The 280,473-nt window shown below is 43.2% G+C and overlaps 2 protein-coding genes across 7 annotated transcripts; both read left to right on the forward strand.

Annotated features, from left to right (window-relative positions):
- The first annotated feature begins 84,839 nt into the window (after positions 1–84,839).
- sox11b (SRY-box transcription factor 11b) lies at positions 84,840–87,197 on the forward strand. The gene has a single exon (XM_035420708.1). The coding sequence runs from the start codon at positions 84,982–84,984 to the stop codon at positions 86,074–86,076; it is 1,095 nt and encodes a 364-aa protein (XP_035276599.1). The 5' UTR covers positions 84,840–84,981; the 3' UTR covers positions 86,077–87,197.
- A 690-nt stretch (positions 87,198–87,887) lies between these two features.
- rnf144ab (ring finger protein 144ab) lies at positions 87,888–242,746 on the forward strand. 6 transcript variants are annotated; one of them, XM_035423079.1, is made up of 11 exons: positions 87,888–88,042; positions 89,218–89,354; positions 181,261–181,513; positions 181,895–182,096; positions 230,804–230,957; positions 232,423–232,527; positions 233,125–233,185; positions 234,113–234,323; positions 236,057–236,204; positions 236,452–236,541; positions 238,660–242,746. In XM_035423079.1, exons 3-11 carry the CDS (start codon positions 181,465–181,467, stop codon positions 238,789–238,791), a joined length of 1,152 nt encoding a protein of 383 aa, XP_035278970.1. In that variant the 5' UTR covers positions 87,888–88,042; positions 89,218–89,354; positions 181,261–181,464; the 3' UTR covers positions 238,792–242,746. The 6 variants fall into 6 exon arrangements, with proteins under 6 accessions (XP_035278970.1, XP_035278969.1, XP_035278972.1 ...); XM_035423078.1 differs by lacking the exon at positions 89,218–89,354; XM_035423081.1 differs by lacking the exons at positions 87,888–88,042; positions 89,218–89,354; positions 181,261–181,513; positions 181,895–182,096 and adding exons at positions 214,468–214,593; positions 214,674–214,760.
- Positions 242,747–280,473: the final 37,727 nt, after the last annotated feature.

The following is a 280,473-nucleotide window of genomic DNA, read 5'->3' on the forward strand; positions in this document are numbered from 1 at the left end:
ACACTTTCCCTACCCAAGCTTGCTCTTTTAATCTACCTCTTTGGACTCCTCAGTCGTTATACCACGTCCATTCACCTGGATAGATTAGCACACACGGCCTTCTGTGGAGGGAAGTTTGTATTGGGGGTTCTCATAGTATACCCTTGTGATAAAACATACAGAATGGGCAGACTGTGATACTGGATGGGGCGACAAGGGAGGTGAATCACGTTCACACCTCACTCTGCTCTCCATACTGGTGCCATGTGCGTATCTCTCTCGTTCTCTCGTTAATGAAAAGATTAGTCATTCCAGGCATATAAAAGCAATTACAGCCAATTATTACGCATATCATCCAGACTTTTCCTCAATTATACATCTGTTCCCTCAGACAGATTAATAATGTATTATCAAACACTTCAGGATGTGGAGGCTTTTTATTATTATATTTTTTTTATCTCAGTTCCAAATATACTCTATTTATTAGAATTTTACTTTACTTGATCGGCATGTTTAAACACTTTCTTGTTAAAAAAAATCCTATTAAAATGACAAGAGTAGAAAGAGAATATGTAAATAGGACAGCTTGGCAACGAGGAAACACAGTACTGTTTCTATGAATGCTTTAATTTTCCCACAAAAAATATTCATAAAAAATAGAATAAAGGGTGATACAGTCAAAATCCATTCAGCTGAATGGCAATGTAGTCAAAGTAAGTAAGCTGTATATCATCGTACCGAATTAACCTTCTCTCCCCTCCGTCCTCTCTATGATTCACTTCTGTTTTGGAATGTGCACGGCGTACCCACTTTTATGCACAAAGTAACCTGCGTAACAGTAATATTCATCACAATCCACCGCTGAGACAGTCCTGAAAATCAGTGCTCACCAGAATCCTTAGTAGTTGAGATCTTATGTGAACCTCATTGGCATTCTAGAATTACAGAACTATGAGAAATGACCCTTGCGCCAGCTAATGGCAATATGTACAGTCTTGTTTGTTCATGTCCCCTTCATGTTATGACTGACTGATGGTGTTAGAACCTCGCCCATACAGTAACTGACACTAATAATGTAACAAGTATGTGTTCACATCCCTGAATAGGCCTGATTAATTACAAAATATGATCCTTTTTCGATTGTGCCTTAAGAATGTAGATCTAGTTATTGATTGCTTCACTAGCAGCTTGAGAAAAGCTCACTCAAAACATTTAATTAGTCAAACAAGCCCGATAGACTTATTATGTGTTGATCAGCTAATAGTTATCCCATCAAATGAGCCATCCCCTTATTATCGATAAGAATCATAATGGCCTGTTACATCACTGTTGCATCACCCCTACCTTTCAGCCACCTCGAAGCCATGAGTATATCACATTAACATGAAATATAAAAATAGCTGTTGCTGTTATTGATGTCTCTGTATATATGGCATACACAACGGAATGATAGGTTCGTTTATTTTACTACCAATTAATTAAACAAGAAACGAGAAAAAAATGAAATGCATTTGGAGCTGAAGCCTTGTATTGCTTTCATGGCTGGAATGTGATTATGTGGCAGTTATGTGTAAGTATTTTTACAGTTTTATTGTCTTTTACCATATCCATTCAATTCATGCGTACTGTCCTGCCTGTGTGGCTCTGTTCTGTGAAATTTGTCACAAAATCTGTCTATCTATGATTTGTTCTATTTTTATTAATGGAATTCAGATTCAGAATTCAGTTTTTACCTCCAAAACATGCACAATTTATAGATTTTTCTTTCTGTGGGCTAGATGCAGTTTAGTAATTACATAACGTCTGTCTCATAAAAAAAAATCAGATTAGCCAGATAGCTCAGGAACCTGACAATGGTCACCATCCACACGCCTAATTGCAATTTTTTAAAAATGTTTGCTAACAGGCAGACAACAGAGTGGGAACTCACCCACAACAATAATGGCTCGGTATAAACTTGAATGGACTGTAAAGGCCAAATCAAAACATTATTAAAGCTAATCTCTCTCTGGCTGGCGTCGTTTCACACAATCAGCTTAAATTCCCTCAGCTTAAATCCACAACTCAGACATCTGATTGGAAACAGATGATTCAGCAATGGCGTAAGAGCGGTCTTCATTATGCAGCCTTAGGGCGATGCTATTTAACTACATACAGCGGTATACTACAAGGATAGCAGTTCTCCTTGTACTGTGGTCTCCATGGTGTAGCTCCCACAATGTCTTTTAAATGTTATGGAAATTTTGCCCCACTCTAAAGACCAAAAAATACCAAGAAAGTGCAGTGTCACCCCTAACCATTATTGTGTTTTTCAAACTGTCCTAAAAACGAAATCAGCATTAAAATATAGGGGGAAATCGTAAAAATGCACAGAATGTCAGTTCAGAACAAAAGGGCTGGCCTTGTGCCCATAGTTATGCAACAGCTTTTGAACAGAAGGTTTCTTGTTTGTGTCCCAGGGGCAGTACTGCTCTCGTAACCTAAATTGCCTCCAGTAAAAAGCCTGGGTGAATAAATGGACAACACCGAAAAATGTACGCTATGTACATCGCCCCGGATAAGGGCATCGGCTACAGCAAGCAAATAAATAATAAAGGGGACCTGCATTTTTAAACATGGTAATGTCGTTTGCTTTTTCCACATTTCATACATAGATTACTTGAGTTCATTTCAAGCAGCACGCCTAAAGGAGATTAGCTCCCTCTGTGCCACTGCACATTTACCCATGTGAGATTTTGTTTATTCAGGATTTCCATTGTAGGGCTGTTCCCACTACCACCGTCTGATGAAACTACTGGCAAAAAATGCAATTTACTCTCTGAACAGCGCAAGATGGTGGTGCAAGATAGTGTCAGAGGCAAAAATGAAGACTAGGATGATGAAAAAAACTGCTATGTATGAGCACAAAATGTAAATTCAAATATGTATGTGTTCTGCACTAAATGTTAACCTGTGTATCCACAGTTGTAGTATTTTCAAAAGTTTACTTAGAGCAGTATACACCACTTTTGGTCTTTAGCTTTTATTCTCACACGGACAATTTTCATAAACAGCCGCCTTTCTGCAAGAAAAGTATTTAAGTCTGGATCCAATAAAGATTTGTACTTGAGAGTTTGTCGAGGTAAATAATTAAGAAAAAATATCAGACATTTTTCGAACAAATTCTCGCATTTATCAAAGTCAAAGTGAAGGGCAACAGCGTGATTGAATCCAGACTTCTACCGTGATCCCTCTGATGCCTTTCCTTGCCTTCCCTGGCCTGTGGAGCCAGACGACATCTGATGCAATCACACGCATTGCATGACAGAATACCGGACGCGTTGTCAAGATATTTATAAATGATTCAGTCATATTTCCTCTAGAACGGTGGTAAAAATCCCCGCTTCCAGGTTCTGGGGCTCTCCTTACTTCCCCCGCTCATACCGCACGGCTGTAGCACCCTTGAGCAAAGGGACCTCAATTACCCCGTTCAAAAAGGCAGCTCTGGAAATAGGTTAGTGTATATATAATATGCAAGGTGTAAAACTGTATGCATTACAGAGAGCCCCTGATAGCAGCATCTGCTGAGCAAACAAATGGTAACGGTGCGGGCGGCGAGCTTTGCGCTCTTCCCCTCAACGCATATTTATCTGGTCAATTGTCAATTAAGTCTGAGCTAACACAGCAGCTGTTTGCATTTTGCTTATCCTCGCAGGTGACGATGACAACAGTGTTTAGCAGCCGGGGGGAATTATGTCCGCGTCTGGCGCACCGTCTCGGGCACCGTTAGCGCGGTCCTGAGCCAGGTTCCCCTTCCTGTCTTTGACCGCTCGCGGGCTAACGTGTTCCGCAGCGGTTCCTGTACGTTAGTGGCATTCCGGCAAAGGGTCTCGTCAGTCAGAAGATGATCGGTCAGGCTATGCCTTTTGGGAAAAAGGATTTTTTTTTTTTTTAGGTCCTCCGTGTTTGACACCAGAGAGAGCTCTGTGGGGACGACCAAATCAGAGTCACAATCCAGCAGGTTTCCAGGGGTTAGCGCATTGTAGGATATTCCACCTTCTTGCTCTGTTTCCATGGATTCTAGTACACTAATGTGTATTTAATGCTATTACTTAGCACTCATGGAAATGTAACTACATGAACTACATGTGGAGGAAAAGACCCTCTCCTCAAAAAAAGTATTCATTTGTTAATGGCATATATTGACGTGTATCACAATTGAGAACCTCAGCCTTTGGACTGCACTTTCACAAGTGCAGATCGGTCCCATGGCTGCAACATTACATTGCAGTGCAGCCATTTAGCAGACACTCTTATCCAGAGCGACTTATACACCTTTTTACATAGTTATGCAGCTGGATACTGAAGCAATGCTGGTTAAGTACCTTGCTCAATGGTACAACGGCAGTGTCCTATTGGGTAATCAAACCTGTGACCTTTAGATTGCAATACTCCATTCAGGAATACTCCATGCATTCCAGAGGTACTGTCTTACCACAAAGCCACTGCTTCTTTCGACTCTGTAGTGCACCCACTGCGCTGGTGGACGTTGTACCGACGGACTGCATATTTTGAGCATCTGGTGCAGGCAGACCTGCGAACAACCACAACAACACTGCAGCAAACCCTGCCAACTAAAACACTCCCTCCCTTGGGAATACAGTGGCCACTTATACATTGACCTCAACCAAGGCTTTTGAAAACAGTCGGCAATGGCTCGGTCAGGATTTGATCACGGACCATGAGTCAGTTCACTACGCCGAAAACGCAGTTTTGATTTATAAGCCATCCGAGAGCCCCCAGAACAATTATGGACATTGGGCAAGGAAACCAGGCTGTATCACATCCTTCCCTCCAGTCATGTGACCGTTGGTGCGCTAACTCTCCTTACCAGCGCCAGCCATGCCAACTAATGGCCTTTTCCCTCCATGAGTGAACTCAGAGTTTCCCGGCACCTCAGGCTGAGTGTAAACTTGTGGAATGCTGGTCAATAGTTGCAATGGGATGGAAATATTGTTTGTTTAGTATGTGCACATATGTTATATGATTGCATATCACACAATTCCTCAGTTTATACTGCTTGATACTTTCCCCCGAAGCAAAACATTAAGACCTTTGAGGTACGACAGCAGTGGTTGATCAAGCATCATGAAACTTTCTTACAATTACAATTTCTCTCTCACTGCACAACGCCACCCCAGCCATCTGAGAGCCATTATACATGTTCATACGTGTAACAACATCTAGCCATACGTGTAGTAATTAGTGCAGGATCCCCCAGGCTTTTTTCTACTGTGGTCAGAGGTGCAGAAAAACATGAAAAATTCTATTAATGCATATTCCTTTGCACATCCACACGCAATTATGCTAAACAGAGATCAGACGTGAATTTTTCATGTTTTGTTCATTCATTGTTCGGAAATGAAGGTAATAATAGTGATAATTATTTTGTGAATATATACTTATAGTATAATTTATTGTGAAGCTTTTTAATGTCACCCCTCATATATTTCATAGCATGAAGTCTCAAATAATTTGGCAGAGCAAACAAGTGTTTGTCCTTTGTTCGAATCATTAATGTGTGTTAATAAAATAAGCTGTTACTTCCTACACATAACATATTGGGTGAAAAAGTCTGAGTTTCAGGTTTATTGTTCTGAGGAAATCTTTGACTAATAGGGTGTACTATTCAAGGGACACGTTAACAACGTTTCAGCATTTAGAGTTTCAGCATGTAGTCTCTTACTCAGAACAATGTCTAACTTTCTTTTCCAATCCATTTACAACTGGATACTTTACTGAAGCAATTCAGGTTGAGAACCTTGCACAAGGATACAATGGCAGCACCTCAGCTAGCAACTGAACCCATAACATTTGAGTAATTCATTGTTCAGTTTTCAGTAATTAAGCCCAGTTCCCTAACCATTATACTACCCTGCCATGCCATATAATGGTGACATTGAACTGAAGTGTACTAGTTGGTTCAGAATTTCTTTTTTGTCTTTGTTCACTACCGGAATAATTAAACTTGTCAAGCGTTGATATGGTGAATCAAAAAATCACAGCATTCTGTCATTGATTTAATGCACTTGATGTGAAGAGGCATACAGATAAGCGTTATTTGGTGATATGATCCAAAATAAAATGGGTCATAAAATATAATTACCCTTGCAATTATGTTTGCCTGATTTATGATGACTGATTCTTTGTTAGCATTTCCTGACTGTAGAGTAATTATCCTGACTGTTTTATTTTATTAGATTATTCATTGTGTATATTTCTGGGAAAACATAACAATGCCCTGCCAAGCACCAACCTTTTTTATTTTAAATTCTCTGGGGAATGAACAAAGTCTAAGTATAATATGCAACGGGAAGGGGATATGCAGAATGGAATGGCCTTAATCCTGATTTAAGGCAGTGATACCGTTTGTCATGTGCATGCAAAGTGTAGCAAGGCCTCGAATTTCAGAAACCTAACGCTGAACTGCTTTTGTGCTTTGACTGAATCACCCCTTACGTGTGGCGAGGGAGGACATGTGACGGAGCTTTGTGAAATCTCTGAAATTGATTCATTCGGAAAATGATATTGAAATCTCCATGGAAACCGGTCGCCTCGGTGCGTTATTCCCCGCAGGTTAATATTTGTGTGGGCAGGAGCGGTTCTGAAAGATGAGCAGGAAATCTGGAAGTATTCCCAGGAAGATACGATTGCCCTTGCGTATAGGTAAAGCTGTGCTTCCTGTATTTCCTCAGCGCATACGTGCCGTGCGACCCAAATTATCTGCGTCTTCCAGAGCTGCCTGCGAACCGGGGTGCCAAAATCAAGGAATTTGTTCTTGAATGCGCTAACTAAGTCCGACATTAATTCTGCAACATTTGCCTAAATTAAAATGAATGGAAACAAGATACTAACTGGCTCCAAGACAGACATTCGTGCATTAATCACCTACTTAAAAAAATGAAACTGCAGTGTGGTTTTACATCACAATCAGAAGTGGAATTAACAGGAGCCCTGTGGATGACACTAACTTAGGTGTAATTCTTGAAAAACATTGTTTGATGAATGTTGACAAGTAACATTGCATTGTTTGTGTGAAGAAAAAAACACACATATATTTTTAGATCAGAGTTGACATCGAATTGTATTGTATCTTTAAAATGGATTTGTTTTTCCTTTGTGTTATTCATGACATTACATTAAAGGCATTTAGCAAACACTTATCCAATGCGACTCTTAATATTCTAAACGTGATGCTTACAGTATGTATGTATGTATGCATCCATGTGTATGACAGGCTATCTCTGCCCTTGATTGCGATGATTTCACTAATCAGACAGTGGATCACTTTTTACAGAACGTTTTTAAAACAGACCTTCAGTTTGAAACTTGAAATCTCTGTGGGTCACAAATTATATTGTTTAAATGAGTATGAAAGAAATATGAGGAAATGAGTATTACTATAGTATTATTATAGTCACATCATTATTTATTTCAGTTTCAAACTTCATTGTTCCCCATCAAATGATGCATGTTAGAGTAGAACAGAGAGAACGGAAAAGGTTTACAGACTCTAAAACCTCTCTCTCTCTCTCATTCTCCCCCTCTCTCTCTCTCTCTCTCTTTATTTCTCCTTCTCTCTCGCTCTCTCTCTCTGCAGCCTAATCCCATATGTAATGTGCTGGTGATTAAACCCCTCTGGCAATTACATCATGCATTATGAGGGCACAGTCAGATCCATTACACAATCAATGCCATGCACTGTAATGGACAGAACTGGGCCTGCACCAGGGGTCTTCAGCTAAGCTAGGGCTCTTTTCATGTAATTCAATACCTGGTGCGATAAAGGGTAAGGGTACTTTGTTGAGAAGGGCAACTAAATGAAGTCTAACTCTCGGTGAGAAGGACGTGCAAGGTGGATATTGATATTGATTACATGGGCTAGTAGAGTCAACATTAGGAAGAGATCTGTGTTACCCCTTGCCCCGGCTTGTTCCCACACCTGACACGGGACTGGTATAACAGCGGGCAAAACTGTGGGCAAATCGGCAGATGGGCCCTGACTCACAAGCGATAGATTCATATAGTTACCTCCCCATTGCACACATTGTCAGACCCAGCCATAGGACCCCTGCCAGTGGAACGGTTCATCCGAAATATTTGACGATGGCAACCCTGAAAACAAAAACTGGAATTTCGGTGCAATGGAGCCAAGTGGAGCGTGAGAGTGGTGGCAGGGATGTAACCGCATTGAAGACGCCGAGGTAATGGCCTCTTATTTTCTCTAGAACAAATTTGTGCTCGGGTTTTACGACCTCTCTTCGTTTGTTTCCTCGGTTTTACGAAGATGATCTCGTAATACGCAGTCAACATGCAGAAAGCGGCCAGGCGCAATTGAGCATCGCCTGAAGATTGTTTCTTCCCTATTAGTATTAATGACGCGCTTGGCTCTGCATTTATTTCACCATCCTGCAGACAACAGGCTGAAATAATAACCTGGCCCGGAGCCAGGACGTGGTTCAAGGGACCCCAATCACTTTGATACAGCTAACATATAATACTGTGTCTTCTGTAATTACTGCTTAATATGACTTGATACCGTATACCTTACAGTGTATTGTAACGCGTATTGAGCATTTAGAATATCATCATTATTGTTAGAATATCAGAAAATATGCATCGTAAAAAACATAGCTGGGTGAAAACTGAATTGCGAACAATTCAATCAGACACTGCAGCAAAGCAGCATGGGGAAAAAATAACATGAGAAATACACAAAGCAAAAAAAAAAAAAAAGGTTAATGAAAATGTCAAGAGTATATATACTATATATTTTTACAGTGATTAGCTTTTAGTAATGACACACTTTGTCGACAAATAGATAGCGATAAATAATTGTGTTGTATCGCCTTTACCGCTCGCTAGTCGCAGAGATATGACATTTTTAGACCGGGACGTTGACGCGGATAGGTGCAGAGGAGTTTTATTGGACGTTTTTATCGGCAGTAAAAAATACCGTCCGAGGGAGATTTTGCCACACGCGACAGGAGGCGAGAGTCTCACTTTGGCTTGTTCTTGGGGGGTTGTGATTAACATTTGAAGATCTAAAGGGTCAGATAAAAGGCATGGGGGTCGATCCTCCCCGGTATTGTGTAATGAATATGAATTAAATGGCTTCTGTCCGATACCCTCCCTGAGCTGGAGACCATTGAAGGCTGAGGGATTAGATGTCTGGATGTGATTATACAGGAGCATTCAGAAAAGCCTGAGGTTTCCTTTCTCTCTCTGTTAATACAGAGGCAAAGCACAGCCACACTTATCATACACAAGCACACACACGCACACACACACACAAGCAGACACCCACACACACACACACACACACACACATGCACACTCACACCCACAGACACGCACACACATACAAGCAGACACCCACACACACACATACACACAAGCAGACACCCGCCCACACACCCATACCACCTCATGTATGCGCACACATGTACCCGCAAATGTGCGCACACACACCGAGCCTTTTTAGATCACTGCTCCTCCTTATGAATGCAGACAAGCTAAAAGTCATCATTCTCTCATGTAGGAACATGGATGGATAGCCAAATGCAAGTTGATGGCCAATGTGGAATAACTAGAGTGTGAAAATCTCATTTTGAATAATCCTCCTGTCATGTCTCATTGTCAGACAGGTCTCAGGGAGAGAAGGGGCAAGGGACTCTGGGAAGAGATTAAATCACCGTCACACCCACCGCCCACTCTGCTTCCCCATTCAAGCTGTTATTACATTACTGACACATTTGGAGGAGCATTCATTTGTCCAGAGCACCTTTTCTTAAGCCAAGCAGTGGCTGTCTTAATGCAATGTTTTCTAAAGGAGTAACGCAGTTGCTGTATTTCAGTTAAATGCCAGTCAGAGACATGATGAACTATGACCTCTGACCTGAGATAATGCACGCACACACACGCACATACACACTCACGCATGCACACATGCACGCACACACACAACATACACACGCACACGCCCACACAAACACACATACACACACGCATTCATTCACCTGTCATTCTTCACTCTTATGAATGATAAGTGGTTCATCAGAAATATATGTTATTAATTAGCCGTAAGGTCTTTCACATACATACAGTTATTAGCTTAGCCTTAGCCCATATTTTGTGTAAACTGAATCATTCACAAACTTGGGGTATCTGTTTTTTACTGATTCACAACATTATTATCCAAATTATTACTGCAACAGTGTCCTTGTCTTGTCCTTGTCTGTATTGTGCATTAACATGTGGGTAATGACCACCGAAGAAACCTTGCTCGTAAATTGGCTTGTTGCACTCTGACATTGATAGCACTGTTGTGTTACAAGTTGAGGGCAGTTTCTAAACCAGTTTAGGGGAGTGCACACAATCTGATAAACCTCCCGCAGTTAACTTCCCTGGTACAATGGATTGTGATAATCATATCTTGAAGGAGTGTCAAACAGCTTTAATCTCGTATTTTAGCTTTGTAGGTGGTAAAAATAAATTCTTAAGAAAGTATACTTCTGACCTGTGTTTTTGAACTTGTGTTCCATAACGATTTATGAGGTGTAAAAACAACTTTCTTAGCAATTTGATGAAAATATATACAGTAAGACACACTGCTATTTGTTAACCACATTTTGTCCAGTTTCACAAGTTTACTTTTCCTCGTAGTTTTATGAAATAGGGATAATCTCCTTCCTGCCTTATGTCACGGTGGAGCAGGTGGTAATTCTATCACTTACACCTTTATTTTTGAATTACCATAAGTGGTTTTGATTACCTTAAGTGGTAATGCAGATGGTCAAGTTAACACTAAGAAAGTCCCAGCAACCAATGTTTATGAATTTTAAAATGCTGTTGCCTTGGAGACATTGACAGAAATGTTTGTGAATAGGCTCTTGTACGTCAAGTATTTTGAAACCTTTCTGTGTTTTGAAGCATTAATACTGCTTTTAGGTTTATGTTTTTTTTCAGGCTGAAAAGGTTTCACTGCTGTCACTCTTGCCAAACAATCTGTAGGGCACAATAAAACCTATATCAATTTATAAATTATTAAACCTTTCTTCCACTAAATGTTGAACCTGTGCACTTGTCTTTTATATAGCAGAGTTTATAATGATATCATAAATAACCTGAATTAATTGTGTTTTTACTGTGTACTGTTATTAATTATACAAACACATTCTGAGTAGGCGTAATCAGACTGATATTTTCCTCCTCAATATTTATGAATTTCATTTGTAGTTGCAGTTGTAACATGTTTTGAAGATATGAAAGAATATGAAGGAATAACAACTTCTGTTGTTCATTGTGAAGCAAATACCCTTCTATTTTAAAGGGAAAACGAATACCTAGTATATGATACATGATTTAATTTTCTTTGGTGATGCATTTGACTTGGTATCTATCTACATATTAAAACAATCTATAACGAGGGTACATGTATTATATAAAGGAAATTGTTGACAGCCGGTGTAATATTTGCCTTTGTCTCTTGTCCTTAAGCTCTTATCGATCAGTTCTAATGTATGTTTAGCTGATCCCACTCAGACTCTTTTATAGTAAATAGGTGTCTGATCAATACTGTCACCTAACATTTGACTAACACGCAGAGCACTGACTAAGTGTACGGAGCATCCTAGATTGCAGCTGAGGTGTGTTCTAGTCCGTGAGCGTATTTATGAAAGCAGCAGTATATTTGCGATTGCAAAAAACGGCAAAAGAAGTAAACTGAGAAATGAAAAATATGGGTGGATATGTTGGCACTATTTAGCCCCACTTTAGTCTCGTTCATCGGCTTTTCCCATATTTAGCACAGAGCCGCTAATCGCTTTACAGTTTAAACAGCATATTTGGCATGGAGCCCGAAACGAATGGTGAGACACCACCCTGTATAAAACCCGGGGTTGCTCTGTTTAAGACATTATTAGACTAACATTATCGGCAATTTTAATGATGTTCTTGGACCTCCTTTTATTTCTTCTGTGACACGTCTCTGGCCTTGGAACGAACCTTGACAAACAAAACACACTGGAGGGAAAAAAATCGTGATCGTTGTACATAAAGCGATTTTTACTTATTTTTTTTCTTCTTCTGTGAAGCATGGTTCCCTGGCAATATGAAAGCACCGATCAACCCTACCCCCCCTTTGTTTCTCTCACTGGGACAAGAGGGAAGGGGGGCGTCTCTTGATCATTCATGCTACCCTAATGAGCGGCACCCCCCCCCCCCCCACCCCCACCCCCCTTTACACTCCTAACCCCTCATCTGCCTCCCCTCCAGAGAGAGAGAGACGAGCATCTTGATACCAGCCACAACAGAAGAGCTCATCTTGCTGTAGCTCATATTTCACCCCTCCCCCCTCTAAAAGCCCCCCCCACCCCCCCCCCCCCCCCCAACCCAAGCCCATAACCGAAGGAGAAGCCAATCAAGGTGGCTCTAATGATTCATGTCGGCTCCAGAGCAAGGCGAATCGAACACAGTGCTCCTGCAAATCCGTCGGCAAGAAAAACAGAATAATTCACATCCATTACCGACCTGTAAATTGTTCATTTACTGGAGATAATTAAAATATGCTAATTGGGGACTTGCTATTTTTTCGACAAAAGAATGCATAACACTCCTTACCCAAAGCAATCAGGATAAGTAATTCAGAAACATATTAAATACACATTTATACTATTTTTATCTCGACAAAATGCAACACACGTGGAAACATGTCCTTTTCTTATCATCTCAGATTTGATGAAAGCCATATTTAATTGCCTGTGTGCTGAACCTTGCATCTGTCATCCCATGTCTGATTGTTTTCATGAAGATGGGAACGGACAACATGTAAATCTGACAGCTATATTCCAGCATCGGAGAATTGCACACGAGGAGACAGACAACAAGCTGATGGGAGAAGGCTGCAGTTTTATCAGGCTGATCAGCTTTGTATGATCAATTTAGTAACATCAGGAATTCAAATGGAACCAGACAGCTTCCACATTTATTCATTTACTTGCGTGTGATTGTGTATGTGTGTGTGTGTGTGTGTGCATGTGTGTGTATATGTGTGTGCTTGTGTGTGTTTGTGCATGTGGGGGGGGGGGGGGGGGGGGGGCGAGAGAAAATTCTAAAGGGATGAGAGAACTTTGAAAAAAAGAATGGAAGGAAGTCAAAAGAGAAAAATAGAAATGGTATGAGTGCAAGATGAAGAGAGAAACAGAGTTGGAGAGAGTGAGAGAGAGAAACGGAGAGGGGGGAGGGAGAGAGAGTTCATTTGGCAGAATGGAGATAGTGGGGAGAAAGGGAGTTTACCCCTGAAAGCTCCTGCCATGAACCATAGACAGACTAAGAAATTAATTTCACAGTTAAGGGTCAGTGGGCTGGTCACTGCTTTGATAAGCATCTGTCACAAGACCAGAGAACTATTTAAAACACACACACACACACACTCGCAAGTACTGGACCTTTCTCCCTCTGCTTTTAGGAATTTATCCAATGATAGAGCGGGATTTGAAGGGTCTGACCATCGCAGGCATGCCTCGCGGTCGTGATGAATCAATGATGCATCTTGATACGTTTTGATGCTCAACAAACAAAACAGCGAGAACTCATGAATATGGATGGCGTACCTTGGAAAGAACATCAAGTCTCTCCCTTGACCCACTTTGGGTTGTCAGAAACCAACCTGCATTGCAGCTCTAAAAATATGAAATCAGATGAGTACAATAGGTTTTGTGTTATTTACTTAAGGAAAACATTCGTAATGGCTGTATTCATGCACTGGTTGAAGACCAGTGTGGTGACTAGAAACAAACATGGGCTGTGCATGTATTAGATAAGCGGGTTTGCTGTCTATTTCAAGTTCAATAAATGTTAGGTAAATGAAAACGTAAGGCCATTTGGTAAACTTTCTATTTGAGTATACAGCGGACTAGATGTCTCTGTTATGTTAATGAGTTCATCCAGAGGGACCAATTCTTTCTTTCTTTATTTTGTTCTGCACAGTTCGGCATTGATCATTTTGCCTGATGAGTTATCACAATCCCACCCTTGGGAATAGGCCTACTACACTTGTGGCCAGTCCTGTCATTCACTTACCTACAAGCCAGTGACTATTGAAGATGGAAAACACCTGGCAAGCTGTAGTATCCATAGCAACCCCGGCTTACTTAAGCCTAGCCTACTCCTGGTAGGATAAAGACAAATGTGGACTTGAGGTCATTATCAGCAAACAACATTTCACTTTCAATGATTATACCACTTCATAACCAGGATCCTATTGCATGTTCTAGTTGCACAGACATGTTTTTTAAGATTTCTGATAAACCCAGCATGTCCATTTCCATCAATAAAACTAAATGTAGCAAATAAACGGTATACTTCTCAAAAAGCTTCTATCACATACATGGGTCTATACAAGAAGCTAATGAGAAAGTATTTCAATCTTAAATAATCAAATGCATCACGAAAGCTAGTAAATATTTTTGTCAACAATTTTTGTGTAACAAGAACAGCATAAAGACTGTTTATGGTGTAAAAAAAAAAAAAGGACTACACATAACGGCAAGGTAGTTTTTGATGCATAAATGTACAGGTCTATATTATATGAAAGGAGGTAAAATAGCAAGGCCGTTCGCTTTTTTTTCAGTTAACTTCAATAACTCATTTGTTCTCCGTTTGCTGCCAGCAATGCTTGCGCCTGACGAGGCTTCATGTCTACTGCACAAGAACGTATTTCTCCAGGAAATCATATCGCGCTCAGAGCGTTGGGCATAGCTCAGCGATACGCACGGGAATATTTATGCAGGGGACACGCAGCCCTTCTTTTTCACCGCATAAAAGCGAGTTCATTGATTTGAAAGCGCTATATGCGGGGTCCATCAGATTGCCTCTATAGCGCTGTGCGGTCACATAATCGCGATCCATAATCACATCATTTCAGTCTATACAATCACACCTCTACTTGCTTCCCCACACACAGTAGCATCTGTAGCATACACTCAACTTATCACTCTACATTCGGACTCCTTACCTAACATAATATGTGGATAGTTTTCCGTTGGCCTGTATGAGTGCCTGGGAACAGCATATTGACCAATGCTGGTTATTCAGCACAAAGTCAATATGCGCGTCTTGAGCCTTGCATATGCTGTGTAATTGTACTTTGCATTCAGTCGCGCTCAGGTGTCTCAGTGCCACATTGAGCTGGGGGAGGACGCCTCAATCAAACGTATCGATCTTGCTCGAGGGTGATGACGTGTGGCTGACCCGGCTGTCAGTCACGAGCTGAACCCGTCCGAATGTTCGAGAGGGCAGGCACGATGTCTTCTCCCGGTGCACACCAGTGTCTGGTGACCTTTGACACCGACATTTCTGCCCTCGGTATCCCAGTGGCCCATCTTCTTTCGTCTGGCAGTTATAGCAGTTTTCAGTCGTAACTAGCAGTCCTAAGTCCTCCCTGTATTTTTTATACCACAGTCAGAACTTAATTTTTTTTTAAAGAAAAAAGTATAACTGCCATGACCACATCCAATTTGCATTTCTGCCAACAATTCTACAATATAGCGTGCGCCGCAAATGCAGAAGTGATTAATGGGTTTTTCAAGTTTGTTTAATTCATGGTTTGGCAAGAAGTAGATGAAATTATTTAATTAGTGAATATATACTTCTGGGGAAATTTAATAATTAGTCAAAATAACTTCTTGGGTTTTTAATGCATTAAATGCTTCAACAAGAATTTTTGGACACGTTACTCTTTTTTTTAACCTGAAACTTCAGACAAAAATGAACATTTCAGTCATAGTCCAAAGGCGAATTCATAATCCATTCGTAAGCCCTTATCTTTAAAATTATATCCAATTAATCAGAGCTTTTAATTCACCACAAAATATCATTATAATAAAATTAAGAAAGCTTTGCCTGCTACTTTTGTAGAATGTTTAAGACTGTGAGACTTTTCCTGGAGGTGCATGGTGGTAATTGGTAGAAATCTTTAAGAAGGGGAATTAATGCAACTTACTAGGAAAGATACATAGTAGTGGCTCTTTAGCAGAAGATAAATGAATTAACGGTAGAACATGCCTTTGAATAACAAAGAGAAAAGTACATTTTGAACGATATCTCTCGCACATGTACACAACAGACTGCTGCCAAAGACGACTGTCGCTTTAGAACAGGAAACCTGCACCGGGAGGTTGTATAGAGGAAATCTGCACCAGAGTGTTGTTAACAACCCCCTCGTAAAAAGGAAACAGTGCGACTGTGGGAGGTCCATGCACTTCAGGAAGAGAGGAATTGTCACATCAGCCATAACAACCCGGATTTTATATGTATTTATTAGGCTTTCAAGCCGGAATGTTTCTCAGGCTGTGGTTTGACAACTGATTTTCTCATTTTTTATGCCAGTTTTTTTCCTTTATCCCAATTCCTTTTTATTCCCTTCGCTGCATGAACAGAGCGGAGTCTGGAATTTATCCGAGCTGCTAAGTTTCAGTGAAATTTGGGGTGTGTCGGTTGCGAGTGGTAGATTCCCATGTCGACACATGTGTTTCCAGAAAGTTCTGTGCACTCCCAGCACATGCCTGTGATTGGGGATTTCTGGACTCGGATATTCCCGATTAATTCATGGACGCTGCACGCCCTGAAATTTTACAGCGCGTCCTGAGAGGCGGACGGCCACGTCCGCTAATTTACGCTGAGTGTCTGGACAAGAACACCTCTGTGCATGCATCCGAAAATGGCCAGATGAGGAGCGTTTTCAGATTTGTGCACTATAGTGTCCGCCCGACACACACATCTTTTCATCCAGTACTAATTTGAAGAATGCTGTTGTAATTGTCAGCTGGATTACATTGCTGTAATTCTTCATACATTCAGGAAGGTGTACCATAGTACTCATACTAAATGAATAAATACAGCTGTCTGGTTCTTAATTTTATTTCACTATACAGTATACCAGCTGTGCGGTGTGATTTCTGCATTGGAGGATTGCACAACCAGTGCAACTGATGCAGGCAAACTTCAAACATCCAATCAGTCAGAGAAGAAGCTACTGTACCTAGAAACATAGAATATCCTGCTCACTGCCCTCCCACTCTGGATAATGCTGCAGCCAATTAAAACTGAACTACTATAACAGTCAGGATATAATATGACACTCACCAATGTCCTGTATGTAAGGATTTATTTATTTCCAGGAAAGAGCTGAGGTCATTCGGAATTATATGAAGACAAAAGGCAATCTGTTCGAATGTTTGGACAGCCAAATGTGATTACTGGAGGACGGGGTGTACAATCCCGGTCCTCAAATCTAACCAAAATAACCGTGTGCTTTTCAATGCAGACAGAATGTCAATTGCGTTATGGCACTTGGACAGGATGGAAATGAAGGAGCTATCGGTCCAGTTCTCCACATTTCATTCGATACCCTTAGAATCGGAGCCACACACGCGTCCTGCATTGCATCATCCTCAGACGAGGAGGTCTGAGAGTCATAGAGATCTTATTGGCTTCCCTCGGTGTGAGAGCGGATAATTATGAACCAGCAGCGGGGATGAGGAGGGCTGGGGAGAACAACAGGCCTATGCCCCCCCCAGGCTGAAATATGCTGTTGTTTAAGATGTTGCTGTGTGAGAGACCGCGGAAAATCATAAAGTCAAAAACAACCCACATAAAAGCAGTTAACTGAGAGCAAACATAATTCATCTTTTTTCTCTCTCTCTCTCTCTCTGCCTATAACCTACGCACCGCTGAATTCCTCCCGGATTCGCTCAACAAACAAGACAAGCCTGGAGACCAGGGGCAGCTGTGCAGAGACACTGGGCAGAGGCTGGCGGTGTTTTGTGTCTGGGGATTAGGGAAGTCTGTGCCTGTGTGTGTGTGTGTAAGAGAGAGAGAGAGAGAGAGAGAGACAGAAAAGAGAGAGAGTCAGAGAAAAAGTGAGAGCAAGAGAAACCGTAAAACAAGAGAGCAGGAGTAGTCAGACTGCAAAGCAAGAAATAAAGACATTCTATTCTGTGTCTATAATTACATGCGGCGCATGATTTTATGGATAGCTGGAAAAGCCGCAGACAGATGCCCAGTCCAACCACAGTGGCCAACATGCGTGCGCTGTTTGTGTGCGTATATGCATGTGTGTGTCCATGCGTGTGAGAAGCACAGAGAGAGAGAGAGAGAGAGAGAGAGAGAGGAGAGAGAGACAGACGCACAGACGCCCAGTTTAACCTCAGCGGCCAATTCGGATAACGTAAAAAGCGAAGCAATTAGGCGTCCCTGCCCACACGTGGGCCCCCTTAACGAGCGTATTTCAGGCTCCGCGGCGCTCCCGCAGACCTGTCTCGCGTTGCCAGTCGGCCTGGTGAAGAGCAACATGGCCGAACCTGGCCAGGATCTGTCACCGTTTGTCTAAGCCCAGGGCTAGCGCTTCTGCTGGTCGTGTGCAGCTGGATAGAGACTCAGTCCGAGGACGCAAACAAACGGGAGGATTAGCGGCTATCTTGCAGACTGTTTTCTTTTGTAACAGGTTTAATTAAATCCTTAACGAATCAGATTAAAAAGTAGAGGGGAGAGAGAGAGGGAGGGAGGGGGGGAAAAAACAGCAGATTGCAAGGGGACGTTCCTTGACAGCCCGGGATAAGATTAAGTGAGTTTAAAGACAAACAACTGGGAGCAGGCAGCATGCGGTGAAAAGGAAAAGGACGTTGGAGGAGGAGGAGGAGAAGGAAGAGGAGGTTCTGCTTGCGGTCTCAGGATGGAGACTGATATTCTAACTGTCAAAGATAAACATGTTACAGAATCCATGGCCAACAAGCTTTTCAACAACAACAGAGGATATGCTGCCTGTTAGGTTCAGTACAGTCATAACAATTGTTCATTTTTTATGTAAATGATCAAGTTCAGGTGGTACAGTATAATCACAAATATTTACTTTAAAGCCATATTAAAATGGAACAAATGAAAGACAGAATGAGAAACACACTAATGATATATCCACAGTACTGAAAGTACAGGCTTTTAGATATTTTAAATGATAAACGCATCATGCCTGAAAACTAGACTATTACTTGAAATTGAAACTCTTGTAATGTCATAGTCTACGAACAGTGCTCACTTACTTAGATGTGAGCTTTCTAATTTAAAGAGAACTGAAAGATATTCTCATAGCTTGCCATTTTTCTGACAGGAGAAATACAAGAGAGAGAAAGATCCCATGTATTGTGCACTTAAATATAAATCCTTTTTTCATTTTAAAGTAAGGTAACCCAGGAGTTGTGATCCGATTCTTGTAAAGTGTCGAATTGCCGTCGATCCCGTTAACCAATGAGAAAGCGGCATTGTTCAGTCTGCCCTAGTGACACAGCCCCCCAGCACCTTCCTGTGACAGAGCTGTCAGCATGGCTTATGGGTATTGTTATGAACGGTGACCTCTGCTCTGCTCCAGGCCTTCGTGCGGCAGATGGAGGCTTGAATGCCCCCCTCCCACACACACACACACACACACACACACATTATCAGCTGCAGCCAGACACAGGGCCCCATCCCCTAACAGGGTGGGAGGGGACGTCCCTGCTGAAGGGCCCCCAGAGTGAAGGAGGACCCATTGCGGGGTCTGCAGTGGTTTGAGGGGATGCTGCTTCATCACTGAAACAGAAGCTCAGATTTCCATCTGCAAGCTTGGGGAGTGGGTGGGGGAGTGGGTGGGTGGGGGGGGGGGGTGGGTGAGAAAGCCAACAGCAACGCGCACACACACACACACACGCACACACACACACCCTTTATCCTCCGTCCCATGATGAATGGTTTGCTGAAGAGCCCCAGTCTGAATGGAGGGGATCCGTCTGGGAGACGTCCAAGGAGCTCGCCAATCTGCTGTGCTTTCGAGAAACTCCTGTCCAGCCAATCTCAAATCTGTGCAAAGAGAAGACCAAAATCTGTCCATCTGAAATTCTGAAGATTAAAGCTCAAGATTTAGTTTTAAAGCAATGTTATGTCACACAACTTTAGCCTTTTCTTCAGCACTGTGTGAGTGTGCAACACGGAAGTGATCCACATCTCTTGAACATGGAGTTTGCCCTTTTCTTTGTATTAAGATCTTATTAGCCATACCCTGCCACATTGCGAAAACTGTTATTAAATGCTGTATCACCCTCTTAGGAATAGACAGCATTTATGTGCACTATATTGTGCTAGTGGAGATTAATCTCACACATGAACATATTATCTACATCTCCTATCCTATTAAGTCAGTACAGAGCATTCGATTAGTGAAATATATTTTGATAAAAACAGTCTCAGAGTGCTGTTTCGAACCTCTCATTACAAGTACATCCTTCGCTGGCCTTTTCAAAATCTCACAAAGGATCTCTCTCTTTCTGTCAAATGATATTTGGCAAAACATTGCTTATTTCCCAGAACTAGTAACATGTGCAATAGTGCACCGCCACGGAGCAGCATTCGCTGCATGCTAAAAAGCCCCGTCCTTGTGAAAGCAGAGGCATTATGGTAATTGACAGCCTCAATGCCCGCAGGACACCGAGAAAGGAAGCCCGTATCCGTGTTAGACCTGCTTTCATATTGTTGTGATTCCACCATCCGCAGCTGCGGCTAAACCCCGTCCCTCCGCAATAAAGCCGGATAGCTGAAGCAGCGCGGACGCACTCAGGAGCAGCATGCATAAGGAACAGGGGGTTTACGGCCTTTTCCTTTTTCTTTTTTTTTTTCTCCCTGAGTATTCATTTATTTATTATTTCTTTATTCTCGGGAAACGACTGGTCGCGCCCCGACGGGGAGGGGGAGCCCCGCCTCCCGCCGGTCGCCGCGGCTGAGGGTCGCGGGTCGCGGGTCGCGGCCTAGCTAGCGCGCCGTCGCCGGCCTCTGGAGGGGGGTCGGGCCCCCCCCCCCCGTCCCCGCTCGCCGGCCCCCGCCGGACCCCCCGCCATCTGTCCCAGCTGCCGCTCCCCTCAACCGCCGCTCTAATTGACAATGAGCCCAGAGCGGGGCGGTAATTGCGGCCCGGCCGCTCGGGCGACCGCGGCGGGTCCCCGGCCCCGCTGCTTTCAGGGTTTATGAAGCTCCATCTGTTCCCCTCTCTCTATCTGGCATCTGACTCCTCTCCTTTTCTGTGGGCGTGGGTGTGGGCAGCCCCCCTCCACCCTCCCCCTCCACCTCTATCTTACCACCACCACCACCGCCCATCCACGCCCCCCCCCCCCCCACCCATTCCCACCCCCACGCTAGCGAAGCAATTATTAGGCTTTTGTGAGGGACGCGAATTAGAAAGCTGGCCTGCGACCCGGGGGGGGTTAATCACGGCCCTAAGAGAAGGGCCCTGAAGGCTAGCCCTGTTTGCACAATCAAGACAAATACAGAGAGAGACTCCTTGCGGTTCCCCCGCCCCACCCCCCCTCGCTACCCCCGAGCTCAGTGTCGTGTGTCACAAACCGTGGGACGAGGAGGGGGGTCTCCCCCGCTCCCTCATTCCCTCTTTAGCACTTTTGCCAAGACCGTCTTACACTCGACTCTCCGTGCGGAGCTTTACGATTAGATTTTTTGACAGCTTCACTCAGTTCTTTTGTTTCCTCCTTAATGGTTTTTACAGAAATGACAGTATTTTATTTCAACTTGCAGAACTTGAAAATGTAAAAACACTTCGCCTAACTAACTGCAGCCTTTTATTTTCGTTGAGAATACTGATCTACTTATGCAAGAAAATGTGTCCTTAGCCAACTGGGGAGCATTTTATTTTGTCAGCCAAATTTTTAACTGCAAAACAACAAAAAAAAACGTATTTTTCTTTTTACATTTTCAAAAGATTTTCACTGACAATGGTCCATTTAATGTATATTTAAAATCCCATTTAATGTATAGTTGGAGAAACATATTAATGATTGCTAATGTAGTCTATAAAAACCAGTTGGGTGTCAGACAGATTTTTCAAGAAGATGAGCTTTTTCCTCATTAAATGTGTGGGTAATATAGCATAAAAAATTCAGAAGAAAAAGATGGCTTCATCCTATAGTCTAGCGCGACTGTTGAGAGAGAAAAGTTTGTGATGAGTTCTTAATTAGCAATGGCAGGAGATTCCTGTCACCAACAGTTTTCCGTCCCGCATTCGTCTGTTTTCCTCCAGAAAGGAGGAAAAGAATAGGAAAGCAAGGGATGGAGAAGAGGAAAGCAGACAGATGAATGTCGTTTCTGTCCCTCCTACATGTACCATCCTCTTGCCAGGCTCCTGTCAGATGCGAGATAACTGGAGAATATGTCATTTTTATTTTCCAAAATGGACAGATTTCGACCACATGTAGTAAATTGCAGGCAGACTATTCCCAGCTGCTGGGGAAAGATATAATTCTGTCCCATAATTGGTCAGATTTGATACGCTTTTTCTAATCATATACTAATACTGGAGATCAGAGTTGCAAAAATGACTGGTTCATGCACTTATATTAGCATGGTTGCTTTAAGACTATTTCTATATTATTCTAGAATAATAAAACCAAATAGCATGAATTTATATGAAAGCAAAATTGAGAAAAAATGTTTAAATTTTCTCTGTGATGTGAACATCAATGGAGTAATTTGAATTATTTTTAACGGTCACATTTCACGATGCAGTTCAGGATGGTGTCGGCTTTTGAAACTTGCTGTAGACAGAGATTGACAGCAGTTTCTTCACATATTCAGAGTAGCCTTGCCTCATGAACCAATCATATTGCATGAACGAGGATTTACCGAAGCTCAGATTCAGAGTCCTTATAAACCTTTTCTCCATGCATCTTCAAACAAAAAAGACAGTCAGTGAAGATGAAAGTGAAAAGGGGGTTGTGGGAGTCTTAATGCATTTGACTTTGATTTCTTGTGATCCAATGAAAATCTAGCTATGATAGCAAAAGCTAAGATTTGATGTCCTACCTGTGTTCAAGTTATTGACCTTTTTGTCTGCTTAACCTGTCAATTTCTTTCCTCTCAAGTGTCTACTTGATATTTCTGACTTCCTCCTCTGCACGGCCAATAATAACAGTAATCTTGTTCCTTACACTGTCCTCTTGTCCTCTTGTCACTCTGTCTTTAGTCTTTCAATATTTTTCTCCTCTCCTCCACAGGTCTGCCTCAGTACTAGGAAGTATTATCAAAAAAAGTGCTCTAAATTAAAAGTACAAAAGAAGTACTGTGTATAGGTCACAGAGGCACAATTTTATCTTTAATCATAACTGAAAATGAATTATCACTTGACTGGATATGTTGACGTTGTCTTTCTAGCCACTTGCTTCAAGTCTTGGCCCTCAGTTATAATTAGCAAACTATGAGCTGAAAGATTTAAATTGAAAGAATCACAGTCCACCAATGGGACTGAGCCACATTGGAAGTGAATGATCTGAGGCTCTGTCTTAAATCACACATTGTCATGTGGTCTCACATCTCTGATGGTTGCATGGTGAGAGAAAAACTGTCTTAAAATGTCTCTTGAGTTTTAACTTTTACAAAAATTGGAACTTTTTCATTATTTGACTAGGGTGCCTATGAAATGCGGAGGAATGCTTATCAACCTTTATATGCCAGCAATTGGGGTCTTGCTTCCCATTTTCTGCTAGTGAACCTTCAATACAGCTAGAGAACCCTCAACACAGTTTCATACCGCTTGCCTAAATATAAAGGCTAATAATGAAAGGTTAATCCAATTAATACCTTTGCATTTTACATCTCGATATGCTATTTCAAATTTCAGAGACTCAGTTCATAAAATGAATTAATCTATGAATTGGTGCTCAATCTTAGCTGTCCCAGAAGCCACATAATGTATTCTTCCATATCATCTCACAGAGAAATCTTGTATTGCCAAGATTTCTTTCCAGTAGAGAGATTTTTTTTTTTTTTTTTAATGAAACTTTCCCAATATTGGTTTAAATGTGATTTGAGTCTCAATTAGAGTTCAGTGGCTCAATAGTGTGAGTCCAAATAGGTATGATTTCACCTTGATCCTAGGGTCTCCAGATTTATTTCAAACATTTAAGGGAAAACTTGCATTCACAAAAGTACATTTGCTTTTGAAGGGACTTTCTATTGGCCACTTAAACTCTGCATCTTAACTGAACACCAGTCAATGTTAACTTTCAAGAAAAAGTAGTAGGTTAAAAGTAGGTTAATTTAAATGTAGTTTACAGCTGCGACTTTGAGCTTGGTATTTGCTGTATGAAAATAAGGAATCACATTTAAACAGTAAATTTGAATAGTACATTTGAACACACCAAATTCTCTTTACACGTATACTAAAGGATGCATACGCTCTTTCCCTTAGTTTCAGATATTCACTATCATTAATCTAGACAAACATCAGTTAATGGTGTTAAAATGCAACCAAAATGTGTATGCAATGACTACTGTGATGAGCAGCATATAGATATGTAGAGTTCTATCACTTTGCCGTAGCATTTATTTATCTCTCCATTTTTGTTCACCACTTTGTCATACTTTGGGATTTAGATTTTAGAAATCTCAGCTTGTGTCCTTGTGTAGTCTCCATCTGGACTCCTCAGCTCATGCCTTCTGTGCAAAACCGACTTCTAAATCACAAATACCTGCCATGCCATTCCCCTTCTACATTACTTGTGACTGAGAAGCTAAATAGATACGTAACCTCAGTGCTATCTGAAATGAAATCATTCAGGGTTAGCTGCGGCGGCTGTCGTCATTAATTGCTTAATTGGCCCTCAATCAACGACTGACGCACGGTTTCTTGCTACTGCAAGAGATTAGAGCCGAGCTGCGATTCCTTTTGAACTGCATTAGAGTATCAGGGGCCAGGCGAGGACTCAACGTTTCTCAGAATCCCCAAAGCACATCTTGCACACATCATTCAGAGTGAATGCCGTTACAATACTGTCCCACAGGACCACAGAAATTCCTTCATAAAAATGAATGTAAACCTTCAAAAGGAAAGCAGATCAATCCAAAAGAGAATTAGCGTCTTCTATAGGACAGTGTTTTATGATTTCAGACTCTATACGGATTGTACTCAAAAAGTAATGTGAAGTGAGTTAACAGTAAGGCTAGTCATCATAATAGTTAATACAAGCATTTTCATTGTTGATCCCAGTCCATCGCCGTGATTCACAGTTCTCAAATATAACAATATTTCCATAAAATATTGTGTAAACCATGATTTTAGTCATTTTGTTGTAATCACAGACACCAGTTCAAACTTATGGTTGCAAAAGATATGATTACAGTACTCAAACGTATGGTGCCCACATTTACATGTGTGATGTTGTAACTTATTTTATTGCTACATTTTAAGATGATATATAGAATTCATTTATTCTTCACCTATTTTTAATATTAGCATGTTGATTTACATGTTGACTTACATTTCAGTCAGGATCTCATAACACAGGACTTATTTTTTGTCACACATTAACTGGGGTGGAAAGAAGGATGTGTACGGCGCAAATTAAACTGGCAGATGATTAGACGGCCATACTGAGAGTCAGGTTTGGAATTTAGCCAGCACATCCGGACCCTACATTTAAGCATAGTGTCCTGAATGACGGCGGTGAGTCAGGCTGGTTTAACATCTCTTCCTAATGATAGCGTCAGCTACAGCATAGTATCCCTGTAGCTGCACAGGGGAATTAGCTTCCTGCTTTTCCCACAGTGAAAATGATCTTTCCATCACCACTTCCAGCTGCGACCGAGTTTTCCCTACGAAGCTTTCTCCCAACCAAGTATCAAGTATCAACAAGTCCTGTTCAGCTCACAACATTAGCCAGGAAAAGGATACAGGGTGTGATGACTGCTAAAAAACTTAACGATTTAATAAAGATTTAAAGATTTAATAGACGTCATTTATGTTTTTACTTCCAGAAATCCCCTATTTCTTCAGTTTTTTCCCAAATTTAATGTAACTTTAAGCAGTTCCATATCTCCGCAGCAAAACTTCTCTTTCTTCTTTCATTGTGCAACATGGCACTTATTTCCGCAAACTTTAAGCTGACCTTACATTGCCCCTGATGCCTACTTTTAAAAGAAATACAATAAACTGCATGTGGCTGAAAAAAAGAAAGAATGTTTATAATTGCAAAGGCTAGTCAGTTTGAGGGAGTGAGTCACTTGATCTTGCAAGGCTATGGAAAGGGCAAGAAATGGGATTTTCATGGCTTCTGCTTGAACCATATAGATTTCTTCTCAAGTGATTTAAAGGTAATCCCTACAGTATCCACTGAACTTTGTGAAAGTTTCAGTTTCCTGAAAACACATTCTACATGATACAGAACACAGTTCAGTGACAGAATTTGATATGTATGCATTCTGAATGAATAGTATGTAGCACAATTATACTGTATGCATTTTCTGACTCCCCAGTGACTGGCTAGCAGTAACACACAGACATATCATAACAAATCTGAGTGTTATTTTATCATTAAAAGGTCGGATCTGATTTCAATCAAAATTCAATTAACATTTATCCCAAACTTTGATTTGCAAACAAATGCAATTGTTGAAAACATTATCAGAAGATACAGTACAAACACAATACATAGATTGTGGTTTGGTGGTTGTGTTCCTGAGTACAATGGCAGAATAGAGGCAGGATGCATGAAGGGCATACCGCTTGAGGATCCTATAGACTATAGATCAAATTTTACATCATAAAATAGGACGTATTATATTAAGTGCCCTTTTAGACGGACACACTTTGTTTTCAGTAAGAAATCTCCAGCAAGCAATCTCTCAGCCTGCCTGACAGGGAAGAGGCATGAAAGTCAAAATGGATGATATTCAGGAAGGAAGAAATTGAGTTTTTCTGAATTTACCTGAACTCCACAGGACCCCCAGGATTGCATCATGCTGAACTCAGATAATTTCATTGACTTTTGTCTGCTTGAGATTGTAAGGCAAAATATTTAAGGTTCTTCACTTCTAGCAAACGGGAAAATGACTTGATGTTGTTGCTAGAAGCACCCCCCGCAGCAATCTTATTACTCTTGGAAGTTGTCACATCAAATGAACAGCGTTTTTCAGTCACTCACTGACAAATTTAACAAATAATTTTGAGGAAGTGTTGCACCATCCTGGACTGCAAAAAGTATGAGACAAGTTTTATTTTGTGGTTACCAGCAATGACAAGTATACTTGTCCTTTAGCTGTGATCGCTGAAAGAGCTAATTATTTCCAATAATGCCATACTGGCTGTGGATTCCTTACCCTGTTTTGTCAGGTTTTATGGATGCAATTACACAACACTTGGAATTTAACCGTGTATTATCAGTTAGGCTACTGGTGCAAAATATATTATGAAAAGCATACTGTTTGATGTATTGCTACAGAAGATGAAAAACATTCATTTTGCATGATTATGTAGGAAAGGTAAAAATATCACTAATTAATTATAGACTATGAGTCACAAATATACATCTGCGTCATCAAGAGTAAAATACAGTTAAATAATAATATTATTTCTATCCTGGGAAAAATGTGTACGCTTATATTACCCAATAGTATTTGGGTTTGGTCAGTATAAACTACGGTTTATGAATCCCTTCACTACACTGTATAGCATAATGATTTTTTATTTTTGTTGTGTCTGTACAAGTCACATCAACCTATCATGGAGCAAATTATGCGAGTGACTTTTACCCATGGCCTGCTTTTCTCATTTGTGGCACAAATAAAACAGGTGAAAAAGTAATAAGTTTCTAGTCAATACATACGTATATGAATACGGATTATAATGTGTTATAATTACAATTTCTGAAATCTCTCTCCTCTCGTTTCTCTGAAACAAGGTGTATATTAAAAAAGCAGTGTTGCAAATGCACGAACACTGTTAGAGATTTTATTTCGGGAGCGAAAATCTGCCGAGCGCTCTGTATTTCCACTTCACCCTCTCTCAGACGTAGCTCTTATCTCTGATCCGGTTTCAGTACCATTAAGACCATTCCAGTCCATGTGTGTGGAATACATTTAGACAGCACTTCATCAGAGTCCCGTTTCTCTCGGTTCCTCTCGCCTGTGTCTCCACACCGAAATGGAGGACGTTTACAGTCATTTCACAAAACTGCAGCCTCTCCGCTTGCTCTCAGAAGTGACACGTCAAGAGATAATTTGCACCTTCAAAATATTTTAACGAGACGAGGGAGAGCGCTTTTGAGACTGTCAGCGCCGGCCCCGCGGAGTCTGACGCTAATCTAGCAGAAAGCGAAATATCCCGCGTCTCAGTTTTCAAATTGTAAGCGTAGAAATAGATTCAGACAGCCAAATTCATCACTTGCTCATCTGGGTACGTCACTGCTGTTAATTGTTTGACAAGTGCTGTTTAGAATGTGTCACCCCCAATAACGTGGCGTTCAATCGGAGAGCAGGCCTCATTTATTCGTGCTTTCTCCGCAAGGTGTTCTGCATTACACTTAATTACTGAGGACCTTCTTTATTCTGTGCATGTGTCTATTTATTTGCTTCTCGGTGCATCCCGCAAACAGACCGATGCCAGCCAATACGGCCTGTAGACATAAGCAAGCCAGTGCTCTGTTGACACACCTCACCAATTTAAAAGACCCCATATGCAGACCATCCTACAAATCTGCATCCTGATCTTAAAAAAAAGGAAAGAAAACATAATTAGATCTAGGCTCCTACTGTCAAAGTCTGTGGCATCAGATCCAGTACTCCAGTCACTTTGGCCCTCTACCACCATGCCTCACTGTACTAAAGCATGGGTTCTCCAGACCATAGAGATCAACTTCTCTTCCTCACTAGAGCAGAAGAAGCAAGATGGTGGCCTCTTCACAAAACTATTTTGCTTGAAAATATACCATCCACTAGCGTGAGGTGTAAGTTGTGATTTCAGAATGCTGAAGAGAAGCTATAGAGAAAAGGCAGGGTTGCCTGTTCTTGCTTTATCTACCTCCTAAATTTTCCACATTAAATAATGAGCTACCAAAGTAACACAACTGTGTGCTATGGGAAAACCTGAGAACACAGCTTTTCTTTTTTTATCGACAACTTAATTTTGGTACCTACGGATGCCAAAGGTGTGAGACAGCCCACTTTCAAATGTAATAAACAGGGTTCCAGAGCAGTAAAGTATCTTACAACCTCTATATCATAATATATTACTGGTAATGGCCTCTTCTCTCAGCGCATTATTTACTACAGGAAGGAGCTCTTTTGTCAAACATTTCGCTGATATCACACAAACACACCAACAACAGAAACAGTATCAGCCGTAAATCATCAACGGTTTCTCAACACTGAGAGAGGGCAACTTGCAGCCATTAAAAACATTGCAAGCCATAACATATATTGGGGTAACAGATAGCACCCATGGTCTATCATTCATCACAAAATCAGCTCATTGCAATGCCTCACGCCACTGGGGCAACAGTGTCCTGTAGTGGTTAAGATATTGGCCCGCTAGCCAGTATGTTACAAGTTCAATTCCCCTGCTGAAAACACACATAATATGATCAGTTCTAGTTTTTTGAGCTGAGCCACTTTCCTGGTTTTTTTCCCCCCAGAATTCAGCAAAGTCTACCTCCAGAGAGAAATGCTTCAGCAGGGTGGGTCTCTGAGGGCTTGTTGCTTCTGACAAATGTTCACTTGTGATAGACAGCAGCTCTTTATCATCAAAAAGGCTTGGTCTGGCTTCTCTAGTGCAAAAGTTCAGAGATCTGAGAAATGGCAGAAAAGAAGAGCAGGCAGTAGAAGAAGGGTATTGAAGATAGGGAAGATATCTGCTCAGGGATTTTATCCACTTTTTCCAATTTATCCAAACAGTCCTGACCGAATCAGTTTGAACTGGGAGCTTACCCCAGGTTCAAAGCTGTGGTCAGTAATCATGTGTTATACATGATTTATAGGGTGTCTTCCTCAATGGTTAGAGGAATCTTTCTTACTCTCAGGAAAGGAAACAAGGGAACTGGTATCATTCCCAATGGAGAGACTATGGTAAAATAGTTGGTACACTATGTTATATAACGGTGTATCATAGTAAAATAGTTAACCTTCATGCAGTAAATGCAAAATGCTTTCATTGATGTTTGCCGTACTGTGGAACTCAAATACACTTTCCATTTCTTGTTACTCATAAATGTTTAAATTTCATTTTGTGGATAATGTCTACAACGGCTAATGAGTTAATATGTTTACTTTAATTGTAATATCAGAGCCGATGAACTGGGTTGTAATTGACATTGAGTAAGGTCAATGGGAGAAAGAAATGTGTCATAATGAAATTAGGTTAACTATGATCACAGGTTTCACAGATCCCCCCCCCCCAACTTTACGCCCATTCCTTGAACAGCATATGTATGCACATGCAGACATTTTGTTCAAATCATCCATTGGTGAGTTAATGGTGATGGCTGAAGTTGCCAAACTGTGAAGACAAAAGCACAAACTTGCATTTAGCATGCAAACACGCCATTTGGTAATGGGGGAAATGCGGGGGTGTGTTCCTCAACCAGCCATGTACGTTTTTTTTTCCCTATTATCCAATGGATTTATTGTAGGATCACAAATGTAACTTACCATCTGCCATGTGTTGACTACTGCACCTCCTGTGCAGAATGCTTTTCCTTCAGAATATTGAATGGCAACAGAAGGTAAATGAGTGCCTCCAATTCACTTGGGTTTCACATTTGGCCCTAGTGTCTGCATTCTAAGTGCAAACAAATGAGCATTCCTGTGCTTTGGGCGCACGTGAAAAGCTTCATAGGCAGCGCATACCATATGTTGACATGCGGTTTGGGGACACGCCGCAGAAAATTTGAATTCACACTTGCGTTTGAGTATGTTTTTGTCCATTTGAGAATTAAAAAACTAACAAAGTTCTTCGGCACAAAACTGGGTTTTACAAAGGGTTAAATCACAGAGGGAAACGGTAACTTCCCCTGTTTCCTCAGTAATTCCATTGAGATCGCATTAGTCTTATTCGCAAACCATTTGGAATGAGCTAATGACATTTGTCTCACAAAATTCTCCTGACTGAAAAGTACACCGTGTTATGCCGGGTCATGCGTTTGGTTGCTATGGGAAATAGGCCTCTCCTTGTGTTTCACAGTTCCGGTGCCCTCGTGTGTAGGTGCGTAGCTGAATGCATAGAGAACAGAATGTTCATACATGTCACGAGCAACACTGATTCCTTTTATTTGAGTAATGGCATGTATTTCCCTGCTTTACAAAGACAGATAACCCACTCTTTTCAGAGGGAGGCTTGTAACGGAATGAATGGGACAATGGGAGTGCTGTTGTATTTTCTCTTTTGGTGTAGCATGTGTTGATATTAGTTTGATAAATAGATAATATGAGTTGCTTTGAAAGATCTCTAGCCAATATTCAATGGAAGCAACCGTCATCACTGTGATATAACTGGTTGTGATCACGGTTTTTTCAACTTTGTGTGATTTGACTTGGGAATACAGCCAGGCTATATTGGACATGTGGATTAGGTGTGGGTGTGCAGCACCAGTACAGTAAAGATCTACGTATACACTACTGTCTGGCATACGCAATTAAATACATCACTAATAACATGTCATTAAAATATTCACAATTCCAGTAAGTTAGACAATAGGATTTACTTGACCAACCACTGTATGCTCAGATATGATCATGTGTTTATATATTTTCATAGAAAGTGGGATCACTCATGACCTGTTTTAACTGTATTGTTTAAAATGTTTGTTGCATAAACCTGATGTATCATAACTGATATATAGAGGTTGTAAGCCATAGACAGAAAGTAATTAAACATATTCATGTTTAAAGCATTGCCTATATTGTTAATCAAAAGTCAAATATATCATCAGGAAATGTTTTAAAATCTAAAATAAGAAATTTATATTGTCACAATTTCTTATACACATGTAACTAAACACCGAACTTTGTTCCTGTCCTCAAGGTCCTCACACTTTCAACAGAGGTAAACACGACAGGCTTTACATGACCTTCATTGCCAAGCAGAGCAAAGTTACCAGGATGTTGAATATAGACAGGTTACCCAAGGTCACTGTCATGTGAGTTTCCTAGATTCTCTGCCTGGCCTCCAACACCTCTTATCCTTAACTCCTCAGAGGGACCCTGAACGAGACTAAATTCATATTTCATATGGCATTGCAACCAAACTAAAATATTTAGAGAGCTCTAGGCCTTTTAATAATATAGCAGTGGCCATAAATGCGGGGATTAATGATAACAAATGGTATGACAAACAAAGCCATGACCTTAAATGTGACCAGGCTGTGAAATTCCTCCACAGCCAAACCTTGTCTTAGGATTCAATAAAGCATGTTGTGATAGGCATGGCCAGAGTTCAATCAGAAAGCACAAAGTAGCATCAAGGACATTTTTTTTCTCTTTTCTAAAGGTTACGTTCAGATGATGAAAACAAATAGGTGCCCTGGAGTTAATCAATGCTGTTTTGTAGTGGGCCCACACTGTGATGACACACACTCAGAGAGAAAGGTCTCATTATTGCCATGTGTGGTTTTCTCGTGATTGTGCTGCTGCTGTAGCCAAGCGCAAATTTAAAACACTTCCAATGGCAGATTGTGAGCATAACAGATGTTGACACATGCGCGCGCACACACACATACACACCTTGCAGATCAAATTAGAACTGTAGCAGCATCAAGCGCAGACATTTTTTATATATTTTTTTTATACTTATTATCCAGTTTTTGCTTAGCTTTGAAGTAGATGTCTAAGCCTGATCTTTATGGCCAACCCAAACCAGCCTGACCAGCTGTAGCCTAATTTTTAAGCCCAAACCCGATAGAGGCCAATCACTGAAATAGCAAGCCAACAACACCATACAACACAAAATAAAATATTGCGGTGTGTCCCATAGCCAATCTGACCCTACATCACAGAGCTCAAAATTGGCCTGATACCTGACCTGAAGATAGCATACCTTTGGGCCCCTCTCGAGTTTGGGTGAGGATGCAGTGGTGGTTAAATAAAAACAGTCAAAATAAGAAAATTCAAATTCCTTCCGCATATAGATTTATTTTTATTTTATTTATTTATTTATTTTTGCTGGAGCTTGCAGCTATTGCAAGAGTGTTGAAATTCATCTCACTGCATCTTTTAGCACTATCTAACACTGAAAGTAAGGCAAACAAGAAAACACAACAAATAAACACAGAGTCTGCTATCAGTACAAATGGTACTAATGGGCTTTATTTCTATATCTTCCCTGACTGATAGCAGTAAGGTCTCAATTTTAAAGTCATCTTCTCTTGTCTAATTTGCTCTGATGTCAACACTGATATGCATTTTATTTGCAGTGCATTTATACAATTATATTTACAAACACTGATCATGAAAAAATGCTTGGAAAAATTAGAAACAACTGCATAGTACAAACACATATTTTGAGTATGATCATGCATACTGTATATCCACTGCATTTTACTAGTCAGTCATTTCTATTCTTCTTCTTCTTCTTCTTCTTCTTCTTCTTCTTATTATTATTATTATTATTATTATTATTATTATTATTATTATTATTATTGCTTGCAGGACAATCAGTAGAGTAAAATACTATTAGTACAATGGTATAGTAGACGAAGGGCTATACAGTAAATTATGCTATGATCTCTTTTTAGTGATAGTGTCTAATTTTAATGGCTCTGGCACACAGGTTACTGTGACAGAATTCTGATGGGAACGCAGTTGAATGATCATTGCCGTCATAAATCCTCTAACATATTTCCTTTATGTGACAGAAGCACTCAATCTGAGCTTTTCCAAGGTGATAAGTTACAATTTGAGGCAGTTCGTTCTCCACCTTACCAGGAACAGAAAGGAAGACGGAAAGAGACCAAAAGTTCCTGATTGGTTTCCATCTAGAAAGGGGTGCTCATCAGTACTTGGATGTGGAAGGATTTGAAAAATAGGCACACTTTAAACTACATGGGTGTGATACAGTACATAAAGGGTATTTAGCATTATAAATGTTTTTAAATGATGACACATAATTTGAAAAATGATAGCTCATCATGAAAATATATAGTATGTTATTGTTGCAAATATCTACATTTCTAATAAGAAATAATCATAAAACATTTGAGTGCTTAAGAAATATATGTAATTTAACAAATTTATTTTATGGAAGAACTTGAAAAAATTAGAATTAAAAGATCAGTTCACAAAGCCTGACCCTAATGCTTGCATTAATGATCTCTTGTTTGTGAGTTCACAGTAAATATAATAGTTTAAGTTGTAATAGATATATGATAGTTGTTGTTCATTAGTCTGTAAACTTTTTTCAGAAAGAGAACTATCAAAAGCAGGTACCCCTTCACAATTATATTCAGAAAGTAATGCAGTGTCATAAAATTCAATTGATGTAATGCATTTTTCCACTCAAAATTTTCAACCTGTCCCTTATTGTTGTGTCCATGGCAATTCAGTCGCAGCCAATGTAAACCTTCCATGCATGTACCTCTCATACACCAAGGTACACACAGGCAAAAATTACTTTGGCTATGACCGAATTACCATGGGCACACCAGTAAGGGACAGGAGGATGCTGGGATGAAAAATGCATTAGATTAGTCCCACACAGAGAGCTGGCAGTGTTATATCATGTCATGGGTAGAGGGTAGACCAAGCTTTATTTATTTATTTATTTATTTATTCATTTGTTTGTTCGCTCGTTTGTTTGTTTGGTTATTCATTCATTTATTCATTCATTTAATTAATTCAGTTGTAGATGCATTCATAACATTCTCTCTATCATCTCATTTATGTTTTAATTTAACCTTTATTTAAGCAGGTAAAAGTGATTGAGAGCAAATTCTTATTCTCATCAGAAATGCAAGAATACATACAATTCACACAAAAGATGCTTCAAAACTAGATGCAGATAGCGCATTGTCAAGGAAAAAACAAGAGACAGAATAAAATCGCATTGAATCAGTGCACGTAGTGGATGGTAGGCAAAGCACAGTGAAAAAGAGATGGGGAGCTAGCAGGTGCACTGATCAGTAGATGTGTTCTGTAAAAGTCTTCTAAAGGAGGATATGGGTGTATTGTGATTGGAGAGTTGGAGAGAGGATCGTAGGGTATTCCAGTCATGGGTAGCAGAGAAATGAAAGGCTACATCTCATCCTTACACCGGAACAAAGCGAGAGGCAGAGCCAGTTAGCAAAGGCTGGGAGTCCTGGTCCTGAGCACCTGAGCAGAGTATCATCTGTCTGTGTCCTCACAGTGATGGTCCGATTTCACAGCCAGGCCCAATGCCTTAACCAGGAGCATCACACACTGAGAGCTAAGAGCTGGTATCTCTCTCACTCTCTCTCGCTCTACATGTCTCTCACACACACATGCTCGCATGTACATATGTACGCACACACACACACATGCGCACATACATACAGAAATGCACGTACACCGACGGCGCACAAACAAACACATACATGCATGCACATGCACACACGTACACACAGAACGGGTGATTCGATTAAGTCCCAGGCTGCCCCATTATTATGTTAGGTAGGTGGTGTAGAATTTCAATGATAATCCATAATGCATGACCGGTTCCGTTGCCATGGCGATGTAAATTCAAGGTTACCGACTCAGACACATAATTGGGTGTCTCGCTGAGCTCTGAGGAGGTGCTGTAAAAAAAAAAAAATTCTACGCGTGGAAGAGGGGCATCAGTCAAGCTGTCGCAGATCGCAAAGTACTCATAATCAGATGAAATGCCTTGAGGGGTGGCGGGTGGGGTGTGCGGCGGGAAGGGTGGGTGGGTGTGGGGGGGAGGGGGGGGGGGGCGCGGGTATTGATGGGGAGAATGTTAAGGTACGCGTACGCACAGACAGAAACACACAGACAGACTGACAGACATGAGCATGCCTTCCCTCAGAACCCTTTGAGCTGACTTGAGTCAGCCCATTGCAGGCGCTACGCACTTTAAAGCGACCGGGTTCCACTCGGCCAGGCTGTTATCTCACCCAGGCAGCCGGGGATGTGACCCGTGTCTCAGCCTGCCGATCAATCCACGCGGGCAGTCCTAACCTTTATTCAGCTAATAACAATGAATTCATGCGCCATAAGGATACCATTCCTGATCCCTGGCACTGAGACACGTAGAAACCCTGCAGCCGAACGTTCCAAGCCTTGGACCCGTCGTGTATGAATTCATTCTCGCTTCTTTTAATTCTCTGGAACTGTTCGTCTCCTACTATAATGGCTGAAATTGATGAAGACTCCATTTTACAACATCCCGCTCTGTGATTTTCATAATTGTAACTTTCCGGTACGCCTAATGAAGATAACTGCACCTCGAGAATTAACATGCATATCTTATGCACATTAGTGGTACTCTTTTTGCATGAACCTTATTGTGTAAAATGCTTTTACAACCGCCAACCGCGCTGAGATAGATGCGGACCGTTGTGTATGCGAATGCGGTCAGACAGACAGACAACGGCAGACAATTTGCGCAACTGCTGAGATGTGCCTTCGCATATGAAGCATTAATTAAGCAGATGTCTGCTAGGTTTTAGAGAAGCGGGAATGGGAGAGGGGGGGGGGGCATACAGCATTTGGCATCCCGCATTGTCGCGCAAAATATTCAGAAGTGGGAATACAAAACCACCTCCAAATTAAGGCGCAAGACAAAGAGCGACTGTCAAACCCCTCAAAATCCACCTTCAAAAATGTCACGAGCGGCTCGGAACTCGCTTGTCTCTGAGAGCGCAAGGAGAAAAAAAGGATCATTAGAAATTCTCAACACGAAATAACAGAGATCCTTTTTTTTTAAAGCCCAGCAACTGTGTTTTTTTTTCTGGGTGTTGGTGAAGACATTGAAGAGATTTTCAGAAAATTATTTCAGGATTCCGGCAGCGAGATCAGAAGCAGGGGGGAGGTCAAAAGATCCTGAAATGGATGGGGATATCTATCACGTTGTGTGCGCTTAGATTATATGGCCAGCGGATGATGGGAAGGTTTTGGGCGGGGTCAGATTGTGGCCCTGTCTCTCTGCAGTCCCAGAACGGTGAGCAATGAAGCCTCGAAATCATCAGAAAATAAACTCATTATTCCCTCAGATATTCTCCTGATGCATTTTTGCTTTTGATTTATAATCTGTCATTTTGCTGCTGTTATTGTGAGTGTGTGTGTGTGCATGTATATGTGCGTGTGAGAGTGTGTGTTTGTGTGTGTGTGTATATATATATATATATATATATATATATATATATATATATTTGAGCGCCATAATGTTTGGGACAGAGCCACATGTTTCATGACTTGGGCCTGTTTTGTAGTGGTTACAGTGGTTCACATGTGGTGCAGATGTTCAGCTATTATAAAGGGTGTTTCTGTACATTTTGGTTTCACCATGTAGAAATACAGCTCCTTTTTTATATCATAAGAGAGCTGTACGTATGTAGTCTTAATACTAAGCTTTAAATAGCCTTCTGAGTCTGTTATTGGAATTTGTCAACATGATGACCAAAGATGTGCCAATGAACTTAAGGAAGACATTATGAGGCTGAGAAATAAGAAGAAGAAAAAACTCAAATGCATAGGCCAAACCATAGGCTTACCAAAATCACTTGTTTGGAACAGCATTGAGAAGAACGAAAGCACTGTTGAGCTCAGTAATCGCAAAGGGCCTGGTAGGCCAAGAAAGAATTCTACAGTTGATAACCGAATAATTCTCACCGTAATGAAGAAAAACCCCTGAACACCTGTTCGACAGCTCAGAATCACTCTTCAGAAGGCAGCCATGGATGTGTCAGTGACTAATGTTTGCAGAACACTTCACAAACTACAGAGGCTACATTACAAGATGCAAATATCACTAGTAAGCTGTTTGCTAAGAACTCATTGCATGGTGAAGATGGCTTCAGGACAGGGCCAGCAGAGCATCACCTGGTGATGTCTATGGGTCATAGACTTCAAGCAGTCATTGCATGCAATGTATATGCAACATGACAACTTTTATTTACATAACATTAACATGTCCCAAACATTCTCGTGCCCTGAAATGGGGGGGCAATGTACAAAACGTAATATGATTTTTACATGATAAAACCAAAGTATATTTTATACCCTGATAAAAGCAGAGGATGCATACATTTATCCAGCGTTTATTGTTTGATTACAAATCTAAAATTGTGGTGTACAGAGCCAAATCCAAAAAAAAAAGTATTTGTCCCAAACATTATGGAGCTGTGTGTGTGTGTGTGTGTGTGTGTGTGCGCGCGCGCGGGTGCGTTCGTATGTGCATGCATGCGTTCGTTAGTCCATCCGGGTGTGTTTAATTCCCAAAAATGTATTTTCGTGTATTCATTTCAGCTGCTCTCAAGAACACTCCTTTTGAGGTTTTGCCTGTCATCAGAGACCTTTCATTCTGGCTGATCTGTCTTTCCCGCCCTTGCTGGTTATTGCAGTTAGCCCACCTGGGTGCCCTTCTGCCATCCAACACTGGACTTCCACTCCATTTAACTCCCGATTTCGGTTCAGTGTCATCAGCTGCCCTCGCTGCTGGTAGCATTTCCACTCATTTATGATCCCTGGCCCATGAGAATTTTAATATGTTCATATACACAGAAATACTGAACGCTGGAATAAAATTAAACAAATGCAATCACAATTGCCGTTGTTATTTCAATGAGAAACCCCGCAGTCAGCTCAGCGGTAGGTACTTCCTGTAAAAAATGCAAGCTGACGCCAGAGCACTTCCCTGTTCTATCTTTGGAACGATGCCACATTTGCGTGATCCATGGCTCAGACCACGTTCATGCATGACTAATTTAGCGAAAAAGAACAAGCTGCACTGAGCAATAGGACAGTCTAGAAGGGCATTTGTGAAAGCAGCCCCCAAAGTCCAATGCTATCCCGAGAGAAATCAGATCTGGCAGATGTTGTACAAGGGGGTTTAAGGCAATGCCATGGGCAAAGAAGAAGGACAAACCTGACACAGTCCACAGCGCTGTCCTTACTGTGAACCGAGCAATCTTCTGTCTCATGCCAATCCAATCCGGGGATATCAACTTAAAAATTAATCAGCCCACATGAGGGGTATGTGTGCGTACGTGGGAGTGTGTGTGTGTGTGTGTGTGTGTGTGTGTGTGTGTGAGAAAGAGAGAGAGAGTGTGTGTGTGTGTGTGTGTGTGTGTGTGTGTGTGTTTGTGCACAATATGGTAAGGATATTAGAAATCATGCAAATTGTTTTTTTTTGTCTATTATACACTTGAGCCTCATATACAGTATATACATCATATATCTATATAGCATGTATATATACAGTGGGGGCCAAAAGTCAGAGGACACTACCAAGTCATGTTGTTTTCATTATTTATCAAGGAATAATTCAATCATGACACTCCAATTACTCTTCTTACTCAGGAATACATTATTGAAAACAGTTACAAACCAAACTATTCGCACATGTCTGGAAGGCTTATATAGGAAGCTATGTGAATATCGGGTTTGTCCATGAGCATTTAGCTGTTTGTTGTCACACCGTTTATTCCATTCAAGAAGAAGACTCTGTAGTTCTGTGTGTGAAGTCTTCTGCGGACAGTAGTTGCTACCACATCCATGCAGGTCCCCTGAATGGTTCAAGGCATTCAGGTAAGAACTTAGCTACATTTGGTTGAAAAGTGAGAGTTTTCCACTTGACTAGGACATAGCCAGGCTATAAATCACTCAAATTTGAGCTATATTGGTGCTAACCCGAGCTAACATAGTCCATTCATGTCATCTCATTTCTCAACCTAGATTTCCACCCCACTGGTCTAGATTTAGGCTATTGCTCACTGCGAGGGTTTCACAGTGGTAATATGGACATAATAAGTGATCTACAACCCTAAAACAAAATAAAAAGCAACATAGGTTACATTATGAGAGTTACTTTTGTCAATTTTAATGCCATGTATTCCTGCAAAGGGCAGCGTCACCTCGCTTTCAGTCTACATAAGGAGTGCGATCCTGTTTTTCTGTGCAATTCATCTCCCCTTTATAGCAGAGTGGGTGCGTGCAGTTATCCGGGCTTATTCAATGCTAGATTAAGAAATCAAAATCTTAATTCACATGCTTGAAACCGAGTAAATTTTGAGTTTAATTGACGAGATAATTTTGTGTGATACACATTTAATTATTTTGGATTGTTTAAGCGATGTACGTGAAATAGGTTCCTGGTATGAGAGATATCCTTGGCTAATGTGCAGTTCTATGAATAACAGATTGTATTGTTGGCTATCCCTTCTGATGGGGAACCCCTTCAACAACAGGCCTCACAGCAGCTATGCAGATGATCTCTCAACACAGGCAGAATAACTCTAACAGACTTTTTTTTCTGTGCTGTTATTAATTCCAGATTTTCTAGGTTTTTGTTTTTTCCTTTTTAAATCAGAGGTTGTTCAACACAGTCTTCGAAAGTTGGACTGCTTTTTCTTACATCTTACACCCTTGATAAATACTCTATCTTCTCTATGGTGAATATGGAAACAACAACAGGATCGAATACATATGTTGCTCTGTTTAAGTATTCTTGTTCCTGCTTAATGTTTTGTTTAACATAAGAAAGCAGAATATAAGTAGCCAGCTAGTGTAAAATAACATGCAGTGGGTAGGTTTTGCTCCTCTCCTCTCCAATTTTCTCAGTCACTACCCACCACATTTACTTTATATATAGCATGCTACGTGTGCTATGTCATGTGCTATAATAAACAAAAAACAAAGCAATATTTCCTAAATCAGATGGGATACAAGATATGGTAGGCAGCAGTGTTCAAGGGCACAACAGTGGTTCCTGGGATTGTGCATTTGAGACATGTTTGCAAGATGGAGAGTGCGGGGCATGGAGACCTGTCAGTACCCTTCACACAGCCTCAGCATGCTGGTCTTTCATGATTGCACGAGTGGGAGTGCTTCTAGCCAGCTCCTCTTTTTTGGTTGAGGGGCGGGGGGGGGGGGGGGTCTTTGTTCAGGCCCTCTTTTGTCCCTTAGATATCAGATTTCCTTTCAGTTGAGCCTCTGAGCTCCTGATGAGATGGAGGAAGAGGGGGGGGGGGGAGAGGGGGTTGAAGATGGCAGGGGCCGTTCTTTCTTTAGAAACATCTGTCCGTTAAGGGTCATGCCGCATTCAACCAAGCTGCAGTCCCATTTCCATACTTCCAGATGTTTCAAAGAGAAATCAGCTTAATGCAAAAGCAAAAACTCCCTCACACTCTATAGGAAATTAATCCGAGCCTAGTACTGTAGCATCTTTGTTTTTTTTTAGATTTGGTATTCAAAGAATTGGAGTTACTAGCAGATATTAACACTGGGCGATTATTGAAATTCCAGCAGCCCAGAGTCCTTCATTCATGCTAATGCCTCAGTCTCACAACAAGCCTCTTTCTGTTCCCTTGAACCCAGTATTTAATGCATAAATTGTGGGTCTTTGCATTGTGTGGTTTACAAGGTCAAGGGTCAAGGGTCTGGCGGTCAGTTAGTTAAATTGGCGTGCTCTTTTTGATAATGGATTACTGACTTGGTGATGGCTTGATGCTTTGTGTCCCTTTTTTTTATCAGGGATAGAAATAGCACACAGACACAGAGGATTAGAGGTCAAAGCAGACAAACGTGCCTTTCAGTGAATCCTGGAGACATAAGAGGGGGACATGTCTGGCTTGGCCAGCACTGATTGGACAGAAAAATCTACACTTGGACTTGGCAGACTGAAAGATAATTTGTATGTGTGCATGTCAGCACTGAAAATTGCATTTTCTATGCATTTTTTAAAATATAAAATCTATATCTATAATTTAAATATAAAAGGGCAGTACTTCTGCAATTAAAAATACATCCAGGGTTTAAAACCTTAAACACTAAAATCTGAACTCAGTCAGTGCAAATAATGCAGAAATGTAACCATTTGGGGCCCCATGTACATTCTATCTGAAGGCTGCCACAATTTTCCAGTAGGGACTTCAGAAGACTTCAATGGTTTGTACTTCACCTTGAAATATATCTCTATATGGTGCTGAGTCGAATGTAAACACTGCCTTGAAAAGGAAAAAAAAAAAAGAGTAGAATTGTATTGTTGCATGAAACAGCTGTCACAGACAATTGCATATGTACTTGATAAAAACAGGGTCCCACCTGAGATACTGTATGAACCTGATATTTATGCTGGTCTGAACACCATACCAAGCATCATATTGAACAGTGATGTGAAACTGAGCATGTCAGCTGTGTGTGCTCAAATGTGTGCCTGCACATATGTGTGCGCGCAAGTGTCCATCTGTGTGTGTATCTGTGTGCGGTGAATGAACTGACTAGCTTTAATTACACTGGTGGTTAGCAGCAACATGAGATTAAAATATTGGAAAATGTGGCTGGCTGCCAATTGCACACATTGCTTTGGGAAATTTAGTAGCAGGAATAACCTAACTATTTATTGATAACATATATTTAGTATTCTGATGTTTGAATGAGAATTAAGTGTCAAATGGATATTTACAGTTACTTATTAGAGCAATGTGGACCAACAAGAATCTTGTTATTATAAAGGAGAGATTAAACAATTGATTCTTAACAATTGACCAAGAGTTTATTGGACACTAGCCACATAAAGGCATGTCACTTATCACCCGTGGAACACTGAAGTCAGCGAAGTCTACTTGATGGAATTAGAAACTCTGTGGTTCTCTAGGTAGGTGCATTTGGACAGCTGATTTAATGAGGGTCTTTGAAGGTGAAGGTATGGATTTCGAGGGGGCTTGTAGCCTTTTTGGACTAATATCAAAAAAGAGATTACATTCTATTTTTTAACCAATGCTACGTGAGCTTTTTTTATCACAACGTTTTTTTTTTTTGTTTTTTTTTTATAGATGCATGTTAATATCACAATGTCCCATGATGCCCACTGTGACTTTGATTGGACACTCCACTGTTCCAATCAGACATAGATTAACACACACACACTTTAAGGAATATGAAAACCTAAGTGTTTTTTATTTTTATTTTGTTCTATTGGAAATAACTGTTGAAAGATGTCCATGGCCTTCAAGCCTTCTTGCTTCGGAATTAATCTGATCTGGTTTTGAAGGATCCATTGTTTCTTTCTGTCTCCAGGGTGGTTTTCCTCACCTCTGGATTTGGCTTGCTTGTTCAGTGAGATACAGCTGAACACAATTAATATAAATGAATTAATTAGCCAGCAGCCATACCACCATGTACCTTGGTTCTGCTGAATGTTTGCAGCTAAGCAGGTTTGGGATGGGAGACCTCCTAAGTGGCTGCCAGAAGTGCTGTCGTTGGGCCTCTAGGGTGTGATCCTCTCTCTGGTCAAATAAACCCCAGCCCAGTGATGGGGACACTATGCTGTAGGAAATGCTGTCTTTCGGATGTGACGTTGAACCCAAGGTCCTGACTAACAGTGGCCATTAAAGATTCCATGACACTTAATTTAATTGGCTAAAAAATTGTTCTCACCCTCTCCACCACAGCTGATGTGGTGAGTGTTTTGTAGCAAAAGGACTGCCCCAGGTGGATGCTGGTTGGTGCACATTGGTGGTGGTTGAGGTGAGTTTCCCCCTCATCACTGTAAATTGCTTTGAGTCACCAGTCAGTGGGGAAAGCGCTATATAAATGCAACGAATAATGATAAATATTCATAGAAATCAGAGCGTTGTGATTAATATGGTGTGTGTGCAAGGTTAGAGAACACTGAACGCATGTATGCATGGTTGTCTTATCTGGCCCCTACAGACCCTTTTATATATATCAGCACATCTAACTGGAAGAGAGCTCTGAGTAACCGAGAATTTCAATAAAATAAAAAAAGATTATAGTGGGTGTTTCCTCCCCCTGCGAACTGGCCCAACAGGCTATCGGGAAAACCAAGCAAGCCTTGGTTGACCCAGGGGTTGGTTAACTTCTGCAGAACAAAGAATGGGCTCCAGTTTAGATTCCTCCCTGGATGGCGGTCTCATCCAGTCCCCATGCAGCCATACTTTCATTTTTCCCTTATGATGAAATGTAAAGGCTAAATTAAGTTAGCCTCACTTTAGCCAATGCAGATCATTTATGGAAGCAGAGCAACATTCCATGAAATGGCAAGTGAATCATTGCGTCTACAGCATTCTGCTGAGCTCACTCAAGAAAGCATGAGGTTGCATTGGGTTATGGTTATTTTACATTATTTTTCTGCTTGAGAGAGCCTGTGCATACTAATATATCTCTATATCAGTACTGCACAGATTACATTTTACAAGCTAATACATCTGGACAAGCACTGAAGCATTTTGGTTTAATGACCTGGGTCAAAGGTACAACTGCAGTTCCCTATTTGGGAGGCAAACTTTCTGGCTGTAAGACTACTTTTGTAACCAATGTTCCACTCTGTGGAGTTTTAGGAGTTATTTATTATTTTCTGCTACTGCTAGTTTACCATTTATTTTCTTTATTTATTTTAAGATAATACCACATCTAGTTGTTAGCCTTTCTTACCATGGAAATGGAAATATTAAACCAGAGCTGTCTGTGATGAATTGAAATCACCCCTTATACTCATTTCTACCAGAAGACCCAACCCCCACACCCCCCACCCCAACAGCACTCCTTTGTATGCACAGCCATTACTGAGGTGACAAGATAGCATCTTTTCATTGGGGAATAGGCCCCAATGTGGACAGGTCATTCTCAAGAAGTATTTTGCAAATGAATGCATTCCAGCCAGCCTCCAGGACAGCTTGGATGCACACAGTCGTTGTCCCCCTTCCCCCTTCCCCCCCCCAACCCCCCCCCCCCCCCCCCCACCCCCAACACACACACACACACACACACACACACAACTCCTACACGGCATGGCTCACCTCAGTAACTGACATTGTGGAGGGTCCTGCCATGGTTCTTGCCTGCTTTCTTTGTCTAAGGCTCTAGAACATAACAACATAACAATACATAATGACTAGAATAAACCATTGAATCCAACTAGGCTCACCACTTATCATAAACTATTTATATTTGCCTTCTATTGTTCAAAATCTTCCTTTCCGCAGTTCAAAATGAAGCTTGTTAAGTGATTGACCACCGCCTACATTTTTTCATAGGGTTATGGAGTAAACGTAATAAATAAACAACCTGAAATGGAAACGCGTGTCTTTTTTTCAGTTGTCAGGAGGTGCATAAAATAATAATATTCCAATAAATGCTGTGGGCTTTATTGAAAGATTAGTGAGGTAGAGATGGAATCCATCAATCTCTGTGACATTCGGTAATGATACACACAACAGTGATGATTGACTCTTAATTTACTGATGTGATTGTAGCCCCACTTCTCGTGTGTGTTAACCACAATTAATCAAGTTTATGATATCATAAATGCTGGGCACAAATTACAATCTCTTCCATTTATTGTGAAACAACCAAATTTTGAAGTTAAACCTTCCACCTATACAAATATTACAGCCATGTAGAAATTTATATTTTCAGAAAAAAATCAATGTATAACAGAAGAGTAAGTTAATATATACACAATGCAATATTTCAAGTGCCAACATGGTCCTAAATCTAGGCACGTACAAAGTCTAATGTATTTACTGTATTATTCTAAATAAGACTGCAGATTAATCATAAAAGCTTTTACATTTTGCAACTGTAATTGTTGTCAGTATGGTGTCGGGGTTATGGACTTCTAACAAGATGGTTTCAGGTTCACAACCCAGACAGGAAACTGCTGCCACAAGATAATTAAGCTGAATTTATTGAATTAATTTAACATTGCGCTATATCAATGCAACCAGCTTGCAGAAGGACCTGCTTAGCAAATACGCAATGTAGTGTAAATCTGATTAGTCATGTTCTGAGATGTGATGCCATGTCTCAGTTATTATGCCCATGCCAAAAACAGCAGTCTGTAACAGCTGAGAAAGTCCAGTCAGCTGCATCATCCATAGCACTGTGCAGAAGGGCCGGCCTCCTGGTTTGCCCTGATTTGGGCTGTCACTGAGATGGGATAGACTCTGGGCAGACTCAATGCCTGGTACTGGCACTCTGAAGCAGAGTGACAAGCCCAACTCCAATGATTTACTTTTATGTATATGCACCATACACACGTGTGTGTGTGTGTGTCTGTGTGAGAGAGAGAGAGTGGGAGAGAGTGAGTGTGTGTGAGAGAGAGAAAGTGTGAGTGTGTGAGTGCGCGTGTGTGTGTGTATATGTGTGTGTGTGTGTGTGTGTGCGTGTGCGTGTGTTTGTGTGTATGCAGCACTTCCTTTTAGGTAGTAGTAGTAGTAGCTAACTGTGTAGTTTAGTCTGTCTGAGTTGTTTTCAGCACTTTAAAATCTTCAAATGTCATTTTTTCTCTTAGCACTGGATTTGGTATACTGATGGAGGCCGGGGTGCTGCAGGTGACTGTTGCATGCTGAAAAATGACCATACTCAGACAGAAAGGGGAGCAGCCATGTGGATCATGTTTCACCCGATCACACTGTTTCACCACATTGTATCTCTGTCACAGATGGTGAGCTTCAGGTGCAGTCATCTTCGGGGTCACAGAATGAGACATCAACTCATCTCTCCCTCCCCCCCCCCCCCCCTTTCTCTCTCTCTCTCACACTGTCATTTTTCTCTATGTGCTACTGTCTGTCTCCATGTTTCACACTATTGCTCTCTCTCTCTCTCTCTCTCTCTCTCTTTTGCTTTTCTCTCCATCTATGACACTGTTTGTCTCTATCTGTCCTGTTCACTGTCCCGTGCATGTCTCCCTTCACAGTAAATATTCTGTATGCAAATCAGATGAAACAATGCAGCACATCTGAAAATGTAGATGGCTGACAGAGGCATTTTCTGATTTCAAAGACTCTCCCCGCTGCTCAGCTCAAAAATAGCCCACCTGCTGTATTACACACCACACACCCAGAAGGAGCTCAGACACATGCAGTGCGATCAGTTTCTACACAGTGTGAAGCCCAAGGAAACTTCCAGAACTCATTCAGACATATGCTTCATTTCTTTTTTCGACTTATTAAATAATTTAAAAAAATATCTAAACTCTAGATGAAGAAGCCTGTTTTTACGCTTTTTTTGTGAAGGTTCTAATATAAGAAACAGCAATAGGTGACTTACATGTCAGCAGTACTCAAAGAGGAATACAGAATAGCAACTTATTTTTAGGTTGCGGAACGCTATGGAAACATTGTGTTTTTGTGATTGTGTTAGGCCTCAAACCCATCCTTAAAACATTTTCCTGCAGAACAAAAACATGAGTTTCTCTGGATATAGTTACAACGTAGTTGGAAAGTTGTGGTTTGTGAGTGGTAAAAGAATAGTAATGAGTGTTGTAAAAATGTTGCTACAATGTTGTTCACCAAAACCAATTGTAAAATGTTGCAACAACATTTTGCTATAATTGTGTTCCATCACCTGAAAGGTATTACTCTGCAAATAATTTGGCAAAGCTTTCAAAATTCTGTTCAAAAGCAGCTCAGAAGGTGCCAACCAGATAATTTATCCGTGCTCTAAGGGCATGATAAACTATACGAGTTCAAGCCATGGTAAAAAATTTCATGCATGCCTGCGTTACATTTTATGGCAATACTTGGGAGGGCAATTAAAAAAGCAATGAAGTCGGGGTTAAAATGTTGTTCTGAGTATCAGTACTTGTACACTCATATAGGCTGTGTTCTGATTATCTGAAAAAACAATATAACTGAAATTATCACACATCAGAATAAGTTTTAACAGACAATTTGTATGAATGTATTGAACTGCACATCCATGTCACTTTGGCGATATTTAGCTTTTGATCTTCTGTAAATCTTTACCCTGAATGTATTGATTTAAAACCCTGTGACCCCCACCGTGATGTGACAGGTTTCCTGACCTCTGGCTGGGAATCTGTTCAGAACAGCTCCTTTCAGAAATCTGAAACAGCAGCTGCTCCCTATTCTCTCCACCGATGTTTTTCCAAACATTAACCATAGAGGCATCAAAGGGTTACTGCTCTGTGGATTTAACAGCCTTTCATGACTTTTATGGCTTTTTTTTTAATGGCTTCATGTTGGTACCTCTAATGCGCCTGTGATTATTTTGCATTAAAAACAGGTTGTAGAATACACTGGGAGGGGGCTGGCTTTTCTAGGTGATGGTAGAAGGAGATGGAAGATGTGTGGTGTCAAAAGGACATTGTAGTGTGGTGTTATTTTTCCTACTTTGTTCAATTTTATCATATCAATATAGGGGAAAGTAAATCTACACATCCACTGTCTCATAGTGACAGAGGGGTCGGGTCATAAACTCTCTATGTGTCTGCTTGATATGACGTGCCCAAACATGCACATCCACAGAAATAGGAAAAACCCCAACAACAACTTTGTCTGACTCTACACCTGCCAAGCAGCTAAAAGTTAAGCCTCATTAAAATACAGACTCCTCTTAACGACACAAAGTAGATCCCTAGCACAATCAGCGTATGTTCTGCTGGAGGCCACTGCCTCTAACATACCATTACCATTTCTACGTGTTGCATTATCTTGACATATTAGGCTTTCCATATTTTGAGTCTAGACCCCAGTATTCATCACTTAATTTCCTGAGATAAGGCTGTTTTCCCCCCCTTCTCTCGCTACATTAATTAAGTCCTTTCAAAAACATGCTAATCATGTAATGGCAAATAGTGACACTAAGGGAAGAGCCATTGTTTGGAGGCAGTTTGAATGCAAATTGGCAAAACAGACTTAATTGGCACATTTTCTACGCTATCAAGATCCTCAATGGACTTCAAAAGCACTCAGCATTTTCATTATCACTGGAAAGTAAGAATAGTTGCGCTTGTAGGTGTTTTACTCTCCTATAAATCTCTCCTTGGGTTTAACAATTAAAGGCGGGCTTTCTACAAGCTGCTCTACAGCAGTATTTTATGGTTTTATGGATTAAAGTGTGTCGCGTGCTAATGAGGTTTCGATTTTTAAGTCCTACAGTATTAGTATCCGCCATTTAAATATAAAATATCTGCACAAAAATGATACAGGCTACATACCGGTGCTAATGATTGTTGAGCGCTGACCACTAACTAATGTGGCAGAGAGGGGCAAGTTCTCTGAACAAATAAACACCACTAACGACCTCCAGGCAGCTCCCGGTTTCTGTTTTCGTGTGCCTCGGTCGGTGTCACGGTTTATCAGATGTTCTTGGCTCCCCTGCCGTCTGCATTTGGTTCCTATTTAAACATCTCAAAGCCAATAAAGAAGTGAGTCAATTAAAAAAGCCCAGACGCTTCATAGCCAGGAAATGGGCCAATTACAGCCACCCCGGGGAGCAGCCATGAGTTAAAACTGAAATATCTTTTTTTTTTTCTTTTCTTTTTTTTTAAAGGCAATGGTTTAGTGTTTCAATCTCCCGGCTAATCTCCAGAGGCAACGTGACAGTGTGTCGGTCACCGACAAGGGCCCCTGTCTGTCATCTCTCAGTCTCGCATTCAGTCTTCCTGTTAATTCAGCAAATTGATGCGAGCAAAGGGCCTCGGACCGCGGAGGGAGGTGCGAGGGGAACGAAATGGCGGTGGTCTTTCTGCCTGCTTCCAGCCACAGGGGGCCTCTATGTCGTAAAATCCTTTTCCAATCAGGTCGTACTGCGTAAAAACACCGGGGAGAAAGTGAGATGCTAAGCCAGAGTGGGAGAGGTTTCTTAATTGTTTGAGCTGAGCTGGCTTTTTATGTCTCTGCAAGGTTTTGGAGTGTGCATCTACTCTCTGTGCAGAATCAATCAAAAAATAATTTTCTTTTATTCCAAGTCCTTATTTAAGTTCAAAGGGATAACTATGTGCTGAAAAGTATTCAATAATTTGAGCCAAGTGATTAGTTTTCCACACCCACACTGAAGATTTATATAAGAACATCAATAATCTTAAATATCATTCTATAGAACAGCACACACACACACACACACACACACAGATAGTGAAACATACATATTTACAAGTCAATATTAACACAGAAATGTTTAAATTATTGACCAAGTATAGTTGCAGTACCTGATTTAATCTCTGATGAAGGGCTCAGTCAATGCTTGACTATGACTATGGACTATCCCAATGGTTTGAAAATTTGTCCCTGAGGCCACTTGTGCATGCTGATTTCCATGCAAAAAAATAAATAAATAAATCCAAGCCCTGATCTAGCATAATGTCTAGTATGTATTGAAGGGTGATTTATACTCTTGAGGCCACAGAATGCAATGCATGCCATGAAAAATAAATGTTCCATATTTATATCCCAGGATTTTCAATAAATCAGATCAGGCAATGGTTTAATTTTCTATAATGTTCTATATGGCAAGTCATTCCTTTGGAAAGAAGAAGCATTTTTAAATTGATTAACTGATAGACTATAAGATTAATTAAATCACTAGAATCCTTATTGGTGAAAGTGGAGACACTTGGTCACTGAATCTGAATCATTAACGGAAGACAAATAGAATGTTAAGTTTACGAACAAAAACTATGGAAGAACCTATACATGTTGCCAATAACATTAACTGATGCAGAATGTGGCTGCAACACAAACAAATATACACAAGTGTTTGTGTATCGCTAAGCTATGTTAGTTGTCAATATATAATCATCAAAATTTCTGCAAAACCCTTTAAAGAAAGAAGATGATTAAGGATGCTTTAAATGACTAATAAAACTGTTTGAAATATGATATTAAGGTATGGGCTTAACTATAATTTTACTCAGGCATTTCCATATTGTACTGTGTGTCAAGAAATTATTATTTCAACTGTAAAATTGCTTCACAATTGTGTTTATTGTCTGTCAGTTGTAAATACTGCTGTAATTGCTGTTTACATAAGGCCCATAATTTCTTCCAACCCCCTAAAATTGCTTTAGTCGCATATTAATTTCCAGGTGACATATAAATCACCTTATGTGGTAGTCCCAGGAACTTGAAACACAAAGACTTGCTGTACTATAATAAATAAGCCTGCCAATGAGACTGGGTTTCATTGTTTCATCATTCAGCACGCCCTGACACCCTGCACACATGCAGCCCTACCATCAATCCAACTGATAACATCGCCTCCACTAGGGCTCAGAGAGGATGTTTAAAGCTATGGTCAGATGTAGATTGTTGTTTGGGTTACATATAAAGTCATCCCCCTTACACCCTTTTCCACGACCGCCTTTATCGTGATGGCTATTTTAACCTTCGAGAGTATGACTGAAAGAAATGTTAGAAATGTATTTGCAGAGAAAACAAATGAACATTTTGAGAATTTTCACTTGGTTTACCATGGCTATTAGTTTTTTCATATACTGTGTGTTATATATATATATATATTTTTTTTTTTAACTTTGAGATTAATAAATGTGATTTTGAATGTTTATGTAAATTGTTTAACGTGAAGGGGGCCAGGCTTTGAAATGTGCACCCCCATCCTTGTTTTATCAGAGAGTTATAAGCATTAGACTAGCTAAATAGAATATTAGTGCTGCAATTATCAGGGGTATTTTATAACCACATAAATGCAACATATTGGTCGTTGAGGAAGCAAAATGCCTTTTTGAAGTGCTGTGATTGGCAAAGCTGGATTGTATTTGAAATGCATTGTTTTATGCACCAGCGCCAATGTGACAAACAAACATGGGCTCAATTCACTCCGTATAACTGATGGCCTGGAGGCGACTGTAAAGCACTTCGGAGAGAGCATAAAAGATGGCTTTGGATTGGAGATGGATACCTTTTGTCTCCGATAGCACAGCCAGATGGCAAAGAGAGGGTTTATACTGGGAAGGGAGGATCCAGAAATATTACGCATTTATCCTGTTATACCTTTAAGAGCTGTGGTATTTGCTCCTGAATTATTCTTATGCGCTTGAATTCATCATTATTTATACACATTTTATGTTTAGTAAATTTAAAAATATTAAGTGTCTTGCACAGGGAAATGTAATGTCTGAGACAGCCATGTACCGTAAAGTCCTTGCCTTTCTCCCAGGAATGAAGTACAACTATGCATCTGTTTCTGTGTGAAGTAATAAATTGTGGCACACAAATTGAAATATAGCCTTTAACAGAGACAGTTTTAGCAGAGACTGCTCAGGTGTTAGCATTAGCCGTAACGCTCATAGGAATGAACGGTAGCAACAATTAGCAAATCTTCCATTCACTGTCAATGGCTGCACTGTGGATTGTGGGTTTTGCTACAAAGGAGCGCTCAGCCTATTGCCAGCTGAAAAAAATGAATGAAAGCCCACTGGAGACTTCATTAAGGGCACTATTTAAGCCCTAATAACAATTAAAAATCTTTCATTCTCATTTTTTCTTCTTGATGCATGAAAAAAACTTGCAAACTCCCTCAATGTATGGTGAATCATGAGCATGACAATTCATATTTGTCTATCTAAAAATGATACAATGTTCCAGTTTTGACACTGAAACATTTTTACAACAGAAAACCACAACATACGGCATCTCATTTTATGGAGTTAGGACCTCAGCTCCAAAGAGCAGCATATGTCAAAATACCAAATGGCATTGTGCTGCCATCCATTTTATCTGCTCCAGTTGACATATCTCCTCATTTTATCAAAGTATCTCTGCTTTTAATTACACCCATAGACTTCCTCCCTTTTGTTCTCATTTCTGGATGTGTTCCTGTTGTGTTTATTTTGGTTACTACTGAAAAGTCACAAAAAAAGATTAAATTAAAATTTTAACACTCCCTACACCAACCAACCCCACCCATTTGCTGATAGATAGATAGATAGATAGACAGACAGACAGACAGACAGACAGACAGACAGACAGACAGACAGATCTAGTGCATCTTAGTCATATGCCTCAGATGACACCAAACACATCAATAAAGTGGAAACACTATGACGTTTCATCCCTGACACAATTTTGAAATGAACCCAGGTTTTGTCATTCATTGCCCTCTCCTTGAACCTAAGATGGCCACTTTCCTTGACTGTTTGCACAAAGCAGTCGATAACATTCGGCCAGATTTGTTTTTCAGAGTTCTAAAAATAGAAAGAGCATGTTTCCTCTCACGCCTTCTTCTTTTTCCTGTTTTGTCATTCCTAGGCGGTTGTTTTACGCTCTGCCCTTTTTCCAGATGCTGCCGGCAAATTACCCTGATTTTTCCATTGCGGTCCATGTTATCTCATGATAACCACTTGATTCTTTGGCTCCATTTCTTCCAATACAGCTATGCAGTGCCAAAACTGCTAGCACTGTCTCTACATGCCGCAAGCGTAAGAAAACCATGAATATGTGGGTTTTATTAGCATTTTGGGTTTTATTCTGTGGTTGCAGTCATCTGTATAGTTTGTGCAGCAGTCATGGTATTGTGATAAACCAACACATTCCTCCATCAATTCCACAGCCACCATGGTGCCACCTTCAGCTTGAACACTGGGATTCTTGGACAGAAGCAACACTGGAGAACTGACCGAAACAAGCCCGCTGCCTTTACTGTATGTGGGGCAATGGGAGAGAGAGAGAGAACATGACTGACAACTAAGCAGATAGCATGCGAAGTGGCCTATCGAGACATTGAGAAAGTCATTTATTTGTTTCTCCACCTTTGTTTTATCTATTTATTTATTTATTTTGTAAATTAATCGTCTGCAGAATTGCTCCGTCAACTGCAATGCCTCACTTCTTATTTTAGCAACCGCGAGAGCTACCGTTTTCAGTGCCTGTATTGTCAGTGTTGTGATGGCAACCCTTAGTCCCTGTCTATAAGCTCAAGTCTGATAAATTTGCACATGTTGTTGTTTCACACACACATGTGCATCCCACGTAGACAGTAGCCGAGTGGCACACAATTTCACAAGCTTTTATTGCTTTCAGCCTTTTTCTACACACTTCCTGCCATGTGTTTTGTGATATTTACACAAAGGTCCTGACAGAATAATGTTAGACACAGCTGGACACGCCAACTGACAGCCCCAGCAATTCCACAATCTTCATGCAGCAACATATGTACACATACACCCAGTGTGCAAAGATGTGGATAACCGGTGATTCGCAGTTCACACTTCGTTCCACCCTCCCCCATGAGTTACAACCAATTCGAGTGTGTGACTCGAGGCCAGCGGGCCAATGGGGTGTGTGTGTCTCACAGTGTCATGGTATCATGTTCTCTAATAGCTGGACAGCTGTGGAACCGAAACCACACCCCCGCCACGGAGAACCACGCTTCTAGGAGCATGACTAAGAGGCTTAGAGGCCTTTCTAGATCTGGGGCCCTTTGTAACCACCCAGCCAGCATGTTCCCCCGCTCTGTGGTCTAGAGATGATGAATACCGTACTGGTTTAGCGGCTATGGTTTCCCTATCCGGTCCTAGAATTAAGTTTTTTCAGGCTGTTAAAGTTTTGAACCCATCAGCTGGGTGTTCCAGCTGATTTATTAATTTCATAAAAAGATGAAAAGACTTGGCAGCCCTGCTGTTGACACTCCTAAAGCCTCAGCGCAGAGTCCTCTGTGTTTAATTCCAAGTTGCCAGACTCCACAGTAATTATAATGAGACACACAAACCCTTGCACAGGCTGCTCTTTGATGGGGGTTCGCATGCAAGCCTGTCATGTTTTTTTGCTTAGCTGGCTGTTTTTTTCCCCCCTCACACTGTGAGGTGTTTTCATTGGCCCGTCACCCACTGTACCAACACGCCCGTGACACCCCAGCATGGGCAAACAGAACCAATTGGACATGCTCTATAAATCATCACCCACATGCCTCCATCCCAGGATGGAAAAAAAGGAGGGGGAGGTGGGTGGGAAGGGTGGGCACAAGCAAGGGGGAGGAAGGAGGAAGAGGGGAAGAGAGAGGAACAACTGGCAAGCATTCCAGTGGAGGAAATGGAGAGGGTATTCAGTATCAGCAGCTGGAAGCACTCAAGGCTTTTGGAAAACAAAAAAAGACGGAGAGAAAATGAGATAGACGGGAGTTACCAGCAGCCATGGGTTTACAGTGGATGAGCACCAATAGACTGAAGGCCACAACAGAGAGCAGTGCCAGGTGTGTGCAGGACTCGGGCCAGCGTGAGCACACCTCAGCCCTCACCAGGAAGTCTCGCTTGTTTGAACTTTATGTTGTGTGCTAAGAATAATAAGGATCGAATACCGCTCGTACTGATTCGCGATTAACACGTCCCCTCTTTTTAATGTCTGCAACAAAAGCATTATCAAGGAATACTTGAATTTTACAATAAGGATTTACATATTGGCGCATCTGTGGTACAGTAGTTTCCATAAGACATACGTAGTCTGCTTCCTGTAAAGCATTGTCATGTGGGCATTGGTTCCCCACTCTTGTTTATTAATGTTTAATTTATACTTGCAACTATTCGTTGGCATTAAAACACAGTTTACAAGATTGATGGCAGCACACGCTTGCCAAAATTGAGTGCTATACTGCGGTGTTCTCAGCTTAAATGTTATGCTTGTATATCATTTGGCAATATTCAGCTCATTTAGCATGTAGGAAAACAGGTGATTGCACTTCCTTCGCCTGCTTGTAAATATTTTGTTAACAACAGTTAAATTTCTCCGGTCGATTCCTCCTGGCTCTACATCTCCGTTCCTGGCCATGAACTTGGGGTGTGTCCGCATTCTGAGATTCAGAAGACAGTCTTCATCCTCTCTGTATCCGAATCAGTGTAACTTGCACTAGCACTTTTAGAAGGGAGTGCTGTATACTTTTTCCACTTGTGAAAATGCACATGGTCATCAGAAAAATAATTAAGACGTCATATTAAGTGCATGTTATCTACTACAAATATGATTTTTGGTTATTATTTCTGTAGAAATGCATAGCTAAGCCTCTGCAGTATGCTTGATGTTCTTTTTTTTTTTGGTTTTGTTTTTTTCTTCAGAATCACTCCTCTCTGATGCCCTCCTGTTCAGGGTTGACTGAATGTCCACAAATGTGCATTCAAATCTCTACCATATTTGCCTACTCTGCCTTTTAGATGCAATACCTAGTTGCATATATGTATATTGCATTTTTATAATCAGAAAAGCAGTTAGCTTTCCATTACAATTTCTCAGTAATGTCATTACCTTGGAGCAATAAAACTATTAAAAACTGCCAGTTACTTCACGTTTTCATTCATGAAAACATTAAGGTATGTTGTTTGTTATAAAGGAGACATACTCCTTTATGTATAATGAATTGTAAAGGTGCGGGGCAGTGGATTATGCTTTGTCCAGAATGAATAATGTTTTAGCTACAGAATTCGCTGCAAATGCACCTCCCCTGCAGAGGCTGGCAATCAAGTTTCTATTCCACTCAGTTCTCCATCAGCCCCTGCAAATATTTCCCATCAGCCCCTGCAATTGTTTCCCATCTGCCCCTCTTTCTGTACACAATTGGGCTTAATTGCAAAAGGCCTTCATTCCTTTTAAAATCGGAGAAAGCTGGGAACTGAAAATGTGAATGTTAAACCAAATCACTTCTTTGTCACCCCTGACAGATAAACTGCACATAACCTGGATTCCAAGGCACACTGTGATCAGATTGGACGATTCACAAAGCGTCATCTTGATCATTTTCTACCAGTTGTAAATAATATTCTGTGGCACCTTCTTGCCTCTTCTGCTTCTCTCCCAAATCAGTGGAAGTGCATCCATTCAAGTGATTTTATAGCTCTTTCTCCCACTCTGCACTTTCTGCTTCAGTAACCTGCAGCATGTAATCAGAGAGCTCAGAGAACTTGCAAAAAATAAGATCTCAGTGGGATGAACTAAAGACACACCTGCAAGCGTGTCTTTGGGCATTTGAGAGTAAATCTGTTTCACCACATTCAGAAAGACAGAAGAAAGGAGAACACTGGGAGTATCGCATGTTTTCAATGAGCCCCTCTTCTAATGACTACTCACCCTAACCCACCATTTACAACCAAGAGTAATGTAATCTGAAAAGCAGATCACAGAACGTGTGCGATCTATACAATAACATCATGTTTCCTTCTGCGTCTATTTGAATGTGAACCAGTAAAAGGAAATTAGGCTTTTCAATCTTTCTTAATGTGATTTGCATGTTTTTTCATTTGGTAGTCTATCCATTAACAAGAAATAACCAAGAAATTGAAGCCCAGTTCACACCACTCCACTGAGCCAAGCACAACAGTCATCACTTCACGTTCCTCCGCATATTAATTTGCTTACAGTTTACTTTGGAAACACATTCTAAATGGACGTTAATTTGTTTTGAACCCAAGCTTAAAAGCATTAAGGAATGTTGCGGTCTAATCATACATATATCATTGGCAGTGTTATGTAGTATGAACTGTGCTACCGGCTTTTCAATATGGCTTTTCATGACTTGCTGAACCTCACTTCCCTATACACAGAGCCAGCTGTATACAGCACGTCTGAATATGTTCCGTTTCAATGCCAATTAAGATCAATTACTCGTTTCACTAAATGCACGTACATGTAGCAAGGAAGTGCAGTTTACTTTAAGTGTAACTGCAGCTGTAACAGTTGTCTATTTACAACATGATCTTGGAGTTGCACAGGTCAATGGTAGGTCGTGCGGATCTGGCATTCGAGCAGATCCTTGTTTTTAAGGAGGGGATCGTTAGATTTTTAGGACCTAACACAATCAGTACATTTAAATCCTATCTCGCACATAGTCCCATTTGTGACCCGTGAAAAGAACACATACGTGTTCTTCACAATTTCTCAATTAAAAATGGAGAAAGTGTGAAGGACATGTATGTAGTCAAAAGAAGCAGCAAGTAAAGTTTTTTAAACAAATATACAGGAAAACAGTACAGAAGAAAGCCAAACAACAATTATTATTCTAATTTTTTTATTATTATTTATCATGATTTTGTCAGTAAGATATCTGCCTGCCTAAAACCACAGACTAACAGATGGCATTTAATTGACACACTCATTTTATGAATAATCTTAATGACATAGTCTACAAGTGATAATAGTTCATGTCCACAACGGTAATGCAACAAATTGTGTAATTAAAAAAATAAAAAACAGTAACTCATGTTTATGCATCAGATATTCTATAACTATATGTTCTATAACAACATTACTGGTCTTTGCTGTCATGGAAATACTGATGTATCCTATATGAATATCCCCCTAAATGCAACCTTAGCTGCATTAGCCTAAAATTCTCTGATTATATTTCTACTGTTAAGAAAACACTCCTTTAAGCTATCCACTATTGTTTCAGTACGCATGCATTATGTTCATTAAAATAAGGATGTTCATCCATGCATTGGCTTTGCTAAGACCTGCAATTTCACATCAGTATCAACTCAGGCCTGAACTAGTTTAAAACTATGAAACATTCACAGACGTTAGCTAATGAATGGCTTCATGGTTTACTGATATAGCTATGCATGCAAGCAGGAGATGTAAAAAGTGTCACTGCCTGGAAAACCATTCCATTCACTGTTTTCATTTGTTTTTCTTGATTAACAAGCCTGTTGTTACTAATGAAAAGTAATTCCAAGGTTGTCTTTTACTTGTCTCGTTGTGGCATTATATTTCTTATAATTTTGTCAAATTTGCCGAATTTTCATAGGCATCACCAGGTGCCTGTGACTTATGGATTGGATTGCCAAGAACACATTAGTTTACACACCGTATTTAGCATTTGAATGAGCAACAACTGAATCTATATTTATAATGCAATTGCAATTTTGTAATGCCTTTATGCCTGCAAAAACCATGGTTGTAATACTCTTTAGAAGTGTAATTTCTTTTATCACATTCCAAATGAAATATAATTAGAAATAACTATTTCCTTGAAATTGGTAGATTTCACCAATTTGAAAATGCCAGTTGTTTACCAACCAAACAAAATCAAGCAGTGATCATAACAAATGTTTACAGTGTGTATAATTTTCATTTTCTTGAAATAAAAATTCTTCTGTTACAGAAAGGGTAATAAGACCGCTGTTGTATTGTAAACTTGGGTATTGCTTTAAAACATAGAAATGATGAACATTTGAGGGACATTTCTGTATACTTTCAATCCTTCATTAAACTTGTGAGCGATCACAATTAATACACACAGTCTGCTTGTTGTTGAATACAAAAAAGTGATGTGCACTCAGTCACAGATCTTGATTCCGTAACAAAGACTTGGCATTGATCAGATGCAATTTCCCAGAATTCTCTCCTCCACCTCCTGGGTAGCTCACTGTTTTCCCAGTGGTATCTCTTCTGCCTGGCTCCTGAGCACTGACAGCCTGTGAGTGGTTAATGACAAAGAAATGTTCCAGTGAAGTATCACTTGCGGATGTCAGTGTAATGAAAGATGGCTGATTTCTACGATAAGGGGGCATCACAAACATGTTCTGTATGGGTGTCTTACTTAGTTCTCAATCCAGACTAAAAATAAAAAATAAAAACAATAAAGGGAAACAATGCTTTAGAAACTTTCCATCCATTCAACATTCTCAAGCCAGTCTATACTTCTTATAATTGCCTTTTAAATGTTTCCTTAAGGTCATAGAAAGTTATTGAGGAGGAAATGAATGATGATGTCACAGCTTTGAACCTCTAGGGGAATTATGCAAACCAGAATGCTGTTGAGAAATAAGGCCAAGAAAGGACGAAAGTGAAAGCAATTATATATATATATATATATATATATATATATATATATATATATATATATGCACATATGTATAATAGGTGTACTACCACCATCTTCAGCTCTTGCTTATTTTTGGGGTTTGTAACCTTAAGTTTTCTTTTCAACAAATGCAATGCATGTTTGCAATGGTATTCAGATCAGGTAACCAGTCAAGGATTTTATAGGTTTTGGCTTTGAAAATCTTGTTGCTTTAGCAGTATGATTGGGATCATTGTCCTGCTGTAGGATGAAGTACCACCAATAACATTTAGCTTGAACTTGAGCAGATAAAATGCTTCTGTACATTTCAGAATTCATTCTGCTGCAGCATTCATCAGCAGTTATATCATCAATGCAGACAAGTGAGCCAGTACCTGTGGCAGCCATATATACACAATCTATAACATACCCAACTCCATGTTTCACAGATAAGAATGGGTGCTTTGGATCTTGGGCGGTTCCATTTGGCTTCCACACTTTGCATTACTCTTATCTGTCCACCAGACCTTTTTCCAGAACTCTGCAGGCCCTATTAGGTGCAAACTGTTCTGAGCAAACTGTAAACTTTATTTGCATCTTGCTGTGTAGCCTCTGCATTTCTTTTTGTGAAATCTTCTGTGGACAGTAGTCACATATCCACGCCAGCCTGAAGAATGTTTCTTATGTGTTGAACAGGTGATTGGTGGCTTTTCTTCAGTCATCAGCTGTAGAGGTTTTCCTTGGCCTACCAGGCCCTTTGTGATTACTGACCTCACCAGCGCTCTCTTTTCTTATTACATTAATGATGTTCCAAACAGTCAATTTTGGCAAGCAAAATATTTGTCCTTTGTCTCTGATTTTATTTATTTATTTTTTATTTTTTATTTCTCGGCCTCATAATGGCTTCCTTGACTTTCACTGGCACAACTCTGGTCATTATGTTGACAAAGGCCAATAACAGACTCCAAAGGCAATCAAAAGCCTAAAATAAAGATTAAATACTGTAAGCTCTCTTATACCTGTACTAAGGTAGCAATTCAATACTGACAAATCAGAAACATATGTGAAGGCATTTGTCCCAAACAATGTAATGCCCTGAAATAGGGGGACTATGTATAACAACTGCTGTAATTTATACATGGTGAATGTGGACTTCAACCACACCTGAATTGTTTGATCACAAATCTGAAACTGTGGAGTACAATGCCAAATCAAGATAAAAATATGTCCTTGTCCCAAACATTATGGAGCTCACTGTATGTGCTGTTATTTAAAGATAATCTGTTCTCAGGACCACTCAAAGGTTTTGCAAGATCTTGCAAAAGTATTTTCTTTTTTTTTCACCAATGTCCCAATGTAGGAGCTCCATAGCTTTTGGATTCCTGTGTCTTAGCTGTCAGCAGTTAGTAATTAACCAGTGTGATTCTACTGTGAGAAGGCCCATGTACCCTCTCATCTTATAATCTCCTACATATAATAGTAGGTTACCAAGGTGGATATGTGTCTGTGTCATTTGGTTCCAAACCCCCCAACAAACAAACACACACACACACACATATATGCACACACACACACACAACAAAAACACAACAGAAAAGGGCTGGCTTTCTTCTTGTCCTTTTTGCTGTCTTTTTCTTCACTTACAGTAAGCCACAAACGAGTGTCATTTTGCTGTTACAGAACAAAATGTGCCTTCCTGCTGCTTATTTAATTCAAGACCTTGTGTTGGATGTGAAAAGCATTAAAGATGTTGATGGCATTAATCCTACTTATAATGAAACCCTCAATGATTGTATTGACATGTCCTGTGCTCAATTAAATAATGGCTTAAATACAGAGAGCTGCACCAATTGAGTCATTATCCTGAAGGGTTTGCTGCAAGAGGTAGTACCTGCTCTCTTTCATTTCTCTCTCCACGAATGACTGTGGCCAGCCCAGGTTGTTGGATCAGACACCATATCATTATAATACTGCATTTTCTACTATTCCAATGTAGCAATGATTGAGATTGTTGAAGCAGTTATTTTGAAGTAAACATCTTTCTTCCCCCCTCTTTCCCAATCTGTCTGAATGTGAGAGAAAATGATAGAAAGAGAAATACAATTATCTTAGCTGACTTTATTTCTCGTGTAAAGCATTATGACATATGTCATGGAGAATAAAGACAGACATGCTATATAAGTCTGTTATGACAGCATTATGGAAGCAGGGCTGTAACCCTCACATCCAGCATATGGATTCATATGTCAACATGTCAACACGGAGTTTGCATGATTTCAGTTGGGAACTCTAAAGGAAGAAATATTCTTATCCAGGAACTGTGGTAAAGTGGCTTGGCTTCCTTACGTCTTTCTCCACATGTCTTCAATCTTCACAAACAACAAAAAATAATTCATGGCATATTCTCAATGCCTGTATGACATGATAACATTTCTCAACCGTTGCACCAATGGTGAGAGAACATTCTGTATGGCTAAATTTTCTGCTAACCTGAAGTGGAGGTAGTGACCTGCTTTCACTCTCCTCAGACTACCAGCCAAGCATGTGATTAAAACTTGGATGCTAATTTCATTAATTTAAGTAAATTTATTTACTAAGATGTTCATTTTAATTTCAATTTTAAAGCTTATTAATTGGCTTTTCATTCTCCAATCATGTTCAATATGTATGGATGAGAGTGAAATGGTGATGCCATTGTTTGTTGTTTTGCAAGCTAGAGGAAAGTGTTGACTGGAGGTCAAAGTAGCATGGCAAGAACCTAAAGCCAGACATTTTGTGTAACAAGAAAATAAACATCTGGAGGAAAGAACACAAATGTTGAATGAGAAAACTAATGGTCAACATTGAGGACGGTCTTAATTTATCTTAAATGTTTTGCCTTCTATTGAAAGACATTCTTTGAACCCGATCTCTGATTAAATCCGATGCCCTGGCACAATTCCCCCATGTACACTTAACTTAAGTCCCATCCCTTGTTAATCTTAAATGTAATGAATTGCAAAGCTAAAGGCCGGTGTGAATTCATTATCGCTAATAGATTAGTCGATAAGATGATTTACTGTATGTTTCCCCCCCTTTACATGCAACTGCTTTGATTTAATGTCAAGATTCTGGCCAGTCCTTTCCAGCCATCAATCTTGCAGCTGCAGTTGTAGTTCCTTATAATGTGACCTCTTGTTTTATTACATGCAATGGAAGTACTGATGACCTGGGAAAATTATCATTCAGTTTTAAGAGCAAGTGCAAGACGCTATCCATCTCTTCTCACATTTTATTTGCATCATGAAATTTCAACTTTTTCTTTGTAAAGCTTCTTGACATATTATACCATGAAAGCCTGTTTCACCCTTGAGTGAAAATCTAATTAAAGTTCCAATATTCACAACATTATAGCTCTCTAACACTGGAACACGCATGTTTATTTCATAGATGGTACAGAGTATCTCAATTTTAAAAAGCAAACTTGAAACACAGTTTTGTAGCATTGCACACTATATATATATTATATTTCTTATCATTTTTGTTATGAAGAGGCTTGCTATCCTGTAGTAAGAAAGCCATTCAGGCATATTATTTGACTGCATGTGATGTACAGCTTAATCTCAGATCTAATACAAAGCATACATATGTAGACCTTTTTTACAGTATGACTGTATTTCATTTGGATAGATGCCAGACTGGTCTGTGAAAAATGTGCAGAGGATGCACGGCAGACAGATTTACTATCGACGTTAAGGGCTGAATTTAGTGCTTTCATGTATATAGGCACACTTCCATTTGATGGCAGATTGAAGCTTAGATGATATTGCATGCAGTTGTGTTCATATAAAAGATGGATTAAGTAATAAAGAAAAGAAATAGAAAACTATGTATATAAATAAATAAATATATATTTATTTATTTATGTGTGTGTATATATAGATATATATGTTTTCTTATATAGTTAAATACAAAAGTACTGGTTCTGTACTCCAGCCCATTGAATTTTAGATTAAATTGCAGCTTTAATTTTTACATCCATATCAGGTGATCTGTGTACTCTATTTATGCATAACCCCAACCCCCATTTTAAGGGAGCAAAAGTAATTGGACAATTGGCTGCTCAGCTTCCAGTAAAGGAGACCATCATGAGACTGAAAAATCTGAGTAAATTAATCAGAGACAGAGCCAAACAATCAACTGCTTGATACCTGTTAAGAAGCAAGAATGCACTGGTGAGCTCAGCCATAGCAAAAGACCTGGAAGACACTGGAAGACTAAAGAATACTTTCAAGTGTGCAGAAAAGCTCCTTTTTAACCATCAAACAGAGCAAGAACACTCTTCAGGATGTAAACATACTATGACAGCATAACCTCAGAAGGTTCACTACAAGATGCAAACTATGAGTAAGCCTGAAAAACAGTACAGCCAGGTTAGAGTTAAAAAGTATATTAATAAGACTGTAGTGTTCCGGAACAAAGTCTTATGGAGACATAAGAGAAGTATTAGCCTGTACCATAGTGATGGAAAGAGGGCGGTGTGGAGGAAGAAAGGAACTGCTCATGATCCAAAGCACCTTCCTCAGCAGTGAACCATGGGGGAGGTAGTGCCATGGCTTGTCTTCATTGATGATGTACCTGCTGACAGCAGTAGCAGAATGTATTCTGAAGTGTATAGAAGCATCTCATCTGCTCACATTCAAGCAAATGCCTCCAAACTCAGTAGATGGTGCTTCATACAGCAAGACAATGATCCCAAACATACTGCTAAACAATAGTTTTTCAAAGCCAAAAACTGGCCAAGTCAGTCACCTGATCTAAATCCAATTGGCCGTGCATTGCACATGCTGAAGATAAAACTTTTTATCCCCTGAAACAAGCATTCATATATAATGCTAAAAGACAAACAGGCAATTAAAGAGTAGTGGATTGTTAGTAAAATGCATCAAGATACTCTTTTGTTAAGTTTCATTTGCATTTTTCATTGAGTTCTGTACTGTTTATAAAACTGCATCTACAGCCAAATATTGAATTTGAATTGAGTATAAAACCAAGAGGTGGAATGCTTTTCATTTAATGAAACATTTGCAAGAAATTTGCAAGTTTCAAAAAATTCCATGAAACATGTGCTGTCATGTATTTTTCAAATCTGGAAGTAATCATTACAGCAATAAGGGATTGTTCAAAGGATAACTTTTACAATCCACAAAGTGTTCCACACCACTACTGTAAAAAATAATAATTGCATGATATTGGAGAATTAGGAACACACATATATCAAAAGCACAACAATAAAACAAAAGTTCAAAGCACCATCTAAAACCCTTGGTTTGCATTAGCTGGATTACTATCACAGGGTATTCCAATGCTTTTTTTATGTTGGAGGTTCTCCTAATTATTGTCCTTCCTGCTTCCCAGTTTGTAAGCATTTCCCCTGCTAGCAACCGAACGGTGCCCAAAGCGTTGCGTCTCACCAGCAAAACCGAGGGGTGTGTCCGCTCGTAATCCCTTGACCAGAGCGGCGAAATTGGAGAGGCGAGTGTTATAAAACATAATAGGCATTTTGTGGCCGTTCCCGTCTGATGGGTCAGGAATGTTTCACATATGGTGCCTCCACACAAATACCATCGCGCATCGGCTGGATTAGGAAATTTCCCCAGCGACAAGTACATTAGCCCGAGAAGTGCTTTAAGGTTCAAGGATGTGGTATTGATAACCATTGATAGCAAGCATTTGTTTTAGTTTGTGAATGTGTATGTGTGTGTGTAAGTGTGTATGTGTGTGTGTGTGAGAGAGAGAGAGAGAGAGGGAGAGAGAGTAACACATGTATGATGGTATATAGGATATACATTGTTACACATATGCAAATCGAATTAAAAATTTTAAGATCCAGATCAATAGCATTCTGGCCCATATTGACTGCCTTGCATCATTGTGTCATAGATGATTCTTTCTCTACTTTGACATAGAAAGTATAGTAAAAAGCCAGTTAAATAGAACTTAATTAAATGGACTTGGACAAGATTTCCCTATACCATTTGAAGAAAATGCTAACATGTATACATTTTAATATTCAAGGCAATCAGTACCTCTTCAAGCCTTACATGTACACCAACGTTCTCTCTACATGAGTTGGTCAGTCTTTGGCTACCTCTGTTAAATAAATTGACAATATTAAATGTGTCTTTCTAAAATTGCACATAAATAGGACATCATTCCACATCCTGTTTATGTCTAAATGGAGTACTGCAATTATATGATTGCTATGTTACATGAAACCATGTAACTATCAGTACAACAAAAAGTGTTACTTTCTTTTTAATAAACAGCTACGACGCCTGGGGAAAAAATAGATTGCACAAAGAAAAACTACATTTTGTGGAAGTGAAAATTGCTTGCAGGTTCTTAACTACTTAAAATAGTTCAAGTAGCTTTATAGCTAATTTCTTTCTACAATGAGGTGCAAAAACAGCCATGCTCCTGAGGATAGAGACAGAAAGGCCTCTTGGGGGAAATCCAGTGACCTGTATTTGAGTGTGCCACTGGTTGTCAGATGTGTACCTTTATTTAAAAAGAAAAAATTGTTGTTCAGTAAAGTGTGCAAGTAATGCTCTGTGCACAGTATAATGAGCTACTCTACCCTGCTGAAGAATCTTAGTTAACCTACAGTAGGCCAAAAAGATTGTCTATACAATCAAACATTAAAATTAAACAGCTCGTAGGCCTGATGTTTTAGATTAAGCTATGAGAAATTTGCGGGTAGTGTGAATATTTATTCAATACAGATGTTTATTCCTATTTCCGGTTGGAAAAATCCCTTGGTCCCCGCTAAAAACCCCCAGGGTCATTATACTATAAACATTGCTGTGCTCACATTGAGCAGATTTGCTGTGAAAACACTCGAGCTTTAAACTGTTTCCGCCGCTGATGTTCAAAACGATCAAAAGTGCTCAGGCTGATCCCTGTTCCCCTCGTTAAAACCATCTGTTCCACTGTAAGCTCTCGCATTTTTTCGTTTATGAACGGAGGGAAGAGGAGAAACCAGAGCACAGAAGCTGAAACTTCGTCAGATGAGTTGTGATGTTTGGTCAATGTGTTGTACTCTTTACAACAAGATAAGAAGGAGGAGCCTTCGAATAATTTAGCTGAAAATACATATAAAGCATCCTTGTCTTCTTAAGGTATTACTTCTTTGTGATCCACCTGGGCATTCTGACTGCATTTATAATCTTCAAATAGGCTATAAAAATTAAAATAATGGTTTTGCATAACTGAGAATATTATTTTGTGCAGAATATCTTGGGTAATTACTGAAGTTATTCATCTGACAAAATGGCATGAGAGTGAGACAGTCTTCTGTCGCTACACATTTGTAGCACTACTATGAATTTCAGCTAATTACAGACTACACTTCCTTGTGGATGTTGTGGCAGCTAAAGTCAGGGCTTTTAACCTGCTGGCCTGTCAGATTTGATCTGTAAGCGCAGCCTGCATTGTTTTTGCTTTTTTAATGAGATTTTTTTTTTCCCGAGCAGACAGTCCTGCTGAACTTTTAGCTTTGACCTTCAACCTCCTGATCAGATCGATGTTTCCAAGTCAATGAACTGACAAAATTGTAATTGCTTTATTCTAGAGTGACAGGTGCATGAATACTTTTGTAATTTGGACAAAAAAAAGAGCATGTCTTTAAGGGCATTAAGGCACTTAGAGGATTGTGATGCATAGAACAGTGTTACATATGACAGAACAGAATGGAGTCACTGAAATCCAGGTGAACCTACAATTCACGAAGACAAACAAATATGGTCTGTTGGCTTATTTAACTTTAAGTGCAAAACATATTTCATGATGTATACATTAGCAAAGCTCCTGAATGTTCCCTGATAAAAATTTAGTGATGCTTTGTTCATGTTATATACTCTGTTTAATGTGAAGGAATTAACTTTTATGTATTATACTTACAGTTGTATATAACTTCTCTATATATGAGAGCAAGAAAGATGCAGTTACTCATTACAGGCTTACCCTATATCCTATTAGTCTCATACATACATACACACATGCACATGCATGCATTCTGCGGTATGTCTACACCATATCTTCCTAGTGGGCGTGGCTTTCATAGTGACAGTAAGAATGATGGACGTTGTAGTTTAGTAAATCTCCCTTTCTGGGCTTAGTGCTCAAAGGGAAATTGAAGGTTTTTGGCGAAGGCTACTGATGGAGGTCACTGAATATGACATCTCTTTTATTCTTGGTACACAACAAAGGAACAGAACTTCAAGAATGGTGCATTTGAAGAACTGCATGAAGAACTATTGTTTTAAAAAGAAGACCTTCCATTAATACTTTACTTTCTAAAAATCACTTACATTAATATTTTATTCCTTGGGATTACCAATAACTCATATATGTAAGAAATAATGATGCATACCACGATGACTACTTCCAATAATATTTTTTTTACTAAGAATTTGCAAGTATTTGAAAATGTACTCTTGATTTATACATGCAATGTCAGTACAATTAAGACACAGCTTGCATCCAAAATTATAATGGTGTGTGGGGTTAAACAAGGATTTCCAGTAAAAGATGTCCTTCTTATGGGCAGTCTCATCACAGACTGCAAGGATACTGAGCCAGCCTGTAAATTAATCAGATTTGCGATGACCTTATTGCTGGGTAAATGGCCATGGGTATACAGAGCAGCGCTTCCTGGAAACACATCATATAATAGACTAGTCCTTTGAAAAATGTCATCAGAAAGATCAGGGCCCAAGTTTTAGATCACAGTTATTCGCTGCCTATAACAGATATGGACTGCAAAAAAAAAAAAAAGATACTTGTCCAGGTCAATGTCAAGGTATTGACTTACTCATTAGCTCTAATTAATTTATGGTAGTACCTAAGAATTTGGAATAAGCTCTGCTGATGGGTTCACCAGGGGTTATGACCTGCGAAAGCCCCTCTCTCAAGTACAGATCTTCCATCACTGCCACAGACCGTCCGGTCACCACATACACTGGGACTTCCACAGAATAAAAGGAGAGACGACTGCCTTTATTTACATGCTTCATTTCATATGTGAAGCAAACAAATTGTTTAATCAAAGATACATTCAAAATACAAACTCACAGCAAATTCATCTCCAGCATTTCAATCATGCTTTTCCTTTCCAATAACAAAAAAACAACTGTTCTCATTACAAACCATAAAGGCGAGCTACATTTATGTTATTAAATTGTGGTAAGCATGACATTGAATGTGAGATTAGAATTGAGAGATAACCCAACAAACAACTGCTGGCTGACTACATGCCTTCGGTTACACTGTTTTTTATTTTTATTTTGGTGATATAATGTGTAGCTTATGTGATGATATGACATCCTGCTGACATTACTTTGCACGGCGCTGCTAATGGACCATCAAAAATAGATCTTGGGTGCCTCAAACATATAACCACAAATGCAAGTAATGTCATTTGCATTAATGTCTAAGAAATAAATATCTGTCATCTGCAAAAAGACAATGATTAAATCCTAAATGGATCCTAATTTACGCTGACAAAAATCCATCTTTGAAATTTGTCAGTAATTGGCAGGTTGGGCAGGATGAACTCATCAAGAGAACTCGCCAAGCAGAACACGTTCCCATTTCTTTCAAGTGCACTATACCTATTTAATGAGAGATATACTAATGGCACACCATTTGGTGGAGTTGCAAAGTATATGTTGACAATATATATATATATATGTGTGTGTGTGTGTGTCAATGAAATTACGAAAAACAGCCTACCTGTGATTGCAAAAATGGTAGATCACCACATGACATGGTTTACTGCACTTATATCAATATACAGAACATAGCTGGTATAAAGCACTAGGCTTTAAGACTTGTATTAACTAATATGCTTTGTTAGGTTAGAATCAGTTCAAAAGTAATTACCCACAAATAGGTCAATAACACCCACAGGGAAATTATATTATTAAATAACTATTACAACTATAATTACAATTCATTTACATTACTTACCTTGGATTGTTTTCTCGCTAAGTTAGTCTCTGTCCTGCTGAACTGGAAATACAATCTTAGTAACTTTTCAAAGGTAAATATATTGGGTTTATTGCATTGAATATGAATATGAACGATATTTCCAACTGCTTTCAGTTTACAGTACCATCCATATCACACAAACCTGGTTCTGTTTGGGGATCTTAGCTAAGGAAGAGCTCTCTCATTCATTTATGCTGACTGAATTATTTTACCCAAGTCCACCCATCTATTTTTTTTTTCAGATTTATTTGTGTGTCATTTATAAGTCACATCTGCTTTAAACTGGTGGTCTGGTGCGTTGATTCAAGAGAGACATAAATGATACAGTCAGAGACCATACTGGTCTTTCTGCAAGGGCCAAAGTGCACAAAACAAACCAAAATAATGGCATTATGAGGAAAATTCTGTGGTACCACACTGTTCTGTGTCTCTATATATTTACATCCCAGTGCAGAAATTGGAAAGATACCCCTCCACCCCAATTTGCACAGCATGGGTAGCCCACATGCTCATTATATCTCCATTTGGCTCAGGGAATCCCACCAAGTCTTTAGGATTCTAAACGTATAATCTTAGCAGATGGGTCCTGTAAGGTCTATTTAATTTCAGCTATACTACTACGGATAATAACCATTGGCATCTTGTTCACTCCGTTCAAGCTCATCTCTCTACCCAGTAACCCACACCACCCAAAATGTCTTTGTAAAAATAAAGATGTATCAAAATGTCATTCTTTGTTTTCTTATGTTCCACTGCTGAGGGTGTGCAGCTGAAATCAGGACTAAAAGGAGTCTACAGTATTGTCCTTTTACTCCACTCTGTCACATGACCCAGTGGCTGAAGGTTTCCTCAGCCTGCTTATTATGGGTCTGATGGTTCTGACTATTTATTATTCTTCATTATTTTCTGCCCTAAAAGCAGGGGCGGATACAGGGGTGGGCAGGGTTGAGCTTCCATCTTGCCCAACCAATCAGAGACTGAACATTGTGAATGGTTGGCACTAGCAATACATTACTTATGGTCTAGTGCAGTGTTCTCCATAGCCAAATACAGTGTAAAATATATTGATACCTCAATGCTTAGTTAGTGTATAGCATGCACTTTATAAACCCTTAGCTCAACAAATATATCTGCTTCATGGTTACTCATTTTTTTACACTTCATAATAACCTCCAAGCATGTCAAACTTATGAAGAGTATGTAGCGCAAACATGTATTATTATTATTTTTTTTTAATTGTGGCAAATATGGTTAAAAAGGATGTTATGCGTAACCTCTGAATAACCTTAGTTGTGCAGCATTTCCCAATGCTCCTTGGATTACTGTGGGCAGCCATGTTTGTAATTGGTATTACATTAAGCTAAGCTTAAGACAGAGAGCTTTTTTCATTTTGTAGTTGTAGTTTGTTTGTCTCATTAGGATAAGAAGGTGAGAGATATGTGTGTCCACCTTCCCATTGTGAGGAGGCCTAGATTCCCTATTTATGTGTTTTTACTGTCCAGTCCAGCCTGATTGTGTCCAAACGATGAACTGTACATACTGGTACAACAGTTCTTCACAATCATGAGATGTGTTGGGTGCCTGCTGTGGTATGTAGATGAATGTTATGCCTCACTGGCTTTACTATGTTACCGCTAAGGTTTTATTCCGGTTACTGTAACTTTGAGGATTTTGGGCTATAACAAAAACATTCAGGTATTTATTACATTTTCACAAGTATGGATGACAGCTTCCAGAGCATTTCTCCAGTTGCTCTCCCCCCTGTGACCTTCCCCCACATCCCCATGAACTCACCCATGCCCTTCCCTATCCAATGATGACATCCTCACATCTGCCAACAGCACGGCGCACAATAGAAAGGGGTTCAAGTTCCTTTTATGAGTTCAGGCTTTTCCACACCTGCTGTCTCTGCCATCTCCAGCATAGCCCTTCCAGCCCTGATAAATTAAGTGCTGAGGGTAGTGTTACCCAGCCGCCCCGCCCCGAAGCCTCGGTCCCTGAACAATGAAGGGGTAGCCAGGCTCTCTGCCACCGCAGCTTTGCCTCGCTGTGTTTGTCTCGCTCCGGCTTAAACCTCACGGATCTCCGAGCTCCGCATAATCAGCTGGAATGTCAACACGAGATAAACCGGGTTTAAATGATAAGGTCTTTTATCTTCCAGTCATGATCATTATCTCTGTATTTTTCTTCCCCTCCTGCTCTCTCTTTCTCTCTCTCTCCCCGCCATTGTCTTGTTTGTTCTTGGTAGATCACTCCCCTGAACTTACCTTTAAATTAACCTGCCTTCAGGATTTAGTGCTTTAGTTTCAAGTAGCTGCAAGCAAATCTGTAAGAAAGAGCTTGACAGGTGACTGCTGCATTGTTTGGCAGGCAGGTGGCTGGCAAATGCATGCAAAATACTGGTGGTGCTATTCTTTGATATCTGGTAGCATTAAGCTTGGATATCACTTAATTTCAGTTTAACAGCTTCTTCGCTTTTTTTAATACTGTATAACGAGCAACAGACCATGGGGATTTCAGGTTGCTATAAATTGACATAGCAACGTTATCACATATTTACAATTATTACCTCTTGATTCTGTGCTGTAAAGTGCGATCAAAATAGTGGTGTGGGAAATCACATTTCCTATATCCTTGGCCAACTGCCTAATGTGCTAAGTAGTACTTTTTTTCCTTTTCATTTTCTTTACATTTTTGCTTTAAGCTGACTTCAGGTGGGTGGAATGTCAATTTATACCATGTTCACACTTCCAATTTAAATAGTCAATGGTCTGCCATGCGACAGAATACAGTGGTGGGTGTGAAAACAAAAATAATTAGCATATGGCAAATCTACGTCTCGGGGAGCTGCTCTCATTTAGGCTAGAACAGGAGGGCTCTAGTTGCTTGCTACTTGCTTCTTGAAAGGCACTTCTTATGCACTTCTTATTTCTTGGTGGGACTTGGTTCAATCACGAAGGGGTACTTCTGCGGCAGTGATGACAGCATGTATTTATTTCCTGATTGCGGAGCAATGAAGCAAATATAATTTGACCTGATCACATATGCAGATGACGTTGGTAGTACGCAATGCCGAGAAGTGCCTGAATTTTCCCTTTTTTATTCATTCAAATGTTACTTTCCTGGATTCTGGATTTTTATGCAAATGCATTATTCCCAAGAGTAAAAATACAGTGTGAAGCCAAGATGGTAGAGGCCTCTCAGCTGGATAGCTGTGCATTTCACAGCTGCCCATGCAGTGCATATTTTTCATGTAAACATATGTGGTGTTTTGTTGTATAGCAGGATATTTTTCACATTCAAGTCCCCTTCTGTATACTACATCCAACTACTTCATTAAGCAAGTCCCTTATTCAAACCACACTGTTGTATACTCCCATTCTTTTCACTTTGTGAAAGTTTGAATGATACACCCAGTATACAAGCCCTTGGTGCATGGCAAGCATTTCCATCTCTGATTGGCTCTGCGCCCTATCACCCCCCCCCCCCCCCACCCCCATTTTACTTTCAACTACAGTCATCCATTGGCCAGTCTTGCTGTGCCATGTGTGTTAAAACCACTAATTACAGTGATAAATGAAACCATAGGGCTTTTTGAAATTTGCCTCAAGGTCACAGATTCTAGATGCTTGAGAGTTAGAACTATAAGACCAGCTCTTGATGCAAAGATCAGGAAACAACAAAATATAATGACTGAAAAATGTATGTGAGGGGCTCACTCCTCACACAAGATAATTTGTTGCGTGCACTACTAAGTACAGTTGTTCTCTTCTGCCTATGGCAAAAAATGGAAATAAATGTTACTACAGGAATCCTAACTAAATAGCTACAGAGTGAATACAATGAGATATTAACATAAATGAGAGAATAGTATATCATTCCTATTAATGGAAGAACAATAACACATTATTCACTTTTTGATTTTTAGAGCTGAAACCATCATGATGTAGAGGTCTAATTTATATTTTCTTTCTATTTATGAAATAAAAATACTTAAAAGAAATATTACTAATACAAATGTTGAAAATCAGATGAGTGTGCATTTAAACAGAATATGCTGTCATCTCAGGTCTTCCAAGTAATAATTAAAAAAAATAGCTTTATTGTTTAACATTAATGGAGGATTGGTACTGGATTCATCATCATTCTCGATTTGTCAACATTTTAATACTTTTAAGTATATTTACAGCAACATTTTTTTTTTAATGGGCTCGCAATCAAAAGGACACACCGTGAAAACATTTATTTAAAACTTTTCAGAAATGTTTCAGCCTTATAGCCCTAGGCTACAGGACTCTACAGTTCAGACAACAACAAAAAAATCAATAGATTTAAAGGGCATGTGCACACACCGTGTGCGCCACCTCCCTTTAACACTGTGAGGGAAAGGGCTCCCTGCTGCTCCGCCCCCCTTCCCTCAGCGCCGAGGCCAGCCTTCAGACTAAACACACTCTCTTTTCAGAAGGCCAGGGCCCCCAGAGAGCTTCTGAATACACCCTTACTATCAGAGGACAAAGAGGTAAACATTTGTCCCATGGAGCAGCATACAGTAAAGCCAGTGATTTAAGTCTGCCCTGTAATTTAGGGACTCGGGCTGGATGATTCAAAACAGACAAGAAGCGGTCGTGTCGTGAGAACGCCACGCACAGGAAACAGCAGACGGCAATAAGGCGCGAGGTTTCTATCATTACCTCATTGATTTCTCTCTCCCTGCATTCTCTCATCGGATGCTGGAAGTAAAGGTTATGTGTTGGAGTCAGCAGAGAATGGGCGTGACCACATTCTCTACAATAATCTACGCTTAAAACCGCCACTTCATTTATCCAGATGCTTCGAATTTCAAATGGGGACTGGGCTTTGGTTTGCATCTGCTGTCAACGAAGCACAATGAAATAATTCCTCCCACCCCTTTCACACACAAAACCTGAGGTTGTCACTGGGTATCCAATCACAGCACACTATGGTCACAGGCAAGTACCAGGTCCTAGCTGTTCGCACAAGACTCAGGTTTGAAACTTTACATTTGCACACGTCACTGCTGAACTGTCAATGTCATTGAACGTGGATGTAGTCAGCTTGTATGAAGTCCATTTTTTCCTAATAATGCAGCTAGTTTGGTAGCCAGCTGGCTAGGAAGTACAATTTAACTTGTCCTTCCAATGGTTTAACCCAGGTAACTCCTGAATCCTGAGTCCAAAGATGTGATCCAAATCTTGCAAATGCTTTTATGCAAACACTGTGTTACAAAACACTTTAAGTAACACATTATTTGTTACCTAATAGTTACTGCTACATTACTTGTGACAACTGAGAAATCATTTTTTGCTGACTTCTGAGTTGTTAAGTTCCAATATACATTTATGAATATAGTTTCCATCATTTATATAAAAGTTTCTGCATGAGGGCAGTTGTAAAACTTAAAGCACCACACTGGACCATCGATTCAGGAAAACTGGGCCAGTTAAATACAGGTCAACATTGAGGCTTAGTCAGCAAACTTTCCTATGTAGAGTAACATGTGCCCCCCCCCCCCCCCCCCCCCCCCCACCCTTTCAAATCGATGCCAAGCCATGTTAAACCCACATAAAACCCAAGTTGCGACCAGGGTCCGTTTGACCCATTCAAAACAACGGCAAACTCTGGTTTTACCTGGATCGTTTCTGCAGTGTGAAAGGGGCATTATCCAAACACACACGCACACACACAAAGGGGTGTAATTAGCAACGAGATATACAGTCTTGAATGTGTTTGTGGTGCATGCATGATGGACAGTGCTAAGTATCCGCTGTTCATATTCAAGGCCGTACTCGTGTTTCAAGTATCTGGTAAGCACCAGACCTTGAGAATGTGGAAACAGGAAGCAGCTCAAATACATTGCATTGTGTGTTTGCACGTGTCATGTTCCGGTGTTCCTGTCTGCGTTTTCCCTGTTGGGCCGCCAGATGGCGGCACTTCTGTTTTGTGTCCTGTTCCCCCCTGTTAATTGTATTATTGGTTGTCTCGTTATCCCATCATTGTTCCCACCTGTGTCTTGTTATCCCCTCCTTCTGGTTTGATTGTTTTTTGAGTTCACCTGTGTCTTGTTACCCCTTGTCTATTTAAGTTCTCTGTTCCCTTGACTCGGGTGCTGGTTCCTTGTGTTCGTTACCCGACTTACATGTACCTGCCTGCTTGTGTTTGTTTCCAATCTCTGTTTCAGACCCTTTGTACCTGCCTGTGTTTTTTTTTACCTGTTTGTGTTTTGTTTCTGATTTGTATTTGTTTGACCTACCTGTTTGTTTGTATTACCCTTGTGCTCTGCCTGCCTGCGTTCTGCCCTGACCGTGTTCTGCCCTGCCTGTATTTTGTGAGTCCCTCTTGTTTTCTGCTTTGTTTAGTTATTTTTTGAGTTTGTGGTTTTGCCCATTGTGGCCTTGTTTGTTCCCTGTTTGTTTACCCGTTAGTAAAGTCTTTGTTAATTTTCCCCTTTTTGAGTTTCGTGTTTTTTTTCCCACTCTGCGCCTGGGTCCCAGCACCCGAACCGTCACAGAAGGAACCAGCCACTTTGGGACCCAGCAGAGGTTTTTTTTTTTTTTTTTTTTTTTTTTTTTTTTGTGTTTAAAATGCCATCGGGGTGGAGGGAGCTTGAACCTCCCAGTGCCCGGGGCGGGCGGTCGCGGAGGCGCCGTGGTCGGGCTGCCTCCCGGTCGGCCAGACCTCCAGCTGATCAGCCGGCGGATCCTGACCCTTTTGAGGGGTCTCGGCTTGCGATCTTCCCAGGGTCCGGCCTGCGGGGGTCCCGCCGGTCCCGTCCGGCTGCCCAGCCGGGTTCCCTACAGCTGTGGTCTGTGTTCCTGTCCCCTGCCCAGCCCAGATGGCAGGGCCCTCGGCCTGCTCCACCCCAAGTCCCAGAGGGACCTTCACGGCCTGCTCTGCCTCAAGTCCCGGAGCGGCCATCACGGCCTGCTCTGCCTCAAGTCCCGGCGCGGCCTTCACGGCCTGCTCTGCCTCAAGTCCCGGCGCGGCCTTCACGGCCTGCTCTGCCTCAAGTCCCGGAGCGGCCTTCACGGCCTGCTCTGCCTCAAGTCCCGGAGCGGCCTTCACGGCCTGCTCTGCCTCAAGTCCCGGAGCGGCCTTCACGGCCTGCTCTGCCTCAAGTCCCGGAGCGGCCTTCACGGCCAGCTCTGCCTCAAGTCCCGGAGCGGCCTTCACGGCCTGCTCTGCCTCAAGTCCCGGAGCGGCCTTCACGGCCTGCTCTGCCTCAAGTCCCGGAGCGGCCTTCACGGCCTGCTCTGCCTCAAGTCCCGGAGCGGCCTTCACGGCCTGCTCTGCCTCAAGTCCCGGAGCGGCCTTCACGGCCTGCTCTGCCTCAAGTCCCGGAGAGGCCCCCAGAGCCACCTGGAGCCCCGGAGAGGCTCCCAGATCCGCCTCGAGCCCCGGAGAGGCTCCCAGATCCGCCTCGAGCCCCGGAGAGGCTCCCAGAGCCGCCTCGAGCCCCGGAGAGGCCCCCAGAGCCGCCTCGAGCCCCGGAGAGGCCCCCAGAGCCGCCTCGGGCCCCGGAGACGCCCCCAGAGCCGCCTCGAGCCCCGGAGAGGCCCCCAGAGCCGCCTCCAGCCCCGGAGAGGCCCCCAGAGCCGCCTCCAGCCCCGGAGAGGCCCCCAGAGCCGCCTCCAGCCCCGGAGGCCTCGCCTGCTCTGACCCTTCCGTGGAGGCCGCCTGCTACACCCAAGTTTCGGGCTCTACTTGTGCCTCGAGCCCCGGGGGGGCCTCCGGAGCCGCCTCAAGCCCCAGGGGAGCCTCCGCAGCCGCCTCGAGTCCCGGGGGGGCCTCCGGAGCCGTCCAGAGCTCCGGAGAGGCCTCCAGAGCCGTCCAGAGCCCCGGAGAGGACAACGGTCCCATCTGTTGTCCCGCAGGGGCCGCCGCAGACTGCTCTGGCCGCCCCGCAGGCTAAGCCGCCTGCCTTGCCCCCTAGCGTTCGTGCTCCCCCTGGCGTTCGTGCTCCCCCTGGCGTTCGTTCTCCCCCTAGCGTTCGTGCTCCCCCTAGTGTTCTCGCGCCCCCCAGTGTCCGTTCTTCCCCTAGTGTTCTTGCTCTCCCTAGTGTCCACACCTTGCCCCCTGGCGTTCGTGCTCCCCCTGGCGTTCGTGCTCCCCCTAGTGTTCTCACGCCCCCCAGTGTCCGTTCTTTCCCTAGTGTTCTCGCTCCCCCTAGTGTCCACACCTTGCCCCCTGGCGTTCATGCTTCCCCTGGAGTTTGTGCTTCCCCTGGCGTTCGTGCTCCCCCTGGCGTTTGTGTTTCCCCTAGTGTTCTCACGCCCCCCAGTGTCCGTTCTTTCCCTAGTGTTCTCGCTCCCCCTAGTGTCCACACCTTGCCCCCTGGCGTTCGTGCTTCCCCTGGCGTTCGTGCCTCCCCTGGTGTCATCGCTTCCCCCAGTGATCGCCCCTCCCCCGGTGTCGTCGCTTCCCCCAGTGGTCGCCTCTTCCCCGGAGTCTGTCCTGCCCCCAGTGGTCGTCCCTCCCCCGGTCTCGTCGCTCCCCCCAGTGGTCGTCTCTCCCCCGGTGTCGGTCCTTCCCCCAGTGATCGTCTCTTCCCCGGAGTCCGTCCTCCCCCCAGTGGTCGTCCCTCCCCCGGTCTCGTCGCTCCCCCTGGTGTCCATTTTCCCTTTGGTGTTCGTCCTCCCAACCGTGTGTCCGTGTGTTCCCCGGCCCCCCTGTCTAATTGTCTGCCCGCCTGTTTGTCTGTTGGTCTACCCGTATGTGTGTCAGCCAGTTTGTTGGCCTGTTTGTCTGCCCCCCAAGCCGTCAGCCCATCGGCTAACGTGTTTGCCCGCCTGTCTGCCTGTCTGTCAGTGTGCCAGTCCGCGTGTGTTTTGTCTTGTTTGCCTGTGTGTCAGTCCCTATGTCAGTTGTTGGGCTCCCCCCTCGCCTTCCCTGTCTGCCTGTCCCTTTGTGTGTCTGTCGGTGTCGCTGTGTGCCTCCCCGCCTGCTTGTCCCTGTGTCTGTCCTTGTAGGTCTCCCGATTGTGCCAGTATCTGGCAGTCTGTTTCCCCCTCAGTCTTGTCCAACCCAGTCCAGTGTTGTCGTGCCCCGTCTCAGTCCTGTCCTGTATGTCTGCCTTGCCCCTGTCCAAGTCCCCCCTGGTTTCCTGAGTCCCCCCTGGTTTCCTGAGTCCCCCCTGGTTTCCTGAGTCCCCCCTGGTTTCCTGAGTCCCCGTGTCGCCGGAGTGCGGGCCCTGAATTTCCCCGTGTCGCCCGGAGTGCGGGCCCTGAATTTCCCCATGTCGCCCGGAGTGCGGGCCCTGAATTTCCCCGTGTCGCCCGATGTGCGGGCCCTGAGTCTCCCCCGTGTCGCCCGATGTGCGGGCCCTGAGTCTTCCCCGTGTCGCCCGATGTGCGGGCCCTGAGTCTTCCCCCGTGTCGCCCGATGTGCGGGCCCTGAGTTTCCCCCGTGTCGCCCGATGTGCGGGCCCTGAGTTTCCCCCATGTCGCCCGATGTGCGGGCCCTGAGTGTCCCCCGTGTCGCCCGATGTGCGGGCCCTGAGTGTCCCCCGTGTCGCCCGATGTGCGGGCCCTGAGTGTCCCCCGTGTCGCCCTATGTGCGGGCCCTGAGTGTCCCCCGTGTCGCCCGATGTGCGGGCCCTGAATTTCCCCGTGTCGCCCGATGTGCGGGCCCTGAGTTTCCCCGAGTCCTGCCCAGCCCTGAGTCTCCCCGTGTCGCCCGAGTCCTGCCCAGCCCTGAGTCTCCTCGTGTTGCCCGGGTCCTGCCCAGTCCCGAGTCCTGTTCCCCCGTCCGAGTCCAGTCCCGAGTCCTGTTTCCCCCGTCCGAGTCCAGTCCCTAGTCCTGCGTCCCGTTCCAGTCCTGTGTCCCGTCCTGTTTCTGCCCCGAGTTCCCCTCCAGCCCCGAGTCTTGTTCTTGTCCTGCCCAGTCCAGCCCCGAGTCTTGTCCAGTCCAGTCCAGTCCTGTTCCTGCCCCAGTTCTGTGTCCAGTTCCTGTCTGAGTCCTGTTCCCCCGTCAGAGTCCGGTCCAGAGTCTTGTTCCCGTGTTCTGTCCCTGTTCTTGTCTTGTCCAGCCCTAAGTCCTGTCTCCAGCCCCCACCCTCTGTTGACTCCCTCCCCGGGTCGGCCTCCTGGGACGTCAGGAGCCGTCCCTTGGGGGGGGGGTACTGTCATGTTCCGGTGTTCCTGTCTGCGTTTTCCCTGTTGGGCCGCCAGATGGCGGCACTTCTGTTTTGTGTCCTGTTCCCCCCTGTTAATTGTATTATTGGTTGTCTCGTTATCCCATCATTGTTCCCACCTGTGTCTTGTTATCCCCTCCTTCTGGTTTGATTGTTTTTTGAGTTCACCTGTGTCTTGTTACCCCTTGTCTATTTAAGTTCTCTGTTCCCTTGACTCGGGTGCTGGTTCCTTGTGTTCGTTACCCGACTTACATGTACCTGCCTGCTTGTGTTTGTTTCCAATCTCTGTTTCAGACCCTTTGTACCTGCCTGTGTTTTTTTTTACCTGTTTGTGTTTTGTTTCTGATTTGTATTTGTTTGACCTACCTGTTTGTTTGTATTACCCTTGTGCTCTGCCTGCCTGCGTTCTGCCCTGACCGTGTTCTGCCCTGCCTGTATTTTGTGAGTCCCTCTTGTTTTCTGCTTTGTTTAGTTATTTTTTGAGTTTGTGGTTTTGCCCATTGTGGCCTTGTTTGTTCCCTGTTTGTTTACCCGTTAGTAAAGTCTTTGTTAATTTTCCCCTTTTTGAGTTTCGTGTTTTTTTTCCCACTCTGCGCCTGGGTCCCAGCACCCGAACCGTCACAGCACGTCACTCTGACCCAGGACATCATGCAGCTGACGCCTCAAGAAAATGGGGGAAACTGTCTTGCTCTGGGTACAGTTGTGAGGGACCACCTTACAATTCAAGCCCATTGCTCTCAGAGTGTCTGTGCCAAAAATTCTCAAAAATCATGTGACGGCATTATATTGTATAATGCCATGTACTCACCACATAATTATTGTCACATTGTGAGTAACCTAGTAAGTTGGGATGGTTTCAAAACTTACATTTTGCAATTTCCATCAATGCACCTCAATATTGAGTGTCCATTCATTCAGTCCAAGTACCTTAATCAAAGACATAACAGCACTGCTTAACAGGGAATCGAACCTACAGCCTTCTGGTTACATGCCCATTCCTTTGCTTATTATATAAAGATGTTTCCTTGGGTTTCCTAACTATAGGTACAGAGTATTTGTTTCTTGTGAACATGCTTTTACATAAAAATGTGATATAAAAATCTAATTCTGTTTTCCATCTGTTGGTGACTTAAATGTGTGATTATAGCTTTTCTCATTGCTCTATGGAATCAATCCAAAGAAAAATGGCATCGCAGAATCTTTTGCTCTGCTTTTTTAAACAGTACCGCATAAAGATATTCAAACACGAGGATGACATTTAAATCAATGGCCTCCTAGAGAGGAAATCCTACACATGCAGGCTCTCACCTCAACACCAAGTGTGATAAAGCAATTATAGCGGCCCTGATTAGGTACTCTTATAGCAGAGTCCAGAGTTCACACCTTCGGCCTGAGCCATTAGTTACACCCTTTCACCCTTGACCCGCGCCTGCCCATGCATTCCACACCAACGGCCAGCCTGCTGTGCCGCTAAAGTTGTTTGGGAACATGAGTGGGAGCCGTCCGATAAGAATGCAAACTCCAACCCAAGGTGTGACATTCTTCTGAACTCGCTTTTCGACACTGGAAATGGCGATCTGGTAAAAAAAAAAAAAATAAATAAATAAATAATAAAAGTAAGTTAGGAACAGTGTGTGTGTACAGTAATCTCTTCTGATAGATTCTTCATTCAATGTTCTGTATTGATTTTAAGATCTGTATTTTCTTCTTAACTGAGCAAGAGAAAGCCATGATATTAATGCCGCTGGACAGAAAGAATAGAGCATATACAAGTGGAACCATGAATGAATCATACAGTATAGACACCACATTGCTTTTCTGCAGTAGTTTCATGTTAGGGCAGTCTGACTGGAGTCAGTTTGTATACTGAGTCCAGTCAGAATCCTGTGAAGGGCTATCTCTTCTCCCACAGTGATTCATCTGCAAACTAACTCCACAGTAAACAAATTTCACAGGAAATAGTCTCTGTCATGCACAGTAAGTGGCAAGTTACATTTGTGATCTTCAAATAAATGAATCAAAAAGACTTCTTTCTTGACATTCAATAAGATCAGAGGAGTCACTAGGATAATTCTTAAGCGCGTTCTCAATATTCAGGTTGGAGCACAAATAACAGTGGAGAACTGTGTTGTGCTTGCTGTATAGTCTAATAATAGCAGTATTCTAAGCTAAGCTAAATGATGTATTACATTGGAAAAACGATATAGTTTATTCACTGGTTGATGTTATACAGTTGGATATTAAGAACTGTTAGTTAATACAGCATACCGATAATGGAATCAATTCTGTCTTTTCAGTCCAGTATATTTGCTTACCTATCACCCCTGTAAGAGGCACATAAAAATAGTAGTGCTTAATGGTTGGCACTGCATTTTCATTGAGATTTCACTGCCTGAATTGAGGTTTTTAACTTGAATTATGACCATCAATATGATTATAAGAATGCAAAACCACACCATGGAACACGGTGCACATATTTCTCTAGGACAGAAGAAAACAGCTTTCTGCAAATGTGAAACCAAGCTAATTTCTCTCATTTTGCACCTAGGCGATACATCAGCAGGTGAAAGGCTAGCAATCGAATGGCAAATGTCAAACTGCCTTTAATATATGTCAGGCCCCAGAGAGCACTTGCCTTTCAGGGTCCTTGCATACCGTAAGATCGCCAAAGATGAATGGCTGTTTTAATGTAAACAGGAAAACCACTTGTGGTAATAAACAAGAACAAAAAAAAAAAAAAAAAGACAGGAGAATGTGCTGGAGCAATGCAGATAGCATTTGCACCTGCCACCGCTTGTACCCAAACCAAACCATGCCCTGCTTTTGTGAACTACTCAGATGGAACACAAGCCAGCTACACCTGGGGGTAGTCCCAGGGGAGGCTTCCCTTAATGTTCAATGCGAGTCAGCCCTAGTAAGAATTCATATTGACCCAGTGTTTAAGCACTCTTTTACGGAATCCAGAAGCTGGTTTTAAAATCAGTTTTCAGCCTTCTTACCCAGAAACAGGGTTTCCATCATTCCAAACTGTTGTGTGCTATTTTTTATGAAAAAAATTTTTTCCCACTGCTACAGCAGTGTTGTATCAGGCTCTTATACCAAATAGCAAATTACAAAGAGATATGGCTGTTTATATATTTTTTTTATTGTTTACTTATTATTATCAAATTTATGTTGAATGTTTTCCACACTCAATCTTCAGCATGTTCGACTTTTGATTACACCTGCAGTGTGACATAATAAAATGTTTAATTCAATTTTACCAAAACAAAACTTTCAGCTATTTCATTGAATATACCATTACATTTTTTTAATTCATTTTTTTTATAGACAAGCACATCTAAAGTCCTTACTAAGAGTTATTAAAAGTATGATTTTTTATTTTAGTCTGAAATAGTCAGAAAAGTCTGTCATTATCCACAATGATAACAGATTTTTTAAAACTATCCTCTAAAGAGACTTTTTGACATTTGGTGGTTCTTTTAACCTTCTAAATATTCAATGAAAAACAATTTCAGTTTCTAATGGATTATATTTTACTTATAGCAGGGGATATAATAACGTACTGCCTCCATCATACATACATAGATACATGCATGCATACAGGGTCATGTAAAATTCTTTTTTTATGATTTTAATATTTTAAACTACACATTAAACAAGTCTCAGAGCAGGTAAGACATGTCCCTGTGAAGCAACCAGCACTCTTTGAGGAGAATATCGAGATAGTATTCTGGGTTACTCACTGATACTAAATCACACCAGATCTAATTAGGAAACTCAAGTTCAGGGTGGAGGGTGTGATAATGGATTTTAACAGCATCTCAGCCCACTGGAGGGCTTTCACCCTTACTTTCTGCCTGCTGTTCAGACAACAAGACGAGAGCCATTGCCGGTGATTTCCAGTCTGTCACTGGTGTACTACACAAAATTCTGTGGGAAAGGCAGGGGTGGGGGTGGGGCAAGGGCTAATTCAAAGGGGTTAGTGATTGCCCTCTAGGGGACAAAAAACACAGGCAGCCTTATCAGACGCCTGGCCACCAATTGCGCAGCTGGCTGTCGGCCAAGCCTGATGTAAGGGTGGTCTGACACAGCAATCTCTGCAGAGGTTTCTGTGCTTCTCATCTGAGATTGCGTGTGTGTGTGTGTGTGTGTGTGTGTCTGTTGTGTATGTGTGCACACAAAATTTATTTCACAAGTGAAACATGTTTATCAGCTGATGGTCTCTATTTCTTTCCTAAAACATATGTAACCATTGCATGAAAAAGAATAATAATAATGTAATTTAAATAAGTATTATAATTATTATCATCAGTTAGCAAAACATCCACAATCTCATACGTATAAATCTATATTTTACCTACATAACCTTTCCTCTTTTTTAACACAGGTCTATGCCAGCATCTTTAAATGCAGAATGCAGGTCTGTATTCTGCATTGGTGGTATTTCCTGTTTAATGTTGCCAGAGTTAATATAAATTATATACAGTGCGTTTTCCACCTATCCGATGCATTTTTTTACGTGCGGAAAGAAAGAGAACACGATCATATGTTTATATATGAAAAGTAGCCTAAGCCAATGATCTATTCGCTGTTTAACCCACAATACTTTTCCATTTTATTTGCAATGTCGAAATTCAGCGAAAGGATAGCATGGATTCGGAGCTCAATTTGACTTCGCTTTATAGTGTCCAAGCGCCACCTTCAGTTTTTTCCTTATGAACTGCGATTCAGATAGGAGATAATACGAGGTCTTCTGGCTCTCTGAGAGACTGAACCTGATATAGTGGAGTAACTGTAGTATTTAGGCTTGAGGTGGGCGGGGGTAAAATCAAATAAACACAGTATTTTTTCCTCAGTCTCCTTGTCTCCAAAGCACAGGGAGTGTGCCTACTTTTTAAAAAAAACGCAGCTAAATGATTAATATGCCTGTAGCGCACGGTAGGAGTCCAGACAATTTTCAAGCAGGTCCCACCTACAAATCTTGGCACCAATGAAATCCGTGGAAGGCGGAGTGTAGGCTGAGGAGACTGGTCGGTGTCTGTTGGGCGGAGAGGAAAGACGGGATTGGATAATTATGAATGACGTAACCGATATGAAAAAGCTAATAACTAGTTAAGAAGCCAGTCTGCAAGTTTGTGAAGAGTGAGGGCAGAACCTGAGAGTGTGTACAAGTGAAATAAGCAGAACGAGCTGTCTGTGGACTGTTTAACCCTGCAGTGTCCGTGGAGCGTACAAGCGGGACCATGGTGCAGCAAACGGAACACAGCGAGACGGAAAGCAGCATGTCCAGGGACGCTACAGACACCGAGGAAAGCGAGCTGATGGCTTGCAGCCCCGTTCCATTGAAACCCGACTGGTGCAAGACAGCCACCGGTCATATTAAGCGACCAATGAATGCATTTATGGTTTGGTCGAAAATCGAAAGGAGAAAGATCATGGAACAGTCTCCGGACATGCATAACGCAGAGATCTCAAAAAGGTTGGGGAAGCGGTGGAAAATGTTGAAGGACAGTGAAAAGATTCCATTCATTCGAGAGGCAGAGAGACTCCGGCTAAAACACATGGCTGATTACCCGGACTACAAATACAGACCGAAGAAAAAACCAAAGCTCGACAGCTCTTCAAAGTCCACCACGCCTTCTCCAGAGAAGTCAAGCAACAAAATGACCAAGACTGCCGGTAAGAAATGTTCAAAATTAAAGTCCACCAAGGCGGGCACCAGACCTTCACATGATTACCGATACGATTATGTTTTCACAAACTTGAAAGGTAGTAAGACTGTTAAACGGGAACTCACTGATGATGAGGATGAGGACGACGAATATGAAGATGAGTTGCCAATGCGGATTAAGCAGGAGGAGATCGAGGAGCCAGTCAGGCCGTACAATGTAGCCAAAGTCCCTGCCAGTCCAACACTGAGTTGCTCCGCTGAATCGGAGGGCACTAGTATGTACGAAGAAATGAGAGATGCAGGACCAAATAGACTGTTTTATAATTTCAAGAACATCACCAAGCAGAGCACCGCGTGCCCTGCATCTCTCTCACCAGCCTCTTCATCCAGGTCCGTCTCCACTTCGTCCAGTTCCAGCGAAGACGTGGACGACTTACTCGTTGACTTCAGTTTGAATTTCGCAGCTCCTTCACAAGGGTCAGAGCTCGGGAACTCGAATTCAGGAAATTTGTGTCTCTCTTTGGTGGACAAAGATTTGGACTCGTTCAGTGAGGGTAGTCTTGGCTCTCACTTTGAATTTCCAGACTATTGCACCCCGGAACTCAGTGAGATGATTGCTGGGGACTGGCTTGAGGCTAACTTTTCGGATTTGGTGTTCACTTACTGAGTTAAAAGGGATTCTCGAGTAATAACAGGGGACGAGGAATAAAAAAAAATACATGCCCTGTTCGAGCTGTTCCCAACCCTGCCTCTTGTGGTGCATGTCTGGGAGAAATGGAAGGCGAAGTGGGACTGAGGATTTTTTTTAAAGATGCGTATGAAGGTGGTACTGTTGCCAAAAAGTCCGCTAGCGTTTTTTTCTGACCGCTTGACAGGGTTTTACGGATTTTTCTGCGGTTCTACAGTTAGTTCAACTTTAAGGGGCCAGAAAGGAAAATCTAAAGTCCTATCTCCTATGCATCTTAACCCTCTTGTAACTGCAGGGAGCTGGAACACGTAAGACTGGACTGATTCCAAGCAAATCTGAACTGACACTGTTCAGGATGTAAAGTTTTTTTCTTTCTTTTTTATTGTGTGATTTCTAGCTATATGCCGCAAACGTTTCTTTTTTGTATCTGGTTCCGTTCACGTCCTGGTTTGAAAATATAGCGGGATAAACCGCTGTAGTATACAGGTATGAGAGGACACATTTTGATACATAACATACCTCATCTTTTTAAAAGTAAAGATATTTTCAGGCATATTTTTGTACAGTTATAACAAGGGAATGTTCTTACTGTGTGTTCAGTGAATTTTTTCAGGCACTTCTACCCTGTTTTGTTTGTTTTAGCATGCAAGAGTCCTGGGCTAAGGATTAAAAAGTTACATTGAAAACTTGCATCTAAATGCCTTGTAATTTTAAGATGGGGTTTGTACAGTTGTAGATCAGATTTGGTGCGTATCTGTAGGGATGAGTTAAACGGAACTGGGGATCATAGACCTCGGTGCTGGTACTAGTTGAGATTGTATATGTACTGTAAAATAGTAAAGTTAGGAGTTTATGTATATCATTGTGGATGGGTTTCAAATAGCAGGTGTGAAACTGGATTTTTTTTTTTTTTTTTTGTATTTTATATCATTTTTATGGCACATACTGATTTGTTCCCTCATTTTTTTGTGCAATATACTCTGAAACAGACCATCTGCATTTTGTAGCAAATTAAAAAAGAAAAAAATACATGTCGTGATGCTGAAGTCTGTATCTTGACAAAAATAAATAAATCAGCTGGAACTGATGCAAAACTATTATGTCAATGTGTTGGGATGACTTTCTGAAATTGCATATGAAATACACCTGCATTCTTATCAATTAGGCCTGCCTATTGGCTAACTTGCAACTCATTTTGTATAATGAAACTTACCCCTCACCACTTATTTTGTCACTGGAATTGCCTTTCATTAAAATGGGTGAAATATATATTGCCACTCGGCCTGACTGTACAAGTGATGGCAATGTTTCCATGGAAACATAATATGCAGAACAGAAGTTCATCCCTATTCCACGTGTGAATTCTCTGACACTCCTAACCATTCTTAAGCCCCTGTACTTTTGGTTTGTGTATCATGCCAGGAAATTAATACAGGCCTGAACGGGGTATTTAATCACACTTAAAATGTCTTTGACACAAAAGAAGAACATCGTCAATGGTAGCCCAAGTCGTATTGGCTAAATGTGCTACATAGTTTCTATTTCAACACAGCTGGTAGCCGCACTCATATTTCAGTTCAAGATCTTGAATCTCAAGAACGTAAAGAATGAATATACAACAGTTCGTGTTTTAAATGCTTACGGCTTCGCGGCTGTGAAAGGGCTGGATTTACATTCCGCGAAACTGAGTAGAGCTAACGTTCTGAATCCAGGACTTTCTACATGTGCCAGTACACTGCCTCTTTAAGAAATCGAATCTCCCGCCTCTGTAATTGAATCTGATTGGTGAATTATGATCGGCTCTCGGAAAATGTTTGAAGTTGATTTGCATTAGCCAAAAACGACCATTTTTCTGCAAAGTATCTTTTCTTCATCAGAGTAATACATTCTCTACACCCATACAATGTTCAACCTCTTCTACTCGGGACGCACGGTGAGAAACAAGGTGATTATCTTTTTTTGCGTGCATTGAAAAGAACACTGGGCACCACTGTTAGCGTTTTACTCTGCTACACCAGCGGTTGCTGTGTTACACATTTCATGTTCAGTAGGTGTATTAAAAAAGAAACATTTTAAATCTTTAATGATATGTTTACACGGTAACGCTGTTCTAAATCAGTGGAATCGAATGCACTTTTAAGCGTAGGGTCTACTCTAAAATCACATGTTATTAGAATTTTCTCCGCTGAACATTCTAATGCTGATGTATCAATCACTATTAGTAATTGAAAGCAATGGAGTTCGATAACACTGACTCAGAAAAAACAACATACTCTTCAAAGGATTAAATTATAGCCTGGGGTAGGCTATGCAACGTAACGCCTGAATTCTGAACGAAAATTGTTTTCGTAATTTACCAGTTGTTTACACATTACGCTGTGATGCAGATTAAGTCATGAATTATCAGGATCTAAAATTTTAAGATAGAACGTGGTAGCCTACCAAGGTTCTCACTCCTAAATTGAATGGATTTTAGTATTTTGACCACCATGCATGATCACATTTGCTGATTTTTTTTCTTCTCCTGAAGACAATTTCTGTAACAAGATGCTGGCCATTACTGTAATCTGACCCGATGAAGGTTGCCAGTGAATTCCCATCCGTTCTGTGGGCTCCTGACTGCGCACACGCTGATTCTGTTAGGGCGTGACGAAGCGTTATTGTTAATCCTCGATTTTTTCCGCTCGTTTCCAACTATTGCTTTATCAGTAAATGAGATAGACAATATGCAAATCCAGCCAGTGCATTTCGGGGTGACATGAGTCCACTCCTATGACCCTATGACTGTAAAATTCCTAAAATGTAATGTAAATGACCCCTGTCAAGGAAATGTATCCTTGGCACTGACTACTGAAATTGGTGTAACACTTGAAAGAAGGAGGGTGGGGTCTGTTTTGAGATAAGGGGACAGACAAAACCAGCAACGTCCCTTGGGTTGGAGTGGGCCCATCTCTGAAGCCTGTTCCGCTCATTTTGGCGTTTTTACGCATAATGGTTGGGATATGCTTTACGACCCGTCAGAAACCTCAATGAATCTGCGAGGGTGATAGTCAAGGGATGCAAACGGCATTACATCACACGGGGCGCAGTGCAGTTTTACACCTCCCTGCTGTGTCACAGAGGCCCGATTCCGTCTGGGGGGAATGGCCGACACTGCTGAGGGGAATGCTAATGCCTCCGTCTCCTGCTGAAGGTCTCGCGACAAACAGCCCTGGTTTCGCTAAAAATAAACCTGTTTTGCGCTGGTGAATTGACAAGTAAGTGGGATTTGTGGCTTCCTGCAATCCATTCTGTTGAAGAGGATGGATTTTCTCTTTTACTATCCTTTTAATGCCTTCATTTTTTATTGAATTACTAGCAATCATGTTCCAGCGGATTAAATGGGCCTTTGGCATTTGCGCTTGTTTTAACTTTTTGAATAGACAGTAGATTTTTTTCTGAAATTTTCAAAAGCTTTCACACAGTCTGTGTTGGATTCACTTTATGGTTGAGTGTTGAGTCCTGAGAAGAAAATACTGCATACTCAGCTTTAAATTTATTTTTTAATGTACTGCCATGTCAGTTTATGTTACCTTCCTGCAAGGATCAAAAGCTTTACAGCTTTTAGAGAGTGGCTGAGAATGTCATGATGACATTTTTAAATGTTGAAACAATGTTTATAGGATACAGTTAATATTATAGGTAAAGGGGTGATTCAGAAAGAACTGTGAGGTTCCTTCCCTGTAAAAGTCCTCTTTGTCTGGGATTTCTACCCAGCCACTGCACCATACCCAGGTAGCCTAATTGGTGGAGTTGCAAGAGGATTCTCTTTGGCTTTAGAATAAACAAATATAAATCTGTACAGGATCCAAAAAGTAAGGATTCGTCATACAAACCAGAAAACAAGATGGGGGAAAATGGATGCTACGTGTCCAACCTTCCAGAAAGATTTTACAAATATCTACAGAGAATGCTCATTTATGTCTAAGCCTTCATTGCTTTAGTGAACTACTTCAATCCTATGATTTAAGACAGCCCTTGTACTTAAACCTCAGCACATGCAGTTATGTCATTAAAGCAAATGGGGATCAGCCAGTAAAAGAACATTTACCAACATGAAAGTAGTAATCTCAGAAAACGTTAATTTGTCAGATAACATTCATTACCTCTGAAATAATACACAGTGTGCATTCCAGGGTGATTGGCATCTTGTCAGGGTTTTACAAAGCTGTATCTAAAAATGAACTTCTGCTGGTTCGTACCTGAGAGTCTATTGCCGTTTTTCACCAACACTAGTTGCTGGTGAGTATGACTTGTCACTAGCACAAGCCTAGCATTAGAGCAGGGATCAGCAACTCACGGTCCTCGAGGGCTGAGAACTGCTGGTTTTCTACCCTCCCTTTGCCTGGGAGTCAGGTGTGAAGACAGTCTGGCCAATCAGTAGCACTAATTACCCGGAAGAAAAGAAAACCAGGGGTGGATTTGGATTCGAGGGCCAGAGTTGATGATCCCTGCTTTAGTGCAAAGGAACACATGGAGTATGCTGGTCATTGCCCACCCCAAAAGCAGGAGAAAAAGGCCTCTACATTTCTGTAGGATGAATCAAATGCACATACATACAAACCTGTGCATAAAAGTGAGTTTTATTGAATAAATTTCTGCATATGGAGTTTTTTGTATAGGAGAAAACTAGTCTGTAACCCCACGTGAGAGATCCGTGTGTCCTGTCCTCTACGCCTGGCCTGGGGCAGGGAGCCCTGTTGATGGCTATCTTCCCGCTGCCCTTTAGACCGGAGGACAGAGACAAAGGCCACGGTCCCATCTGCTGCCGAGACGGCGGCCATCTCTCCGCATCTGCCGAAAAGGAAGGGGAAGAGGCTCGCTTCCCTCCACGCGCCATTTCCGCGACCCTCCGCATCAGACAAGGCTATCGTTGTCGCTGTAAACGCGGGCCCAGGTAGATATCACCGTGCCAGGCCAACGAGACGCCGCTGGTGCCGGCGGGAGTCTAGCCCCGGGCCGGCGCAAAGGTGTCGGCTTACGGCCTTATCGCCCGGGCGACTCGCCCGTCTCTCCGAGCGCGGCCTTTTGAGAGCAGGAAGTGAGTGCCTGTCGAGCGTCTCAATGGCCCGGCGCTTGTGTTGTGATTCAGGGGACTACAGCGGCAGTTAAGCCACCGTTCCCCGAAGAGCCCATACAGACTGCATTTAACAATGGCAATGCAGGCAATCAGTAGGGCAGCACTTAGCCCTTTAAATATGTGTTGCCGTATAGGAAAACCATATAGGCTCGCAAATGTTTCCCATGGCGTTTGTAACCACGCAAGGAGAGTAGCATTCCAAAGACTCGAACGTAGTGCTTTACTTTGTTTTACGTGCTTTGCTATTCCTGTTAATGAAAAAAAAATGTTGGCTTCTGAAGAACATTTTTAGTCACAACTAGCAGCACATCATTAGTGAACAGGGAAGAGCAACAAACCTCCAAGCTGACTGCTGTGTGCTTGTTTTTGGAATGAAGCACAGCACTAGGTTTTTTTTAAAATAAATGTGTCAAATTAATTTACAAGTTTGCAATCATCTCCGTTGTTTGTACTCCTCTCAAAAGTCCTGTAGGTCAGCGGTCTCCGTCATGTGCATATTAATCATGAAATTTGAATATAAGTGGATGTTTTTCCCTTTGTGCGGTGTCTAAGTGAAAAGGCACGCAGTGATCTAGTTTAAAAGATCAGATTCTGGGTTTATTTTTATCTGGCACAGGAATCACGGGCAGGATAATGTCTTTGGTTTCTCGGCCGTCTTATCGGTTATTCTGGCTTATCTTTAGCGTCTGACCTAAAAACAAATGCAAAAATGCATACATAAAATCCGTGGATAATGCTCGTCCTCCCAGAGCCCAGCGGGCCACGCTGGTGGAATACTAGCGCTTTAGCTCGGTCTGTGGCAGTGTATGTTTATCTGCTGAGAAAAGTCATTATCTGGCATTCAGCCTAGATGCATGGATTTGATTATATGTTTCTCGTTCCGTTCGGGGGTGTACGTTACTTTTCGCCATACGGGAGCGGATGGCAGGGCATTGACATTTTGTCCCCCTCCCACCCACCCACATTTTTTTTTTTTTTTTTTTTTGTTTTTGGCTTGACAGAAGGGCAGCTGTTAGCCTAAAAAAAAAAAAAAAAACAGGAAAGAAAAGCATGTCCTGCAGATAACAGTGTAGCAATTACGCTGATTGGCCGAGCATGCACAATCAAGTTTCACCTGATAGCGTTTTACTTTCCTGTCCTCTCTGCCAGACGGAAGAAATAGAGCATTTCCCATAACAAAACAACTGCAGAAGGCGAAACTGGACAGTTTTTATTTCCTTTCTTGTCTCGGCCAGCTCTGAGCGGTAGCCAAAGGGGTATGCAATTTGGCCGAGCCAGTGAACTCTCCATTCATATTCATTTCGGATCTACTACTGTGCCCTGCCTCTGGCTGCTGAGTGCTCCTCCCCATCTAGTTCATGGTTGAACCCCCCCCCCCCCCCCCTCCTCCCCGGCAGTCTGTGTACAGCGATCGGTGCAACCCCCCTGAGCCCCCTTCTTTCTCCTCCGATTTTTTCGTTGCCCAGGTTACCCCACGAGGGTGACCCCTCCCTGCCGCAGCGGCCCCGGCTTGGACGTGAAAGCCGATCCGCTACTCGCTGGGGTAAATAATTAGCGCAGGAAGTGTAGGTTCTGGAGAGGTTAATTATGATGAATGCAACGCAGAATGCAGTCTTTTTAATGCGGCTCCCCCCCCCCCCCCCCCTTTTAAAAAGGCCCCCGCCAGCCGACGCCCCATTCAATTTCCATGTTATACTGTATGTGCCGAGACACAGGAGAGCTTCAAAATGGACCCCATTGTTATTCAATCCTGTTGAGGAAAGGCTGATTTTCTTTTCTCTGCGCTTAAAGCGAATTCGACTTCAACTGCTGACACATCAAAATATTGGTTTGTTTGGTGGTTTGATGAGACTGCTGGATAGCCAACCTTTTGTATCGTCATTTCAGAATTATTATCTGATGCAAGGTTTTGTTAGAAATCCACCTATTTGTGTTATTTACAAGTCTGCCTGAGGGGGAGTCACTTCTCCATGCAAGTTGCGTCTCAGAAAAAAATCGCTTTACCTTTGAAAGGGAGGTGTTTTGAAAACACCACCCTCACCCCCCTTGTGTGCAGACCAGACTGGTTAAAGTGAAGACAGACCAAATGGAGGCTTCTCTATCTGCAGCACAGAATGCTGGACAGAATCTTCAAAGGCTAGAGTTTTAGCCTTGCCTTGAGCTGTTTTTGTCCCCGCAATCGTGACCACGTATTTTAAAACAAACATACAGGGGAGCTAATGAAAAAATAAAATAACATATATATTTTTTGCCTGCAGTTGCAAAAGGAAGGATTATTACAAACGTTTACTATGCCCAACAGAGATCCAACACTGCAACCTTCTTTGTGTGATATGAGAAGGCAGTGGACTTGTGTTCTTTTGAGAATATTTTCCTCAATCTCTAGTTACTTTGCAGCCATTAAATGGGAGGTTTTAATTAAAGGACACAGAATGAATTTGTAAATGGATAATAGTGGGTAGCAGTGTAGCATAATCATCACAGAACTGGGCTTATAACCTGGGGGCTGGAGGAAATATATTAGCCTTTGGCTGATTCCACATTCTCCTTTATTTTTTTAATTGTGCATTTTTTCTGTATGAACATAAAGCAAAAATTAATGTACAAAACTTCATGTGCAGAGTCAACATCAAGGAAAGGAGGTGTGTGTGTGAACCTGAAATTGCTTTCTTGTTGTCATTGCTGGGTTATCCTGAATGAAACAATCTAACCAGTGCAATTGAGATTATGAAGCACACTTTAATGACTGGACTTTAAAAGCCGCCGTTTACTAAAGGTCATATTTGCATACTATATTTCAAATGTAGATAACCAAGGTTGTAAACGAAGAATTTGTAACAGCTGATCAATGAGGCGGTACCTGGGCTGCTGGGTGGCTCATCCTGAAAGGCACTGCTCTAGGTCCTGGATGGGCCGCACAGGATGTCATCCCAATTCTGCCAGTGCCAAATGTGTCCAGTAACCCCTCAGAGTGACACATAATTGGAGGTAGCGTCACATGGAATTAGGGAGTTTTTGGGTTGGCAGTGATCTGCATCCCATTGGTCCATCAGGCACCTGCGGTCAGCTTGCTGAAGCTGATGGTAGTGCCTTCCTCAGACTCATGTCTATGCAAGCTTGGCTTGTGGTCAGTGGTGTGAAAAGATGCATATGGTGACATCACACGTAGGAGTGCATGTCTCATTGGCTGTAGAGATTGTAGCATGAGCACAGCTATATATGATTGGGCATTCCAAACTGAGAAGTTTGACCCATGTAGCTGTAGTGATACGCTAATAATACAAGTCCAATATTAGTCCACTGGTGTTATCTTTTTAAATGGGAAGTAGACTAATCTTCACAGTGTCTGTTTAATTAGACAGTTACGCTTAGTTTTTATCCATTCATGCATTAGTCTGCTAAATTAAAACAGAGCTGCCATTTTGGCTCCATAGTTGTGAGCAGTGAGCTGTTAAAATGGTTTCTTTCTGTTGTCAGCCATCACATAACTGTACACCCTACTGTAATGCTGAGTGATGTGGAGTTAATTTAGTTTGATCTGACACAGTGTAATGTCTTTTTCTGCTAACCTGAATACTGTGGCTGAGCCTCAAATCAAATAATGAGAGCAAATTGAAAGCTGTCATTAATGCGCCTGATGTGGTAACCTCAAAATATCTCTATAACTGTTATGTTTTGCATACAAAGGGATGTTTCCCTGACTCATGCCACTGCTTGTAAAGGAATCCTTGACTTGTTTATTTGCCTTTTAATTGACATTCTTGCTCTTGATCTGAACGCAGTTGTTGTGGTGCAAGGTCTGCATTACAAATGGGGACTTTTTCCAGTGTCGACCAAGATTACACAGCACTAATTTAGCTCTGTAAGGTCTGTCAAAGGCTGGTACCCCTTTATTTAGCTTGTGAAAATGCTGAGAACATTGTAAGAAAGTGTTCTGATAATGCTTTCTTTTTACCAGATTGTGTCTCTTGGGTTACTGCTGTGCAGTAGCACTGTAGCTGACTAATGCACATGTGACCTTCCAATGCCTAGTCCTGTTCAATTTTCCACACAAGCCAACAAGCCAGTGACTGTTTTTCACACTGCAGGCCACCCAGTAGCACAAAAAAGTTAGCACTGATGGAACCTGGAATTGGAACATGGACCAGAAAGCACAGCCAGATGAACTTTTCCAGCAATCTACTGGCTTGTCTAGTTCAAGCAACCAAGGACTATCCGGCATTTTAACGGGTGGATAGCATTCACACATGACGGACCCAGTAATTGTCTGAAAACACGGCTGTCGAATTCTCCAAAAGAGCTTTAGAAGTAGGTCAAGAATATAACAAAGTTGTAACCTTCGCAATCCTGACTCTCATTCATACATGACCACTAAACGGTGAAGTTCCAGAGCATTGCCATGGAAGGCTCCAGGTGTGAAAAGGGTTAGCAGCTCCTATAGAGTTTGGCATGTAGTTGGGAGGAACTAATTCTGTTGTTACCTGAGAAACCTTGACCTACCTCTGGAGGACAAAGCCAGGTCCTGTCATTGTCAGTTAATGATGTAGGTGCGGCTAATGTTCTAGCTGTAAGGCCCAACCTACACTTCAGTAAGTTCCATGACCAACTGAGCATCTGGGGGGGGGGGCATAGTAACTCTTTTTTTAAAATGAATTTTAAAAGTTTGAAAATATACATTTGATGTTTTGTGTACTACTGTCCATGTGCCATTGGAAATGTAGCATGCATGAATTGGTGCCAGATCAGTTGTATTAGTATTTTTGATAGCCTTGTTGGGACACTTAAAGATGGAGAAATTATGTATCAGTAGACTCCATATGGGGCCTATTACTGCGTTTGGTGTTTCAGAAGGGGAGGGGGGGTTTTGTTTTGCGTTAAGCCTTGTTACTCTCCATGTTTGAAACCTGCAGTAAGCTGGTTTTGCAGTGTCTCCTGGAGTTCATCTCACAGTTAGGGGTCCCCATCCCCCATCATCTTGCCCCGGTCCTTTTCACAGAAGTTTCACGATTCCTGAGTTGATTTCATTGGCTGCCTCAAGCTACCATTAAAAAATAACACGAAAAAAAGACTTATGTTGTTTTTCAGCCAATATCCACCACAGGAGATTGCACCACTTTCAAAAGGCATAGATGGGGTATAGTCATCACCGGACCTCGAGTACCATAGCATCTGCAGGCATTCGGTCAAGGCAGGTCCACCATTATTAAACCAAACCAATTCCCCTTCCTTCTAGCTGTGAGGGTGTTTCTGATCTTAAAGAGTGCTGGAAAACAGCCTGGGTTTCAGCCCACCATGGAACAAACCTGCTGTGTGGTGACACCACCTGTATTTCGTGTGAAAGCCACGCTCGCATGGGGTATGGCTAAATCAGGCATTCAGTATGTAGGTGTTGCAGGCATCATATTCATTCAGTAATATTCCTCATGCCAAAGTCTAGTCAAACCGAAACAGAGGTGCCTCTGAGGTATGATGTAATGAATTTGTTGCATACTGTACATTAGAATTAAAAAAAAAAAAAGTTTTCTCTTCAAATTACATGCTCCATGTTTCCAGGCTATTCCAACTGTCTCATTCCAACAGATAACGTGCCCCTCATTGCAAACGGAGGCTTTGACAATGATTGGGTTGGTGGGTAGGGAATTATTATTTCTCTTTTGTAGAATTTGGGCCTCGGGCCTTTGTTTAGTTTTACCGTGTTGATTATTGCTCGACTGATAAAAAAAAACCGCCATCCTCGCATGGTGTATTGCGCTTCAGCCGCACCGACCAACGCTCCTCCCCGTCACTTTGAGCGTTGCCCGAATTAGCATTCCGTTCACGCCTGGTGCTTCCCCCTCATTAATAACGAGGCTCGTCGGACGTCTGGAGCAGGTACAGGCCAAGCAGGAAATTAGCCAAGGCGCTCGCTCTCGCGCAGCGCGTTTTAAACCGGTTAAAAAATCACCGGCTGGGGGTGTACCGGGAAGGGGGGCCCCTCACGAACGCGGGGAGCCGACACGCCCCGACGGCGCGCCGCTCGCGAGCCGTTCCCGGGCGAGACTCGCAAGACGCGGTCGAGGTCGCGATCAAACCGCGTCTCGGCCCTTGATGTTTCGGGAGCCAGACGTCGGCGCTAATTTGAGTATCAAGTGAAGCCGCGGTCTCCTCCTTGATCTGCTCGGCGTGATTTAAACATGTTTGAGCTGCGTCGAAAGGCCTCCAGCGAACGCGTTTGATTTCAGAAACGATCGCGGGGAAGCCGTTTTCACATCCGCCCGGAACGAGGGAAGCGCTTTCCCCGGAGGGAGAGAATTAAAAGAGGAGTTTACTAACCAGGAATGCTTCGTTGTATGTAATCATTAGTAATATTTCTCAATTAGAAACCTTGTACCAAAGAATACAGTTGGAGCGCGCTAGGTGATTCCGCTGACTGTATCATTGTGTTGTAAGCCTTTTGTAATGAGTTGTTTTTCAGACCTGCACACCAATAATCCTATTACAAAGAGTCTTAATACAGACACTGTGCTTTACTTATCCTTTAAGTGCGGGCCTCCACCACCTAATCACCGCGCGTTTAATGCAATTCGGTTCGCGGCGACAGAAACCCGTTCGCCGTCGAAAAAAAAGTTAATGGCAGCTGCAAACCAAGCCCGGCACTTAATCGCTCCGTTTTACCGCGATAGAGACTGCTCTGCCCTCGTGTTAGGTACACCGCCATAAAACGGATGAATAACTTCAGGGTTTTTTTTTTTCTTTTTTTAACGTCCTTCTGAAATAAGGTAATTACTGGAGGAACGAAGGGGTAATTGTGAGATGAGTCAAAGTCTTCCATTGAACACAATGGCCCCCGACTTTAAATCCGAAACCGTGGGGGATTACCTGCGTCGAACTGGGCTAATCACACGACACAATGCCCAAACTTGTATTGCAAAAAGACATGCTGTGCCTGGAGAGAAGGGCACAGATAATTAGGCCATTCAGTCAGTTACTCTTGTCATCACGGGGGCAATTTGAGTTAAGATGTTACTGCCCGGCTTTGTCTTATGGTGATCAGCGCACGTTTTTCTAGATCTATGCCAGCCTTTGGTTGCTATTTAAAAATTCTGCTTTCTGTTTTGCACACGGTATTTGTTTATTTATTCATTTATTCATTCATTCATTTTCTACTTACGACATGGTGGAAAATTCTTAGCCCCCACAGTGTTAGGACGCAGAAAGTAAAATGTCATGTCATCCAAGATTTTTTTTTTTTGTCAGCCTCTTCACACTTGTCAAAACTTTTTTTTTTTTTTGCATTTTTCTGCACTACTGCTTAATGATTAAAAAAACGGGACAAACTGCATTCATCGATACTTGGCTTTGCTGCGTCTCATTCCTCTTCCTTTTAGGAAACGTTGTGTTGGAGTGACCGGGCCCCCCCGTGCACCGAGTCGACGCAGAGAGAAGATCACCAAACAGTGATTTATGACCGAGTCGCGCGCCAGGGGATGGCTATCGATTCACACACGGACAATTCTGATATCAGCACTGCGTTTATTTTTTATTTTTTTGTTGATTAGACCACTTAATGGAGAGGAACTGATTGCCACACCTTGGTGGCAAAGGATAATTTGTATGCACAGTGCAGTAATACTAAAGTATAATCTGTATGATCTGTGCAGTAATACTAATATATAATCTGTACATGCAGTGCAGTAATACTAAAGTATAATCTGTATGGTCTGTGCAGTAATACTAATATGTAATCTGTACATGCAGTGCAGTAATACTAATGCACATGCTGTGTGCACACTGCAGTAATGCTATTGTGCACCCTGTATGCCCAGTGCAGTAATGCTGATGTGTAATCTCTATCTCCAGTGCAGTAACACTAATGGATAATCTCTATGTCCAGTGCAGTAATAGACACCATTGGTGCATGACTAGTGCTCAGATATTCCAGGCCTAGAGTGGGGTGATGCTTCCCCTTGCAGGCCCTCAGCTAAATGCCAGGATTTGCTCTTTAGACCAACTGAGAGCCCTTTAACATTTGCTATACAAATTCAGGCCTACAAACTTGTAACACACAGCAGATCAATGTGTGAGGAATTAGTCTGGTTTCCTATTGGTTAGCCACATTATCACTTTGCTGCCCATGAGATGTGTGACATGATATTACCGAAATTGAAGCTGTGGCTATTCATCAAACAGGTCTGTCTTCTTTTATGAATTCATTGGAGGATCACAAAGTACAACCCCACCTCCTATGGGAAGTATGGAATATTAGTCCTCTCTGACCAGAATGTGTTTTATGAAAACCCGCCTCTTCGGGAGGGACACTAAAATGCTCTGAGATATAGATGGGTGGAGTGCAGGCATTGCTTAATGTCCCTCATGTTTCTACTGATTTATGAAATGGTCCATGCATACCACCAAAACAATGTACAAATGCTATACTACTTTGTAGGTCGGTGTGGAGAGTGCTAAATAGCTCATTTTAATTTCAATTGTAATAAAACTGCCAAGCACTAAAAGATAAAATAGCATACCTGTGAGGTTATTTCTTATGGCCTATACAAAGACATGTCTTCTCCAAATGAATATTTAAATGATTGAAATGATTTTAAAATGTGCTTGGGGTACTTTTAAATGTAATAATATTTTGCCTTTCTGCCAATTAACCTTTGATCTAGTTTGTAAATCACCTTCTCTTGCGCAACACCCTTCACACAATTTATTTATGCTCTACATAGGAGTATCTCTCAGTTGGATTTCGCCAGACTTTCTCCTGCACTGTGAATCCAGCCTACTGCTTGGGCACTAAAGAATGCACGGGGAGGCATAATAAATCCAGCTCAGGGCAGCTAGAGGTGCATCAAGTGCCTGTCAACGGACCCCTGCATAACAATGGCTGCTTTACCACTCGGGGCTACAGGGCCCAGAACTATAGATAAGGAAGTAAAGCACACATAGGAAAGCCCAGTGACTGCTTTTTTTTTTGTTGTCTTTTCAAAATGAGAACTCTGACCATTAAAGTCACACTGGGTCCTATTAGAAGTGTTGCCCACCCAAGAATAAGTGGCTTACGGAAGCATGCTGCAGTGACAAAGTGGCTGACCTGGATTCCCATGACAGCGCCATTTGGATTGGATTAATATCACCAGACGATGTCTGCAATTGCAATTATGACCAGCATGCCTGTATTTTACGTGAATACTTCACATGGAATTACTATTAAATATTAACTAAGGTCTTCTGTAATTCTACATTCTTCAATTGATTGTAAGTGTTTACAGTGGTAGGTTACTGTAGTATGTTAATACAGGGCAACATGAGGTAGATTATATATAGGACTCATTTCAATGCACAGGCATACCCCATATGGTGCCAATCAGCCCATAATTAAGTTGTTTTAACATTGATTTAACAGAGATGCATCTTAATAGATTTGTTTCCAATGGCACATTTGCCATTTAGCCATGCATAATACATTTTGACTGAAGCAAACTACTAAAATTATGAATAAAATCAATGCAGTGCAACTTGGAGTGAGACCTAATAAAAAATGATGTAACAAAACATTTACACATTAAGAAAAGTGCTGTAAAAAATTAGCTGAAAATTGACTATAATAACAGTGTGAATCAACAGTAAGTTTGCACCATCTCAACTGGAAAACAGTAGATTTTATTGGCCTGAAATATTGCCCTAATTGGTCAGTGTAACAAACCATTTGTTATGTTAATGCTGCAAATGCGAATCATGCTTTTGCTGTGATAGTTTTTGCTTTATTGAGCACTGTACAATTTCCTCTCAAAAATGTTTTAAGTAGCTATTTGGCTAACTCACTGCGTACTGAGTTTCTTCATTCTATTTAAAAAAAATTTCGATGGCATTTGCTGCTGGCCCTGGTGTCCCCTCTCGGCTCACAAACGATGCCTGAAACCCAAAGTTAGCATTGCTGATAGCTCTGCCGCAGCCTGGAAAAGACAACGGGGGAAAAGTCGCCCATTAGCCCTCGGAGTTCAAGTTCCAGCGGTGCATAAGGGGCTGCTGAGCCGCGCCGAGCGAGAACTGATTGTGCTGGAATGCTGTGGCTGAGGCTGTGGCCGGGGCTGTCAGGCTGGGTTCTTATTACAACAAGGAGTCCCATTCAGGTGGCCGTCTGATAATGAGCCAGGCCTAGCATGCAACGGGGGGGGGGGGGGGGGGGGATACCGGGGGGCCCGTTCGAAAAGGGAAAAGGGAAGTTTGTCCCCCCCCCCCCCCCCCCGCGTGCGAGATGACGACGCGGGCGCGCTCCTGTCGCGTTGCCCCTCAGGTGTACAGGCTGCGAGAACGCGCGCGTTGAGTTTTGCGAAGCAGTCGGGGGCAAACATGCCCGTACGGATTAATATCTAAGGATTATTTTTTTTTTTTCAAAATCCGAACATTTGTCGACACGATCAGGCGTAGTTCGTGTTATTGGTTTTTTAAGTCTTTAGATCATATCGATCAGAAAGCCTCCTGACGCAGTTCTGAGAACGAGTGTGTAATCGCATATTGCCCCAGCAGCATAATCCTCGGCAACATCGCCGCATTAGCGGCCTTTATATTCTAAAGTATTTTCATTCTCTGTCAATCAACGGTGACTCGCTTCCCAAAGCTACGCGGTATCTACTTGCTTCTTAAAGCTGACCGTCCCATTATTGGTTGGATTGTACTCGAAAGGACAATGACCAGTAGTTGGGCTGTAAATGCTGAATTCCTGATGAAGGGGTGTGCAATGCATTCACACTGCCCCCAATGTAACACCACCCCTCCAGCACAGACAAACACAAAGATCTAGTTCGCACAACTCCACATATAGCCTGGTCTTTCATTCAAATTTTGCCTACGTGTAGTATGGCAGGGTCACCTCCATGTTAGTGTTCCTCGATTTATTTGCACTGACTGCTGTGATTTTTTTGTCAAGTTTGGACATCAAATCTTAGCAAATGTAAAAAAAATATATATAATTTGTTCTGAAAGTTAGCACAATGTCTTCACTTTATCAGCGAAATGGAGGAAAAACTGTGTTATCACACCCTGTTATTTGGCCAGTAACAGCTGGCCATTTGTTTAGCGAGATTTATGTGGAGCCGTTCTCCATACTGTGTAAGATATGATGTGACCCCTGAGACCTGGCAGGATATGGGTGTGCCAATGGCAAATAATGGAAGTGAGTGGTGCCAATATTTCCAGCATTTGAGTGTAGTTTTGCTTTTTTCAAATTCTGTGTGGCCACAGATTCACCTACATCTCCACAGAATTCACACTTGGAGGTCTAGGAGGTCAGTCATTAATATGAGCTTTTTACTTAGTCATGGGACAACAAACTATAGATAAGAGACAATAGCCAGAAACAAAAGGGTGAAAAGTGTAATTCTGTTATAAAATGCAGACAGTGTATTACGCACAGACAGTGCGTAGTCTCATAATTGTGCCCTTAATCCCATTGTCTCGCTTTGTTTCAGCGGCTCGATCGAGATCCCACACAAGACCTAATGGCCAGAGTTGGTCTTCAGAGTGGAGATAGAGAACCAGAGCTTGCTTTCCTTACTTCTACAGAACTGAAACATCCCAATCTAAAAATTTTTTTGGTGCGTATTTTTACTTATTCTTTTCCTTTTTGCTCTCTTCCCTCTCCCTCATCCTTTCTAGACAAGGCGAATCCCATCCAGGTGTTTTTATTCTTGCCGTGTAAGAACGAATCACGGCGCTCGGCGGTCGCGGCGGCGTCGGCGTCAGAAGGACGGCACGCGTCTATCTCTCTCTCTCTCTCTCTCTCTCTCTCTCTCTCTCTCTCTCTCTCTCTCTCTCTCTCTCTCTCTCTCTCTCTCTCTCTCTCTCTCTCTCTCTCTCTCTCGCCCTCTCTCTCGCTCTCTCTCTACTTCTCTCTCTACCTCTCTCTACCTCTCTCTCTGTCTCTCTCTCTACCTCTCTCTCTCTCTCTCTCTCTCTCTCTGTCTCTCTCTCTCTCTCTCTCTCGTCCTGACGCGGTGTGCTCCGCCGCCGCCGCCGCTGCAGCCCGGAATCTCCCGGCGTCAGCCACCTCCTCCAGTCTTCCGTCTCCCCCCTCCGTCACACTCCATCAGTCCCCTCCTCTATCAGCGGCCCCTCCCCCTCCCCCTCCCCCCCCCTTTCGCTCCTCCTCGGCACCGGGCCAAATGCCCCGATAAGCCAGACTCTCTGTTAATTCCTGCTGATTGCCCCTGCAGATAGAGAGAGAGAACTCCAAATGGTCCATGCAGGGAAAAGGCACAAGCAGTTCCACAGAGGCGATCTGCTCCTGTGGAAAACAAGCAGTGACTGTCAACGTACAGTCAGGTCTTAAGTGTAAAATATGTGACATTGCATATTTGTAGCAGTATTTGATTTCATGTTTATTTTTTATTTTTTAGTATATATTTTGCTTTGTAGGAATGCAAGAGATGACATGATCTGTTCCAAAAAAGGCAATGTATGTAGTGGTGTGTTTTTTTGTTTTTTTTTGCTTAAGAATATTAATTATTTTTGGCATTTTTTAATTAATTTCTGGGGCTGGTACATTACATTGCAGGCATTTAGCAGACGCTCTTATTCAGAGCGACTTACACAACTTTTTACATAGCATTTAAGTTGCGTCTTATACAGCTGGATATTAAACTGAAGCAGTGCAGGTTTAGTACCTTGCTCAAGGGCACAACGGCAGTGTCCTACCCATGTACTCAACCTGCGACTCTTTAGGTCACGAGACCAGCTCCTTACCCAGCGTGCTACACTGCCTCCCACAAGAACACGAGGCCCCTTGCGCAGTAATACGCCCTATGGTCAGTGACTAAATCCTGAGGCCTGGGGGGCCTTTCGTAATTGGCAGTCGTCACGCAGAGGGGGGAGGGGTTAAAATCGGCGGAGATTAACATCGCGCAAGGACAGCTAACCGGTAACCGGGCAGTCCTCCGGCCCGATGACTGCGCGGCTCAGCTGGGGAACGGTAGCGCGAAACGGTGTCCCCTGCACGGTGTAGGCGGCAGTGTAGCACAGTGGCTAAAGGAACTGGGCTTGTGACCGAAAGGTCATAGGTTCGATTCCTGGGTAGGACACTGCCGTTGTACCCTTGAGCAAGGTGCTAAACCTGAATCGCTTCAGTATATATCCGGCTGTATATACTGCTATGTAAAAGTTGTGTAAGTCGCTCTGGATAAAGAGCGTCTGCTAAATGCCTGTAATGTAATGGCGTGCTTCTCTTCTTCTTTTCTGGTTTTTAGTCCCGCCCCTCGGCCTTCGCCTCACGCTCAGACTGAGCTTAAGCGTATGACCGGCCAGCTCCCTGATCACAGAACGAAAAACCGAAGAAGACAAACCGAATATTCCCAATCACACCTGCCGTTGGAAGTCAGAAGGAACGGGGTTTCATAGCCGCTCATTTACTGCAATGCATTCGCTGACAAAAGCACCTGAGCGTTTAATAGATTAAATAGGCTGTGTTTTCCCCGACCGAAATGAAATATAGAGCTGACGGTGATATTGATCCCCCTCGGCTGCGGCGTAGATGAGCAGCTCCGATACTCCTCACATTGTTTGTTAAACCGCGTAATCTTCGTGCCTCAAAGGAGGATCTGGATAAGGAAGAATATGGAGCGTTCCCTTTCGACGCAGGAAGACGCATCTCCTGGTGATTTTTTTTTTTTTTTCCCCCGCCTCTTTCAACTGATATCAGATGCTCAGCTTTGAATTTTATGAGCCTTTATGTGCTTTGTGTGTGTGTGTGTACTGTATGTGTGTGTGCATTCATGGATGCGTCTGTGTGCGTTCACATAAATATTCAATGCTGGAAAGAAAATGTATTCACACTCTCAAACTAACAAAAACTGTCAACATAAAACAGAAATTTGCTTAAGGCAAGATGTGAACTTTGAGGTTCTTTTTCAGTTGCACTCAAATGTGCCCGTTTGACACAAAAACCTGCACAACTATCACTTTACTTTGGAGTTTTTGTTTACTCCGCTATTACTCTCTAATCTCTGACATTTATAGCTCTTTTTATTTTCATAAATAGACCCTGCAAATGGGTATCTGCTGTATATTCAGGCCTATTTCCCAGTCATATGCTTTGTCCGGGCCCCTCATCTATCAACTTAATTGAACAATCTAGAATTTTCACTATCTGAAAATCAGGGAGCTTTCCAATTGCCACTTGTAGTTTCCCGCTATCTATAAAGAGCTGAGAATGGAGCACCCGTCTCGTGGCACATTGGCTGATTGGGTTGGGAATGAGCATCCAGCATAGTCCACCATTTTCTAGAATCCGGTTAAAATCAGTAACCGCCTGTCAGGGGCACTGGTGCTTATTTAATTTTCAGGACATGAGAGCTTAATGCGTCTTCCACAAGGGCCTTTCAATTATGCTCATCATTGGCTCTCCGAGTAAATCTGACCCAACAGAGTCAAAATACTGAGATGGGGACAAAATTAAGGAGTGAATTTGTAAGACAAAGGCTCCTCTGGAAGATTTGCCATACTGAGGATAAGGCCTGCTTAATACTTAATTGAAATATACTTAGTCAACTTTTTCCATCAATTTCTTCATTCCAAGTTTTCTGGCAATTCTCAAAATCTCTCACTGTCACCGCACCTCCCAACGTCAGGTTAAAATATGTGTTTCTTATGCATGAGTTTTCTTTATTACCTTAAAGGCAACATTGTGAGCTGACATCCATTTGTCCAGAGGAATATTTTCCAAATCAAATCTGGTAATTTTTTTTTTTTTGCTTAAGGGTACAACCTGTAAATAGTCAAATCTTAAATATTTTAGGTATAGCTCTAGTTCCTTAAACACAGACAAAGCCCTGTGTGCTATGAAAAAACACAGAGAATTGGTTCATTTTTAACCAAATGGAGAATTTAAAAATAATGGTATGCCCAGTGGACAGCAAAATGTGTATGCCAGGGCTGCCCAGCCACGTTCCAGGAGGTCTACTGTCCTGTAGGTTTTCGCTCCAACCCTAACCAAGCACACCTCATTCAACAGCCAGAGATCTCGCTGAGCTGATAATTAGTAAAAACGGGCGTACCAAATCTGGGTTAAACTGAAAGCGTACTCCACGGTAGGCCTCCAGGAACAGGGTTGGGCAGCCCCTGATGTATGCAAAACATATACTTAAGGTTTTCTTCAGCCATTTGTGCTCGTAATCAGACATGCACACATTTATCAGTTTACGCAGCTGGACGTGTACCGAAGCAGGCCGGGTTTCTCAAGCCTAACAGCAGTGCCTCGCCCCAAAATGAGAACCCGCAAGCTCCTCCAGCGTGTAAGTACATCTCCCGAACAGCCGCACACGCCGCTGTGTAAGCGATACCATTAGCACGGAGTTACGCAAGGGGCCGGGTGCGGGTTCCTTCCCACACCCGGGGTCTCCGGTTCCATCTGTCATTATTTCTGACACCAGCCCTTTACAGCCGCATAGGAGGTGCCAGCGGAAAATGCGATATTGATTGGGTGCCCCGTGGGCTCGACCCACCTGACTTCCTCTGCCTTCTCCCACGCGTTGCAGATAATGATACATTTTCCGTCCTGTTGTCAAGCCTTTTTTTTTTCTTTCCATGGGGCGCACGTCGTCTCATTTCGTCCTCCTTTTTTTCGATTTGCGTGCGGTATGACGTCTCCGTTACCGTGCTGGCAAATCATGACGTGCTAACGAATTGCCGCGCAAGCGTATAGCACCGTAGGAGAAGAAGGAAATGCGTCCTAGCTGTAAATGTTTACTTTGATTCCTACCTAGGTTCACTTTGATATGAAAATGGCTCTTTTTAAAAAAAATAATGTGTTGTTTTATAACAATCTCAACTTGTATTCCCGTGAGAAAACGTATGTTAAATATGTTGGAAAATTTAAGTTTTAAATATGTACGTGTCCGGTGTGCGTTAAATAGGCTTTTTGAGTATGTTTAAAAATGAGAAATGGCAAAGGCCACGTTTCCAGCAAAAATGTAAATTCAGATTTATGTGTAAGTGTTTCATACAGCACAGCAGACGCACACTTGTGCTGTTTTGTAGACTGCTTGTGCTATCATTAGCGACGCGGCTCTAGAAGAGCACTCTTGCGGTAGCAATTTGGGCTGATGTCAGTCACGCACAGCGTGCGCGCATAAAAACAAACTGCGCATAACCGAGTGTCATTAACTAGGAATGAAAAATGTTTTTTTTTTTTTCTCTCTTCTGACTTTTAAAGTGAGCAAAGTGCGAAACTTTAGAGGACGGCAGTGTTCTGCCTCAGAATCCAGTCTCCGTTTGTAACGGAAGGCGTGACCGTCGGGCTGAAGACGAGCCAATAAAAGGAGGCTTCAAAGCCAGGAGGAAGCCAGCTGGGTGCCTTTGGGTGGGTGAGGGGGGCAGCTGGAGCCCCTGTATCTGTGGATTGCAGGGAGGTGGGGGGGGGGGAGCAGCTCGAGCCCCTGTATCTGTGGATTGCAGGGGGGTGGGGGGTAATCTCGCTGCACTATAATTAAAGCAGAGATAGCGGAGTGCTTCTCCTGCTCAGGTCTCAGATTAGCCAGTGACCTGTCTAATGTTCCGTGACCTGGCCAGCAGCTGACTAATGTTTCCATTCTCAGAAGAATATCACACACACTCACACACTCATACACACACACACACGCTCTGACACACACACACAGACACACACATAAACACTCACACACACAAACACATGCGCAAAAAAGAAGAGTCAACAAAAGATGCATCTTTCTGCTGGTACACTGGAAAGAAATTCCTCTATTAAAACATACCTATTTCTCACCATTTCCCTTCTGCAGCAGTTGAGGTTCACTTGTATTTTTTCTGGGCTTATGTAAATGCAGTCTATTGTTTTGTATTTAATAAGATGGATAGAAGGACCGGTATCATGTTAGTTGTGTTACAGAGTGAATGCACAACCACACAGACCCAATTCAATTTTTGAAATGAGCAAGAGAATACATATAGCAATAAATACACAATATTTGTCATGATTCAACCACTCTTCAGTTAATAATAACCCACTAACTGCACTTTGATTTGAGGCATTCAGAGAATTCAGGAAGTTTATATTTTGTGAGTTTTTTGCCTCATTAAAAATAAATAATTTGTACCAGATTTGCAATTAGTAATTGGTGGACAATTGCAAGTCTGATTATCAGGCCTAGATGGCATGAGACAGATGAGTTTTAATTTATTTTATTTACATAAAGCGTTGATTTATAATTACCCTTTGATTACTTAAGATCAAAGCAAAGCACACACAATCAATTAAAACATACAAAAATAATGTACTGCCAAAATAACTTAATCAGCTAAATGGAATGTTCCAGGTTTTGATTTGGTTAAATCCACTCTGTGGTGTTGCTTTAGTTTCCAGCATATGATCCAACCTCACAGACGACAGTGATAGGACCAGCTATGGCGATTTCTGTTGGTTTTGCACATCACAGACGGTATCATCTAAAGAGTACAAGAAGGAACCTAACACTTGTCTTATCTCCTCAAATAATATTTCTAATTCTATTTTAGCAAGTATTCCACTTTTTTGCTTTCATCTTATTGCACTGGAAATTCTGTGAACTTTGAAGTGGTTTAAATAATAAATTGTTGGTACCAGGACAACAATAATGGAGTCTCTGTAAGATTGGACTTATGCAATGTTAAATCCTTGCTTTATATGACTGTTGGACATATTATACTGTATTTTGTTGAAATATCAAGTTGGTTGATCGAACGTTTTTATCGTAGCACTTCATAGTTTGTTTCATTATTTCTTTTTTGTTTGCTCATTACTACAGAGTGTGATTTATGTGTGTGCATGAGCATGTTCACCTGAGAAGGAATTTGTCCATTGTCAGCACAATGAAACTTCTATTCACGTCGGAGGCCCAGCGGTACGCTAGCACACTTCTTCTCTTGTGCGCTGCTTTTTTGCATTGCTAACAAGCTGTGACCCAGGCACGCTACACGTTTTAATGTTAATTGGCAGGCCGATTTCTCCAGCATTAATCCCCAAAGCCCATTAACCTGACTGTTGGCTCTTGTGCGCATGAAGAATAGATGAGAACGGTTAGGGTAGCTCTTTGGCGTTTCCCCGTTCTCACACTTGATTTGAGAGATATATGTACGGGCGTAGCTAAGGAAACAGGGTAAACAAGCCTCTGCCATGACAGAAAGGCAGAAGGCTAGATGTGACAAGATGGGGAGGAAATATCACAGCAGTGTGTGCGTTAAAAAACAATTTTAATTTGCGTTTGGACCTGTAACATTAACATCGGCTAAGAAATGTAACACTTCAATTTGTGCTCATCTGTTATTGGCAGCTTTCTGTTGCAGCAAAAGAAATCCCCGTTGATCGGTTTTAAAGTGTTAATTATTTACAAAACCACGCTAATTCTTCTGCATCTCACTCTCTGAACGATCTGTAAGGGCGAGCGGTTCACCATCGGACAAGCGAATCGCACACGGCAGTATGGAAATCTGAAGTGGCACATTGTCTGAGTGGAAGAGTTGAGCCGTCTGCCTGTGTGCGCCATCGGTCCCTTCCCCCCACCGAGGATCACACCTACGTTGTGTGGGGGGCAGGGGGCGAGAATTGCCGCATATGCATCTCAGCCCCCCCCCCCCCTCCCCGATATGCAACCCATTTCATCGCTGTCCTCCTGCTGATCAGTTTGCCGTCACTTGACCTGATCCATTTGTGTTCGCGGTGTAAAAGAACCTCGCGTGTCACTTGCTCATTTCCCAGACGGCTGTCCGCAAAAGGGTGGCTTCTCCCCGTCTCACCTCCCCTACTGATCTCATCCCGACACCTACCGCAGAGTTTACGTCAAGGCCATTACGCTCGGCAAGCTGTCCTGTAGCCATTGACACGCCGTGTGTGTGTGTGCGCACGTGCGTGTGCGTGTGTGCACAGGCACACATCGTTTAACATCAGAAGCCTTGGACGTGTGAACGTTTTACCCGCGACAGCATATTTAACACCTCTTAGCTTTATCTTCCATTCTTATCACCTCATCACCATTTTTTTTTTTCTGAAGGAAAACAATCTTCATTACGAGCGAGACGTTTCAGGCTCGGTGTTTTGGTTTGGAAGTAAATACTTTTGATGCCCCCGAGGAATTTCAGACATAAGCTCCTGCTATCAGTTTACAATAACACCACAGCATTACGACATTGTCCCAGGTGACATCAAAGCCAAGAGACAAGTTAGGGCCGTGGTGCTAGATGGCAAAACAAGATACTGACAAGATACTGACGCAGTATTTAAAACACAGAGATGGAATGCTGTGGTTTTTTGTTGCATTTCTCCTGTGTCGTTATGAAAAATGAATATAAGTCAATGCATGGGATCATATGAAATCAAAAGTGTGAATATTTATTTTAGCGTTGGATATTATTGTTTATATATAAAGTGGCGGTTCAAAATTTTTTTGGGGCTGCTGGGTAGTTCACTTAGCAAAACATGGCTTGCAGTGATGGAGTTAGCACCGCTGTCTCGGATCGAATCCGGCCCATGTCGGTGTTGACTGTGTTCAGCAGCCCTGCAGGGGTGGCGCATGATTGACTTTGCATCGCCTAAGGGATATATGGGAGGGATTCAGTCGTCGGGAATAGCAGTGTTCATTGCTTGAGCAACACTTGCTGGCTGTCTGGGTGTCCGTGGCTTGCTCTCTGTGCACACGTATGATTGGGTCTCCTCTGCCCCTGCTCTACACATGCCCGGCTTGTGGCTGCAGTGTGAAAACCAGCAGCCGTCTGGCACCGCGTGTTTCAGAGGGGAACCGCGAGTAGAGTTCACTCTCCCAAGCCAGCAGCAGGGGGCATGTGTGAGCACGCTTGCATTTTGTTTGCATTATTTTAAAATCAGGCTAACAAACTTCTTGAAAGAATTTTGTTCTGGATTTGCACAATCTGAAAAGCAGCAATAATGATTTCTCAGTGGACTAAATGTGTGTGGTGTGTGTGTGTGTGTGTGTGTGTGTGTGAGTGACTTCTCCCACCCTCAGTGAATCAGAAGATTAAACATTGGCTCCTGTTGTCCCGATCAGAACACCCCCCAATCACCCACCACTGTTCACTCAGAGCAGGAAGGGGGATTAACCTTCCACAGTCCCATGGAGACCCATGTAGAGAAATAACCTCCATTCCCTGAAGAAGAAGACAAAAAATGTAACACCAATGGTAGGATACATCAAAGGATGAAATGACACCATCCATTTAACATGCAGACAACCCAAAATGAAGGTTGTAAAATGCTTAAATATTGAAGTATGATGTGGTCCAGAAATGAAAAATTCAGAAAGGAGCAAAATAATGTTTTTGCTGAGACCTTAAGCATTGGCAGTAAAACATCTTCAGTGTCCATACTGTGTGGAATTGACAAAAGGTGTGTTTTTGGAGTGTCTTTGCTAGCAGAGGTTATATCTATAATAGTTATTTACATTCTGGAAGCATCCTACTATTATACAATCTAGATTTATGGGAATTACTTTTTTTTACATTTAGAGTCTTGACTATAATTATTTGGGGAACGGTGCTCTAAAATTCTTGTAAGTGTTGAAAACCGTGTTGTGATAATGGGCCCTAAGCAGTTGAGTGAGGGGAGCAAGAAGATTATGTTTACTAGCTGTAATTCTCATACCAAAGTTCTGTTACTGTCCAAGGATTGCAATTAGAACACACAGAAAGCCTCTCACACAAATGGCCCAGCAAGCCCACACATTAAACAGAGAGGACCAGACACCCCAGAGGGACTTAATTACAGTTTATCTATTCTAACTCTGCAAGAACATAATTACTCAGCAGAGTAGAAATGCAGCATTCAGTCCTGAATTAAACTGGCAGTGAAGAGAGAGATCTGGGCTGTGTTGCCATGTCAGGACCTTCACCCGATAGAAAGAAAGGTTTGGACAATGCGACGTCCCACCGCACCCCAGTGCATTGCCTGTTTGAGAACAAAAGGTAAGGGTTTCCAAGTCCAAATCTAGCCCTAAATTAGCGAACCCAGAGAAAGGAGCCAGTGATGAGAGCCAGGGGTCACGTGTGTGCCCTTTGACCTCTGGCTTTGCTGACCCGCTGCCCCAATCTGCAGCTGCGGATAAGGCTCAGGTCCTCACACCATTCTGAAATCCATATCCCCCCCCCCTTCTTCTCTCGATCTCAACTTAGTGTAATTAATTAGCGGACCTCCAAAAAACATAGATGTGAAATTAGTGCAACCCAATTCATGTGGCTCAAGGGCAGAGTTGCATGTGTGTATGACTTTAACTGTGTTCACTCCACATGTGCACAGGCGCACACACACACACGCACACACATATTCGCATAGTCATTATTTTCCATTTATTTTCTCAGTCACTTTATCCAATGTAAGTGAGTTAGATTCGGGTCACTGCAAATTCTCTGGATAATGCAGCATATAAATCAGTAAAACAATCCCTGAAAGATTTCACGGGTCACTTCCTGTACGTGTGCCTGATTTAATCGCAAGACAATCCTTTAGTGTCCTTCATGACTTAAAATATGTACTGTATCTTCTCATGAGAATATTTTGATTCGCAATAGCTGTTGCTGAGTATTTCCATTGCTCAGTGGGTTGCAGTTAAGTCTTAAATAGCAAAACATGCATGCTTCAAATGTGGAAAGATCTTACAGGAATTTGCTACAGAAAAAAACAAGCAACTGTCTGCTAATAAATCACATATTACAATGCTACTGTGTTACTTCATATCGTAATCAAGCACTATTGGAAGAGTACCCTGTGTTAGTTAAGCCTTCGAACACTACTGTCTTACTGCTGAGTTGCATTTTCTGTGCTTTAATGATCTGCATTCCCTATGTGCCGCCTCTGTTCTCGTGGATTACTTTGCCCTGAGCTTGGTTTTTACACAGTTTTGCTTCTTTCTGGTCATGTTAGCCGAGCTAAGTCCAGATCTTCTGAGAGCAGCGGGCGACACATATTTGTTTCTCTCTGCTTGTTCAGCCCTTTCGGCGGGCGGCGTACGGCGCCTTGCGTTTATGGAAGCACGGGGACAAAAGATCGCTTCAATGGGAAAAAGAGCTGACTGAAGTAAACTAATTCACAGTTTGAGTACAGACGAGCTGACATGCTCTAGACCTCCAAAGCTGCGCCCTTTAAAATGAAGACATCTGCAGGACTTTGAACTCAGCTGTCATTTGAAATACAGCTTGCTCCCCCCCCCCCACCCCCGCCCCCCCCAGCCTTCACTCCAACCCTTCAAGGCAAGGCCTGTATTCCGAAAAGCTCAAAGCTTGACCCTGAACAAAGTTCTGGCTCCTTATTGATCAATGTCTGGAGCTTGTTTCCAACTTTTACATGTATATAACACTGTCAAAGGTTACTGTCTCACGGGGCATTCTAGAAGCCCGGCTGCCTTTCATCTCAAGATTAATGTGGTTGATGTGGTTTTTCTCTCTCTGGATTTGAAATATCACTGTCAAACAGGGACATTCTGATCGGCTCCAAAGTTTTTGGCTTTTCAGACTCGTTAAGATTCAGATCAGACTACATCACCCACAGAATTAATGTCACCTCAAACCACCAGGACATAATAGTAAAAAGCTGTTGTGATGTCAGAACTTCCAAAAACCTAAATTTGTAACAGGTATGCACCTATACTTTTTATCTGATGAACATACATATAGTACATAATTTCAGATCTCATCAGTTTCAGATGGAGTTATATTTAATCAGATATTGAAATAACACACAAAAAGGAGCAGATTTTATTGGACAAAGAGAACCTACATTAAATATATGTGGCGATAGTGACATACAGACATCCATGACATTCAGGTGTGTGTGCGTGTGTATATCTTTACATAGCATAGCTTGTGTATTTACTCACCTCTGTTGCAGCAAAGTTCGGTTGTGGCACACAGGGCTAGCTTTAGCTTAGCTTGGTGGTGGTGGTGAAACCTTGACTAGCCACTGCTAGCAGGCCAGAGCTTTCAGTCTGCTTTTGAGCCTGCCTTGTTGGAAGCATGGCGAAATTCTGTAACAGAAGCACGTACATTCACAAACATATCAATTCATGGATTTTATTGCTTTGTTATGTTTTGCATCTTTACTTAGGCTAGCTTGGGTATTGATTTACTAACCTGTTAGATATAGCCTAAAGGTAACTAAGTCAGCATTAAGTCATTAGCTACAGTTTGAATGTGTAGGCTATCCCACAGTTTTGAAAGATCATATGGAACAATCATCAAACATATAAACATTAAAGTTAATCCGACATTTGCACATTAAACTTAAACATTAGAAGATTGGAAAATGGAACAAAAAGAAACAAATAAAGCTGTTGTGTTTGATGATACTTAAGCCTGCTTGGGTGCAAGTCTTTCACAGAGTAGCCAGCTATCCATGTTGGGGCAAAGACGAGATGTTACATTGATCATAGCCTAATCATCACTGCGTGTGTGAGCCTTTATGACTCGCTGGCTGCCTTTAAGAATGATGTAGCTAATTAATTAAGAATAAAGATCAATTAAGCAAACTACAAAAGGCATGAGCAGAAGCAAATGTGGTACTTACATATTAGTATGATGGAGCAGTGCATTGTTCATCTGCTTTGTGTTCAACTCCCTCTGGTGCTGCTAACTATGCACTTACAGAACAGTGAATTCATTGTTTCTTATTCTTCACACTTGCAAGTATAATAATGTTCAGGAGCCATTTTCCAGCGAAACAACACCAAAAACAACAAGTGTCAGCCGCAGTTTTTTTATTTATTTTTTTTCCTCCCAGATTTCAACCTTGACTGCTGGGGCTTGGCTTCCATTTGCGGATCGGACTCCGACTATGACGTGGGTAGCTGAGGCCTAGTGTTAAAGTGCGGTTAAACTTATTTAACACGGTTCAGGTTTGGCTCGTCGCCATTTGCTGTCTGGAAACTCCATTCGTTTTTAAACAGATGGTTTTAGGTCGGTTTCCACACTCAGCAAATACGCCCCGACTGAGTTCACCTGTCAGTTTGTGAGCGAGTCAGTTTAAAATGGAACCTCTTTCAACTGGAATTATCTGCCGTATAGTACATACTGCACACTGGCTTGAACTATTGAAATTCCTGCAATGTGAATATGGGACATTTGTTTTTCAGGGTATGCATAGCTGTTGCTGGCATAGTGTGGTTTTATGAAGGTAAATCGTCCTTCAATCAACTGCAAAAATGCAACACATTACGATACAGCGCTTTTTATTATGATTGAAACAAAGATGGTCCCCACAGCGAATCTGCAGGGCCATGGTTGCGAAAGACTGATCGAAGTGACTTTGACCATGGTATGATTGATGGTTCCAGTCGTGGTGGTTCCAGCATCTCAGAAACAGCTGCCCTCTTGGGGTTTTCATTACAGTCTCTAGAGTTTACAGAAAATGATGAGCAAAAACATCTTGTGAGCTGCAGTTCTGTGGCCAAAAACTTTGTTATTGAGAGACGTCAGAGGAGAATGGGCAGACCTCTTCAAGCTAACAGAAAGGCCAAAAATGCTCAAATAATAGCTCATTTTTGCAATAGTGGTGTGCCGAAGGGCATCTCTGAACACACAGCATATCAAACCTTGAAGTAGCTACAGCAGCAGAAAACCATGCCGGATTCCTCTCCTGTCAGCTAAGAACCGGAAGATGAGGCTACAGTCGGCATGTAATCACCAAAACTGGATGATTGAAGATCATTAGTTCTGACGAATCTTGTTTTCTGCTGTAACATGCAGATGGCATGAATCCATGGATCCATCCTACCTTGTGTCAGCTGTGCAGGATGGTGTAATTGTGTGGAGAAAGTTTTCTTGGCACACATTAGTGTCCTTAGTACCAATTGAGTATCATTTGAGCCCAATCCTCAGTTTTGCCATTTAAATGTTCTCTTACTGTTTATTCCCTTCAGTAGTGGCCTTGCAAGCATGGGCAGCAGTTAATTTGCAAGTTTTGCTAAATAAATCATTCCCATTTACAATTTTCATTGTAAGAAATTTCTCCCGTGTGAACGGACAAAGTATTAGGCGTTTTTGTTAATCAATACAAAAAAAATCGGGCTGTGCTAAAATAGCTTGAATCGAGGCCGCTCTGACACGGAATGGCAGGGAGGTGTCCGTCCCTCTCTCTGACCCCCTCAGCCTGTTCAAGCCGAGGCGTTTGACAGTCATCTCCGCCGCGAAGTGGAGCGCGGAGAAGCCGCCCCGCCCACGCTGCGCCCAGATCGGCTGGCGCTCAGCCGGCGCGATCACAGTCATGATGAAACACATCATTCCCACAAAGGGTGAGCAAGTAGCCAGGCGGGGTGTGTGAGGAGGGGGCGGCGGGGTGGTGGTGGGAGGGGTGGGGGGGACACAGCTGACGAACAGCGTGTCCAAACAGTCCCGCTCGAGCGGGGGGTGCGCTCGGGGCCCCCTCCGCCAGAATGCCAAGGCCGCCAGGCACGGACGACGCCGGAGGGCGTGATCAGGGGCTCGCCGCGGTTTTGACTAACGGCGCGGCGCGCCCGTATCTGGCCCGCGGCGCGGCGCGGCCGGGGCTAACGACGGCCGTAATCGTTTCCCGCGCACCGGTTGCTCTGTGCTCGGTGCTCGTTGCTCATTCCGAGTGTGGGCAGAGGTTCTGAGACGGGCCAGAGACGCAAGCTGTTCGCGCCCGCGCGGCGGCGGCGGCGGCAAAGGGGAGGACGTGTGGGAGACGCGTGACACGGGCCAGCCTCGACGAGAGAAACACTCATACATCACAGGGCCCGGTGCGAAGGCCTGCTCATGGTGTTCTAATTTTAGCGGGTGGTTGGATAATACGCAACGGGGGAACAGGCGCGGTAAAAGTTCCCGTTAAATATAACGCAGGACGACCCGTCCCTCTTCGTTCGTGCATTTCAAACCTCTTCAAAGAAGATCGGAGGCAATAGCATTTGAATGCCCCGTTCCTTTCTCTGCAGCAAAGCGACCCCCATGTCTGAAGTCAAAAACTGAATGCATACCAGAGCCAAAATGGCAGCTTGAAGGGGGGTGGCTGGGGGGGGGGGGGGGGGGTGAGGAAAAAGGTTGCCAACTCACCTCCTCATCCTCCGTAAATGAGCTTTAAGTGTATGTGTGTGTGTTTCTTTTTACATTACATTACATTACAGGCATTTAGCAGACGCTCTTATCCAGAGCGACTTACACAACCTTTACATAGCATTTTACATTGTATCCATTTATACAGCTGGATATATACTGAAGCAATTTTGGTTAAGTACCTTGCTCAAGGGTACAACGGCAGTGTCCTACCCGGGAATCAAACCTGCGACCTTTCAGTTACAAGCCCAGTTCCTTACCCACTGTGCTACACTCCGTCCACTCCGTTTTTAAAATTCAAACAGTGAAACTGAAAGCAACACTGTAAGGAGCCTTCCTCTTGTACCTGCTATAAGTATCACACTGTTGATACTGCATGTTGAATGTTTTCAGCAGCATGTGTTGAGTGTGAAATATCTTCTAGGCCCACAGCTGTCAATCAAAACCACCCTTTCCAACATATGCAACACTTTCTTTTCATTTGACGTTAAACCTTAATTTTGCTAAAGTTTAAGTTTATTTGACAGGGACAGTATACATTTATCAGCATTTATGTAAATATGCCAGTTTTAGCCAGCTGGCTATTTTCAGCTGTAATTCCTGGTTTTCCATTGTTGCTACATTTTGACATTTTTACAGCTTGAAAAGATAAGAAAGCTGTATGCATGTGATTTAATCTAGTTCCCATACATTTAAGTTTTTTTTTTTTTTTTGCTACTATTAGACAGATTTTATCATGGCTTGTCTAAGATATATACTGTTGTCATCCCATGCCCTGGATCCCTGGAGCATCTTTGTACAAACTCACAGGGCTTGAACTGCTAATTTATTGGTTTTGGTTACAGTGGTATTTTGACTTTGTGCCCTGTATAAATTACTTGCTCCATCGATCCTCCACAGATTTTCGAGGCCCAACACTTTTAAGACTGTCTAGCTTTACTTCCAGTTCTTATATTTGACAGCTTTGTTTAAAAATATATCACAACACTGTCTAGTTTTAGCAGTAGGCAAAATTCCCTATAGAAATTTCACAGTAAGGTAGAGAATGTCGGTTATTGATGTTCAACACGATCGAGTATCGGTCGAAGAGTAGAAATTCAGCTAATATTCAATTTGAAAAAAAAAAATAAAAGTCAAGGTCATTCCTGGGTCATGACATGAAACAGGATCTTGGCTCGGGCTTAAGCGGCAGTTTGACAGTATAGCGCACAGGTCAGAGGTCAGAGGTCACCGATGGTGAGAACAGAGAGTTCAGTATATTTACCCAACTGTTCTGGATTTGTGGACGGCGAATTCATTTTCTGCAGACTAAACAGAGGACCCTTCGCCGCAGTCTAAAAGGCCGCTTTATGTCCACTGTAATCCATACGGTTTCCCCCCCCCCCCCCCCCCTCTCGCTAACTAGCAATCTCATTTTTATCAGCCAGCTGCGTGCTGTAATTGCTGGGATCAGGAATGGGTTCATTAGGATCGAACGCTCCGCTGCACCGGGAGCATCGCCCCCCCTTCAGCCGGCTTTAAGCGGAGAGGTCACGCCGCCAGACATGCATTTTTAATGGCGTCCCGCGCCGTCACCGTCGTTCCTTCATCCGTCCGCGCAACCGTCGTCCGTCTCAGACAGGCCCCTCTGTCATTTTACCGCGTCTCTCTCCGGTTTCACCACTCGTGTGTTTTATTTAAAAGGAGGAGAGGTTAAGGCGTGTAAATGACGACGTCGGTAATGGCGAGAGGGAGCGACGCGAGCGGTTTGTGAACGAATAAAGGCGGAGTGCGTCTACGTGCGGCGAAACACCCTTAGAAGGACGCTTTAATAAGGCAGGCAACAGCAGGGTAAATGTTACAGGTTTTTTTTTTTTTTTTCTTTTTTTTCCTTTTTTCACACAAGACTGATCTGGATATTACGCCCGAGGAAAAAAAACCGTTTGGAACCAGACGAGCAGTAATAAATGCGCAGACCGGCCAGATTAGAATATGCAACAACAACCGGTGGCCAGCAGTATTTCTCGCACCAACCAGCATTGCAGACTAACGGCAAAATACATCATCTGGTGGTGGTAAAAAAAAAAAGTAATAATTAACTAAAAAAAATAAAATAAAATAAAACAGCAGACGTGAATGGACTGAGCGGTCGCGGGAGAGCTCGCGAGGTTCGGCCGTCGCGGGGAATGACTTCGCCGAGCCGGCGAAGCCGGGGAGCGCCAGAGATGCCGGGCTTTGCGTGGGAGGGCGGGAAGAGTCCCCCCCCCTCGGCTGCGCTGGCGGCAGCACCACTGCCCTCTGCAGGATGGCTAACCGCCAGTGGTGATGTCAGCGTGTTTCGCCGGTTAGCGCCAGGCAGCCCCCCCTGGGGTGAGGGCGGGGCGCGCCGGTGCCTCGTTCCCCTGGTTGCCCTGGCGCGAGCCAAAACTCTCTCTTTTTTTACCCCCCCCCCCCCCCCCCCTTGTTTTGGGAATGCGGTCAAAAGACAATGTCGAAAGGCGCCGAGAACGCCGTTTTATCTGCGAGGGACCGAGCGTGGCGGGACCTTCCGCTCATCCGCCGTCAGATTTGAGGCTTCGATACGCGATCGGAGACACTGCGCGCCGGTCTCACTCAGGGATGAGTCGCTCCTGGTGCCAATTTGGAGCCGAAAAGGAAAATGACGCACGTGCCCGTGCCCAAAGCGCTCAGAGGAGACCTCTCCCCGCCTCCCTGTGGTATGGTGTGCATCACGGGGCGCGGCGGTGCAGCAGTTGCTCTGGGAGGCGGAGCAGCTGCAGCGGGGATCAGCGGAGGTGGTGCCCCCAGCCTTACTGCGCCTCGCTCCGCTGACACCCCCGACCCAGCCCTGGAACAAACACGTGCGCCAGGGTACACGGACGCACACATTCACACACACACACACATACACTACAGACACACACATACAAACGCGCACACACACTCACACACACACACTACAGACACACACATACACACGCGCACACACACTCACACACACACACTACAGACACACACATACACACACACACACACACACACACACTACAGACACACACACACTCACACACACACACACACACACACTACAGACACACATACACACACTACAGAAACACACACACACATACACACATACACACGGACGCACACACACGCACACACACACACACACACACACATACACACTACAGACACACACATACACACTACAGACACATACACACACACACACACTCACACACACACACACACACACACACATACACACTACAGTCACACACATACACACGCGCACACACACACACACACTACAGACACACATACACACACTACAGACACACACACACATACACACACTACAGACACACACATGCACGCACACACACACACTACAGACACACATACACACACTACAGAAACACACACACACTCAGACACACACTCATACACACACACACACTCACACATGCACACACTCACACGCACACACTCTCTCTCACGCACAAACGCACGAACACTACAGACACACACAAACTACAGACACACTCTCTCACACACACACAAACGCACACACACTACACACACACACACACACACACTACAGACACACCCACACACGTACTCACACACTACAGACACACATACACACATTCACCCTCAAAGCACACTCTCACAGACAAAGAAGGCCATACAGACACTGAGCAAAACATACACATCTGGCAGATTCCTGAAATGACAAGTGCACACACACACACACAAACACACACACACACACACACCCACACCAACACACACACACACACACACACGCATAGTATACATGCACAGACATACTTCTCAGCATATTCACTCCTGGTTGTGTACATGAGCAATTTTTTTCCAATTTCCTCTCTAATATGTGTTTTTTCACTGCTTAAAAAATGTTTTGTCTTCTTTTCAACAAAATTGCTTTGTCCTGTCATTCCGCATTCAGTTCTTTGTTTAATGAAGAGAAACATTTAATAAAAAACTAAGGGTGTACTTGTTTAAATATATTCAATCATTATGGGGTTTTTTTCCAGCACTAAAATGTGGCAAGTAATATAACAAGAGGTTTAAAGACCCACGCTCTGTTGTTTCCCTGGAAGGTCAGGAGCAGCAAATATCTTTCCACTTTATTTCTTAGAAGTCTCGAACTCGAAAGTCGAAATATCATTGTGTTTATGTTATTACAAAGTTTTTAAATGTGTTTCCATTCAAGAAGCCTCGAAGCGATCATAAAACTAAGGACAAAAGATCATATGGTGTGAATTAGTTCATTGTTTCTCTGAGACTCCTTATCTGAAGTGACTCTGGGTACATCCCTGCATCAGAACACCAGTCTGTTTTCCTCACCTCTGTCCCTCTCTCCCTCTTTCTTTCCTGTTCTCTACGGCATTCCTTTTCTATTCTCGGTCGCGCTCCTTCCCTCTTGTTCTCTCCTTTTCCCTCGCTGGGTCGGTAGAGCCCTCGAGATTACATCATGTGACCCTGGTATTTGGGGGTGTGTTCTGGGGGGGCGGGGGGGGTGGGGGGGGGGGATGGGGGGGTCAGCCAGCCAGACAAGGGGGAAACCGGAGTCAAGGAGCAAGGAGAGAACACAAAGCAGAGCATAGACGGCAGGAAGGGGGTTACCATAGAAATGGAATTAGCACAACGGCTCACGTTGAAGGCAGCGGTCGAAGGGGCCTGCTTATCGGCCTAGTATCAGGCCCTGCCTCGTCCTGTCGGCCATACGTACGTGCGTCTAAACAGCCACGTGTTTAACAGAAACGGGTATGCCTAGACTGCAAATCACCCGCTGTGTTTTTTTAAAAAAAATATTCCCTGGCCTTCGTAGATACATTATCTCTGTTTAGAGAACGGTTGTCACCAGACATGGTTGTTAGGCCTGACACGCAGCTGGCGCGCGGGGCTAGCGTTTCGGCTCGGGATGCTTGAGCAGGGAGGCTGCCCAAACGCTAGCATAGTTCACGTGTCAGTGTGATTCCAGCTTGCGTACACCCAGCCGCTCCCGTCTCGTTACGTAGGGACAGCCGCGCGCAAATAGAACAGAATGCGTGTGAATCCCCGCGGGGCGGTTCGGAAAGTAGACCCTAACCGCGAGCGTCTCCCCCCCGCGAGTCTGCGCTTTCTCAGCGGCGTATCGGCGGCGACGTCACAGGCCCCGAACAACACAGAAAGCGCTCGCTTTGATTCGGGAATTTACTGCGCCCGGAGCGAAATGTTGTCCGCCGGATCAAATGTTGTTTGTGTGTTCTGCGGGTACGCGCTGCACCCATTCCGTTTTATGGGTCGCGTTATGTGGTTGCTGTAAAACATAATGGAACCGCTTATTTGTGCTCCCCGAGCCAATTTGTCTGGAAGAATTTCCGTCCTTTCGTTTCCCCCTTGCAAAAACGCAATGTGCGGAATTCGTGCGAGCGGCACAAGAGCTGCTCTCAGAGTCAACGTTCCCGTGCGTGCTGGTTTTTTATGATTGGCGGGTTGTGTGCGTTGCCATTGGAGCACGGACCCTCGGTTCCGGTGTGTGAAATCGCACCGCGGCGTCCGCTCCCTTCCCGCCCGGAGGCCGACGAATTTTAAAGGTTAATCTTCGGCTCGCCGCCATCTTCAAACGGCCAGATCGCGCCTTTAAGATTCTCCCCGGGGGGGGGGGGGCGGATTGGTCCGGTGACGTCACGGCTCGGCTGACGTGACATTTCCCGCCTCCCCCCGGCTCCGCGGACGACGCTTCGTCAACAGCGCCGTCCGTCTCCGTACGCCGCGGAGCCCGTCGCCGGGGACAGACGCCTCATTTCCTGCGCGCTGAGCCGCTGCGCTTTATTGTTCTTTAATTGTTATTTATTTATTTGTTTCTTAATTTATTTGTGTTTTTATTCGGCAGGCTCTATTATCCTATGAGTTTTAAGAGAGCATTACAGATTACAGTCCAGAATATAAGCAAATAAGCTTATTTTTTATTTCACTGTGACATGTGCAGTGATTAGAGAGCATAAAATCTGAACATTCTTTCCATTTAGTAGAGCAATATGCTGGAATCTTGAAGTTGCATTTGGCTTTGGTGCACCCAAAGAAAGTTTCTCCTAAAAGAGGAAGTAGAAGATATAACCTGAATACCAATGGAAAGTAGCAATGGCGACAAGTGTCAACCTTGAAATGGGTGTACTTAAGACAAAAATAATACACTTTTATTAAAGGAACTGCCCTTTATTTTGTTTATTTTGAGTAACTAAGGGGACTCATAAAGGCCAGTGGAGCCTAACATCTGAACAGTGATGGTCTGTAAATCACAGTGTTCCTCTGGTCTTTCAAAAAGAGCAGACTGTACTCCTACATTCTGTTTGTGTAAGTCTAATTTAATGAAACCTTCCAATGTCACTATATATCAATGTTTCTGATACAGAAATAGGATAGCTGAATTGATGAAAATGTGCACCGAATCTCAGACGTAGCAGGCTTTAGAACTAGTTTTAATTTTATTTTCTATTTGCTGACAGTAAGTATGAAAACATTTTAGAGCAGAATTTGGTACCGATCCTAGACCTGTATCTACATTCCAAACAAGGTGGTTTCAGTTCAGATCAGAAGTTGAACTGCTGCACATGACTCATTGCTGTCTAGTTTGACCACCTGTCTGCCACTTTGATATTACATTACATTACAGGCATTTAGCAGACGCTCTTATCCAGAGTGACTTACATAGCATTTACATTGCATCCATACCCAGCTGGATATATACTGAAGCAATGCAGGATAAGTACCTTGCTCAAGGATACAACAGCTGTGTCCTAGCAGGGACTCGAACCTGCAACCTTTAGGTTACAAGACCAACTCCTTAGCCATTGTAGTTTCACCCCCCAAAAAAAACATGAATCGTCCACAGTGTGAGAGAGATACCACTGGTTTCGACCTATGGCCGTGCTGTAATGTTTACTGGCTGCAGTGTTATGAACCGATGCTTTGTCATGTTCGTCTGTGCACTTTGTCAAAGGCTTAAGGCCGGGCCCCTCGTATGACTACTGCGTCACAGTTACATATCTATTCAGGTCCATGCATCAGCCTCAGATGGTTATAATTAGCTGCCTGCCTCTGGGGCCAGTCTGGTCTGTGCTAAGGATGAACTTCCTTCTGCTGCCCCTCCTTTTTAAATGGTAGCAGAGTAGTAGTCTTGGATCCGATGCGGGCCTTATGATTCTTTCAAGCGCTGAATTTTATTGCATCCTTTCCACCTCTCTCATTCGCTTGCTTTGGAATGATGGGTCTACTGGCTTCTACAGACCACGAGAACGAGTCAAATTTAGAAACTAAGTGAAGAGCCTTAATTAAAAAAACTGTGGCACTTTTTTGAGACTGTACTTTTATGGTTTGGTTTTACCCTTTGCCAAAACCGGTATTTCAATCATCTGGTAGATCCGGACTGTTTCATTGGCTTGCACGGTCATTACTGCTGAATTGGTCCTCTGTTTATTAGTTTTTAAATGAAGCCAAACACTTCCCATGGTTACTGTTGGGAGGCTTGCTGATACATCACATATGAAATGGATTTGCTATAATCAAAAAGCACTGCGGAGTTATTGAAAATGCCTAATATATTAACAGGGTGAAACAGAGGACAGTTCATTCCAAAACCATGACAGAGTTAAGCCATCCTGCCTGGTCACACAGTGCTAAGTTAAAACACCTTTCTAATTACAATGTAAGAAAACAAAGGTTTTCGTTTCAGTCTGGTTGTCTTAATTGAGTTGATTAACCAGTTCTAACCGGTTCAAAATGATTCTTCTGCACTACAGAAAATATGTGTCTTGGGTTTCTCTAAATGGAAATAGCAGACATCAGCCTTCATGGATTTTATGAAAAAATCTAGGCGTGCTTAGGTATCCCAATCTGGACATTTTAACTGCTAAAATTTCCACAGGAATTACAAGTGAGCTGCTGGCAGACCACGAGCAGTACACCCTGATTGTTGCATAACACACAACATAGCCTATAGACAGTCTTTGTCGGGTGTTATGTCCTCTCAGTGTGCTCACCATGTGCTAAAGTCTGACCACAGTTCTTCATCTTGAGTGGCCATCTGTCAGAAGGTCATTCTGATTTCAAATCATGGAAGAGCAGTACAGCTTGTGTAGTTATATTATTATTATTATTATTATTATTATTAATATTAAAGCCAAGCTCCCTCCCCTTTTCTTGTGAAAATAACAGCTGTGTACTGCTTAGACTTTATTCTGTTGCACAGCTGATTTTTTTTTTTTTTTTTTTGTTGAGTGATTAATCTATTTATTGCTTAGCAGATGCACCTACCCAGGACGACTCACATAGCGTGCATTTTCACATATTATCCATTTATAGGGTCCGGGTGTTCAGCGGAGCTATTAAATTGCCCGAGGGCACAGTGGCAGCGTTACAAGCCCAGGCTAATTCCATAGCTAGCATTCCAGACTGTTGCATCAACGCCCGGCGCATCGTCGCTGCCCTGCCCGGTTCGCCGCGGCGCGCTAATCGGAGAACGGTACGTCTCGAAATAAAAAAAAGGGATCTCTTTGACACCCGAGTTGGTCTTCCTGCCGACGAGCTAGGAGCGGACGAATGTGTTTTCGCGCGCATGTACGGACCCGTTCTCGCTTGGGCTTTGCCACTGGTCTTTAGCCACGCTGGGTTTTTGTTTTTCCTCCCCCCCCCCCCTTTCCCATTAGATCAGAGGAAGGCAGTGCTGTTTCTCAAAGACCAAAGTAAAGCACTAAGGCCCTGATTTTAATCTCGCTGCTCTGGCTCTTTGGCCTTAAGTTTGAGTTAATAGCTCAATGCTGTGGAAACAAAACAGATGCAATCTCCTGAAATGAGCCAGTTCCTGCAGTTCCTCATATAGAAGTCACAAGGGCTCTTTTCTAAGTGGGCCGAGTCCTTGGGCACATTTTTCAATCTTGACTCGTTCTGAGCTAAATCTCTAAAGTGAGCCTTAGCCTGACAGTGAAGGAGCAGGTCATCTAACGACAGTGTCCACTTCACCCTTAAAAAGAGTTACATGTGCGAAAAATGAATTTCATATTTTCAATCACTGTACAATTATGTCTATTATTTATAGGGAACACCAAACTTGATGATTTGCAGCCATTTTGCAGGGGAAAGGGGCCTAAGTTAAGGATAGAGCCATTTTGCAGGGGAAAGGGGCCTAAGTTAAGGATAGAGGACCATAGGATGAATCTGGGTTTGTACATCTTTTATGTAGTTAAGTGTTCAGATGGCACTGCTACCTTAAGTTTGTCTGGTAATCCAGGACCAGGGTTGTCCACTCTTGAGTAAGATGACAAAATCATAAAAGAACGTGTTTCTCTGCTCAAGAGGTGCCTGGCACATTGTGGTAAGAGAAGTGAAGAGGTTAAAAGAAGAGGGAGTGGTGTGTTCGGCCTCAAAGGGCAGTCAATCCTTCATTCGCTACGTGTGACACTTTACAATAAAAAAAGTAGCCTTGCAAGCCCATGCCTGGCTTTTCAATGGCAGGAGAAAGGCTGAATATTCTCATCTCACCTGTCTTGACACGATGTTGTTTCACCTTGTCAATTTCAGTGGAGTGCTCTGGATGTCCGTAGAGTAAAAATTGTCTCTGACTCATGCTCCGGGTTGGACTGCTGCATTCTTGACAGGACAAAAGTGGCCACTGCAATCTAATGGAAGAAGGAGGGCAGAGTGCAGGGCGTGATTGGTATATAATTCATACCCTTTTTTTCCCAGACGCTTAATGGCCGTTTGACCCGCGAAACAACGCGTACGTGGTCGGAAATCCCAAAGGTTTAGCCGAGGCTGGGATTTTCGCTTCGCCGTTCTCGCAGTCCCTGCCACTCTCCTATAGCGACAGGGCGCTGAGAGAGGCCTGGTTATGAGGACAAGTACATTCTTGCGATTGTAAAGAAAGAAAATATTTTGGTTCCGTCAAAGTTGATTGTCGTGATTTACGTGAGTAAACTATGGATCCGCGTCTTGCCAGCCTCGCCGAGATCAATTCCTTCAATCAATTCCGCTCGCGAGAGGGCAGCTGAGGTTACAGGGATGGGACTGAGCATGTGCAGAGGGCTGTGATGCTCTTAATGGGTCACTAAAACATATGTCAGAGGCTCTGGGCACCAATGGCCTCAAATGATACGAGAGAACACATTTTTAGCTTTTCGGTTTTGGACTGACAGTACAAAACAAGAAAAGAACGTGGCGCCTTCAAAAACAAATTAACTTTTGACAAAGACAAATAATAGCCCGTATCTAGTTTTAGAAGTTGCGTTCTCGTTCGCTGAGGGCGAAAAACAAATCCTTTAATAAGCAATTATTTTTCATAGTCATATCCATCTTATTCTGTAAAAAAGGACAAGTAAACGTACCGAATGTACCAAAAGAACAGCCCTGAGGGAACGCGTTCATTCGCTATTTGTAATATTCTCTCAGACATGTCGAATGTAAAGCACACTTTGCTGCCCTTATCTAGCCTTGTTCAAGTCATACGAGGGAAACTCCCCACAGTACTTAATACCGGTCGAGGTTACTGTTTATTTAGTGGTGTCAGTGAGGCAAAGTGCTAGTTTAGAGGTTTTTGCTGAAATAGAATCCTGAATAATGACTTGTGGAGGAATCTTCGTGCAGAATGAATCTCACAGGACAAGGGAACAGAAAACGGAAAACCTTCATATGTATATATATATATATATATATATATATATATATACTTTTTTTTAATTTATTTATTTTTTTTTTTTGCTTCTTTCTTAGAAGGCATATTTTATGCAGAACAACTTACTTTAACGTATCTGTAGAGACAGCTGAATATTTACTGAAGCAGTTGAGGTCTTATACCATTCAGCCAGAAACCCCCTGGTTACACCCCCAGCTCCCCAACAACCACGCCACTCTGTCACACTTTTACCATGAACGTTCCCTAATTAGAAAACCAAAGATGAAAAAAGATCAACAAAAATGTGCTTATAAAGCTATTTGTGAAATTGCAAAACAGGAAAGTTCGGAAAAGAATTCTTCATTGATTGTTCTTTCAGAAGGCACGTACTGTCTCTTCTGAGCGAAACAATTAATGACATTTTCATGCAATTCCTGTTCTGTGCTTCACTATAGCTAGCCAAATAGCTGCTTTAGCATGATCATCTTTTCAGATGCAGCAATCATGGCTGCAGATGGCTGACCCTGCCGTAGGTTTTTCTGCATGTAGTTTTATTCACAAAGGTTTTAATTTCTGCTGAAGGCCAGAGGTCAGTTTAAGATTCCATGAAAACACGCCTATGAAGGATTAGGTCTACCAACGTCTTTATAAATATTTACAAAGAAATGCCATAGTAACATATTCCTCTATGGACACAGTTATACATGTCCAACAGTCCACCACTAAGCATGTGGGAGCTATTTTATTCTTAAATCACTTGATCTTCAGTTCCATTACAGAGTTTGAAAGACGTACAAAAAATGAATAGCCTTTGCGTTTATATATCTGAAGATTTCATATGATGGAGAGAAGTGGTTATTCTATTCTTTTTCATTTTGTGCACTCCAGATGTTATTTTCTTTTATCTTCATTTAAGAAACTGGGCACCAGAGGAGAGCACATCCTATACAAATGGCAAACCGCCGTGATAGATTGACCAGAGACTTGCTATTGCATTATGGGGCAGTGTATTTCCCTCCTACCGGAACATACTGTATACCGGCACTATAGCCAACCGTCTGTCGTTCTGCAAAGTTACCGAGCATGGTGGACTCTGGCATTCTCTGTGTTTGATTCTAAACTGTGTTTGTGTGTGTGTGCGTGTGCGTGCCTGTGTGTGTGTGTGTGTGTGTGTGTGTGTGTGTGTGTGTGGGCGGGGCAGTTCTGCACTGAGAGCCAATTCTTTAACCTTGATGAACTGCCAGAGAAACCCTGTTTACCTGTTAGCGTGAGGCAGGCCGTGCGCGGTTCGTGCCGCGGGCGTCGGCGTCGGCGCCGTGAACGCCGCGTTCGGGTTGCCTTCGTGCGAGATGACGCTCTCGTCAGCCTCCTCGGCCTGTCACCAGGCCGTCGTTTTCCGAAGCCGCCTGTTTATAAAAAGTTTTAAATTAGCGCACACGCCGCACGCGGAAATGAGCGACGTGTCAGAGAGGCGTCAACGTTTCGCCTCGACAAAAGGCCGAGGCGGCCGTCTGTCAGGGACGATCGAGCCGCCCGCAAGAGGGAAGGGCAGGCCTCCGCCTGAGCGGAGCCGAGCGCCGCGCCTGTGACAGCTGCACAATTTCCGCGAAAGGGAATGAAGTCGCTCCCTCGAACGCGGACGCCGCCCCCGGTCCACTCCCCCCCCCCCCCCAACCCCCGTTGACCGGGCGGTGGTCACGCCGAGCCCCCCGCTGACAGACGTCTAGCCCCGTCGTCGCCGTCCGACGCGAACCCAGCCTCTGAATTTCAATCTCTCCCCGCGCGCGTTGCGGACCCAAACGAATAACTCCTTTCACCTCTCTCTTACGAGTCGTTGCCTCCCTCCTCGGCTGAATAATCGAATGCAAATTGCATTTTTCTCTCTCTCTCTCTCTCTTTCTCTCTCTCTCTCTCTCTCTCTCTTTTGACTGGGTTTGCGTTCGGAAAGGCCTTTTTTAGCCTTCGAGATGCGACGCGGCCCAATACTCACAGACCCAGAGGAGGATCCCTTAAGGCTTTTCTTCATTTCGCGATATGATAATGATTTCGCTTCGCGTCGAACATCCTGTGGGTTTAAAGACGTTGCAAAAAAGCGAGTCTGGAGGATCACTTTAATCCTCGAATGGGAAAACCTGTTGTTTGCGCGCGGTGAGGGAAGCACGCCCATTTTGTGCCGAGGATTTGCATTCGCGGTAGTAGCGGTCTACTGTGTACATGGCTGGGGGTGTGCATCAGTAAAACGATTATTATTCCTTTGTGATTTATTTGCAGCATGTTTATCGGTTCAGCCGTAATAAAACATTCCGAAATACTAAACACATTAATGCACAGCATTAATCACAGATGTAATTAAAATTTCATGTATGTTTGTGCATACATAACATGTTATTTTACTAGTGTAACTCAATTACCATAAACTTTTTTTTTTTTTTAATAAGCATTCAAAGCGTGACACAAAAATATGTTTCGAGCGTATAGTCAAGGGAAGGTGTCGCTGTCCAGGTCTGCGAACATCTGACGTAACCACGAGACGGACGCATGGCAGCTAGGTCTCCACGCTCTCACGTTAGCCGTCGCGCCAGGGAGAGAGAGATCTTTCAAACAAAACCAACACGGCGGGTCACGCAACGCCGAACCCCTGCCTCCACCGGTGACCTCTCTGGCATCCGCGGAGTTTACGGAGGCTTCCGGGATGGCCAAGCAAAGCACGGCGGGCGAAGCGTGCGAAATCAAACACGTTTGAATGTTTTCGTAAGCAGGCCCCCGGAACATTTCGGGCTACGGCTTTTTTTTTTTTTTGTGTGACACAGCATTAAAATTGTTTCCAGCGGCATGTGAGGAGAGCTCGCTGATTAACAAGGTAGGCAGATATTTGCCACGGTGGTGTTCACAGGATGCAGCCAAACAGCACACTGAAGCTAAATGGTTATTCTGATCAAGGGATCACAGGCACTGAGGGGAGCATTTGAAACTTACTGTACCATGGAGCCATTGCAGTTTACCAAGAAAACAGTGTGAGCTATTGTGTATCGTATAAAGTTTGCTTTACATTATATTTTTATGGTACGTTTAAAGAATGCAGCGCTTCGCAAATTTAAAGTTACGGACAAAGGATTATTGGTTTGAATGAATGCCATCTGACCTTCTGAATGCCTTCTGCTGTTTATAACATATTGAAAACTGACGTACGCAACAGTTTTCTTTAAAGCACATACATCAGCCGTGATGTTAGGTTCGTATGTGGTTGGGGGTATGGGGCTGGACAGAGACCTAACACTAAGACAGGTGAAAGTAGCATAGCTAACAAAACACTGAAAGCCTGAGAAAACTCCTGCAACTCGTATCCCCACACCACAAACAATTATGCGGTATATTTGCTGAATTTTAATTGTGCGTTTTATTGTTTTGCTGGGTTCCAGAGCTCAGCGTGAAAAGTATAGGCTTGGAACAGCATTAAACTTTTGTTTATACGTGCAGTCATATTAAACTAGCTAAGCATTTTAAACACCATACATTACCCGTCACAGCCACTGTTTCAGAAGGGCAATTTATAGCAGCGTAAGGACACCGTCTCAGACATAACGTCGGAAAGTTTAGTCTGCAAAGTTTGTTTAGTTATCGCTTGTGAAATGCTAATATTACAATAAAGCATTTCAGAATGGTTCGGACGGCCCAAACAGCTCAGCTAAATCACTGTTTCTTTAAAGAAAATGATCCCATTAATGTGCCGTTGACTGACTCAGTGGAACCCCGGACGTATTCCTGGTTGCCCATTATTAATGGGGAACTGAAAGGTCTCCTTACAAAAAGAAATCTGTGGTGTTTTTTTTTTTTCCCCGCGATTGATTTTTATTTTTCCTCAGATGTCGACGCCCCCCCCCCCCCCCCCCCCCCGGTTCGCTGCCTCCCCAGTTCGGGGCCTGATCATTAGCGCCGTCTCGGCTTTTATAAATCTGTCCGCCCCGCGTTGTAAATCTTCCCGCGCGCTGACGCCGGCACGTAGCGGCCCAGTTCTCCTTTTAGTTTTTTTTTTCTTTTTTCTTTTTTCGGACCCCCTGGAGACCGAGCGCTTTCCCATTCGCGTGTGGGCACAGAACGGCGGTATTACAGCACGCTGGTCCTTCAGTGTGCCAGCTTAGAGGGGGCAAGCGATCTTTCGTGGCTCCGCCCGCTCCTCCCCGGCAGGTACAGTGAGCGAATCCGGAGGAGCTCCGTCCGCCCCATTTTCCCGCCGCGCGCGTTGTCAGCTCGGCTCTCGAACGCCGTTCTTTCAGCTCTCCCCCGGCGTTGCAAAGACGTGGCGAGTTCGCTACAGAGCCGCAGCCTTTCCGCACAAAACCGAAGCAGCTGCTTAAAGTGGCACTTTGTACAGGATAAAACATAGTGCTTTTTTTTAAAAAAACGTTCCATTTGAAAGGAACGATTTGTATAAAAACGAAGTTCGTTTCGCAAACTACAGAGGCCGGGGTGAAGAGCGTCAGATGGTAAGCAGTTCAGTTCAAATTGCAGCGGCGTTTAATCGCTTAAATGTTCAGAGGCTATAGCAAACATGCATTATTCATACGCCGTGTAAATTGGCTACAATTACATTTACATAAGGCCCGCGATATACGCTGTTTGCTGTTTGCGTATGAACAACTGTATCTGTCCTTGAAAATGTCTTTGTATGCAGGTATTATGAATGTTTGAGCTGAGTGGGAGACGGTGACATGGATTAATGTCCCCTCTTAATTAATGCACCAGTAGCCTTGGAATGAACACAACAGGAGTTGTTAACTTTATCGAATATGGCAAGCCAGAGGACTTTGGCTCCGTTCTTGGAGTGCAAAAGGGAACTTTGGAAGTAACATACGCTCCTAAGGCTAGGCTCATGCATTTTCTGTTACTTTTTTCTTCTTCAGCTCGAACTCTGGACAGGGCCCAGCATTGTCCTCTCCTACCACGTCTATCATTTCCTTCTCGGTTAACCTTTCGGCTTATCGTCCTGAGGCAACGTTGACCCTGGCAGAGGGTCTCGCTGGCGTTTCTTGGCCTGCGCAAAATCCACAGTAGTTGTGCACAGCACATGCACTTTACATCTAAGCAAGGCACCAGGGACAAATCATTCATTCACACAAAAAATTGAGTGGGAGGAGTGGAATGGTGTGCATTTCTGCTAATGGACATCAACAGCTGGGCTGATTACAGCACTCTTCAGCCCCCTCCCAAGACTAACACAGCACTCTTGAGAAAATGCAGCTCACATTTCTCTCTCTCTCTCTTTTTCTCTCTCTCGCTCTCTTTCTCTCTCTCCCTCTCTCTCGCTCTCTCTCTCTCTCTCTCATTCTCTCCCTCTCTCTCTTTCCCCTCTCTCTCTTTCTCCCTCTCCCTCCCTCTCTCTCTCTCTCTCTCTCTCTTGCGCATAGACACATGTTCTGTGCCCCTCTAATTGGGTTCAAGCTAATTACACTAAATGAAAATCGTATGAATCTGTAGTGCAGCTGCATCACATTTCGAATCATGATCATGATTACTGTTATCATGGTGGTTATTTTGGTGTACAGTGTTATTTGTCGTTGTTATTCTAACCTCTCATTCTCCATTTCAAGGAGTAGTCAGGACTTTAGCATTTTGTATTTTGTGATAATACATTAAAGAATATCTTTAAAGCATAAAAGCCAGAGGTGGAAAATCCAGGTTCAGAAAGTATAAGTCCTCACCAGCATTTAGTTCCAATCACGTGGATTTGCTAATTAGCACAGTTCTTCAGGAGGTAGAACTAATTAGTGAAATTAGCTGGCTTAGTTCACGGGTGCAAGAAACACATGGCAGGTCTTCTACTTTCTGGCCCCTGGACTTTCCATTTCTGATTAAAGCTAAAACTTTAAAAGCATGCAGAGCAACAGCATGCTTCGAACTGGAATTCTCTGGGCTCACTGGAGACAGTCCGTGCATTGTGGCAAACCTCGAGGTGCTTTTTGCAGGCAAGTCACTCTGTATAATTCGGAGAGAGAGAGAGACATCACGCTAAGCACTTAGCCTCCCCGCGCTTCTGGCTAGCCTCTGGCTCCCTGGACCGAATTCAAATCCGGTCTGTCAGATTCCTTTTTAGCGAGCCCCGCCCCGAAAGGTCAGCCGGGAGCCGCGCTCACCTTCTGGCCCCCCGGCGAGCGCGATCCGCGCCCGGGGCGCGACGCGGTAAACCCGGAGGAAATGGAGGCGGGCCCTCGTCTGGCGACGCCTCATCAGCAGTCGGCGGGCGAGGACGCCGGCCCGTTAGCTCTGTTCCAGCGTCTGCGCCTGGCAGACCCTGACGACGGCGCGCCGCGCCTGGTGATGCGACCGCGTGTCCGAGGAGGGCGATGGCTACTTGTCGACCATCACCCGAACGGTCAAGCTGAAGTCCAAGGTTCTTTCTGTTGTTGTGGTTATCCTTATTCTTATTTTAACTGTGCTCCTGATTCTTTTTCCTAGTTTTTTTTTTGTTTTGTTTTGTTTACCGTCACAAGGTGTGTTGGCTGTTTCCTAGGTGTTGTATGCACACCAGCCTCATTGCTCTCCGATGTCACATCATTCACACAGTAAAAGGAACACCGCACCAAGAGACGAATCAAAAGCTGCGAGATCCAATATTGCTTTTGAAAACAGGCAGGCATCGGGCACCCTCGCCACACATTTCCACAGCAGCACAGACCCGGGAGGCACGCCAGTATATCTGCATTCGCAGCCGATGTTCGGTTTTTCCTAAATCCAGTTTGTTTGGTCTGGTATAGCGCGATTAACCGCTCCTTACGTTAGCTGTTAAATATCATTTTTATTCCATTCCGTTCAACTCCTGAAAGTGAGTTGCTATCTGTGACTGTGCAGGAGTTACCTTATCCGTAAAAACACCTCTTTCCTCATGCAGCCGAGGAAGAAACAACCGTCACATTTCCAAATCCTCTATGGTAAATTATGAACCAAGTCAACCCTTTTATTCTGAGTTATAATGACAGCCATGCTCTGAGGCCCTGTTAGAGTCAACCACTAACATATTTTCCTCCAGACAGAGATTCAAAACTTATGACACCTGTGCTAGAATTTCCCCTTTCGTGCCTGCCTCCCATTTGATATTAATCGGATGCACCGAGATGCAGCCACCAGCTGCAGAGTTCAGGCTACGGTTGCCTCAGGATTTCCGTGATGAACTTTATGGGAAAAAAAACATGCTTTTTTTGTCACAAGGTTAGGGTGGCAGAATGGTTATTATGGTCTGCGGTTTGCAGGCAATGAGTGTCAATGAGGTGTTTAATCTTATTCTGTCCTATGATTTCTTCTTTCTGCCCCAGTTCCATTTCAAACTCATGCTTCCGAGAAAGCCACAAGCGAACGAGAAGAACAGTCAACATATTCAGTAAGCGGAGCTAATGTGTTTTGATTCAGGCTCGGCGAATCGAGCCTCGGTGATGTCATGCACTCGATTCGTTCCCCGTGAGATGGACCCGGGCCTCCGGTTTAGCACGGCCGAATTTTTGTCTCCCATCCTGTCCTTGCGGTTTCTGCGAGTTTTCGCCGTTTCCGATCCCCACTCAGACAACCTCAGTGACATCTGGTGCCATTAGACTTGGATATCCGAGACTGACGCCACGCTCGTATTCGCCCCCCCCCCCCCCCCCCCCGGTTCGCCGCGGGGGTGTTTGCAGCGGGAGAGTGCAGGAGGAGCTCGATACCGTAGGTATTTCGGTCCACGGGGGGACGGTGATGTCAGCCCTTGAAGCCGCGATAAGAGCTTGATTAGCTCCCCGGGCGAGGAAACTGGGTCTTCACCAGCAGCAGGCTAATCGAGCCTCTCATCGGAGAGTCGTGGCGGGAACTCGCGAAGTTTGCGGGTTTTTCCGCCCGCCTTTTCCGTGCCCCGGCGGTAAGGAACGGCCAACGGACGTCGAGTCTCGCGGCGTGATTATGCGCGTCTGAATGCTGATTAGCGCACATCAGAACCAGGGTGTGTGTTTTCTTTTTCCCTCTTTAAGTCTCTCCACGTGGGAGCCGGTGTGACAGACTCGGCTATCTCATCTCCGCACTCCACTGCACTTGGTAATTAAACCTTGGGGGCTGAAGATGGCGGGTCACAGCTTTAAGTAAGAAATATTTCCTGTTTGCCTCCCAGCTTCCCACACCCCCGAACCACTCGCAGTCCCACCTTGTGGTCGGTCACACTTGACCTGCCAGGTAAACAGCCCCGAACAGAGCCAAGAGGGAACAGGCAAACGTCGTGAGAAAATTAAAGGAGGGCATTTGGGGGGCGTGGCTCAGTACCAAGGAGCCTATCACAGACACGGGGTAGACATTGCCTCTCCCATTCCCTCTGGGGCTGTGGTGCTGACTCAGATTTTGGTCATAGTTGGGAAGATAAGGGTCCGCCACGCAAATTAAGTTGGAAAACCAACAGAGTAAACAGAATAAATAGCTTGTTCATGAAAACAGGATACCACATTATCTTCCAAATTCCATTTCTCAGTAAAAAACAGAATGCCCAAGATGCATCCATAAAGACCGTTTTTGTGGCATTCATTTTATACAGGAAGTAAAGGAAGCCATTAAATGGTATCCAATTGACAGAAGGTGTGTTCTGAGAGAATAGAATGAGATTCAGCCTAGAAGCAACAGGAAGCCAGTGTCTGCTTTGTCTTCCTGGGGCTGGGGGGGGGGGGGGGGGGGTTGGGGGGGGGTTACTCATTGATGTTAAACAAGGGCCCTTAATGATTCTGTTTGACATTAAGAACATCACAGCACTCCCCCACCACCTCTCCACACTTCTTGTCAAGCGTAATTCTGTGTTTTGATGGAATCCAGGTGTTAATACAATGAGTGGCATTTAATGCGTTTAGAAAGTCATAGCAGTATGAAAGGCTCTGTGGGTTCTGTCATTTCTGGGAACAGAACGAAAAAAGATTGATTTTCTTCTTCTTTTTACATTAGCTATGCATTACAATCCAGAGTTGGCATTATCACCCACTGTGGCACTTGTCGCGTGTTAGTATAAATTGATTTATTCATTCTCGCGTGTTTCATAAGCGAGAATGAAAACAAAATGGAGATAAAGAGTGAACTCTGACCATAGTTAATGTCCTGGAATGTGCGTTTCGCATGCAGGGTATGGTACCGCCCGGGTGTTAAATGTCTTTTTAATGGAGACAGTCTGGAAACCATTCACCCCACCAGCCTGGATGGAGCACTGGTAATTACAAAGATGTCCTATTCCACAAACTTTATGTTCTGCTCTGAAAAATGGGGGAGCTCAGTTCACTTTTTTTGTGAGGGGGGGGGGGGGGGAGTATCTGGTCTGGTTTCTTGCTTGACCTAGTTTACATTATAGCGTCCATCTAAACTCACACAAACCAGAGCTTCACGTTTCAAAGTTTATGTTTTATGCGAAGTTTATGTTGATAGCAGAAGAGGACTGAGTCATGTGGGGTGATGCGTCTGTGTAATCTCACTGACAACCCAGAGAGACCTCGAATGATCCCTTCTCTCTGACTCACTGACTTGTAGTGGACAGAACCCGCTGAGGATGGCGGGTACCAGCGAGAGAAAATGGTATATTTTTGGATCAAAGCAGTGTGTCTTGGAGGTACAGCACTTAATGTGGAATATGCTTTATTACTTGTAAAGATGGCCGTCCAGTGTGCTATGATAGTCTTTCCCATGCTTCTGGCCCCTCACTCCGAGCCCATGTGAAAAGATAGTTTGCTGAAGTATGCATCAAGTATTTTACTTTTAAAGCAATATAATTATACTTCAGGTATGCTGAAATGCATTGTATTTCACGTGGGAGGGCAGGCAAATATATAATTGCAAAAACAAACAGATGCAGCGGACCCCACGGACCGGCATTTTCCCGTTTCTATCAGCGGGCCTATAAGGACGGCCCGTGACTGCGTCAGCCTAGCGGCTGAAAGTTTCCCCCAGTTCAGCTCTGGCGAGCGCGTCCGTAAAAAGCACCTCAATGCAGCGGGAGCTCGTAGGCTAATTTCATTTTAGCCTCTTCCTCAACCCCGGGGGCTGTTATGCAAAGCTGTCACACAGCACTCCGCGCCCAGCGCCAAATGCGTTTAGGCTCCGCGCAAAGCTGCTTGGACGCAGACAGAACGTCAGACATCACCCACAGCTCCGGACTACCAAGCCCCTGTCTGTCTCTTCTCTTTTTCTTTTCCTTTTTCTTCTTTTTTTTTTTTTTTTTGCACAGTGAGCTCAGACATCGGTAAATGTTTTCTATTTTCGGATGATGAACGTTCTGCAAAGCCATAGAAGCAACAGTCAAAATACAAACACGTTCACATGTCAGATTTTATTTTTAGTGTTATACTGAGGAAACGTGCAGGATAGATGCTGGACATTCTGCTGTAGAATGACTATGCGCAGCCCTATGCTTTGCTGTCATTTTTAATCATTTAAACGACTTCTTTTTTTTAAACGGCTTCTTTTTTTGTAATCATACTCAAAATGTTGAAACTCTCCGTGCACTTCCAGTCAGTCATGCCCCAGGTTCACAGATTTCGATCGAGGCTAACTTTGGAGACTCTGAGCTGTGGGTTTCTAGTCAATTGGTATCAATGGCCCTTCGTGGTATCATTGAAGAATTTTAATTCTTTGGCATAATACAAGTGTCTCGGATGAGACAAAGACATATTGCAAAAAAATATTTTTTATTTTATTTTTATTAAATGTCCCTTGTAGTGTAGGTCAGGGTCTTCAGATTAAGACCAGAAACTCATGTCCCCTACAGGGGATAAAAAAATGAATTACTGGGTCTTAGATGGCTATTAGAAAGAAGAAACAGATTCCTCTTCCTTTCATGTAGGCAAGGTGAACTGTACTAGTATCTCCACTGGATGTGATTGCTGTTGACGCGTTGTTGTGTCTGGAAAAGATATGGTCCAGACCGCTTTTGATTTAAAAAGAATGTATGATGTGTCTTATAAGTTATCTTTTTATAAGTTATCTGTAATATATTTTCTGCTTACTTAGGCTGTCATTACCTGAAGTATCCTTATAAATATGGTAAGCTGTAGAACTCCAAATTGGATTTCTTTGCTCATCTCCCTGTTTTGCCTTGTAACACAGTGTGCTGTAAAGTAGTGCCATAGCATTATTCTGGTTTTGATTGGCCAATGCTATGCAGCGTGGCAGGTCAGTGCAATACAAGAGTGGCGATTCCACACTTTCTGTATGTTCTGTTTTAAAAAAGAGTGACAAAACTTTTAAATAATAGAATTTGGGAGATTAGTGCATCTGCTATATTCATGCTGATGTGTTTATGGAATGAAAGTTATTGACTGGGACCTTTAAAAAAAAAATGCTTTGCTGATAGCGAGCCAAATGGAAAGAGCCTGTCTGGAGCATTTGGCACGGATGGCTAAAAATGCACTGTTCACTAGCTCATTGAAATTCATTGAAATCACACCAATCTCAGGCTCAGATCTAATCTAATGCTTCCGTTATCTGTATAAATCTTTACCCCACGCTTGGTTATCTTGGCCGATTCATTCATCTCCATTCTTAAGGGCTGAAATTCTCACAATACAGAAGAGACCGACTTCCGTGTAAATCTCTGTCTTCGCCGGCTGAGTCTTTAGACGTCCCTTGTCATAATCCATCAAAAACGCATTTCCTTACGCAAGAATCAAGTTTAATATTTTCTGTGAATTCATCATGGCCTTATTTGAACTGACTTTGTTATGACATAGACATTGTGCTTCGTACAAGTATTTAAAACATACATATGGGTTTTTTTTGTAGAAATGCACCAAAGATTATATGTTTGTTACAAACCAAGCTTTTACAATTTATATGCATTAAATCAAAAGTGATATATGCATTTTGGACCTGGTCAGTTACTGGATCGACAGCAGTGGCAATGTTTTACCAAATAACAGTGCCATTAATGTTTTTTTTTTTGTTTGTTTTTTTGGTTTTTTTTTTGTCTGTGATTTTACTTATACGTGTAATTATATTCGCATTCAGGCATTTATGAGACATTCTTATGTACGCATTCTAAAGTACATCAAGGACACCGCTGTATTTTAAACCAGTTTCAGACAAAATATAATGCAATCATATATCTATATTAATTTTTATTTATTTATTTAGGGACAGCAGATAGTCTTCCCTTGTGTAATCTTAATGTTATTCAGACAGGGGGAAAGCAGAAAGGGTAATAGATAGAGATGGGGTCACGGTGCCACGGTGGGGAATCAAACCCCCAGCCACACGGGGGATTTGTATGAGGATTGACAGTCGGCCACCCTGCGGACCGCGCCGCACGGCGTCCCCGACAGTAATTTAGTTTTCGCGAACGACGACACAACCGTTCCTTTTTGCGCGGAAGGAACGCCGCGCTTCAGGTCAGCCCGTGTTCGGCGAATACGTCGACGGAGAGAGTGAGAGAAATTAAAAACGCGACATAGCGGGGCGCTAAAAAAACTCCACGAGCGCCGCGCGTAGCCTCCCGGTCGTGTGCTTCCGCGCTCGTCGACGCGCGGTCTGGCTGTCGCCCCTCACCTGGCGCAGACTCCGCAGGCCGCCAGATCTGTGAGAGAGCTGCGGGCGGCCGGAACAAGATGGCGGGTGGCGAGATGTGCCAACCACCCCCCTCCGACTGTTCCGGAACAGTCCTCATGATTTTTTGGTTTTCAGATTTCCCCCGTGTTTTGGGGTCCTCTGACCTTGCCCCGTACCCCGCGCCCCAAACACCCATCCACGGCTGTGGGAACACTTTAAAATGCTCCACACGCCGGCAGAGAGTCCAGGCCAGCCTGTCTGTCCCTCTCTCTCTCTCTCTCTCTCTCTCTCTCTCGCCGTCTGTCTTCCAGGCTCAACTTGCATTTTGGTCCCTGATGTAATTAAATATTAAGAATCCTTCTTTTATTTTTTAACTTATATATCCAAGGCAGAGATTCCTGTGGATGGAGCCTTCACATTACATCTCCTAAACATTTATGAGGAACTATTAATATGATGTTTCTATTTAATAGTGTTTTTTTTTTTTCACAATGCTGCGTGTATCTGTAAGTTGGTTTTTCCAGCTCAAGCTATATCACAAGGCAAAGTGCTTAGATGACTCAGTGCAGTGATATAAATATTTGCGAGGCTTCTCAAAGCTAGTCCTTGTCTTAGACACTACAACATCTTGTGAAGAAATAAATGAGTGATTGAAGGTAATTGTGTGAGTTTGTGCATGTGTACTTCCATTAGGGTTTGTTCGTATGGGTGTAGATGCATATCATGAGTGAGTGAGTGAGTGTGTGGGTGTGTGCATGTATGTGTGTGTGTGCGTATGTGTAAATTGGTGTATGTGTTTGTGTGTGTTCACATATGTACTTAACTGTGTGCGCATATATATAAGTATACGTGTGAGTGTGCGTGTTTGTGTGTTTGTCAATTACTGTGTGTGTTTGTGTGTACATACATATCTGTGTGTGCATATGTATGAGTGGGCATGTGTGTGTGAGTGTGTGCGCATGTGTGTGTGTGTGTCCGAGTGTGCGTGTGTGTGTGTGTGTGAGTGACCGAGTGTGCGCGTGTGTGCGCATGCATGTGTGTGTGTCTCTGTGTGTAGAGAGACAGAGCAGGTTCCTTTCTTTCACACAGCTCTCCGCGCTGGTTCGGGCGCTGGCCAGCTGAGAGGAAGAAAGGAAGGGGCTCACTGGGGTTTAATTGAATTGTAAATGTGTCTGGGGAAGCGGAGCAGCAGATGGGAGGTGCAGGCAGCCCAGTCGAGTGAGAGGGAGGAGAGGAGAGGGGGATGGGGGGGCGGGGGGTGTGGGCTATGCATTGGGAAAGGGGCTTTGGGGCATTAGAATGACCCTGGGGCCCTTTAACCCTGTGGACGCTACGAGGGGCCGAGGAAGGGGAGATAGTGACCCCCAGCTCACTCTTCTTTTATTGCGTCTCGCCGTCGTTAAGGAAAGAAAATAAAGCCTGTATGCAGAGCGCCTCTTTCAAAGTGTGTGTTTTTTTCATTAGCAAAATGGTGCTATGGTATATCGATGGAACAAGGTATTGATGATTATTTTATTGATGGACGCGGGTAATAAAATGGAATTATGCACCGGGCTCCCTCATGACTGCAGAATCGCTGATATCAACTGCGTATCTCAGACACATCAAGCCTGGAGATCTCATGCTTATTTCTCACCAGGATCTTCGTCATGTTCTGGGAGCTAAGGAAAAGTAGAGGAAATTAGTATCTGGGCAGCAGTGGAGCTCGACTGTTTGGCTAATGACAACCCGCGTGCTGAATAGCATCCAACGGCCTATGTATTAGTGGGCATGTGTGTGTGTGAGTGCGTGTGCGCGTGAGTGAGTGTGTGTGTGTGTGTGTGTGTGTGTGTGTCCACCGGCCAGATGCACCCCCTGCCTTTATCTCCGTCCAACACATCGGCTGTGCCTTCCAATCGACCGGGCGGCATTCCTCCCTCCGCTCGCTCCCACGTTTTAATTAACCTGGCTTTGCGGAATGGCGGGACCGGGATGTCCTCACCCGCTCGCCGTAGCCCCGGGCGTCGGGGAGCACTGCGCCTCGTCGCGCGAACCCCAGGGGGGACGGACGGACGGAGGCACGGACACGGACTCGTGAGATTGGTCGAAAAGTTCTGTTTGATTCGAGCGGACCCGTCTGATCTGAAACGGCGTCCTAAATTGAAGTGCTAGGAAGCGCATCTCCCTGACGTTCCAGAATCGCGGCGGCTTTCGTGGCGGGGTAAGAACCGCGATATCGCGTTTGAATTTTAAAAACTGCTCGGAATAATCCCGTCCGACGTGGCCACCTGGCTCACGCGTTTGAGCCTTTTCTTAATACGGCCGGCCTAGCTCCGTGTGGGCCGGGTAATATTTTAAGTAAATGAAAGCAATCGTTTTAATGAATTAGTAGGGTTGCCAAATCATCTGCAAAAAAAAAACTATGGCCTATGATTTTGGTCTCCTTCATCTGACGAGTGCAAACAAGAACGCAGACGCTTTTGCTTTCGCACCACGGAGGCCGTAATTACTGCATGATAAGACTATAGCTGGCAGGTTAATAAAATATGTGGTGGTGGTACCAGGAGAATACTAAGATGGATGGCTGGGCGTTGAATGTAATCCGGGTCTGTTTCTTGCTCGTGTTACAGCTTTTGAAGAGGCTGTCTGGCTGAAACAAAGTACAGGCCGCACAGTAAACAAAGTGTTTGGAGGGAGGGGACCTCTTGCTCACCCTTGCTGTACCCCCCCCCTATCCAGTCTGAATCTCGCTCACGGATGACTGGCTGACCCCAGCTAGCTGCTACCAGCCTGTTTTACATAAAGCAGTCCAGAGCTACAGTGAATAAACAGATACATCCACAATGACTTTGACTGGTAGTACTGGAAATACTCCCACGTGCCTTACACCCAGGACGGCAAGTCTGCAGTTCTCAAGCTACAGAGAGTTCCCAGCAGTTTAGACCCTTCTGTAATAAACCAAGGAAAACTGGATTTATTGTCTTTTTTTTACTTTTGGTTTTGCAGCTCTGTAGGGGACAAAAAAAACATTTTATACAGAGCAACTAATACTGCAAATGTTCGCATGATCATCTGAGACATCTGAGATATTTAAACTGGCTGTTTTAATGGAATAATCTTATGCTACCACACGTTCATTATTTAATATGCTAGAAAAGGGTTCAGTAAAACTTCACAGCCTGTACTTGTTGGCCCTCTTTCATAACTCAGGACAGGGCTAGAATCAGAAGTGGAATATGAATCAGCTCACAGTATAAGGAAGGAATAAAACAGAGATGTAAACTGGACTCTGGTTTACAGCTGCAAAATTGTGTTTTGAAAGGCAGACCTTATGTCAATGCAATTAATTTACACCACATCTCTCTCTCTCTCTCTCTCCCTCGCTCTCTCTCTCTCCCCTCATATAAATGCACTATTTAATTGCTTATTTGTGTTTGAATGAGTAGACAAACAATCATAAGCCACTTGTAAAGGATGAGGCAAGGTCGTTGTTTCACGTTGATGGCAACACCTTCAGACCCGCTCGAGCTGACGCCCTCCAGCAGCGAGCTCCCGGAGCCCTCTCTGCAACAGCGAGCGTCGAAGCGAGAGCGTTAATGAAAGGGGAGCGGGAGCGGAAGACGCTCTGAGAGGGCGACCTGCTTTTCAGAGCAGTGGCAAGCTGACCCGCCGTCTTTCGCAGGTCACCCTGCCCCCTCCGCGGACACACACACTCACACACACACACACACACTCATACATATTCACATGCACACTTACGCGCAGTGACTGATTGCCAGAGCAAATGATGAGCGTAGCGCCAGTCGGCATCATCTTTATTCATTATCCTGTCAATCTTCATCTTGGAAAAGATAGTGTTTCCACTGAATCATTTCTGATTGATTGGTTTCCAATCTCCCTCGCAGGCTCCATGTTTTTCTTTAATTTGCGACGCTCTTCGGCTACAATTGTTCAGGCCTTTCTCCCCTCTTTTGGGTAAGCCGCACGATTGATCAGGCGACCGGACAGGAGGGCGGGGCCCGATGGACCACAATGCCCTGCAAAAAGTTCTGCGGTCAAAGAGACGGCGTTTAATCACGGGTCATACTCGCGGAGCCTTCGGGGCAGGTCAGGAGGAATGATGCCTTCTTTACAGGAATATGGCAGCCTGTTTATGCAGCACCAGCCTCTGAAGATATGTGCCTTTCTGTCGGTGACCACGGCTGGGTCGGTTCAAAAAAGGGTCAGGCTCAAATCAGGGCCCGCCGACTCTTCATCACCAAGACACCCAGACAACACTGAGTATACTTCTTTTTTTCAGGAATAATGAATGAAATCTCACAGCTTGGACACCTAAAATACTGTGCCTCTAGTTGTATTTGCCTAATACACAATATGTTCCAAGAATGCCCACAACCTTTTTATTTGTTGCTAATTTTGCTTGTTCAGACTAGATTTATTTACTGATGCTTGAATTAATATATATTTATATTGGCTCACTATTGCACAAAATCACCAACATACGCAGCTTGTTGATTAAGGCTTGTAAAATCTGAAAAAAAGAATTCTGTAGAAAAAAGCACAATGAAATTTGCTATGTATACCAAAAACAATGTATTTGCACGGTTGAACTACAGGCAACCTAAACGGTGAAAGCAGGCATTGTTAGTGTTGTATTTTTAGACCTTAGGAAAGCTTCAGACACTCATAACTACAATGTTTTACTGTCAAAACTGTTAAAACATAATGTGCCAGATAATACCATGAAGTGTATGGATTTATACTTGAACAACAGGAGACACTGCACTAGGATAAATGGGCACTTTTCATCACTCTCCGAGTCTTCTATTGGAGGCAAAATATTGATAAAGTTTACATACTTTTCATGGATTGTAGTTTTAAGAAGTTTTAAGAAACATGTTAAAGTTATAGCTAATCAGTTAATATAATCATCAGTTAATATAATCTGGCCCATTTTAGATTCCTGAGACATCAAATGAGCACAGATGCGGCTAAGTTGTACATGTATGCACTAATACTTTCTCATTTAGCATATTGTGCCTCCATCTGGTCACAGGCAAATGCTAATACTTTGAAACAAATTCATACATTATATAAACAAACACTGAAGGCACTAGACAAAAAAGCTGCATTGCTTAACATGAAGCCTGTAACATATAAAAACTCTTAAAAAAACATGTAAAAAGTTATTTTTAAAAAAAGTTCACTTCCAACAGCAGGGATAATATGATACTGGACGCATCTCTTCAGAAATGCTGGTTGTTTTCTTCTGACAGCAAGAGGTCTGGAATACCCCCCTCCCCCCCCACCCAGTAGCGCATGTGTTTCTTTTATGTGAGTTAATCCCTTTTTTCATCGAGCCACATGTCCACTTCTTCTTAACTTCTTTCAGCATTCAGGAACTGAATGAAGCTGTGTTTTGTCACCAAGACTACGTTTTGGCAAGACCTGACAACGTACTCCACATGCCTCCAAACAATGTTTTTGGCAGGTGGGTTGTAGCACAGCTTTACAAAATAGTATTGTTATCTGTATGTTCATTTCAAACCATGTGCACATACTCCTAACTTATTTTCATATGTGTGCAACTATATGGAAGTACCCGCTTTGCTCAAGCTTGATTAAGTAGATATAAGACTGGGCAATGGATATTCCTGACAAGCAATTAAACCGTATGCAGGCATTGTGAATTTTGCCTCATTGTCATTGCATGATTTTAAAAATGTGATTAGTACAGAGGAAAAACAATCAATTTGACATAACTGTCCCAATACATTTTGTATTTGACTGTATATGGTTGACATTGTTTGGTTTCTTTGGTAGAAAAGTCCTCCGCTCTTCAGAATGGATTTTGCAATGTGAAAGCTTCACTTTTATCGTTTTACACAGGGTCTTGTGAGTCACATGATGATTTAAATGATGATGCATCATAATAGGTGATATCATAATAGCATGATGTCATTGCATTACCTAGCATCATTTGCTGTACATTTACCAGACTCCTTGTAGGTCTTGTAGGCTAGTTTTTAGCCTTTAGCTTGTGATTAATCTAAAAAGTACAGTTTGTTGTTGCACTCGCACACTGCATTGATTGCATCAGGGCTGCGAGCTGTTTATTGCTATATAACACTGGTATATTTTACCATCCCAGTTTAGTTTCTTGGGCCATTGGCCAGGCTGCCTCATGCTTTATTAAAACTACATACATTAAAATGTGCAGTTTGTCTCCACAAATCTTGGTTGTGTCCCTCGAAATTGCATTGTTGCAGTTTACATCACAGTGTTTCTAAACAAAAATGTCACTATTCAGAGACTTCACATTTGCAAAAGAATGCAGATAGGGCACAGAGGAACATAAAAATTGACCTTTGACCTTTTTTATTGTACCAATCCTTATTCTTAGAAAACAAACGGCAGATTCTAAGAAAACAAATGGCAGATTCATTGCTCTTGTCTTTTAATCACCAATCAAGGAGGTTTTTAAAAAACATATACTTTGTCTTCTGAGGGAGAGCAATCAGAAGATGAATCATGCCCTCGAGAGTCATCATAGTTGTTGTGTTCAAGAACGCTCGCTGTGTCCTGGTGTTGCCTTCAGAAAAACTCTCTGTATTTCTAAGGAGTGCATTGAACCTAATCAAGGCTCCCCGAGGCATACACTACTCACATAACAGCTCTCTGAACTGTAAGGAAAGGTAAGAATTTATAGGTGACCACAAACAATGACCCTATGGGAGACCGCTGGTTTTGAGCACAGCAGCCCTTCGCATTAGTGCTCCACGTTGGTCATATTTTCAATTTTTCTCTTATTCCGGTTCTCTTTGCTATTTGTGGTTGAGTCTGCGTATGGGGAAAAAATGAATTAATGTACAAGGTCCAGTGCGGAATTTTATATTTAAGTAGTCTATCTTAATGCTATGTTTATATAAGTTTGTGTACATTAATGCATGCATTTCCTAATTCTTGCAATGAGAAATCTATTGTAGAAATGGGGAACCGCTCCTGATTAAAGACACAGTGTATGCAAATTGTATTGCGTTGTTTTGCTCTAATCTCTGAGCTCAACAAGTCAGCAGACAGGTTGAAGCTTACTGTAGAGATGTAGCTCAGCACCAGTTAGGATAACAAAATCTGCAGAAGGACACTGTCCACTTAAAGTGAGTTACCATTTCATCTGCATGATAAACTGCAGGAACTGGGTTGTTTCAAGTAATTGTGGCCCGTATTGTTGCTACATCATTGATCCGTTAAAGGCTGATAAAAGGGTATGACTTTGATAGCGTAGTCGTACAGGCGTTTCGAGTGGCGCATCCTGTTAAAGCTCTGGTTCTCTGTTGCGGTGCCGCCACAGGGCAGCGCATAATCGACTGTTCCCTCACCCAGAGGGGGAGAGGTTAGCTTGTCCGGGTTGTCGATGTCTTGTCACACGTGAGCAACCGTTCTGGTCGATCAAGTGCCTGCAGACCACCGATGTAAGAACACCAGATGTAGGATTGAGGGACTGCAGACTGAAAGAAGCACTGGCTGGCGGTGCGTGCTCGAGAGGAGACAGGTGCTAGTCTGCACCTTACTAAATGGACGGAGGACATCGCAATGATTGGACAGGGCTACAAAAATGATTGGGTATTGGGCAAATGAAATGCGGGATACAATTTGGTTCAAAAAAATCAGCATCGGCGTCACCTCTTGTTGCCCTCAGTCTTTGAACATAATAGTATCATAAATCTACCAAAATAAAATTCATGTGAAAACTATTCATGTGTTGAGACCATGGGCAGCTATTCCCAAGACTGATGTGCTGCCATTAGTCTGAATAGTCAGAGATGATGGAATATTTTATGTGAAGTATGCCTATATTAAATAAAATAATAGCACGATAAATAAATAATAGCGCATTGGACTTTTAGAGACATTCGGAATGCCTTGGACATGATCTGTTTTATTGTTAACAAATGTTTTGCAGCAGTGAGTAGCAGTCTGTGTGTCCTTGCATTTAGACGTACCTCACTTTAAGTTCTCTGTCCCCTATAGCAGGGCAAAAAAAAACAAGGGTTACACTTATTTCCATTTTGCTGCAGGAGTGGAAGAGGAGGCTTTCTTAAATAATTGGAGAGTCCCCCCCTTTGTCCCTCGTTCCAGCTTTCAGGAGAGAGGAGAGAGGTCGTGGTTTAAAATGAAGGTTCACGGGGTCAAAGCTAAAAGTAGAGCAATGTCAAGACTGGATTCCACCCGAGCACTTAGTAGCGAGCCCCCTGGACATCGGAGCTTGCCACAAAGAGTCACAGTCACGTCTGCGTGATGAGTGATGATGCTTTCAGCTCTCGCCCTTAGCATGCATGAACACTCCACATATGTCTTTTTTACCCATTTTTGCAATTGAACATACATCCTCATCCAGGACAACGTGCGCAGCATTTGCCGAGTGCAACAGAAAAGTGCAGGACAATATTGCATTGGGACAGGCTTGCGACACAGCGGTGTTTACTCCGAGCAGGAAGGCAATATTCCCCAAACTCCCTCTAAAAGGCATGAAGTTCAAAATGAATGCGCTTCATCCGTACGTACGCCAGATCAATTTTTACAGAATTACGAGTCCGTGTCCTTCCTCACTCTGGACTTCTGGAAGGGAACCGAATTCACGGATGCACATCTGTATTTTGATGAGAAACGTTGTTTGAGAGGATGTCCCCTGAAATGAAATAATGCATATAATAGGGAACTGAACCTCACTTGTAACCTAGGGGAGCACAGGTTTTCCAAGGGTATGTTTAAAATGTAGCTCATGTACGCATTGCGTGCAAATGCAGAGGGGAACAAATTGATACCTTGCATGTGTTTCTTATCAATGCATCCTAAATGATGTTGCCTGCATGAAGATATCCCATTACGTTGCAGCAAAAGGGGTTTTTGAGTTTGTCCGTGTTTACACAGCTGGTTTTAACTGTTTGATCGTGAAGATTATCGCTATTAGCATCGTTTACCTTGGGCTTTTGTCTTTAAATCCAACAAAACATGTGCTTGTCCAGAATTTTCTGTGGACTTTCGCTCGCGTGTTCATTTATTTCTGAATAATTCCCCCCCCCCCTTTATTCTCCCCAATTTGGAATCGTCTAGTCGGCCCTTCTCCACCGATGTGTCACCTGTCTTTACGCAAGATCACTGCAGCTGAAGCTCTTGCACACCTCTGGTTCGCTCACTCACATGCCAGCGACAATATCCTTTACATCAGATAGTTCTCTCTCGTTTTTTGGACTGATAACCAACAGAGCTGGGGTGGCTTCCTTTAATGATTGCCATGGCACCTTGAAGAAGAAGCTAACCTTCTCAATGCTGAAGTATTGCACTTAAAAGTCACACTTGACTTTAAGCAAACATTTGTACATGTAATTGCAGAGCGAGAGCGTTGTGACTTTCAGTGTCTTACACTGAAACAGAATGCAACTGAGGTTGGATCTTCCTTCCGTCCCTGCACACACACGCACCTAAAACCCATTGGAAGAGAAGTACTTGTTTACTTTTGAAAAACACAGTCCCTCATGCCAGGCTATAACCTTATTTGTGTTATACAGTATATCTTCCAAATTTCTTTTTAAAAAGGGGCATTTTGTTCTTTTCCCCAGAACACACTGTTACTGTTCACGGGTCGTTAAAGACAAAGCAAAGGCAGCTGAGAGCTCCTCCCGGCAGAGGGAAGTTGCAACAGCTGGGTGGCTTTGAAATGCATGGGGGGGCTGTAAAAATTTCATTTTGCACACCGCCCCTTAACAAAGCAGCGGCGCACGATGCAATCCGTTAGCGCCGACATCGTGATTGAGCAGAGGATTGTGGATCGCGGCCCGTCAGTCTCAGTGGCCTTTGGCTCTATACAGCCATCCTTCACAAGATGCACCGCAGGTCCATCTTTTGACCAAACAGAAGGCAAGTTATCTTGCGGTGATTTTTTGCGGTTTTCACAGATGAAACAAATCATAACACTGGAGTCTGGATATTAGTCCATTCGTCATACAGCACATTGTCCGAAAGGATGACTTGGGGCAAAGATGATTGTGCACTTTGCTAAGAAGGTAGAGCACATATAAGAGATTATATGAAACAATACCTTGATTCAGGATGCTCAGTTGGTAGGTTTCCTTTTAAATCTAATGTTGTAGTGTTTTTTCTTGAACAAAGATCATTCGCTCGACGCAACATAAGTGCAAAGGAAACAGGAAACGGTTTGGATGCAGAAGCTGAGCTTCACTCTGCTTGACTTCTTGCTTTCCCCACTTTAATATCCAAGAGCAGTGTCACGAAGCCCTTCCATTCAGAGCGCCCATTGAACCACTGCCTGTTTTCTCTGGGCTCTGACGGACAGTAGACACATGCAGGCAGATGTTCACACGCGTCAGGGTTATTTTTTTACACAAACCCTGATTCCTTGAGTCACGTCCGTGTGCGTGCATCTGCCCGTGCTTCCCTAGCCTGTGCTTCCCTATCCCGTGCTTCCCTAGCCCGTTCTTCCCTAGCCTGTGCTTCCCTAGCCCGTGCTTCCCTAGCCCGTTCTTCCCTAGCCTGTGCTTCCCTAGCCCGTGCTTCCCTAGCCCGTGCTTCCCTAGCCCCATTGCTTCACAGCAGGAGCTCAGATAGCACTGCTGCAGATAGCACAGGATTGTCACAGATACCCGCCCGACTGCAGCGCGGAGTAACGGGCGCAGGCCGGGACTCGCAACCGGAAGGCCGCGCCTTCCGTTCCCAGGCGGGGCGCCGCAGTCGTACCCTTGACCAATCCACTTAACCCGAATTGCTCCGGTAAACATCCATCTGTATGAACCTGCGAAAAAATGCGAGCTATGGTGCGTGAGTCACCCTGGGTAAGGGCATCGGGGAGGCGAATAAATAATGCAAGGCTTTTATACCGAGTAGCACGGAGCGGGGCTCGGTATCCGCTAACACGCGTGTGCGCTCTCTCTCCCTCTCCCTCTCTCTCTCCTTGTCTCTCTCTCCCTCTCTCTCTCTCGCTCTCTCCCTCTCCCCTCTCTTTCGGCCCCGCGTGCAGACCCCTATCAGCTGAGAGCCCCTGCTGTCAGAGAGGGATGTTAACTGTGGGGAAATTTATACCCGCCCCACCTCAGGGTCATCCCGACGAGACAGACCACCCAGACACGAGTGACCCGCCAAGGACGCCGCGGGAGAAAATAAATAAATAGCCGCTCGCCGCTCGCCCCGCGACCGTCCGACGCGGCGGTAGAACAGCGAGCGGCTATTAGCATACAGCGCGCGCTCCCGCGCGTGGGCCCTTATCTTACCGCGCCGGCGCTCATTGGCGGGAAAGCCGCCCGCGAGACCTGACGCGCCGCCCGCCCGCCCACCGTCAGCGTCTGATCGCCATCGTCTCGCCCGCTCGGGGTCCTCTGATCATTTCGTTTCGCCGTGGCCTCTCCAGCCTCCTCGTCCTGTGCGAGCGTGCATCTCTTAGTCATCATTTCCAAGCTGTGCTGAGAAAGTAATTGGCTTTTATCAATCACATTCTCCATCAGACAGTGTGGGCCATTTACTGTCTGTCCGCTCCGGTCCCCCTGTCGTATAAATCCCCCGTGGAAATGATTAATTGAGACCGAAAGTGAAACACCGCATGAATAATTAATGAGGGGGGGGGGCAAACCGCAGCCTCGCTTTTGTCCAATCAGGAGATAGCCCCTGAAAGATCACATTTGGCTACTGTTATCTCTGGCCACATGGGTCATTTTTATTCTCATGCAAAAGGCGTCCGAATGGCAGATATCAGCATTTGTACCGAAGCAGCGGGCTGAAATGGTTGAGTCGAAAAATCACGGTCACAGTGTTCGGCGTCTGAGGCGAGCCAGAAGAGTCAGCCACGGGAGCGTAAATATCAAATGTCTAATGGAACGCAAATCACCTGCAATTTGATTTCCTGTTTTGTTTGTTTTATTGCGGCGAGGGGGGGAAATCAAATTGCAAATTCACTCCTGCCGTGGCTCTCCGCAGCTATGACAAATCAATTTCCCTCATGTCAAGCAAGCGTTTCATGACTCACAGCCATCCTCGATTTTCAGACGCGAGCTTACGGCGAGCAGCTAGCGGACTGTCGCGTTTTCAGTGTCAAACCGCTACCAGGCGCAACATCGAATGAATATGTGACGGTTAAGGCATTGAGGGCCAGACGTAAAAGGGCTCCTTTGAGTTTTTTTAGGTTTTTGTTTTTTTTTTGGTTTTGTTTTGTTTTATTTACTTGAGACCGCTCTCAGGAGTTTTTTTTTTTTTTGTGCTGTCACGGGTGTTGTAGACCAGGCGTCCTGAATGAGAATTTCCTTGGCCGGTTGCTAGGAAACCGAGTCCCCGGCTGGAATTATCGCTAATTGACAGCTGCTTGCCCTGAGGGGTTGATTCTAACCCCGAGACCCCGGCATAATGGAAGAGGCCACGGCTCCCCCCCCCCCCAACACACACACACACACACACACACACACACACACACACACACTGCAGGTCAGCGTGAGGGGTGCATGTCTGCTGGAGCTTGAGGAGATTTGGGGCAGGGTTTTGCGGTTGGATTTGATATGGGGGTGGGGGCGGGGGGGTTGTTGCTATGACAGTGGCGGGCGGTGGGTCTGTCGTGCTGCGCTGTCTGATAGGGCCGGAGGTCCGCCTGAGCAGCCCGATGACTCATCAGCCCCATCTGGAGAAGTCTGCCGAAACAGCTGAAACGCACCTTTCCGTTTCACTGCTTTCACATTCGAATTATAACCGAAATTTGAATTATAACGCGAATAAAGGAACAAATTAAGATTTAACTGATTGTACGAGGGGTGAGTCCTGCTTTCAATCTGCTTTTGCAGTAAATTTATAAGGCAAATTACCAGAAATATTTACAGGGAAAATCTTGATTAAGTGGATATACACTATACTATATTATAGACTGCTTGTTGTCAGGACAGAAATGTACATAGATGAACTTTGCATATGTGTCTCAGATTATTCTTCCACACTGTCCTGGTAAGCTACTTCATGCATTAGTAACTCTTTGTGTCAGTGTGAAATTTAACTTCACTCTGAACACAATAAAATCCCCCCTGAGTTCCTCTTTTTGCTGAGAGTAAAGAGATTAAGCAGGGAATTTTCTAAGACTGCCACAAATTAGTCCTGAATATAAAATTCACCCCCACAAGTTTTTTATTGGTGAGGTTTTTCATAAAAGTAATTATGTAAATCAACACTTCAGCATAAAATAGTTTACATTTTATTCATGTTATTACAAGCTTGTTTTGTGCATGTGATGACAACATATATTTGAAGAGATTGAGATCCACTGTAAACTTGAATATAACATAAGATAGAAGTAAGACTGTGTAGCTACTGATATAGAAATTACAATATGTACACTTCCAAATTTTTTTCTCATCTAGTATCTGTGCTATCACGTCACTTGGGAGGATATTTTTGCCACGGACTTCAATAAGTAGAAAATGCTTTCTCCCTTCATGAGAGAGAGGGCATAGAATTTTATATATCCAATATGCTTGATTGTACCAGTAGCCCAAGTGTCCACATTGAGAACACAAAAAGATGAACATTTGAATACTGCGGGTATGTAAATCTCTGTAATATTAATGTGAAATGCATTTGGGAAAGAAATATATAAATAGCATATTTCCTCACATATAAATTCTAGAGATTTCGCTAAAATGACATTACGGAATATGTGTCAATAAAAGCATGTTCCCCTGCAATTATCTTCATATCTCTGTAATTAAAAAAGAGATTATTCTCATCCCTTAAGCCTTCTTGAGCAGTAATCCTCTTTTCATTTCAAACTTTTCATTTCAATGTGTTGATTATAACTTTCAGATTGCCACGCAATTGACACTTTTTGACAATTTCTGCGCATACAAATACATCTTTTCTCTTGCCAGTTACTTGACAGAACTTTCCTTCCATTCTTTGCCATTTAAAATGGAAATTAGCTGTTTTTTTTCCAATGAAAGAGAATTCTCCTTGTCTCCTTGAAATATAAAGGTGGTAAAGGCTATTCAAATTATTGACTTCAGTCCTCATCATCCTCCAGTAATTGGTGTTGGAGGAATGAGTTATCACACCAGCTGAATACCTCAACAACTGCACCATTTAAATCAGGTGCTATATTCAGTGACCTGCTTACAGTGTTGCATTTGAACCCTGTATGTCTATATGTACATGTAAAGGATTTGTGCTTGTGAAATATAGGGAGACTTTCTCTTACCTCTGGGATTTGAACCCGTGACCTATACATGTGGAGTTACATATTAGCACATGCATATTTATTCTTAGAATTTCTGTATTATCATAATTTCTCAAATAAAGACTTCAGCCATGTCAGTATGCACAAGAAGCACAGTACAATTCCAAATAAATTAAACTGTTAAGTTAAGATCAAAGAGGCGAGCCACACTGGCATGACAGAGATCAGACATATTTTGTATATTTATAATGGCAGGACTTGATTCTGATGGTGGAGCTTATCCATACATAGGAATCACTTTTCTTTGCCACATGAGAGAAGTGCAGCCCTAAACAAACATAGGCCTGCAGAGCACTAGGGTTACTGAGGTCATATAAATCACTGTGACATTTGTTCTTTATTGTTGAATGTAATTTGGTTTTGCTTAATTCACCGGTGTGGAACATTTTGTCCCATAGAGAACATTCTATTGTGTCCATGATAAAACAACAGCCTTCTCTTCCAATCAGCCCTGGAACACTCCACACTGACCATACATCTAGTGAACACACACACACACACACCTTGTATTCTCGATTCCCATCTTTGAGGGTCCCGTGTAGTTTTCCTGTTAATGTCATATTTGTGCCCTAGAGCGATCAACCCTCAACTGCTAAAGGGGAGGAATACTCTTCGAGTCAGTGCTTCTCATTAAATAGTAGAAAATAGCCATACAGCTATTCCTTCATTCACGCTACAGAATGAATGTACAGGGGTCTAAACTGAACTTTTTGCATGATTTCTTTCAATTATCTCAGTAGATCAGTAGTTAAAAAAAAAACCTGTAAAACAGTGTTTAGAGCTATGGTGTCACCCAGGGACACATGAGAAAATTGAAGCACAGAGTAGAAGTACAGCATGTGCTGTACATGGACCACAGGAATGTAACACCAAAGCAGCTCTGCCAAAGTCAACATGACAGCCGACAGTGTGTGAGCTGGATTGGAGGACACATGGAAGCGTGTAGCCGTTCGCATGATCTTAAACTGAGCGGAGCGCGCCTTTTGATCAGCCGCTGCCATTTTGTATGACTGACCTGATTGCATCCGCTCTCTCTCTCTCTCGAAACTGCGTTTGAGGAAACGTGTTGGCTCGGCCAGAAAGGAACAGCTCACTGAACGACCGCAAATGTACAGCCATATACGTTTTCACCGGCAACAAATCCAAATCTAAAGCGATGCACTGTCGTTTAGAATCTCGGATGGGATGCCAGGAGGTAGAATATCAAGCAAATAGAATAATTAAAGGCAGATGTCCTGCATTCATCAGTATTCATTGTAATTGTGTGTGCATTATATGGGTATCTGGAACTGAGCTGCATCTGGCTAATGTACTATGCTGCTGGGGTATAGAATTGAGAACGTATATCCTTGGATGGGCTTCTCAGAGGGCTCTGTGTCCTTAATGTTGCAATAACCGAATAGCATGCAGCTGTGCTTGGTTGTCATGGCTGCTTGCGTGTTCAGTAAGGCACAGAGAAACCACTGTAAAATTTATTGTATAAGTCACATGTGTTTGTCAGTTGCTCTCTTGTTTTGAATTTCACTCGCTAGTTCTGTAGTTGGCAGGGAACTGTAGAACTACACGGCAGTGACCTGGCATATAGATTTTGTCCACGCAACATATAGGAAAGGCCTATTTCTCAGCAATTTATTTTTATGCATTGTGTATAGTGTTGCATTACATTGGAATTATATTTTATTTCAATATATCTGCAGTATATACCATTTCCCACTCCTCACCCCCACCACGTTCAGGAAGCAGCATCAGGCTAGTAGTTAAGGCAACGTTAGCAATTGTCCAAATGTTGAGTGTAAGTCAACCCACCAGCCCCACCAGCTAGTGTGACATTCTGATGCCTGTTGTCAACATGACTGTAGGGCTTTGGGAGTTCGTTTATTTTTGGGAAGGGTGACAAAGCTCTTCCATAGCGCCTGCCGTCTCTGGTCCCAAAAGAGGACAGCTGCTCCAGCTGGGTCTGCACACCTCTCCTGACTGATATGTTGGTCATACCAACACAGTGATGCTCTCATGGTCAAAATGCAGGGTTGGCGAACGTGTCATTGGATTAGATTCATTTAGCAGATGCTAAATCCAGAGTAGTCTCACAATGTGGGAGAACTTTAGTGCATCCATATGAATCATATGAGCATGGTGACATTAAGCATAGGTTAAATGCATACAGTACAATAGCATGATATAACACTACCTCTGGGTGTCAGTCATGTCTATCAGAAGTTCCTGAGATAACCATCTAGTGGTTCTTCAGCAGAAGCAATTAATTAAAGGCCCTGGGATTCAAATAGGAGAAGAAAGACTGAAGAATCTGTCCACTCTGCTGAACCTAGTCGATTGTCATTCTGTCATTCTGGCTTCTCTGTGTTACATAGAATCACAGGTTTCGTAATGTTAAACTGGGGCAAAATTACGCTTTATCAAAGTGCCTCTGGTGGTGTCAACGTCACTTTCTTTTCCCCTTTTCCTAGCACATGTTGGGGGAATGAACTTGTATACGGAGTGGCAAGGGGTTTGTGATTTGTGCTCAGATAACGGGTTATAGCTGTGATTTCATCCTGTCGTCTGGTGGCTCGGGTAGGTGACAGGTGTCTGGAGCACTCACCTGTCACCTCACACTCGTTATAGTTATTACTGGCGGGAGTCAGGGATTAAAATTACTGTTTGCGTGTGTGCATGGGTGTGTGTGTGTGTGTGTATGGGCTCACATTGACATGATATAATGCCTTTCGCCACCTGTTAAGGCTTACCACATTATGACACATCCGCAGTACCATCACTGTACTCCCAGAATGCACTGCTCTTTCTCTGTAAAATAGCAGTGAAGCAATGGCCATGATGACACATGAAGCAACCAGCACTATGACGCATCTCGGACTGTCAGATGGGATCCTCGAATGAGGGTATCCTGTAGGAGCGACAATAGATCTTGGATAATCATGACCTCACTCACAGGAAGTTTGAAAGATTGTGCGTTATCCTCCCATACAGTCAGTGTTTGCGCTCTAATTATAATGTTTGGAATCCAGAGACTGAATTAAGCGACTGTGATTCATAACCCGTGAAAAGCAAAGAGTGAAAGGGTGGACTGAATTCAATACACTGTTGTACCGCCCCCATTGCGAGAACTTTTTTCAGTCTTAGACAACCTTTGGGACACCTGCTACCACTCAGAGCACCGGATTAGTCACCCAGTCAAGACCACTTCCCACACTTGGGCCCTGTTGAGCTCACAAATCAGATGCAGAATAATTTGTTCGACATAAATTGAAACCCAGTGGAGTCAAATTGAAACCAGCGTTTTAGCAATAAATTAACAGATTTTTATTACTGTTATGCAATTTGCAAGGAATAATGTACGTGTAGGTCAGTAAATAGATAAACATTGCGCACATGCACATCTATGTCACTAATTACAATTCACTGAGGATGATGTGCTGGTTTGATATGATAATGAACACTGGTTTCACATCACTCCAAGACTGTCACTGAGTTCACCTTAATTGCAAACACCTTGGATGCCCAAAGTCAGACATAGAAGAAACCACACCAGTGGTTGATCAGGCTCCAGAAAATAGCAGCCAAACTGACCTGTGTACATGAAGGTAGCCTGGCACCTCCACCTCCTCCTCTTCCTACTCCTCCTCCCCCTCCTCCTCCTCCTCCTCCTCTTCCCCCTCCTCCTCCTCCTCCGGTCCCCATCCACAGGCTGGCTGGACGGGATTAAAGCAGAATTGGGCCTGAGCCAGCACTCAGGCATAATGAGCTGGCCGGAGATAACATGCTTTTTGATTATCGGCCTACACCTCTGTCAAGTCTCTCCAAGTAACCCACACAGAGGGGTCACTGATTCACTTAACACAAGATATCAACTGAAGATAAAATGGTTTTGCTCTTAGAATGCAGCAACACACAATAAGAGGATTAAAATAAGTTAGTTGCACTTAATTGTTGGTATGTGTGTGTGTGTGTGTGTGTGTGTGTGTGTGCGCAAGCAATTTTCAAGATAAAAATTCATTTTGCATTACTTTATTTTGCATTGCCCTTTTTACCTAGGTTTCAAATCTGGATTTGCTCAAATTCGAAGTTGTGCAATGCTCTTGCCGATACAATTTGAAAAATCGAATTGTTTCAGCTGCTTACCAAACACGCAATCTTGGTGAACAGGATGGCATGATTGATAATATCTTAAGAAAAAAGGACATAGTAGCATGGTCTGATATCCATGAAGAGGAAGTGATTAATGAGGCTATGTGGCAAAATAACAAATGGCATTCCAACCAGGTGTTCTTGATCTGTTTTAACAAACCCCTTGTTAGTTCCTTTGTCATTTATGATGAGGTTAGCAACTAAGCCAATGCTGTATTTGCTACCGTTTGCTCAGGACTTGATTGATTTCTTTCGTGCAGAGCGTTATTTGTGTCCATCTATTACAAAATGTGCTACATTCCCTTTGCCCTGTTTCAGACCAGCTGCAGGGGCCTGAATCTGCATTGGCTGTGAGGAATTGTGGGTAGCTTCACATATCTGGACGAGTGAGGAGGCCCTGTTTAAAGGTGCTTTCTGACACTGCATTGTGAATGTGACACTCAAAAGGGTCTCTCGTATAACTTTGAGATTTACTTGATATGCTGTGATATATTGCATTACATTACATTTGTTTGGCAGACGCTTTTATCAAAGCAACATAGAATAAGTGCATACCGAACTTATTCTGGAACAACTACAAAACACAGGTTTGATTATTCAAGAATTTGGAGACCTAACACAGAGAATAGTAGGTATGATCTTTATGTTGTTATGCAACAAACTCATAAAGCAGGGGTCCTCAATCTTATCCAGAAAGGGCCGGTGTGGGTGCAGGCTTTTGTTCCAGCCGAGCAGTTACACCTGATTCTACTAATCAACCACTAGAGTCGTCTTTGCTAAGGACCTTGATTAGTAGAATCAGGTGTGTCACTGCTTGGCTGGAACAAAAGCCTGCACCCACATCGGCCCTTTCTGGATAAGATTGAGGACCTCTGTCTTAAAGCTTTACAGACAGCTGTATAGAGTCACTAAGACATTGGACATTGGACACAGAACAGCTGGTTGTACTGAATTCAAGAAAGCTGTGCAGCATGAGGCATCCCTGGCCGCATGGAAAGCAGAGGACAAATAAATATGTTCCGTAGTATAAGTGAATGAAAGAATAACTGAGTATTTCAGATTCCACTGTCTACTGCAGGTGACCCAGTTCCCAATGCTCCACTTGCAACCGACAGGCATTGTTTGTGGAATGTGTGACAGTTGTGGATGTCTGCATTTCAAAAGTCGCAATGCATTCACATATCCACAGCACCCGAAGGACAGAAATATATTCCACGCACTGCAGGGCAGGGATGTTCACTGGTGGAGGACAGGAAGTGGGGAAAGTCCCAAGGTGGGTTCTCGCACCCCTTAACGATGAAAGCATGTCTGTTTTCTCATTCATCGCAATTAATTTTAAATGAACTACGGGGGTGTGAAAGAATGAAAAAAAAATGCAGAGCGAAAGTCATGAAGTGTGTTTCATTTGCAAACTCTTCAGCCGATAGAAGAAGATGAGGTTATGAAATGAAGAAACATGTCTTCTAGGTAGTTAATGAGGCTGGAGAATTAGTGATGTAGTATGCTACCTATGGTCGCATGCAATAACAGGCAGCCTGCTTCCCATCAACCCCTACCTCATCTTACTCTTCGGCATTCTGGAATTTCATTAGTACTGTCGATCGATAGCCCGCACCAGGATCAATGCAGTCAGACTGTTTAATCATCATTAATTGATTATTATGAAAACCCTTCCAATCGGCGGCTAAGTTCTGGCTCGTCATGGAACTGCAAAAGAGGAGGCCGACAGAGGCCTGTAAATACTGACGCGTTATCTGTGTGCCCCTTCGGTTCCTTGCCGTTAGTGGCCAACGTTTAGTCAGTCTGTCGGTGTTGCTATGGAAAAGCCCTTTCCCCGCAATGACCTCGTCACATTCCCAGCTTTCATTCACTGACACACAGCTCATTCTCCAAGAGCATATACTTCTTTCTTAGGGCAGCAAACATTTATAGTAATTGGTTCGGTATTTTGATGTAGCTGTTAGAGCGACGTTCTGAAGTGCCTTCTTTCATTTCTTTGAAATTCATCGAGCTGCGATCACACGTGTGACTTTAGGGGGTCTCATTCTTATTTGCACTTTAATTATTTTCTTTCTTTCATCGTGGGACTCGGCTGTCAATAGAACAAACGGAAAAATTCCAAATGATCGAGTCGGCAAAAAGGTCAAGGCAGACCGTCTTGCAAGTCTTGTTCTACCCTTCGTTTGATCAAAGAAGATGGCACTAATTTAAATTAGGTCACATGAGCAATGGATTGCCTTGCCTGCTGGGATCAGGGTCAAAGGTCATTCTGAACTCTCTGTGAAGATTTCGGAGGGCAAGATGCGGGGTCGTAATTGCTCGTCCATAATCACATTTAATGTTCCTACACAGGCACACTGACAGAATGAGACCCCGCTCAGAAACCCTTTTTTTGGCAGCAAACACACAGCCCTTGGAACGGGGCTCTATAATAAGGTGTGTGTATGCACAACCAAAACACAGTGAAGGCAATGGAAAAAATGCCCATATAATTGCCAGCACTGTCAAATGTGATACCTTCAGAGCAACTGAAAAAAAAAATTCACTGTAACAGGTTTGGTTGGAACAGCAGCTAGCAGATACTATTTCTCCTCCTCATTTCCTTTGTCTTTTCCTTCACCCTCGCTCACTCCTTCACTCTTTCATTCCTTGACTTAGTCGCTCGCTCACAGTTAGTGACGGTCTTCCTTGTACCCCTAGATGTCTGAAAGGCTCAAATGTGGAGATCTGCCAAAGGTGTGACAGACCTTGAATAGCTCCTGATGTTATGTCTTGTTTTTTTGTTATTTTAGATAATTGTAGTGCAACAGCAGTCAGGTAGTTGAGGGCCTGCTGTTTGACCAATTGTATAACCAGCTGTTGAATGTGGTTATAAAATGTAAGCGAATAAATATGTCAAGATGTTGATAGTCTATTTTGATAGTTTACCTGAGCTCTGGTAGCTGCAGAGATGGCAAGGTAAGCTTTTCACATGTCTGCGTCATTCCAATAGTACTGATGGATGTTGGCTTAGTTTCATGAACTAAGTCACAATGAAAAAATCCACCTTCCTTTGCAGCTACGCAATCATAATCAGAATTGTTAGGCATATTAGTCATAGCATTTTTATATCATGTTTACATGTGTAAGATGGTTCTGCCTGGGACACGATGAACATTGCAGTTGAGGGTGTGGGAGCGTGTGTGTGCGTGTGTGTGCGTGTGTGCGTACGTTCGCGTGTGTTGGTTGGTGTTATATGAGAGATGAGGTGAAGACACACACCTCTGGTTCAGAAACAGCTGCTGGACAGCTGATGGATGGCCTCCATGTGTTTCATATTTCATGACCACCACCTCATTCTAAGTGCATTTGCAGACATTCGGCTGTGACATGTGATATGATTTTTTTTGCAGTGTTTTGTTTTATTCTTTATTTTCTGCATTGGCACAATTTGTACAGATGTTCTTATGTTGGAAATGAATGCTACTTATAGCAAATCTAAATTGGCTCAGTCTTGCTGTTGCATATTGAGTAATGGGCATGTATGTGTGCCTGTATATAGGATGTCTTCCCCGAGAAAATATGAGTAGCCTAAATATTTTAGCATTAAATGTTTAGAGTACAACATAAAATATTTAAACTACTAGTTTAACTGAAATAGCAGGTAAACGCTATAATCTCCAATGCACATCACTAGTACAAAATAAAAATATTTGCTTATCTACATACGGTAAAGAGAGTAAAATTCACAAGTGTCCAACATTACCCAAGGATGAGTAACCAAAGCCCACTCATCATACATTAGGATATGTTTGGGAGTCTGAGATTTGGGCAAGTGTTTGGTGTTTTAATTAAGTTTACGTTTTGGGTTGCGGTTTACGTTTGAATTGAGCTTAGGGTTTAGGTAAGAGTTGTGGGGTTTGGGTTGGGTTAAGAGACCAAGGAGAAGCTCGCTAAGCCCTGAGGCAAGCCTCACACCACAGGGCAGGCCAGCGTGTTGCTGTGTGTGCTCACAGGCTCCATGCTGGGAGTGGCAGGACCAGCTGTGTGAGGAGGGCCCCACCGCGGAGATCGGCAGAGCCGCGTCTGCTCCGCGCTGTGCTCCAAAAGCCCCTGGTGCCGAGCCAGGATTGGCTGCTGCCAGCACATCTCCAGAGCAACAGCGAATAATCAGGACCCCAGGGTGCGGGACAGTTGGCTGGTTACCTCAGAGACTTCTGGTGTGTCTTGCTCCCTGGAATATTTGGAACACTGTGCCAGGGAGAAGGAGGGAGAGAGGGAGGGAGGGGGGATGCAGGTATATTTCAGAGCCAAGAAGAAAATGCATAAACAAAGTCTCGAAACAAGAATGATCAAGATTCACCCAAACTGCTAAGAGCATTCACCTTAAATACCCGTTTTGAACAGAATCTAAAAGCCATTCAGCTGTATGGAATAATTCTGTAAACCTCAATATAAATTGGATTGAATTACTGGATTTGAAAATGGTTTTAACAGGATTGAACAAAATAGTTGTGCTAATTACCGTGTCTGATATGAGTAAAGCAGGATTTATCTTGGGTAATGTTTGGCTCTTGTCAGCTCTTTCAGTAGTTCGACTGTTTGATGATCACAGACTTGGCTTTGTGTGTGCGTGTGTGTGTCCGTGTGTTTTCTCTCAGAAACTATACACACTAACATACAATATATAAATATAACTAGAATTTATGCTCTGATTGGAAAACTAAGTATTTAAACTTTTGAGCCGTTTTATTTGGGTGTCCCAATGCACGTAATATTGTGACCCTGATGGACCCTATAGTTGGGCATGTCCAAGCAGTAAAAATTTTTGGGGTCTTTTTAAACAAAAAAAAGACCCCGGATGGCAACCCCGGATTCTCTCGAATGGGGATCACATTACAGACCTGCCCCTGACCCCCTGACCCCGCCTCCCCCGCCTCCTCCCACGCCTGTCCCGCGTGAGGGATGGCTCTCATTGCGGCGCGGGGTTCTGTGTCCTCTCCCCCGCACCTGTGCTCCCGCTCTATTTCACGGTGCGTCGACCCCGCCCGCCCGCGAGTCCGCGGGGCGCGCCGAAGGGGAGGCGGCGTTTCCTGAAACTGATATCCCTGTCACCGCCGCGCGTCTCGCTCCCCCCTCCCACCGCCCCCCCCCACCAGAGGAGGCTGTCAGCGAGCAGATTGAGGAATCGCCGTTCGGACGCGGGTGCGCCGGTGCGGCAGGCTCCCGGCGAACGAGGAATCAGCTGAGCATGTGTCACCTACGGAACGGTGCGTCGAGGCACCGCTGCGCCGCGACGGTTCGAAACCGTTCTAAAAAATTTTTTGGGTGGCGAGTGGGTAGAAATAAAGACCCTGTTCTGTTCTGCGCAGCCACGTGTTCGAATTATTTTTTTTTTTCAAAGTTTAAACTTTTCGTTTGTACTGTAATAGCATGAATATAATTCAGAAACCTTCGCAGCCGAAACTGTTTTGTTTTTTGTTTGTTTTATAAGCCATTAGATTGCTATAAAATTCCCTGGCTAATAATGTAATGTGTCCAGATCCCTAGTAAAAATAGTAATGAATAATTGCCCCTTTTTACAAGGGTTCCTAACCCCAAAAAAAGTGCCCATGCGACCACTGGAAAGCTGAAGAAGAACTATCACGTCTAAAGTTATTAGATTTAATTCAGTTTCAAGATCAGGTCAATTCCTACTGACATGCGCTGTGTTGATATTTGGTAAGTCTGATGTCTGAGAATTTAGCATTTATGTTCCTCCTCACCACAACATCGGTGCTTGATGCTTTAATGTGTAGATGACTTAATACCCCCACAAAGCTGTTTTCAGCCTGTTATTTCCCCTGGGGAGGCCTCCCTAACCTTCTTTTTCTTTTCATTTTGCTATCTGACGACAAGAAACCTCCTGTCTGCCACTGCAATGTATTAAATGCGGGATTACTCTTGGCCGCATTGAAAGGGGGGGGTTTCTGATAGCAGTGGCATTTTTCCTGTTGCAGTCGTGCTAATGCAAAGTCAGAAATATATCAAGGAAATCTGCTTAATCCACGCTCTATCCCTCTGGTGCAAACAATGAGAGACCCGAGGTTTTCCTTTCTGAACAACAGGAAAAAACACGAGGAAGTGAAATAAGCTAGATTGAAAAGCTAGACCTGAGCTTTTCTTGGCCTACCATTCTAAAAACCTTGAAACTCTGTGAAATGTTAAACAAAATCTTGTTTGATGTTGAAGACAAAACACCCTGTACGAATCAAAAACAAGTTATAATTGCCCTTAGTATCATTAGCAGTAGGTATACCACTTCAATCAGGAAGAGACTAAACTGGATTAAACTTCAAACAGCAACGTTTAACCGGAGACAGTTCATGCCATGAGATGGATTTGTCTATAATATGTCTCTAAATGAACATGTTTATAATAACCAGTGTTGGTCCTGGCTTTATAGAGAATTTAGTTTGTACTTCATTATTCCACGAAGTAGCATTGTTGTTACCTTCCTGTGGTGATTTTCACTCACTTTGCTTTAGCCAAAGAGAATGTGGGACCGAAAACGTTGTGTGTCAGTCTCTATCCTGTGTGTTCAGAGAGCAGCGCAAACATGGCTGCAGACCAGCGCCGCCGAACGCAGCAGCTAGCGTGTAGCGTCATCCTCGAGTGCGAAGAGAGAAATAATGGCGGGTTCACTCTGTCAGGTCGTTGCTCCGGTGTTTCACAGCATATGGGGCTTTTGCTTGGGCATGGTTCCAGGAGCAGACTATATGAGAACTCCATTTGATATTACCCCCGAGGTTTGGGTTCAGTTCTGGAGTTGACAGCAATAGTTTTTTGCACTTTAACAAGGTCCGTTGTCTGGATGAATTGTGAAGAAATTAACTTTTTTTTTTTTTAAACTTTTGCTTCAGAGATGCCTGGCCGAGCGAATAAATGTAGTCAAAGAAATGACAGATAGAGTTCACTGAAAGCAGCGCATGTGGGCCAAAGATGGTCATGCAAATCAGTTCTTAGTACAGTTTTCTGGGTGCCGTGTGATTAATTCGCAAATCTCCTTTACTGCAGACGGTGACATGTCCACCCTAGATTTTTTGGCAAGGATTATCTCTGCTTATGGAATGCAATCTCCTGCAATCTCCTTGCGACTTTTAGCTCCTGGCTCTTTTTCTCATGGTTCATTTGATGTTCTGTTTGTGTGTGTGCGTGTGTACGTGTGTGTGTGTGTGTGTGCATGTGTTGTTGTTTTTGTTTGTTCCTTTCTGGACCCACTTCAGTCTGGAATTTATTTTGGAATCCAGTTCAAAAGCCATCTCAGGTCAAGATGTGCCACAAGTAATCATGAGAGACTGATCCTATTCTCCTGTTAATTTGGACTGATTATTTTCTGTTGGTTAATTTCCAAATTGTATGCTTTATGATTCTACGTCCAGTTGTTGTTGTTGTTGTTGTTGTTGTTGTTGTAGTTTTCCTGGATGAGGTGGTCACAAGACAAACATTTTTCTGCTTTCAGATTCATGCTGACAATTGATTCAACGAGTCTATAGAGGAATTTACCTTTGATTTCAAAAGAGTTTTCACGCAGTAGGCTATGTGAATAGGTCACAACTTATAATCATAGTATGCCTTTAGATTCACCTTTTCTTTTATTTCACATTTAATGCAAATCATGCAAAATATTTTAGAATATATGATACAAAAAAATAAGCATCAAACAGACGCGTGTGTGTAAGCTGAGTTCAATATTTCACTGCTCAGAAACAGCATACCCCCTTGGCTCTTCTCTTTGGCTCCGTTGATCAAGCACTTTTGCCAGTCCTCTGAGTATGACATCATCATGATGTAATGTCTAACCAATCACAAGGCTTCTTCTGGAGCACAGTGCTGTAGTTCCACCTCGAGAGGCCGAGGAGCTGAAACGGTGAAACCTGTACTTAGAGAGAGAGTGTGCCTAGTGTCTGTGCCACATTTTCGAATAAGACTTGTTGAGTCCTGTATTGGATTTAACTGCTTCTCCTGCCTGCAGTCACACAGAGATGTTTGTCATGTGCTAACGGAGGAACCATTCATTAAACTTCCTGCATTCAGAGACAAAGGCCCAGAGGAGTTCCTGAATTGCTCACGGATCAATAACCAGTCTCTGATCCCTTTCAGAAATGGAAAGAGATCCTTTAACGTTGCCTGTTCAGTCTTTCTATCAGTAAATAACAGGTTCTGCTCGCTTAAAGTTTTATTCATGTTCAACAGTTATCATTAAGTTCCGCAAGGAACATAAATAATAACTGAAAAAGCTGAAAAAAATGCATCCATATGGTGGAGATGTTCGGCATGAATGGTTTTCCTCGTGTGTCTGGGAAGAACATTCTGTATATATTTAGGTAATGGTTGTTTTTTTGTCAGACCCGGGAGTCTTGGAACAGTGACGGGTTGTCACTGTAACATGCCTTGTCTGTAGTCCGCACAGAAAAAAAAGTAATTAGGGTACCCTTCTGTCAGGATAGAGCCGTACGTATGTGCCTGTAACAGACTGTACCAATGATGTCATTTCTGTGAGTGAGTGCGTGCATGCATATGTGCGTGCTTGTCTGCGTGTGTGTGTGTGTGTGTGTGTGGGCTCACAGGCAGTGCACAAAGTGAGGTCGGCTGAAGTGAAGGAGGAGCAGGTGGGCTACGCATCTGCATGTGTCAGTGAAAACAGGAGACAGAAATACGCACACACACAAAGGCACACACACACACACACATACAAACACGGTGTGTGCCTCTCCCGCTGCTCTAGTCATTACGACCGGGGAAAAAAAAAAAAAAAAAACCCAGCGAGGAGGCGACAGTGATTTGTTTCCTGCCGCACAGCACACCGCGTCCCGAATGATTGCATTATTTAACAGAAAATGAAGTCGGACCGCGGCGGACGCCATTCATCTTTCGCACGCCGCGAGCCCAGCAGCCTGATCCGTGTCCGTGCCGTTTACAGAAGCTCACATCACTTAGCCGCAACTCCGCTGCTGGAGATGGAAAAAAAAAACCGTTTCAATAACAACACAGGAATGCTGAGAAACCACCTCGACGATAGCAACGCGAGGGAAAGCGTTCCCGATAACTTACCTCCTTAAACAATGGTACAGCGAATAAAAGTATAATTGCACGAGGCAGGACGCAGACTTCTTTCGTTGTCACGTTTGTCCAATGGGACTTGACTCTGCGAAGTCTGATTTGGCCTTGTTTTGTCTGTTTGTTTCACAGTGCTTGAAACAGAACGTGATTCCCATTAAGTATGCCCTTGGATCAGCCACGTCTTCTGAGAAATGCAAATTTCTGTGAATGAAAGGGTGATGACTACATATCACTGAACGTGGAAGGTGGTCATATCGTTTTTCTATGAATGACAGCTGAGGCAACGAAGATGATGAAACAATGACTGTGTGTTTTTCTTGTATTAGTTATCAGGTAATATTTATCCTTAGTTATAGGGTCGTGAAAGTGAAGGAATAACTCATGGATCACCCACAGCACTCTGTCTCAACATCAACATTTCTACGGCTGTTTTACATTTAATGCAGTTCAATATCTCGATGTCAAAAGTAGCTGAACAGTTTGTACTCTCAAACCCCTGAAATGTGCTCAGGAATCAAATTTCAGGATGAAGCTAAACACCTGGATTAATTTCTGTGCTCTCTGTGAGCCTCTAATAAGAGGACAATACCTTCATTCTCAGTGCAAACTGAATGCAGAATGTTGCATTTTGGCTTAATACTTTTCTATGTTCACTTCTTAAAATCAGACATTCAGTATAAAGACATTTGTTCTCCAAAATACAGCACTGTAAGTACATTTGAAAGGGTGGCATATAATAAGGCAAGATGTTCTTTCAAACAATAGCATTCCTAAACATATATGTAACTTGGGTAACAAAAACCAGTGTTCAGATGATGCAATATTTAAGCCATGGATGTATGAAGACTGCATGCTTTTTGGCTTTGTTAGTTTTAACTTTAGCTAAAAACCCGATGCACTCTCTTTTTCTATCTGCTTGACACAGATCATCAATAGTCCACACACTTACCGGCAGCACGGTGACATAACGTTCTCAAAATGTTCCCATAGCAACGTGGTACCGTTCTGAGAACATGGTGTTTAGTTTGAGGAGAGGTTCTCTGCGTGTGGTGTTTATTGTACTCACTGGAGTAGAAGGGAGAGGGGTTAAATGGTCCAGGGCACAGAAAAACAGCCTGGCCCAATGCTCTGTGGTAACTCTCCGGCAGGGGTTAACATATAAGAGGGTGCCAGTGTTCGTACACGACCCCTCTGCAAGAACAATGAGCTCTCAGTGTCTTTCCACCATTTGCAGACATAAAGTATGTGCAGCCTAAATGGGACATAGGTTGCTGTGCCAGTTCTGTAGCACAGAGGCATAAAGCACTCACAAATGAGGTTAGCTGCCAGTATTAGGTGAGCCCACTGTTGTATTGTAAGGCACAACATGCAATGTGTGAATTTTGCAGCTGTAATTTATGCTCCGCATGGAGGCATAAATAAGCGATTTTTCCGGTGATGCGGGTTTGCCATTTCCGATATAAGTTATGATGTAAAAAAAAGCCATAAAATGAAATGTTTCTTTGCTCAGGTATACTTTTCTGAGCCTCTGTAAAGGTACATTTCAAAGGCCCTTTCTGTTTATTGGATTTTTTTAAATCCATTTTTGATTGATGAAAGGGAGAAAGGATGGTGTGCCATAGTCAAGATGCGTAATCATGTATGACACAGTTGGGGGGGCTGACGCGATGCGATTCATGGCTCATAAGTGCCCAGTGGAGTCATCTGTCTGGAGATGTGGGGGCGAGGTTTTAGTATAAACAAGACCAGAGGCTATGTAGCTTTGTGAGTTGGCGGGGGAAGGGAAATAATGCTTTCAGCATTCACGAGAAACGGGGTGTCACAGTGATTACTCTCGCTATAAAATCATAGCTCATCCACAATGTCTCCATAACTGTTGACGGCATGGAAAGACCATCCTTTTTTCCATTAAGTTTTTGTGAAGTCATAAACAGCCGCTGGCCCGATTGAGGCCAGAAACAAAGAACTCAACAACGGGGAAACTGGGATATATGGTATCCTGATAACGGAGAAGCAGAAAAATTAATGGGGCAGTATACTACGTGTGGTCATCGTGTCAGGTGGTGATTGGATTTGGTGACAGAGGAACCAAAAGAATGGATAATTGGTTGGCTGCCATGTTATTGCCTTTTTTTATAGATGAAAACAAATGTACAACAGAGGGAACGATAAGAAAAATATCTTTTTTTAAATAATAGCTTTGCAGGAAGATAGGCTAACAATGCCAAAAGAAGGCTGTTGAATGGCCGATGTCTGGTGGGACATGGGGAGAGACCTGTGCAGATCTATTGTGTGAGTTTTACATGGTAACCTCAGCACCGGTACAGCACTTCATCTATGTAGGTCTGTCCCCAAAAGGCACAAGAAGTGGCTTTGTACAGTAAAAGGTCTCACTGAGGCAAAGAGCAACATCTGGGCTAATTATGGATCAACCTCAGGTGTGCATGTATTCACTCCTGATGGCCTCCTAGGATTTAGGAGGTGACACAAGCATCTGACAGCTGCCAAAAGGGTGTGTGTGTGTGGGGGGGGGGGGACTTCTCTGTTCCAGGCCCACTGTGTAGCATGCTGTACTCAGCTATCAGACAAAACCCAATAAATTTAACTTATGCTTTCTTTTCTTGTTTGTTTTGTTTACTTAAACCAAACAATATAAATGTGGTGCACATTGATGTCACGCTGTGTCTGTGTAAATTCACAATGTAAATTCAGGAATCCTGAGAAAAAAACTGGCTTCTGCAGGTGCAAGCTTTCTATTCTACTGTAACTGAAGCTTAACTGAACACTGGGTGTTCATACAGCAATGGTAGACATTTATGGCACTCCTGTTTTAACTCATCATCTTTATTTTGCTTATTAGTATGTCTTAATGCAATTTTAAATTTAAAAACGTATTTATTTTTTACGCACACCCCTGTGGCATTTCTTACCTTTGTACACCATACTTTAAAACGTCTCCCGTAAAACATAAGAAACCATTGTGAATGAGACCTACTCTTACTTAAGAGCCTTGGCTGTACTCTCTGATCTCTTGTGAAGTCTCTCTGAAGATTAATCTGTCTGGAATGCAAGGAGGAACCATCAGATGTAGCTGATCAGATGTAATGCTATCCAGAGATGGTCAGTGGGTGGGCATAGCAGTCCATGGTGGTGAATTGATTCATCATAGGGCAGATAATATGGGAGGAGATGAGGGCTTCGGCAGCGTGGGCGGATTGTCGGGAGCCTTTGTTGCCGCCGCACAAAGGTGACCTCGTCCGTATCAAACCCACGACACGTAATCCATCACTTCTGGCAAGGGTGTGCGATGAAGCACGGGGCCAATCCTAAAAGTTGAGCAAAAGCACGCTTTCTGCAGTTCCGTGCTGTCCAAAGGCAGAAGCCAGAAGGTGTCGTTCTTCGAGAAAGCGGTGATTAAGTGCTTACTCACACGTGTGCGTTCTGTTTATATTTCACCACGTAGCAACATTTTGACACTGTGCCGAAACGTCCTCTTATTGTTTATGGTCTCTGTTGACGCCGTTAGTCATGGTGACTCCCACATAAATAATTTAGTTTACAGTCGCCACCAGTCAAAATAAAGAACTCACTAATGGGGAGGGGAGCGATCTGAGACTGCTATAAAAATGGTAGCACGCGCCTCACTGCTATTGCATAATTTCCGTGTAAGTGTTGCCATTATCTGTTATTTCTGTGTAAAGGACCGCACTCACAGTCAGGCAACATTTTGTCATTTAAAATGTCAGTGTTATAATATTACTTTTTTGTCTGCAGCTGTAAAGTGCTATTTTTTCATGTTTATTTTCAAATAACCATTTTTTTATATAACAAAGTTTCTCAACCAGAGAACCACCTTGCAATGGTGGTCAATAAAACAAGCCACATCAATTTAAGTGAAGCCATACAGAGAAAAAATGCCGACAGGATTTAAAATCACGTGTCATCTTATCATTGCCCTTTAATATGAACATGCAAAAACCTATCACCGATCTTATGTTTGTAGAGTATACTACCCTTCTCTTTTTGTGTTATCTAAGATTAAGCTGCTCAGTACTAAATTAATTGTTTTACATATCAACAACCCATAAATGTCGCATTTGAATCTGGTGGTGTGATTAGACTTCTATATCCTCGTAACAAGGTTGTGCCTGCTTTTAAGTTTCTTGGAATGGGAATAATTGATTTAGGGGCTTGAAAAAAACGCAGGTACTTCAATGCCTAACATAAATAAATTTTATTAGTAAATACAGAAATGCTGAAGATTATTTCTGGATGATATATCATTGGAGGTGAAAAAAAATTCAGTACAACCTGGGTTCCACTGACCAGCAGTTGTCTCTGGAGACTGACCAGTTATACTTTGGCAAATTGTAAATACTTAAAATAAACAGAGAGCAAGAGCAACAACACCATGGCTTCAAAACAAGTTATAATATTAAATTGATTTGGTGTGGGAAAATCATTCATGCAGACATCTTAAGGCTATTAATACCCATGAGCAAGAATTCTATCTTGTATCTTTTGTGTCTAAAAATGTAATCTAACCAAAAATGGAAATGGAATAAGAAGAGATTTCAAAATATGTGAGGCTTTCTTTCAGGTCATAGAAAGACTAGTGCAATTTGGTGGTGAATAATAAACTAACTTGCATACATGCAGGCACACACATTCAAACATGAGCACATATTCCTACTCACACAGCCAAGAATGTGTGCATAAACTTAGAAATTCTCCCTGACACATTGAAAACACACATTCACTTGCATACACGCGTGCATATATATGTCATATTTACCTACTGTAGCCTACTCTCCCAGTCCTGAACACAGATTGCACATTGCAATACATACATCCATACCATGCACTTATTTGCATAAAATGCCAACCGCCAGTTAAGTTTATCAAAAGTGAGTTCTGGAGAGCTACAGGGTCTGCTGGTTTTTGTTTTCACCTCAAAATCAGCACCCATTTGAGACCCAAAACACCAGGTGAGTTGAGTTAACTGTGTAATCAACTGCTCTAATTGATTCATGAAGTGCAGAGTCACTATGAAAACCAGCAGGCCCTGTAGCTCTCCAGGACCAGGGTTGGAGACCACTGGTATAGATGCATAATTTGTTCATACACAAGAATGCTAACAAAAGATCTAGAGCTAATTCTAGGTGTGGCATTTGCATCTGGAGTCTGGGCCAAAAAATGGAATGTTCATGTCAATCACCCAAACTGAATCCTTGACCTGACCTGAATCTAACTGAACATGTGTTTCACTCGCTGAAGACAAGACTGAAGGCAAAAATCCCTCAAAACAAACATGAAGTGAAGATGGCTGCAGCACAGGCCTGGCAGGGCAGCACCAGGGAAGATACCCAGTGTCTGATGACGTCTCTGAGTCACAGACATCAGGCCAATCAAAGCATTCGCAACCAAATAGTGTGACTATGACTTTAAGATGAGGTTAATTTGTCCAATTACTTTTGGTCCCCTAAAATGCAGGGACTGCATACTAAAAGGGCTATAATTTTTTACATGGATCACAGGATGTGGATATAAATACCCTTAAATTAAAGCTGATAGTCTGCAATTTATCCTGTTCATTTCAAATCCGATGCTGGAGTACAGAACCAAAAAAAAAAAAAAACTTTTGCCACTGTACAAATACTTATCGACTGCATTAGGTATATATAGTGGTTCATTAAGATTGGTCTTCGGTATTATCTTTTCCCCACGAGAGTCTATGTTGGTTCATTTGTAGGACTCATCATCGATTATGGTCATTTCTAAAATGTAGAGATTTTGTTCTTACAGCAGTGTGTTTAATGAAATATCTCCAGTGTAGATAGATATTTGATGCCTATATTTTAAACATTTCCCTTTTATGTGGTGAGTTATTTTTTTACCAGTTTTTTTATTTTAATTTTAAATAATGGCCTTTTCTTATCAACTCTATCTGATAATAATCACAATTTGCAATGCACATTTGAGAGGTCCAGTGCTTTCTTCCACCCCTCCACAATGATCTCCGCCCCCCTCCCCCCCCCCCCCCTCACCCCCCACCCAAAAAAAAATCATTGTTGTAGTTATATTGTTATAGTTATTACTGCTTGGCAAATTAAATCTAGAGATTTAAAGTGCATTTGCTGGAAAGGGTATAGGAATAAAATCTCTGGTGATAAATGTGCTGTTGAATGTCCCTGGTCTGGTCTCATGTTCTTCCTGTGATCCTGTCAGGCGCTGTCCAATAAAATGTAAACCGTTGGTATACATTCGCAGTCATACATTCCAAAACAAGCGAGGCACTCCTTCATACAAGACCTGGCATTTAGACCGGGCTCTCAGACAGCGGTAAATAATTCATAAGACAAACTGCACTCGCGGAGCACTTAATATGATCCACAGTTCGAAAGAATATTGGCCAGACCCTCCCGGCCTAACGTGTCATTCCTTTATTCCAAAGTATGTTGTTATAAGCGGATCTGCTTCTGATAGAGCGTCCCGGAGCCGAAAGAAAATCCACACAAGTCCCGTACCAGAAACAGAAACCCGCCGCGTAAATCCTGCGTGTTTTGATTTTTCCATTCAGTATTTTCTTATTATCACTGTAATTATTATTCGGAGATCGGGCCGGAGATACCGCGATCTTTACCGAGGCAGCCGAGACGAGAAGGGCGGAATATAAATCGCGATCCATTTGCTTCTAATGAGCCCTGTCGTTCACTTTTCCAATCTTAGCTTGAACAGTTTCTGCAACTTCTGAAACGCATTTCCGGAGACAATCATGAGCGCGGGAGTGGAGCGTAGATTAACGAAAGAGAGCACAAGAGGTCAGAGTCCGTTGTAGTTTTGGTCCATGTATCTCACGGTCACATCGGCTGTTGTAGCTCCTTGAAGTGTCACACCCCTCAACAAATGACTCGAAATGCAGCTTACGAGCTGCCGCAGCCCATGCGAATCTAATGGGTTTTTATCAGGAGCCTTCATCGTCCAGACCGTCGGCGGTCCGCGCCCCCCTAATTGGCCGGCTTGCTTTCTTTATGCCTCCCGTACGTGTCCGCGGGAGTAATCTGATTGATGGCCGTTTCACGCTGCTCTGACTTTACAGACAGGCCGCCGCGGACTGAGAACGCAGGGGTGGGGCATCGATTCATATCTACGAGCGGGACGTCGAGACGGCAGCGGAACCCGCCCCTCGCCCGGGCACGGAAAACCCCTGGCTTTCGGCGCCACTTAACCCAACCCCCCCTCCCCCCAACCCCCCCCCCCCCCCCCCCGTCGAGACACGCCGGGTCGCATTTGATCCGCTCGACGGCTACCGACGGGGACGTAAACAGAAGCGGCTGTGTTTTTGTGGGGGGTTTTTTTTTTGTCTTAACGTCGTTTTCTGTTGTTGCCGCCGTCCTTACCCGCGTGGGTCGGGCCTCTGGGGTCGCGGGGCGCCAGAGCGCAGACTGATTTATAAAGCGGGCGACCAATCACGGGCCCCGTGGCTTCCGCGCGCCCTTTGTGTCCGCCTGGCAGAGAGTAATGACGGGCTAGCGGAGGAGCCAGATAAAAATCTCCACCGATAGGGGCGGTCGAGGGGGTGGGGGTCAGGGGGGTGGGAGTGGACGCGTCCTGGCCCCGGTCGCCGTGATGTCATCTGACACGGACGCGGCGTGTTTGCAGAAGGCGATAAACAAATAGGCTCCGTCGTGCGCGGATCACTGCTGCTCTCCTGCCCGCTCTCCCCCCCCCCCGCTTGCCCTTGCCTTTTTTAATCTGTGACAAATTTAGCCCCGCCATGTAGACAAAGCCCTCAATAATGCTCAAAAAAGACATTTTAATTAATATCGGCTTTCGGAGCCGCACGCCATTAACTGAGCCCAAGGAAACGGAGGGACGTGCGCTAGGCACCGAGCACTGACAGATTGTGCTCTTCCATGGCGTTGTGTTGACCCTGCTCTTTGGGAGAAAAAAAACAGCAGGTTCGCCATCCATAACTAATTACAACCAGGTAGCTAATTATAACTAATGAATGAACTTCAGTCGTAGCTCTCTGTCAATGCTTTTGTCCTCTGGCCTTGGTCTGCTGATCTGTCTTTAATCTGCTTCCTGTTCTGCATGATTTGTCTGTTTTCGGCTAACCTTGAACGGAACGAGAAAGTCCCTTGTTACACGTGAGACTGCAATTTCAAAAAATGCTAAACCCTGCAGGAGATAAACACAAACAAAATATGTCATGGGAAGCGAGGGGTTATGGCGGTGGTGAGAAGTGTGTTCGATTCTCCTTGCGCTTACCTATGAATATGCATACAACAGTGTGTCTATGATAAGTGCATACTTTATATATAAGAGCTGTAGGAAGAGAGAAGGAATCATAAGCAATTGACACAAGGAGGAAGGGAATGAGTGGATGAATGAGTGCAGTCGACTAGATGATTGAGAGAGGGGAGTGAGAGGGTGACTGAGAGAGTGAGGATAATCAAAGCTGTAGCGTAACGACGTGACCGTTCCAGAGATCACAGATGTTGGCACATTAATGGCACAGGGACTACCTAATTAAGGCTAACTCTGACCTTTGCTTTGAGGCTTTTTGTTAACTTGTTACTTGCTGTACATGACTACAAATCTACAAATGTAATGGTGACCAGACAGACAAAGTAACCTACAGTTACAGTGCTATCTTGTCTTCTTAAACAAAATGTATACAGTATATTATAATTCATTTTGATCTTATATGAATGTATCATAGTCTTCCCAACACAACGTATAGGCTAGGCCAAAGCCATTCTGTGCATTTGTGAAATGAGTCATTCGAATTCCTACTGGAATTCCCTAAAGAGCCTTACATTGCTGGAAAAGTAGAGATTAAACAGTCAAAGCTAAAAAGGACAAGGAAAAATGAGTTAATTCCTACCTCATTTTCTGGTTGCTCCGGAGAGTGACCACCAGTTTTGTACCGGCAAGCCACCTGCAGACCCGAACTCAAAAAACGCTTACTCCACAAATCGGCTTTCAGTGACAGTTGAGCAGTTAATGCCAGAGCTTCCTTCATTAAATGAACACCGGGTCAAATTAGCTAAAGATTCTGCACCCTATAGACCGATTAGCGAGAGTAAGCTTGCGCATAGCTGAGTGAGGCAGGAGGGTAGCTTAATGAATGCATTCCTTACATGTTGCTGGTTCCATTTCCCCCTTTTGTAGGGTGCTTACTGGTCACAGCTGCAGTCCTATAAAGCCTGTGTAGTCTTATGAAGTAGTTTCACAACTAATATATATATATATATATATGATATATATATGATTAAAAATTATCCATTTTGAATCATTCTACATGCATTTTATTAATCATATTTTATGATTTATTATTTCATGGGGAAAACTGCCATGTTTCCATATTTGAAAATGAGCCACAGATGTTGGGATGTCCTGTGCCAGATCGTCAAGTCGTTGGGTCTCACAAAGCAGATTTATGTTTATGCTATTTATTTCAATCCTAGAATAGTTTTTCATGGAAAGTGAGAGTTACGATATATGTGTGTGTGATACGCGTACATATAGTTACAGGTTGTAGAGTTCATTTTTTTATTTTTGTTAATACTGTTGTTGATTTTTGTAACACTTGCTTTGGCTGCACTGTGCATGTCATCCCGATGATTCTTGAAATTGAAATTGAAATTGAAAAATTGAGTTACCGTTAAATCCTGTAAAGAGTCTATTGTACGCCATTATATGTGGGTATATTTTGAACATAAAAATTTGTCATTTCTTCATTTGTATGGGAGAGAAAGTGGCCATTAGTAAGTGGCTGCACACCACCTGCTACCAAAAGTACCAAAGGACAGATTGCTCTTTGATGCTTGAATGCCTGTAATAAAAGACCTGGGGTCTCATTCATCAACCTTGCATGCACACAACTTTAATTTTAAAGTGTGCATATGCACATTTTACAAGCAATGAGTGTGATTTATGAATGCTGAAATTTGTGAGGAAAAGTTTTCTGCGTTAAAGCTACACACCATACAGTATTTTCAGACATTTCGTTATTGTTTACAAACAGCATTTCAGGACAGAAATTCAATTCTTGTTCTTGAGGGTCGTTTCATGAAATTTATTCAGAATGATGCCGTTTTGGAGTTTGCATTGAATTTTTAAATGCATTGAGTTTTACATGTAGTTTTCTGTGTCCCATAAAGAAGAATATTTAATTCTATGTTTCTCTGTAAAAAAAAAAAAAAAAAAAGTAGCATTTTTGAAAAGGAATTGATCATATTTTGGAAAGGTTAATAATATTAGCGAAAACAGCCTTACTTCAAAATTAATTCGTTCAATACATTTGCACCCGTCCAATCCAGAGAGGAGCTCACAACAGAATATTCCAGTCAAAGAATGCACTAGATCGGGTCTTTAGGATCTTTAGGGTCAGTCTCGCATACAGAGGGACAGCAGCCCTCACCCTGTTCTACTGTCTTTTGCACCGTGATTAAAGTATGTCATTCATCTCAGACTCTCTGATGAAACCGAAATAAAAGATAACATTATCATTTTCTGCGCATCGGTGGTTTTAATTTTAGTTGTCATGGCATTGCCTGGCCTGTCAAATGAAACCTTTTTGAGCCTGCCCTTCAAACACTATTATTTCCACATTAGATTCAGAGAAAATTATTTTGGTTTCACTGCCCGCGCTTTGCATTTCCTATGTGGCAAAATCACATGAATACTTATGAATATATTTTTTTCCAAAATAAGGGCGTAAAATGTTGTGAAAACAGAACTCATGGAATTTATTTGTGTTTTCCAAAAAAGTTAAAGGTGTATCCACAGGTTTGAAATATTACCGTCCATACGAATATTTTTTGGTAGTAATTCAGTGCACTGATGAAGCAAAGCAACCACTTGTCCCCTGGAACAAAAACCCTGTTTCAATCAGGCCACAGGTACATACTATTCCTATTCAAAGTTAAGGCACATTTGATCTAGATTGATCTAGACTGAATTTTGGGCCCGACTATGCAGTGAGATAATAATTGTATGTTCGCTGCTGAGAATGACGACCCAGCTCTGTGTCCGCTGTGCTTTGAGTGGCGGGCGATGGCGTGTGCTTTAGGTAGAACGTGTCTGGATGTGGTCTCTGAGGGCCTGAAAGGGAGAGGGATAAAAGGCATGTGAGGAACATTTAGAGGAGGGGGGGCGCACATGGAGAGGGTCACGTGACCGCCGCATAATTCATCTGCGGCAAGTGGAAGAGGTTCAATAAGGCTGAGGGATGAAAGGCCAAAAAGAACAAACAGGGAGGAGAAGGAGATGGGAGAAATGATCTCGTGTGGAGCCAAATAAGCTGTTAGCTATAGCAAGCACTGTGAAATATGGCGGTTTCTAACATGTAAGCCTTTAAGAAGAATATGCAATGTCTTCTATTCAAGATTCCAATCTGTTACATTTTCTGATGTTTGTGTTACTTGCATGTTTCACTTTTAAGGAAAAATAACGAATGAAGGTTTTTAAACTAACAGAAAGCCCTGAGAACAGTTTGTCCTCTTGCTGAATGTGAAAGCAGGTGAAGCTGAACTAGCAGTAGGTGATAACAGAACACACAGTCTGCCCACTTTCTGATGGAAAGCAAGATATCCCTGCAAAACTCCTCCTGTGCAATGCACTCATAACACTGGTGTAATTGCCACCCAACATTATTTAAAATGTCCAAAGTCCATTGAATATTATAAAATACCTAATAATTCTAAAAATAACAACTTGAAATTTTACTCCCAGAGAATTCAGTACATTTTCTTTGGTTCTTTTGTCTGTGAAATATTTCTGGATGAAATTCTCATATGCGAGATTAGTCTGCTCAATGGTCTCGCACTGTAGTCAAACTGATTGCTGCCAGGAGTTTTTTTAGAGTTGGGTTGCTTTCCAGACAACCGAACTTTGTGTGATCTGAAAACGGTCCGCAGACCCAAGCCTACAATCAAGAACGGGATTGCCTCAGCACCACCTGCTGGCGAAGAGACACCGCTCGTTCATCTTCAAAAGTCAACACTCGCGCTGCCGTGGTTTTCTCATAACTGTCAGACTGCGATGGCACAAACTCGAGTCAAGTCACTCATTCATTCTGATTATGAATGAACTTTCTTTTGCTCTCATGAATATAACGGGAGCCAAATATTGTTCCCAAACAATTACAAAGTTATTACATCACTCTTTTTACATAATCAGTATTTGAACTGTAAAGTTAGTAAAATGCTCTAGTTAAGTATCGTCTGTGATTTCCTGCAGATTTTCTCCTATTTATAAGTAAAAAGCTGTGCCTGAACACATTAATAAAGACCTTGAGAGATTCGTCCAGAATTTCTGTATAGAAGTTACATGCTATGACATTATCTGGGAGTCAACCTCCACAATAAACAGCACACACACACACACACAAACAATTATACACACACACATGCACACACACTCACACAAAAACACCACAGACACACATAGACACATGCACACACGCACACACCTCCCTCTGCCCCAATGAGGCCATAGCTATTGAACCTCCAACGCTGCAGCTCTGACTCATGTCCATCTCCATCTCACTCTCTGTGCCTGTCACGGCTAAAAATACCCCCATGTCGTTTAAAGAGCGGGAGACAGAACACGGTGGTGCTCGAGGCTAGTTATATTTCTCCGAGACTCGCTGGAGCACACACGTCCCGCGCGCCCCCTTCACACCCCGGAGCTGTCGAATTTCACTCACCGGCCCGTTTCATTTGCATTCCTGGCGAGAGGGAGGGAAGGACAGGAGGAAGGAGCGCGTTTTCAGGGAAGAGGGAGGGAGGGAGGGAGGGAAAGACGGGGAGCGGATGCGTTCCAGGTGAGAGGGAGGGAAAGCCGGGGAGCGCGTGTGTTCCTGGTGAGAGGGGAGGTAAAGATGAAAGAGCAGACATGCTGGTTAGCCCCTTGACGTCCTCCGGTTCTCGGCAGGGGGGATCTTTTCGGGATCTACTGATCACAGTTCAGTTTGAGCAACATGGACTGACTGCTCAATCTACATTCATACAATCTAGCTCTCAGTGTTTTCTCCTTCTGTTTCTCTCTCTCTCTCTCATGCTCAATTTAATTCAAATAAGCTTTATTGGCATGACATATATATATATACATACATATATTGCCAAAGCATGGATACAACAAACAATAAACATATAAACAGAATACAACTTTGTGTATGTGTGCGTGTGTGCGTGGTATTTGTGTATATTAGCTGGTGTAATATCGTGTAAATTAGGTGAAACATCTCTGAAAAGATCTCTCTCTCTCTCTCTCTCTCTCTCTCACTCTCACTCTCACACTCTCCCTCAAACTGTCTCTCTCTTTCTCTCTTTCCCATAGCCATTGATGTTGCGAGCCGCCCCGTGCAGCGTGAGCTCGTGAGAAGAGGCTGTCGCTCGGCGCGTGCGGACCCCGGCGGGAAGTCCCAGGCGGGGTGACGGCAGCCTCTCCGTCACGGGCAGAGAGGAGCCCGGCAGCCCGAGGGGCGACTCCCGCAGGCCTCCCAGGAGCGGCCCATCCCTCTTAGGCCGCTGATAGAGGAGGATGAGTCAGGAATTAATGAGCTGGAGCACCCGAGAGCTGACGAAGCGCGGTGACTTCATTGAATAATTGAATTTTTAGTTTTTTTTTAAAGAAAAGTGATGTTATGATCTTGAATGTTGTGTGTGTGTGTGTGTACGTGTGTGTACGTGTGTGTGTGTGTGGGGGGGGGGGGGTGGTCATTAAACAGCCTTTCACGTGAAGGTAGCTGCAATATTTCAGGTAACTACAGGAAATAAAATATGATGTACATCCTCTTTGTTCACCCCTACACATTGTATTCCTCACCGGTTATTTATCATGCTTAATTTTTTTAAGTACACTGAAATAGGTGGAGGCATAGGTTACAGTGGAGGCATACGTTGCTAGACAAAAGGCACGGAGGCAAAACTAAACGCTGACCTCTTTTATTTTTTAACTCGTGAATTTCAAGTTGGCTGCCGGGTCTTTGGATCCGTGTTGCGGTCCTCTGTGGCCTGGCCCCGCCGTCCCACTGCGGTGCTCCCAGCCCGGGGATCGACTCCGTTCCGGATCCTGGGTCTCGGAGGACCCCGCCGCTTATCTCTTCCCCCGCAGGAGGGCCGCGGCGTCAGCTGGATCGCGGCTAATCGCGGCCGCCATGGTTCTACCATCTGGTGAGTTCAGGAGGTGAGAGGGCTGGAGAGAGGGAGGGTGGTTCCAATGTAGTCACACCCCATTCGGAAGTTCTAAAATGATGCAAGGTTAAGCAAGATAGTGTGTAAGCGTTGCTACCCTGCCTTGCGACTTGGACCAGGGAGGGACAGGGAAGATTGTCGCTGCTGCAACATTCTGCTTTGCATTGTCACATGACCAGTTGACCTGTGATTGGTCAGAGTGGCAGAGTGAAACCATGGCTACATGGAAGCACCGGCAAGCTGTGACATCAGTTTTTGAATATTGTGTAGGACTGCGTGGATCTTGTCTTTAGCCTCAGGTGTTATTGAACTAGTACGCTGGTGGTTTCATTTATTAGAAAATAATAAACTTTATGGTGAACTCTTATTTTGCTCAAACTGGACTAGCCTTCAGACAGAATTTATTTGCTATTTATTTTATTTTCAATTGAATTTCCTTTTTTTTTCTTTTTTTTTTTTTAGATCATAGATCAGATCAGTTTGCAGACAATTTTACAAGCTTTGTGAGTTGTTTCCCTTGCTCTCTTAAATTACAAGGATGTATCAGCAGGTATGGTGGTACGCCTGTAAAATTTTAAGTGAATCATTGGCTCCCAGCTACAGCTACCATTTCCTCTGAGATCACTGCTTCTGAGGCCAAGACAAGGCCGAGACTAGAACTTAGCCTTAAACCGAGACTATAACTTAGGCTGACATCATGCATAATGTAAGAGAACGATATTACATTTTTGCAGTCAACCTTCACTTGTCCTGATTAAAGTTTGTCCAAGATGGTAATTCTTCAAATGGTGTGCTGCATGCAGTCTGCATAGCAATGTACTGCCATACAGAAAGGTTTCTCAGATTAAAAACTCCCCGGTAATGTTCTGAAATGGTACAATAACACCCAGATACAGTGAACCCAGCTCCCATTACTACAGAGAAAAGCCTGACTGTGGTTATGAATACCCCATTTACAGAAGGCAGGGAAGCATTGCAAGTTAAATTAAAGCAGTGTCTCATCATTTCCCTGTGAAACCTCACAGAGCTTCATTATCAGGGTATGCGCCATGGCCGAGACTATCTGTCAATCAAATGAAGCGGCTCGCTAGGACATTTTGTGAACCCTCATGTGTGAAATCTTGGTGCCTTGCAATCCATTTCAACCGTAAACTTTATTGCTAATATAGACTACAAGTCTGCTGAGCAAAAAAATGTCAATTTGAAATTGACAGGTCTTAAATATTTTTCTATTTCTTGGTGCACACATGCTTTTGTTGTTCAAACTGAAAGCTTGTGTAGACAGGAAGCTTGACATATTCATAGGAAGCTAGCTGCAGTGCAAGGATTTACCTGCGTACATACATTTGGCCATATGTTCTGGTGTGGATTTCATCCTCCCAAATTAATACATCTCATATATTCAATGCAACCCACTTAAACAAATTGGATATGATAATAACTCTGTAAGATGTCCTGATGGAAATTTGGAGAACAAAATTGTTGCAATTTGTCACAAACAAAATGGTTAATTTATGTTTCAAAAGCTTAGATGGCTCCAGCAGCCTATTTAATTGAAGCTGGCAATTTTCATTCTTAAAAAAAAAACTGAAATAAAATAAGTTTGTTTTACATTTTAACTGAATACATCTCTGTCACATGGGTGGAACAGCATCACAGTATGATTTGTGTATTAATCTTATCCCTAAACAAATGGCATAAACTTGTTTCACTGTGCAGTACTATGACTACTGCAGTTCAACAAAAGCTGTGTGAAAACTATATTCAGCTTTGTTCACTGCTATTTAATGTAGTCAGGACCACCGCAGTTTGTGTCTGCTTGTTTTCCTACATGTTCTTCAGGCCTTCGCCAACAGGAGGTCGATGTGGCCACAAGTCAAACAATTATCCCAATTGCACTAGGCCAATCATCTACATTGATAAAGTAACTACCACTGATTAAGCACATGCAATGATTGAGAGCAATGTTTACAAGCAACACTTGCATGTCAAATTCAGTCCAGTTATTTAGGACCACAGACATGCAGGGATGGGTGTTGTTTAGATTTTGCTGATGCTGAAGCGATACCTTCAAATCAGTGCCTACGCCTAAATGGTGCCTGAACCAATACCTTCATTAAAATAAAAATCAAACAACGACATTAAAGAACATCTTCTTTCATTACAAAGGCAAAGAAACAGAACAATTTAATTATTTTCTTTGGTTGTTTAAATTATACATATCATTAATTATATGTTAATTATATATTTAAACATCATTTTTACTTTTTGGAATTTTGACCAAGTTTAGCAGTAGGCACCTGCTGTCACTGATTGAGTCAAGAGTGAGTGTAATGTTAGGTAGTGTTTAGGTGCCAAAATAAGGCATCAAAATCTGCGTTGCGATTCGGTCCGGTGGGTACTGGTCATATGGGAACCGGCAGCATCGTGATATTGTTTCTGTACCCAACCCTGAATTTGGCATATAACTTGCACAGAAATAGTTAAATAAATAGCATTATGGTATAATTGTTTGCACCAGAGGTGTTTATATTTTTAGATAAATTAAATGAATGAATTATGTTTTTTAATTTAGTGGAAGTGGCGAATGTCAAGTACAAAGTTCAGATGACAATTCCAGGTTTTCGACTGTGATTAAATTTGATCATGAACAGTCTTCTTCTGTCACTGATTGACGACACTTGGAGAAAACATGTACATATGAAGAAATGCATCAAGAGAGCTGATTACAGTGAACAAGTATAATTTTGCCCTTTGAGTAAGATTTGGAAATATCCCAGAATTCAACCAGTGACATTGCTGTTTTCTTGTGCAAAAAAATGACTGTCGTTACCCCTGCCAAAAGATGATTCCCCTTTAGTGTTGATCCTTAACTGATGTTTGTTTTCACTTTAACTTTGTCTGTATTAGTACAACTCTGTTATAGAGCTGTTCAGCTGAAATTCAAGTTTAAAACCAGGTCATGTGATTGAGGGTATATATATATTGATCTATATATATATATAGAAAAAAACATCCCTGCAAATTATAAATTAATATACAATTCTGACACATTGTCAGTAGTTGAATACACTTTATATTCAATCGTGCAGACCAGATGCTAAACTTACAAGCACTGTATTAAAAACCAGGGGTAGTGTTTACACGGGGTGCTGTACAGTAATTACTGCTTTAGGTTCCACAATGAATGTGACACTAAGGTGGATTCAGCCTCTAATCAGTGTACCTTCTGTGTTTAGCATCATGCTGGCAGACACTTGCACAAAGGCATTTAGAAAGGCACTTTGTTACAGGCTACAGCACTAGGAGCACCGCGCTGAAAATACAAAGATGTCATTTTCTGTCACTTTTTATCATTAAGTCTAGAGATGCAATTACCCACAAAAAAAATGGTACATGGGTTATTTGGAGAGGAACAGAGATATTGGAGCATAGTAGCATGGCTCTGGGGAGAGGGAGCAGTTGTCCTTGCTTGTCCTTGTGGTCACACTCCAATAATATCATATTTGGTCTACATTCACGCTCCTGGTCTCACAACGGGAATTTGACAACATGCCTCCTCCCACCACAACACAGACACACCTCCAGACTACCACTTTGCTTCCCCTTTATCCATGTAGAGGCATGTGACGACTCAAATTTAGGGTTTGTGAATTAAAATTAAAGCCCAACTGACCCTAGAGGATTCTCAGGGATGAAATTAACTTTGACATCTCGTTATTTGAACAGCAGTATAAGACAGTACATTTCAGGACCATTGTAATGTTCTCTGATGGTGAGTGCCAAGTGGGCAGGCTGTGGACTCTTTTTCTGCAATTATGACATCAGCAAACACAATCAAACCATGGGGCAAATGAACAGTTTGGAAAATAGATGGACCTAGGGGAGGGCCATGGGGAACACACACTGATGAATGGGAGTGGGGAAGAATTTTGTATCTGACGACTCAGAGGGATTGAATGTGGATCTCTGGTCTAGAGTAATGCACAAAGCTAGTTTAGTTACAGTGCCATCATTGTGCCTGCCTGGTCTCCCTGAGTAAATGGGTTTCATATCATGGAAAAAATGTGAGTTGATTTGATATGGTTGTTACCGAAAATCTTTCTCAGTATGGAATCTATCTGTCAGCGTGCGCTGTTTGTTTCTTGATATTAGTTACAGTGGAAATAAGCAGTCTAAAGATTAATGGAACCTCTGGTATTACCTAATTTAGATACACACTTCCTTGCTTTCCTTACTTAATTCTGGGGGACAATTATTTATGTTTCCCCACAGAACTTTAGCTTGCATGGTACAGTACCATTTCCAGAGTGTATCGCATTGTATGCAGGCTTCAGATATACATCATCGACTAGCCTCCCTGAGTGAAAGATTGTTATGGAATGTGTGTACAATTCATCACCCTCAGTGGACACCCTCGAGCGGGAAGGACAGCAGCGCCACATGAGCCGAACACACAGCTGTAGCACACAATAAAGGACTTTAATATGCTGGCAGTCAAAGCAGGCTGTAAACCGTCTGAATGTTGGACTGGAAGAGAACATGTCAGACAGAAGCTCAACAAGTTAGAAATACATGAAGTGCATAAGTGGAGATACAGATGTAAGGGATTTTCATGAGTAATTTTGGTCATTGTATATCTTTTTTATATAAAATTGGGTAGAAAGGGATTGTTTATACCAGTCCATCTTTGGTCAGGGAGCAGTTGTTTGCAGTATGACATCATCAAAGTCATGAGCACTGCAGAGTCATTGATCTCCATTGTGTTAAAGAGATGAATACCAGTTGCACACGCTCACACATACACAAGTCTGGTTAGAAGCATATTTATGCAATCTTCAATCCTGTAATTACAGGATTTTCACCCATGATTTATACAGTCGACTTATTTTCTTGAAGTTTCCAATTTGTCATAGATGAGCTTACACATTTCTGCAATTACCACAATCTAAAGAAATGCACAGAGTGAGTTTATATTGTAATTAGACATTGCTCAAAGTTCATGACCAAACGGTGAAATGATTTTGATTTGTCTTTGTACTATGTCAAAACAATTCTGCTCCCCCTTTCCACAACGAATAATGTAACTTTTCTCTCATTATATAACCCCATGTGAACAATTATATCATTGCATTGCTGTGCTTGGCACTGTTTTATAAACAGATTAAACCCAAGGAAAGTGCTGAGCTGTGTGAAGCATATGAGCAAACATTCTGTAAGGGACTTTCTGTTCGGTCTGTTTTAGGTACTGTTGGTGTAACCAGTAACATTGCTATGTATTCAATCTGTTGAACTCTAAAGCAATCATGCTTATCAATCACTTGCAATAAGGGGCAGTCTATGAACCTGATTTCTCTTGTCCTTTTCTCTTTTTTTGAAGACTTCCCCTCAACCAGATGCAAACCATTTAATCATCTCGAAGGCCCTGTTCCTATGCTCCATCTTCATAATGGTTAATGCTATGCTGTCTACATAGGCACTATCCCACCTTCCCCTCAAACCAACTTTGTAATATTATCCATTAATATACTGCTTTTACATTTGCTTGCCACAAGTCAGTTTTACATGATTGCCTATATGAAATATGATCGTTGTTCTTTTTTAAAGAATACTGCATGAAATACAAGTTTTTGTTGATTCGCATTGATTTTTAAATACCACTGTATATCAAATGGCTTAAGATTCACTGTATTCTTAGATGTGTGATCAAAATAACACAAATATCTTAGACTGAGGTTGCATACTAGTTTCCTCCAAAATATCCTTTTCCTTATAGAAATGTGGAGAAAGTGGCAGGAAGAAAATGGTTGTAAGGTTTTTTCCAGTAGTTATTTATTCCAGAACACAAGTTCAGTATCTTTTTCACATCTGACACGATTTATTTTTAAACACATTTGCCTATGCACAGATTTAAATTTTATCAATGACAGACAGTGAACCAGGGACAGTAAATAACCCGCCTACTGCTTATATCGGGAACTTTGTGGGTACTTAATTGTGGGAAATCCGAGATCTTCTGAAACACTATCGTTACTGAGCCTCGAGATTGTATTTAAATGCAGTCTGTTTAAAAGCCATTGCTTCAATATGCCTTGTGGGGGTACCAATGCCTATGACTTCTGACCTTCTCCTAAGTGTCAGCAAATGGAGGAAAACACATAGAGATAATGAACAGCCTCCTGGGAAATCTGTGGCTATAGATCACTGTTTTAACCACATTGCATGTAAGCAGGAAATGCATACCTCACATATAGAGCAGACTGTATTTCCTGTTAGAGTATCAAATCAAATTAGTCTCCGGCATCTAATTGTGATTCACTTTTGCCTGCCAAAGGAATGAAGAAAATACATTTTCTGTTAATTCACGTTCTGTTAATTAAAGTTTTCAGTTTACTCTATCCAAAATAGATAGATAGATAGATAGATAGATAGATAGATAGATAGCTTTAATGAATGATTGATTGATTGATTGATTGATTGATTGATTGATTGATTGATTGATTGATTGATTGATGATACAAGTTGTGGCCTGAACTGTTCCTCTCAGGTTCCTCCAATGGCGAGCTCTTGTTAATAAAATTAGACATCGATCACAGAAGTGCTTGTCTGTCTAGACCAGGGGTGCACAACTCTGGTCCTGGAGGGCTGTTCTGCATGCTGGTTTTTGTTCCAACCAATTACCTTTTTTTGGTTTGTTTTAGTTTCTGACAACTCTATAAACTACAATAGTTCACTCCTGATTATTTTAAATTGTAACCATGTGACTGAAACAGTTGCTTTTTTACCATGCTTTATGTCCAACAATACGCTTTAAAGGAAAAAAAATTATCTTTTTGGTCTTCATTATGGACTTTTTAGAGACGAAGTATGTGGACAGTATGTTTTCAACAGCTGTTCATTCGAAATCCAGGCAGTGCGGCAAGCGAACACAAAGATTGATTACATATACAAAAGACAGACAATTCTGCCTATTACTGATTACAACGGCAACATAACTGCCTCCTACCCTCGGCTTTCGAACCCGCGACCATCGGTTCTAGAATCCGGAACGCTCCAGCAGGCGCGACACAGAAGCTTCCTGCGTTTTTCTTCCTCTTCCCCTGCTTCGCTCTTCCTCCTGGCCGCGCGCCAGCCGAGCTGTCACCTCCAGGTTTTCCCCTTAGCGCCTCGGCGTTCGGGCGCGCGCGTGCCGTTAGAGGCTGGCACCTGTCCGAGGATAAGGAGCTGTCATCTCTCGCCTCCCCCCCCCCACCCCCACCCCCCCACACCCACACCCCTCCCCTCCTGTCAGGGCACGGTAATTGGCGCGCATTTGAGCAGCCACGTGCGGGCGGCTGCATCTGTTCCCCTGAACCTCGACTCCCCCCCCCCGCCCCCCACACACACACAAGACCCCCTGGGTTTACACCACAGTCCTGTTGCTTGTGGCAGTTCAGGGCTCCTCTTTTTGCAAATTTGGGTTTCTGAATAAAAGATAATTGGCTGTCTGGAGCCCTATATGATGCAATGTATATATATACACTGTATCATATAGGCCTCTAGATAACCAATTATCTTTTATTATTACATACACACACACACACACACACACACTGTATCAGTGTGGAATGTGGGACAGCAGCATAGGCCAAACCCAAACAGGTAACAAAACAAGTCCGAGTCCACTTCTCACCTGAGTGATACATTTTGTGAAAAAAAATACAGGGATATATTTATGAAACTTGACAGAATTTATGGCATATAGAGTATTCATAGAAATGTTCTTCTCAGTTAATTGATTATTTGACTAAGTAATCACATCTACCTGAGATGGAGGATCCATTTCTCTTAAAGGGCAGATATCTATAACAACAAAGATAAGGGAAAAAATGTATTTCTTTTGGCACAAGAGCACCTCTGGCTGCATATCCCCTTGACAAAAGATGTGCATTCTTTATAGATGCAAAATTCAGCATAGAATTCAACTTGACCCTCAATAAAAACATAATAAGAGACATATGGGCACTGAGTTCACTGAGACAGAGCTATGAGCCTTAGAGCTAAATTACCCAAGCACCATTTTTTCAGTGCTGCACCCCAGCTCCAGTGTCTTGGAGTAAGGCCTGTGGGTATCTGGATATCCAATCAATAATTTCAATCAATAAGTGAAGATGCCTGAGTCTTACAAACATATTGTGCCGAGCACTTAGCAGCAGATTAAAGCCTGATCCCCTTCACAAATGGCCGTGCTGTTTTGAGGAATATGAAATTCCTTATCACGACTCCATTTTGTACCACGTGAATGTATCACGCTCCCCATACGGTATTGTGGGACGAGCCCTTGCTACTGTAAATCCTCGGATATCAGCACCGTTCCTGGAAAAAGAGTAGATTCCCCGCTCTATGAAAAATTTGACCACTAAGGCAGAAACCCGAAATCCATTTCAGCGAAATCGGTGTGAACCTTCAAGGAGCGATTGGCAGCATTAACATCACTGAGGGCAAGGGGCTTTACATTCGTAAGGGGAATGAGAAATTAAGACTGTGGCCTACTTTCATACACTGTGTCCAATCGCAAAGCCACAGGCCGCAGTTATCCATCAGTCAATAATGATTATTCGCCAGCTCCACCTGTCTATCAATCCGTAATACTGTAATTCTGCAGACATGACAGGGCATGTTAAAAACTCATCATGGCGTCGAACTCGGGCCTACGGCCCACTCAGGTTAGAAAAATTCACCAAAGCCCTGGATCATTCTCAGCATGTATTGAGAACAGGACCCTGGGACAATTTTTCAGGGGGGACACCCTGGACTCCAGGACCTAAGGGTTGAGTTAATCTACAGCATACACCAAACAGGAGGCTGCACAATTAGTGCAAATCAATAACAAATTTAAGGCGGCATTACTTTTTGCTGTCGAAACGCGGTACAGTACAGAACCTTTTGTTCATCTTCTCAGTCGGAACTGCATTACAGGTAAATGCGTTATTGATTTGTTCTTGCCGCGCGAGATTCTGCCACAACGCTTATATTTAATTGACCCCTCAGTACATTTGTGCTAATGAGCCTGGTTTCTCTTTGATTTTTCAAACCAGTCGCTGATCGATTAAAAGGTTCTCCCGCGTGCCTCTGTGTTTCATTTAAAATTCACTTAGACCGGCTCTGACTCCTCACGGCTGAGGCACAAAAAAAAAAAAAAAAAACCCTGCGGTGGGAGAGAGGATTTCCAGTCTCGCCGCGGAAGAAAGGAAAGGTCAGAGTTCTTTGTTTTGTCTCGAGTCTTTGTTTGTTAAGGAACTGTACCTGCTGGGCAAAGTCAGAGAGGTGCAAAATGAAAAGTAAACCCAAAAAAAAAATATTTACAGGGAGCCGGCGAGGGCCGCTGTGTACCGAGTGTTGCTGACATCGTGAAATTAGTTTGTCTTCCAGTCTCATCTCGGCGTCAAATTCAGGCCGCTGAGCAGACGCGGATCTTTACCTGGATGTCTGTTTAACTCTCAAAACTCAGTTCGTGGAAAAGACTGTTCGACGATGAACTTGCTCCCGTTCACCTGTGGAGCCTGTCAAAACCAGAGAACAGGAGAGCCCCTTCGCTCCACCCAAAAACAAGAGGCAATCAGTGTCCAGCCAAGCTTGGCAGCCCTTGGGCTATCAGTCAAAGGGATTATCTGACAACAGCATTCAAAAACTCATTACAAAGAGGCAGACATATATGACTCGATGCTACAGCCCGCGATAGAGGCATTAATCAAGTTGACGTTTGATGAACATGTTTGATTTTACACACTTTGAGGTACATGCTCCCAACTGCAAGGAGTGTTTTACAAATTAGTGAGACGACTGTTTTTTTTTAGTGCAGGATCTGTGGGACATACTGGTACGACTGGGTCATGCTGAGCTTCAGTGTGTCACCACAACATGTTCTGAGGACTCCCTCAGAGCACGTTAGCCAGTCAGGAACAAGGTCCCCTTCTAATACCTTTCAGCCCATTGGCTCATTCAGCCGTAATCCTAGATGTCAGCTAAGAATCACTGCTTCCTGGTGTAGACACAACCTTCCGATCTTCCGGGTCAGTGAGTGACTGACAGGGGATGTGGCAGAATTTGACCACGTCCTCAGACAACGGCAGACTCTTGTGAAGAAGCCAGGATCAGTGCCCAACTCCATACCAGACATTCCATGACCAGTAAATTCCATTTTATTTTGAGTTGCCTGGCTGCATGCTCACCAGCTGCAATGCGTTCTTCACTGCACAGTTCCTAATTCGTCAATGCGGTCCAAAGTCCATCAGTGATAGACAACTTGAGGGTCGATTTGTTTTGACCTCACATAATTCCTGTTGACCTTGCTGGCGTGTCAAGGTTCTGTTGATAAGCAATATATCAATAAGTCAATCACATCATTTCTCACGGTTCATGCTTCCTAAGAAACTGCAGACAAGTGCTACTCTCTGAGCTACACGAGCAGTCGTCTGCAAGCTCTCACACCCAACATAAAGCTGGCTGGAGCCTTCAGTTATTTGCATTGCAGGAGCCAGCACTGATAAGCAATCTGGCTAATATCCTGTAGTGTTTGAAGTCGGAAAATGGCTCTGCATTAATGTGAGGGGTAGACAGAGATAGCACATTCTGTTTGTGTTGTGGTCTGGCTACCCATGTAAACTCCAGGGACTAAGTTTCCAGCCTGGGGGGGTGGGGGGTGGGGGGGGGGGGGCATAGGACTTTTATTCTGCATCTTCTACCAATCGCAGGGAGAACAGACTTCTGAACTCACAGATCTGAACTCCCCCATGTTACTTGTGAAAGAAAGCTTTTATTTGCCATGGGGATCACTGTGATCAATTTAGAGTTATCAAATACAGCAGCTGGCATGTCACAATTATGAAGACATAACCTTGAACGATTTAAATAAAAACTGTGAAGGGAAAGAAAGAAAAATTAAAGTGGGTATAACTGCTCTAACCAGGCAACACTGCTCTTACACTATCATACTAAGGGCTGAAAAAGTCTTAAGCAAACCTGTGTGTGGAGTAACAGTGGTACAGATTCAGTAGACAGACAGAGCAAATTAACCTATAAAAAGTTCTTCTATTTCTTCTTCTTCTTCTTCTTATTATTATTATTATTATTATTATTATTCATTTCACACACTGTAATCTGAAGGCCACTGAATCCAGGCATCTGAAACCCAATGCCCTAAGGAGCCTAAACAGAAAAGCAGCAAGCTTTCCGAAAGCCATTTATCTTTCTCTTCTCAGTTCCTTATGCATTCATTCCTCTTCTGAAATTGTAATATATGCCAAAAAATGTTCAAATGCAATATACTACATAGGACTTTAAAGGATTTATGTACAGGGTACTGCACTATGTTACAATATATGTAAATAAATTACCGCTTTTATATATGTAACTGCGCACATACATATTGACTTGTTGTACTGGGTATGTACTGTATGTTATGCAGCAGCATGCATAAAGTACATTAAAATGACTTATTGTTATCATTCTGCGTGTCAACAAATAAGTAAGTTTTGGGTAAGGTTCTGGAACTGTAGTGTTCTAAATGACCGTAATGTGTCTGTAAACTAGACCTGTTTTTTCAGTCAAGAGAGATTCTCCTCTGCCTCCAGTTCATGTTCTCTAAGCAGTTCAAGCAAGCATCCAGAGACCCATTTGACCCGAGGACTTTATCCTCCGCCACTAATTTCCCTTTATGAGAAGAAAGTGTCACGTGGTCGACCGCATTTATATTTTGAACGCATTGCTTGCCACGAAGCTGGGCCGGAGTGCTCTCATAATTATTCAATCTTTTCATTTAAAGGAGTCAGTCGGTCCCATTAATCACCAGGCTTCGGGTTTGTCATAGTCTGAGCGATGAGCAAGCCTGTTTCTCCTGAAAGAGAACTGCTGCTGACCAAGGCAAAGAGGTGGATAATACTGGCCATTAAAATACAGCAGTTTCCTTATTTTAATTTTTAAATATTATTTTTTCTCTTGGTATTCTCACTTAACCCTAACTGATGGTGGGTTTGCATCCATAAGATTGCAGGCTCGAATCCTGAGTGAGACACAGCCAATTTACCCTTCAGCAAGGCTGCTAGCCTGACATGTTTCCAAAAGTAACCAGCGGTGGTAATGCATCAAATGAAAGACCCACTAGAGGTATCTGTTGGACCGACAGGCTTCTAATTTAAGATTCCCTGCATTTTCTGGAAAGAGGCCTCCTCTGATTAGACATTAGGCCAGCAAAGTTGTTCCTGGGCAGAATCCAATACTGCGTCTCTCTGAGGGAGACTCAGCACTGTCTGCTCCAGACCTGCTGGGAATAGGGGGAGGTGCACTGTGTAAACAGCCCACGAAGAGGCTGTCGAGGGTAGACCCACAATGCACTGCAACCGCTGGGCACATTAATTTGTCTGAAAGCTGTGATTTATTTTTCTGCATGAGAACCCTTGACCCCCTGTATAGTTTACACAGGATAGACACAAAGACAAGGCCCATTTCTTCCGGACTTGAATCGTATTTACATACATTTGTCACATCTAATACATTTCCCAGAGTCTGTTAAAAAAATGTGCATTTTAAAAACTATTTATATATTTGGCTGGAAAATCATATCTAGTGTACATACCACTGAAAGAGCTTAATGCAAGTCCTTCAGACTGAGATGTTATTTAAAACAACAAAATGAATATTTATAATTTTATTTATTAATGATTCCCAAATGTTCAGAAATAATTATTGCCCTTAGTAATGCCAACAAAGAAAAAATCAAGTGTTTTTATCAATAGTTTTTAGTATAATTTGAAGTGCTCTTCTCAGGTTGTAGTATACTGTTGTAGTGGATGAAATACTTTTTCTTTGATTTACTGAATGATATTAACATATGTTTATTTAGCTTATTACCTTTTTTTTTTGGTTTTTTTATATTCTAAAATCTGTCATCCTGGTTCCCTTGATAAGGTTTGATGTGCTTCATCACGTATTGCTTTAGACACCTATTCATGATATGTCCTCCCTTATGACGTATTGTGACTGTCTTTTCAACGGGCTGTGAATGAACAGTGAAAATGAAGAAACAAACAGACGGAGGAACAAAGAAATGAACAAGCAACCTTAATTTCAGTTGGGAAATCATTTGTGTGGGGTACGCACCATATACACAAGAACAACAAATTTGGCAACGAATGCTGAAGATTTTGGTCTTTGTGTCTTTGTGGGCATGCTAAACAGTCTGCAGTATTTTGTTAATGACAGCAAAATTAAGTCCAGGAATCCTGCACTTTATTCAGAAGAGCTACTGTAGTTTGAATTCATTAATTGTCTCCTCGGCTAATTGCTTCTAAAAAAACAGCACTGTACTGTATCTCGCCAGGCACAAACCGGCATCCCCCGCCTCACTGGCCACTGCTAGGAAAGGACTAGCTTTGGCGGCGAAGAGGCGCATCGATCGGTATGTAGGGCAGAAATGATTGCCTGCATCTGGGAGTGATCCAGGAGCTCCAGCCAGATTAGGGAAGGTGTGGGTTGTTATAGATTTCCATCTGATAGGATCATTTCTTTTGGCCCTTCCTGATGCCCCACACAGATACTTTAATTCCCGATCTAGGACTCTATCACGGGTCCGAGCTTCACGGTGTGCCAGCTTAACTGCCGGGGGTTTGCAAACTTTCTGCTATTAAAATAAACCTCCCAAAGTGAGATGCTGAAGGACACTATGACCTAGTAAACTGTGGCCACGGGTCTTCCCCGGGAACATATCATTACATGAGAACATGTAAAACGGGTGAAACCCTGGATCCAGTGAAACGCCTAAGGGCTATGCACTATAACACAATATAGGACTTACTGTAGAATAAGGAACTAGCTGTCGTCATATGACTATGCAGAAGTGCAGATGTGGACGACTACGAAAATAGATTAAATTAAAAAATGATGACAACCAGAAGCTAAACGAGGAGAGACCGTCCTCAAAGCTGCAAGAAGCTCTGAATGATTCAGAGAGAGAGAATATATTTATCTCCGTCAATAAGCCCCCCTCACAAAAAAAGGCAGAGGCACACAGGCAGTGTTTGCATAGCATTAATCCCAAACAAAATCCAGCTTTGGAGAAGCTGACTGTCAATATGAATAATGTGAGACAATCTGTCATTAATGGACTTAAGCTCGGATTGCTCAGAGCGCCACATCTGTTCTGTTTTTCCCCCCTCTCGGGTCAGGCCAGTGAATGGCTCCTGTATTCGGTCCCCCACAAGGATTAGCGGCAGTGAGGTTTCCTTAAAGACCCCCCCCCCCCCCCTCCTCGCACGAATCAGAGTCTCCCAGGGCTTGTGTGCGTCAAGCTGAGTCCTGCAGACTCGGCAGACTACTGACTGCCCGTACATTGAGGCGAATTAGCATTTCAGGATCATTCTGGACTGACATACCATATTTACCGACACAGTCCTAATGGGACGTCTCATCTACAAGAAAAGTGACATTACAGATTTTGCGGATTGTTGGTAATGACGTTTATGTATTTATTTATTTATTTATTTATTGTTACTGGCAAAGACAAATCTAACTAGGACAAATTATTTCTGGCCTAGACCTAGATGTTGTCCAAGATGTTGCCTTTTATTTTGAGTTACATTGCACTTACATTGCCTCTGATTGCGTGAGATTGGCCATTTGGCATCTTTAGGATATTATGTGTAGAAGCTTATCAAGGTGGCACTCACAAGCTCCATTTTGGTTCAGACGTGGAAAGCCTTTAAACAATATGACAGCAGTACAGGGTTAATACAGCCATATGTAACCTATAATCAATGTACAAATTCATTTTTTTACTGAAGTCATCAAAGTGACCTTCCCAGGTTCAGGGTATGACAGCAGTACCTCCTCTGGGATTTGAGCACGCAACCCTCAGGCAGGCCTAGAGTCTGTTATCCGACCAGAAGCCTACCTGCCATAATGATCTCCACCTCATGCTTAAAGTATTCTCACCGGCCCATGGGCTCGGCACATTGTCAGACGCAGCATGCAGTACTCCCACTGGGCGGGCTAAGCCTTTGGTTGTAATGGGTTCTGTCTGAATCCTCTTTCTCTCTCTCTCTCTCTCTCTCTCTCTCATGTGTATCTTTTGCAATTTTCAATAGGTAAATTTTAAATGAAAAAAATGTAAAATGTACCAATTAATTTAACATTTAAAAAATAATTCTAAAAATTTAAAACTTTAAAAATGACTTATTTTTGCCATTTTTAATCTTAAAAGGACTTAACACAAGCATTAGTATGAACACTTCAAGGGCTGGTCCAAAATAAGGAACACTAAGGATGTCTTCCTTAGAGTCAAACAAACATGTGCATGCATTTGTGTGTAAACATTTGCAAGTATGGGTTTGTGTGTAAACTCATGCAGATAAGAACTGTATTGCATGAGGTGTGATTGTCCTTTTTACTGATTCTGTGTGTGTGCATGTGCGCCTGCTCGTGTAAATGTGTTCTGTATATGAATGTGGTTATACTGCAATGGGCTGTACATATATGTGTGAGTTTGCTTGCTCGTGTAGATGTGTTCTGTATCGTACAGAACTATCTACAGGAGTATGCACACACATACAGAACATTCCAGCATACCCACATTGCGTATGAATGTGTGTGTGTGTGTGTGTGTGTGTGCGCACATGCATGTGTGTATCCTGTAATGAAGATGAAATAAAAAACATCATATTTCAGTAATAAGTATTTTCATGTCATCGTTTGTTTTCTTTCTGTAAGGGTCAGAATTGTCATATTGACCTGGCTCCAGGCAACTTGCCCAAGTGAAACTAAAACCACTAAAGAATATTTTCACCCACCCTCCAAAAAAAAAAAATCCTTTGTATTTTTAATGAGAGCATCTGCTCTCACGTTCCTCTGTTCAAACTGGGCTGACTTAATCAAACCATTTATCCTTCGAGATCCCCTGACAGGCCAAGATACCAGAGATATCAGGTAGCGCCACTTGGAAGACTTGAGAGACAGAGATTATACGATATTTGATATCAGAACTTAAATTTGTGTTTGATGTGAGTTAAAAGGAAAGAACGGGAGATTAAGCCAGAGAAAAATCTGTCAAAGAACTGTCTCCTGAAGGTGTTATTTCTTAGCATTATCTGCTTTAGGAGGAGGTAGGTGTTCTCTGTGCAGAGAGATGATGCTGGTATTTTGTGTAGACTGAGAGGAGGTGGCTGTTATATCTGAGGAGAGAGGAGGTGCATTGTATGTGTGAGGAAAGAGGAGGTGGGTGTTATGTGTGAGGAAAGAGGAAGTTCGTGTTGTGCGTGAGGAGGTGGGTGTTGTGTGTGAGGAAAGAGGAAGTTGGTGTTGTGTGTGAGGAGAGAGGAGGTGGGTGTTGTGTGTGAGGAAAGAGGAGCTGGGTGTTATGTGAGAGGAAAGAAGAAGTGGGTGTTGTGTGTGAGGAAAGAGGAGCTGGGTGTTATGTGAGAGGAAAGAGGAAGTGGGTGTTGTGTGTGAGGAGAGAGGAGGTGGGTGTTGTGTGTGAGGAAAGAGGAGCTGGGTGTTATGTGAGAGAAAAGAGGAAGTGGGTGTTGTGTGTGAGGAGAGAGGAGGTGCATGTTATGAGTGAGGATAGAGGAGGTGGATGTTATGTTTGAGGAAAGCAAAGGTGGGTGGCCCAGGGCAGACCTTTTATTCAGATAGAAGGGAACTGGTGAAAGTAGGTTGAGTGACTGGCTCAACCACCTGCCATTTGAACTGCCATTACGTCTGTAGGATAAAGGAAAGTGTAATAATAAGAAAAGAAATAATTTAGAACTGTAATTCAATTTACTTTTAAATGAAAGTTACATCTGTTTAATGAAATATAATATCAATATGTGATTCAGCCATTCATTGTAACCTCTGCGCTTTCTCTGATAGTACCTGTGCAGGTATGTCTACAAAAGGGTGTTTGAAGGAACATAACACTGTTAGATCATTGATTAATGACACGTTGATGTCCTTGTCTTATTTGTAACATGACAATGGAAGATTAGAATAGACAATGAGAATAGCACAGCTCTCTAGGAAGTGCTACTGCCCGCCAGTACAGCCGCCCCCCCCCCCCCCCCCCCCCCCCCCCACCCGCCCCCGAGTGCTCTTGTGTGGGATTCCCAAGACAATTAGAAGACTGAAAAATTATAAAATTGACAGAAACGTTCTGATCCATTAGCATAAACAAACGGTGCCAAATATGGTGACCTATGAAGTTACACAGCAAGTCAGCTTCCTGACTTAGAATGCAATATCAGTGAGGAGTTTTAAGCTCTGGTTCACTAATGTGTAGCACACCTCTTATAGTCACCTTGCATATAGTCAAAGGTTGCATTTATAATGGACTGAACTATTCTGGTAATTCTATTTTTACACCAACAGCTGCCAGTTATTTATTTATTTTTTATTTTCTCTAAGAGGAATGTGATCTCGGGATATTCATTCTGTTGACTTCACATTGATCTTCTTTCATTTACCTGCTGTGGCTAATGACAGGGTTCCAATAATATCCCACCGACTACTCCCAGATGCTCAGACTCTGTTACAAACTCTTTGAAAGAAATATTACCGGACCGAGGGCGCACTTTGGACTTTTCTGCCCACGAGGCGCAGAGATCTGAGACAACAATGCGATGAAGCAAAGGTATTCATCTCCTCTGCTTCCTGTGAGCGGGGGGGGGAACATCCAGCGTCAAATAGCGTGTGGCTAAGATAACAGGAGAGCCATGACATAACCCATCCCACCCCACACATCACTCTGCGGCTAATAACTGTCTAGCCTGGCAGGTTCATTGTTGTAACCCAAACGCGGCTGAAAGGAGATCCACCGCGCAGTCGTTCGCGTCAGTCTCCAGGCTGTATGTCATAGTTATAGAGTGAAGCCACTGCGAGTCGACGCTCCGGCGAATGCAAATAAATCAAAGTCATTTCCAGCAGCATTACTGCTTCTCATCACCGAGAATAGATTTAGCAAGTAAACATAAAGGTGTGATGATGAAGGAAGTGTAATGTAAAAAAATCTATAATGTAGTGAGGCTCCCCATGTCCTGTCTGGTTTTCTTTTCTACAGTAGTTGTTCATACGCTGTATGGCCAAATGTATGTGGACACCTGACATCCAACACCTCTTCCAAAATTATGGACATTAATATGGAGATGGTCCACCCTTTGCTTTTATAACAGCCTCCGCTCTTCTGGGAAGACTTTATACTAGATGTTGGAGCATGGTTGGAGGGATTTGCTTCCATTCACCCCGAAGAGCATTAGTGAGGTTGGGCACTGAGTTAAGTTCTTAAGTTCTTCCACACCTTCCTCGACAAATCCTTTCTATGTGGACCTCACTGTGTGCATATGGGCATTGCCATGCTGAAAAAGGAAACAGCCTTCCCCAAACTGTTGGGGAAGCACGGAATCACCCAGAATGTGATTGTATGCAGTAGCATTAATATTTGCCTTCAGTGGAACTAAGGGGCCAAGCCCAAACCATGAAAAACAGCCCCAGACCAAGGTGTGTCTAAATACTTGTGGTCAAACAGTGTATATGTATATGTGAAGGTTTGTGGATGCGGAATAGTATTGATGAAGATTTGTATGGTATCCAGGGATGTACAGAGACAACACTATTGGTATCTGTTCAACCAAAGAAAAGAATCTATATTCGTATTTGGAAATGGGGGGGTGGGACTGCATGCCAGAAAGCTGTTGACCAGGGGTTGTATGGGTTCAATCTGTCCTTGTGCATTGTGTCAAGAAATGCATAAAAACCTGCTTTATTGAGCAAAACAAATTCACATTGCTTCGTGTTCCGCTTAATGCATACTTTTCCCGATAATATCCTGTTCTGAATATCATTGCTCAACTTCAGGGAGAAATAAAATCTGTATAAAATGCATTAACTGTGCATTTCTGAGTGGTATTCGGGGTCAGATGCATCCCTGGTAGTCACGGAGAAACGGCTGAATGAGAGCATTCTGGGTTCTCATATTCGCTGCAGAATAAAAGCCTTCTGAAAGATTCACAATTATTGGCAGTGAGGGCTGTGCTGTATTGTGGGGCTCAGCATGACCCTTGACCCCCAGCCTCCATTACCACCACAGAAGGGGACCATAAAAGCCATTTGCAAATAATCTCTAGTTTGTGTAAATTTCTGTGGACACCAATCAGCTGTCTGAGTGACGGGTATGGCTTTGAATGGGTGCCCAGGTTGTGAGGTGTGTAAATTTCTGTGGACACCAATCGGCTCTCTGAGTGACGGGTATGGCTTTGAATGGGTGTCCAGGTTGTGAGCTGTGAACGCAAACAGGAGAACAGAGCGCGCCCATTTGCTTATCGCATGATGTTGCAGGTAGCAGGGGATCAACAGGGGCTAGTGACTGTGAGGCTTCTGTAGACAGGGCTTGAGTGGAGACAGGGCGGGACACGAGGACAGCCGGTGGCTGTGAGCTTTTACAGCGCTGGTTCAAAATGTCTCATCTTCAGCCGAATTGTCTCTGCAGATACACCCTGGGAGAGGACTGCTCTGTGTGTGTGTGTGTGTGTGTGTGGGTGGGTGTGTGTGTGTTCGTGTGTGTGCGTGTGTGTGTGTGTGCTCGTGAGCGTGTGTGTGTGTGTGTGTGTGTGTGTGTGTGTGTGGGTGGGTGGGTGTGCGCGTGTGTGTTCGTGTGTGTGCGTGTGTGTGTGTGTGTGCTTGTGTGCGTGTGCATGCAGTGCGTGCGTGTGTGTTTAAGGAACATCAGAGTCAGACGAGGCTACAGCATTCTTATTACAGATAGTACCTATTAATCGCATAAAAGCCTCTATCTGATTTATGTTGACAGTGTTGATATTGCACTGGTATATTTGTGCTTATGGGGGACACTTTTCACGTAAATTGCACAAACAATGCCATTAAAATGATGTTTGGTGTTTGCGATGGTAATTCTGTCTCAGGGATTATACTGATGTATTCTGATAGTAGCTCATAATTCGCTTATTCACCTCTTTTGAGAGCTATACAAACTTTGTTGGCTGATATGCTTTCAAACTTTCCAGTGGTATAACTTTGTGTTCTTGGATTTTAAAGAAGGTATTATAAGGTGGTGTACCACTGTTCAAAATATTTTATTCCATGAAGAAGAGCATGTCTTTAAAAATGTATGGTTATGGTTTTGCTGCAGTTGTTTAATTTCTTAGTAAGTGATTCTGTTCATTTTAGCTCTCTGAAGTATTGCTGTAAGGCTACATATTTTATTCATGTACTGATTTTTTTGCTTTTGAAGAAGTTGTCTGTTATATTCCAAAAGTCTCAAATGCATGGCTTCGCTGCTCCTGATGTTTTTATGATCCTTCTTCCCTTATCTCACCTGTCTGTCTCGTGGCAATATGATAGCCCCTTTTCACTGACAGAGCTGTGCTGAGCTGTGCTCTGTTGAAACCTTGCCAGGCCTCGTAAAAGTTCACTTGGTATCTTATAGCAAAGCAGTCTGTACTAAAGAAACAGATTTGAATCAAAATGCAGTGACATGCTTCATTTGAGTCTTCAAATTTCCCTTTCATAAACAACATGCACATAAATAGATTTGTTAACTATATTTTGTTTAAATCCTTGTTAGTCTATATGTAAACCTCCCTGAACAGAACTTTAACAGACCCTGTGAAACATTTTATGGTTAGTGAAGTTAGCAATTACTGTATTTTCATACGCAGCAAGAGAAACCAATGGCGACTCAGTGTTACTGGGCGATTTGAACATGCAGTCTTTTAATAGCCAAATTGCTGGCTCCTCTTCTTGGAATATTGACCGAAGCCTGCTGAGACATTTCCTCCCTCCCGGTGGCTTCGGTTCAGACTAATATAACCCTGTTCATTAACCCTGTGCCTGCCCTTCATATAGTTTGGACCTCGTCAGGCTGGGGGATCATGTCAATGGTTCTTTCTGCTTGACAAAAAATACACTCTTTGCAGTTGAAGGGTCATTGTTAGGCATGATTATATCTAGTTCCTGAAACCCCCTACATTTTGGGGCTCATGCTTGTGACATGCTACCACAGACAGAAGTTTGGAAAGGAAGTCTTTATTAAAGGTAATTTAACCAGGAGGGTCAGATAATTTCTCATTTGCGGCAGTGGCCTGGGGGTATGGCACGGTTAAAAGGATTATGCAGCTGGAAAATGGTCAAGTGGCAAAATGGAGTTAGGAACACAGCTTTAATGAATCCCCCGAAAAGAAAGCGCCCGTTTCATGTATTATATCTCACTAAAGTACAGCATTGTCTTTTAGAGCTCTAAATTGTTTACCGGACAACATAATGTGCTCTCGTGTACTTTATGTCTATGGTACGTAGTCTGCATGGTCTCCATGGGCTACTTTGTGCTTTCTAACCATAGAAAGACTGAAAAAAAGTAAAATTATGCTTGGCTGTGTGTGCTCGTTAAGTGCACATAGAGACATAATGTTCTTTATATAATTCAAATTCAAGACTTCCGATATTTTTTACATAGAGCTACTTACCTAACGGCATCACTGAAGCTTGAAATCGAATATGGAAGCGCTTTCCAAATGAATTAGAAACAAAAAGTAGTTGAGTGAAATTGATCTTTTTAATTATTATTATTATTTTTTTTTTTTTTTACTTATTAGCCTACACGGAGTCGGTACTTGCTAAAGGCTAACGCGTGGATTTCCGCGCCGTCGCCGGCAGCCAACTTGTCATTAGACCGTTACCGCCTGAGCCGGCTTGACTGCCGCAGAGAGCCGGGAGAACAGACCCGCTCTCGCATGTTGCTTTCCGCTGGGGTGGTCAGCCGGCCACATGGCTGATCATTAGGAGGATTTTTCACTGGAGCCGTGGGACGATTACAAAGCAGGCAGGAGATCGTCTTTTTTCTCAGAGGCACAGACGGAGGAAGTTGAATGAAAACACGCACTTTCTCTGGATAAGGAACTCACTTTCGTGCAGTTTTCGACTAACGGGCGGCGAGAGGGAAATCGTGAACGAGGCGGTTTTATTTTGCAGTTCAAAAAATGAACTGGCTTTATACCAGGAAGGTCGGTAACGAAGCACCATTTGTTACGCACTAAACTTCAGAGGAAGCTTTTAATATTTAGGAGATTAGACGCACGTGCTCAGGGTATGGCAGGTAATTCATGATAATACATTATAAAAAGCCCAGCAGGAGAGAAACATCTCTCTACAGCGTAGACTGTACTCCGGAACAATTTCTGCATCAGAGTTTACACAGCAATTGCAGCACTTATCCAAAACTCTCTTACCATTTTCTGCTATGTTATGCATAACACTATGAATAAATTATTATTAGTAGTAGTAGTAGTAGTAGTAGCAGCAGCTGCAGTAGTAGTAATAGCAGTAGTATTCGCATTGTTATGTTATTAGCTGATTTGATTTTAATTAGTGATCACTGATGTTTCCTCAATGTCAGGGGTCTCTGTTGTCTGATTATGACAAAAAGAGAGCACTATTGTTAAATGTACTGAAAATAGATTCAAAAGAGTGTGAAAATTGACTTTTGAAAACAGTGAAGATATTTTCCTGTATTTAATTGGATGTTGTACCAAAATGAAGAAAAATACACAGGCTAAGTATGTGTTGAGCATCATGTGAAATGTAATCTGTATAAGTCGTTAAAGTAATCTGTGTTAGTCACTCTGGATAATAGCTGCTGAATGCCAAAATGTAATGTAATGGCTCAGCTAACCTGACCTTCACTTCAGACCGATTTCCTTTTGGGGGAAATTTAGGATGTTTTGCTTATGGGTTACAGATAGTAAAACTATGAAACCGCCTTTGGTAAAACCTAACAGGACTACAAGAACTCACCATTGGGCAATCACACGCATTTGAAAGCACAGGAGTGCTGCAGCAAAGATTCATAATCTTATTCTAAATTCAATTAACTGGCCAGAATTTGACAAAAGACAATACCGAGCCAATGTTTTTCTCTGCAGGCTTTATTGTGTAACTGTGAAAGGGAAAAGGAAAATTCAATAAACGCGCTGCTTGTCGGAACTGTATTTTCAGTTAGGGCAGTTAGATCTGAGCTCGGTCCCAATCAGCTCCTGATATGCGGAGACCTCCCTGTTTCTGACAGAAAAATCATGATTTATCATGTCGTTTGCATCTGCCGTGAGAGGAAATAGGCAATAAGCAGTGTGTCACTTGAGCCCCATTGAGTTATGACAGAGCCTGATGGTGTGGACCAGGTCCAGAGGAGAGCCAATCTGGCCCAGCTTTGATAATGAGATTTCGCCGCATGTTTATGCATTTAGCAGATCGATGTGTGCCGTTTCTGTCCGCTGTCGGTTTTTGGCGGGCGAGATCTTCTCTCCCGCTAAAATATGAAGAGAAATCTGCTGAAAGCAGGAAGTGTCTGACCTTCGTCTGGGGTCAATGACAAAAAAAGCATTTGATGCAAAAGTGAAAAAGCGGCGTGTAAAATGTAATGCCCGTACTTTAGAGTGTGTGTTTTTACAGAATAAAAGGGATTGCGCTGGTCTGAATTAGCATTGAATGTAATTAGTTTTATTACCTAAAATAAGTGTAGCAAGACCACTGATGGGGTGATGATAACCGAAGAATAAAAAAAACAAAATTAAAACATCACCATCGATCGTCCGCCTTCTGACAATAGTTTGTCAGAGAAAAGGGCAATAATTGCATATTGCATCCGTACAGCACTTATCTCAGGTCCTTTAGGAGCGCATAGTGCACAGTAATTCTTGTATTCCCCATCATTTGGGGTGATATGTGACAGGCATTATGCTCACAACAACCGATGAGTCGCAGCAGGAATTGATTCGCCCGGTTGCATTGTGGGTGATCGCGCCTGCAGATAGGAGCGCTAAAGCTGCCGGGGGAAACAAAGGTTACCGAGGTCTTTTACAAATGGCCGCCGACAGGGAGCTCGGCGGCGCGGCGGGGACGCGCGATCGGCGTTCAGCGACGGCGTCAGCCTTTTACAGCCCCGGCGTCGGAGTGGAACAGATTTTGATTCCCATGTGACGACGCGGGATCAAAGCCCCCGCTGGCAGCCAGCCGTCCTCCCACGCTGAGACGGGAGGGGGCGGGGGGAGGGGGAGGGGGAGGGGAGGGGAGGGGAGGGGGATGGGCGTGGCCACCAGCTGGAGCACCACGTGGGCGACTCGGGAGACAGAAGGAGGGCAGAGCCGCGGAGAGCCTCCCCCTCAAGTGCCGGTGACCCCGCCCCCCTTCCCCCTTCCCCCATCCCCAACATCGTCCCCTCCCTCCCGCTGCTTCAGTCCCGCCCACTCTTCCCACTCTTCCCACTATCCGCAGTCTGGGACCCGTGCCAATGGAGCCGTCTCCCACCCAGCAACACATTACCCTGTTCCACACTCATCGGCCACATCCACTTTATATTCAGAGAGGCAGCACCCCAGCTGAGCTAACACACATCACTCTCATGAAGTTGCAGTGTACATTGCAGCAATGTGCTCACCCTTCCTAATGAAAAGCTGATATATGCTAAAGCATAAAATACAGACATACCATTATATTTCAACTTAGAAAATAGTTTTACATACTGTATATACAAACTACATATTATGGTGTATAACTATATTAATATTTTACAGTATGAAGTGGAATATTTGTGTGAATAGGGAACTGTTTTGTCAAATATTTTATTTCACATATTTTCCTTGTGTTTTCAAAACAGCATGAGAGCTCTGTGTTTGCAGGGTTTAACTTCAGTGGATCACTGACTCACAGAAGAGACTTTGCTTGTTATACAAGTCTGTTCGCACAGCCTACTTATTTCAAATAAGAACAGGGTTCGTCCTTATTTCACAAATGAAATATTGAAGCTGCTGTTGCATAAACACGCCTAGGGCTACTGGCAGACCTCAGGGCCTCCGTTCATTTCTCACCCCTGGCAATGGGGTGTCTACATTTCCTTTTTTTAATCTACAGACTGTTACAGATTATGCACAAAAGACCACATGCAACAAAAACACAACTCAAATGATCACAATGTTTGTTTGTGTGCATGTGTGTCTATGTATGTGTGTGTCCGTGAGTGTGTGCATTGTGCGTACATGTGTGTGCTTGTGCATTTGTGTGTGTGTGTGTGTTTGTGTGTGTGTGTGTGGAACAGAAAGTATGGAGATTTGTAGTGAGTTCACCCACAATTATACAGGAATGGCAGACATGAACAGCATTGACTCACTTGTTAGTCACAAAGAGCATGACTTTACTTCAAGGTGAGGAGGTGTGAAGCAGTGTTTATGACCCTTGAGCAGAGGGCCGTGGGTTTGAAGTGGGTGCAAGATTTCCAGGCGGGAAATATTGCTCCCGTAAAGTATACGAAATGTCAGCTGTCCATGATAATGTTATGCAAATATGATGCTAACATACAGTAAAGTGAACATTTATTGAGTCGTACTGCATACATACAAAATTAAACATAAAAATTGAATAGCTGCCAGTGTCATTTATGATTATCTGGGGCCTTAGAATCCAATCATCCACCTACACATCATATTATAAGCTTTTGCATGACCAAGCAATAGATATAAGTGTTTATGATGTGTAAGTATCACATTAATTTAGGTTGTAACAAATCTTACAGGGAAAAAAATGCTTTACACACCATTTGTGTTTACACACCTTTTTATAATGAACTATATTGAGAACAGCTCATCTGCAAGAAGCACCTGTCAACAGCTTGCATTAAGCAGAATTACAAGTCTTCTGCTAAAATCCAAAGGTACAGGCTCTCTCTCTCAACACTTAAATGACTGAGAAGTTGTGTATAAGACAATATTATACTTTTGTGGAAATTCATATTGTTCATTCATTGACTCATTCAACAGCCACATTCCATATTGGAGACCTGAGAGCCCGTTTTATATTGTTGTTGTATTGCTTGATATAAAAAAATAATAATATTAAGAGAGAAATGTCTACACAATATGAAAGGAGAACATGCTGTCCATGGCAGGACACAGAATGTGGAAAAAGCTCTTGAAGTCATCCAGTCATTCGTTCTGTATTTGGGATGTTATTCAGGGTTATGGAACATGTTGTAGCATGTCCAGACATGTATACTGATGTGTCTACTCTTGTGCTGGCTGTTGGCTCTGTGCCTGTTCTATGAATAGTGACTGTAGCAGGCCTGTTTGCTTGCATGGGAGCAGACTTACATTTTACACTGCACTGCCATCTAGTGGAGCGGAAAGGCTGTGGTCTGAGCTGGTGAAGACAGGAGGGGTCACTTTCTAGGTCTTTTACCCAGAAAGAGTAATCATGCAATTTTGACTTGCCCTTCATTGTTTACAATGGAAAGGACAGCACAATTTGTAGAAATAGACATGCAGCTTGCCACATTGTTGTGACTGTTGCAATGGATGCAGCCAATCAGTAATTGCTAAACTGTGAAACATGAAACATCTTAATGAGATAGCTGACAGTATGCCAGTAATGTATATAATAATAATAATAATAATATGTACTTTTAGGTTTATTAAAAAGTATAATATCGGTTTTCGGCTTCAGCTTGTTAGAACTATAAAACAATGGTTCACTAGAATGTTATCAGTGAAAGTTATCAGTAGACCACTACTTTATCTGAAGACCACTACTTTTCATGAGTGACAGCATTCTCTGAGCTTTTTCTTGCAGAAAGTTGAATTGCATTTTGCATGCACGTGCTCTCTGTCTGAAAGAGCCATTAGTCTTGACTGACAGCCACACTTTCTGTGCCACGTCCTCTCTCTCTGAGGGGGTACAGCCACCACAAGGCTGGCAGAATGTATAGTCCCATAGTATATTTCTTCAAATCTACACAGGCCTGAAACAAACTGCTCGCAGGCAACAAGTTACAGCAGCCATCACAACAGCCTCACACTCACACTTCCTATCACAGCGCAGCTAGCAATATGGCTCCTTCTGTTTAAAAGGAGCACTGATTCAGTGCTCTCGCAGATGGGTCTCTCAATTATTTTTTAGTACCCTTTCATCTTTCAGTCAGCTTGCTGTCTGCCAGATCACTTCCTCTCGCGGTGATTAATCTCGGGCAGATGTAATGTTTCCCATGCAGCCTAAGTCCCGGTGCACGGTGCTCCCGCTAAAAAATATCGGTTTCAAAGGGAGGCGGTCAGGGAGCCGAGAGACGCGGTCGATCAGCGTTCGGTTTCCGACGGTCCCCGAACATCGACATCCAATAAGGTTCTCTCCCGGGGAGGTCCTCGGCCGGATTTACGTCCGCCGCGTCCATATCGGAAGTCCATAGCGTTCGGGGGCGAGAGAGTAAATCAAGGGGCGGCCGAGACCACCGCTAATCACCCCCGACCAGCTCGGAGCAGCCGGACAAGCTCAATGGCGCTCTTTGTTCTGTCCAATTCATTCGCCACTCCTGACAGGCCTTAAAATGGCTTGCCCCCGGTGAGGGAGCAGAATCAATGGTGACACGCTCTTTAGAGAGACAGGAAGAGCGCGGGGCCAATCCATCACAGGGTTCAAAGGACTCTGGCCAGGTCGACAGCCCTGCACTTAAAGGACTGACCTGGCCATTTTTGAGAGCGTGTCAAATATTCCCTCTTTACAATGTTATTTTCTATCATTTAAAAAAAAACATAATAATGCATTTAATATTATAATGCACAAGAAACTAAATGGGAACTGCTGACGTGAGTAAAACTCAACTTAATTGATCATTACTAATAGCTTTTGACTCTAAAAAGCTACAATGCAGTCAGGGAGTTTCTCAGCACACTTCTAGAGTGGGATTTGATAAAGCTCTCTGTTTATACACTAACTAGTTCCATTTCTGTCTTTGAGACTATGACACAAAAGCATTTTTGTTTTTACTGCTCCGAAAAAATGAAAGAAAAAGAGGTCATAAAAGCAAAACACAATCAGGTAAAATCAGCCACAGTAGCCAGGGAAACCAATTTACCTGACTTTAAAAACACATGTGGCCACATGACGTGATCAAAATAACGACAAATTTGTTTGGGAAATATGCATTGCGGTTTCACACTTTATTTTTTATAACAGAATGTACTCTATGGGCAGGCTATGGAGGCTAAATAATGGGTAATAGTACAAATTGTATAATATGGTATATGTAGCTCAAATTTGTTTTTACTGCCAAATAGGAACAGCTGATACAGTACAGTATGGCAAGGGATTTAAAATGAATATTAAAATGATAAAGAAATAAAATGAGTTGACAGTATGCAGTATTAACAACCTGGTTACACGTCTACAACTCATTTGGACTGCAGGTGGCAGTATTGTCAAGTATGAAATTAGTATAAATGTTGTGGGGTATCTCAATTCAAGCCATGCAACATATAATAGTGTGAACCACCAGCAAAACACAAATAAGCTACCACAGGCAATATCCACTGATTACAAATCAGATATACTATTGGATTGTTTGTTGAATGAAACAACAGTATTTCTAAAATATATCAATTGAGCTATACTGGGTAACTTAAATCTTATATAAATTATTTTAAGCCAACTATAAGCTGTTGCACATTTATCTATTGTATCAGTAGGTTGTCTTGTAAGCCTCCTCGGGTTGTATAGAATTTTGTTGTGTCGTCATGTTTTTGTTTCAATCTTTGTATTTTCATTTGTATTGAATTCATGCTCTCGGGAAAAATGCTTATCTTTTTATCCTTTAATACCTTATATAAGCAGCTTGCTCTCCAATCCATTGTCTCGTTATATTTTTATCTGTTATGTAAATAATATGATTCGGTCCTTAATATATTGATTTGCAAAGCAAGTGAAATTCCCATCTGCCCTATGCAACACACTGGAAGACAATGACTTTACGTGGCTTTAGTATGAGTCTATTTCCATTCATTCTATAAGAATGCCTCCACTGAGCAGAATTAGAAGGCATGTCTGGCCAAAGCTGCTTCCTGTCCTAAGCAATGGGGAAAGCTGTGGGTGTTCCATACACATGGGACGCTCCCAGGTAACAGACAAAAGGACAGTGTTTTGGCTGGGTTTCAGGCTGTGGGATGAGTGGTGGTTTCTTAATTCAGCGATCAGGACATGCCAGCTGTGCCTTCGCATTGTCATTTTTGTATATACGTACATACATACATACGTACATACTGTACATGCACACATGCATGCATACATACATGCATGTATTGGTAAATGATGAAGGTTCATTAGTATGTTTTTCTTTGCATTATGAACCCTGTCTGATTTGACACAGCTGATGTGCAGTGTACTGGAGAGCGGCATAAAAATATTATGGCCATTACTGCTGCAGAGAGGCTGAGAGACATGCAAGCATTCACAGTAATTAGACGGGTGGGGTGGGGGCTCTACACCAAAACTATTCCGGCAGTATTTAAAGACACACACACACACACACACACACACACACAAACATGCACACACACACACACTGTGTGTGTGAATGTGGGTATGCTGGTATGTACTGTATGTGTGTGTATACACCTGTAGATATGTTCTGTATGATAAAAAAAACACAACTACACGAGCAAGCAAACTCACACATACATGTACAGTCCAGAGCAGCACAACCACATTCTGACATACAGAACATATTTACACAAGTATGCACACTTGCACCCACACAGAATATATATATATATATATATATATATATATAAAGGACACACACACCCCACAAACACACATAACATGTCTGCATTAGCATGGATCCATACAGTATAGTTCATACCTCCATGAGTTTACACACAAACACATGCATGCACATACATATTGTACATACGCATACACGCATGCTTGTGTTTAATCCTTCCAAGATTTTAAAAAATGGCAAAAAAAAAACTATTGGTAAATATCTTCTCATTTTGACATCAGCAGACGTGCAGCTTACTCACCCTTATTGACTCCCTTGTGCCTGCAAACAGGAAACAATATGTTCTCATGCTGTTTTAGCACTGCAGTAAGAGGCTAAATCTGTCTCTCCGTTCAATGCGCAGTGTGTGGCACATATGCAATCCACTTCAGGCAACAACAAAAAAAGAGCCAGACGTGATTTGTTCTCAAACTAGCAATTTATTCCCCTAATAAAGCCCTAAGAATGTCTCAAATGAGCACTTGCAAGCGTGATGACTCATTTTTAGCTAATATTTATTGAATCGTTTTGATATAGCAATTGGTGTCTGTCAATTTATTTCTCACCAGCTAAATCGACTGTCTCCCCATGTGAAAGGCAGTAATGCTACTTACTTCTATTCTTACCAGTGGGACAGAGCCCACTGATCATTATCTTGGACCTGTGTTTGATTGTATTTCAAAAATAAAGAACAGGTCTATTGTAACAAAGTGCAGTAATCAACAGATATTTCTCTTTTTAGTTAAATGTCACTTGTGACAAATTTGTTTTAAGTCACGTGTATCTACAATATCTTTGTTATTGAATGAATGAATGAATGAATGAATGTAGGTGTAGCCATAGGGAAACTGACACTTATTTTGTATATAAATTTGGCATCCAACGTGAGGCTGAGCGCATCCAATTCCTACGCCAATTTGGAATGACCAATCATCTGCAACCGCAGCCGGGTACATGCATGAACCCCGCTACCATTTCGGGAGAATGTAGTTCTTGTAGCATGCAGCCCACGGGCGCCCAATTGACCAGCGGTGGGTCGCTAAATAGCGATGAATGTGAATCCCCGTCTAACTGAAACCTCCAATACGCTGGACGATGCAATCGCCAGTCACGCGTTACCCTTTATGAAGGGGTGGCGGACCGTTGGGCCATTATGCGACTGCCCCTCAAGAGCAGAGGTTGGATCAGAGCCTACTGAGGTCCGATCCTTTCTCTATATGTACCCTCTCTGCTTTTTACTTGTCCGAATAAAGCAAAAACATACTTTATGAAGGGAGGGTGGGCTGTCCGCTGTACTTTAAAATAAAAATGTAATTCATGGAGCCAACTCCTTGCAATTAAAGTTTGAAATTTAGTAGTAGTGCAGTAGTGCAGCCTGTTTGCATGTTTTCACTTGACAATGCGTTTGCCCAGTGTATTCTCTCCAAATTAATCTTAGTGTCCATTTTACAATAATATGTTCTGATATATTAATCTATAAAATATAGATGGTATATTTTTGTAGCTTTATATAGTCTCGTGATTGAAAATTTACTATAGTTTTAAAGAAAAGAATAAGAAGAAATATTCATCATTTTAAAAACACTGGTATTTCATACAGAAAATAGAATTGGTTTTTTAAAATGTATGCTAATTTTAATCATCTACACACATTTATTCAATCTGATAATGTCTCCAGTATAGATATTACCAAGGCTATCATCATGCTTATCATGTTGAAATTTCCGCAATGTATATGGTAGATAGAGCTCAGTTTGAATTTGAATTTGAATTTGAATTAAACATGTTATTCTGATAAGATTCTTGCCAATATGGTTTTTCAATTATTGCATAAATTTGACTGTAGCTCTTGAATAGCTTGCAAGTACAACTGTTCAAATTTCATTTGTATTATTACCTTGTGTAGCTTCGTCCAAGACTCCCAAACAATTCAAGTAGAGCAATCATTCTCCATACCAGTGACAGAATGCGGTCAACTGTTGAGGTTGTTAACACTGTGAAATATAAACAACTTTGAATCAATGCCAAGTCCCGTCCTTTCAGTCACGGCTGGATAAGCTTGAAAATACTTCACATGGCTGTTTGTTCCACGTAAAAATTCAACAGCCTGCCTTGTATATCATACAAACAAGCAGCAAATGTATACATATTATTGGCTATCTGAACACGAAAAGGTAATTGCATTAGACTTTCTGTGTGTCCATTTGTGAGCCTTGCTAGCACTGGAGTAATATACAAGTCTCCCCTTCTTACATTCGTCACCAGAGGAAGCAAAGCAATCGGTGAGAATCAACATGCCCATGTGTTCAAAGAGAAAAATTGGTACTAGGTACGCTATCCAAGATTCAAACTCAAAATCTGAAACTTGTGTTTTCGGCAAAATCCACATCAGCAGCAAACCTGATTAACTCAGTGTGGGCTGTCACTCACACATCACGAATACATAAATGCATGTATGGCCAATACAATCATTGGTTTTGTATACTATTGGTTACAATGTAATTATTTATTATAAATCTCGGGGGGCAGGGAGTGGTATCTGCAACAAGTAGCAGTTAGCACAAAAGAAAGGAAAGTCACTAGACGATACATTTATTTTTGACGTGACGAATGTAAGTATGTTTCCAGTGTGAGTTTGTAGCCTCTAAGATAAAGCAATGCTTTGTCCCACATGTTGTCAGTGCTATGAGACGCAAGGCATAACTAATAAAGAATGACGCCTCTTGGCCGACAAGGGGCGCTCCCAGTGATTTTTTGTCTTCAGAACAGCAAACCGGCGTTCGGTCGCTGAGATTCGCTTCAACTCCTCTAAACACGGACAAATGGCGTCAGTCCAGCAAGTCTTTGGAAACAGCTGATTTTCCCTGATGCGTTTCTTATATTGTAAGGGATTCTTGAATATTTCTTGAAGGACCATCACCTCGTGACGGAAATGTATGTATGTAAGTGTGCAATTGTTGCAGGGCTGTGAAATAAGACGTCACCTAGTCGTGGAGAGGAACCGGTGGCTCATGTGATTCTTTCAGCAGAGTGGTTAATTATATACAAAGGTAAGGTTGAAATGTATGATGCTACTTGCTATTTCACTAATAGTTTTCGGATTAATGTAGCTTTGTTTGATGCTTGTGTTCCACGGTCTATATAGAGTAGTCCCCACAAACGGTCCCCATGATATCAAGTAATTCTAAGCCTAACGCCGTGGGACGTGCCATTGATAGAATTATTATGGATTTCAGGTACGATGCAGTGCGATACTTGGTCCTTCCAACGTCATATGTAGTGTATTTAAGTATTCTTCCTGTTTTTATTAGTAGTTACACGTATGCCTGGTAGTTAAAAACATAATACTGGTTTAAGTCTGATTCAGAATAAAATCCTGGAAAACTCTCCAGATCCATGATCACCACTCTTGCGGCTCTCTTGCGCTTTGACGAGCGTCAACCCGGGCATTGTGCGTGTGAACATTGTTTATGTTTACATTGTATGTACTCGCTGCATTACACCATGTTGTTAACCTGCTGTGTTATTCCAATTTTGTTTGAGAAAAGCTGTTGATGTTTCACATTTCCGCCGGGACTCGTAAAATCCATCGTGGTTGTTATGTTTTTCCTCATTTATGTCTTCGTCTAGTTCATGGGTATGCAAACATGTAAAGGCTAAGTAAATTGTGTTCTTGGTGAACATTAGCTCCGCATACTGCAGCTGGAAAACTCCCTGTACCATGACTAGTACCAGAGCAAGGAGCAGTGCTGGCACAAGCCATTTTACCGGTATCTTAAGAACGTATCCATTTGGAGAAAGGGCACCAATTTAGAGATGTGCGACATAGGCTATCCAATGTCTATCAGCTGCATACAAACAGGACACCAACACGTCCCCGACAGTTACAGAAAGCTTGCTCAGTATAAATGTAGAGAGCCTGTCGGTCATGAAAGAAATAAGCGAACAAAGCTGGCAGTTCACCCCGTAATTGTTGTCTTTGAAGAACATGGTCTCCTTAAAGGTAGAGGGCGTTGGGCTCTCATCATCATCATCTCTATTAATGACGTAAGTTTCAGCTAGCTGTATGAATGTATGGGATTTATGATTCAACTGTTTATGTCTGGTTTGTGGGGAAACTGGGTAGTATGTTCTTTTTACAGGAAGACTGGATGAAATCATCACTGCTTCCCTGCTGTGTTTTCATGGTTCTCAGATCATTGGGGGGAAAAAATGTATGAAACAGAAGCGAGTCGCGAGGAAACTGTTCTTTCACTTGAAATGATTCCTTTGTAGTCACAACATGAACTTCGACCTTCAGAATGTCATTATGAAAGGACTTTTTTCAGCAGAGCGCTCAAGAGTTAACCACTCTCAAAATTAACCATAAAAAAATCCTCTTTCAGCTTCAGTTTAGGTAAGCTTTAGTTTTGGCAGGCTTTTATGGTTATTTCAGTGATTGTCTTATCAATTAATTTAAGTGTGTGCATTTGCATATGTAGCCCATTGCACCTGGATGCTTACTGCAGAAATCAAGGTACAGTTGCTTGCCATTGGTTGCCAGGTGGGAGTCTAATACTCTTTCCGGCACTAGATATCACAGCTCCCTGGGTTGGGATTTTGGTTGTTATCAGGGTTTTTTTTTTTTTTTTTTGCATTTCTGCCAGCATGTCTTCACCATGACTGTGGCGGTTGCATCTTAGCCTGCGTGATCCACGTGTCTGTAGATTAATCACCTGTTTGTTCTAGCACGCTGAAAGGAAACCGCTCATGTGTTTACATTAGATAAACATTGCAATGTGCAAATCAGTTGGCTGGACTCCTGAGGTTATGTTTTTAACAGAGCAGCACAGTCCATGTAATCTTGAGTAGAACCAGTCTGAAAATATTGATGTTGAAAACCAGTCCTGCTCAACCTCAAACTGCACAGTAGCAGCACATATCCAGACCTCAGAATGCACCAAATGCAGATATCTTGAATTAAATAAGAAGAATGACAAAGAAGAACATCTAACCTATACATTTTGATGTCGCTTGATATTTATCACTGACCTTTTTAACTCTTTCCTTGATTTTTAGCAGAATCTGGTGTAGAATTACCAGTTAGTGTTCAGGTGCACAGTTGAGACAGAGATGACACAGAAGGACGTGCCATCCAGGATTCACCTGACTTTTAACAAAGCTTTTAGCCCCTCCCTCAATGCTTCTGCTGGTGTACCCTGTTACAGTAGCTTAACAATAGGAGACTGTTCAAGGTGATATAGTTTTAGAAACATGTGTCGCTTGTATAACAGACACCCAATCCCTTACCCACGAAAAAAACACAACATGATTTCACATTGCCGAAACAGGCACTTAATCTCCATCTGACCTATCCCTGACCCATTAGATGTTGGAGCAGCTGTAGAGTACCATGCTAGTAGAAGCATACTGTGCATTTATGACTCCTCGCCTCCCACTCCAAAAATAACCCCCTGGCTCATTGCTGCAAGTATGCCTTGTACACCCCTGTGAGAGATCCCTATGTTAGGGTGTAAGGGTAGGGGTTCAGCATTGATTCAGGGTTTAGCCTTTGATGAAACAAAGTGATGCCGAGGTTAGTTCATACGGCATTGGGAGGGTTGCATTAATGAAATTGCTTTGTTCCCCATTGTATCCCCACAAGCCTGCCATCTATTGAATGGGACTGAATACTAATATTGCAATACATCGTTAGAATATCTCATTGCGACATTAGTCAATGAAACAAATTGCTTTGTTTATTCACTTTTCTGGCTTCCTTAGCCTGACTGCTCGACAGTCTTGCAAGACCCATCTCTTTTTATGGCCAGGGGTTCTACAGCAGCAGGTGAGAGAAATTGCTTTGTCCAAATTAACAAGAACAACAGTCCTCCTGTGACCCCAAATAAATCAAGTTCCCTGACCCGACTGGAACTTGGAAAACGTAAATCCACTGCTACCTCTATTTTTTGTAAATAATATTAATGTAAAGAGTATTTGCAAAAAAAAAAAGAAAAAAGAACCATAGCTTCATTGCTTCCATTTAGGACTTTTCCATTTCATGCCAGACTAGTTCAAGAATATATTCAGCAGACCGTGCTGAAAGTTTGCAATGAGTTATGGGGAATATTTTGCTCATTTAGTCTGCAGTTGCGTGACATTGCTCCCTCAAGAAAATCTGAAGCTGGAAAGGCGGCGTAACACACTTCATTTTGATTGGACTGCCTCCAAAATTGGCGGCAAACGGTGCTTTTGGATCTCAAAGGGGATTCCTCTGAGTGAAGTTCTACAAGTGAAGTTTGTGAGGGTGGAGTAATGATAAGATTGGGACCCAGCCTATGATTATAAAAATTGCACTTGTGAGATTTCTTCATTCGTATGTCATTAATTCTTAAGCACAACACTAAGACGTCTCAGATGCAATTATTGTCTCCCAGACACTCTGTAGCCTGCATTGCCTTGCACCGCAGTGAATCTGTGAGCCACTTAGGTACTCTTTTGCTCCCCCTTACATAACTTCATTCATTTCTATGACTGCCTTATCCAGAGCAACTTGGACATTAGCAGGTTTTGCTAATGAGTCTTGTAATTGTCTAGGAGCTGCAGCTTCCCGGTTACAGCCTCAGACACCTGACCGTTACTCCACGCTACTGCCTGAGCGTGCATGTCAGACAGCCACGTAGCATGACGGTTATGGAACTGCGCTTGCGACTCCAGGGGTGTAGGTTCGTTTCCCAAGTATGGCACTAGAATTACACCCTTGCGCAAGGTGCTTAACCTGAATGGCTTCAGCAAACATCCATAAAACATCCTGTACTGTATATACACATTGTCTGCTAAAAGAATACAAGTTGTGTAAGTTGCTTTGGATAAGTGTGTCTGCTAAATGTAAATTCATTATGTTTCTGTAATGATCTCTATAGAAATCAAATTTGCCGCATTCAACCGTTGCAGATACTATCCGTTAGTTGTTGCTGGGTAGTTGGATTCTTTTTTCTTTTTTTTTTCTTGTGTTTTTTCACCCGAAAATGAGAGACCACTGGGTCCAAGTACATACTGTGCCTGCCAAGTCCCCTTCACCCATCAAAAAATGTCCCGTTGTCCCAGTTAATCGTGAACATCCGTGCACACATCCTGAATGGATGCGCACGTAGAACATACAGTGTACCTACTACTGGTCATCTGATAGTCACAAGAGTCTCTGTGCTAGAAGAAGGCTTGTATTAGAGTCTGAACAAAGATACACATTTAAAGCTATCTAATCTGTCTAAAATGGCTACCTGGCATTCTGAAGTAGAGGTGTCCTGTCAAGTTGTTCTTATTCTCTTGCCCAGAACTCAGTGTGCTGTCTCAGGTGTCCACTTTCCCCGTGATAGATTGCAGGTAAATAAATAGCCCGGCCCCTGAGTGAAAGGGTCCAGTTCTGTTTGGCTTTGATTTTAGGTGGACAGTCAGTCCGGCTCCCTTCAAATGGCACACTCAACTACTCAGTAAGTAGGCATTGCTTTTTGTTGTTGTTGCTGTTGTTGTTGTCTGTTTCTTTTTTCAAATACTTATTCAATAAAACACATTTTATTTAGTTTTCTATAAACCAGGATTGAAATTCGTTGGGTTACCTGCATTTCTTCTTTTAATGTTCAGAACTGTGCGAATCATTTTGTTTTTTAGTAAAAAGGTAGAAGGGTTGCTCTGTCCAATCTTCAACTGCATAATGTGAGTTTAATTAGAGGATACCTATGGTGCATCATGCTGGGTGCACTGGGGGATAAGTTACCGCATGCAGCCTATTGTTGCTTTTGAGGAGATTTTGTTGGAGATGATGGCCTGTGGAAGTTTTAATTGAACTTGTCGCTTGCTTAAATTCCCATTTCGCTGAGTTATTGCTGTTGATTTCATTTTTATTTGTGCGGTTGTGAGGGCGAGGTCCCGGTTTGAAGCTCTCTCTGGTTTTGAATAAGAAAGAGCCCTTGTTTTTAGAGCCGGAATGGCGTGAGCAGGAAAAAACGCCGGAATGCGACGATGACGTATTTCGCGGGTAAACGCAAGATGCGAAGTCGGGAGTCCGAGCTTCGCGTGCTGTCTGCGACCGGGATACCGGTAAAAAGATGTGAAACTAAACCCTCTCCCTGCAGAAGCTTTCGTTATTAAGCCATAATTGCTTTCCACCTTATTCCTACCTCCCAGTCCTAGATACTACCCTATGAGATGGCACCACAGCTCAGTCACTGATGCACTGTAAGGGAATGAGTTTCCCCATAGCGGGAGGGCACTGTTAATTCTCACGGGTCCGTCAGTCTTTTCTTGGACTCCTCATAATCTTTTCTTAGCTCCCACATCTCTTGGATTTATTGCAGGAATGCGCAAAAACTGCTAAGCTTGACAACTTATTTTTAACTCGGAGCAGACCGAAACGTGTCCTTCTGTCAAAGATGTGATGTTTTCTTCCACTTCATTAGCATCAAAGGCTGCAGTGCATATACAGGATATACTGTCAGTTTTCTGTCTATTTTTTTTTGCTCAAATGATGCATTCAAATGGTGAGTGTAAACAGCTCGACGTACCGTACTATATATCGAAGTCAAAGGGGCAACAGTAAAGTGGTGTAGGAGATTAAGTCCACTGCTCACTCAGAATCCTTAGAAAATAAGAAAGAGAGGCAAAAGAAAGGATATAATTCATATTAATATTAAGAAATAACTTCAAATGCACCATGTGTGTGTGTGTGTATGTGTTTGTCTGTACCTCTGTCTGCTTGCCTGCATGACAGAGACAGATAGAGAGATTGTGTGCTAGAATGTGAGTGTACGCTTGTGTGTCTGTGTGTAGAGCTTCCACCAGCAGCGTCCTTTGTACTAAAGTAGTGCTACAAAGTCTGTCAGCCTCGCTGAATGTCCTGTTCTAATTCAGGGCCGCTGTGCATCAGGATCCTAAGAGATGGAGGGACAATGGCAATCTCTCTCTCTCTCGCTCTCCTTTCTTTATTTCTTTCTTTCACTTCCCTCTGCACAGAGCTGTGCTGATAAAAGCTACCTTGGTGAAAGATGTAGGGTTCTTTACTCGTCAAATACAAATACTACAAAGATGACACGATGATCCTTTCCCGTTTTAACCCGTAAGAACATACGTTGCATGCTAAGATGCTGTTAAGTTACACGCAGTACAGTTTCTCAAAGGCAAAGGGTAAAGCAGTAAGGGGACAAAGGGCTCTTTATTCTGAGAAACGCATGTGTGAAGCCCGTGGTTTGTGGAAAAAGCAACTGAATTACAGAAATTACTGTGCTCTTGAAAAGGAATTGGCTGTTGGGTATGGAATTGCTGTTACATAAAGGGAATTGGATATTTTATAAGGGATTAATACACACTTATGCCACCACCTGCTGCCATAGATGGCAAGCCTGCCAAAAATACGAATCAACTTAAAAGTTTTTAAAAATGTTTTCATTTATTTATTGATTTATCATGTGTCATGTGTTATTGGGGTGGTGAGGGCCTGGGCAGCTGAAAACATGTTTTTAACAATAAAGTTGACATATTTTCTCATGTGTGAGTAGAGTACCTTTAATTTAATTGAAATGTATTAGGCTGTTCTGTTTTTTTTTAAGATTGAGCATAAATGCAGCCCTTTATTAATGTAACTTATTAAGATGTTTATGGATCTCCAGCACGTATTATCAGCCGTGACACCAACATAACAGTGCCCTGTTGCTTTACTTTACTTTTGGGAAGTGGTGCAGATACAGTATCCTGAGCTGTTTTATTAAAATGGATGAATTAATGATGTGTTTAAAAGGTACGTAACCACATTTTTCATTTGAGCTGATGGTTGTGCTGTCTCCAGTTTGATTCATTTGAGGGTGAATGATTTATGTAGAGTTCAGGGTATATTACTACTCGGCCTTTGGCTAGTAAACTAAATGAACAAATGATGAATTGGTACTCAAGTGCCTTCGCGTGATCGTTGTGTAAAAAGTGCCACTGGGAAGCTCTTTTTTCAACTTTTCGCATTAATATAATTTAAAGTTGCATTTGGCAATGAAAATAAATTTTATGGGTCTCCTGGGTTTGTTTGCCAAAGTTATTTACTCATTCATTTTGCAATGATCATTTCCTGACATTTACTCTTCAATATTTTTTATATAATGTTCGCTTTTACTGTAATTTACTATTATAATTTTGTATCATATCATATTATAATATTAATACAAGTGATAGAATGTGCAACACACTCTTTAATGTATTCTCTAGGTTCAAAAAAAGTCCACGCAACAAATTTCCCTTGGTGACTACATTCATAATCTATCCCCTATAATTATTTTTAATAAAGATAAGGCAAGAGTCTTACGACCGTTCAACAGCATATGAGCTTGGGGGAAAATGTTGGGTACCGCAGTTGGGTAAGAAGGTTTTGATTAGATTAGTCCTTTCAGCACGTCCAGTACTGCACAGCTGAGGTTTATTATGTCAGTTCTTTCACAGAGCGTTCTTTTTCCTGCGGTATTCCACGATTTGTGACCACGCTCTGTTCTGCCTGGCAGAATCAGGTCTCAGCTCTCAGGAGACGGCGATTGCAAGGCACAGTCACTAATGTGTAGATGAACGACAGGAAGTGGAAAGGTTAGCGGGTAGTTCCCACACTCTCGGTTTGTGGCTGAGCGATCCACAAGCTTTGGTTTGGCCGCAGCTGTGGTCAGGACAGGGCCCGAGTGACGGACAGCTTGCAAAAGAACAACCTCCATTAGCACGGCATTTCTGCTAACATTTATGAAAAATGAGAGGTGTTGAGATTCATGCAAGTTTGTATCATCTACATTTAAATTAGCTGAGAACTTGATTCTAATTCGTACTGATTGCCTGGAGAATGAAAGTGGGTAGGGAATGCAAGGGGTTGTATAGCCAATTAGATGAAGTGAATGATTGGTGGTCAAATGTAGAGAGCTAGTTTTAGTGGGACCTGGACATTAGGGCTAACACTCCTCTTTCACCATATACCATAGGTTCTGTAATGACCAGTGAGTCAACTCCTTGAAGATGTCATCTTATGACTTAAAGCAGTTCACCTGGTATTGTAACAAAGATTCCTTCCCTTTAGCATGGGTGACACATTATATGAGCTGAAAGTGATCCAAACTTACCCATTTGGCAGACATTCTTTGGATGAGTGCAATGAGAATGTGCTTCTGGGACAAATTCTTGCCATGCCAATGCCACCTGTAGCCAGGAGGGTGATGTATAGGCTAGGGTTGCCAATGCAGGAAAGTTTCGGTTGGCAGGGTAGTCCTTGCCTCATCGCGCAGTGGCAGTTTCACAGATCGACTGGGTGCTTGCAGTCTGCCAACATCAGCAATACCAGTCTCACAGTCCTGAATTGGCTGGCTGCATATGCTCTGAAGGACACATGCTAATGTGCACCCTCACAAGTTGATTGTGAAAGTTCTGAGCCTACACTTATGATTGGGAATTCCAAAATTGCCAGAGAAAAGGAAAAACAGGGACTAATAATTTGCAACAAAAAAGGTTCCACTGGGAACTAAATTTCAAACAAATTTGAAATGGTGACACTTTCCAAATTATCTTTACTGACTCAAAATTGTGCATTAATAATTTAGTTGTGTTGCTGTCTGGAACACACCATGTCATACCCCTCTCTCTAAGTGAGAGATGGTGGGTTTCAAAGGAGGGGCTGTGTGAAAGTGCTTTCTTTCCGTTAGCGATACACATGGCACCACTCCCTTTTCCTCTTCTTCCCTCTCTCTCTCTCTCTCTCTCAAACTCTGAAGTGTTCCCACCCATGTCTTGGGCATGATAACAGACGGTTCACTGTTAATGGCGCCCGGAGAAGGCCGATGATGTAATCCATTCTTGTGAGGCAGGCGGAGTGCGTGCCCTTTCTCTGACAGATTGCCAGACTGTGGTTTGACGTGAAGGTGGACGCGGACCTTTTCAAGGTCTTCCCAGCAGCCCTTTACACCTGCCGGAATACTGCCTCATGGAATCAGGCTTCACCGTGTGTGCAGGGAAGTAGCCAGGCATTGCGGACATGCTGTGGTGGGGTGTGCTCCATACAGGAAGCATTGTTCCAGTCCAAGACACTTGGCCAGAGGGTTACTGCTTAGCAACCACATGCCAGTCGAGAGAGAGAGAGAGAGAGAAAAGGACACACCATGACCTGAATCCCAGCTTGTATAAAATTGGAAAATGAATAGCATGTGGTTTTGATACACACGTAAATACACGAACACATATTTGAAACAGTGTTGACACATAGTTATGAGAGGATTTTGCTTCCTGTTACAATCACTCTTTGGGTAAAGGGGCAATTCTGACAGTTATTATGGGTGTCTGTCAACAATGGTGGGAAAATGTGCAGTGGATGGATTTAACACATTTAATGGCATTTGTGTTGACGTGGATTTTGACTTTTTAAACCAATGGAGCTGAGCATGGGTGGAGTCTTCCCAGGGTTCTGGTTTCTGTGTCTGCGTCTCTGTGATTAAGACTATTTTGAGAACCTTCAGTGATTATTTTTCTTTTTACATCTATTGCTTTGTTATCCAGAGACAAGCTATATCTAGGCTTGGGGGGTTTGTTTATTGAAGTTAGACAAGTACAAATTACATTCATTCTTGCTTATGTTTCCAGTTTATGAGATCTATTTTTGTGCAAAAATAGGCTTGATTCTAATTTGAAATTTGACGGCAAGAAAGGCCAAAGTACAACAATAAGGCAACTGTAACATGAAAAACTTTTATCAGTCAGAACCATGTATTCACGTGATCTAAAAGCCAATTTCTTAAAGTCCTCTGATCGCTGGCATTCATACAAGCTTTGCCCTGTACAAGTGAATGGTCAATGCGGAAGTGCACATAGTGGTGCAGTACAAACGGACTGGACAATTAGAAAACTGTCAGCTGAAACTTTTGGGGTTTTCTGAGATTGATGGTTTGGAGAATTCCCCAAATGGTTATTCCTGACAAGCCTTATCACATCCGAAATTCTTTCACAGTTCAGTTTTTGCTATAACGCATGATGGGTGTGTGTCAGAAGTCACATCGGTTTATCTTCCATGTTTAATTTCCCCTTATGCTAAATGCTAGTGTCTGAAATTTCTGTAAGCTGCATTATTGTTTACAAAGCAACTGTTGGCTTACTGTGAACTTCAGGCGAACCTCTGCCAAGAAGACAAAGGAAGGCTTCTCCCTGGAGAGAATGAATGAAGAAGAAATGTAGTAAAACTAACTTCTGCAGTTATAGAATTTACCCAAAAGTCCCCAGTCATAGAGTCGTGTCATTATCGACTTCAGTTTTTTTTTTAATGCTATCCTGAAATAGCCATTAAATTGCTCTGTGGAACCAATAATGGTCTTGATGGTGGTGGTAGTGCTAAAGTAGCTGTTAGCTCCAAGGTAAGGTTCAGAACAGGCACCTTTTCTAGAAACACAAAAATGGGGAGTTCTGGCATAACTTTTCAAGGTGCATGGCATATGCAGCAGCATCGGTAAAGATGAAAATTCCAGTATACGTGGAGTTTAATGGAAGAAAATAATCCTTTATTGTGAAAATCATCAGTCCATTTTCGCGTGCAGCTCTTTTCCAAGATGAAACCCTGGAAAAGGCTGTTTGCCGAAACACATTTTAACAAATGAATGATGGCAATTTTCCATTCAGTTCCAAGTGGAACTGGAATTGTTTTCTCGATTGATTTTTCTATCACCGTAAAGATTTTCAAGCAGAATTCTGAGATATTGCACTTTTGATTCCTCTCCATTAAGGATGATGATGCAGTAGAACTGTTGGCTTCGGCATTGCTTTCTTGGGGAAGCTCGAGTGTTGTGAGGCTATGTAGTGGCCAATTACAATAATGAATCACCACAATGTTCCCCTGGCACAAGCAGCTGAATAGCCCTCTATGTGAGACATCCCAACGATCGTCTTTCTGTGTGTTTTGAGAAGTGGGGAAGTGACTGACAGCAGGTTGTATGTTATGTTTTGTGGTGGTTACATCTGTGTTTAGTTAACGTCAGTGAGGGCATCTTTATTCTTTTTTATATACTGAAGCTCAAAGGCCTCAATGTGCAGAAAAGAAATAGCTGCTCTGCGAACATTTCTGTTTGATTTGAATATTGTGGGAACACTTAGTCTTTCAAAGGGCCTGTGGAGTCAGTTTACCTATTTCCAAAATACTGTTCTGTGAGAGTGAACTATGTTAACTAGTTGTTTCTTGTTGCTGTGTGTGCGGGTCTGCATGTGTGCATGCGTGCATGCATGCGTGCATGTGTGTGCATGCGCACTTTCCTGCTTCATCCTTCTGTTCCATTCTCCTTCTTTAATAACTGCAAATATGATGAGACTGTTGAAGCTTGTTGCTTTCATTTAGTCCGTTGGTAAATGTGAAGTGGTAATAACTGGAGGAACTGTGAATCAATGAAATGGGGGGGGGGGGGGGGGGGGGGGGGGGGCGGGGTGGGGGGGGGAGAGACTAATTCTCACGGGAAGCCTTAACAGGTTTATCAGGCATGCATAGTTCATTGCCGTGATAAGGTGCTGCTTCTGTCATGGTTTCCATACCAACGGAAGGCAACAGCTCATTATTTAATGCCGGGTCTGCAGATGTGACCTTTTAAAGAGACAGACGGATTATGAGCGGGTCGGCTCGCTGAGTGCAGACAGCTCCTCTGGTTTCAGCTAGGCTGGACAGCACTGTCCTATTGGTGGGGGTGGGGGGGGGCTGTCATTTCAAAGAGCAATTCTGAAACACACAGGCTTCTGTGGTAATCCTAATATAACCTGAATGTGTGAATCCAGTTGGATGGATGCTATGTTTGGTTATTGAATATGTTGTTGATTGCACTTTGCTTGAAATGGAATGATTTGCAATTGGCTCAGTTGCAGTAATACATCGGCTTGGATAGAGTACATGGTACATACATTGATCTGAGACAACTACTGTTTTAACAGGATAATTCTGCTCAGGTTCATGGCAAGTAGACTTTGTAGCAATAGATTTACCAAAATACTTAAGGTAAGTATCAAGTAAAAAATATCCTGGGTGATTTCTCAAATACTGCTCAAATCTACCAACAATGTAAGTCACTCTGAGTAAGACTGTTTGCTAAATTAACGTAGTATCGTATGCAGACTTTTCACACATTTGAATAATCAGATGTGAGATTGGTTAGACGCATTTGATTGGTTAGAAAGGCTAGATGCATTTGATTCTTGAGGCAAATACCCAACCCTAGATGAACTGTACTTCTCATTAAATGTTTTTTTTTTTGTTTGTTTTATGGAGAGCGTCCTTTAAAAAGGAGCGGATGACTTATTCATTTTCTTGGCCGAGATAAAGTGGAGGAACAGTGTGTCACGTTCTCTACCTTCTCTGTAATCATGTACCCTGCTTTGCTAGGCTAATTGTTAGTGGCTTTACTCTAATTTGTATCATCATTGCCGAATTGGCCGTTTCCAACTTCTCCCGGTTTCCTTGGCTATCTTCCACTTTTTACGCGACCTCTGAGGCTCCACGGCTGAACTGTAATTGTTTGTGTGCCACCTCCATGTGCAATCCACTCTCTCTCTCTCCTTGTGTTGCTCTCAAATCGGGCAGTACGAGTCACTTCTCTATCTGATTTGTATGGAATCCTCCTCACGCTCATTTGTTGGGAATGTTGCTAGTCACAGTCTTGTCTTGCGGCCATTTTTACGCTCTGATCTGAAGCCGAGAATAAAATCGCATGCAGTCGTCCTGTGAACTGTCGGACGCTCAGCGGAACACTGCGAAGGTGTGATTTGCCGTGTGCATACAGAATCATTGAAATAGCAGGAGTGTGGCTGGCATACCAAACTACTGGTACCTGCGATTAGGTATTGCGTTTGTATTCTCACACACAGAATAGCATTCAGTTTGCATATTTGTCCGTATATGGTGAGACCTTTCCTCTTTATATCCACTGGTCCAAACTTCACTACTCTACAGATACCACAACCTTTGTCTGGTGTTGTCGTCGTCAAGTTTTTGTTTTGTTTTTCTGCTCATTAAAGGAAATTTCAAATGAGACTCTCTCTTTTTCTCTCTCTCTCTCAGATTTGCTAATCTCCCCATTCTCTTGATTTGCCTCATGAAGTACCTGTAGCCAATTCTTGCATTTTCCCCAACATATCAGGTTGGAAGAATTTTGTCGTCTTTCAGCCCACCTTGTTAAGCCCCGGTAAACTGTAAAGAACTGGATGGATACAGGTTCTCATAAAAAAATTACCTCAGGATTCTCCGCCAGGCGATGTCTCAATAGTTTGCTGCTTCCTGAGCGAGGCGTGCGTTCGGGTGGCAGTGCGCTGCAATGGCGAGCGATCATTTGATGTGACGTTATGAAATTACGCTGAGAGTTGCGTGACAGGTCGCAAATGAAAGCTGTCTGCCCATCACCCCCCCCCCCCCGGTCTCTCGACCGCTGTCGGATTTCGCCTCTTTGAAGAAGAGGCTTTGATGATTATTGGCCGTGACAGTGTTACGGAATGCTCATGGCGTTGATGCTGTGGCACAGGTGTTGATTTAGGAACGCGGCGCCGCGGCTCAGAACGTCATACACGGAACGCTGCACGCTGTTGAAGAAGAGGAAGTAGGTTGCGCAGCAGTTTGTATTGGTTGCAGAAATCTTAACCAGTGGGGGAGGGGAGGGACCTCTGTTGTACTCATTAGCAAGGTGCAGTAATTAATGTGTAAAAGATTAAGCAATTCCATACTTTGATTCCATGTATTTTGGCGGTGCTCTACGTGTCAAAATGTCTCTTTTGATTATTTTTGTTTATTTTTTTTTTTCATTTGCACGCTGTCAAATAGAACAGCTGTCGCATTCAAATGCCGCAAGTTCTCACACTCAGGCTCAATCACTTCTTTTGAGTTTACAGCTGTTGCTTCCCTCAGAGCCTGCTGGCCTGACTGCTAAATGAAGACATGTACAGTGGAGTCAGACAAGTCATGGACAGAAGCCATGTTTGAGACCTGACAGGTCATCCTGACCTTATCTGGATTTTTGTAACCTAGAATAACTTGACTGGACAGAGATCTCTCCCTTTGTCACCTTTGTGAATTTTCTATGCCTTGTGTTGTTTTAATATCTTCTGCCAGTTATGCCTAAATTCCCCCCCCCCATGTAATGGTACGGTTGATCATCTTTGATTATTTCATGGATCTTTGCGTTCATGGATCACGTCAGCGCTCCTCACTTGGGATGGATGGAACACTGTGTGTTTTGCATGATTGCCTCTCAGTAGAGTGCGTGCGCGCAGTCAGCGCGGCGGAAGGTGCATTTTTAAACAGGAGCCTTCCTTCCCGGGAAGCTTTCCGCCGAAGAGCCCGTTTGTCTCCGTCAAACGAAACCGCGCCGGTGCTTCGTCATGTGCGCTCGGGGATTATTGACTGTGCCGGCTCTGTCGATAGGGAAACAAGGCTGAAGCGGAGGTGGAGGAACACCGGATTGTTTTTCCCTCCGTGTCTGTCGGCTTTTCCTAACATTTGCCCGCCCGCACCAATCTCATCCGGGGAGAGATAAATAGACGGGGGGGGGGGGGGGGTGCGCGGAGGTGGGGCGCGGCACGTGGCCGGGCCGTCCCCTCCGTCTGGTGGGAAGAGCCCCGGGTCTCTCCCCCCCCCCTCCCCCGGTCACCTCAGCCAGACGAAAGTCTGCTGTTGTCTGCACTTAACCGGCCACGGGCTCTCCTCCTCCCCTCTAGCCCCGCCAGGATTGATGCACTTAACCTCAGGCAACAGGCTCCACCGGCTGCCGCCGTTCCCCCCCCGAGCGAACGCGGCGGTTTATTGCTAATATATATCTTAAGGCTATCATTCTGTCGTTCTGCTGCAGCTACAGTAGGGGAAGTCAGAGATGGGAATATTTGTATTGTGGAGTTTATTTTTTTAAATCATTTTATGATTTATGTTCACCTGGTTTGTTCCCCCTTCAGATGCCAGTAAATGGCACAGGTAAGAAAACTGTCTGGGTACTACTGCAAGAGCGGTCATAGAACTGTGTGTTAATAGCACTAGAATGTACAGCATAGAGTGTAGAGGCAATCATATGGTGGGGGTGTGGGCAATAGCCCCCCCACCATATGATTGCCCGTAAACTCTATACATTCTAGTGCTATTAACACACAGTTCTATGTATAGAGTGTACGGGCAATCATATGGTGGGGGTGTGGGCTATAGGCCAGCCATCAGTTGCCTAGCAGCCTAGGGTACGAGGCATCGGTGCATTTCCCATGAACACTTGAGGCTGGAGCCGCTCTGGACTCGTGTGTTTTCCATGGTTGGGTGAGGAGGGGGGTGCGGGGGGGGGGGGGGGGGGGGCAGTCAGGAATAAACCCATCCTTTCTTTAGCAGCAGCAGCTGCAGGTGACTGAAAAAGGGCCGTTTCGCTAGGCTAAGTGTCCACGCCAGGCTATGAATAACAGACGACGCGGACAGCTCGCGAACGGCGTGCGATTTCTCTTCTCTTGTTCCGACGGCACAAGAGGCAGGGTCGCCCCCCCGCGATTGTTCTCAGGAAAGCGGAGCGGGGAAAAAAAAACGTTTCTGTAGACGTGGGTTACGCAACGCTCGCTCCCCCGGGCCGCCGCCGCAGTCGCTTCCACGTGTCGGAAAATTTCCGGCGGCCCCCGCAGCCGACGGGCGGCGGCCCGGGGGCCCCCGTTGGGCACAGCGGGTCTCTGAGCGACAGCGTTTGGGAAAAGCCACCGTCCGGGTTGTGTCCTTCTAGCTTCAAGCACTCCACTAAAGGGCCAGCCGTATAATTGGGTACGCTGTGTACCGTGTTGAGATTGCCTGGGTGACCGTGTCCAGGGGAGAATGATCGTATATGGAAAAGAGATGGCGTTCAGTACGCCCCCACCCCTTGTTATGTAGAAAGGTGTGATGTATGGGCAGTAGTGTAGTGTAATGGGTAAGGTGCTGATCTTGTAACCTAAAGGTGACAGGTTCAATTCCCAGGTTGGATACTGCCGTTGTGCCCTTGAGCTGTATGCATGGATGCTATGTAAAAGTTGTGTAAGTCGCTGTGGATGAGAGTGTCTGCTAAATGCCTGTAATGTAATGTATGGTGCGGTCCATGTGTCTCTGTTTCAGGACCACGCCGCCCGACCACATGACCACTGCCAGGTACCGGCCCACCTGGGACCTGGCCCTGGACCCCCTGCTGTCCTGCAAACTGTGCCTTGGAGAGTTTCCTCTGGAGCAGATGACCACCATCACACAGTGCCAATGCGTTTTCTGTACTCTGGTCAGTAGTGTCAGTGTGTATTCTGTATTCTGGTCAGTAGTGCCAATGCGTTTTCTGTACTCTGGTCAGTGTGTATTTTGTACTCTGGTCAGTAATGTCAATGTATACTCTGTACTCTGGTCAGTAGTGTTGGTGTGTATTATTTACTCTGGTCTGTAGTGCCAGTGAATATTCTGTACTCTGTATACTCTGTACTCTGGTCAGTAGTGTCAGTGTATATACTGTGCTCTGGTCAATAATGTCAGTGTATACTCTGTACTCTGGTCAGTAGTGTCAGTGTGTATTCTGTACTCTGGTCAGTAGTGCCAGTGTGCATTCTATGCTGTGGTCAGTCGTGTCAATGTTTGCTAAAACTAAGTATTCTAGTGTTCTGTGGCCCGGTGGCTTGGGCTGTGCTTCCCAGCAACGTCCAGACGTGCATGTCTTTAACAAACTGCCTGTTGTCCTGAGGAAATCATTTTCTATTTAACTCATAATATGTGGGTGTTAGCCTGGCTCCTGTATTGATGTAATGGTAGTCTGTCATGACGTTACCCGGTTTTGTAATAGGGTTGAGTAGCTAGAATGTCTATCCAATGTAATTCAATGATATCAGAAGAACTGAGATGTAACTGCTTCTCATCAGGGTGTGCTGTGGCCCACTTCCTACCCCCTCCTTACTGGCTTGCTGGTTGCCAGGCAGTGAATGCCAATTAAGTGAAAGCACTGTCATTTCATATTGAAGAAGCAGGAGCAGATGTGTGGCTTTGCTGTGCCGTACTGCAGTATTTTTAGGGGGATTTTTTTTCCTTTGAGATATTCTCAGCTGAAAGGTACCGCTGTAGTATAAATATAGTCGAGTATTAGTCACGGGGACTGCAGTGAATTGGCTAAGCGAGAAAATGTTATCTGCCAAGGGCAGATGAAAGAAAAGTATGAAACGCAGTTTGTCTGAAGTGGAACCATGATGTAAAGGCGCCAGCTGTAAACAGAAGACTCAAATGAATGTTAGCCTTCTTCTCCTCTTCATGTTCGTTCCTTCTTCTCATCACGGGAGTTCTGGCAAAGCCGTAATGGAGTTCGGTTTTCGGGTTGGATTGAAGGGCGCCCTCTCCGGAGTGTGAACCCGTGGTGCTCGGGGGCCCTGGTTTACTAAGCAGGATTACTGAGTTAGCTGGATAACTGCACTGAGTGAACTGCGCTGAGTGAAATCTGGAACATGGACTGAAGTAAAAAGAGCCGTTCCGGGTTTTACTCAGAACAGTTATCCAGCTAGTTCTGTAATCCTGCTCTGTGAACTCCTCCCCTCGCCCCCCCCCCCCCCCCCAGTCTCTCGCTTTCTCACTTTCGCACTTGCAGCTGGATTCGGGAGCACGACGATGATGCTGTGATTCGCCTGTCTTCTCACTCTCTCACTGTTTTTCTCTCTCCTCCTCTTTCTCTCTCTCACTCTTTCTCCCCCTCCCTCCTCCCTCCCTCCCTCCAGTGCCTGAAGCAGTATGTGGAATTGCTGATCAAAGAGGGGCTCGAAACTGCTATCACCTGTCCTGACTCTGCCTGCCCCAAACAGGGACACTTACAGGAAAATGAGGTAATTAGATCTTTACCTTTACCCCCTAATGTTATTATCATCACCTTTCAAATCTGCCTGCCAGGCTCTCTGGGGTACTGCCAAAACTTAACTCAGATTTTCCTCAACTAGCCAAAGCTGTTACAGTAAAAACAAAACAGCCATGTGTAAATTACTGCAGGTTTCTGTATTTTATATCATAAACACCAGGTGCCATTTTGCTCACTGGAAATGGACTTGATTGACGCTGAGCACAAGGAATTTCGGACTGACTTTATACACTTACCGTTAATCGGTATCACCCCGCACTGTTGTCATCATTCATTGTGATGAGAACCCTGCAGCTTAAATACTTTCTCTGTTTATCTTTATTTAACCTGGGCTAAAAGTACTGTCATACGTGTGGCACTGACAACCACCTGGACTTGTATTTACAGTTCTAGATTTTTAACCAAAATGCCCAAAACACAGATGTATGTTTTTTGGAATGTTCTGGAGTACGCTGTGCGGTTGGCTCCTACTCTGTTCCGTTTCCACGGTTTCTAACTGTCACTGACACATTCGCCCCATTCACAACGTTGTCACCGTCAGTGACGTCTGCGGTTCTGCCTCCCACAGATCGAGCTCATGGTGGCTGCAGAGATCATGCAGAGATACAGGAAGCTGCAGTTTGAGAAAGGTGAGCACATCCTTGTCAGCCTCGTGTTGAAAGGTTTTCGTTCTCGTGCCTGCATCTATGCCATCTATACCTCTGGACATCATTTGTTAAACGGGCTCCTTGGAACTCCCAAGAAAGTAAGCGTATTGGGTGCACAAATGTGCTTTTGGCTCACCACAAATCACAGGGACATTGCAGGACACAGAAATCTCTACAACACTATCTGAAATTCAAAACATTGAAAAGCCTTTGGAATTTGCCTCAAATCTACCTGTGTAATTGCAGGTTTTTATAGTAATGCTCACCTTAGCGAGGCTTTGTATATTACTTTACATACCGTATTTGTATGCAGAAGGAAGCATGCACTGTCTTTAACCGCTGCATATTTCTTGAGGCAATTCAGGTTGTATGAAAGTAAAATGCTAATGGTTTCATTGGCGGTGCCCGACCTGGGAATTGAACCTGCAACCTCTAGGATTAGCGTACATCTCCTTAATTGATGAATTCCACTGGTGCCCCCCGGTGGCAAATCAAACTGATTGTGAATTCGGGGAGGCATCCCGTGTTGTCTTGGTATTGCCCTTGATTAAGACTGAGGGGGCGATGCCGAAAATACCAGGGAAACCGAGAGCCCTTTGCAGGTTTTTTATCAAATTTATTTTAAGTGGGATTTTTTCTGGATTTAATTGCATGCTTCTTTCTGGAAATAAACCGAGACATTGTTTGTATTGTTGCATTGAAATATCGATCACACTGCCGTACACACTATCAGTCATGGCTTCAAAAGCAGCGATCGGTATTAAAGAATGAACGACCAGGCACCGCAGATACAGAGATGGTTTTTGTGTGGCGCTGAACGGTGCCATGCTGAGTAGCAGGCTGGCATCGTGCCCCTGTTGTCCTTTGCGGAGGGGGGTTGCCAACGCCGTGTCGTGTCCCGTGTCGCAGAGGTGCTGCTGGACCCGTGCAGGACCTGGTGCCCGTCCTCCTCGTGCCAGGCGGTGTGCCAGCTGCAGGAGGCGGAGCCCGCGGGGGCGCAGCTGGTCCAGTGCTCCGTCTGCAGCCTGGAGTTCTGCTCCGCCTGCAGGGCCGGCTGGCACCCGGGCCAGGGCTGCCAGGAGACCCCGCCCACCAGCTCCTTCCTGTCCGCGGAGAGCAGGTTAGGCCCCGCCTCCGCCTGGCTTTCATAATCACCGTCACCGCCATCATTATAATCAGCAACTTTACAGGCAGCTAACGTTCAACGCTTTCAATTCCGTGCTGATTGGACCAGCCACTCAATGAGATGTGCCTAATCCAATCAGAGATAAATTCTCATCCTAATCATTATCTATTTTCATCCTCATCACCAACATCGTTGTCGTTCCCATCATCGTCTCTGCTATTATAAAGCGTTAAACTGAGCAGTGGACTGCGTAGCTCTTGTCCATTTTTATATCTTCCATCTTACGGTCTCGCTAGTAGGACTGGAGGAGGTTTTAACACTTTGTGACTCATCGTCTTAAAATAGCATGTTTTGTTTGGCGAACGCAGTGCATGGTCAATATGACCCAGACAGGAACAAACAACACACTGCTAAACGCTCAGTTACCCAGGCCACTAATCCACGATACACAAGCAAGCTCCCAAACACTCATCCCCGGTGGAGCCCGGCAAACTTCTATTCTGATCTGACGGCAGGTTCTTATTACTCCAGGGAATCGGCGCATGAATGGGTTTCCAAGGTTACAGAGAGGTTTTTTACCCATTTAGAAAACGAAAGCGTCGTAGTTGACTCCAGGCATCAGTGCGCGCACCGCAACATAATTCTTTGTTAGCTCGCGAGCGCGCAGCGGTGCTTTAAAGCGATACGAACACTCAGCTGAAAATCGGTCGGGGGCCGCCGTCCTCCGTCGTCGGAACGAGCGTTTCGGCTAGCCGATCAGCGTCACGTGAAGGAGAAACGAAAGGCGCGATTTAATTGCCTCCCGTTCGGATCGATACTCTGAGAATTGCCCTGGAAGTGCAAATCGGCTTACCTGCTCTCTGCGGGGGGAGAGAGGAAGGCCGCTCGGTTACTGAGCAGGACAGTTTCCTGTCAGGCCTTCTTTCCGTCTCCGAGGCGCGGCCTCTGGCGACACGCGAGGGAACTGACGCGTGTAAGAGAGAGCAAGTTACCACGGAGATGGAGGCAATGCCTCCGTGAGCGTCAAAGAGGGACCCAGTGTCACAGAAAATGGCCTCAAGTCCTTAAAGCCATATTCTTCCAGAAATCGCATTCATTCAGCTTTCTCGAAGCTGAAATGTAGTTATATTGAACGATGTATTACATAATATTATTTATTTTTTTTTCATATTCTGTCAGTAAAGCAGTACAGTTTATCTGTTTTGGGCTGATGCCAGAATTAAAATTGATTGGTTGTCTCACTCTTCTCAAAAAACAAATCCCAAACAAATTAATCAGTGTTGACACACTTAAATTAATGAAATACATGAGGCTTTAAAAAATCATTTAAAAGTCATCTTTTTTTGATGGTGTAGTGCTGTAGCTGTAAATGTTTTTAGTTTGGATTTCATTTGTCTCTCTCATTTGGAGAATGGCCTTGAGGCTCTAAATGCTGTGTGCGATTTAGTACCACAGTAGATCTGGAATGATCAGGGAGTCACATGGTTCCTAGTCTGCAGACCCCATTTCGAGCATATAGTTTAATCATACAGTTGCCCAGTTAGCTTGATATCGTTCCTAGCGTTGTTTATCCCATTGACCTTTGTGCAGTGGTCAGATTCTATATTTTGTTTATGTTGTAAATGGTAGCATTTAACAGCATGACCAGAGGAAAACGTGCGTGAGGGCGGGACGGGACTGTGCTCGCCGATCGCGTTTGACGTTGCCGTCGCCCCCGCTTCCCTCAGCTTGTTCTACAAGGGCGACGAGGACGACGCCCCGATCAAGCGCTGCCCCAAGTGCAAGGTGTACATCGAGCGGGACGAGGGCTGCGCCCAGATGATGTGCAAGAACTGCAAGCACGCCTTCTGCTGGTACTGCCTGGAGTCCCTGGACGTGAGTACGCCGCCGCGCCGCGCGCATCGCTACTTCCTGTCTCTACTTCCTGTGCGTGGCTGCGCTGGAATTTCTGTCGGGGCCCTACAGGCTGGCACCGTGCGCACTGCTGCTTCCTGTCTCTCCGGGCCCGCCATCCGCTCGCAGCTACGCTGAGGTTTCTGTCAGGGCCCTGCGGGTGGGCGCCCGCACACATACGTGCTGTAGAATGTGTTGCCAGTGTTTCTGTGCTCTCCTCTCCCCCCAGGACGACTTCCTGTTGATTCATTACGACAAAGGGCCCTGCCGGAACAAACTGGGGCACTCCAGAGCCTCGGTCATCTGGCACAGGACCCAGGTGAGGCACGGAGACGTCCCGCCTATGTCTCCTTATTTTACTGTCCAGCTGGTCCTCTATTCGATGTGTGTGTGTGTGCTCCTCTGTCCAGTGTGTGTGTGTGTGTGTGTTTGTGACTGTGTGTGTGTGTGTGTGTGTGTGTTCGTGACTCTGTGTGTCTGTTTGTCTGTGTGTGTCTGTCTGTCTGTGTGTGTGTGTGTGTCTTTGTGACTGTGTTTGTGTATATGTCTGCTGGTCTGTGTGTATGTGTATGTGCATGTGTGTGTGTGTGTGTGTGTGTGTGTCTTTGTGACTGTGTATTTGTGTATATGTCTGCATGTCTGTCTGTCTGTCTGCTGGTCTGTGTGTATGTGCATGTGTGTGTGTGTGTCTTTGTGACTATGTATTTGTGTATATGTCTGCATGTCTGTCTGTCTTTCTGCTGGTCTGTGTGTATGTGCATGTGTATGTGTATGTGCATGTGTGTGTGTGTGTGTGTGTGTGTCTTTGTGACTATGTATTTGTGTATATGTCTGCATGTCTGTCTGTCTGTCTGCTGGTCTGTGTGTATGTGCATGTGCGTGTGTGTGTGTGTGTGTGTCTGTCTGTTTTGATTCAGCGGTAAAACCTTGATCCTGGATGCCATCAGCAAAGCCTGTCATTAGACCGCAAGCTCGTATGGAGCCCATGTGTTCTGTGTCAGCTCCTCAGCTTGTGGATTCGCTTTGAGGCGCAATATCGAGCGCGACTCCATACTGAGTTCTGGGAAGCACGCCTGCACGGTGGACTCCGTCCAACCCAACCTTCGCCTCAGCATCAACTCTCCGGAGAGCTGTAGCTGTAACCAGTCATGAACGCGTCGTCACGTTCTTACAAATTCGCGCCATTTCCGCTGATTCAGGATTCCTACCTCATATTACAGACCCATTCACACAAAGCAGGTCTATGCCTGAGAGTGAATTGGGCTTTGAATAACAGAAATTGAATTGCTGAGTTGACTGTCTGTGCTTTTGCGCATTCATACATCACATACCTTATGCCAATATAAATCTTCTTTTTTTTTGTTCTCTGCTGCCCCCTTGTGGGAATTCTCATGTCAGATCAGGGTTGTATTATGGAGTATCGTGACAGAGGAGGAAGTGTTTGAAACTGTTACTGTGTTTGGTATGTTTTCACACCTGACTGGTGGCATGAAATACCCACAATCTGAAATTCAGTGAAGTTTCAGTTTTGGGAATTACCAGGCCTGTGGAGGTTTGACACAGGTCCTGTTCTAGCACAATTGGGTTGGGGGAGACGGAGCATCTGAATCAACAAGCAACTACAACAGCACACAGCTTGGTTTAGGTTTGGTCTAGAAATCAATTCATGATCATTTAATGTAGCTTAATTAAACAGTATCATTAACTATCCTGGTCATGATAGCTACACTACAAAATAATGAATGAGAATTATTTACTGATGTAAGGGCATTCAACAGTCCTTCAGCCAGAGGGGTGAATTTGAGTTTGCTGGGCATAAATGGGTGTTTAATGTCTGCCTTGCTTTGGACAGATGCCATAAATTCACAGGTGAATGGGGAGTGAAGGCTCTTGGGGGCTGAGTGGATGCCGCTGGTCAGCAATGGAAAGACTATTATTGAAAGTGATAATATTTTGGCATCTTGCCAGTTTGTTTTAAAGAGATTTTAAATATAAGTGGACTGTGCTGTTATTTCCGCCCTTTGAGTTAAAAACTGGAACTCTACGGAATTCAGAGTTGACGGAGGTTCTGATTGGGTGACAGTGTAGTATAATGGGTTAGGAGTTGGCCTTGCAACCTAAAGGTCGTAGGTTCGATTCTCCGCTGCTGCTGTGCCCTTGAGCACGGTACTTAACCTGCATTGCTTCAGTATAAATCCAGCTGTATAAATCGATGGAATGTAAATGCTATGTAAAAAGTCACTCTGGGTAAGAGTGCCTGCTAAATGCCTGTAATGTCATGTAATGGTGGAGTGGTGATGCAGAAGAGTTCAAGATGGTCATTTCACTGATCAAGATATTATGTGCCAAAATGTTTTAATGTTGTAGCCTCATCTGAACTGCCAGTATTTTCTGAATATAGGCTCTGCTAAATCTCCCATTCCCATTTCATCCACAGGTGGTGGGGATATTCGCCGGGTTTGGGCTCCTGCTCCTGGTCGCCTCGCCCTTCCTCCTCCTGGCCACGCCCTTCGTCCTGTGCTGCAAGTGCAAGTGCAGCAAGGGGGACGACGACCCCCTGCCCACTTAAAGGAACGGACGCAGAAGAAGGAGGAAAGACTCGCTGGTTACCGATGGGCCAACTCCCCCTTTTGTTCTCGTTTATTTTTTCCGCTCGCGCGTGCCGGAGAGCGCTTTGATTTTCGGCAAGTCAGGGTCTCCCGTGGAAAGCCGTGCGATTGGCCCAGCTGGGCTCACAACGCTGTTGAGGCAGAGCTTTGACTTTAAGGGGCGGGACGGTAGGCGGAGACCTTACGTGCTGCTGGGCGTGGGAGGGAGGCGGGGCCTCAGAGCCTCTGTGGTGTGGTGTAGCGCTGGTCAGCTGCTGCGTATCAGTAGAAAGCGGTGGTTTATTATAGGGTCAGGGGAGCATTACAAGGGATTTCTGAACTTACCTTTCTGACTCGGGTGTCTTGTATTGGTTAAGCGCAGTGTAATTTATGTATGGGTCTTTCTCTCCATTACCTCATAACATTTTTCCAGTGTGGATTTTGTGGGGTGGCACAAATTTAGTACTCCGATGAGATGAGCACACTCCCCCTGGTGGTCACTTCTGGTATGTGTGACTGAATTCTCCTTTCCTGGTCCTGCAGGTGTGTGCTTGTGTTCAGGAAGCGATATTTTTGATTTGTGCATCTCGACAACAATGCACATACATCCTTTTCCACAGAACAGTGCGTTAAATTAAGTTTTTCATATTTTTGTCAAGTTCTGCTATTGACTATTCCTTTCCTGGTCATTTTTTAATACAAGGATATCACTAAGTCTCTCTTCAACCCAAATCAGTCATACCGTGTCAAACATATTTCTAGGTTTTTTTCATATAGCTAATTGTGTAACATACATTACAAATCCCATGTCTCTCTTATGTGAAATGAACAGAGAAAGTGATGTGGTTGTTTTGGTTTTGTTGAGAGCTGATGTTTTTTGGCTTTATTGTAGATACGCAGAAGGTGCTTCGATTGTTTTCTTGCATTTTGCTTAATCTGATGTTCAAACTGGTAAATGGCTTGTGGCTTTATAAAAGGGGTAAAATTCTTCCTGCATTCACGTCGCTGGAGTTCACAGTAGAAACTGCCCTTTGAAAGAGAGGGATTATTGAACAGTTGCTCATTCTGCGCTGTTGAGTTTGTGCGATGCTAAAAAATTTATTAGGAAACCTCACACAGTAAGATTTTGCTCTGAGCATATTCGTTTTTCATTGAAGGTGGAAAGCGTGTGTCTGTGTTATTGCTGGCAGTTATGTATCATTCCTGACAATTTATTTAATGTCAACTTGTCTGAATCATGTTTTGTTTCTGAAAATCAAATTAAATGTTCATTTAAAGCAGGGGTGTCTACTCTTATCTAAAAAGAGCCGGTGTGGGTGCAGGTTTTTGTTTTAAATCGAGCACTAAGACACCTGATTCTACTTATCAAGGTCTTGACTGAAGACCATGATTAGTTAAATAGTTAAACGAGGTGTTGTAGAGCTCGGTTAAAACAAAAACCTGCACCCACACCGGCCCTTTTTGGATCAGATTGGACACCCTTGATTTAGTGGGGACTAAAATGAATATAATGCTCATTGCTTTCAAAATGGAGGCCGGTTTGATAGGTTGGGACCGTTCGTATAAAATGTGCTGATATATTTGCAGACCAACGACGGCAACATAGCTCAGGAGGTAAGACCGATTGTCTGGCAGTCGGAGGGTTGCCGGTTCAAACCCCGCCCTGGGCGTGTCGAAGTGTCCTTGAGCAAGACACCTGACCCCTAACTGCTCTGGCGAATGAGAGGCATCAATTGTAAAGCGCTTTGGATAAAAGCGCTATATAAATGCAGTCCAATTACCATTTACCAACACTTTTGTATCAAATGGATAACTTCATTGCATTGTTGTATCTATGCAAGTTTTTATGGCTTTTAAAATCAATTTAATACCTTAAGCACTGCTTATGCCATGCACTTCAAAGTTTCATTGTACAAAGCTGGTAAAAAAGCACTATACCATCAGAGAAACTTCATTTGACATTCAATTCATGTTGTATCAGGGACAGATGAGCAGATTTTCAGTTATACAACTTAAGTCAGGTAAATAAAGGTAACACAGTTCCATTTGTTTTATATTGTAGCATACTGTGTTACAATAACATTTTTCTGAAGCATTGAGAATCCAAAAAAACAGCACTTCAAGTGTACTGTTCTTGAATGCTCATGAATCTTTTTTTTTTTTTTGTCCAATCAGCTGGCAGCTGTAGCAGTCAGGCACCATTCTGACCTATCAGCATAGCTGTAGCAATTAAGTCATTTTCTCTGCAATCAGCACAGCTGTTGCAACTCAACCTCTTTCTGTCCTATTTGCACAGCTGTAGCAATTAAACCCGTCTATATGCAGTCAGCATCGCTGTAGTTGTTTTTCCTCATTTTACCAATCAGTACAACCTTTGGAATCTGACAATTTTTTTGTCCAACAAATCATTAATATTTTCATTTTAGTTATATTCAAAGTTGGAGCCCAACCAATGCTGAGTGGATGAATTATATATCATAAGATATTAGCTGAACTGTTACATAATGCAGTCATAACTAAAAGATCATTTGAGCATAAAACAAAGATCATTATTGATCATGTAAGTTATGTTTTATTCCATTCATACCACACACTGTCACATTTCTTATACCCTTTTATTGTTGTTGTTGTATACTGTAGTCCAATTAGAACCACTGAAGTTGCATATCCATGTGTTTCCACACTTCTGATATTTATACAGTTCAGTACTGTTCTGTATAGGTGACACTAAGAAAACAAGATGTTCATTCAACTCAGTGGAACTGAATCGTACAACTGGCCCTGTAGCCATTAGCTGAGGTTTATGGAATGCAGGTCTTCAATTTCAATTGGCTCGCTTACTGCAACAAACCACTTTTTGTAATTGAACCAGGTGTGCCATGTTTGACGTTTTGAACTGTATTTCTTTGTGTGTGCATCATAGTAGGACCAAATTGTGACAATCACAACACGAGCCCAGAAAGTTTCAAAATGGCGCATGCACTTTGGTGTGCATTTGCAGTATTTATAAGAAATGGGACTGGATTTTGTGCGTTCACTCTGGATTCGGCGTTGATTCGTTCAACCATGCATGCGTTCATCTGATGCATTTGCACTACGTGCACCATTTTGAAACCACCGTAAATAAATAAAGGAGTTCTGTCACATTTGTTTGTTGAAATCTAACAGATGACAGATTTCCACTCAGTCAAGCGATTCAGGCCAGTGTTTGTGGATCGACCAAATCAGCGGTTTCAGTTTGGGTGGTTTAAATATTCTGGGGAAAATATTTATTCTTTTATATAATTCTCTTCATGATATTATATTCTTACTGCCATTTTTCGTAGGTTCACATAAAATGTGTAAAGCGTACACCTTTCACCGCCTGAAGCTTGCTGCAGACAGGCAATATGAAGAGATGGCTATTAGAGGAAAGGCACCAAGAAAGGCCCAAAACCATCTTTTAGCATTTATATTTGTGAAACATTTGAACTTTGTTATGCTAACAGGCAAGGTATATGGCTGCACATGTTTGCGATCCTTTCAAAAACGCAAACATAATATTATGGACTAGTATCCTGAAAAAAGCCATCTTGAATGCTGCCATGGATTCTCTGAAAGTCGTCTCTGATTGGTGTTAGATCCTTATGCAGTGCAGTTTCTGTACCCTTTCCAGTTCATCGGGCGGATTTCTTCGTGTGATCTTGAGTTTGCCAAACCAGTTATGTGACGTCTTTGACAATGCAATGCCTTTGAACCCGAGACTCACCTGTCCGTTTTGCTTTGTATTGCTCATCGTATTTATGGGTTTGCTTTAATACAAATGAAAAAATCCTAAGTGTTTGGTTGAATTTGTATTTACTGTACATGGAAAAGCCTGTAATATAGTAACCTTGTATATTGCCAAAAAAAAAAAAAAATCACTGTGACAATAAAAGAATTAAGTGTGCGAATGTTCAGCGTGCCTGATTCTTACAACAGGGATAGCTGGGATGTCCATTGGCCATGCTCAACTAAACTGGAGGTCACATTTTCTCTCTGTTTATTAAGACCTGTCTTGAGCTGCATAGGAATAGTAATGCTATCTGTACACAGTAATTAGAAGCACTGTGATTACTATTGCACACAGCAGAGCTAAATAGTGAGTCCCTGGAAAGTGATATGAAATGAAACTCTGCCCTCTAGTGTTTAAAAAGAGTACTGTTTCTCTGTGATAAGCGGCCACAAGAGGAGCTGGCTGGTTTCCTTTACTTTTGTTTCTTTCTATTTTTTTACACTGCCTACTCCTGATTATGTGAATATACTTCTTAAATAAGTGTTATTTGGGTTTTAACAATCTGACAAAAGCAAAAAATGTATTCCCCCCATTCTGTGCAATGATATAACATAGTTTTGTGACTCCCCTCAAACCAACCTTTTATCAATTTTGATAAAAGACCCTCCATGCTGACTGAGGTTAGTGGTGCAAAAGTTTCAATTCAACCGACAATGGCTGAAACCTCTTCTTACCTGATTTTTATAAGCTGGTTTTGTTCCTACAAAGGATGGCGCATAAATGCGATATTTGGCTGTGGTATGTCCTCTGGCATCTTTTGAGTGCCTAAATAAGCAGGCGTGAATCTGCTGAGCCTTGAAATTGCTGATCAGAATATCACATATCTGACAGAACGTTCTTTCCAAATCGTCACCGGCTGCAGCTGGTTTCCAGAGGAACGTGCCAGGAGGTGTCCAGCAGTCATTAGGTGTCCTGAAGGTGTTTGCAGGTGCAGCCCAGCTGCGTCCCTTAATGGCCAGGTCCCATCCCCTCCATTCTCTGTGAAGTTCCGCGGTTGCCCTGGAAATGTAGATGATGTCACAGGACCAACAGAATTGCTTTTCTTAGCCAGGGTCCAAATACAGTGCTGTGGAGCACCTATGCATATAGAAAGTATAATGAAGAAACAAGCTCAGATTTTCATATTAATTATGACCTGTTGATTGATAATAACCTCTTTGGTTCATAATCTGTTAATTTATCTTCCAGATTTTAGTATAGGTATGTATGTGACCAGTATTGGCCAGTATTCAGTGATTTAAAAATGCGAACAAAAAGAAATAAGGGCATTTCAGCATCACATGACAATAGGGGGACTAAGCACCATTCCCTGGGGTTTTCACACGTTATTGGTAAGACCAGTGTGAAATGCAAAGCAGTGGGCATCACTCCCATACCCCAAACAGCAGACTGACACTGGAATACTGCAGAGATCCTGATGGTGTGCTGATGGTAGAAGAAAAGGCTGAGCAGTGTTTAAAGAGTAAGCAAGTTCAACTACGGTTCAACTGTTTTAGGTAAAAGAGTGACAGGGTGATAGTTTACCCAGCCCTGTTAGTTTTTTCTGTCTGCAGACAGTCTGAATGCTAGCTAGCCGTGAGGGAAGGATTCCATCCATCCATTTTCTAAACCACCTGGCCAGGGTCACAGGGGATGGGGTGGGGGCTGGGGGGCACTGGAGCCTATCCCAGCATGCACTGGGCGAGAGGCAGAAATAGACACTTGACAGGTCGCCAATCCATCACAACACCCACACACCACTCACTCACACATTCATACCTATGGGCCTTTGAGAGTCTCCAATTAGCCCACTGCATCTCTTAGGGAGAGGGGTGGAAAGCCATGCAGACACAGGGAGAACACGCAAACTCCACACCCTGCGGGGTTTCGAACCCGGTACCTTCTTCCTGCGAGGCGACTGTTCTGTTATTCGCTGCACCGCCCAGGAAGAAATCCAGAGCGGTGAAATGAATTAAAGTTAACCCGGGACCACATCGACAGATCCAGAGAGCAGGTGGCCGGTGTTCCTGCGAGACGGCGGGAAGTTGGCGAGATCGGATCTCCGCGAGCGGGAGGTGGAAGGCGCCGCGTGGCGGGAGGGGACGGCCGGGTGAGCGGGAAGGCTGCGGCTCGAGCAGCTGGAGGCCTCGCGGAGCCCACAGATGTCAGCAACTTTGTTCTGGAAGAACGCCGCAAAGTCATCCGCGGCGAGCGGGGGGGGAAGGAGGGGAGGAGGCAGAGAACAGTTTAAGTGGGTTAGTGGCGGCGAAGCCTTTGACTAATTGTCATTCCCACAAGGGGGACATCAGGGGGAGACATACGACCTTATTTTCTGCACCTGCTGTTAAATGAAATTCCAAGCAGCACCCCTTCTCCGAGTGACGTATAAATCAGATGCACCGCCTTAGCTCTCATTTTATTTCCTATTTCATGCGATTTTTTTGAAGACTTTCTGGCCCGTCAAGTCCGTTATTTCATTTAGTCTGAGCACATACAGTACACTGTACGTGTGTGTGTGTGTGTGTGTGTGTGTGTGTGTGTGTGTCGGCACACGCGAGTACATGCTCTGAATAAATAAAAAAATGGGGTAAATGGGTGCAGGAATACATTGATGTACTGCAAGCAACACAGAATGCATTTATGTTGGCATATTCATTCCTTTTGTGTGGGTTAAAATAATCCACAGAAAATTACTTCTTGGACAAAACATTAAAGTGACTGTAAAGGGGCTTAAAATGGTTAAAATAACTGTAAATGATCACAATAATGTAGCCACTACACATCCACCAAATATCTATTCAAAGTAATGTCATTAACTATAATAACACACATTTCAAGTCAGACATAAACTCTGTATTGGAAGAAACCACAGGATTGTGCTGCAATAAAGGCTATATAATCAGTTTAAAAGGACGTTTGCTACTGGCAATGCGACTTTCAGTGGCGCTTTTGGGGGATGTTGCTAACACTGGTGTCACAATATTAGCACCGTTAAAAGCCTACAGTGCTCTGAAAAAGTATTTCCCCCTTCCTGATTTCCTCTATTATGGTTTCAGATCTTTAGACAAAACGTAATATAAGACAAAGGGAAACTGAGTAAACACAAAACACTTTTTTTTATTTCACTTACATAATTTTTAAACAGTTATCAAACATCCGTATCACCCCTGTAAAAAAAAGTCATTGCTACTATAGTTACTCAACCAATCAACTTTGAACAAAATTTAATTGATAATTAGATTCAGCTGATTGAACACAGCCAGGCTTGATTGCAGCCAGCATGGAATAAATGAAACATACCTGTGAACAACATTGCTGAAGTGCACTACATGTTAAGTGTTTATTGCCCGGGTCAAAACTGGATCGGTGCAGCAGTTCCGTGTGTTTGAAAGTGAAAGGCTGGGTCTTCCAGATCGGTGTTCCTGCCAGCGTGTAGGTGTTATACACAGATTCGTGGCTGCAAGGGACGCAGCGATTGGCCCTGGCTCCCAGCAGGCCGAGCATCCCGGGCCATTCATAATAGATGATGTTGATTTGGCAAGCGCTCGATCCTTATGGCCTGTTTCTCCCTCCACAGCTGCCTGGTCCCTGTGCTCTTTATCTCCGCCCCCGGTCCCTGTGTGTGTGTGTGTGTGTGTGTGTGTGTGTGCGTGCGTGTGAGCACGTGCTTGTGTGCGTGCGTGTATGTTCGCATGTGTGCGTGCATGTGTGCACGTGCGTGTGTGTGCGTGTAGATGCGTGTCTAGAGGTGTGCGTGCATGTGTGCACGTGCGTCTGTGTGGCCGTGTGTGTCTGCATGTGTGCATGTGTTTGTGTGTGCGTGCATGCAAGCATGTGTGTGTGTGTGTGTGCATGCGTGTATTTTCATGTGTGCGTGCGTTTGTGTGTGCATGCTTGCGTGTGTGTGTGTGTCTGTGTGTGTGCGTGTGTGCGTGCATGCGCATTCGCATCTGCATGCCCTTGGTTGCATTTGCACTCGAGCACCTCACCTGCCACCATTCGTCATTCACTGTCTAATGTCATATCGTCATTCACTGTGTCAAAAACGCAAACACCCTACTGAAGTGCCACATACAAATATATGTTTCCTGACGCCATATAATGATATCATCTTTCACTATATCAAATATATAAATCTACGTGTCAGTTTTAGCAATGAAAGCCTAAGCTTTAGACATTAAATTTTCATGATATTTAGTATAGAATCATAATTCAGTGTGCAAGGTATAATGCCAGCATTAATTTTGTCCAACATTAAAATGAAATATTGAATATTTCAACTAAAATTGCATGCCGGTAAGATCATTGTCCTATTTGTCGTATACTTGATAGTGTCACATTTAGTATCATCATCGTATACATCAAATATACATATTGATGCCTTTTTAATAAATTGCAGAACATCAGTCTTTAATAGCTGATCATAAATTTGCATCTCTCTCTCTATTTCTCTCTCTCTGCAATCCACCTTGGTGCTATTTTCCAACCCCTGACATGTGTGTAGAATCTCTCCATTTATTCCTCATTCCTAGATAATGCCATATTTTGCATGGCTGCTGTAACACTGCACAGAGTAACATGGAGAAATCCCACCCATTACTGAAATGCTCTCAGATACAGTTGTGTTTCATTCTATTTGTCCATGTTCATCACATTGATCCTTCTTCTGATGTTTATTTCAAATTTCCCTGTCAGGCCTTGTTACTTTGTTCTGAAAAGATGTACCTTTCAACTAAAGAGAGACCCTTAAAGAATGTTTGGTACAGGTGTTAGTTTTGGCTGAAGGCCGTTCATTTTAGATTTATCTTTCAGCTTCTGGCATTATAATTCTTGAAAGTTTGATCTCAAATGTAAAATGCCTGGAGAATACACATTGAAAGATAGTAAAAGCAAGCATGCTTTTAGGTAATTATGTTAAAAAAAGACTTTTTGTGGTTGAGACCAAAATAACATTTCTGAACAATCAGACATAAATAGAGATGAAAGTATTATTAAAACTTCTAAACATCAAAACAAAATTGTGACATCAAAACTAGTATGCCTATTTTTATCCATTGCCTGAAGGGGGTGCTGTGACTTCAAATAGCCTCATGAAAAAATGTCCTTGAGCAGTCAATACACAAGTAGAATGGAGATGAGCAGAGTAAATTGCAAACAAACAACAGCTTCCTAAAAATCTGGCTTCTTAAGCTGAGAACCTACATAACTCTCCCTAGCCCGGCTTCATATAATTAGTCTTAGTTTTCACACCTCAGTATCATTACTTTCCATTGGAGCTCATTTAACAAACACTTTGTGAATGCACAGGTGTTCGGCACCTGTTCGCATGATCACGCAGATGGTTACTGTATGCATTTTTCAAAAGTGTGCTTACCTGACAGATGCTCGCGCTGATAACGGAATACTATTTTTAATCCACGAAACAGGTGTGAATTTCCTATGAACCACACGCCCGTCCGTGTTCTTAAGCGCTTACTGGTCAGGGTTGCGAGGTTGAAGCCTTCCTTGGTATACATTGGTTGAAAAGCAGGGACACTGGTCACCCATCCATCGTAAGGCCTGCACACCATTCAAATCCCGCCCTGGGCGTGTCGAAGTGTCCTTGAGCAAGACACCTAACCCCTAACTGCTCTGGCGAATGAGAGGCATCAATTGTAAAGCGCTTTGGATAAAAGCGCTATATAAATGCAGTCCATTTACCATTTACCATTTACCATTCGCTCACACGTTCATATCAAGGACAATTCACTCACACGGTCATACCAAGGACAATTTTGATTCAAACTCGGTACCTTCCTCCTCTAAGGCGACAGCACTACTTACGGTACCACCTTCCCACAGCCCATAAAACCAACTGAAGATTATATTTAAATGTATGTACATCCCCGTAGACTAAAATGAAACTGTGGGTTATCTACAAAGTAGTAACCACTCATTAAGCACAGGTGACTTGCAGCGATGTTGGCAAGAAACACATTCAGTTTATTCTAATTCGTCTGTATGCAGGATACCAGGTGGACACTGTTGCTCTCGTTTGTTCAAAGACATGCTTTTCATCGGGTGGGCTTTGGATGTTCCATCCAGGTTTCACTTTTCCACTCTCCTCATATTAGTTGCAGATGTTATTAATGTCACAATTTATAGCCACTCAGTTGTATGATTAGACTCTTCCTTGACTTGATTTGAGCGTCTACAGGGACCCCAGGAGGATAATGATTGAACTCCATACTGTGCCCCCAAAAAGTATGGGAACAGTAAAGTGAAATTTATTTTGCTATATAGATAAGGCGCTTGGATTCTATCAAAAGATGAATATGAGACAAAAGTACAGACAATAAAATAGGATTTTCATGGTATATACAGTACATATGTATGTGTTTTGCCGCTTTACAGAAACAATTGATTTTGTGTAGAGTCCCCCCCCCCAGCAATATCACCAGCTATAGTAATAATCGAGACTCGGGAGAGACATTTACTCATCATTACCCTATGAGTGTGGCGTATGACACAGAGAACATTATGTATGAGTTTAACACCCCTGCATGCAGACTTATTAAACCAGAATCAGCCCCACCTCCCACACAGGGTCTGTGAGTATCCCACATAGCTTTCAGCACTGCATGTTTGAAGACAGTAACAGCTGGTAAGGGAGGCTAATGGGCTGGCACACAAGATTAAATTAAACAAAAGGTGGGACGGGGGGAGTAGAACAGAATCAGAACAGTGTTTTTCTTTGCTTCCGTTTCTTTAAATTGTCAAACCTTGACTAAACTTACCGTGCCACCGAATGCGGAGAAAACTTGGTTACAAAATATATCCTCTAAAAGCAGGAACAACAGACGGACATCTGCGGATATTGCAATTTGGCCCTCGTTGTTTTGCAATCTCTTTACCGAGGCTGGGTATCCTAAGGACCGATCTACAAAACATGGACAGCTGGTGCAGCTCTGTCGCAAAGCCTGCTGGGACCTGTAGTTCTTTGCGGCACCATGTGCAAATCCCAGCTGTGCCACCCGCCCCCAGCTCCGTCAGCCGGCGAGGGAAAAGCACCAGGGCCGTTACCAAGCCTGAGCTGTGCTCCCGCATTCGTCCTCTCATTTTCTGCGGGTTCCTCGAATTTCCGCTCGCTCCAGCACAGATTGTCTGCTTTGCTCGTGGAGATGGATGGCTTTACTCAAGCGAGATGTAAAATGGAGGCACCCATCTGCCGAGCGGATTTCTGCGGTCCCTAAATGGTTTGGCAAGCTGTCACTAGAGCCCCTTTTTATCCAGTGCAAACTTCGGATTAAACCTGGCCCAAGGCATGGCTTCGCTCGTTCTCCCACTAGCTCAGAGTATAAAGGCTGTTTGGGCCCAGCGATTCTCAAATTGTTAGTCAGAACTTGAAGTTATTGATGAGGGGGGGGGGGGGGGGGGGGTCAATGCAGGTCACATGGCACATATAAAAATTCCTGTATGTTATATGCATTCCTTAGACTTTAACACCAATAAAAAAACTGCACTCACAAACCCACCAGCGTCTACATGTCAGTAAAAATATGTTTTTGTGAGGCCCGTGTATTGTTAATATTAATAATAGAACAGTTTTGTACATTCAATCCAATATAGTTTTCCTGTCCCCAGCAGTGACGCTCTTTCGGAAGATTATTTGTATTGCAGTATCTAAATTGTGTTCTCAAAAGGAGTTCTCATTCTGTTTTGACGTGTTAACAGAGGTGAAGTGGAAGATACTGGCCAGAGGAATATTAGAATGCAACAAATAAATACTATCGTGTATTACCGAGTGTCATCAATCTCACTGGCTCAATTTTCATCCAAAAATAAAGGTTACCAATCTGCAAAGCCAAGCTGTTTTGACACGCAAATGTCTCGTGATTTTTTTGCATATCAAGTATATATAAAGCAATCCACTCTTAATTATTTTTAAACATTACATTTACAAAAATGATATAATATATGAATAATAATATAAACGATTTTATATTATTGAAATGTAAAAGTTTATCTCTTAAACATATATCCCCATTAATATGATATCCATCATATTGATCTTTGTGTGCACATGAATACTTGAAATTCTCATCTACTGTTTTGTTTAGTTTTTTTTTTTTGTGGTGGTGACCAAGGTAGCCGTATGTAAATAAACTTCTTTATTTGTTTCTGCTTTCTTCTGCAACTCTGTTGCATTGCATGCCTTGCAAACTTTGACTGTGGTTTTTTCTTTTTTTTTTCAGTCCTACTTTCCCTTTCAGCCAGGCTTCAGTTTAACACTTGTGCCAGTTTGGAAGTATTTCTAAAATTTGCCTATAATCTGAAAGTTCTTTTAAATCATGTTGAATGAAATTATACCTTTCAAAATTATGCCAAAATGTATGAAAAGGATAAAGATGTCAATTAATGGATCAGATCAGCATGATAATGGAGAGAATATTATATGAGTGAAGTATGGTAATGTAATATTCAGTGGTTTAAACAAGTAAGAATTGTCACTAAACTAATCATTGCAGCACTTCATTCACATTGAACGTATTACCTTTATTTAAGGTGGACAACCTTTAATCCCTTCATGTTTTTTCCCCAAATACCTGTACATATAAATTTAATAAATATCTAATTTCCTGTCTCTGTATATATTTTATATATATGTATGACAACACAAATAATCAAATAAACTAAAATTAAAATTATACTGTTCATCCAAAAATACTTTTAAACTCATCACATTTGATCACTGTTGTGCCAAAAAAGGTACCATAATTCCTCAAACAGAGGCTCAAATTGCTGTATCTGCTTGGGATTGACTGCTCTGATCTCAGCTGAGAAGGTTTCTAGAAACCACAGCGCGAGATAAGACCGAGCTTGGGGTCTCCGGTACCAAAACCGATGTCTTTCTCACGAAGAGCTGAGTGTTGCTTCTGGGAATTTACGCGAAGCTGTGACGAAGTCAGTTTTTTTCAGAATTGTGTGCGGTACTGCAGCTGCAGGGGTGTGATACATATTTGGAGACTCGTATAAAGTTACTAGGAAAATTGAGCAGAAATATTAAAATGGGAAAGTCCCGAGGTGGATGACACTGCCATTCTACATAATGCGTTTAGTTTTGTTCTGACAGTTCTATTACCAACCTAGTGAATATTTTATTTCTTAAGGTTGCAACCGAGGTATCGTTATGTCTCATTCCGCCAGAGACATGTGCCACAGCTCTTCTTGGAAAAAATAAATCAATTCTTTTTTTTTAATATATTTTGATTTCCTTGAAAGCAAATTTACCAAAAGGATTCAATTCCTATCGGTATGTGTTTACTCTACATAATAAAATGAAAAGGATAAAGACAGCCTCCCCAACCTGGTGCAGAACCATGAAAAACAGGGAGAATATACTTCATTCTCATTTCTCTCTTCTGGAGAGAGACCTTTCCCCGCATACCCTGCCTGCGGCCTGCGTGCTGGGTTGTGAGCGAGGATCCGATCATCAGACTATAATGAGAATGCAGTATCGCGGCCGGTTTTGTCCAGTTCGGCGTAAAGCAGCTAGGCTACGCTGTCCTCTCTGTATGGACGAATGTGAACCACGCTGCGTGGGTCTCTGGGGGAGGCTGAAGGGCCGAGGGTTCGCCCGGTCTTCCCTCGCCCGTGCCGCGTTCGTGGCCTGCAGCGCTGGGCTTCATCGCGAGAAGGCCTGAGGCGGAAGGCAGGATGTCAGCTGCCAGGAGGCAGAACTAGCGGGAGCATCGCAGAGCTCCGCTGCTGAGCCTTGTCCGTTTGCACTGCGAGCAGAGGGGGAGCTCGGCACCCGCAAGGTTTCATCAGAGTTACGACAAGGGAGATGTCCTTTGGACAAGTCAGTCGAGCCGTAGAAAAGAACCAGCAGATCTTTAATGGTTGCGCTCAGTTCGAGTTTTTCAAGCACAGCTGAAAACATGTTTTTAGGATAGCATTTCCCTAGCTGCTTTACTAATTTTTTTTTTCTTTTTCTGTCTTATTGTTTGATTGTATTTTCCATACGTTTCTGGAGTGGTTCCATGCAGTTTAATGATTGTTTTTATTTGATCTCCGGAGTATGTCTTGCTGTATCTTGTCCTTATTTTACCTTTTTGTTTTAGTATCTTTGTAAAGCACCTTGTGCTATCTTACTGTAGAACATTCCTATGAAACTATTATTATTATCATTTTTATTTTATTTATTTATTTTTGTTTTGTCATTGTTGTTGATGTTGTGATATTCTCTATGGAGAATAAAGGTTTAGATGGATATAGAAGAAAGCATAGGCACACATGATGAGCATACTTCACTCACATATGTGCTGCTCCATGATAATGATCTGTGTGTATATCTATGCTTGACATTCCTATTTATGTATAGCATAAATATCGTAAAGCTACCTCCCACACACCGTCTATTTTTTTAAAATTATTATTATTTTTTCTTTTTTTGTATTAGCAGGATGCCTCAGTTCCATTTCAGGTCTCAGTTTGTAACATATCGATGACTATGAATCATCAAACCCAATTAATTTTAAAGGAGACCAAACAGGCAATCCATGACCACCTGAATCCACGTGGCCTTTTCTTCTACATTTAACATAACCAAACTCTACTCTTAAGAGATGAAGCTTGCACAAAGAACATTTGCAGTTAAACTCTGAAGATCTCATTCGCTAATTTGTTTTCCTATTTAAAATGTTGCCTAGGGCCATTCAAAGGAATAAGATCAATGCCTGGCCTTGCAATTTCTTGATGTTACTGTTGTGAATAATGAAAACATAAAAGTCAACTTTAACCTTAATTCCCATGTATCAAGTGCATACCAAGCCATCCAGACTCACAGTGGGATTCAATTTCTGGTTCCTCAAAAAAAAGAAGAAAAACATTTCTCGATTTTATTACACAGAGACCCATTCTACATGCCATTTAAGAGGAAGAGAGCAGTGTGGAAAGGTATTATTGTTGCTTGTAATACCAAGCAGGCACTGTTCAACATTAAGACAGAGATAATGTTTTAAATGCCATCATTTCTACTCTAAATACGCATTTGTTTTCTAAAACATATATAATACATAAAACACTGTTCATTGAGCTCCTAGAATAGAGTTGGTTGTCTGAACACAGCTAAATTCAAATGCACAGCTGTGGATAACCATATGAGATACACTGGTGCTAATAAACAATTAGAATATATTATATACATACAGTACACAGTATATAGATATGTATGTGTGTGTGTGTGGGTGCTTGTTTGCATGGATGTGTGTGTGTGTGTGTGTGTGTGTGCTTGTATGTGTGTTTGTGTGCGTGTGTGTATGCGTGCCGGGGTTGGTGGGAGCTGGGGTTGTGCGTGTCTCAGACAGTGACCTGGGAGCTGACAGCACATCTGTCACATTTGAAGTGAACACTTTGGATTTCATCATTTCCTGCTCCGTCTGAGGGGATGGCAGCACCTGGTCCACACAGCTGTACCTCATTTGGAGAACAGATTAAAGGGAGGGAGGGAGGGGAACGAGAGAGCAGATTAAAGAGAAGGAGGGAGGGAGGGAGGGAGGGAGGGAGGGAGAAGAGGAGCAAAGCCCTGGTGCCTCCGCGTTGTCATTAAGCGAAGCAGAGTGGCTTTCACTCCTGAGACGGCAGAGGCAGAATATTAGCATACCTAACGAACAGGGTGGCGATTGTTCATTCTCTAGGAGACACCACCATCACCGTCCCTAAGAAACCCACTGTTTCAGTATTACATATGTACATATTCAAATATTCTGCATAAATACTCGCACTCGTGTAAATTCTGAAGTATACTATAAGCATATTTATATTGAAAATGAGAATTCATTTCTGGACTGGCAATATGTAAATTCTGTGTACAACAGTGGAACTGCAGTACACAGCAAATTTGACGGACGTTCTTTTCAGAGGACATACAGTCGCTTTTGTCTTGCCCACAGTGCACTGCACAGTGCAGGGAAACGAGTGAAAGTTTATCTCGGCTCCTGAAATAAGTCAGGTGAGTCAGAGCCATTACTCTGAAGTTGATTTTCATCAGGCTTGACAGGCGGAAAAAACAAAGTGGACTGCGATCAAAGGCGGCCACTTTACCACCACACCAGAGACCCCCCCCTTCCCCCCTCCCCCCCCTTCCTCCCCCCCCTCCACCCCCTTCCTCCCCGCATTTTCTATTCTACCAATCTGTTGAAACAGGCTGATGAAATCCTGCGACGGGGCTTCTTCAAAGAGCAGGCTGGGGGACCCAGGCCGTTTGACAGCTGCAGGGAGACTGCGCGAAATATGGACAAAAGCAGACTTCCTCCCCTGCGCGGATTGGACGAGGAGGGACGTGGCATAAGGACTGTTAATCACATATTGCATTCCGTAATTAGACCCGCGTTTTCAATGTTCCTGCTGAATCCGCGCGCGAGCCGAGATAACATGTTCATGAAGCGCTTGTTTCAACGGTCAGATTTTACTGAACTTACAGCTTTGTTGTTCACTAGTCCTAAGTCATTTTACGGTTATAATTGCACATTCACAAGACTTTTGAAAACACCAAGAAATAGCTTCTGACTCAATAGGGGGAAACTGAATAAAGGGCAGACATTTGACAGTAAAGACACAATCTCAAATTTAGGGTGACAAATAAGTCACGTTCTGTTTATCAAAGATTGTGGGTGTGCTGTGAGCATCTCGTATCACATGGAACATTTTCTTATATATAGACCAAACTGCTAACCTGGTAGACAGTGTACCTGCCTTCCCAATTATAACTGTGTGGTGGCAATACACTGTAAAATATCTAGTAAATCAACTATAACTCTGGCTATAGTGGACTCATAGATATAAACTCTGAAAGAGTTGATTTAACACTGAACATTTTACTCTTTAGTAAAGCACAACAGATTTCTATTGTGTTAAAGGTGTTTTTGATGGTAAAGATACATATATGTAGAACAGAGAAAAGCATTTTGTTAATGTGTATAACATAAAGAAATTTACTATAATTTTAAGTATTAGTCATTGGCTGAATTCTAAAATTTCTGAATCCCCAGAGACCTAGCCACTGCCAATTGTCAATTTTGAGTCAATGTTCCCTAAGATTATGTCACATGCAGTGTAGGACCTTTTATATTCATATAATGACATATCTTTTCTCATCAATAACAGGTACAGTAGTGTAATATTTCCTGTAGGCATTCAGGGGAATGAGAGCAGTCTCCATCAAGCAACAGAACTTTCTAGAACTTGAGTAGAGGAGCGACGTGTTAACGCATCGCCTACCTTTGTCCTGCAGGGGGCGAGGGGAACAGGGATGCATTAAGACTTGAGCGAAGTAGATACACACCTGGCAGCTGTGGGAGGGGCTGGGGGGATTTTGGGAGTGGAAAGGGGGAGGGGGGGGGGAGGGTTCTGTGATAATGGCCCAGGTGTCTCCTCCACAGCTGCAAGTCCCAGGTGAGCAAACTCAGAGCCTCCCATTCCACGCACCTGCAGCGAGACAAAACGCATCAGTTCCGCGCAGCCCCGCACCTCATCTGCTCCATCTAATAATTATAATCGCCCTCCTCATTAATAAAATCTCCGCAGGAACCCAGGTGCCACTTCCAAGTCAATTTGCAGCGGCATGCTGACGCAGCACTGTGTCTAATTCGAACAAACAAAAAGACGAACTCCAAAAAAAAAAATTTGAACGGCGAGCGAAACAAACTCTCGCGCTCATCCGCAGCGATGGCTAACTTCAGCAAGCGCTTTGTTATGTTTGTGAGGGCGGAGTTGTACGGAGGGGCGCGCTGGAGAAAGAGGGGCGAGAGGGAGGCGGTTCATCCGGACCCGCGCCCCGCGTCCCCTCTCGTCTCCCCCCGTCGTTGGCCTCCCGTTCAGGCGGGGCCCCCGAACCAGCCCCCCGGATCAGATGGTCCGACAGCAGCCTCGACCCCCCGCACCCCGCACCCCGCACCCCCCCCCCGGCGGGTCCCGTCCGGGCCGCGGCGAGCCACCCCGCTGGCAGATGGCGTGATGCCGCCGCCCCCCTCCTCTCCTCTCCTCTCCTCTCAGTAATTACGGGCCCCCTCCGCAGATGGAGGCCTCAGCCGGTCTCGCGGGCCCTGCCCGCCTCCTCCGCCTCGGCCCGCGGCCCCCGCTCCGCCCGGCCGCCCCTCTGCCAGGAGCTCGCCATGTGTTTCCCCGCTGCTGACTGGGCAGCCAACCAGAGAAGCCTCCTCATGAATATTAATGTCGGGGACACGGGGCGCACGGAGTGTCTGCCGTACGGTTACTTCAGTTACCTCGTCTCTCTCTCTCTCTCTCTCTCTCTCCTCGCGCTGCGTCCCCCACGCTTTTTTTACGGCCCCCCAGGCTCACAACAAGCCCCCGCCGAAAACCGAAGCCCTTTTCGCCGATTGGAGAACTTCAGGAAATGATGCGTTTCGTTAGCAGGTACATTTAAATGATTCGGGAAAACAACGCGGCTGCCAGGACCGTGGTTAGCCCACGCTTGCCACAGGCATGTTCAGTTTCGCGAACGCAGCCCAGAAGAATCGGATGAAATTTAATTGGCCGTTCACGGATAATGTACCTGCGCCGCAGCCAAAAAAAAAAACTGCTTGCCTGTTCTCTCTGGCCATTTCTCGAGCCAGGCTCATCAGAGGCCTGATTATAAACTGCAGTGTATACTTGTACACCACTGTTCTCTATCCGAACCATACCTTTTACAGATAAGAAATTACACTTGAGTGTTTATTGTTATGCAGATGTACAGTAGATATTATTTCCATTTTTACATTACATTACAGGCATTTGGCAGACGCTCTTATCCAGAGCGACGTACAACAAAGTGTACAACCATAACCAGGAACAAGTATGACGAAACCCCTAGAGAGAAGTACCGGTCCAAGTACAGGGAACAACCGCATAGTTCAACTTGGACCCTGGTGGTTAAACTGATTAACACTAACAACGAGAACGGCAACAACGCAATCTATGTAAAAATAAAAATAAATAAAAATACAAGTAGTCGTTAAGACTGGCGCATCAACTAAGTCACCTATTAAACAGCTGCCCAGCATTTATCGGTTAAATCAAGAGTCATATACATCTGAAATAAAAATCTCTATTCACACAACGTCATTAGAATGCAGTTTGCTTGCTTTTTTTACTTATGAGTAACAGTAACAGGATATTCCCAGATCATCGTTGTACCAGAGTGAAATTAGTGGTTCCTGACATAGTCGATGCAACTGGCTCAGGGCAGGGTTACTTTGCAGACTGCAAACCTGCTGAAGTTGTCAACCACAAGCGGTGGAGTGCAGATGCAATGGTGCAAATTGCATCTGCCAGTTGCATCATCAGGAAATCTTGGTTCCTGTTAACTACGAGACGTCCATAGGACACGTACTGCAAATTATTTAATGAAGGGTTATGAACATAATTTTACTTAATTGTCACTGAAGACAGAAGCCATTCTGTCCAAAGCATAAAGTGAGTAGCCTGTAAAATATGACCCGATTTCCCCATATTGACTTTTTTTCTTTCTTTATTAAAATAATTTTTTCATATGTCTTGGTGTTTTCAGGAGGCTTGTGATTTTTCCCTTTCATTTTTGTTGGCACATAACATCAGAGGGCAATGTATGAATTAAGAACTTTAAAATTTGGGCTGCATGATGTATACATGTACAGTGTGTAGATATTTATATTATATATATTATATTCATATGACTGGCACCCGCAGGATTCTCTTATGAGGTAGATAACATAAAATCATTTGTGATAGAGAAGTTTGCAATTAAATGAAGACATCCTTCTCGTTTTGTTTCAAATTCAGTTGTGCTTTTGTGCATTTTCCGGTCCAAAACTTGGATTTGCAATTTAATAAAATACCTCAAGGCTATCAAGGTACACCTGGGGAGAGAATCCCGGAGGTTCCTCTGATTCTTTTCAATTTTTGCTGTGAAGCTCCGTTGCTCAGACTTTATGTAAAATATTGGCTGTTTATTTTATTGTATACATTTAGTTTATTTATTATTTCATTCTGAAGTAGTCCACAATTCAGGAATGTGTGTATTTGTGTGGGTACATTCCAATACCTTACACAACAAGGTGAAAAATAATCTTTTTATTATTATCCTAAGTTAAAGAATGTTGATTGGAATTAGTAGGCTTGTAGAATCACCAATGTTATTCTGCTCTCAGGTCACAGCAGTTATGAAAGCAGCTAGCACTGTAGCAGCGTGCACTAATAGCAGCTTGTACTGTAACTTCAATGCCTGTTGTGGAGCCGGGGGCACTGATATTAGTACTGTCAAGGCTATTCTTGGTATTGAATGTTTGCTTTGTCTGTTCTGTGGAATAAAGGGAATTTTATAAGATGTAGTATTTGGCATGCTCTGGTTTACTTTCAGTGAATAAAATGAGAAAGGTCATGAAAATAGTTATTATGGTAAAAAAAAAAATCCAGAGGGGGGCAATACAAGAGGCTCCAGGGATCGAAGGTCAGGCAGTGAAGAATGCTGAATGTATTGGCACAAAAATTTTTGCTCTGGACAAGGACAAAGTTCAAAACTAATAGGAGAAGGGGTTAGCTTTTGCCTGTTATCCTCCTAATGTACAGTATAGGAGAGGTGTGTTCATGGTATTACAATAAGCTTTCCTCACGCTGTACTTTACAATACAACTGATACAAAATTACTTTATATACCTGTCAGTAAGGTAAGTAGTGTTTTTAAGTACATATTAATTTTCAGGCATGTGAACTACAGCTTGATAATGCCTTTGGATTATATGTGAATGTGTTTGGGCAGATGACACTAATATTGTACTGTGCAAGACAATATTTGTGTGTGCGTGTGTGTGTGTGTGTGTGTGTGTGTGTGCACGTGCGTGCGTTCGGTATGCACGTGTGTGTGTGTGTGTCTGTGTCTGTGTAAAGGTGCATGGATGGAAATGATGATACAACATGATCATTTTTAATCTGTGTTTAAATTAATATCTTAATTTAAGATATTCATTATATTGTCATTTTGTTTTTGTTGTAAAATGTATTTTATTTGTTTGTTGTGCTCACTACACAAAAACAGTATCACATGTGCAGAACTCACTGCATTCATAATCTAATTGCTTTCATTAATAGCATTTGGCCATTGAAAGCACAACAGAAATTAACTTTAAGCACCTTAAGCAATCTTAAGCAATTGAAAGCAAAAGGTCAACCACCCTTGACAGCATTATGTGCTTCACGACTCCCTCTATTACCCATTTACTAGCTCAAATGAAACGGTAAACATGCTGGGGCCTTTACTTGTTCTTTGTTAAAAAATAACAAATTTAGTGAGTTATCCTTGACAGAGCAGAGCATTTCTTCTCGAGAGGCTGGCGAGCCGGTAGCACACCTGTTTTCATCTGCGTTCGCTCCCGGCAGAGAGAAGGGATCACGCGCCGGAATCATGCGCAGCTAAAGCGGCCCTTTCACAAACGAAATGTCTGTCTGCCGTCTCAACCTCAGCCCTCGCCGAATGGTACGCAAACCTCCACGCCACGCCTCCCTTCGTTCGCCGAGGAGGAACACGTTCATCATTCATCGCCTACCATTAATTTCAGGATATGATAGCTCACTGTTCCCCGTTAACACGTTCATTTCATTCCTGACGAAGAAACAAAATGGCGGAGTATAAAAATAAGCTGTGTGTGATCTGTGACTGCGCGATGCCTGAGGGCCTAAGATTTCTGTAGGAGCCACCACTCCATGACTGTGAAGGCTTTGTAGACTGGATACAATTATCTTTGCTCGCTCCGGGCAGAAATTCCAGCGCCTAAGTTGTCGGCAGGAATACGTTATCATGGTGGATGCGTTCATCGCGGCAAACTTTTGCCTGTCCTCTTCCGTGTAGTGCAGGGTTGAAAGAAGCGGTAGAGAGAGAGAGAGGGGGAGAAAGAGCGAGAGGTGACCTTGTTACCAGCCCGGTTTGAATTGGACAGGCTGACAGGAGGCTGGTGTCTGTGGGGAGGCGCAGACAGATGCTCCCCTCTCCTCCTCTGGGCGAGGCGTCGCCCCCGGCGCCGCGCGGGCAGAGGAACATCTGGACCCGAGCATCTGTGACCCTAATGGCCACCGGTGGCGCCGCTCCCGCCCGGGCCCGGCCTCCTCGCGCCTCCTTCTCCTCTCTGACCTACAAAGCCAACCGCGCTCCCGAAAAAAGGGGGCCGCTCCGCCACCGCGCGCCGAGGAGCGCGGAGGAGCCAGGCCTTCGGAAGTTTTACATCCTGAGGTTCCTAAAACCGTAGCTCAGCCAAGGATGTGTTTGAGGGCTAAATGTTCCTTCTCTTTTGCTGCTTGCTCCCATGTCGTTTTGCGATGCTCCTTCTCCTAGAACACAGCTTTCAGAACTGTGGGTTTGAGAATGTCAAGCCATTTGTGTGATGACGCTTTATGTGATGTGAAAGGTTGTCCATATGTTCTCACTGTATCTTCACAGCATTATTATGACACAAAATACATAGGAGCAGCATTAGGGAAACATAACATGGTAGGACATATTTGAAACCTTATCTTCAGTTGTCAAAAAGGGCCTGAATTTGTATGAGCAGATTTTTATCACATTCTGTATGATGACCAATATGACTGTAAAACTTTAGTTAAGAGTTTATCACCTCTTAAACCAAGCTTGTTTACTGTCCGTGTATTTAAAGAAGCCCTCTAAGGCAGTTTATATTGTTGTATGCATGTACATATTTAGGAAATTATTATTATTATTAGCATTATTATTAGAATTGTTGTTGTTGTTGTTGTTGTTATACAAACCTGCTGTATAGCATTTTACAAGTGATCTTTCCTTCCAACAGGGGGAGCTAGTTAGCTTAGTTAGCTTGTAGGCTCAACATCTGAGGCTTGAAGCTGACATGAAATCCTGCTTCGCACGCTGTGCATTGCACTGTCCATAAATACTGTATTCAAACTGATGCAGGAAGACATGACATGCACTTCAAACTACACCTATAGATGTGTTTTAAAACATTACCAGGTATGTGCCATGTTTGTCGTACTTTGTGCAATCATACATGCCGCTATATGATTTGAGATTGGATGTTGCTCATGGACATACAGTATGACATTTGAACGCTGTCCCATTTTAACTGCTCCGCGTCGGCGTTATTTGCCGCGCATCGTCCGTAGTTAATCGTCGATCCTGATGTGAACCTGCTCCAGCCGTCCCAAGGCCGTGCGAAATCGAAAGCCCTCCGGAGAGCCACTCGTTACTTTCATGCTCTGACAGCTGTGGGAAATTAGAGTCTGATGTCTTAAAGTGGAGCAGCTTCTTGAAAAAAAAATAAAAATAAACAAATCCATTAATGGTGCCAGGAGACCCATTGTCTGCGCTCTGACTAGTCTGATCCAGCTCCTTTAGATCGTAAGGCTTTATAAAGTGGTGCTTTATTATCCCGTTTTAGGGAAATGCATTTTTAGTTGCCAATTCTATGCCTTATAAATAATCTTGACACAAAACATATAATAAAATATTAAAGGTAAAATATAGCAGTACCACATTAACACAATTAATACTAATTTAATTTTCACAATAAAACTTTATGGGTGCTGGATTAAATGTGTCCCCTTATCTCCTTGTGTGCATTTTGTGAATTCCCCCATCTTACTTTTATTTCATAGTTTGACATGTAGCGGCTGGCTAACATTGCCAAGGATTTGCTTTGCCTAAATCTCTGATACATGCTAATCTCTGCGCATTAAATTTCTCTCAGTTCCTCACCCCTGGTCTAGAATCAATATGGATTCTGGCGCAGGTACAGTAGTTTGGAACACTGCTGCTCATTTTCACTGGTCATCCCGCGTTCCTGACGAGTATCTGTCTGACAATAACGAGAACGTCAGAAGTCACTGGCACCTTTTCACTGGTTGATGAGGCCTGACGGTTGGGACTGAAGGTGATCACCTTGGAGTGAAAGGGACGGCCTCTTTCTCAAACATGCCAGAGATCACGCTGCTCCTCTTCTTCCTGGCCAGCTAACCCCTCCAGCAAAAATTATGCCGAGCCAGCCACTGTCTCTGCAATGAATGGACACAGAGGAAGTAAGATTAAACTACCTCAGAGGCCGTAATGAAAAACAACATAGCTCAATTACACAAACGTTCTGTAAATCGCAAGGCTACGGGGCAAAAATATTAATAATGAAACTCAAGTCAGTTCTTTTTTTTCACTTTGAAAACATGCAATTCAGTCTAGACTGCAGGCCTGGTCATTTAAAACCAAGCCACTGGCCAGTAAAATACACTGCAGAAAAATGATCTGTGATTGTTTTTTTACTTTAAAATGTCACAGGAAACAGAAAACCCACGTAAGAACAAGTGTATGATATATATATATATATAACTGGGTCGAATTTTATCAGGCCCAAATTAAAAATAGTGACCCGCCAAAAATTCTGTGTATTCGCATAAACACGTTTTTCTAATATAAAGCATTCATGCGGCCCTCCTCCATGATTCTGTACTCAAGCCATTTCTAACTATAAAAGTAAGAAGCAAAGGCTGGAGTGATCACTTCCTGTCTACCCTGCTGAACATAGCTTTACTGCGCCTCGCAGATAAGCGTAATGCGAGTAATAAAAAGATGGTGTTCGAGAGATGCATTATTAAGGCTGAGCTTCACAGACCTGACTCAGGGAAGTTGCCGTAGCGATGACCTCAGCGGAGAAGCGGGGCCAGCATGCTGGGTTTGTTTGTGTCAACATCATTGAAACTAATGAGGGTTGCTGAGGGACTAATTGAGAAGTAATGCCCTCATTTTAAACATTCTCCTGCTCCCTCTGCCTCCTCCTGTGGCTAAAGTGCCTGTCTGAGGTGAGAAAATTAGATTTTACATGCATGACAAATATCCGGTTTTTCAGAGGATAACAACATAAAAATTGATTGATTAGCATGTATCTTTAAATTTAATTTTACTTTCTGGGACGTCAAAATAACAAACACCTTTACAGTATGTTAATAGATACCCTTATCCAATGTGAGTCAAATTTTACATTATTGTACTTTTAGACAACAGAAGAACTTCAGGTGAAGTATCTCAGTAAAACAGTAGAGTAACCTTCTGTCCTAAGCAATTTGACAACCCCACCCCAAAGCAATATAACACTGCATTTAGAAACTCCATTAGTTTTAGTCTTGGTACATACACTGCTGATGTACAGAGAAGAGAAAGATCATTCTATCTCTGAAATTTGTCATTGAGTCTGAAAAGGAAATTGACTGCACCTGAAACCTGAATTGTACTCGTATTTTATACAGCTAAATATTGCATAGCATTACATTTATAAACAGCATAACATTTCCCCTGTAAAATTTAACGAGAAGAAGAACGAGAAGAAGAAGAAAGGTAATAATGTCGAATGTACATTGGCAAACTCTCTCAGACTCTTTCCTTGAACTGGTTGTTCTATCAAAGAGCATACAGAGCACGATTTTTCTATTTAAATACCGCCCAAATGCAGCGGGTGACATCATGCGAAAAAAAAGTATTTTGATGGAACTAAAAGTGAAATAATTCCATGTTGGTGGTTCAAAAAAAATCAGCCCAGAATGCTAATTCGAAGACACCCACATGAGGCTCCTGAGGGAGTCCAGATTGTTTGCGTACGGGAGGTCCGGCTTTTGCTTCGGCGGGGAACCTGCTCCCACGCAAGCCCCAGCAGGGCAGATCCAGGATATCTTTAGCGTGTCGTGATAGACAGTCGCTAACATTGTTCTTTAGCATAGCCTAATCCAGAAAAGGCCTCAGAGCACGACGCCATCCCAGGATTGGCTCTGCCAAACACAGGGAGGATTGGGGAGGGGGGGGGGGGAGCTGGGGGGGCTAGCGGGTTGTACCAGCTGCTGAATATGACATTTTCTGGCGGGGCCCCCGAACCCCAGCGGGGGTACATCTGTGCGCTTCCCTTTCATCCCTCCTTCCCCCCGTCCCCTGGATCGAATCGCTGAGTACCTGTGCTGGAGCCGTACCAGTAGCTGCTGGCTGTAGACGCCAGGGGCAGATCTGTCACAAAAGGCAACCTCGTCCGAAACGATCCCGTCCACGGACGTGACAGGCCTCTCTGCAGTCCGCACGGATAGAGTCGGGGTCAGGGGCCGGGGTCAGGGTTCTGGGTTTCTTTGAACCTGTCCGTCTTTTTTTTTTTTTTTGAGCACATCTGGCTCTGACCGTTTTTCCAGGGAGACGTGAGAGGGGCCCGGTCGATGGGACTCGCCCGTCTGGGGCTCCTCGCTCCCCCCGGGGCCGTCCCTCCGTAGCGGCGGGTCCCGCCGGCGACAGCCGCGTTCTGAGAGGGCCCTCTGATCAGCGGCCGACTGCCCAGGGCGAGGCGCTACGCGCTACGTGCTACGCTTCCCCTCACACGCTAGCCCTCTGCAGCCAGGCAGCTCGCCGCGCTCTTAGCTCGATAGCCGGCCTTGATCAAAGCGAGCGCGAGCAAAGCGACGTGAAAAAATAAAAGGTGAGGGGGGATGGGCTCTTGGGAAACCGAGTCCTGCCAGTCACGCGGCTCTCTGACAGGTTAACCCTGGCGACGCGCAACTGTGGCGTTGTCAAGATGGCTTTCGCGCGCAACGGGAAAGCGGCATCGCTGTTGTTCTTGGGCCGTGAACAGGCTGAGCGAAGCCATTTTTGATTTGACTCATTTTTTTTTTATTGTTCCCTCAAAACTCGTAAAAAGATGGGTGTGTTTGAAAATATCTCTCCCGTGGAGGCGGAGGGTCAGCTTCAGGGTGGAGACTCTTCGACGGAAAGGAGCAAAACCATGCGGAGAGGAGATATTTGTTTTACGTTATATGATGCTTGTTTTGAAGAGCCGTGGAGGCATCAGATGTAATTTACGTCGAAGGACTTTGAGACGTGTTTATTTTCTTTGGGATGTAACGTGTGTTCGCAGCGAAGACGTACGTGCGACTGTGTGTTTTGTTTATAATTGCCTTCCCTTCGGTAAATATGACATACGTTGCCGTTGCGTGTCCCACAAATATGTATGGGAAAAGCCCTCAAATTGTTTTCTGGTTTCCGTTCAAATAAACTTGAACTTGACACGCGGGCGTAACGTTATAATGGGAGCGAAGAGTAAGATGCGTGTTTTCGAATCCTGTCATTTTCCAGGGCACGTCAGAGGCCCTGGAAATGTGCGCCGGCTGCCAGGGTGATGCGAGCAGAATGTGTGGTCTCCGCCGTCAGCTCTTAAAGCCGTCGCAGACGTGTTTACTGGTCGCTCGCCGTTCGGTTTTTTTTCGCACTGAAGAGGGCCTCAGTTTCCCCTTTTTCCTCAACGGCGTCCAACACGCATACCTCGCATTTCCTCCACGCGTCATTCGCGCTGAGGACCGGACGTGCGTGTATTAAAAACGATTTTAAAAAACGAGATGAAATCGATTAAATTACCATCACGTGTAACCCGGCCTTCAGCTATCTGTTTGGGGCAGGAGCTGGTTGACAGGTTATGGCGCGGTATCGACGTGATTCAGCGCATAGATTCACGGCTGCGGTCCTGCGTGTCCTTCAACCGAAAGAGGACAGAATCCGCTCGGCGAGCCGCGCGGGTCTGAGAGCTGGCAGGGTATGGATCGGGCCCGAGCCGGATCGATACGGCCCTCTCGCGTTCCCCGTCCAGAGACTCGCCATGGATTTATGACTCAGCAGCCTTTCAGCGTGATGGAAAGTGCCTGCGCCCTTTCATTGCGGGGCCTGGTAAATTGCCGCTGTGATCAGAGGCAGTAATTGGACGGAGCTGGAGAGACGCTCGGGGGGCCACGACAGCACATCAATAACGCCCCCCCCCCCCCCCCCCCCCCGGGTCTCTGTCCCATCAGCCCCCCCCCGCCGCAGTCAGGCTATAGCATGGCCGTCCGGGCTGCCTTCTAAATCCATCCGCGGCATTGTCCAGGTTTTTTGAAAAAGAACTCTACACTCCAGAGAAAATGGAGTTCACTTTAAATATTGCAGAATTAAACTTTCATCAGGGTCCGTTAAATTATTATGTTCTCCACTGAGATTGTTTTAACGTGGTATTGTATGAGCTGCCATTGCTATTCTTCTTGACTATTGTTGAGCCCATTTGTCTTTATTGATTTGATTGATTTTTTCTACCAATCACGATGTGCGGTTATACTCACCTCTGTCATGAATATGTCAATGCAGTCCTTCTTCCAAAAGCAAGACAATGGTGCCATTTAATGAGACTTACATTGTTCCGGGAGGTTATTTTATCAACCCTTGATAATCTTTTCTGCTATGTCAGCAAATTTTGGCATATGCATCAAACAATCCTCAAATTCAGCCATTTGAAGCATTATCTGCATCAAACACAGTGAATATGCTGGTAAATGCCACATATTCATTGTTTCATTTAAAATCCAATGTGCTGGAGTACAGAGCCAAAACAACAAAAACTTAGTCACCGTCCAAATACTTACGGGCTGCATATATAACTATATATGTATATTATATATGTATATGCATAACGGCTGTTATTTTTAGCATTTGTGGCCATTCTGTTCGCTTGAACGAGTCTGCCCATGCTCCTCTGGCCTCTCTCATTAACAAGGTGTGTTCACCCACAGTACTGCCACTCACTGGATGTTTTTTGTCAATCGCACCATTCAAACTAGTGCATGAAAACCCCCCGGAGGGAAGTTTCTGAAATTCTGGAACTTCCACGTCTGGCAACGACAATCATATCACAATCAAAGTCAGTTAGATCACACATTTTGCCCATTGTAATGTTTGGTTGAACAACAAAAAAACAAACCGCACCTTCACCATGACCGCACGCTTTATATACTGAGTTGCAGCCACATGATTCATTGCTTTTAGGAGCAGCCGATTTGTGTTAACAAGCAGGTGTACCTAATAATGTGGCTGGTGAGTGTATATACACATCTGCTGTATATATTTTTTTTTTCTTTTCACTTTATATTTTGTTGCAGCAGTTCAGATCACGTGCCTTTGAACAGCGATACTCCGCCCCGGATTCTCTGCTGCCCCAGTGCTTAATCGTTGCTCCTCTCTCACGGATCGGGATTTTGTGCGTGAGCCGAGAGCCGTGAAGCCGTGTCATGCACGGACGTAAACGAACTGTGGCAGCTCACTCAATAAAGTAATCAGGTCCTGAAAGCGCTGATACAGTTGTTCACTCGGTGCCACAAGTCTGGCCTCAGGCACCCCGAGTGCCATTTTAACAGTAATGCGCGTGTGGGCAAACACACAGAAGCACGCACACACAGAATTTACACAGTGAATGATAGTCTCTCTCTATCTCTCTCTCTCTCTCTCTCTCTGTCTCTTTTCTCTATCTATTCTCTCTTTTCTGCCTGTGGTTAGTTTTTTTGGTAGCTTTTCTCTTTATGTTGATTGTCTATTATTTTTATTTTGAAGTACAGTAATTTCTGTGGTTGAACGATGTCTCAATAAAAGGGTTTTTAAATCTCAAAATCTCTCTCTCTCTCTCTCTCTCTCTCTCTCTCTCTTTTGGTCTCTCTCTCTCTCTCTCTCTCTCTCTCTCTCTCTCTCTCTGAAATACACACATGCCCTCTCACACTGACACATGCATCGGTTGTCAGACAAATATACTTACGCACGGTCTGTCATACCAGCATAAAATCCCTCCCTCAGAACTTCATTTCTTCACAAATTTAGGGTTTACACGGAGCTTCACTGTTAACTCACTCTGGTGGACAGCTTTATGGCACCTTGGCTTTTTCAGTCACAAGTAATATCTCTGAACTGAGTCAAAACAAACAGAAATGTGCACCTACTCATCCGTATCTGGTCTCCACTCGGGGCAAGTATTTGAACAAATGTTCTGTCCAGCCCAGCACAAATTCCATTGGTGATTCTAGGCTGTGGTACAAAAAAAAACCACATACATTTTTTCATCTAGAACATTTCAGTGTTAGCTGGGTTAAAGCACACATTCCTTAGTCATGGTCACTGTTAGCAGTTGTGCTCTTATTAAGCCTGCAAATTCTGTAGTCCTGGCAGCAGAGAATTATGATAAATCTGACTGAAAGCACTTTCGCTAAATGTTAATAGAAACAGAGAGCCAAGGCAAGGGGGTATTTATGAAGTAAATGGAAAAACAAGCAAACACGGAATGCACAATCTTGAATCAAAACAACAGAACCATATAACAGTACTTGGCAAATGGGCATGCGATCTCCACTTGCGCCTATCGGTGGGGTCTGTATCTGAATGAACAGTATTCAGCATGTATGCAGTTTCAGATGAGAAAAAAAAACAACAGCACTTTAAATCGCATATGTAAGCAATAATTAACCATTCTCAAACAAACCTCCAGAGGGGTCTTAGTTACCCTTTTCCAGAGCACCTATGACTTCAATTCAAATCTACGCCAGTAAGAGAGTCTTTGGGGGGTGGAAAGACATCACAGGCAAAACATTTTGGTGCCTTAAATGGAACTATGCAAGAAGTTTCCTCATTCCGATCATTTGACCACCAGTGCACTTTGTTTGCTTACTGGCTCAAGTCATTTTTTTCATAGGTTAATCATTTTTGTAACTTTACAATCGCTTCTTGGGCAACATCTGAATACCATCTGAATGTTTCAATAGGTCACTGTTCTCCTCTACTGCACAAGACCTTTATTATACCGTTAAACCTCCATTGGTGCCTCACGGAAGAATGTAACTCATGTCACATTGTGAGGAAAACTAATTTTGCCACGGAATGAAAGAGTCGCAGCCACCAAGCAGCAAAATGCGACGGTGAGAAAGGCTTCCTTGGCAAATAAGGTTTATGTGAAAAGAAAAGCTTGATTTTTTTTGTAGCTGTGCAAAACAGAAACACTCAGAGAAAACAGCAGGAAACAGCACTTACAAAGTCAGGCTACTGTTTTGTGCCCCCCCCCCCCACCCCCACTCCCCCTTCACTCAGTGCCCAGCTTCCCCCTGACGTCACGACGACCTAAAAGTGACCAGCATTTAAATATGACAAGTCCAATATGCTTTACGGCCACGTTGCCCGAGATCGTGTTACAGGAATAACAACTGGGCTGTCACGGTCGATATCGCTTGCAGACTGCGAACAATCTGCATGAGCCCCATAGCCGGAGAGACGGAGGAGGGGCTGTCGGGGCGGGGGGGCGGGGGGGGAGGGCGAAACAAACTCTCGACTGTAAGGGAGCTCGCGCCACCTCGGGGGTGCCGGGGTCCGAGACGGACGCGATGACAGGTATGAGGGAGAGGAGCTGTCTTCGGCGCCCAGGCGGTGGCCGGGGGTTCCTGCACGTGTGGGTGGGCCCCGCCCGCGTGGGGGTGGGGGGTGGGGTGGGGGCTGGGGGGGGGGGGGGCTTGCCTGTGTGGGGGTGGGGGAGGGAGGGGGGGGGAGCTCTGGCTGTTTGGACTAAAGCCTGCGGTCAGGGTTTGCGGAGGAATCAGCGTGAGGCATCGCACCTGGAGGGGAAAAAAGACGGTGGAGTCCGGCTCCCGGTACCAGGACAGCGGCTCCGCTGTGTCTGGCCGGCATCTGGAGGGGGGGTCGCCCCCCCCCCCCCCCCCCTCTGACGTATTTGCGCGGCGGCGCCCGCGTCAAACCGAGCCGGCGCAGGAGGAGAGCTCACGACGCGCGGCTGAGAAAGACGCCGAGAAGCCTCCTAATCTCCACTAACCCCCCGAACTGTTGAGGTTGGATGAACGCGATTGCTCAGAAGAAATGCACATTTTTAACAACCTTCTCGCTCCCAGTTTGGAAATCCCGATTGTATTTTTGAGCCCGTTCCGCAGACGCGATATTCTCTATCGATTTGCGAGAGCGCAGACGAGCTCGCGCTTGTTTTCACTCCACGGTCTATTAGTTGAATCCACTTTTTGAGCAGTTGGTGCAGGCAGACTGCAGGCAAGCAATCCAGAACAGCGTGGCTCCTCCTTATGGAAAAACAGTATCGCAATACATGCCAATACACTGTAACAAAACATCTTCCCCTAATGGAACATGGGTCTGAATTCCATTACAGGCAATGCCCTATTACGGGAACATCTTGCCCTTATAAAACAGTGTCCCATTACAGGTAATGCCCCATTATAGAACAGTTTTTCCTTAATGTCCCATAGCAGGTAATGCTCCATTACAAAGCAACTCTTCCTTATAAAACGATGTCCCATAACAGGTAATGCCCCATTGCAGAACAGCTCCTCCTTATAAAACAGTGTCCCATTACAGTAAGTATGTAATTCTTTGTTTACATACTGCAGCACTTTGCAAACCAGGGTTACAGAGTGCTTCTCAATAGAAAACCAAAAATGAAACACATAAAAACACGTAGCATCATGTACATAACACCATGTACATAACCTCATCATATACAAGAGGTCAAGGAAGTAGGAATACCAAGAAAATAGAAATAGATCTTAAGGGAGTCTTTAAAAGTAATGGTTAAGTCCGATAGTCTTATGCCCAAAGGAAGACTGTTCCAAAGTTTAGGGGCACAGATAGTGAATGCATAGACCCCCTTTACTTTTAATCTTGTCCTAAGGATGGCCAGCGACCATCGGTTAAACAACATGGGAGACCTCATGTTGCTATGAGGGGGCAGCAATTCAGGAACATCTCCATTACAGGACTGCTCTCCCTTACAGAACAGTATCCTGAAACAGACGTGTCCCATTAAAGCTGAGAGAAGTGGCTCTGCTCACAGACTCTGGCGTAGCATGCTGGGACATTGCATCCGGAGCGAGGAAACGCAGCGCGCAGCGGAGCGAGCTACGCCCCCCTCGCGCGGCCCGTCGCCACGGAGGCGGGCCCCGCCGCGTACGAGCCTTCATTAGCCGCCGCCGCAGTTCTGACGCGCAGCCAGAACAGCCCGGGCAGTCAGCACAGATGCTAAACAACCTGTTCCCTAATCCCGTCCAATCGCATCGACCGAGTTCATCAGAGTCAAAGCTACAACCATGCTGGTTCAAAGTAGAGTTTAACAATCAAGCAGCGATTTTCATTTCGGCTGTAATAGAAATGGTCGGCCTGCACATAATGCAACCTCATTTTTCAAAATAATTGCAGTTTGCATGGAAAATAACTTTTGCTTTACACCACCGTAGTTACAGTACTAATGAACTGTGGAGTTTTCATATAGTTATAGTATATGGACTATAGTTCAAGGAATTACATGAGTGGCAACAATGTTCCCCGTGTCCTATCAGCGATTAATCAAAGGAAACACAGAGTCAAGCCAGTCTCATCTAATCCACGAGGAGACCATCGAACGACCCTGCAGCACCCAGAGCTATCGATCGCTATTCTCAGCCAGGGAGAATCGATACGGGGGCTGGGGAGAAGGGGGCCGGCTCCCGCAGCTGCAGTCCCGCACACGGCGAGCCTGACATGCTCAGAGCTCCGCCACCTGGTGGGGTCAGGCTCCTCTGAGGGCCGGGGAGGGGGAGGGGGAGGGGGAGGGGAGGGGGAGGGGTAGCTTGCAGCTTAGTTCATACAGTAACATCTCAAAGGCACCACTGTAAACTGCCAACATGCTGCACGGTCCCCACAATGTCATACAGGCAGACACATACATACAGACACACTGACACACACGCACGCACAGAAACACAAACACCCACACACACACACACTACTTAAAGAAAAGCGATACAATATGTACAATAATGGTCATTAATGTATTACTATAGATTAAGGTGCATGCACATCCATAATTATTGTAGGTGCAAAGTGAGGCCAAAGTAAATAATAAGGATATTTTGAACCCTCTCACTGCTGTTGCTTACAAAAGTGATGTTTCATTGTGCGTTCACAAAGACCATTTTACCGAACGTCTTTGTCAGGTAAGATACCTGTAGGCTTTGTGACTGCAAAATAAAACATCGTTTTCAGGAGCAAACTCAGCGTGCAGTTTTGGAATGTCTCCGTACAATGGTGTAGAATGCCTGCAGCTGCCACTCTTGTGTTGCTATGGTTTTGTTTTGTAAACCTCGAACCTTGAACTCAGAAGCCAGGGAAGCTTGCGGTAAGAATCAGAAAATCACCTATTTTCTGTTGTTTCAGAACAGAACAACGTGTAAGAATTTTGGATATGAAAATATGTATCCCGTGCACATGACGGCCTACTCATTTAGACAGATACCGAGTCACCCCAGGAATGTGGTGCTCTGTAAAAATAAACAGAAACTAAATCTAAATAGCCCCTTCACAAGTCAGTTATGATGGATGTGGTGAGCCCCCTCTCTCCTGATGTTAAAAGTGACAAAATCTTAAGATTTATATATATAGTTTGCCAAATGCAACTTTTTTTGCTAATTTTAATTGAAAGGAAGAACATGAACATAAGCCTCATAATGGCCACATGACCCCCAGGTGTGAGTTTTCCTCTTTCCTTTCCCATCTGCTGCACAGGCATTGCTACGGCCGCTGGACAGCCTTTCACAGGAAATCCTCGATAAAATCCCTCTATAAAATCCTACCAATTAAAAACGTTTAGGCGCTCGCCTTATGGCGAAAGCCGTATTAGCGAAAACTGAAAAAGTCGTCAAAAAGTTTTTGCGTTTTCGCTTGAATTTCGCAAACCGAACGCATTTAAAAAAGCGTTATCTGCCTCTTTTCCTCCGGTCTGCTGTCCTCATACTGGATCGGAGCCTCAGATCCTGTGCCACGAGAGACGAGGAAGCCGGAGAGCTGGGCTTGGCGCTCATCTCGCGGCTAATTAAGGACCCACGAGAAAAAAAAAAAAGAGAGAGAGAGAGAGATTCATTAGACAGCGCTTCGGTTGGCCCGGCTCGCGGTCGGTAATGAGCGCGACTGTAAACAGAATCGCGCTTTAAAAGCGGCGTTTCGTTTTTTTTTTTTTTCTCTCTCTCTCTCTTTTCTTTTTTTCCGGAACCGAGCGGCGGCCCGCTCGCCCGTCCCCTCATTCAAATGAGGATTTCGGCGTTCGCCGCGCTTATTTGCATGCTTCGAGAGAGACGGTTATCCCGCTTCGGGGCTAACGCGCTTCGCCAGATAACGCCACCCGAAGGCAGGCTTCGGCCTCCTCCGTCGGTGCGCTGAACTTAATCCCCCGGGAAAATGCAATCCCGTTAATGGCGCAGGGCCGTTTAAGTGTGCCTTATCGCGGGGTAAGGCAAAACCAGACCCCCCCCCTGCCCGCTACGAGTCGACCGACATCGCTCAATATGCTACTCGTGTGCTTAACAGATGCCGGCATCCAGGACGACGCGCAATTCTTCATCTTGCATATTCCGTAATTCCATAATCTGATTTTTTTTATTTATTAGAACAATCGAGATGAAGGACTTAACACGGCAGCAGAGTGGCGATTGGTTCAGAACCCCACGCATGCTCGAACCGCCGCGCGTTATGGACGACCTCACGCTGGAATCATGGTGATTTGCGATCTTCGCTAATTTCATTGCCTTCCTATGTATTCATTAAACCAATCATTTCCTGGCGCAGAGTTTCTCAGAGTGAAAGGTGGTTGATGCTTAACCTCACTATCTTTTTAATCACACTCCCTTTAAGACAAAGTCTTACTAGTTACAAAGCAGTGACTCTCACCTCCACTGTAAGCCCACTGCCCACCTCACTACATTAGCCACGCCCACATCCTTCAGCTCTGTTAAAACGCCCTCAGACAGCCTCTCTGTCTTGAGTCATCGTGTTTCACATCATCAAAAGGACTGCTGCCAATGTCTCATATACACTGCTTAACCAGAACACCCTTCCAGCGCTGCCAGCACATTGCAGTCTAGTATCTGGCCAGTAGGCCCCCTTATCAAAGGTCACATATCTTTTTTTTATGGATACTTCCTGCAGCAATTCAGGTGAAGAGCCTTGCAGATAGAATACCAGGGTACAGGGGAATACATTTGAATAATGTAACCGCAATGCTACAGTATGTCACCACCCCCACAGGGCCCCACCTCCCGCCCCATTTGACATCATCTCCATTCTTAGACGCCCTCCCCATCTCCGCTCACCCCCCCCCACCCCCACCGGTGTAGAAATACAATCCGGTCTGGAGAGTGTAACCATACCCCAATCGATACAATGGGGACACTCAGCGCTGAAGACAACTGCAATTAACAGTGGCGGAAAGGGGTGGGGGAGAGTAACGTGTCCGTGCGATGTTAACCCAGGTCTGAAATAGGACACGCACCTGGGGCCATAACACCAGACCAGAGAGAAGAGGATCTGCGGAATGAGGAAGACATCAGACCACCACCCCCACCCCCCCCCACACACACACACACACACACGCATACACACATCGCTGGTTAAGAACAGGAGGAGGTGCTGCGATTGCAAAGCCCAGAGTGAAGTGAAAATGAATACCTTCAATGGAATATAACACATGTCAGTTTCAATAGTGGGGCCCCTGTATCAATGGTATGAGTGCGTTTTTATTGACATACCTCTACAGCACACTGTATGCTGTATCTCTACAGACCTCAGACTACCTGCTGAGGGAACAAATCAGGTGTGTAAACCAGGTGAAACCATTTGCAGAACCGCTGAGCTGCCTTCAAAATATGTGCACACTATATAGAAACAGTGGAATGTTTTCTTAAACCAACCATTTTTCTCCAAATCTGGACAACCAAGCATATTCATATTGATGCGGGAGAGCGCAGACAAACATATGCTCTCCTCTGAAGCATGTGATGTCAGCCTCCACTTCTTATCACACCATGGTTCACAAATCGGGTTCACGCAGACATGAGTCGGGGGTAGAAACTTCATGTGCAGCTCGAGGGCCGGGGGGGGGGGGGGGGTGCCAGATCGACCAGCAGTGGGGTGCCTGATCGACCAGCAGTCGGTGTGCAATGAGACGCTGTCTTCCCAGCCGACTGAAACCTCCCCTTCCCTGGGCGACACTGCAGGCAGCTGCGTTATGTCGTACGGGGTTGTCGGCCACAGCACTGACACAGTCCAGATTCAATACCAGAACATGGGGGGGGTCCACACACTAGAGCAGATCCATAACATGATGAGCCACCGCAGAATGTCAAAGTAATATCTGACTTCCTGCCAGTACCAGCCCTAGCCTTTGAGAGGCCCTAAGCAGGATTTGATTTGGGCCCCCCCAACCAAAATGGTAAATAATATCTATATTTTAGAATTATTATGAGCCCCTTGGAGATCACGGGGCCCTAAGCAGCAGTATATGTCACTTACTGGGTCAGGATGGCTCTACTTCCTGTCATGAAGGACACAGGAAAGCACAATACATCGTACAACTGCTTGACACTGCCGCAACATAACAGCAACAGTTGCCGCCAGTCAAGCTAATAATAAAGCAGTGTATTATTATGAAGAAGAAGAAATGACTTGCTGACTGGTACTGAGCAGAAACAGAAGCGGCATTTGAACTTAGAGACATGTGCACGAGAATTAGCGAGAAGCTTAGCGCGCTCCTTCGCGGCGACACACTCCAGCTGGCTTTCCGTCACCCTCCTGTCACCAAGCCCGCGCTGCTGTTCACTCAGAGGACACTTCCTCTCATGTTTAATTCAGAGGCCACTGGGAGATGGTGTTTCAGAGGGAGCCGCCGCTGGCCTCTTTTCCCCGCACCCAAAAACATAACCAATAAACCGAAAACTACGGCAACTGAATGCCAAAGGGAATAAAATGCTGCTAACGTTTCGCTAAAAAGACAAGCTAGTCGAAGTTTAAATTAGTTGAAACGAATGAAAACCCGGAGCTGAGACGATGAAAACCTGCAGAAGCACTTACTCAGACACTCTTTCACAGCTCAGGAGAGGGTGTTTTTCGGTAACGGAAATGTCACTGACTCTGAAGTCTCGCAAGAGCTGCTTCATTATCAAACAAAAGGCCTCCACTGTCATGTTTAACAAAGGTGCGGTTTTTCAATACGTAAATAGGATGTAAAATAGAACAAAGCGATGTACTGTGTTTATGACCTGGATAAGAACCTATTAGGCCGTTCTTCTATTCCCAATTAACAGGGGGTGGCCAGTGTCTGACAGTTCCAGTACCAGGGAAAAAATAAATCGTACTGATCGTTTTGAGAGCATTTGCTCTGCAGCTATTTAGCAAGAGTATGTTATGATAGTAGGTCCTACAGCTTTTCTGCTCCTCATTCCATGAAGTCGTTTTAAAGTGAACGATGTATCTTCACGAATCGTGTGTACTGTATGAGGATGAGTATGCATGAGCTTTGTCTGCAGGGTCTTCTGATTGGTAAAACGGTGTGTTATGTTATGCATTAGCTGGATGGTCTGCATGCTTCGATGAGCTCATCAACCCTATTCGGAACAGCCCCGCGCTTCTCAAATAGCTTCAGGCTCATCTATGTCCATGACTGATGTGCACTAATATTCCCTGTGTAAGGATGACAATGATAATGAGCCTTTTCTTCCACTCTGGATCAGCTGGGACTCTGCACACTCATATAATGTAGGCAGAACGATCAAGGGAATAGGGAATATCTCATTAGTCATTTTCGTAATGACTAACTTGGAGGTGGACGAGCGTTAAAATGGACGGGCGTCACACGAGCGAACATTCGACGCGCCGATATTCGTTTCCAATTTCCGACCGCTTGCTCTCAGTGTTCTTTCCTGGTAACTGCGAACCGGTTTTTGCCGGTTTTTTGGCGAAAAGATCAACGACTAGTCCGAACGTCTCTGAGGCCCCGGGCTGGAGACGAGGCGTCTGGACACCGCGCAGCGCGAGGAGACGCGCCGCATCCAGAAGGTTCCGTAAGGAACCGACGACTCTGCAGGCTTCACGCCGGCTCCCTTTCCTCTCGCATCAAAATGTCTGCTCCGGCGCTGATATAAAAAGCGGGAGCACCAACAGCGCCAATTAGCCTTCCCGACACCGAATCGTTTCCTGCTCACAGTGTGAGCGCCCGTCTCCCCCCGGTTTGTGTGCATAACACTTCCGTCTGTTGGCGCACCCCTGCTCTGGCTCTCTCCTCATGCTAATTAGCGTATACGGCAAAGCAACGATAAAGAGACAGGATGCAAAAGCCACAAAATGAGACTATGGATAATAATGACAAACAGTTAAAAAAAAGACACCTATTTTTTTTTAAATGCGATGCAATGGCATTAGGCAAATGACCACTTGTCCCAATATCGACAGCTACGTTAAAAAGAAAATCCCAATTCGGTATGTATTGTCACTTCTAGAACTCAGGAATGAGATTCTTGGATATTTCTTTTTTATCTGTAAATTTTCCCATTGGTATCTGTTTGAAGTGAATCTTTCTGTCTTTGTTTCAACACGTTTAACAACCTGGAGCTGTAGACTGGAGCTGGCGTTGGCCAGAGGATAGCATATCTGACACAATAAACGTGTGCAAATGCTTCATATCAAGGTGGTGCCCACAGGTGGAAGGCATTCGGCACCTGTGTTCTCGGGAACAGGAATCGGGTGAGAACACGGCCTCGGGGCACGAGTTGGGGGGGGGGGCGGGGAACACAGGTGTTCCTGTCTTTTCCACCGTAGTCAAAAGAGCCGGTCCCACAGCACCTGTCACATACAGGGGTCGCTGGGACCAGGGGGTGGGGGGGGGGCTGATAAAAAAAAGTTTGCATCTTATCCCCGTTAGCATCTGCCCTTTCGGCTAACCGCTGGCCTACGCTAACGCATGCAAAGCAGCCCTCGCCCTGCTCAAACATGGCCTCTCCACTCCGCTCCGCTCCGCACGCCCGTGCCCAGTCCGCAGAGGATTCAAATTCAAATTCAGGTGTCACGCAGCTGAATGCGGGGTTTTTTTTTTTTTTACAGTTACGCGCCAGGACGGATCATTCGCCCTCCTGACAACAACAAAACAGAAGTCACCATTTCTGCGTGCTCCCAGCCCATTGTTCAGATGGGCTGGCTTGCAAATGAACCGGTGATTACGAATTTGCAACTCAAAGTAACTAACAGTTAGGTCTTGGCCCAGGTGATTTGCTAGCGTACACTGGCCTGTTCGTCCTCAGCGTTTGGAAGATAACCGCAGCCGAGCCTAAATTTGTCAGAGTGACATTGACACAAAAGGACAGTTGTTTGCATTTATTTCAGTTAGAAGAGCATAGATCATAATATGTGTCTTTTATTTGCTAAATAATGATCGCATGCATTTAATTTCAATCTGATTTTACTGGCGCATGGTGACTAATCAGAATGAATAATATGTTCGTGGATCATTAATTTAGTTGAGTACAGTAATATATTGCTACAAGCTTTAGGGTGGCTGAAAAATGATTAATGTAACTGAAAGATAACCGACAATACCGACACATACTTTGAACGTCCTATCAACACATACTTTGACCAGTTTTGCTTCTCACAGTTATCATTTAAACACAGAAATATGTGCATTTAATTTGGGAACAGATGTGCAGAAAATGTCCAGAGACAGATCAAGAAAAGCACACAGAAAGCACACGAAGCGACCTCCCAACCGACGCTCCGCGGAATAAAACGCAGCAAGTTAACAGCAGATGTGTCAAAAAATGAATAATAATAAAACAATTTCAGCTCAGTAATCAGTTCATGAGCTGCTTGTGAGGACACATATTTTACCCAGTGTGACATTGACCTCGCTAATGGGTTTACAATTCCCAGTGGCATGAGGAGTCATCTCAGTCACAACTCTTTCATAATGAGATCTGTACATCTGGGGATCCTTCTGCGAGGAACACTGACGTCTCACAGTTTGGGGCTAATAAATAATGACCTAAATCTGCCCTTAAAGGGAGAAAACAAACCTTTTTTTCCCCCTCCCCCGCCCACCTCCCCACCTTCCCATGTTCTGTTTTTGTTTCAGGCGACAGCTTGGCCACCTCTTCGGGGACCTTGTGCATCGTGTCGCTGTTAGGCGACGGCTGCGAATGAAGCCCAGGTCCTCAGGGCCACCGCGACTGCTATGACTGTACAGCGTGATTGATGACTACCGGATCCCCCCGGGGGAAGTTCTGGAAGGTTTCCATGGGCAACATCCCCTGAAGTAAACGCACAATAATTGATTGTGTTATTAGTGCACTGAGCCCAATATATTATTTGGATTTTTTGCTGTTAATTGTGTCATTACACACATTCTGCCTCCCTGTTTCATTTCTGACAGCACGGAGTGCGTTTCGTAATTAAACATAATTGTATAATTGAACAAAACAGATTATCTCTCGATTCCCACTCACCAGCTGTAGCGAAAAACTGAGATAAAAGCCTGTTCTTATGGATCATAAAGCACTCGAAAGCAATGTGTTAACATAACTGGTCGGCTTTTGGTCCCCAGTGAAAATGTATATTATGCACCCTTCTAGTTCATTCCGAGAGATTACATTTACAATGGAACATTGCTTTTCCATATTTTCAAATATCGTAAAAGCAATAATATTTTATTTGAATGGCTGTTTCCTGCAGCGCTGCATCTCTCCTGCTGCCAAACAAAACTAGTATGAACTGTATTTTTTAAACATTTTTATCCACATTGTGAGTCTCCAGATTTAAGTGTTGCTTTTTTACTTTCCTCCATAATGTTCTAATTGTTTATTTTGTGCCGTATATCAATGCCTGATGCACCAATTCTACAGCTGCCAAGGTCTGTGTATATTAGATTAGGTCTAAGAGCTGCTAACGTTGTGTTGTGGAGGTGAGGATAGGAAAAAATGCTCCTGCTCGCCCCTGCCTGTGGCCTGGCAGCCGAAGCTCATTTAGCCTCGTGTGCTCGCCTGCATCCACATCCCACTGTGCAGCATTGTCTTCACCCACATCCACAAACCCATATGTGCTGATTTAACTTCACTCTGCTACTCCTATCTGGATCTAACCGGATCATTTTCTGTTGATGTCCAGACTCAGTGCCAGGCTGGATTTGCATTTTTAAGCTGAAATTTAAATAGTCCTACTTCATCAGCTTTACTTTGT

The sequence above is a fragment of the Anguilla anguilla genome, chromosome 6, assembly GCF_013347855.1.
Source record: "Anguilla anguilla isolate fAngAng1 chromosome 6, fAngAng1.pri, whole genome shotgun sequence".
NCBI lineage: Eukaryota > Metazoa > Chordata > Actinopteri > Anguilliformes > Anguillidae > Anguilla > Anguilla anguilla.

Bases quoted from the DNA above. Each gene is read 5' to 3' on its own strand.
- sox11b (XM_035420708.1), top strand. From the start codon at position 84,982: ATGGTGCAGCAAACGGAACACAGCGAGACGGAAAGCAGCATGTCCAGG.
- rnf144ab (XM_035423079.1), top strand. From the start codon at position 181,465: ATGAGTCAGGAATTAATGAGCTGGAGCACCCGAGAGCTGACGAAGCGC. The intron at 181,514-181,894 runs GTGACTTCATTG...GTGAATTTCAAG, and splicing joins CCGAGAGCTGACGAAGCGCG to TTGGCTGCCGGGTCTTTGGA. The intron at 182,097-230,803 runs GTGAGTTCAGGA...TCTCTGTTTCAG, and splicing joins CGCCATGGTTCTACCATCTG to GACCACGCCGCCCGACCACA.